The 258,714-nt window shown below is 49.6% G+C and overlaps 2 protein-coding genes and 1 non-coding gene across 8 annotated transcripts; 1 reads left to right on the forward strand and 2 right to left on the reverse strand.

Annotated features, from left to right (window-relative positions):
- Positions 1 to 3,128: 3,128 nt before the first annotated feature.
- Positions 3,129 to 95,491, reverse strand: NFATC1 (nuclear factor of activated T cells 1). 4 transcript variants are annotated; one of them, XM_066352243.1, is made up of 11 exons: positions 95,051 to 95,491; positions 80,914 to 82,012; positions 68,873 to 69,032; positions 61,602 to 61,804; positions 60,162 to 60,334; positions 58,932 to 59,072; positions 51,155 to 51,210; positions 47,099 to 47,231; positions 33,842 to 34,224; positions 33,535 to 33,730; positions 3,129 to 5,024 (listed from the first exon to the last, which is right to left on the reverse strand). In XM_066352243.1, the coding sequence occupies exons 1-11, from the start codon at positions 95,175 to 95,177 to the stop codon at positions 4,975 to 4,977; spliced, it is 2,721 nt and encodes a 906-aa protein (XP_066208340.1). In that variant the 5' UTR covers positions 95,178 to 95,491; the 3' UTR covers positions 3,129 to 4,974. The 4 variants fall into 4 exon arrangements, with proteins under 4 accessions (XP_066208340.1, XP_066208338.1, XP_066208341.1 ...); XM_066352241.1 differs by having other exon boundaries at positions 33,535 to 34,224; XM_066352244.1 differs by lacking the exon at positions 33,535 to 33,730 and having other exon boundaries at positions 95,051 to 95,490.
- TRNAA-AGC (transfer RNA alanine (anticodon AGC)) lies at positions 8,904 to 8,979 on the forward strand. Its single transcript has one exon. It is a non-coding gene; the product is annotated as a tRNA-Ala (tRNA).
- Positions 95,492 to 106,973: 11,482 nt separating the features above from the next.
- ATP9B (ATPase phospholipid transporting 9B (putative)) lies at positions 106,974 to 229,389 on the reverse strand. 3 transcript variants are annotated; one of them, XM_066352324.1, is made up of 29 exons: positions 229,097 to 229,388; positions 221,070 to 221,243; positions 212,954 to 213,104; positions 209,608 to 209,721; positions 204,037 to 204,145; positions 187,257 to 187,315; positions 180,650 to 180,701; positions 172,431 to 172,525; positions 167,084 to 167,164; positions 162,342 to 162,417; positions 158,806 to 158,882; positions 136,758 to 136,918; positions 132,483 to 132,625; positions 130,319 to 130,431; positions 128,517 to 128,759; positions 126,772 to 126,933; positions 126,151 to 126,243; positions 123,110 to 123,193; positions 122,698 to 122,868; positions 120,828 to 120,926; positions 119,210 to 119,299; positions 118,875 to 119,019; positions 118,611 to 118,675; positions 117,717 to 117,872; positions 117,563 to 117,627; positions 115,747 to 115,855; positions 110,271 to 110,328; positions 109,398 to 109,601; positions 106,974 to 107,443 (listed from the first exon to the last, which is right to left on the reverse strand). In XM_066352324.1, exons 1-29 carry the CDS (start codon positions 229,207 to 229,209, stop codon positions 107,307 to 107,309), a joined length of 3,399 nt encoding a protein of 1,132 aa, XP_066208421.1. In that variant the 5' UTR covers positions 229,210 to 229,388; the 3' UTR covers positions 106,974 to 107,306. The 3 variants fall into 3 exon arrangements, with proteins under 3 accessions (XP_066208421.1, XP_066208422.1, XP_066208424.1); XM_066352325.1 differs by lacking the exon at positions 119,210 to 119,299 and having other exon boundaries at positions 229,097 to 229,389; XM_066352327.1 differs by lacking the exons at positions 212,954 to 213,104; positions 229,097 to 229,388 and having other exon boundaries at positions 221,070 to 221,191.
- Between the last annotated feature and the right edge of the window lie 29,325 nt (positions 229,390 to 258,714).

Here is a 258,714-nt window from a genome sequence, read left to right on the forward strand (position 1 = left end):
CCAGAAAGCTACAGACTGGGAGGAAATGTTTGCAAACCATACATCTGACAGAGGACTTCAAGAATATATAAAGAACTGTTGAAACCTGACAGTTAAAAAAAAAAAAAGACAGGACATAATAATTCCATTGGAAAATGGGCAAAGAGAGGAAGATACCTTTTACCCAAGAGGAGTCATGGATGGCACACAAGCACGTGAGAATGTCTAGCACAGTTAGCCATTGGGGGCGTGAACTTAAACCACAATAACACACCCCTGCACACCCAGCAGAATGGCTAAAATGAAAAAAGTAACCATTCACACACTGTTAGCAAAAAGGATAAACGCTAGAGCAACTCAGGAAAACAGTTGCATATTTTAGAAAACAAAACACTCATTTACTACTGGACCCAGCAACTCTTTCCTGGGCTTTTATTCCAGAAAACGGAAACTTCTGTTGACCAAAACCCAACATGAAAATGGTATATACAGTGCTCATGGCAGCTCTACTCATAGCAGCCAGAAAGCCAGGGGACCCAGATGTGAGGTCCACGTCACCATGGGCCAGCTGGGCACTGACCAGGGATAAGCGAGGGTGTGCCCCACAGTCTGGTTACAGGCTACGTTTGCACCCCATTCACCGGGAATGAGAGAGTTGTAGCCCTGGGGGCCACCGTGGAGGGGGAAGGATGTGGGTGTGTCCAGGGCAGCCCACGGGCACTCCTCTTGATTCTGGTGCTGATCACACGAGTCTATGTGTGAGGAAACCGTGCAGAGCTGCACACACAGGTGAAATCTGAGTCACTTCTATCAACTGTACCGAATCCCCTTCCCTGGAAGTTTTGGGGGAGAAGGAAAGGTGCAAGGGGAACTTTGTGTACAGTTTTTTGCACCTTCTTATGAATCGGTGATTGTATTAAAATAAAACTTTAAAAAACAGACAAGATAAGGCTTTCTCATATACACAAAAGCTTAAATAACACCATATCACCAGACCTGCCCTATAAATGGTGCTGCAGGAAGTCCCAGTCTGCGCAGTACTGGGGTGACAGGAGTGTGCCACATGGGGAAATGCAGAGTGTTTATAATCAGAGGCGGATTTAATGGCGGGTGCACTGGGCACGTGCCCTGGGCCCCGACTTCTGAAGGGCCCCACAAAACCCCAACTTTACACTTTTTTCTAATGTAAGGGGCCCAATTTTTTCTCCTGCGCCCAGGGCCTCAACCGACCTTAATCTGCCTCTGTTTATAGTACATGACATTTAACCCTCTTACAAGGTGATTCCTTTTTTAAAGCAATATAATGACAATGTCCCAAATGGGGAAGGAGGATGCTTGACAGGAATGGGCAGCAGTGGGCACAGAACTGGCAGGCCCTTCAGGACAAATCTGGAGACAGTCCATGGACAGCGCAGACTTTGGAGAGAAGAACAGGAGGCAACAGGCCTTGGGGACTCCTCTCCTGCTCAGGTCAGGCCAGGATGCAGCAGAAACCCCAGCAGGGAGAGGACAGGGGCTTAGATTGTCTGGTCTCTTCTCAGATGTGACTTACACTTTCCTCCCCAAGTAGACTCTCATTAGTGTCTTTCTTCCTTTTTTGGGGGGATAAAGAGGTGTGGCTACAGGGGACCAAGTGCTCTGACAAGCCCACTATTCACGGGAAGGGCAGCCCTACTCTGAGGGTTGTTGCAGCAAAGCCGCAATGTTTGGTCAGAGACCAGTCAAGAGAAAAACGGCAGCAGTCTGACGATCCCCAGTGTGGCCTCTGGCTTTGTGTGCAGACATGTCACATAGCCAAGCTTCACTGAGTGGGGGGTGACGTAAGCCCTGAGTGGCTCCGTCACCTGGGTGTCTCACTGCACCCACTCCCAAGGTTCTTTTGCTCTGCTATTTTAGTTTGTCTGGAAAGGGAAATAAAATGGGGTCACCCAGCTGTGCTGGCACCTGCTGAGTGGGGCAGACCCTGTAAGTGGAGGCCCCAGGGCAGGTCGGGCCCAGCAGGGGCAGCGCAGGCCGGAGCAAGGCTGCTTTCCTCCAGGGCGCAAATGAGCATGTAGTCATCTGATAGCTAACTTAATTTTTTTGGCATAAAGAATTATAAATATGATGTGCCTCACATATGTGATTCCAAATTAGGTTAGTGACCCAATGTCTGTCTTAGGGATGCATGATTTAAACACTGAGCGAGGAAAAACAGTTCTTCAAAAGGTAAAACACCCTATTACCGTATTCCCCAGCTATCCTGCCCTAGGGATGTGCCGGAAGAACACCAGGATGCAAACAAAGTCGTGTGCTCAAACGCTCACAGCACTGCTCACAACAACCAAAGGGAGGAACGCTCACAGCACTGCTCACAACAACCAGATGGAGGAATGCTCACAGCACTGCTCACAACAACCAAATGGAGGACACAGTATGGATGTCCCTGGACTATGAATGACTGAACTGTGCGCTGTCCCACAGTGGGAAGGTCTTTGGTCATAAAAAGGGATGATGTTCTGGTAAATGCTGAGATTGAAACCACGCCACAGGGATGGACACCGTGTTTGGGGGTGAGGGGCCACCAGGACTGATTGCAATCTGCAAACCTCTTAGCCAGGAGAAGAGCCACGCCTGCGTAGAAGAAATGTCCCAAAAGAAAATGTTTCAAACATCAAAACAGTAATTGCTGAAGTCCCAGGTTTCACAGGTGATTTAGGAACCACAGAGAACACCTTCCCACCAGAGCTCACAGGGAGGACTGGGTGGGGAGGGGAGGAGCTTTGGGAGTGAGTGGAAGGAGACAGTTTACACACACATGGCAGGTGTCTCGCTGAAACAATGGTCAAATGGCACGCGGGTGTATGTGTGGCCAAAGCCTCCCCCAGGCCGCCGCTCAAAGCAGAGCTATTTGGCACAAAGTGAGCACGCCTCTCCCACACGGCCTAGATTGCCCGGCTCACGGCATCTGGCTCCACCGCCGCCCATGTCCACGACAGGCTCTCTTTAAAGGTAGCAGGAGGAGAGGCTCCGTGATTGTATCAGCGCAGTTTCACGACACCGAGCACTTCTCACGGGTACAAGTCCCTGCAGCAGCAAACACGCTCCCTGGCAAGGCGGGGTTTCCACATGCCAATGACTCACGCTCAGCCTGGAGTGTCCAGTGAGAAAAGGACTGCTTTATTGGCTCTATTTCCTAACTACAGAGCTAGCCGACACAAACATCAAGCACTCCCTTTCCGTAGGATGCCCATCAGAAACGTTTCATGCAAGGCTAAGATGCTGCACGCCCAGCAAGTTCTGGGGTCACAGGCAGGAGGGATGTCTGCAGGGAGCAGGACCGTATGTACATGGAGCCACACGTCTCCAGTTCTTCACAGTGATGTGAAAATGTGTCAGGGTTGTTTCCTTCTGTGACTTAAAAAAGGAAGACACAGTCATACAGAAGAACATTTTAAAAATAATCCCCCCCCCCAGCAGGAGAGCGGTCTCCCACCGTCCCTTTGTGTTCCGCACCCGCGGCTGCAGTTCAGGCAGATTCCAGCAGGGGGCATGACTTCCTAAGGCACAAGTATCAGGTTAAACATGTTTTAATTAAACCATGCTTTTTTTTTTGTTTGTTTTTAATGTTTTTTTTTTTGTTTTGGTTATGCGAAACGATAGATTGTGGCTAGTAGTTAGGTGTAACAAGCGGTTAATTGTACAAAATGCAGTAGTAAAGCCTACACTACCCTACCTGATAACAGTCACTAATCTGAAACTTACTACAGTCGCTGTGTATTAAAATGTTGCTTTTGGTAATTGTTTTCTTACATGAAGCAGGGTTATAAGGCTTCTGTGAAATAATAATCTTATAGCTGAACAAATATATTACACTCCCTTTGCCTGTTATATTACAGGTACAAAATACTACAGGTATTTTGCCATTTGGTAACACGGGATGTTCTGAGCACATCTCTCCTGGCTTCTAAAGTGCATGGTTATCTGCACGTGACAGACAGCCCAGGCCTGTCGGAGCATCAGGCCTCAGGGGAAGCAGCTGAAAAGCCAGGTTTGGAGTCGTAGATGTGTCTCCCCAAATGGATCCTGGTTATTGCTGGCGCGGAGACAGAAGACCACCTGTTATTTATTATCTACACATAAATATGTGCCTATTTCTATGTACACACATGCAAATGCAAGACCTGTCCTGTGACGGAGAGAGTTCTTTTCTTGTCCAGTAACCTATCTTGGGCTATTCAACCTACTTGTGCTGTTAGAAGCCAGATTAAAAACAAAGTCCTAGCATGCTACAATGAACAACCCTATGGTGTCAGTAACACAGGGGAGGGGAGGATATTATGAAAGGGCTGAGATGACAAACTGGAAAATTTCTAAAATGCACTGAATAAGGCAACACAATCGTATATTACAGCCAACGCTCAGCGAAAGCTGGGGGAAGAAAAAGTAGCAAATGTGTGTTAGGTTTTCCTCACAACCTCTTGCTTGCCGGTATCCTCTTAATTGATACAAAATTGGATAATGATGAAATGCTTGTATAGCTTTGTCCTACAAATACTCTCCTGGTAGCAAACTTAATGCTTCATTCTATGGCGCCCTGGTGCTGTGGTTAGGTTAAATAAGGCACTTCCAGTACTGAGGTCCAGGGTGCTGAGATGTGCCCGTCAGGTGGCCACGTGGCGTCATTCCCATGAGGGTGCCATCCACGGTCTGTCTCCTGCAGTCATCCCCCCTTTATTTTGTTCTTGAGATGACTTTTCCTTCAGCCGATGCAGTGGTCCTCCCTCCCTCCCTCTCTCCCTCCCTTCCTTTCTTCCTTCCCTCCTTCCTTTCTTCCCTTCTTCTTTCCTGTGAAAGAGCTACTTCTTTGTATATATAACGTCTTCAGTAAGTTGGAAGTTCTGAGTGGTACCGGGTGTGTTCAGTTTGCTTAGTCAGAAGTCTGTACGCTGAGCCTCCATTGTCACCCGTCAAGCTGACACCTCACAGCTTCTGAGTGAGTCCCGACATTGCCAACTATGAGTGGGTGTTGGTGCTGGAGAGGTCGTTCCGTATGATTTCATTTACTACAAGAAAACAAAAGCAGAGACAGCGTTAGGGCAGCACCACTGCTCTGCAGCAGGTAAGAAACCAGAATTCCATCAGCCATGGGTGCAGGATGTGATGGGAGGCCTGTGAGAGGAACCGGATCCCTTCCTGCCTCCCGCTGTGTGCTCCAGGTGTTCTGAGCCAGCAGAGTGGCTTCCCAGGACCTGGCTGCTGGGCCTGGGGCGCCGCAGGGCCTGCAGCTACAGCTACCCACCCCGGGGCCAGGCACACCTTCTCAGAGCAGGGGCAATGCAGAGGTGTCTGTGACTTCACAATCGGCACCCATGTGGAAGCACATCAGGGAAGTCCAGGCTCGGTGGCCGCCCCTTGGCCTCGTCCTCAAGTTGAGAGGGTGCCGGCACTGGGCGGGGGAGCCCCTCTGTGGGGGCTCTTCCTTCATCTCTGTTTCCTCATCCATGGCCACAATCAGCCTGTGATTTTTGGCAGTCAGAGAGGAAATGAGCAAAGGCCATCACGAGTAAGCCACAACACCCCTCCCTCCACCTCTGATGGGCACTCAGATAGTGAAAATGTCACCAGGGAGGTGTCACCATGGTCACTTTCCTGACAGACTTTGGAGGTGGGGAACACGCACTCACGTCATGGAACAGCCGGGTTTCCCTCTGCTGCCCAGATAAACTCCACGTGTTTCTGCAGAGGCCCCGGTCTGTCCAAGGGCAGCTTCCTGAGCAATTAGCTGTGTGCATTTCATCACTCCCACTCCCTCCCCTGCATTCCCTTTCAACATCCACCCCCCAACTATTTTTAAGAATAACAATAACAAAGCATGGTTGGGGGAACCAGGAATTGTGTCATGGGACCTGATAACAGCACCCGCTGGCCCCTGATCACAGGAATCCTGCGCTGCACTCCCCGAACCCTGACTCTTCCCAACTGTGTGGCCTAGCCTAGACCCAGGGCGCAGTGTCCGTCTGCTGCCAGGGTGAGGGGCTCCGGCCGGCCTGCCCACAGAGCCTGGACCCCGCCCAAAGCGCAGACATGACATCGAGCTGCCTGACACTCGGAGGGACTCACAGCTGCCGCAGGGCAGTGATGCCGGGCTCAGACCAGAGCTCAGGGCAATGCTTGGTGGAGAGCATGCATGGAGGCTCTGTAGCCACAGGGAGCTTTTCCACGACAGTCAGGCACCATGAAGTCCACTCTGCCCTCTCTGCCTGGTTCAGGTGTCTCTCTCTGTTATTCCTGGCATTTGCCCCCAGAGATCCCCAGGCCTCTGGGCTGTGCTGCTTCCTGACACACAGACGGGTGCCTGGGACACAGAGACCACGTCACCCTTCTTCCCCATTTCACTCGTCACACTCTTCCCTTTTTAAGAGGCACATGTTCAGTTTGTATTTGGCGGGACATCACCACATCAAAGGACGTTCTGACAAAGAAAAATCACAAACCCTGAGTTCCTCCAGGCTGTTGTCTTGGGACGTAGCAGGCTCACACCATGAGGGGATCGCACCAGGCACAGTGTGTGGGACACACTTGGAAGACACAGAGCTTGTGTGCAGAGAGACTAGTGGCTGGTGAGGGGACAGAGTCACATCACCACAATGCCCATGCGGTAGAGCACCCCACTATCTCTCCCTGTAGCACTGGGTGGGCAGTTTACAAGTTGCTTTCATGGTCACTATCTCACTTACTCCTAAACCTGGCCCTAGGCTAGGGGCAAAGCAGGTCTTCCTCAACTGCTTTCAGGTTAAGCAACAGGTTTGGGGCCAACAGGGCAGTGGTCTGGACTCCTAAGTCAGGATTTCTCCCATGGGGCAGCAGGGGCCACTGGGAAAGCGGGCATGGAAGCAGAGGGGTGTCTTAATCCAGGTGCAAAGTGAGCTATGACCCATCAAAGCAGAGAAGATTTCATGGATGGGGACAGTGGTGACCACGGGTCCCCCCTGAAGAAGTGATGGACCCTTCAGTGTTACTATAGCAAGAGATGGGTTTTAAGTTTCATCCCAGTATCAATGAACATCGAGGTCCCAGACCACAAACATGATCTAGTAAGATTAGATATTGAAAGTCCCGAGGGGAACAGGAATGGAGAACAGGGTGGGGGACTAAGGTTATATAATTCTGGAAACCGAAGGATGATCTGAGGTTTTAGTCATCATGAGGACTGACAGGGGCCGATGGTGTGACGAGAGTGGGGACCGAGAGGAAGGCTGAGAGGTAATATGATGGCGACGGGAGAGTCCTGAGGGGTAGCGATGATGGGTAATGGGAGGGAGGCCTGAGGGGCAATAATCACGGGGAACAGAGGGAGGCCAAGGGCTTACAGGGTGTCCTGAGGAGTAATAATGATGGAGAACTGGGGGAGGCAGTAAGCAAAGCAGCTAGAATCTTCTAGTTCCTCAAGGTTACACAGACCACAGGAAAATAACATCTGTTTGACAAGATAAAAGGGGAAGAAACTTCAGAAGTGGGCTTCCCCTACTGCCCACGGGGGCACCTGAACCTTGTGGGAGTGCTGCCGTGGGTGGGAGCGGGAAAATCACTCAGCATGTCCTGAGCCATCCAGGGCCCTGGTTCCCACCACGGGGCTACTTCGGTGCCAACCCCTCTCTGACCCCACTGGGGCCACTGGGAGAATCCAGAAGCTGGAAGAGCCCACTGAGTGAGCAAAGCTCCCGTCTGTCATCGTGGTCTGGTGGTTTCTGATGAGCAACTGGCCCTGCCTCCCTTCCTACAATGTGTTGGGTGGAAGTGCTGGGTCATCAGATACTGCTTTGTCTAAGCCCAGTAATGTCAAGTTCAGGGTCACAATGTTTCAGACACCTTGGGAATTCACTCAAGAACTATCACACATGTGCAAACATCCTCTAGGATCTTCCCTAAGAATGCCGCGGGATTGCGTGCGTCCAGCAGCAAGCCAAGATGGACCACCGTACGCTGCAGAGTGGAGGGCAGCCTGCCTGCACAGCTCTCTACACAACTGAGGATGGACAACCAGAAAGCTACACATTCTTCCCCAGACACAGTCCGTGCTAGATCCAGTCAAGAACGCCATGATGGCTCCTCTTTGACAGACGGGTGGAGGTCAAGTATTTTTTGACGGCTGGGCTGAGAACGAAACCTTGGGACCCTCTCGCCCTGCTCCTCTCCTGGCCACAACTTCCTATCTCTCTTCCATGAGGTCACAGTTCCGAGTCCACAGCCGGCTGCAGCGACCGGGACTCTGCACGGGCTATTTTGGGAGTGGCTTTCTCCCTTTGACATGGTTGTGTTGGTGACACCCACGCTTTCCCACAATGTCTTCTCTCTGCTGATAGTTTCCATGTCTTATTCAGCTTTTCCACCTACACCAAGGTTTCTTCTTTATACAATTATTTTGTACTGCAGGTAAACATGTGACCCCCTGGCTCGTCAGAGACCTGAAAGCGGAACCTTTGCTTCACGTCAGATGTCCCTCAACAGGATGTGGTGAGCTGTTACACCACAATTTGATTTAATAAGAAAGGTTTTTTCCCTTATATTTAATTTTTCTCTTAAACGCTCCTAAGGTGGAAACTATTTTTTTTTCTAAGACTTCTGTGGCAGTCTGAATTCTTGTTCTAATCTGGGATATGTATACAGGATATCATATACACCAAAATCCGGCTCTGCATACAGATCTGACACTATTTTTTTAAGTACAAAAATCCGGCTCTGCATACAGATCTGACACTATTTTTTTAAGTACAAAAGTACCTTTTATGTGTACTTAGATTATCTGTAAAGGTCAACTAAATTCTTCCTAAAATGACATGACCTCTTATGCAAATCCAGGTGAAGTATCCATTTTAAAGTACAATGTACTTCCATATAATGAATTTCTTCTTTTTCATCATGATTTTGAAAAATGATGACCCGCCCTGGCCGGTTGGCTCAGCGGTAGAGCGTCGGCCTAGCGTGCGGAAGACCCGGGTTCGATTCCCGGCCAGGGCACATAGGAGAAGCGCCCATTTGCTTCTCCACCCCTCCGCCGCGCTTTCCTCTCTGTCTCTCTCTTCCCCTCCCGCAGCCAAGGCTCCATTGGAGCAAAGATGGCCCGGGCGCTGGGCATGGCTCTGTGGCCTCTGCCTCAGGCGCTAGAGTGGCTCTGGTCGCAATATGGCGATGCCCAGGATGGGCAGAGCATCGCTCCCTGGGGGGCAGAGCACCGCCCCTGGTGGGCGTGCCGGGTGGATCCCGGTCGGGCGCATGCGGGAGTCTGTCTGACTGTCTCTCCCTGTTTCCAGCTTCAGAAAAATGAAGAAAAAAAAAAAAAAAAAAAGAAAAAAAAAAAAAGAAAAATGATGACCCAAAGCCTCATGTTGTAACGAAACACCCAGGTTCATCCCTCAGGTTCACTCATGGATTTTGTGACGAATGTGGAAGGACAGCGCAAACGAGAGGAATTGTCAGAGTTTGAATATTAATACATTTGCCCCTCTCAATGCCTAGCTTTTAGGCAAAGTTCCCCCACACTTCTGTCCTAGTTTATGAAAGCAACGAAGGATCTGAAACCCCATTTTAAGGACCGAGCAGAGCACTGGGTCACCCGGCACCCACACAGCCCCAGCACCTGCCCAGGCACATCTGGACATTTTGCAGTGTCCTGTGAGGAAGGAAAGGCAGACCCTGCGATTGTGAGTTTTGTACATGGAGAGATGACAGAAGGCTCCACTGATGGGTGAAGAGGCTGAGATCAGGACCGCTGACCAGAGCGTGGCTGCCAGCTCTACCACCTCAGCCGCAGTTCTGTAGGCTGCCAGAACGCACCTGCTAGATGCACTGCACACTGACAGGTGGACAGGAGTCGTTTTCTAACATTACTAGGAAGGTCATGAAGGGACCGAGAGCCGTGGTGGGTGTCCCCCAGCTGATGCTGCAAGGGTGGGCGGACACAGGCCTGTTGCTGGTGCCTGAGCCTGACGTCCCCTCCGTTCCTCGTTCCAGCACCACTGTTCCCTCTGTCTGCGGCTCGCTGGTCTCACCTGCTCAGCTCAGAGACATGGGGTCTCTGAGGGGAAGTGAGGAGGGCACAGCTAGTACCTTCTTGTCAGAGGCACTTCTCTCAGAAGAGCACAACATCCCGCCCACCGCACACACTTGGTCTCTGCTGACGTAGAAACGTGTTTCAGTCATTTCTCCTGTACCGGCTTTCATGAGCTTCAAACACTTTTGTTATAAAGGGAAGAGGGACGCGACCAAAGGAACTGTGCGGGGCCTCTCCAATCACCTATTTTCCACTGTATTGTAAGAACACACATGACACGTCAGCATTTCCTTTGCTCTAAAACAAACGGCAAGTGAACTGAGCGCTGGCGCAGAGCTCAGTGCCTGAGACTGCCGGCACCCCATCAGGTTTTCATTCAGAAGTCCCAGTAGCCAGGCCCCAAACTCTCCATTTCACATGAAAAATGTGGGTGGAGACCAGACGTGGACTGAATGGATGTCCCTCCACAGCAGCAAACTCTCCCGTTGTGACTCATTCTTAGGAGTTGACATGTGAGGGGCAGTGCCCACCGTGCAGGGACCCCCAGCTGGCTGGGACCTTCAGGGCACCCGGCCCATAGGCCGCCAACTGCAGCATGAACAGGGGTCAGCCAGCATTGTGAACCTTGCTGGTCTCGAGGCTTTTCACCCACTGTCCTGTTCCTCCTCTCAGTGAATAAGTGACAGCCACGCTTCTGTGTGGAGGGACTCTGAATATGAAGGGAGAGCTGTGTCACTTTAACCTGCAGGAGGAAACAGTGGCCATGGAGGGAACCCAGGTCCTGACAGTTAGTATGTCCCTTAGATTCCAGGAAACCGAGGTGTTACATGACCAGAGTTAAAACAGAAATAAACCCTGGAGGAAAAGAAACCCCTATAAAGTGACAGGAACTACAGAAAGCATATCTAGGTATTTGTCTTTAAAGATGGCCTGACATCCCAGGATCCAGAGGGTGCCTAAGCCACATGACGCTTTCTCGAGTGGCAACCAACCACCTGAGGCCAAAACTCCCGAAAACCCCGTGACTTTCTCCTTTTCTCAGACCCACGTTCCCCCTGCGCTCTAGGCCCTGCGTTCACAGCATCACTCAGAGGCACGTGAGCCAGCGGCCAGTGCTGGGGGCCTGTGACCTCCCTTTAGAAGACCTGACGGGAGGCCTGCAGCCTGGACATGCAGTGTGGGGAGAGGGTGGCTAGATGACCAAGGCCTGTTCTCAGGCCACCTTGGAAGCTCCACGTGACATGGTCCTGCCTGGGCTGGGCCTGAAGTCCGATCTGTGAAGACAGGAGGCTTGGCCAAGGTCTCTCTCAACTCATTGGAGATCAGAGTTCTGTCTGGTGGGGATGACGGAGCACGAGCCTATGGCCTCTTACCAGCTCTCTGGGAGGTGGACACCATTCTTTTCATGGACTCAGGCCTAGAGAGAGCAGGATGGGAGCCGGTCCTCATGGAGCAGCTACACAGGGTCAGGAGTAGAATCAGGCTCTGAGGGTGGGATACAGGGCAGCCAGGATCCCACGAATGTCAGCAGGGAGGTGGGGCGGAGGCCAGGGCTTCCTCGGCCTCCAGCCTGCTTTCTAAACGGCATAACAATTGCTGAACTGCTCCATCAGAAGCTTGAGTCACCTGCTTTTGCAAAGAAAAGACAAGTATGCATGCACTGGCACTTTCTGGTAAACTTTCAGTTTACCGATAGTCAGAAAGAGAAGAAAATTACTGGGCATATGAGTGAAAGTCACAGTGGTCTGAAGTTCATGCAAAGTCAGAGCTCAACCACAGGCCCACATGTTCTCCCAAGAACAACATGGCAAACACGGAGGGCCTGGTCCTGCCGGGCTTGTAGTTCCCATGTCTCTTGCAATACAAGTATTTTATTTTATTATCTGGACAAGTACCTGTGCAAACACGACCTGTGTCTTTTTGTTTCTGTCACACAGAATCAGCAGTCTGGCTGGTCCCTCATGAGTGACAACCAGGCGCGACCATGGCTCACATGACCCAGCAGCCCTCAGTGTCGTGAGCCAGCCAGGGCTGCGGGCTCCAGGGAAGGGAGAACCGGGGAGGCAGCAGTACAATTATTCTGGGTGTTCACAGACATGGATCCTAGCTCCTTAGGAACTGGATTTGGGCTTGGAAAACCAGAAATTTGGTTTCTCAATGTTAACCCAGCACTGCTTCATCTTTGTTTTTTTTTTAAAAAGTTAAGATGGATAAGGACTATCCTTTGCAAATAAACAGTTCTGGCAACTAAAAAAAGAAAAGTGCCGTATTTGTACATATTAGCTTAACTACATAAAAATATTTTTTAAAGCATTTACAAATAGTTACGTTAGTTCCAGTAAGGAAACCAATTAATTGTACTAGGAATTAAAAAAAACCTAACAGTATTTATCTACTGCCCCTCAGTAAATTAGCCAGCCCAGCAGGGACCTGTCATTTTTCTGTTCCTGGCTTTATTACATGCTACAAACGTTGCTTTCCCATGAAAAGAGCTATTTCTTTAACAACACCATTGTCCTTTAAACAAAAGCTAAATGGAAAACAAAAGAGGCTTAATGATTCCACTGTGGGATCTACACAGGCTGAAGTCCCACCCTGTACTCTGTCCCGTGGACACCCTGTGAATGCTCACAGTCACTGAAACACGGCTCATCAGTGGACACTCCGCACAAGAGCAGTGGACACTAACATTACTAGGAGGGTCATGAAGGGACCGAGAGCCGTGGTGGGTGTCCCCCAGCTGATGCTGCAAGGGTGGGCGAACACAGGCCTGTTGCTGGTGCCTGAGCCTGACGTCCCCTCCGTTCCTCGTTCCAGCACCACTGTTCCCTCTGTCTGGGGCTCGCTGGTCTCACCTGCTCAGCTCAGAGACATGGGGTCTCTGAGGGGAAGTGAGGAGGGCACCTTCTTGTCAGAGGCACTTGTCAGTGCCCACTGCTCCCTCCACACTCCTCTGAGAAATGGAAAAATGCGTAATCTTTACAGGGGACGCGTCACAAACAATTTTATTTTTAAGGGAAAGCCAAAATAGCTCATTGAGGAGCAAAACAAAACAGGAAGGATACTCTTTCTCATTCCTATAACTAGGAGATAATTTTAAAAAGTACTTTCTAACTTTCCCAGAAAACACACCTTTAGCTAAAGTTAGTGTTGTAACCTAAGAGCACAATAATTTAGGTGGACGCAGGGACCCAGAAATATCTCAGGCCAAACCTGTTCTCAAAGCAGCAGCTCTGGGATGTCTCCCAATTGTCTGCCAACAGAAACCTTCCCCGTATCTACAGGCTCTGGACAGAGGGTCACATCCTGCTGGGTACAGACGCTCATGGCTGTGACCTTTCCCGCCTGGGGTGTGAGAGCTGCGTGTCCCATGTGCTGTGGCTTCAGTGGGCGGCTGAAAGCCCAGCACTCATGCTTTCACTGGTTCTTATTTAAGGGATCACAGTGGACGTGAGCTGAGGATGCGTAACACCACAATAAAAGCTACAATTCAGAGACGAGAATTAGGAAGCAGAGGATATGCTTCTGTTCCCTGTGATAGTGGGTCTGGTCCTGGTGGGAAGGACCTGTGGGGGCCTGAGGAGGTGCAGTGGTCTCTCTCAAGGGCTTTAATTCTTCAGAAGAGGCAACACCTTAGAAAGTCCTCCATGAGCACCTGCTTCTCCGCAGGTGGCGCTGGGTCCACAGTCCCCTGTGCGCCTGCTAGGTCCACATCGGCCACACTGGGTCCATCAGGTGGCCAACTGCTCAAGGCACTGCCTCTGACCGTGAGTTAAAACAGGGCAATTTGACCTGGAGTGCATCACAACCACTGTAATTCTGAAAATGCAGAGCTGCAACATCACTAAAATCTTTTTTTCACTTTTTGCCTTTTTTTTCCCCCTCAAAGATGCTTTGTGAAGCAGTGGAAAATAACAGTTTCTCAAGTTTCATTAAAAAGTAAGTTCTTGTGTTACCTCGGGTGTCCTGGACCCATCTCAGCCTTCACTTATTTTTATCTTTTTAATCCTAATCAGCCAGTGCCACGGGGCCTGCTATTTTTGGAAGGAGAGAACGGGACAGCAGTGGGACTGACTGACAACAAGTCACGGTTTTAATAAAACATGACCCTCCCAGCTGGATGTGGGGTTGGCTGATGAACACTGTTGTTACATGACACTCTGCAGCCATTAAAACAGAATAATTTTCCTACCTTCCGTGCTGCTGCCTTATTTAGCCTGAATTCTCCAAATAACGCAAACGGCTCGGTGTGGAAACTCCGGCACTTGTGGGGACCGGCCACCATGTGACCGGGCATTTCCACAGGCTGGTCCTCCTCGCCTCCGTCCGCTGAGCGGCAGGGCGTGTGCTCTGCCACATCAGTGCCCATTATTTTATCTGTGCCCCTCGCTGGGCTCATTACCTGCCAACAAGCGTTGTTCCAGGGCTTTGTGGCACTAGGAAATCCATTCCTCCGAATCACAAAATTCCTATTCAATCATAATTAATAGAGTTGAAAAAAAAAAAAAAACTGTAAAAGCTCCCTTTAATGAAGAAAATGAAAATAAACAAATGGGCCCGGAGAGAAACAGAGAGAGAGAGAGAGAGAGAGAGGGAGACAGAGGCAGCTGCGGGCTGGTGCGCTGGCCTCCTCCTGCTGGTCCCCGAGGCCGGTGCCCAGGACGCCCACCCGCTGCCAGGTTTGGGTCAGGGAGGAAGGAGGCAGCCGCACCTGGGTTCACAGAAAGTGAAACCACACCTGGTCGTCATTCACTGTAACTTTGAACGAAGTCCTCACTTGACCAAAGAAGCGTGAATAATTGTTAGGTGTGGTCGCTGCATGGTATCCCATGGAAGGAAACGGGCACTTAAAAGATGTAACTGTGAGGAACAGTGGGCTGGAGTGTGTGGTCTCGGCGGCCGCCCTGGTGTTGGACCTGGGCGAGGGGTGTGCTGCCCCATTGGACAGTTCCTTCTGGTCCTGTGGATGTTGAGCATTTTCGTCATTAAAAGCAAACATCCAAGGGACGCCGGAAATGGGCCGGTCCCCTCCCACGCGAGCCCCACACCCGCTCCTCGCCATGCCGAGGTCGGCTGCGTCACCTGCAGCTGAGATGGACACAGGTTTTTGGGTCACCCCCCCAACCCCCCGGACCAGACCATCGGAACCCGAGTCCGGCTGCAGCCCGGTCCACACGGAGGGCTGAGGCACGGGGCTGGCAGGGGGCCGCGAAGAGGCCTTTTTGGTGCCTCCGGCGAATTCTGTCCTTAATTCACTTCTCTAGTGCTGCTCACCTTCAAAACACCCTAAACCCCACTCACACCTTTAAGAAGGAATTCTGGACTAGTTTCTTTTTTTTTAATTGAAAACATAACACTGTACAAGTGATGTTTCGCTTGAGGTTGGAGGATGCTCTAAAACTTCTGAGGAATGCCGGGCAGAGTAACACAGAGACCCGGAAATGGCGGAAGGGACAGACAAGGAGGGAGGCGTCCCTGCCCCGGTCATCGCCTGCCACCTCGTAGCTCTAGGCGCGGAGGCGGCCCCCAAGTCCTGGCAGAGGACCCAGGATAGGACCATGACCCTGCAAGCTATCCCCCCTGCTGCGGTTGCACCAGCAGGGCAGCACAAGCCTGCAGGACAGGTCGCACCCCTATGCGGTGGGCGCACAGATGCGCCCATCACCTCCCACATCCCAGTTGGGTACGCTGTCTTCTTCTGGCGTCATCGTCCTCGTCTACTGAAGAAAACAGGGGAACTGGAAGTCGGCTTGGCTGTGCCGTGCGCAGGGCGTGGCAGGGGGGGTGCCGTGCGCGCGCAACTCTGCTCTGTCCTTTGGTTTGCTGGTGGACGGCCTGGGCACAGGGCACAGCGTTGGCGGCACAAACTCTTCTTTTCCTCGTGCCTTGCAGCACTGCCTTCAGTTCAGCTTCAACACGAATTCCCATCTGGCGCCGCCCGTCTGGGCTGCACCACATCCTGCCGCCTCGTGCTGTCTCAGCTCCGCGCCCTCGTGTTCCTCCCGCGCGGTACCCGGGGCTCGGTCCTCAGCACGCGGCCTCAGCTGCTAGCTCCCCCGCGGTCCCGCCCTGACATCTGTGGGCCCCATGCACAGCTCCCCGCCGTCTGCACCCCCCGCCTGGGCCTCTCGCCACCGCCCCAGGTACTGAGTCCTGCCTGTCCCCATGTAGGTCCTGACAACGGACGTGTCCGTCCACCTGTCCCCAAGTCCGCACTTCCATACACGGCCCACTCTGCCACCACCTCTTCCCGCCACTGCCAGGCGAGCGTGGCCAGGGTGAAATCCATCCCTAAGAGCTGTGGTGCCCCCATGGGGAGACCCACGTGCTCACGTTCCTCCGTCCACTCCACCCCGGCAGCATCTGAGGGCACTGGACGCCTCTCCCTGCAGCCTGGCTGGGATGCCGCCCCCCCCCCCCCCCGCCCCAGGTGCCCATGGCTCACTCTCGGTCTCCCCCGCCACCGAGGAAAGGCCACGAGGTGCCCCTGCCATGCCAGAGGCAACTGCCGAGTCCCGCTCTTGCTGCAGGGCACATGAATAGTCTTGTCCCCTACCCCTTACTATACTGGGCTTACCCTGAGAGTAAAAACTGTGGGACCAGCGTGGACAAAACCGACCAACACGGGGCCATTCTGGAAAGATGGGAACAGAACGCTTGGGACAAGAAGAGTACTCAGCAATCTGTCTGCTCAGTTCACGTTAAAAACTCCTCATCTATGAAACAGGGAAGGAGAGAGCAGGGGAGTCAGACACATGGGCCAATAAGACCGGCCTGTCATCTCTAGGACGTATTGGCCCTGGAGTGGAAAGAAACACCCGAGACTGAATTCTGGTATTGATTATCCAATTATTAATCATTACGGGAGCTATTCCAATGCTGCACATAATGAGCAATTCATCACATGAACAGGATGCCAGGGAAGTTACAGTCAGTACAAAGGGCCCTGACGCCCTTGTAATTTGCACATTACTGGGCTTCCATTCTGCCAAATCGAATCAGCCCGGCCGGCACATGCACGCTCTGGCTTCCTGGCTGACCACCAGGACCGCCTCTCAGTCCAGGCCACGGGGTGGCCCTGCTAACAACACTGGAAGGAACAGGCAGAGGAGTCACCTGCATTTTCTTCTAGAACACCTACAGGGGGCATGGGGGCTGAAAACTGGGGACCACGGTGCAACCTCCCGCTTTCTGAGGGAAATTCTATCCACCAGCTGCTCCCACCTGGGGGTCTGGGGACCCTTCATGGAAGGACACTGAATGCAGCTCCCAGGTGAGCAGAGAGGCCCCATCAGGCCCAGAGCAGATGGCCTGTCCTCCTCCGCCCTGGTCTGCATTCCTCTCAGAGTCCCTCCCGCGGTGCCACCTTGAGCCCCTCAGGTTCATGGTTACATCACCTCCACGAATCTTGTGGCACCTCACCAGGCACTGTTATTCTCTTGACTTGTCATCTAAATACTGAACTCTGCTTCATGTTTGCCTCACTCTCCTGACTCCCGCTAGGGTTTCTAGGGGTCAGGGTGTGACCCTGCGTCCTCACAACCCTGCTGAGCCAGACTAAGTGCGAAACCTGCAAACACTGGCCACCCATGGCCGCCACAGAGACGCCAAGGACCTGCCCCCCACATGTCTCTGACCAGCGCCTGGGGCACTGTCTGTGAGGCCTCCTGCTCAGGGCGCAGGTGCTGCTATGGAAGTCTGCATGGCGTCTGCTTGCAGTAGTTCTTTCTCTCCGTGGGGCGACATGCCATCTGTCTGGAAAACTTAGTTTTAATTCATTCTCTAACTTTGGTTTCCAAATAAGCCTTACACTATGTCCTCAGAAAAATGACTGACAGCAGAGACTCATCAGACTGAGATCAGTGAGACCCTCGTTGTCCTGGACTGAAGTTGCTGGGGTTTGACATGACGTCTCACTGAAGCGCTGGACATGGCTGGGGCCTGTTTCCATAACAACGAGCAACAAAGCCCCAGATGATGTAGATGGGGTCCCTGAGCACAGTTCAGAGGCTGGGGGGGGGGGTTAACATTCCTTACACACACACACACACACACACACACACACACACACACACACACACACCCCGTCTCCACATTTAAGAGCAAAGACACACACGTTACCGAATGCCCTGAGATTCAGCAAGCTGATCAGGTGGAGATCACTGACCCCATCAAAGGATCAAATGCTGTGAAAATGCCCATGTATATGCAGACCCTGGTGAGCAGGGCTGCAAAGCATGTGAGAAGCTGTATCTAAACCCACAGGTTCCTCCACCCAGAGAGAGGCGCTGAGTGAACTGAGGGAAGTCACCTAGAGGGTCATGACTTTAAGTCCTCTCTGCTCACCCTCCTGCCACTTGTGAGTCACTGCACGTGGGGTTGAGCGGGCCCCAACTGCTTCCTGCTGCCCCCCCACCACTCTCAATCAGCCTGCAGGTTTGAAGACTTAGCCAGGGGGACAATGGAGGGGAGCTCTGGTCAGCAAGGGTGTACAGTGGACATCAGCAATTCTGTGAGCCAGAGGCCACGAAGCTCGCTGTCAACCTGGCCCTGAAATCAGAGAGAAACAGGAAGCCGCTCAGAGGAGGAAGTGCGGGCGAGGGAGGGCTGGGCGGTTTTGGTGAGAGGCTCCCTCGGAAGCCCAGGTCAAAACTCAGCTCCCGGGAGCCCGCTGTCTGAGAACGTCTGTCCACTCCATCAATCACCCCCATCCATCTGCAGCCCTCTCTGCAGGGCTTTGTTCTGCGTTATCATGGCAGGAAGTTGCATGCAGGGTGGACACTGGCATTTGATCCAGTGGAAACCACCATTTCCATCTTGGGGAGTGAGAGGGACTGTGAACAGAGAGTATCAACCATCATGGTGCGTGTGGTGATGAAGATAAGGGAGGTGGGGTGCTTGGACCAAGTGTGACGGACAGTCCGACCTGTGCTTGAAGGGCTGCTGTGATCCATGTAAACACCTACAAAGAGACCAATGCCCACAGTTTTTGAGCTCCTTTCTTAAATTAAAACACATAAAAACACCTACACATGGCTCCCTGTCCCCAACGCACATAGCTATCCTGTGGCTGCTTTTTCAGTGTGGCCGCAGACACTCCTGCAGAGGCCAGAGCAAACACTCAAGTGACGTGTGGGGGAGCCCCCCCCCCCCCATCCAGCCCAGAGGCTGCCACCTTCTGCATCCTCCACCACCTTTCCTCTGCAGCAGTCTGCCAAGAGGAAATAACTGCACGGCGCTAGGAGTCTGGGGTCCCAGCAAACAACCTCAAATCCACAAAAATAATTGAAGTTTGCGTCTACTGAGCTGCTCAGTTCCATTCTGATTTTTATTACAATGTCAACAAGAGTTTAATTTGTTTTAAAGTTTAGGTTCTTAAATCTGTGTGATATACGGCAGTTTACAGGGTGCTGGCAACAGCTACTGTGGAAAGAGGAAAGTGCACGTGGAGGCAGCTCCGAGTGGCGCTGTGAGGCAGGAGCCGTGCCAAGAGCAGCAAACAGCTTACTTCCCCACCCAGGACCGCGGCCGCCCCGACACAGGACCCTGCCACATTTCCCACGCAGACCAGTCTCGCCTGGGCCACAACTGAGAGGAAAGATCCTAAAACATAACTTCTCACACTGAACACTCGCAGATGCTAGCAAGGTCGCTATTGGGTCACGGCTGCATCTGGGCCCTTTCTAAGCACGTATCCTAGACCCAGCACTCAGGGCAGGCATAGGCGGCAGGTATCTCTGTGACAGCTCCAGCAACCATCCTGGACTGTGTCTTTGAGGAGCTGGCCACGCCCACACAGAGCTGTCCGGAGCTCAAGCACACTGATGCACAGCATCAGTCCTAGTTTCCACCCTGGCTTCTGCTGGGGCAGAGCTGAGCCCTGAGAAACCTGCAGGGACCCACAGGATGGAAGGCAGCCCCCCTTTATGGGCAGAGAGGACGGAGCAGGCCGTCCAATAGGGAGACCAAAGGGTGCTGTCTGAATATGCGTCCCGCCCTGCAGGGCCTAGGGAGCTGCCAGCCTAGCTGCTGGTGTGGCAGCTGGGGCCCCTGGGCGACGGCAAAGCCCCCTCAACCCACGTCTGCGAGGTCAGACAGCATCTCTCCGCACTTTTTTCTCTTCCTCCCGTGAGGGCTGGACTACAGCCAGGGCCACGGGTAAATCACAGACATTTCTCAACGCTGCTGGGACTCCCTCTGTCCTCCAGGGCCCACTTCCTACCATATCTGAAATAACAGCAGCTGTGAGGGCCTGATAGGGCTGGTCGTGGGCAAGCCTTCACCCCAGGGCGGCAGAAAGGATGGGCCGGGGGCCGATAACACCCACCCTGGCCCAGGGCGATGACCGCATCCTGCGCTGTCAGCCCCTTTTCGGGACAAAAGAAAACCCGCCTGTGGGTTCTGGGAGTCATCACTGTGTTCTGGAGGGAGGGGCCTGGCTGACCGGCCCATTGTCCCAAGTATCAGCCTGTGATTAGCTGGGGTCCCTGGGCCTGATAAGACGGATGTTTCAGAAGGGGAATAGGCTTTCTTTGTTCTTTACTTTGTAATCTGGGAGGAAGGAAGAGCCCAGTTTCAAAATTCAAACTGAAAAAGGTAAAGCGATTCAAAATCCTGTGTCCCAAAGCTACATTCCTGTGACAGACAGCCTCCACCACCCGGATCAGAGAAGGGAGAATGGACAGCGTCCATCCTGCCAGTGGCGACAGGTGGAGAAGTGCACACCCCCACGGCCCATGCTTTAAAGATAACCTTAATTTCACTAAACAGGAAGTAACAGGCCCATGTATTTTATCCCGTAAAGACGTTCTGCCATCAGCATGGTGTCCACATCATATAAAAACAATTTTCTCCTTACACTCCTTAGAAAAGGAGTTCAAGGACTTGCGTGAGTTCCCCTTCTCCACACACAGAAACCGCACAGGACACACCTGGGCCTTGTGCTTTATAGGCACTGTGTCCCCTCTGGTATGGAGCCTCGTACAGGCTCAGTGAGCACACCACAGAACTGCACTGAGCCCTCAACTCCCTTCTGAAGATGGATTTCTTATGCTGCAGGAGAGAAGCAGACCCAGGCCCACCCTGGGGACGCCCCTGGGCCAGGCTGTCCTCTGCTCTGGAGAGTCGCCTGTTCTGGGTGTTTTCATATAAATGGACCTTATTCTACATGGTCTCGTCTTTGGCTTCTGTCCTCGCATCATGACTGCAGGACTTGCCGTGAATTAGTTCTTCCTTTTGGTGGCTGAATAATAATAGTCCATGGTATGCATAGAACACCCTTTTCCTATCTGTCCACCAGGGGCTGGACGTCTGGGCTATTTCAAATGTTCGGCTGCTGTGAACAACACTGCTGAAAACTGTGAGCCAGTCTTTGGACAAATGTGTTCATTTCTCTTGGGTAGATGCCTAATGGTGAGATTGATGGGTCTTAAGGTAAATTTTGGTTCCACTTTTGAGACATGGCCAAAGTGATTAGTAATGTGTGAGACCTCCAATTTCTCCACACCTTTTAAAATGTGCTGCAGCCTCACTCCGATGACAGCCACCACAGTGGGTAACGTACCTCATCTGCGTCCCTGTGACTGCGGATGTCGAGTGTCTCCCCGTGGACGCACAGTGTTGTAGTAATATAAGGTTATACTAATTAAATATATAGAAATATAAAAATATGGACGATATATAAAAGTAATTAAAAGGATATTAAAAATAATTATTAAAATTAAGTAAAGTTATGCCAATTGGATAGGAATTAATATAGTGGCTTAGTGCCATAACTCTGTAATGTGATAAACAGACTGATTTACAAGCAGAGCCCAGTTAGTATGTGTGTGAAGTTATACATAGATAAGAAGTAACTTGGTGCCATAACTCTGTAATGTGATAAACAGACTCTGACTTTCAAGCAGAGCCCAGTTAGTATGTGTGTGTGAAGTTATACATAGATAAGAAGTGGCTTGGTGTTATTTATATTAACTTTGTAAATTAATGAAAATAAGAACATCTGAAAAAGTGGTTTAATGTAAACATTTCAGTAGATTGACATAAAGGGGGTTCCCTGTGAGGAACTCCCAAAAAGGTGGTTTGAGGTGATAATCCTGTAGATTGACACCTGTTAGAAGGCATTGTCCAGAAAGTGTACTAAAGCTGAGGGGCCCCGTGCTGCAGTAGTCGCCCAGACTCCAACGTTGATGTGGACTGTCTCCACGCTGCTTTGAGCTCTGATCAAAGCCACCCAAGAGGAGCACGCCGACAGGGCCCTCTTAAGCTGTACCCAGGCATGCCAAAAGGATTTGTGAGTAATAAATTGCCTGTGTGATTATTGCAACTAATTTGTGTGTCGGTCGTGTCTTTCCTCTGGTGGCATTTAACAGTAGCATCCTCATAGCCGCCTCAAGAGTAGTCTCGAAGAGGCTGCCAGCCCTGCTAATAAGTAGGAGTGTCCCACTGCATGGGGAAGTCGAATCAGGGATGCCTGATCGACGTAGAGCTTGGTCTACTGGGACACACAGACACTCACTACCTTCTCTAGAGAGATGCCTGCGTCAGCCTCTTACCCAGGTTTGGAGCAGGCTGTGTGTCTCACTGCGGAGAGACAGCGTTCTTCGTGTGTTCTGGGTACAGGCCCTTTATCAGATAGGTGTTTTGCAGACATTCCTCCTGTTGCTTGTCTTCTTGTTTTCTTAACGTTATCTTTTGAAGCACAAAACTTTTGAGTTTTGATTAGTTCAAACTTACTGCTTTTTTAAAAAATTAATTTTATGAGTTGTGTTTCTAGAATCATACCAAAAAATCCTAACCCAAGGATTGGAGGATTTTCTTCTGTATTACCTCCCAAGTTTCATTGTTTTAGCTAATATATTTAATTTCATGATCAATTTGAGTTAATTTTTTTTTTTATGAATGGTGTGAACTAAGTTAATTTTTTTGCATGTGTACATCTAATTGTTCCAGCACTATTTATTTAAAAGGCTATCCTTTGCCCCAATTAAATGACTTGGCACTTTCATTAAAGATCAATTTACCATAAACACAGGGTTTACTTCTGGACTTGATCTGTTCCATTGGTCCTATATCAATACCACACTGTGTTGATTATTGCAATTTTCTAGTAGGTTTGAAATCTAGATGAGTGAGCCTCCAAACTTTGTTCTTTGTTTTCGAAACTGCTTTGGCTATCCTGGATCTTTAAAATTCCACATAAATTTTAGCATCACTATAACAGTTTCTGAAGAAAAAGTCTGCCAGAATTTTGGTAGGGACTGTGTTGATTCTATAGATTAATTCCCACGTGGTCAGAATTAACCTTGAAAAGTTATCCAGGCTTGTTTTATGGCCAGACAGAAAGTCTGACCTGGGAGCGTCCCACACCCACACTCTAGAGCGCTCTGCAGACGTCTGGTAGCTGGTTCACAGGGCTGTTCAGTTCTGTTTCCTTGCTGATTTTCAGTCTAGTTGTTCTATCCATTACTGAAGTCGGATACTGAAATCTCCAGCTATTATTTTCCAATTGTCTTTCAATTTATTCCTTTATAATTCTGCCAGTTTTTGTTCCATGTGTTATGGGGCCTGTTGTTAGTTGCAAATATATTCATAATTATTATTTCTTTCTGATCAATTTATGTTTTACTCATAAAATGCCCTCTTTGTCTCTAGTAATATATATTTTTGGTCCCAAACTCGTTTTCTCTGACATAGACTAGCTTCTCCAGATCTCCACTGGGCACTATTTGTATGATATCTCTTTTCTACCCTTTTACTTACAACCTCTTTGTTCTTTTAATCTAAGAGATGTTTTCTGTAGAAGGTGTATAGTTGATCCTGTGAAGTTTTTCCCAATCTAGTCTCTCATGCTCCACCTCTTCACTGGAGTGTTAGTTCATTTTCATTTAATGTGATTTCGCTGTAGTATTTAATTTGCCATTTTACTATTTGTTTCCGTGTCTTGCGGTCTGTTTCTTTGTTTGTAGTGGTTATTCCTATGATCTTACATTACCACCTTCTTTTGTGTTAACTGTGTTTGTTCTGGTGCATCATTTATATGCCTTTTTGGTTTTGTTTTGTTTACTATATGTTTTAAAGTTATTTTCTTAGAGGTTCCTCTAGAGATTAAAATATGCTTGCAGTTGTTTCACCGTGAAACAATTTCAGATGAATACTTATTTCTAATAATGGCAGAAACTTTGTTCTGAAATAGCTTCCTTCCCTGTTCCCTCCTGTGTGCTATCATTATCACACCAATGACATATTTATATATATTATAAGCCCATCGGCACAGTTTTGTAATTATTGTCTTAGCGACTTTTTTTTAAATCAGAAAAAGTTTAAAAATATGCCTAGACTGTCTTTTTCATTCACCTCTGTGACTCCCTTCACCATTACTTTTCATTTCTTTGTGTCAGTCTCTGAGTGACCATCCACCTGAAAGACTCTTTTCAGCTCTTCCTTTTTTAAAATTAGATTTATTGGGGTGACCTTGCTTAATAACCTTTAGTTCCTCTTGCAGGTCAGGCCTGTTGGCAACACATTCTTTGCATCTTTGCTTTTCTGGGAGTAGCTTCATGCCTCCTTGCTTTCGGGCCAGTTTTCCCAGACACCGACTTGTCAGTGAAGAGTCCTTTCCTTTCAGCCCTTTGAATACACCGTCCACCACTCCCAGCCTCTGTGGCTGCTCAGGAGAGGTCAGCAGTCAATTTGACCACATCCTGAGTGGGTTCTTCTGCTGCTCTCAGGACTGGCTTGTGTTCTGTGACTTGTGAGTTCAGTTGTGATGCCTCAAGGAGAGAATCACTTTCACTTCACCTGACCTCACATTTGTTAGCCTTTCTGGATGTCTAGAATGCTGTTTTTCATCTAAGTGAAAAGGTTTTGGTCATTATTTCTTCAAATATATTTTTAAATTCCTTCCTCGTGTAAGTCCATGTGCTTTATGATGTCCTATGTTCACTTTTCTTTTCTTTCTGTTCCTCAGACTAGATAACCTATTTACTTTCCTTCAAGTTTGTTGATTCCTTTTCTCTGCTGGCTCCAAAGAATTTTTCACTTCAGTTACTGTATTTTTAAACTCTAGGATTTCTATTTAGCTCTTTTTAAAATAAAATATTTCTACGTCATTATTGAAACTCTGTTTGGTAGGACACACCACTTTCCCCTTCAGTTCTTTAAACATCGTTTCCTTTAGTTCTCTGGACATATCTATAGCAGCTGAACTGAAGCCGGCTACTAAGTCCAGTGCCGGAATTCTCCCGGGATGCTGTCTGTTGCCCTTGGGTGGTTTTCCCCATGTTTGAGACATATTTTTTTTATTTCTTTTATTTCTTCTCATAATTTGTTTGGTTGAAACTAGAAATTATAGACAATATATTGTAGCAAAACCAGCCGTCCCCCAACGATTTGTTACTGGGCACTCTTTTTTTCTCCCTGCTGCTGTTGACTTGATTGATGACTTTTCTGAACTAACTGTGTGGCTACTAAGTTCTCTGTCTCCTTTTTAAAAAACTCTTGGTTTTGTTTTTAGGCCTGGCATCGTAGGGGTCACCCTCAGGTTAGTTTAGTTGAATGGTCAGTTAGTGATCAGTTGGCAGGTTTCTTCAAACGCCTTATGCCATGAGGGCACTCGTGAAGGAGATCTGAGTGCTGCAGGGGCCTCATAAACCAGCGCTCCCTCGTGCTTGTGCAGGGTCTCCAGCCAGCCAAACGCCTGGGCTCCCTCTCCCGCCAGGTCTTTCCTGAGTGTGTGCACATCTGCTGTCTTCTGGGTCCCCCAGATATGCAAGGTTTTTTCAGACTCGCCTGTGGACACTTGGTTTGTGCAGTACCTGCTTCCTCCAGTTGAGACCACAGTGCTGGGCGGCTCCGGTGAGCGTGATTCCAGCATCTGTTGGTTTGGACGATGCTGGGGGAAGGTGGCTTTTCCAAGGAGCTTCACAACCAGTCCAAATAATGGCTGTGCTGCGGGGATTTTTAACGGAGCCCCCCAAGAAGCCTACCTCCTCCAATGTCTGTAAGGCACCTGCTTTTTACACCATGCTCCAAGGAGGGATGGAAGCCCAGGTGAACACAGCAGGGTCCCACTCTTCTTACCGAGGTCCAGCTACTCATGAATGAACGCTTTCTATTTGTCTTGCGTCTTTGGTTCATTTCCAGATTCCGAAATCATAGACTTGAGAGTTTTGTCAGTGTTTGTATTGCTTTTTGGGGGAGTGATTCACCAAGTTCCTCTCTCCATCACTTGGGAAGTCCTACCTATCTCCTGGTCCTTCTTGAGTTACCAAATATGCCTCCGTTGATCACGGAAATTCTCTGGTAAAGAAAAAAAAATAGCCTACCTTCCTCTTCAGCTTGCTTGGAGCAGGAATCTCTGCTGAATTCACCTCTGGTGGGAAACACCAAGCACAGTAGTGGGGCTGTCACAGAGCAGAGAGACAGCTCAAATCAGAGCTGGCAGGGAGTGTCCTTGGGCCTGTTACTCATTAACTGTGATTCTGCTGAGAAAGTCAAATGACATTTCTGTCTACCCCTCGGTTTCCTGCTCTGTCAGTTGGGCTTGACACGGGCAGTTTTGCACCAGAGGACTGTTCTGAGGTCAAATATGTGAACAGAGAATACTGGGAAGTGCTGTAGGCCGCGTGTCCAGCACCGGCTGCTGCTGCTGCTGCCGTCGGGGTTTTCCGTCTGTTGGCAGTACTGTGTCACATCAGATCAAGAATGACACAGCTGAGAAGGGAAGAGAATTAGTACAATTGCAAATGTCTTCTTCTCTGCCTGGACCTGATGGACATCTGTGAGCTGGTGAATATCGTTCCCAGTGAATCCACATGCAAGAACGCACTTTTGTGGCAGGAAGACCACTTAGAAGTGTCCGTGTTTGGCTGGCTCTATGCCTGGAGCTGCAGGGCCCAGAGCCAAGTGCCTGGCTTGAGTTACAGGGCCCTGGCTGCTCTTGCAAAAACACAGTTGTCCAACAGATGCAGACAGAGCCCTGCACTGCTCTGGTCACTACTCTCCCCCCAGACACCAAGCCCTGACGGTCCACCGACAGCTGGGCTTTGTGAATGTGGCCATTATGCTTTACATACCCGGCATTATGGCTTCACGCTCTGGTGACAGAGACAGCTGAATGCTGCTCGCGGCTCACGGGTATGGGGGGTGTTTGCGAAGCGCTCATGCTCTTATGCGCAAGCATCAGAGAAAGAACATGCAGCGCCCAGGCCACGCCGCACGCTGGTCTGTGATGGGGGCAAAGCCACCTGAGTACTTCCCAAACGGCATTCACTTCTTTGCAGGAGGAAATGGCATATCTACACACGAAAAGCCGGTGACACCACCATGGAGTGCTCACACACGGACACTTGACTATTGCTCAGAGCTCACCTAGGACAAAGGCCGAGTCAGACGCGCCCCCCTCACCCGTAAACAGTCATATCTGAGTATCAGCTCCCACTACCACCTGCTCCAAAGATCTCTGCATGGTGCTGACTGTCCAAGACCTATGAGAACCCTGGCTTGTCCTTTTTGTTTCTCTTTGCTCCACCCCATTTCTTTTCCTCAAATTAATCATCTCGAACAACTTTCCATTTAAAAAGGGGACAACCTAAGACCTCTTGTTAAGGGCGAAAGAAGAGGGCTGAAAGCAGCCCCACCAAGTTTCCTTTCAAGGACACAGGAAAAAATTGGGCTGTAGAATGAGACTTTGGGGAGAAAAGCAGTGTTATTCAAAGCACTCTGTGCTTAGTTACATGTGCACCAGGTAGCTAAGAGAAGGGCTGGCACCTGCAGACACTGAAGCTCCAGGTCATGTGACACCCCCCCCCCCCAGGGGGAAGGAACAGAAGCCACACTGACGTCACAGCACAGGGGGGACACGGCACCCTATTTATGGACAAGCTCACTCAGAGGACACTCACAGCCGTCACTGCCTTTCTCCTCCTTCCTCACCAAGGGGCAGGTCCCTACCTGCTGCTGCGCTGGCGTCTATGGAAGCAGGTTTCCAACACAAATGCACCCCCACCTCCAGACACAGCAGACACTGTGCCTGTCACAGCCTCCACCAGGTCAGCAGTCCTTACACTGATCAACAGCCTCTGTGGTTCCCAGGTAGAAGTCAGGTTTATCTGGACTAACACTTAGATATTTAAGCTGATGTCTGCACATCTGTCTGACTCCCTTGGAGGCACAACCACCCTGGAAGCTTGGCTCCATATCTCTGTGTAGACACTGATGTCCTGGGAAGGCACAGGTGTGCAGGGAGGCCGGGTCCTTCTGCGGCCCTCGACACCAGGGAGAGGAGCTGTGAGAGGCCCTGCCCCACAACCAGCAGGTCCGGGCTGGGAACTGGGTGGACTCCATCCTGTAGGGTCTCCAGAGAACTGTTTTTAAACCTGCTGGGCTCCCACGCTGATGACAGTCCTGTCTCTGGGTGGTGTGTGGTGTCATTTTTATGCCCCGAGACCGCTATGCTGACGCCCATGTGCGTTAAGGCTGAACACTAATGAACGATTTGCACAGCTGAACTCGTTCTCGGCATCGTGTGGTGGCTGACGTCCACAGTATGAACGACGCTGTGGGCTCACTCCCCATAATACAGACCCTTTCAATCATCGTCAGGAACGGGGAAGGCCTCAGACCCGGGCGCCGGGCCAGGTTAGTAAAACTTTCCATGAGGAAAGCCTTTTGTTGTCTCTCAGAGCAGCTTAAGCACAGGAAAGGGGGGCTCACAGCCCAGACTCGGGGCAGACACGATCCTGGCTGCCTGGTCCACCTGCTTGTTGTTTTAATGACATCTAGACTTCTGGAAACCCCAGAGCTCCTGAGGAACTGAAAGGGTTGATTGTGAATTGTGGCAGAGGCGGCAGGGAGACCAAGGTGACAGTGGGAGCTTCGGTGGCAGACAAGCCAACGCCTTGGGAGCCATCACTCCCGTCACATGGCTTGGAGGAGGGGCTCCATTTTAGCAAAAGGGGTGCGGGTCTCCCTCACATAAATTCTGGAATACACTTCCAGCACACGTACACAAGTGGGACACAGACACAACGATGCGTGTGTGAGCGTGGGAGTGCTGCCCACGGTCCATGTAAGTACATCAAGGGACAGTCCTCCCCAGAGGGGAGCCGGTCACCTTGTCCAGCTCTTGACAACAGCAACCCACAGAGACCTGGCTCATGTACTGCTCTTATGACACAGTTTAAAAATCTACATACAAATAACGTGAGGGCCTTAAAACTAATCTTTAAAAAATGTACTCCTGGCCCTGGCCGGTTGGCTCAGCGGTAGAGCGTTGGCCTGGCGTGCGGGGGACCCGGGTTCGATTCCCAGCCAGGGCACATAGGAGAAGTGCCCATCTGCTTCTCCACCCCTCCCCCTCTCCTTCCTCTCTGTCTCTCTCTTCCCCTCCGCAGCCAAGGCTCCATTGGAGCAAAGATGGCCCGGGCGCTGGGGATGGCTCCTTGGCCTCTGCCCCAGGCGCTAGAGTGGCTCTGGTCATGGCAGAGCGACGCCCTGGAGGGGCAGAGCATCGCCCCCTGGTGGGCAGAGCGTCGCCCCTGGTGGGCGTGCCGGTGGATCCCGGTCGGGCGCATGCGGGACTGTCTCTCCCTGTTTCCAGCTTCAGAAAAATACAAAAAAAAAAAAAAAAAAGTACTCCTGTGGGTTCTATGATGATCAGGAAGTCTAAACTGAGAGCCAAAATCTTAAGAATATTGTTACACCAAAGAATAAATCATAATTGAAATTTATCGATACCCTAAGTACCTCTGAAACAAAACCTGGGAATGAAAACAACCCAAAACAAAGAAATCGTAAAACACGTTGGGGGTTCCCTTCGCAGGAAGTTCTCCGGTGCTTGAGCCCCCTGGAGAGGAGTGGAAATGTGGGTAGAGTGTCAGCTCTTCCCTGTCCCAGCACATCACCCAGCCAGTCTGCAGGTCACACGCTCTGCAGACACCATGAGCTACCCTTGTTGGTCTCTGAGTGATGCAACTACTGACTGCCTGCATGCCTGCTCGAAGGACCCTAACACCTGATGATTGCCCTCTTCATTCCACACTGCAGGAAAACAAAACAAAACCCACATGAAAAAGCAGTACACACGTGAATAAGTTCCTTCTGACACTTCCCAGACCAGCACTGGAGTAGGAGCTCATGTGTCCTGCCGACCCTGCATGGCTGCAGCACATCAAACGACACTCTGGTGGGAGGTCAGGCCAGGGGGATGGCCACAGTGCTTCCTCGGTTGTCCAGTTTGTCACCCTGGGGACAGACAGTCCACACTCAACTATCACTGTGTCCCTGTAAGTGAAAATCACAGCGAGCTCCATGTGAGGCTCTCCTGTCTTGGTGGTTGGCGAGGGCTAGAGCAAACTTCCCTGGGCACGAGGGAAATGCCAGGAGAAAGCATGTCAGAAGCCTGGAGCGCAGACCTGGTCATTGTGCTGGGAGCCGGCAGTGCCGCCTCCTTTTGAGAAAAGGCCCAGCCAGATTGCAGGCTGGGATGGAGGGAACCATGACCAGCCATCTAAACCGCTTATCAGCTCCCCAATCTCCCACTGGCCCCTGTGTGCAAATCCACAGAGTTAACTGTCTGCTTCTTGATGGTAAGACCTCTCGCAATGACAGGCATCTAATACTTCTCTGATGTAGTTGGTTTTTGTTGTCCTGTTTTCTCTTCCCTGTGCCTTCCTGGGGTAGGCTGCACATTTAAGCCTGAGATAAGCGGAAGGACAGGGGAGGCCTGGAGGGAGTCCTATAGACCCATCTGGGCCACTGTGGCTGGGTCCTGACTCGGTGACACTGGGAACTTGGGGATTCTGAAGTGCCTCACATTCCCTTAATGGACATGTGACATTAAACAAAATACATACCATACAGAACTTCTCTGAGCTCCCTTTAATTAAAAGTAAGCAGGGTGGGGGTGAAGATGGCAGAATATAATTGGGTTGAGAAATCACACCACAGCAAGGTGTTGCAACTCTCAAAGGTTGAGTAATCCCTGTTCTAGAGATGCCATGAAGTCCATGGGGCAGGTAACACGTCAGCCTCGAAACCCGGTTCAGGTGCTGTCCTGGCAAAGGCACACCCCTTGCCCTGACCCCCTCCGCCCGGGACCAGCCCTGGCCGCCCAGGCAGTGCCCACCCTCTCCCAGGCCTAAGGCTGTGCTCCCAACACAAAAACACAGGGTGTCCTGAGCTTTCTGGAACCTTCCTCCACCCAGAATGAGCAGGAGTGTTGATACTGTCCCTGTTGGGTAAGTTAATTTTCAAAAACCTCAATTATGCAGAACCCTGGCACAGTGATCTGCAAAGCACAGCAATGTGCTGACTCGCAGTGCAAAGCTTAAGGAAGGAGCAGGTCAGCCTACACTGCTGTCACTTTAAACCAGCCACATCAAGGAGCCACAGTGCAAACCCACCCAAACACTCTGAGAATTCAGGGTAGTAGGCAGGGCTCAGGTTCCTGTGCTCACGACGTGGCCTCAGTTCAGCGTCACACTGTCCTGGGGTGACCTGCATGGACATCACTGCTCTCATAAGTGGGCAGGTTCCAGGTTTCGAGAAGTCAAGCTTGGCACAAAGATCTGGCTTCAAGCTCCTGCCATGAGCCCTGACTCCTGGAAGATGGTTTACCCACCCCCCCAGTAAGACGGGGGCTCTCTCCTCACCGCAGCTGTGAACACCCCAGACTTCTAAGGAGAGCCAGACCTAAACGCACATGGACTCGGGGCACTTTAGCCACTCAGACTGCAAGAAATATTCTATCTGCTTTCCCAATGGGGACGGCTGCTTGGATCAGACAAGGTATGCTTCTAGATGCCAGGACAGAACCGGGTCATCAGGCCTGCGTACTCAGACCAACTCCACCCAGGGAAGCCTGACCTGTGAGGCTGCAGCCCGGAGACAGGGTACGTGCATCCCATGGGCCCCTCAATCTCCAAATGTGTGCAGTGGGGGCATGGCAGGGGTTGGTCAGCCATCTATACCCACTGCCAGCTCTGAAGGACCAAAGGGGAGTGTGCTCTCCCATGGGCAAAGGTCAGAGTTGTGAGGGGCCCACGGCCAGCATTTACTCTTCAGTGGCTGAGACTTTTCCCCGTGGGGGTCCAAGGACAGCACAGGAAAATGTCAAGGGTGGGGCGTGTATGGAAAAGGTACGCATATTCACTGCTTTTTAGGGAGGCCTCCTGCAGTTGCCTGAATTTACCCCAATCCTGACCCCAAAGTGCATACTGCTTTGCTCTCGTGGCTAAAACTGAAAAGCTTTGTTTACAACCTGTCTAGGACGACAGAGACGTAGTGAAAACAGGCCCCTAAGTGTGGCCTGGGACAGGCAGATGGGACGCACGTGTATGAGCTGCATGGGCTGGGCCCTGCTCAGGGGCCCCAAGCCCCACGTGGGACTGGACACAGTGGCAGACAACGCCTACCAGGTGGTATAGGAATGACCAGGGCAAGGAGGCTGAGCGTAGGGAAGGACCAGTGTCATGGGAGAGCGAGCAGAGTACCTGGGGGGAAATGAAGACTAGGTGGCCTCACCACGGAGAGGAAATGTGGGGAGCCAGGCATAGCGGGCACGGGTGCTTTAAAGGTGACGCCTCTAGGACTGGAGCCTGGTGCCCAGTGGGGGTGTGACAGAAAGGAGCAGGGCCCATCGGAGGTGCCGGCTGGCGTCAGAACTCCGAGGAGCAGGCAGGTGGTCTTTGGGATACCTGGAGCTCCACACCACGCCAGGGGCAGGGGACAGTGCAGAGTCTATGCTGTGTGCCTGCAAGTGTGACAATGGCCACCCCGAACCTATGGACTCAGGATGACCATCTTTCTCAGCTTTGATCTCTCAACCAAATCCAGCTCCTGACACGAAGTAGCCAAGTCCTAAGGGGCCCAGAGATGGGACCAGCATGGCCCCGGTACCCTACCACCCCCACACTGGCCCCTTCTCGAGGGGCAGTCCAGCATCCGTGAGCCCATCACCTATGGGACACTGCCCAGTCATGAGCCACTCTGCACACCCGAGTGAGACCATGACTGCCCACGTGTTGACGTTTGTGAGTGGACAGCATATGCCACGTGTGTTTTAAGAGCCACCTGACCTTTCACCAGGCTCCAGACAAGACTGTCACACCACTGAGTGTCTTCATATCTGTCCTGAGTCAGATGATCGCCACTTTTAGATAAGCCATTATTTAAAAACTGTTCAGCAAAGGGGCTGTAAGAGGCTGGACCTGCAGCCAGGCCCTAGGCGGCTTTGGGTCCTAACGGGACGCCACCCACACTTGGCAGCCCTCACATGGCTCAGGCCAGCACAGCGGGGCACTCTGAGTTTTGGCCAGAATCCCCAGGATAGTGCTCCCTGTGGGTCAATAGCCACAGGCACCAACAAAACAGCACAATGTGTCAGGCGGCTGCCCCACCACTGTACGGGCACCCGCAGACACGCCAGGGCACACTCCTCTGCCGAGCAGCACGTTCGCACACCCCTCTGCGCACTCACACGACGCCAGGCCGGGCGTGCACCTGCGGCTGTGGGCACTTACCATCATCCAGGTACAGCTGGTCCAACTCTTGAGGCTCTCGCTTGACCGATATGGGAGTAGGGGCCACACCCTGATTACTGTCCTCACGCACCTCGGGCAGCAGCAGAGGCCGGGTGGCTGCAGACTCTTTTTCCAGAACGTTTGGCAGTTGGTGCTGCTGGTGGCCCATCCCGGGTGGGAGGGTTGGGCTGCAGGACTGCAAACAGGTCGGCTCTTGGGTACCGGGCGGCAGTGCAGAGGAGGGGCTGTGGGGACAGAGTGCTGGCTGGCCACCCAGGGGACGGCTGCTGCTCAGCTGTGGACTCACCTGTGGCTGCAGCAGGGCAGGGGGCGGCTGCTGGGGGGGCCCCGGGTGCACGCCCATGGGCCTCGACACCTCCGGGCCGGGGAGGACCCCTCCGGCTGGCCGCTGCAGTCCAAGGGGACTGTGGCCAGGGCTGGCCGTGCCCTTGCTGTAGGGGGCGGAGGACAGGTCGTGGAGCTTTGGGCTGGCACTGGACGGTGGTGACATCATGATACTTCTCTGGGGACAGGGCGGGAAGCCCCCCATGAGGCAGGACCCGGGTTCGGGTGGCAAGGCCAGCTGTTGGCTGAAGCAGGGCTTCGGGAGCGGGCTCAGGCCCTGGCTCATTGGTCCACAGGTCAGGGCTGGCTCGTAGTCATCGGTGGGCTCTGTTTTTATGATTGGAACTGTGAGGAGGAAAAAAAGTTAAGTAAACACGCTGCAGATGGGTGTGACGGGGCGGGCTGTGGCCAGGACACACTCTGAAAACAAATAGCATCTTGACTGAGCCCCTGTGTCTCCCGCCCGGCTCTCCCACCCAATTACAGGGGAGAGCGTGAGTCATCGGCTCCGAAAGCTGCAGCTGCTTCTAATACCGAAAGCACTGTTTTCCTTGGAACCTCCCTCAGCACTAATGTGCTATAAAAATCCATCTGCAAACAGCAGTGGGAGCCTGGACCCGAGGGCCCACGGATTTGTAGCAATCAAAGTGAAAATGCAAACTTGGACACACCATTGCATCTGTATGCTACCGACGCCGTCTGCGTGTCTGCATGCCGGCCGGCTGGAGACCAGCACAGCGCATTCGGAAGTCAGCCAACACCCAAAAGCAAAGACCAGTGATGTCGAAGCAGGAGAGGGGCCCTCGGCACCTGGAACAGGGACACTGCCTCCCCTTCCCGCCCCTTGGTCTCCACTCCTGAAGGACAAGCAGTGACCCGGCTGCCCGGCCCATGCGACGGCTCCTGAGCTGCTCCGAGTCCACCCTGCCCACCACTCACTAGAAGCCGATGAGGCCGCGAACGGGCTGGTATGCGGCTGAAGGCAGATGGGGCAGGAGAGGGTCCTGCGGCCCCGGCTCAGCGCTGTCTGGGCCCCAGACCACCCCCACACTTCCGTGCCTTCTGTGTCCTGTTTTCTCATCAGTTCCATTTTGGTGGTCGTTATTCTGAAAGTGACTACAGCTCACAATCCAAAACAGATGCCCTTGTGGCTTCAAAGACTGCAGTGTGACAAGGAGCTGTCACCAGACCCTTCAAGTCACATGTCACCCCTCCTGGTTGGTGGAGGGAATGTCCCTCAGTCACGGCCTGGGGCCTGCACATGCCCAGGCCGGGCGGCCTCCTCTAGACATGACTACAAGCGTATCTCTGTCCTGAGACAGGAAGGCCCTTCCTCCACAGGCGTGCTGTTGGCTCTGTACTATGGCAGGTACCCGTGGTCCCCCAGCGGCTGGGTGAACTTGTCGGTGCACGAGCTACTGGTATGCCCTGGGGCCAGTGTCCTGTTGGCCCGGCTCCTCCTCTCAGCAGAAGGCGACACTAAGACTAAATGCCATGCTGGTTCCAGGCAAGTGACTCCCAGAACTTCCATGACTTGAGCTGTCAGCTCTGCGGATGCACGGGGAACTGCTGTCCATCCCAACTCGCGTCGCTTGTCCACTGTCACTGTGTTCCCTTCGCACACAGACTACGGGCGTGTCTTAGAGTCCCTGGATCCTGGGCGGCATGAACAATGGAAGGCAGGGAGGAAACGCAGGGCACAGTCATGATGTGGACTCCACCTGGCGTCTGTGACACACAGAGGCCACTTGGCCCCCGTGTGGCTGAGAGCCGTGAGGTCTTCAGGCTGCGAGAAGGACACGCTGCCTCCACCCAAGCCTGGGCATCCCCAGCATTCAGGGGATGCTTGACAGCCATGCTGTCAAGTCCAGCACGGCTACCTGGCAAGTGCTGGCCAGGGGGGGGGGGCAGCAAGCCTGGTGGACACGCGGAGCATGGGCAGTCTTCCACGGTGCCTGAGCAGCCCTGGTGGCAGCCACATGGACCCCCTGCAGCGCCCAGTGCCATGCTGTATCACCGGGAGGGTGTCCCTCTGCTTCCGGAGAGCACGCTGGTTAGCACCCAGGACGAGGGCTGGAGTCCCTGTCATCAGAGGGGAGCCTGCGGTTGCTGCGGAAAGGACAAGAAAAACTGGCTGTTCTCAGGGATAAATTTTAATTTCATGTCAGTGATGTCTGTGACACCTGCCAGTCCCGGTCCGGCCAGCAGTGGTGAGTCCTGGGAGGAGCACGCAGCTCCTGAGGGGGCGCGTATCTGGAAGAGCCACTGCCCCCGAGCTGTGAAATTCCCCGCTGATGTGGTGGCCCAGGCCCCGAGGGTGGCACACACTCATTCAGGTGCCCAGGGGCTGCTGAAAGTCCCCAGCCGGCTGCCCCAACTCCCTCGTGATGCATCCTCCCGCCACCCGCTCCACGTCCACAGACAGGCAGTGAGTGCGCTGGACGTGGCTGCCCAGGCAGCAATGTCCTTACAGCTACCAGGAAACAGCTATGACCTCTCCTCCACCCTGCGGCCGAACTTCTGAGGGTGGCCTCAGCTCCTCCACTTTGAAGGGCTGGGCAGCGGGCAGACAGCCTCCCCACGCGGCTCTATCCTTGTGCTGGCCAGTGTCGCCCTCAGGATATCACTATGGCCAGCTCTGCGGGCAGAGCTCAGGGACCAGGCACTGCCCCAACCAGAATCACCCTCCTGTTCCAAGCATTTGTGAACCCAGAGACCCTGCACCTGGGTGGTGGGTGCCCACAAACAGACATGACCAAGACAGAACCAGAGCCTTCCTGCTCAGAAGCACTTGTGTGAGCTGTGGGCATCCAGAACGGCAGAGGCTCAAGTCTGCTTGAGTTTGGTGCATTCTGGAGTTCAGGACTGGCTGGCACGCTAAGTGAAAGCCCTAGTGGGACTCTCCCTGGCACTGGAGTCTCGGCCAGGAACAAGGGCCAGCATGTATGTCTCTGTCATGACGGGTCCCCTGAGCTCTTTAAACCTCTTACCCTGTCTGCTCCACACGATACTAAGGGTGAAGCCCAAATGGGCTGCCCGGGAAACACTGACAGCAGGACTGTGACCTACCCGCCACACGGCCCAGCCAGAGCCAGAGATTCCTGGGGGCGGTCAGTGGCCTAGTGGGCACCTTCGGTGGCTATCTGCCCACTCTGTGGCCACAGTAGGTCATTTATGCCACTGAAGCCCTGCTGGCACTGACTCCGTTAGTCTGCTCCCAGAGAAGTCCCTGCAACACGACCTGGCAGGGGCCTCTGTGTCCCCACCTGGGCCAGGGGAGTGGGGAGAGGGCACAGGAAACGTGACACTCACCAGTGGCTTCAGGAGCCACAAAAGGGTGGAGAGTGGATTCAGGGCTTAAGCTCTACCCCACCCAGCCTTCCCAGGACTCCCTGGTGACCCTGCCCAGCTGGGCCTCAGATGTTCCTACCTATGTCTGCAGCCGCTGCCACCCCACACCCACGAGGTGGTCTGAACCTCACCGGGAACGGGCTCCCCCCTTTACCACATGGCTGGGTCCAGTGGGCTCCCTCTAGGAACAGACACGTGCACACAACGGAGGTACCCCCACCCCGCCTGCTCGGGCTCCACACAGCCCCAGGAGCAGTGGTTGCTGAGCAGTGGCCTGTCGGGCCCCACACAACCCCAGGAGCAGTGGTTGCTGAGCAGAGGCCTGTCGGGCTCCACACAACCCCAGGAACAGTGGTTGCTGAGAAGTGGCCACGACAGAGACACCCTAATGACCCAGCAGCACCTTGGTGGGGGGGGGGCTCCAGGACAAACTGCCTGAGCGCAGGCTCAAAGACGGATGTGGGCGCAGATGCTCCCTGACTGCCCAGCCTGGGTGCATGTGAAAATCTGAACAATGGGAACACGAGCCCAGGGACTGAAGCCATAGCTCACGGGGTCCTCATGGCAGTGAAGAAGCTTAAAGGCAGGGACCTATATGACTGCTTGCATCTAATTTGCCTTTCTTGCGTGGGGTTCACAGGAAATGAATACCTCTCTGTAAATCGGCCTCCAGGGGCTTGCCTCCTGTTTCTCATTAGTGAGGGTGGCAGATGTCTGTGGGGCCTCAGTGGTGGTGCCCACTCGCTGCCGGCTGGCGGGTCTCATCCACCCGAGCACTTTCCTCCAGGACTGAGACTCTGTGTGACACATGTCTGGTTACCTTGCTGCGTCCACTACGCTCGCTCGTCTGGCCGGAGAAATGGTGACAGAGGACCCCCGAAGAACCACTAGACCAGTGGGGTGTTTATGATCCATGGTTGCTACAGACAGCCAACGTGGGAGAGGTCAGTGCCAATCTTTAAGGCCGCCAGGCTCATGAGGCGAAGGGGTCACCTCAGCATGGCCCAGTGACGGTCCTCTGCGGAGACTGTGTGTGGATCTGACCATGAAGCTGCCACCTCCCTCCCAAAGCTACACCCTGTGCTCTGTCCAGGGCGCTGAAGTGTGCTGCATGTCTGATGCCAGCATCTCACTGAAGGTCTCGGGAGTGGTGACATCAGCCACCACCCCCGCCCCACCGCCACCCCACCTTCGGCCCCAGGGAGTATCTATTCCAGCGATGTGGCTCATGTCTCCAGGAGTTAGACTGTGGGGTCCCCACACCCCTGCCATGCACATACCCTAGTTTTGGAGACAAATGCAGATGACGAGTGAGCCAGGCTCTCCCCTGTGACCCCCTACTCTCCCTGCAGCCTCTGCAACAACAACATTCCAGAACTTTCTGGCCTCACTGTGAGAAACCCAACTCCAGCCAATGGGCTCCTGTCCCCACAGGGCAATGGCGGGCAGGAGGCACTTTCTGCGGAAGTTTCTGTCCTCTGACCACAGTGGGGGCCTCCCTGCAGCCCCGCCTGCTGCCATTCCTGGTCACTAGCATGCGCTAGCTCCAGACCCAGTCCTCACGACCCACAGACTGGCACCTTGTGACTGTGTCCCATGCAGGGCATTGGAAGGCAGCCCCTGTTCTTTTGGGGCTCGGCCACCGTCACCCAATCTGAAACCTCTTAGAACTCACCCTCAAGGTCGAGCAGACAAACTTGGGCCCCAAGGTGTTGGGTGAACAGCTGATTTCCACCCTGCTGTCCACCCAGGGGTCTGGTCTGGTGCATTTGCATACGGCCACCACAGGCTGTTTTAATCAAATAGAATGGAGGTGGCCAGTGGGCTAGGCTGACAGTGACAAGATCCAGGAGTAAAATCAAATTTGGTCCCAATTTGACCTTGAACCCCAAGCTGCTTCTGGGGGGTCAGGGCAACGTGAGAGGACTCATGCCAGACTGTACCTGCCTGTAGGCCACCACACAGAGTATGCTTCTCTGTCGCTGTCAGACAGTGAGCACATTGCCACCTTGCCTAGAGTGTGGGGGTGCTGCCTAGGCCCGTCACACTGTCCATCTGTGGCTTGGGCACAGACTAGGACCAAGCACAGGAAACCAGTGTCCTGCCTGACCTCTGAGCCAGCCGTGTTTCCTCACTCGGGGCAACCCCAGTACTCCCATCATGAGTCTGGGTTTGAACCATCCTCTGGTCCAGGGGTAGCCGAAGCCCTGAAGGGCCTGGGACACGTGTTCTTTTCACGTGTGATGGAGATGTTTGGGGACTGGGCCCCACTTAGTATCAGCACCTCGTGAATCCCACTGTGTTATTCAGAAGACCATGATGGAACTTTAAATAAATATGGATATAATGCACACGTGAGTTTTCAGAGCTCATGTTTTACTGGCAGGGGCCCGTCCCCAGCATGGCCCTGACCCAGCGTGACCCTGTCCCCGGCGTGGCCCTGTCCCAGGGCAGGAGGAGCATGTGGGGCCCGAGAAGCCTCCTGAGGTGGACACTCCCACCCGGTGGCTCTGTAAACACTTCCCAGTGAGCAGCCATCTCTCCCACACACAGATCTGGGAGGACACAGTGTCCACTCCTTGCTCAGAGGTGGGACTAAGTCATAGTCCTGAGCTTCCTGAGTTGGGAAGAGTCCTGCTGTCACCCCCCACCTGGTGTTCCAGGGAGAGTCACAGATTGCCTTGGGCCTCAGTTTCCCTACTGGAACACAGATGACATCTACCTACAAGATGGTGAGGAAGCAAGGCCAGGGCCACAGAGCCCCCCCCACGCTTGTGGTTACTGCTGGGTTCCCCAGGGGCTGTGGCCTCAACAGGATGAGGGACTTCGCTCTGTCCGTCCACTGCAGGACCTCACAGTGAAGACAGCCACCTGCCAGCACCTGGCCTTGGACCTCTGGCCTCCAGGACTGTGGTCAGTGAGTGCGGTGTGTGGCCCTGTCTGTGGCATGCGTGACACGGCCCAAGCCCTCACATCCCCGTCACCTGCAATGACACGCTCAGCAGGTACTGTACAGCAGGACCAAAGGAAGAGGCACACAGATGACCCAAGTGGAAGGTGTTGGATGCAGCAAGGACCTATCCCCCAGGCACGTCCCTGCACACACACGTCTTAGTGATGTGACCTCAGCCGTTTCAACTTGAATTGCTTTACTAGGTCCCTCACAGCCTGGACAAAAGAGGTTTTGTTCTCAACCCCAGGAACAAAGAGCAGACTGTCTCCTGTGTGCTACAAACCCAAGTCCAAGTCTTACCATCAACATAAACACCAGAGTGATAACTTCGGGGCATGACTTATTCTAGATAACGAGAAAGGGAAGCAACTGCAGGAACCGCGGGAACCACCAGCTCCGGGGGCTGGAGTGCGGCTCGGTGGCCAGGCTGGCCCTCAGTGGCCCCAGCTCCGGCAGCAAGCACATTGCTGGGTGTGGTCCAGCTTCCTGCTGCAGGGGTGCACTGCTGTCTTCTCAGCTCGGGACGTGGGCCCAACTGTCACCCAGGTAGGCTGATGGCCGACAACGGTCAAAACAGACCACACAAGCCAAAAGCTACATTGATCGGGTTTCACCCAATAATTGCCAGAGCTGCGTGGGCAGGAGCGTGACTCACAGTCTGTGGTCGCTTCCAAGCAGCTGTGCCCCGAGGGCTGAGGGTCTGATCCGAGGCCCAGGGATCCTCTCTGGGCCCCATGATGGCCAGCAGGAGTGACGCTTCCTGCAGCCATGATGGGACCCCTCGTGCAGGCGCGATGGGACAGGCTGCCTGTCGGGATGCATGGGGCCACGTTGGGTCTTGTCCACATGCATCTGCGCTCCACTTCTTGGTGCCCAGCCTCACTTCTGGCTCTCACATCCCTTGGTTTGGGTAGCCCATGGCCCTCAAGTGTCTAAACCAGACCCCCTTCTGTGCCCTCGGCCCCTCAGGGTTACTGTGTGCCTGAGTCCTGTGGAAAGGCCCCCGGTGGCCCCACCCTTTGCAGGAATACCTTCTAACCCATTTCCTGAACAGGTGTGCTGCGTTCTCTCCGTCTGGTTCAGATCCCAACTCCCATCCCACGGCCCGGCTTGCTCTGATCTCTCTGGGAGTTCTCTGTTCCAACTTCCAGTGCTTGGCCTGTGGTCTGGAGGCTGGGTCAGAAGGCCAGGTCTGTGCTGGGCTCACGATACTGACCGCCTGGCCCAGGGCAGCTCCTAGGATGACATGCTTCAACTCTCCTCTAACACATGGGGACCCCCGGTGGAGGCTCAGCAACATGCATCAGACACACTTCAGGAGCTGGGTTCACACAACCAGGCAGCTGGGGGAGACTCTTGAGAGAAGGCAGCCGTGCGGAGAGCCAGGGTTCTCCGACCGCAGGTGGACAACTTCCTGCCATGCCCCAGACCCCCGTCACACTCTGGCTAACTCGTGGCCACTCCAGACCTGGCCTTATTCTCACTCCTCCTGGGGGCTGGTGCAGGGGACACATACTTCCCCCAGGACATCGCATGGTGCCCTGGACACCTCTGTTAAGTCAGGTTTAAATGTGGACACAGAGGAAAACTAGTCCCTCGTTTTCTGGCTGGAATAGCACAAGAGAGGCCGTAAGAACGGAAATTTAAGGACAGCCTCTCGGTTCTGTGAGCCTTCAGTGAGAAGCGACATCAAGGCCTGAGCACGCTCAGCCAGGTACTGGCCAGCTCCCAACACCAACGCCCTCCCTCGGGAGGGAGGTTCCAGAGTGTCTACGGAAGCAGCCACACTACTGGCCACAGGCCTGCCCACTGACCATCCGAAGTCTCGGGCTGCTGGGAGCTGGTGGGGACAGCATCACCTTGCCCATCTGCTCTGGCCGCCCACCTGCCCCCTCGGCCTCCAGGAGGAAGTTCCCGGATGGGCAGCGAGGGTCAGAAACGTCAGCATGATCTGCTTTATTTGAAAGCCAGCAGGTATTGTGTGGTGAGGCGCTGGCCAGGCAGCCTGTGTGGACCCCTGCAGGGCCCCCTTTGCGCCTCCCACTCCGGTCAGAGGTGGGAACGGCCTGCAGGAGGGACATGCACAGCCTTTCATAAGATACACACTGGGTTCCGCAGGTCTGCAAGGACGGGCTTGGGGGTCAGACACTGCACGTCCCGCGGCAGGCCTGTCACGGGTCTGGGCCAACGGCTTGAGCTCCCGAGCTTATTTCTTTGTCTATAAAATTAGGGATATTTGTGAGTCGAGGCCCAGGAGGGGCCCTGGGGTGAGGGGCAGTGGACAGGAGAGGCCCAAGGCTGAGGTCCAACCAGCAAGCCAAGTTGCCATCGGAAGTCACAGTTGCACACTGAAGCAGTGAAGGTAATTACTTTGGGGTTTAACTTTAATGCAACAAACTTGGGGGAAAATGAGCCAAATCTCTCAGTAGGACAGGCAGACCCAGAGCTCACTGTGACATCGGGGCCACTGGGGCCTGTGTGTCCGAGGTCCCAACCATGCCGCCGACTGCCCTGAGAGCTGGGACAAGCCCATGGCATTGGACCGTGAGCCCAGGGACCAGAGACACATCCTCACATAGGCAGCCACAGTTCTGGAATCTGCAGAGACCTGCCCACCACTCAGGCCACCCTCTCTGGCTACCACGGCGGGATCCGTGTGGCACCGGGTTCTGCTGACTTATGGACCGAATCACGCAGATGAGAACTCAGAACCTACTCCCCCCATTCCCCTTGTGGTAGGGATGTGTTTTCAATCAGGCCATCACCTACGAGGATGACTGGCTTAACTGCTGACTCTCCAACAATGAGGACAGAGGGGGTGCCCCATCTCTATGGGGCTCCTTCTCCAGGTTGCTAATGTCCCCCACAAACCCTCCTCCCCCCCAGGCAGGACCATCCTGGGGCACCTTTGTCCCTGGTGAGTGACCCCAGGGGTCAGAGCTGCTTCTCCCCACAGTCCTGAGAGGTCCTGTCAGGGACAGAAAGCCGTGTGGTCACCACCACGTGGCCTCTGGTACTCTGTCTCTGAAGGACAAGCGGGTCCCTACATGGGACGTCCTGGTTACTAGGGACCCCAACAAAGGTAGGGATATTTGTGAGTCTGGGCCTTCTTGGTGACACTCCCAGACCCTCAGCCATGAGCAGCGGTGGGCAGGGTCCTTGTGCCACCACAGGCACTTCTGGAAAACCAACTAAAACACCTCAGATGGAAAGACAAACTCCCCAGGACCCAGGAATTCATCACGGTTTATTTTCCTTGTTTTGCACAATTCTGAGGTCACAAATTGGAATTTGTTCTATCATGTGAGCCCTCATCCCTGCTCTGCTTGTTCCCACCCAGAGGAGCGCTCGTCTGGAATGCAAGCCAAGGGACCCACAGGGGACGTGGACCTCCCCCGTCCCCCACCACAGGTCTGCCCCTTTCCACCTGTCCTGACACTTGATCTCTCAGAGCTGCGGCCCCTGCTGGCATCTCTGTCCTGTGCTGGCTGCCAGGTCCCCAGCCCATATGGCTTCCCATCAGAAGGCTGCGTTTACTCCCCATTAAGCAAAAGCAGGAACACACAGGAACCTGGGGGGAGCCTCCCTACAGGGGTGTGACCATGTGCAGTCTTTTATAGAACTGCCCCAAGTGCTCTTCTGCCCTGATTACTACCCCAGGGACGATATAGGGGGTGAGTACATGGGGTCTCCTGTTTGCTGTGACTACCTACAGCCTCGGAAGCTTCTCTCCATGAAACACTCAGCCCTTCCCCACCCTGCCTTCCAGAGAAGGGTAAAGAGACAACTGCCTTGGGCCCATGAAGACCAGGAGCCAAAGATGACCCACAGACCCAGACACTGCTGCTCAGAAACCTCCCAGCACTCTGACCACTGACTTGAAACATGACAGGGGGAGGGGGCTGAGGTGGGTGTCACCCCTGTCATCAGAAGGTGACATCAGAGATGAGATGAGGAGGGAGGGTGGCAAGAAGGTGAGAGGGAGTGGGCCCTTCCAGCTCTCTGCTGAGCTACACACACTTCCCACATCTGAAACACGCAGCGTCCTGCACAGAGAACGGTCTGTGTGGGAGGGGCCCTGCACGAGGCCCCGCCCCCAGAGGCTGGAGTGTGATGCAGCTAGGAACAGTGATGTCATGTGTTCTGACTTCCACCCAACTTTGAAGTAAAACCAGAAGTGAGACTTGACCTTACAGATTTGCATATGAAAATGAATCTTGGATTCAAGTGCATGTATCTCCACAAGGGTCCTGTACATTTCAACAGCATGTGTTATAAGCTTGCAAAGAACCTGCCAGTATACATGAGCACACAGCCACTGAGGCTGGTGTCTGCCGCGGTCATGTGGGGACGGCCCCCAAACCAGGAGGAGGACGTTACAACCTTACAACTGAGGTCTAAGAAAGAAGGAAACAAACCAAGTACCTTAAAATCAGGTGACTCTCTCCTGACTGAGGTCACGCCTGACCCCACGGGCAGAGCCCTGTCTGCAGAGCCCCGTCTGCAGAGCATGTGTCTTTAGAATGCAGGATGGGGATCTGTCTCCGTGCCGGGGGTGCTGGCATAACACAACTGTGTGGAGAGGCTCTGGGGGACCTCCAGGACGCGAGGTGCAGGGGCTGGCACTCCAGCCCTCTGCCCGCTCACACCTGTCAGTGCGGAGAGTAAACTCAGCCCCAATGCCAGGCAGCAACACACGCGAGGAAAACACCAAACTGAAACTGCTCTGTGAGCTCTTGTTCATCATTCGTTTATTTGTCTGAACAGCCACATCGGGACAGCCCCACGATGTAGGCAGAGTCCAATGCGGGCAAAGGCCCTGCTCCCGCGGAGCTCACAGGCTAGGACCCCACGGGCGTGGCGAACCGGCCCCAGGAAAGCAGCTGGGGCACCACCTCGGGCTTTGTGGACAGAAAGCAAGTTTCAGAGACAAGGGAAGAAAGGAGATGAGGGCCCACACCACCAGGAAGGCTGCACAAGTCCAAGTCATAGAGCACCCAGTAGTCACTGCTGGTGGGATGGACGAGGGCTCTGTGGGTGGACCTAGGGCACCAGCTAGAGAAGGAGGGGTCCAGGTGAGATGTCATTTAAAGCTTGGTGATGAAGCTGCCAGAGGAACTCGGGCACACCTAGAGCTTGGTGTTGGAGGGCCGGGTGGATGTCGTGGGGGTGGAGGACCAGAGGTTGACATGGGGGTGGAGGGCAGGGCAGGTGTTGTGGGGTTGGAGGACCAGGGGCAGATGTGGGGTGGAGGGCTGGGGTAAAAGCAGAGCGTGGGATTGGGGTTGTGGGGCAGAAAGTGCCCTACTCTCCATGGACTGAGACTGCAGGATGGCAGGGTGAGTGACACAGGCTGGTGGGTGGCGGCCCTGCAGGAGCCGACAACCTCAGTTACACATCCCTGGTGGCCCCGGCCCAGTCCTGTAAGAAGGTGAGCAGGCACACGGGCCCCTCCTCTTCTGACATGGGCTACTGTATAATGCACAGCGCCTATGAACTTGGAGCAGGGAACCTAGAGCTATTTTCTAAACTGCTCTACAAAGAAACCTTTCTGTATACAGCCTAGGTTTTCCTTAAAACATTCGATACTTAGTCAACTGGGGTTGAAATTTAATTAGGACACAATCATTACATTTTGAAAAAAAGACTAAACATTTTCTTTATAGGACACACTGCACCTTATTCCAGAAGATGGGACCCGTGGTGCATATGCAGTACAGACCACAGAAGCCTGAAGATGGGACCCGTGGTGCATATGCAGTACAGACCACAGAAGCCTGAAGGAGCCACAGCAGGAAAACAGCACCCCCCCCCCGCCACCCCCTCCCCCAGGCAGGTGGTACGGTGACCGCTGTGCTTACACTCAGGGTATGGAGATCTTACAGCAAATCTTATTTATCAAACTTTCATTCTAACAGTTTGGTGTCAACACTGAAATTCTGGAGCTTCCCGTGACCTTGTCTACCATAAATGGCATTTTACATTCAGGGAAAACGGAAACCTTCCCCAAGCCTCCGTTTCTGCTCAGATGACGTGGCTGCTTCTGTAACTAGTTTTTGGCGTACAGTTTCCCTCTTAACTCTTGTATGTTTAGAGCAAAGACTGCACAGCTGAGTATCCACAGACACAATTAAACCCAGAACAATGCATGCTGTCCGCTGCTCACACGCTCCGGCTGCCAGGGAGACGCACTCTTGCTTTCTGCTAGTTGCTGAGGGGGCAACGCAAAAAATAGCCTTTTCTTTCAGAAAACACCCTAAAGAGTTGACAAGTAAACTGATTTCTTTTTAAGTGATAAGGAGCCATCCTGACAACGTGTGGACGGGCCATTTGGATGAGAACACTTTGTGGCTGAGCAGGAGGGGTCCTTGGGCCTAAGAGCCTTGTGGTCACAGGACGGTGTACTTAAAGGACGAATGTCACGCGGGTTTTTAGCACAAGCACAAAACCAACAGCGTTAACGACCACATTGGGCAGCAGCCTTAGGCTAAATGGCAAGGGTTTACTTCTAAAGGCGCCTGCGAGGTAATTACAGCTGTTTGCTCCCACCTCAAACACCCATGGAGTTCAAACGTACACACATGCACTCTGCTCCGAGCTGCACCTTCTCTCCCCAGGCTGCTGTGCACTCGCAAGCCGCCAGCAGAATGGTCAGTGATTACCCAACTCACCGCCCCCGCCCCGCCAGTAATAAAGGGAGGTACACGGGAAGGTTTGCTTTTCTTTTTTTTCCTTTTTTTTGTTTTTGTTTTTAAGGCATGGATGACGTGGTCTTGCTAACGGGAAAGCGACACAGTGTAAAGATGCAGCGCGACCTGGCGTTTACAGCAACAGTAGCTCGTCACTCCCGTGTCTTTTAGAAAAAGCACCCAACCGGTTCGTGGGCAGCGTGTAAGGTTAGAAAGATAGCGTTACCATTGGTGGGCAGGTAGGTGAAGGGCTGGTACTGGCTTCTCTTCCTCTTCCCGTTGCAGACGTAGAAGCTGACTTGCACGGGGCTGCTGATTCTCTGATTGCGGAATGGAGGTACCTCGACCACCAGCGAGTTCTAGTGCGACAGGACAGACAGGAGGGGTCATTAGCGGCTCGCATGCTCAGATGCTTTGCACTTACAAAGGGTATGCCCGCATGGAGAGCAGTGCCCACTATCAGTCTGGGAGAAGCGGCCACCCACAGAGAGCCCACGTGTGAGTGGGCACACGTAGGTGTGGGCTGATCTGCCGGTCACACATGGGCTAGCGAGGAAGAGGGTCCTTGTCCTGCACACCCAGAGCTGCATGGTGGTATGACGTGGAGCATGAGGGGGCGCAGGCTGGGGCTTCACTTAAGGTGCCACCGATCCCACGCAGAAACGCAGCCACTGTGGGCACTGAAAGGGGCCCTGCCACTTGGCAGCTGACCCCAGTGCTGCTGTCTCTGGCAAAGGTCAGTGATCTTTGGAAATGAAAACAAGCCCCCAGGCCCTGACCTGTGCAGATAGCCAGGAGCACCTGTCCAGGTAACTGGCAAGGAAGACCCAGGGTGGGTGCTTCCTGGAGACTCGTCTCTGGAAACAGGGTCTGTGATGACCACGGGCTCCCAGACTCCGGTAAACTGGAGGAGATGGCGCTGACACTTGGCGGAGTCAGGAGGTGGAGCCCAAGAGGGAACAGGGCGGTTCTGGGTGCTGCTGTCACCCCTCATGCTGTAAATAAAGATCAGCAAAGTCCCCCATGTCATGCGCTCTCAGTGCAGGTCAGAGCACATGGCAGCTTGCAGCAGGGTAGCGGCCGGAGTCGACACACAGGTCTCTCAGCGCCCGCGCCGGCCGCCCTGTGTGGCCCTAAGTCAGCAGCATGAGCCCGTGCGCTGGCACAGCAGGAGGAGGGAGCAGCCCTAGATTCTGGGAGTCAGAGACACTCACATCCACCAAGTGCCTTTCATTCTTTTGTCACATGATTTCAGCAAACAGCCAGGAAAACTGTGTAAGAAAAGCCCTCCGTAGAGCTTCTTTTGTGAAAGTATTTGTAGCCTGCTTCCAGGTTCACAGGAAAATTGATGGGCCCGTGTTAATAATGAAATCTTAAGAATGTTCACAGAAAACTGAAGAGAACTTCAGGCCAAGACTCTTCCTGTTACCCGTGAAGAAACTGAGGCCCCGAAGCCTGCTGGTGAGGGCACATGGACAGCAGGGAGGGCTCTGTCCCTTACACATTTTGTTGTTTCCCTAACTTCGTGTCATTTAGAAGCAACAAGCACACTGTCTCCTCCTGCCTCAGCCTGTCCCTTCACTAAAAATAACCCTGAGGCCAAAGGTAGTGACGTTGGGTGTGAACCATGCACCCCACTGACTCCTCACTGGCACCTGCAGCCGGGTAGCAGCCTGGTCAGGGTCACCCAGGCCTGGGTCCTGCTCTGGAGCTGACAGTCCGAGTTTCAGTTTCCCATCTATACCGCAAGACAGAAATGACAGGGCTATCTCCCGATCATTTCCTGAGGGTTCGATGGTATGGAAGGAGAACCTGCAGGTCATGCTGGGCCTGGCCCTCATTCAAGAGGTAAGAATGAAATCTAAAAAAGTGTATCATGATTCACAAGTATATTATGTTTCTTTTAAAACATATACCTATCTGGCCTTGGCCAGTTTGCTCAATGGGTAGAACATTGGCCCAGCGTGAGGATGTCTCTGGTTCGGTCCCTGGTCAGGGCATGCACGAGAAGTGACCATCTGCTTCTCCCCCTCCCCCTTCTTTCTCTCTTCCCTTTTCGCAGTTGGTGGCTCGACTGGTTGGAGCAGGGCCCTGGGTGCTGGAGATAGATCGTTGGTCTGAGTATCGGCCCCAGGCAGGGGTTGCCAGGGAGATCCTGGTCAGGACACATGTGGGAGTCTGCCTCACTATCTCCCCTCCTCTCACTTAAAAACAAACAAACAAGCAAGCAAACAAAAACATACAAGTAACTGTTGAGCTTCTTTTAAAGTATGCAACTATTCAAAGTAAAGAAGACTCAACAATAGAAAACCTGAACATGCCAACTTGTCAGGAATTACTTTGATACAAGATGAACGATTTTTGCTGGGGGTGGGGGGGGGGTGGGCAGCCACAACCAGCTGAGAGCAGAGGAGACCACCTGGGAGGGGCTTGAGCTAGGACTGAGGGCCGTGCTGTGTGACCCGACCCCTGGCTGGGGAAGAGGAGCAGCTGAACCCTGGGGGGAGAGGGACCGGCACAGGGGGTGGCCCTTGGAGGCAGATGGACCATCCCTCCACCTGCCAGGCTTACTCTGCAGCTCATGAACCTGTTGGGTCAGGAGTCCCATCTGGAGGCCTAGCTGTCTCAGTGCCATGCAGTTGCCACCGTGAGGCCCTGTCCGTCATGACATGAGCACCCCTCATGCCCCTCCTACAGGGCAGAGAGCAGCTACCCTGCCACCCAGGGGCCACACTCACATGGCTCAACCGTGCAGGACCCATAGGGAGCCCCAAAATTAAGCACTCGACCTGAGCAGCACCCCGTCTCCCAGCTTTCAGGAGAAGGATGCTTGTCCTGCCATCAGTGGAGTGAGCCACAGAGATGGAAGACGGGGAGTTTCCTGCATAGACCCCTCCAACCATGTGGGATTCCCTCCGCCCAGGTGCCTGCAGCTTCTCCAGGACTGAGTGGGAGACACATGTGGCGGCTAAGAGCCCACCCCTTCATACCAATGTCTCAGCACCCCAGGTAAACAAAGGCGCCATCGGGGGATGGAGGCCCAGCTCTCTGTGGGCGCGAGGCGTGCACATTGAACATAAAGACACAGGTTACAGGTAAAGGGATGGAGGAAGACACATAAGCTATCAGGATCCAGAAAGAGCAGGACAGCACCAGTTTCAGATAAAAAAATATTCTCCATGAACAACCAACTGAAGAAACAATGACTATTTCTTAGGTACAAGACCTCTGTGAGAGGCTGACATTGTGTGGGCACCTGCATACCAGTGCAGGCCCGGGACTGAGCTCAGCAGCCCATACCACTCGGCAGGGGGTCCCCAGGCCCCGCCCACGGCTAATAGGCAAATAGAGGAGGCCAGCCTGAGAGGCACAACCACACCCACTTCATATTCAAACAAGAGTCTGAGCCCCGGCTGGTTGGCTCAGCGGTGGACTGATGGCCTGGCGTGTGGAAGTCCCAGGTTCGATTCCTGGCCAGGGCACACAGGAGAAGTGCCCATCTGCTTCTCCACCTTCCCTCTCTCCTTTCTCTCTATCTCTCTCTTCCCCTCCTGCAGCCAAGGCTCCACTGGAGCAAAGTTGGCCTGGGCACTGAGGATGGCTCTGTGGCCTCTGCCTCAGGCACTAGAATGGCTCTGGTTGCAACAGAGCAACGCCCCAGATGGGCAGAGCATCACCCCCTGGTGGGCATGCCGGGTGGATCCCAGTTGGGCACATGCGGGAGTCTCTCTGCCTCTCCTCTTCTCACTTCAGAACCCCCCCCCCCAACAAAACAAAACAAAACAAGAGTCTGCTGAGCAGTGGGTGTTCTCTGAGGAGGACTGGAAGTCACCACCAAGGATGCTGGTGGAACCATGCCACTTGCATGCCCGGGCGGGTACGGTGCCCACTCAGAGGCTCAGAGCAGCTGTCTTCCTGGGGGCAGCGGGCTGTGTGGGGGCCCTGGTGACAATGACAGCTAAAGGGCCACAGAAGAGCCCTGTGCCAGGGTATATGCACACCCCTGTCTTGGCCTGTGCAGCCAGGAGGTATCACCCCAGCACTGGTGAGGCCCCCAGCCCAACGAACCCTAGTCCTCCATACTACTGCCCTACATCCCCCCTCAGCTGCCCCCGAGAGCAGGGGCTTCACAGTCACTCTGCCCCTGCACGGTTACTCCTCCGTTATTACTGAATTGTTTTGTATTAATAGACGAGAAGCACCCGCCTCTGGCAGGGCCCCACTCGTTGTGGGAGCCTGAACACATCCGACGCCTGAGTGCGCACGTCTGAGTGACACTTACCGGCTTGCACAGGTCTCGGTCGGTTTTCGCCTCCATTTCCCAGATGTGGTGGCCATCTGGAAGAAAGGGGCATGAGATGCTGTCACTCCGGGCCGGCCTGGGCGCATCTCCCAAAAACACATGACTTGGCCCCGGCAGACGGCCCCTGGAAGGGTAGCCTCTGAGTGGATGGCCCACCCTTGCCTGGCCACCCTGGCCGTTAACCAGTAAGAGCAGAGTCATGCCCGTGTGACGGCAGAGCACACATCAGCCTGGGGCATCCTCGAATGTCACCTGCCCCATGTCACCCCATACCAGTCAGGGAGAGGTTTCACATGCTTGTCTCCAAGGTTGCTGGAGCCCAGGAGCGCCCTGGGCGACCCCAGTGGGGCATGTACTCCCGGACCTGGAGTGAGGCGGGTCTGACTCTCAGCCCAGCTCTGGACCATGAGCCTGCAGGGCCTCCCTTGGGGAGCAGAGTCACTCAGGAGCAGCCCAGGAGCCAGGGAGTAAGGGACAAACGAGAAAGTCCTTCCTTGGCTCCCACTCACCAGGTCAGGATGCAGAAATACAAACCTCAGGGTTTCATGACCCAGTTGTCGTCTGGACAGTAAGAAAACAGTCTTGCAAAGGGGCCTGTGGCAGGGCGCTGCTCCTGGGCTGGCTCCTCAGGGAGGAAGCCTGGCCCCCACTAACTGGACCCTCTACAAACTGGACTTCAGTGTTTGGAAGCCCATCTGGAAGGCACACTGCTCGAGGACGGGCTCTGTAGGAATTCGAACTTAATAGACGCCCCCCACCCCAGGTCTCTTTCCTCTTTACTTTTTATGAAGTAAGACCTACTAGCACTCGTTTCTACTTATGCCGTTTCCAAAGAACAAACGTGTCTCTCAAGCCCTAAATTATAAGTCAGACACACTCCCCTTTCCTCTCTCACGGTGCCTGCTGGGAGGGGCGGAGGAGGCAACAGGAACCACGAGTCATGGGGACGCTGAGGCTGGCACATGTGACCACTCATTGACAGGGTACGAACCACAGCCCCAGGGATGGGTGCTCCCATTTCCTCAGGGAGAAATGGCAGAACCTGAGCGAATGCTCATGGCCTCCTAGTGTACCAGGAGCTAACAAAGCAGCTCATCCCTCAGGACCTGTGCCGACATCCCAGCCGCCGGGTGAGCCGCCCACCACAGCTGCTGAAAACACAGGCCCTTCAATTCACAGACCGATACCAGTGCAGACACACACAGGCGGCCAAGCGGGGCTCCTGGACCCCCCAAAGGTCACGCACCGTTCAGAGACCTAGCCCTCCCGCACGCCCACCTGCCCGGGGCCCGGGTGTACAGAGCATGGAGCTCTGGCCTCACTTCCCGAGCTTGTCCCATCTGTGGTGATCTGCAGCCTCGGGGCGGGAACTTGGCACTTCTGTTTCTACACAGAGACCCCAAAGGAGCCGCTAAGACTCATGTCTGATTACACACAGGCCACTGCTCAGGGGGACAGGACTGTGGCTGGGTCAAGATGTCTGACTGCGACTCTGAGGGAATGACCACTCGGTCTGGTCCCAGTTCCATCGCCAGCATCGGGCCACTCTCCCCTGTGGAGCTTGACGTGGCTGGGGCCTTGGGCGGAGCACGTCAGCCCCGCTGGGAAGGGAAGTGGCCTGAATGAGCCTTTGTGCTCAGCCTTATCGGAGCTCCCTGGGTTCTCCGCAGGAAACTGTGCGCAAGCCCAGAAGTAAAAATATTCCCAGTCATTAGGGAATTCCCTGCAGCGTGAGTCATCAGAAAGGCTTCCCTGCCACGCCCGCCAGAGGCTCCCATGCAGCCTGTGGGCTGGTGTGGCCCTCCCAGCTGGCAAGTGGTTGCTCACACACCTCAGGCAGGCAGCAGAGCGGGGTCTTCATGAAGGCTGAGCCTCCTCACTGTCCTGGGACCCTCCCCTGGCCTTCCTCTCGGGCTGTACGGTTGGCTTCCCACCAAGCTGGGGCTTCTGAGCATCTGGGCAGGAACTAGGAGTTGCAAGCCTCATGCAGCCAACCGGCAGAACCAGCCGGAAATCATGGAGGGCCTGGGTCGAGAAGAGCCCGTGGGGTGAGGGGTGTGGTGCCCCTCCCAGGGACCAGGCTACTCAGGTTTGACGCCACACACGTGGTCTCCTCTTGGTCATTGTTCAGCCACAGGAGTGGGCTGCACACTTGTGCACAGGTACCCATGAGACACACCAGGCCCGGCCTGCACACAGGACACCCCTGGGGGGCACCAAAGCCCATGTGGCCAAGTGAGACACAGGCTGTTGTCGGGCTTCTGGCTGTACAGAGACTTGGAAGGCTGCACAGGCCTCAGTGAGTGGAAGTCAGGGAGGGGCACTGGGACTCAGGGTCAGTGGGCTGTGTGCTGGTGGTCCATCACATTCGCCCTCCCCCAGAGCCACTGGGACTGACCTGCTCAGCACAGATGCTGGAAGGGAAAGGAAACTATCCACAGGCTGTGGGACCCAGCATGGCGGTCTCTCAACAGTCAAATGTGTGATTTCCACGTGACCAGCAACTGCAGTCCCAGGACAGCGCCCAGGAAAGAACACTTTTGTCTACATGGAAACCTGGGCACCAATGCTCATGGTAGCACTGGGCACAGTGGGCAACTAGTGGACACAACCTAATGCCCACCCACTGACCATGGACAAACAGCGCGTGGCCAATGTACAAGGGGGTGCTGTCCACCTCCACGAGTGCCATTCTCACACGGGTCCTACAACATGCCATGGGGATAAAAGCGTTCTGGAATTCATGCTGAGTGGCCTGGCTATGATTTACCAAAGGCCCTGACCTTAACCAGGTGAGAGCTATGTAGCCCGCAAGTGAGTGACATCTCAAAGCTGACACAAAAAATATGTTCTCCCATACGACCGCAGTGGCATTGCCACGTGTCGTCAAAGCCCGAGGGGGAAGAGAGGGGCGAAGGCCGGGATGACCATCCATGCCCTCTCCCACGCCCACCCCGCCGGAGCCAGGGCCCCCAGGCACACAGACAGTGGGACCTGGAATAGACAGTCCTTCCCACCAGGATGTGGCCTTGGGACAGAACCTAGAGAAAAAGGTCTGTGGTCTGGCGCAAACCAGAGGGAATGACTGGCCACCCGCTCAGAGAGGTTTCAGGGACAACCCACGTGAGGAAGGATGTGAGGCCTCTGGTCTGGGCCCTGGAGCCCCCGTGGGTGCCATGGAGAGGCCCTCCTGCCCACAGTGGGGCCAGTGGCACAAGCCACCTGCACCCCTCCAGTGCTTGTCATCGTGTCCTGGGGCAGGTGAGTTCAGGGCCCATGAAGGGTCCAGAGGGCACAGAGGCCAAGCTGAGCCCTACTTCCCGGACCAGCAGCTGCACGACCCACTCCCTCTCAGGTCCCTTAAAGGTCAGCCTGGGACCCTGCAGGGAGTGAGGTCCCCTGGGGTGGGCACACACCACATCCCTGGCGCTGGGGCAAGGGTGCTTCCTGGGACCTCCCTGACCTGAGTGGGGGCAGCTGGGATGGGAGTTGGGACCCATGAACTTGGCTGACACTGTCCACCCCTTGGCCCTGCTCCCACTGTGGGGGCTCCTGGCAGCCCCCGTTCCTCCTGAGACTGTTCAGGACGTCGTGTGACTTAGAACTGTCAGGTCGTCTTTCCCTTCTAAGGCCAAAAGCGTAGGAAAAGGCCTTCTTAGGACACAGGGTGGCCTGGCTCACCGCACCTCCTGTACTCACTGGAAACCCACGTGGCTTCCAGAACAGCCCTGGGTAGTGTTCTGTTGCCCATGCACCAGCTCGACTCGGCCCACGAGCCCACCCCAGGCTGCAAGAGCGGTCACAGGGGAGGCCAGTGCCTGGACAGCTGACGTGGGTGAGCTGGGTGACGACAGCTGCCCGGTGCACGGACGTCGTCCATCCTCTTTCCCATGTCAGCGCCAGGAAAGTCTGGAAGGAGTGGGCTCCTCCATGCCAAGTCATAACTTCCGGGGGTGGGAGCCACGCTGCACGCCCACGGTGTCCCATCTGTGAGGTTTCCAGAAGCCCTGTGACTAGGACACAGACCAGGGCCCTGCACAGCATAGCATGCGGCCAGGCCAGGGGAGGAGGTGCCAGCCGCTGGCCAGGGCTGTGCTGCACTGTCCCCGCCTGCACACCAGCTGGTGACCAGACCAGCGAAACACGACCCGCTGGGCTCAGCCAGCTGAGAATGTGCCAGGTGGAGAGCTCAGGGCCTGAGGCCGCCAGAGGTCACTGCCTGCACAGTGCAGCCAGGACACAAGGCCATGGCCCCCAAGGCAGCGAAGTGGGCTCCTCACACCCGCTCACACTCACACCCGGACACACTGCTATGCGCACCACACACCTACACGTGCCTTGCACACCCCAGGCCTAGGCGTCTGACGACAGGGCTGGGCGCGCCTCCCGCGGCCACTCCTCATCGTGGGGGAGCCGCACTCGATGCCTGGGAAAGGCTTCGCCCGGAACAGAAGCTGCAGGGGCATCTCCCCCCACCCTCTGGGCTCAGGGAGCACCACGCCGGTTTACGGTCACATCAGTCCCTCACATTATAAGAGTCACTCCGTGGGCCACTGGGCAGAGCCTGCTGGGACCCCTTGGTAAAGGCTAGACCTCAAAGGCTCCAGACACTGGGGCAACACACATGGCTGCGAGTGCCAAGACCACAGCTTTGCTCTTCGGTGGTTTGGTTGAGCCTGGACCCCGGCCCTCCAGGCGGGGCAGAAAGCTACACCAAAAGGAATCTAGAAGACTGTGGATGCTATCTTTCCTCCAGCGTGCAAATGTCCGACATTTGTCACATCTTCCCCACGGTTTCACTCCATGGAGACCACCATCGGGAGGCCACGACACTGTTCTCAGAGGGAAGGCTGCTGTCTGGCCCCCAGCTGACTGGCCAGCTCACGGTGGCCACACAAATGACCATGGCCCAGTCCCGACACATACAACTGCCCACAATCAAGTGACTGCTGTCTGGACCCCCGAGTTTGGGTGGTATTTGTTTTGCAGCTGAAAGAAGGCAGATGGGGCTTCGCTGTTTCCAAGAATGACACAGAACACACAGGTGACTTTACAAAAAAAGATCCGTTTTCAGCTTTAGCATAGGAGCTCGACGACGTTTAACCCAAGTAAGCCTCTACAGCGTTGCCTCCTCTCCCGTCTCAGGAGCAGAGGAGCTCCCTATGGATGCTCCCTGTGCTTCCGTGTGCACCGCACTCGAGTGCCCTCGGCCGTGTCCAGCTGTGACACAAATGTACAGGCGTGCCCTCCGTCACAGACCTGAAGACATAGCTGTGATTTTCAGTGCATGGGGTGGGGGCTGGTATTTTACTCCTTGCTGGCAGACATCTTCGTGTCCAAGCTGCTGGTCCCTGGATGCTGATATCCTGCCCCTGCCCCTTCAGGTCTCCACAGCTGGACTTCTACCTTCAGACATGCCGTCTGGGCCTGGAAGGAAAGGCTTTTTCAACACTTGAGAGTTTTGTACAACTCAGTAAAACAGCTGAGAAAAATCACAGGTCACTTCCAGACAGCTGCTGCATGACACGCTGTTCACCCTCTGTGACACTTGTCTCGAGGTCCCTGTGGCCCCTCACTGACCCGGGGTCCTGGCTGATGTCCACTAAAGGGACCTTGCTCTCAGTGGCCGATCACTGTCGTGGTCCTCTGTCTGGATCCTTGCTGTCACAGTGACAAGCGCCCCCTCCTTGGAGCAACCAGCTATGGCCAGCCCTGCGGTGATGTCCACGAGAGCCACTCCTGCGGCGGCTGAGGAGCCGTCCTGTGGTTTCAGCGCTGATGGCGGGGGGGGGGGGGGGGGGGGGGGGCAACCCCAGGATCGCACATTCACACACGGCCTGAGCGCCTCCCAGCAGTGGTATACAGCCAGCGTGAAGACAGGCCACGTGACCTCCCTGGAAGCCCAGAGGTGAGCCATGTTTTCATCTAGATTGACGTAGCAGTTTCTCCAGAGATCAGCTAGGGACATGCAGGAGGGGTGTGGGCTCCTGGCAGGAGCCTGATGGCAGGAGGGAAGCGTCTGGACTCGCCCCTCTGCAAGCATGTAGCACGCATGTACACGTGTGAAATCCAAATGTGAAATGAGTGGCATGTCAGAGGTGTGGGCGCCATGGGTGCATTTCACGTGTCGTAGGGGCAGGACTTTGCTTCATATCCAGTCACCACTCACGTGTTCGAGTCTCGCCTTTTGCACCAGGCGCCCAGCTGCTGAGCCTGCGAGGAATGGCCTGACCCTCAGCCAGGGAAGCCCCGGGGGCCAGGGGAGGACAACGGGACGTTCCTGAGCTCAGCTCCTCACACGAAGGCAGGTGCTGACCTTCACCTGGCACTTGGGAGGCCTCCCACAGTGTAGCTGAGGGGCTGCCGCAGCAGGAGTCCTACACCCACAGCTAGTGGGAGCCCCTAAGGGGCGAGGGGAGTTGTCCGGGAAACTGTGAGGATGGCTGCTCCTGGTGAAACAGCTCTGATCAGTCTCACCACATGGTGAGCAAAGCCCCGTGTTCCGGCTTCAACACACATCACACACTTAAAGCTCGAAAGTTTAAATTATTTCAAAATTAACATCCTCCAAAGAAAGGCGTTCTAGAAATTCAAATTCCTCTCCTCATCATCACACTTGGTCGGGTTTTCTCCACCATTTGAGACACATTTTCCAATGATGTGCATGATTATATAGGCGAGTGTGCCAGCCGGGCCGGACTCTCAAGCCCACCCTGATTGAAGCACTTGATTTTCCTGCAAACGCACGAAATCAGGACCAATTATGGAGGCTGAATGCCTTGCAGTGTTCAGTGATTAGCACGGGTCCTGCCCTGGCGTGCTCAGGAAAATTCCAATGGGAAAACGTAAAGAAAAGAAACAGGCCACCAAGCTGGCCCCTGCTGGGTCCCATCCACCCCCAGGCCTGGGGCGGGGAGGGGAGGTTGCTGCTCCGTGCACCGGCCCCACACACAGAGCTCCAAGGGGCCTGTGCTCTCGCATGTTACTCTCGTGGGCGCCAAGGGCTTCTCCACAAATACAGCTGTGGCCCCCACAGGCCAGGAACAATGCCTTCTCCACAAATACAGCTGTGGCCCCCACAGGCCAAGAACAATGCCACGCTCCCTATCTACCCTGCAGCTCATGGGCTCATTGCTCTGTTCCACAAATTCCTGAGGAAAGAGACTTCACCTTTGTCCCACAGTGGCCTCTGTCCACAGCTCCCTTTTTAAGTACCTGCAGAGGTCCATGCTTGTGAACACAGATGAGGTCTGCCCTTACTGACAAATAACATCTACAGATGCTCATGGAGTTGAGGTCTGTCTACAGAATGGCTGGGCCCTCAGGCGCCCGTCACAGACTGCAGCTGTGTTGGCATCCTGGGTGGGCCCTGACCTGGAGGGGGAGCGGAGGGTGATGGACTGGAAAGGTCTGTGGGCCTGTGTGCGGGCCCACTGGCTGTGGTGGCTGCTCGGTGCCTGGACACCTGCCTCTGAGCCTGTGATTCTGAAACAAATCTCAGCGACACCGGAGGCCCCTGCCAGTCTAGGCAAAGGGCCACCACGCTGCTAGAGGTGGAGCACGCTGCAGCCCCCCACCCCAACACCGCGGCGAGTGGGGAGGGGTTCTCGGCGACAGCAGACGGGACCCTCTGTTGGTACAAACACTCATGGCCGCCTGTGCCGGCACACGCAGAGCTCCTGCCTCTGATCTAGGAACCCATCCCCACCGGTACCTCAAACAGGAAGCACTGTGACTGTGCCATGAAGGGACAGACCTGGTGCTTTCTCCACAAAAATGACTTTGGAGTCTTGGAGGAAGTTGTGGCCGGACAGGACCATCCTCTTCCCACCAAGGACGGGGCAGCTGGCCATGCTCTGCTTCTCCACCAGGGGCAGCTCCTGTGCTGATCGCTGGGCTGTGGGGTCAGGAATGACAGCGAGTAAGATGCCACCGGCCTTCCTCTCCCCAGCGCTCCCCAGAGAGCCAATCTTTTGGAGAACCAGGGCCTCCAAGTGGCTCCTGCAGTGACCAGTGTGCATGGCGTGACCCCTAACAGGACGATGTGCAGAAGCACACCTTGCTAATGCAGGGAGAGGTCACGCTGTCTCGAGAGGCCAGACAGGCAGTTTTGAGAACAAGCCACATGCTAGGCTTCTCACACAGTCCTGAGGATCCTGCCCGCCTCACAGAGGAGGCCGCACTGCAGAAGGGCTCTAGGGCGTGGTAAGAGGGTTGGCAGATGGCGTGTGGGACCAGCAGGGGCCGGGAGACGGGACAGGTAGGCAGGACATGTCACGAGGAAGGGGCTGGGGCATGAGAAGAAGCCCCGTCTCTGAGTCAGCAGCAAAGGAGCCCAAATAAAACATTCCTGCTGGGATGAGTGAGCAGGAGAGTATGAGGACAGGTGAGTGTGACCGTAGGTGAGCGTGAGCACAGGTGAGTGTGAACTTGGGTGCATTTCCCAAGAGCCCACACCTGGGGGTGGTGAGGGAAAGGGTGGGGCCGCCGGGCAAGGAATGGTTCTGATGGCAGCTGGTGGCTGGGCCAGATCCCCAAGCTTCCTGGGGGGACCCCAGTCGACCCAGACTGGGGTCTCACTCTTGGGTGGGCAGAGGCCTTGAGGACCAGCCACTGGACAAGGAGTCTCAGTAGCCACCCGGCTGGTTAATAACGATTCAAGTCGTCGCAAGAGGAAGGACCCCACAACATACAGGAACAGGACCACCAGGGAAAGCTGAGGGGCAACTCAGCTGCCAAGGGACCCTTTGTCAACATCCCAAAATGGGAGGGAATTAATGCACATGTGGCCCACTCAGGGGTCTGTCCATGTTTCAAGACAAACATTCTTTCACTTGTGCTTCCCCTGCTGGTGCTGGTCCCCAGGCCCCGTCCCACCATCCCCACCCAGGACCAGGACTCTGGCAGGAACAGCTGTGCTGTGACTGCGCTGCTCCCAGCTGTACCGAAGGTAGCACGTGCAGTCCGCGTGACAGGTGGTACTCACAGCACTCGATGGGGTTGGAGGCCACTTGCAGGGACAGCGTGCGGCCACTGGGCTGTGGGATGTGGACCCGGAACACCAGCCTCACTCGTGTGTTCTTCCGGCCGATGTCGGTCTCCCCCTTGCGCAGCTCGATGTCCGAGTTCCGGAGCTTCAGGATCCCAGCGCAGTCGATGCTGGTGAACACAAGAGTCTGCTCGCTTGCCGGACCCCTGCCCCTCGAGCACAACGCCCACCCCCCACCGCTTGCCAGCCCAGGACAGTGGCACGCTGAGGGTGAGTGCAACCCACCACCTACATGTGCACATGATGCGGGGCCATCAGCCCAGAGGGACCTGAATAGGACACGGGCCTGGGGAACCCAGAGCCAGGACCGCCCTCTGCCTCGGAGCTCAGCACCTGTGGCATCCCCAAAAGGTCATTTATTTAGGGTCCGGCAGCCGCCTCATCACTCAGCTCAGGCCCTGAATTCTCCACAGCTCTGTGTGACTTTGTTTAGTGTTATGGAACTCCAGACGCCAGCAGAGTAGTCTGGTGCCACCAGGCGGGGCCCAACCCTCTCCTCTTAGGAAGCCTGGGGAGCAGCCGCTTGAGACTTGGGCCCACACACATCCCCTGCACCAAGGCTGTGGCTGAGGGAACCCCAGGGCTCTCCCACCACTCAACTATGTCTGATTCCAGCTCCCAGGCAAACCCAAGGTTGAGCATGAATTCAGAGGTGTCACTGCTGTCCCGATGAAATCCAGGAAAAGCCAACCAACATGGAAGCAAGTTTCCCTCCGAGGTTGAAAGTACCAAGATCCCAGCAGAGTTCCACACAACGTAGCCTGCCTGACCCGTGGCCCACATTCCCTGGACACCCCAAGGTGCACTGTCTCCCTTCCTGCCTAGCAGCTCTCTGCCTCGAGAACCCTGTCCTGACCTCCAGGGGCCACCCAGCACTGTCTCTGGGCCCCTGGACCCCAGCAGGACGTAAACCACATGGGATGACTGTGCTTTCTTTCTCTGTGGCGTCCACAGGCTAGGAGGGACAGCACATGACAGCACTTAGTAGGTTCAGGGAAGCCGCGAGTACAGGCTGGTTCAGACACAAGAAGCATGAGCCTCAGTTTACAGGGACTTCACCTCTAACTGGTGAGCCAGCTGACTGCGTGCCCGGCTCGGAGATGACGATGCCCACACAGTGCTCTCCCTAACCACTCAGCATTGGCCGGTGCGGCCCCCGGATCTGGTGCCAAGCCTGGGAGCTGGATGCAGCACAGGGGTGTGCACCGCTGTGCAATGGAGCATTTAAGGGGTGACATGCACAGTGGCTGACACCTCAGGCACGAATATCTGTGAAGCTGATTTCATGTTGGGCCACAGAGCTGTAGGCTGTGGGCAGCACGGACGCAGAGGACACTGGAGCCCCAAAGCCTGGCCATGTGGTGGGCAGTGGCTTACGTGGCTCTCATGTTGTTGTCTGGCAGAAGTGGGATCTCTAGGACTTTGGTGTTGGAGATGACGGCCTCGTGGCTAGTGGTGGACACGGTCTTCCCTGTGATGCGGTGGACCTGGTAGAAGGCGTGTGGCCGCAGCAGACGGTCATCCGCTGTCCCGATGAACAGCTGCAGCGTGAGGGGCTCATTCTCCAGGTAGCCATGGAGCTGGCGAGATAATAAGGCCTGCTGAGCACCCCATACGGGCCAATCAGAATCCATCAAACAGTTATTAGCAGAGCGAATTCAAAAGGAGAACGTGTGACAGGTGCAGGGAGTTAGTCTCTCCTGCTCCGCCCGTTTCTCTGCAACAATGAAACCAGAGACCTAGATAGGCCTCCTTATCCCAACATCCCAGGGTGCAGCCGGCTCTGAACACTGCTGCCTACGCTCAAATACACGCACATGCACTGCCACAACCACGGCTGTGACTAGCAGGCAGGAAGGAGAGCCCCAGTCCTTCCCGGGGCAGCGGGTGACCCAGCTGGTGGCTGCCTGTTCCTTAGACCCGCCTCTTCGCCTGCATGTGCCACAGCCTGTGGGGACGCCTCTGTCTGCCTGGGCCAGTGACTGCTGTGAGGACTGCATGCGGCTGTGTGTTCCCGTCGGAAAGCTGGTGATGCTAAGACTGAGCCGTTTGACTGAACCAGATGGGCGCCCGACAGGACAGGATCCATTTCAAAACAGGTCCTTTCCTGCTTGGCCCAGCTGCCCCTCCACAGGGACCCCTAGGAGTAGCAGTGGCTGTTTCAGCATCATCCCGCTGCGGCATTGTCCACGCACATCACCATCAAACAGCACTGCTCGCCTGGTACTCACAGCCCCTGAATGAATTCATAGCTTCACGTGTATTCCTGGGGCTCCAACACCCAGCATGGCCCCCTCGGGAGCCTGGTAAGCACTCGGCGCCCGCTGGTCAGCGCTGACCACCTGTACCTGTCACTTGCTGCAGAGTGGCCAACAGAAGCTCTGAGTGTCCCCCAGAAAGGTGACAGAGCCAGAACAGGGCGGTGCACAGAGGGCAGGTGCAAAAACATCCCCAGTCTGAACCACTGGGACAGTCCACATGAGCACATACACATCCAGACACGCATGTGCTCTCACCCACACTCGCCCTCACAGAGGCTGCCCAGAACCTCGGAGCCTGTGGCTGGTGGGGAGTCTGCACTCCCAGCTGCAGTGTGACCCACACACAGGTCAGTGTCCTAGTCTCATCTCTGTTCTGAGCACTGTCTTTAAAGTGGTCCTCTTGTACCGAAATATCTGAGCTCACCCTGACCTCAGGTCCCTGACACATCTTCCTGGAGAGCACGTGCGAGGCCCGTGCACATGGACAGAGCATCTCCCCCTGAGGCCCTCATATCCGAGTGTGCACAGGCATGGTGTCACCTGCTCCATCCATGTGCTCCCCTTCTGGCCGCGTGTAGGAACCGACCAAGGCAGGCCCTCTCAGTTTCTACAGAGCCGGCGGGGAGCCAGCCCAGCCCCGGAGTGTACCCTGTGGCTCTAATCCAGAAGAGTAGTGCGTGTCCCGTGTGGACTGAGGACCTGAGTTCTGCACAGAAACCCAAGCAGTCGAGATGGGAGCCTGAGACTCGCTGTCCTGGCCACCCCCTCCCATCTCCCTGCTGTGGGTGGGGCTCTAGCCTTCAGTGAACTCCACAAGAGACCTGACTTCACATGGGACCCAAGCCTATGTTTGATAACAAAGAATGTAAAAGTAAAACCAGAGATTGATTAAGAGACAAATTTTGCCATTCTGTGCTCTATTTTGTAAAAGTTAATGAAGAATTTATAAGTGAGTCTTTGATCAAAACCTTGTCTCATGCAGCTCAGCAAGTCCGCTGGAGTCAGCAGGCAGCACCGCTGCCCAACACGTGGGCTGGGCAGGGGTCAGACACTCTGAAAACGACACTTTAACCTCCTCCTCCCAGAAGCCCACTGTGAAGACAATCAGATGGTGTGTGGAGCACAACGGATTGTGGTTATATGACTATATGACTCCAACCTTCTAAAAACATGCCATTTCAGTGAAAACGGGAATATATACGGTTTAACCTGGGAAGTAAACATCTATTATTTAAAACATGAAGTTCATTTTAGGAAAAGTAACTTAAACACTTCCCGCACTGCACAGCGCAGTTTCTGCCCTGGGCACATTACAGAAATGTCAAGGTCGCATTTATAAAATTACCTGTCACAACAATGACCTCTCTTTGCTAAACAAAATGCATTATTCCATTTCTAGGTGTAAGAGCCACACACAAAAATGTTTGTTTTTAGCTCGTGTGCTTGGTCAGCACTTACAGGAGATGACAGGCAAAGGGAGTGATTGAGGCCACGTTCACCAATGCTGAAATTCAACAGCACTTGCACACACATACACACGTGCAGACATACACCCTCCCACACGTGCACACACACGCCCACACACACTGGCACCCACACATGCATACATATGCACACACACAGGTACGCACACCCACACGTGCGTGCACACACCAGGGAAAGCAGAATTGTGTAAACAAAGAACCAGTTAATCGAGGGGAATTAGCTGCTTTTCAACTAGCTGTTCTGAGTTGGTTTACACAGACACTAGACAAAGAAACCTGCACATGCCGTCTGTTCAAAGGGAAATGAGGCATTTGATCCAGACGTAAAATCGAGGCCTTGACCCAATGCCCAAAGGGACTGCAGGGAGGAAAACTCCAGTTCAGAATGCGGTTTCACCTGTTTCCCATGTCTTTGCTACCGGAGGAGCTCGGAGGCCACCGGGATGCACGGGCATCGTAGCATAAATCACACTTTCAGCCCCAGGTCCTCACCCTGAGCATGCACAAGACCGGGCCTGCCGGTGAAGGTGGTGGCTAGAGGATGCCAGGTCCCCGGTGAGCAAGGCCCAGAGGGGCTCTTGCTCCAGGGTGAGCTCTACTCCCTGCCACGTTCTCTACCAGGTGATGAAGAGGAAAGTCACGATTGCTGCTCGAAAGTGCCCTTGCCCACCCGGGGCCGTGTGTGTGTCGGGAGGAGCCTGCTGCCCACTGACAAAGGCCCTGTTGTGTCAGAGCACAAGGTGACACAAAGTCCTGCAGACCAATGTCTAAGCCCCTAAGGAAAGTGGAAAGCAGAAATGAGAAAAAAAAAAACGTGGCAACAAAATGGAGGTTCCAGGAAAAGCCCCCGAGCCGTGTGAGAATGCCCACGCACGCCCAGGCACCTGCGGAGTGCAGCACAGGCAGTCTGTGTGTGTGAGTGTGAGCATAAGTGTGTGGAGCCACAGACTCCCGGCTCATGACACTGACGGCCACAAAGCCCGAGGGACCATGAAGGCAAAGTCTGTGTGGTCATCTCACTTCACCTCAGCGCAGCAGCTGAGGCTCCTGAGCCTGCCCCTCTTCAGGACGACCCTGGCGCCCTCACAGGGCATGACGGAGACATTTAACTGGAAATTACCTGTAGCAGATGGAGAGGCAGGCAGGCCACCCTGGAGGCATGGAGGTGGGTGGAGGTGAGCCAGGCCTGGCCTGGTGTCAGCCATCTGTGACCCTGAGGACAGTCAGGGCAGGGCCAGGCACAAAGGCTGACGTCGGCGCTGGGCCCCGGAGAACTCCCAGGGGCTCCCTGCTGGCACATGGGTGCCCACAGGAGAGGACTAGCCTGCTGTCAACTGCTCCCTCCTGGCACCAGGTGCTGCTGAAGGGACGGCCACCACGCACTGGGCAAGGGACAACGGTGTCTCACCTGTGTGGACGCAGAGCAGCAGGCTGCACTGGACAAAGGTCCAATGTGCCTGGCGGCGCGGTAAGGCCGAGGCCAGCCATGGGACACCGCCCACCCAACCCAGGTGCAGGCCGACAGGCACCCTAGCCCCCACAGTCACTCTGGGAACAGTCACGAAACAGCAACCCAGCAGGTGACGTCCCTCCCACCCAGAGCCTCTCGCTCAAACACAGAAGCCATTAAACACAGCAGTGAAGATGAGGACCGGGTGCTGGAGGATGGTAATGCCCACCGGCCACCGCCCTGATTGCCTGTTGTCCTTATTGCCTTCCTCCTGACACTCACGGCCGCTCCGGCCTGGCTGGAAGGAGGAGAGAAGATGCCGAGTCCTCATAAAAGCATGAAGGCAGCAGTGCACGCCCCACACAAGGTGCAGTCCTCAGGCTCCTGGGCACAGGGGCTGCGGGAGGAGCTAGCCATCTGCCTGGACATTGTGAAAGAGGAGGGGCAGATGCCCAGTGGCCAAGGCCAACCATGAAACACTAACCCATGCCCCATGCAGGTGGGCGTGGGGGGGCACTTTAACCCCCCTGCACGGCCTTCGGCTCTGGAGCAGGACCCTGAGCAGACAGTGCCTGTCCCTGGGTACTAGGTCCCTGGCTCCCAGGTGGGCCTAGAGTTTGCTAACAAATAGTAATTTTCTCCAGTAATATCTATTTCCCTGGCTTTCATGAAAACCCTGGCTTTCCAGTTAATAACCATCTCCAATGTAGGAGACGCCTACTTATGACCAATGAAATAAAGAGCGGAATGGAGCTTTGGGTAAAATAAAACACATCCTGGACAGTGGGTAACAGGGCGTCACTGTGCCCAGCACTGAGCCCCTTTGGGGCCTGCGTCTCCCAGTCCTGAGCACTCTGCCCCCCCGTGCCCGGGGAGGGCCGCTCACACAATGACAATGACAGCAGCCTGACTCTGCGTGCTGACACGAACCATCTGATGAAAAACACGTTTTTCCTGCCATGTTCATCCTGTGGTTCCAGCTCTCAAACGTCCTACATGATGGAAAAATGTCCATCACGGTTCATGGGGGCAGCGTCAGGCCTGGAAGCCAAGTGCCCTAATTAGATGATGGCCCTTGGGGCCTTGCTGGGCACCAGCTGCCCTTGCTGAGCCTAAGCCTGAGGCTGGGACGGCCCCTCAGGCCAGGGTGTTCCCCAAGACCAGCAGACAGTCACCTGGCCCTCAGCTCCACATCTAGGGGTTGCACTGGTCACTCATAACTGACCACAACACAAACCGCAAACCTAAAATGCTGTTCAGGAAAGGACAAAGCCTCTGCTATGCTTCGTGTTTCTGTAATTGATTAATTATTCACACGCCGGCCTCCCGTGCGCTGGGCTAGATGCTATCAGGAAAGTTATTTTGGTGACATGGTAAACAGAGCTAACTCCTTCGATCCCTGGGTCAGAGACCAGCGACGTCCCCAGCTGGCTCCTCAAGCCCCCACAGAACCGGCCTTTCCCACTTCGCCGTCATTTAATTTGAAATAATCTCTGAGAAAACAGTTTTAAGATAGTTTAAATACTGTTTCATTCCATCATTCCTCTAAAAGCTGTCAGTGCTCCGTGCTGTCTACACCGACGGTGACCCCCGAGGGCCAGGACCCCTGAGGGAGCTCACACACGCCAGGCCTGGGACAGTTGTCAGCCACGTGTCAGCGCGGCGGGACGGCCACCACAGGCCCCGCACGTGTGTCTCGGTGGGAGCCTGCCTCTCTCCCCGGGCCCGGCGTCCTCGCCGCCGTCCCCCAAGGGCAGTGGGGCCCCGCCCAAGGTCACTGCCGCTCCGTTCTTGTGGCTTTGCCTGTTTTCTCACGGCGGTAGCGCGGCGTCCGTGTACAACATGCTTTCATCCATGAAAGCTGCAGCCAGACAGGGAGTTTAACGCCTGTGGCCACGGAGCTCAGCTGGACGCAGGCGTCCTCTGACCTTCTCCTCCCCCAGGAAGGCAGTGACTTAAAATGTCTTTGGCCTCCGCATGCCAAGCCAAGCAGCTCACCAGGTAGGTATTAACTAGTGCCAAGTGAACAGCCATGAAAGCCACTCAGCACCCCCGGGCAGGCTGAGCTCTGCCCACCCAGTGCCCTCTTGAGAGTGCTGTCACGCTGCCCACTGCCATTGTCTCCCATGCCCAGCTTTCTATCCACCTCAGTGGAATGAACAGGAACATGGCGCCCTCTGCACCCCCCCCCCCCCCCCGAGAGCCAGGCGCCTGGTGAGGTGGGGACAGACTGGCGGAACATTCTTGTCATCACACAGCCTGGAGCTTTGGGGAGAGGCCAACCCACCCCCAGCATGACTGTCCAATGATTCACCATCAGGGGCCAGGGGGACCTGCAGTTACCAGGTGACATGTGACCAAGGGCAACACTGATGCCCGCCAGCAGTCTGCTGGGCGCTCAGAACCCCTCAGACACCTCGTGGCCCCAGCTTGCAGTGTCGGCCATCCCTGGGGTGCCCTTGGAGTCAATTCTTGAATACGTCATTTGACACTGTGCTCATCTGTCTCTCCCAAGTGGGCGTCCACATGGGGACACTATCTATGTGTGGGGTGCATGCGTGTGGCGTCCGCATGTGCGGCAGGCTTGGCGGTTGTGCATGTGGCACGAGGCAGCCGGACGGAAGTCGAAGGCAAGGCTGTTGGTGGCCGAGTTTTCCTCCAACTTCCTCAGCAGAAGCTTTCAGAGAAAAGCCATGTGCCAGGGGGGCGCATTGTCTCCTCTGGGTCTGATAACCATTCTCCCTGCAGATTTGTTATAGAAGAGGCCCTCAAAATGAAAACTTTTATTTCAAGGTTATATTTATTTTAATAAGTTTCTACTGTAGGATGCAAGGTCACAGCCACGATGAGGCACAGAAGTGCCCCAGCCCGCTGGCTGGCCGGGGAGGTGGTGGCCCAGGGTGTCTCCTCGGCTGGCTCTCTCTCCATGGCTTCTGCTTTTCCCTCCCTCCCACCTTTTCTGAGTCAAAGCAACTGCTCAGGGGGACATGGGGTTGGATGGACCACGTCCATCTAGACAAAGAACGGCAAGACAATTTTCTGGTTACTCAATGACCCATCACTTGCAAACTACAAGCTATGCTGGTCGGCCACCCTCTTGAATCGACGCTTGTTGGCAGCATCACCTGTTCAGTCCTGCCAACCACGGCCTAGCTGCAGGACTGACACCAGGGCCAGCATCTGGACACTGTCTCTTTCCCTCAGACGAGTTTTACAAAAGGAAGCTCCCATTTAACATAAGACTCAGGTCCAGTGGCCACAGCTGACCCAACTCGCTGCAGAAGTATGAGTTCCACGTGTCCCCTCCCAGCCCTGAACGCAAGGGAGAAGGCCAGGCCCGAGCTACACAGGGAAGCATTCAGCTGGGCTGGTTATTTTTAGAGAAAAAGAAGAGCTGTTAGTGGTCGCCACAGAGTGGCCCATGGACCAGAAGCCCCGGGGAGCACGCAGTACCTGCACGCTGGGGTGCCCCCCCGCTGATGCCTTCACAGCCCCCCGGCTGCCCTCCGTCTCGTAGTGGGCTCTGTGGTGGGACTTGGGCTGCACCTCGATCCTCAGCTCGTAGGGCCCCGAGTGTGATGGCAGCTGCCAGTCGAGAGCGGGCAGAGATGGGCTGGAAGACAAGACAACAGCACAGCGTTAGGGCCATGAGCACGTGGTACCCACCCCCTTGCTCTGTGGCGCGATCAGCCTTCCTTGTCCATCTTACGGTTAAACTTGCTATCAGTGAGGTCACTGTCCTAACAACCCACTGACTGAACGGTGGCCCGCAGCCAGGCCAGCAGGCTTTCACGAGGAGGCTCCTGTATAAAAGGTGGACCCATTCTCACCAAGGACCTCACAAGACTCGCCTCCTTCATGGCAGGCCTGGCCGAATGACCAAACCTCCCTGATAAAGGTCATCAGAAATCTTGCTCCAGTCACGGAGGGACCCGCCTGGTCTCAGCCTTGCGCCCCTCTCCCGTCTGAACCCAGCAGCCTCGCTGTCTGGGTGTGTGGGTACCCCATGACATGGCGGTTTGCGGCCACCCTGGCCTGGCCCCCAAATCCCACAGTCGTGTAGGGACAGGGGAGCCCCAGCTGCAGGAGGAAGGAAATCACCGTGGGGCCCACGAGGTCGGCTGTGACCTTGTCTGTTACTTTATGTTACTCAGAGGTGACACTATAAGTTTTGGTACCAGCGAAGGGAGGGGAGAGGGTGATGAGGTCCTCAGAGCCCACGGCACAGAGTCCCCATTCCCCAGAGGAGGAAACTGAGTCTTTGCAAGGGGAGGCCATTTGCCACTTCACACCAGGTCTGTGTGACTCCAGGAGTCCTGCTCTACCTACACAATGTGCTTCAGGGTCCTGACCGTAAACAGCTGCGTCTGTCCACGCCTGACCTCTGGCTGGCATACCTCCCATTGGGCCTGCAGCCACACCCAGCCCAGTGCCTGCCTGTTCCTCACCTGGCAAATCCGAGACATCTGAGCACAAGAGGAGCTGTGTCCTCAGTCTGCATGTAAAAGCAGCCAGAAACCTCAGGCCCCAGCGAATCTCCGCAAATACGACAGACAGACATCGACGTGAGGCCAGAGGCGAGCCTCTCAGGAAGCTTCCACACTGGAGGAGACTCTGGGAATGGTCCTTCAGCCCAGCACCCACTCTGCTCTGCTCCAAACACACAGTTCCGCCTGGAAACAGTCCCAGGTGGGGAGACCTCCCAGAGGCAGGACCTTCATTGCACTCTACCTGGTGGCTTCACTTAAAAGTTGGCCACTGCCAACCCACACACTGGTCTCTGCCGTGGGGAGGGTGGCAGAGGGTGACAGGCTCAGGGCCCAGGTCTGTGCGCCTGCCACTGTCCACGCCAAGTCCACTCTAACTGATGCCGGGCCCGGCCTCTCACTCAGCAGCACCCCGGGCAACTGGACCAACAGAAGGGGATAAACACATACCTCTGGCATGGGCCGGCACGGCGCCACCATCCAACGCAGGACCACCTCTGAATGACACTAAAGCTCTCCTGATGGGGAAGGGGCTGTGCTGACCTGCGACTCGGTGGGCTGCGGCCGACAGGCATTTTCTGACGACTCCTCCATGTCACCCATGCTGCCCTCAGCACTGTGGCTAGTAGTGAGGAGTCGTCACTGTACACAGGGCTCAGCACTAGGGACATGGAGGACACATGGCTCTGAGAGGCCTGGGAAAGGAGGTGGTGGGCTGGGCCCTGGTGTCCTCAGGTCCCGGATGAGTCACAAATCTTTAGTGATCCTCCCACCCCCGCTCCCACACAGACACCGGGCAGTTGGTGCCACGGAAACCCCAAGCCAGCCGCTCTGTTAGAATATCCACGTGCCCTTTTGCGTCGTGTTGTCATACAGAACTGACCTATCTAACGAGGCTCTCACTATAAATAGAAGAAAGAAATCAAAAGTTATCTGACTCCCAGAAAGTTAAAAAAAAAAACGAGTGTGAGAGACAGTGGCGGGGCTGGAGGGGCAGAGGAGAAAGTTTCGCTCCTCACACTTGGGTTCGGGGCAATGCTGCCCCTGAACGTCCCAGAGGAAGTTGTGCAGTAATTTGCTCATGAACGGCGGGCAGCGTGACCGGCGGAGCGCCCAAGCCACGTTAGAGCAGCTCACAGAGGAAATGCTGTAACGCAGATGCTTCAAATGATTGTTTCTCTTTGGAAAACCTCTCTGTGGGTCTGGCAGCTCCTCAGAAAGTGCGAGGCTGCGTCTGAGTCAGAGAAAAGACCCAAGCCTGGTGCCATGTGCCCCCCCACCCTGGCGGCCACCCCCGTCCCGCCTCACAGCCCCCCACAGCACCCTGCTCGTCGGGAGCGTGGGCCTCGGCCCTGTGCTTTGCAGGCTGAATGTACGATGGGCTGTCTCATGCTTCAGTCACCTACAGCTGCACTCGATTTTTAAGGTCGCACTTGATGCAACCGGGACAACAGTAGGTGGCGAAGTTCGTATGTGAGACGCGCTGACCTGACTGACAAAAGCTGTGGCAGCTACACTCCCACGTGCGTCTCAAATCGCACAACTTGGTGTGTTTCTCTAAGTATTTTTATACAAAAAGGGACATAGCTCAACAAAATAAAACATATAAACTAATATGCTGGTTTTGAAAATACTTAAAGACCATGTTTTGAGCGTTTCAGCCTGTGGCCAGGAGTGGTGTGATCTCAGCCTTGCAGTGGCCATGCCAGTCACTCGTAGAACATATCGCTCTACCTGGCTGTTCCCAACTCCCTGCTGTGATCATGACCAGAGGCCTGAGTGTGCAGGAGAGAGCCTGGCGGCCTTCCTGGCCATGCCCTTGGGCAGAGACACAGCCTCCGGCGCTGGGGAAGCACCTCCAGATGCCCCCAGGTGCTTGCCGCCCAGGGACAGGTCAGGCTTGTGCTGCAGACACCCCACCAGAGCCAGGAGTGCCACCAACTTGACCGACACCGTGCACCAAGAGGCCTTGGTGACATGTCATGCAAACCACCATCGCACGTGAACAACTGTAAGTAAATCCGTTGACACCAGGCACCCTGATGGGAATCTCAGACTGCGCATCCTGACTTCTTACCTGCATCTCACTCCCGGCAGCACAGCCCCCAGGTCTGGCCCACTCCAACAGACAGCCCGACCCCTGGGGTCTGCAAAGGCCCCTCTGCAGTAGTGATGGTCACTGTCCTTTATAAGTCAACCATGGCAAACAGTGTCCACAACTCCCTGTGCCTGTTATGGTCATTTGTAAAGTAAAACCTACTCATTTCATACACAGTGGGATGTGGCGTTGTGTCATGTGAGAGGCTGATTTATAAAACACAACACGAGTCAACACGCGGAGGACACGATCAGGGACAGTCTCAGGTGCAGGGCCAGTGATGCCGTCTTAACTTGAAAAGCCTTGAACACATTCTTCCCCAAAGGCAACAGCTGGCCACCTGGCCCGCCTGGCGTAGGGTCTATAGGGAGGTCTGCGGCCACAAAGGCCGACCCTGCAAAGCCAACGCGGCTGCTGTTCTAGAGAGAGCCTGTCTCAGACCAGTGTCTGGCAGCTTCCAGCCAGCATGCGCTTCGCCTGAGTTTTCCCTTGTCAAACGGGACACTAACTCCTCAACATGGCCCGTCTTCTGTCCCTGTGTCTCCGCCTCAGCACCACACAGGCGAGGACGCCCAGGGAGGCTCAGGTGCTGATGGTGTCACCATTAAAGACTCTGGCTGAAGGGAACACAGCTCTCTCTGCCACTTTCTGGGAATCTGGAATTCCTGAAGAACAAAGTTTCTAAATGCTGTCGCTGGCCGGGTCCATGAGAACCCAGAGTGTTCTGCTAATATTAGCATCAGCTCCTGGGAGTATGCGCTGATGGGCTCTGCTCACCGGCAGCATGTCTCAGGTCGTCTTGGCTGCCAGGGATGCGGGTGGCCCTGCCCTCCTTGCGGGGATGCCTCCTGGGACACCCCCAGGGAAGAGTTGCATGCTCCTGTGTCTGCCATGCGTGGGTGAGCCCCGTGTGGAACAAGGTGCCGGCACTCCCAGTCTGAATCACCCTGTTTTCAGGGCGGCTGTGACCCCCGTTTCCCATGAGAAAGCCTTTCATTTTTTAATTGAGCTTTTGTTTCCTTCACGCAGAAAAGTGTGAAGGTTTTTTTTGTTTTTTTTTAAACACTGTTCACAGCGACAAGACCACCCATACCGTGTGACCCCAAACCAGAGAAGGACTCAGGGTTTCCCTGCATCTGTCTCTGCTACCAGGGGCCATATTTTGGCCCAGCTGCCTGGCCGCACCCCTGGAGTATCTGAGAAGCTGGCTATGTGGACCTGCAGGGAAAGGCTCCTGGTCTACTCAGCTGCGAGGCCTTTTGTTCACCAACCCTTCTCTGTTCAGACCAAACGCCGACCTCCCCGATCTCTGCAGACACAGCTCAGCGTCGCTGTTCCTTGTGACGCCTATGCATTTCCATCAGCACAGGGGACTCTGGCCACTCAGATGCATCGTCACTCACAGGAAGAAATACTGAGACCTGCAGGTTCACCCGGATTTCAAAACCTGGGTGACCTGGTGACAATTCACTGCTGACACCGCCGCCTCAGGTTCACGCCATCCCACTTCCTCCCAGGCTCCCTGGGCTGCAGTGACCTCCACCCCCACCCCACGAGATCCCAGGACGACGGCGGGCAGAGTGGGTTCAGGCCAGACCTTCAAACCAAGCCTTTCACTTTCAGCCTGGAAACCATCTTCAGCCATTCTGACAGTGACCACAGAAAGAGACGGGTGCTCACTGTGCTGCCCAACCTGGAAGCCACAATCCCTGAAGTCATCCTGATTCAGCACCAATTTGGGAAAAACGCAGGGAACTGGGGACAGATAAGAAAGCCAGGTAATGCATGGAGGCGACTGCGGGGTCTCACTGTAGCTGGACACAGGAGCAGAGCATGACAGAACCATGCGCGTCCATGCTGTGCAGAGGGCAGGGGGGCAGGAGACACAGGCTTGCTCAATGACACCAAGCAGTCGTGCGGAGTTGCTTGTTAGCATCTAACGTGGCAGCTAATGGACCATTATTTTAAAAACAGTCCCCACCCAGGAAGGACACACTGAACATTGAGACAAAAGGCCATGTGGAGTCTGGGTCGTGCTGTGACGTCAGGGGACCTGTGCTGAGCCTGTGACTCCCATGTGCTCAGTGTTTCGTCATCTAGCATGGACAGCCCAGTGGGGAGGGCCACACGCACCGAGCTGCCCGTGCTACCACGGGTCAGGGGGCTTCAGTGACCCCATTTTATTTCTATGTGCACACATCTAATAGCATTCTGTGGTGAGGAATAGTCCTTGTATAACCCCAAATAATGAACCTTCTCAAGACTCAGCCTTTCGTCCTCGCCCATCTGAGCTGCAGGTGCCCACTCTGAAGACTAGCTGCCCCCGTGGGTCAGAGGCCCTTCCCCAGCTCTAGTCTAGAGAGGCTTATCCACTGTCACCTGACACTGACTTTCACGTCTGTCGCCCCCATCTGCTGCTCTTGGTTCAGAAATCTCAGAATCACCACTGTGGGTAAGAGCTCTTCCTCGTGGAGTAGAAGCCTGAGCTGAGGCGGGTTCGACGGTGTGTGTCAAGTCCTTTCCATTCTGAGTTCCCTCAGCGTTCAAGTCCCTAGGTCCTTGTCACTAACAGAAAACCAGAACACCCTTTTATGACACAGATTTTGCTAAAACAGCTGAAGCCACTGACTCTGAACTTGGGGACTCAGACCCGCTAGAGAACGGGGCTTGAGGAAGATGGTGCTGCCTTTACCATGTTCTTTGGGAGCAGACAGGGGCCTCCTGTTCGTTTTGGTTTGTTTTTTCCTTTAATTTTAAAAAAGGTTGTCAGCACAGTTCTTGGGAAGCAGGGTCTCCGTGCCCCTAAAGGTGCCCGTGGGCAGTTGCACCTGGGACCACCTGGCTCAGTGGCCCCTCTGACCAGTGGGTGGGGCTCTTCCCCCTGAAAGAAGACACAACTAATAACCTTGGATGTTCCCCACGGAGAGGGGCTCCCAGAGACAGAATCTGGGGGGACTAACTGCTCACCTGTGGGCTCCCTTGGCCCGGACCTGCAGAGCTCAGACCTATGCTGGCTCGTCCTTGCTTGTGTCCCCTGCTGTCCCCAGACATGGAGGATGCTGCCTTCTCTTGCTTGTAGTATATGTGCAGAGAGGGCCTGTCCAGTCCTGTGTCCACTGGAGGGAGGGAGGGCGGACACGCTCACAGGGTGAGGATCCCATGGGTGTGGGGCTCCCGGTGGGCCTAGTGCTTCTGTATGACCTGCCCCAGGGGGCAGGTTCCCACCACGTGAGGCCTGGTGGCTTCTCAGTCGCTGGCAGAGCCTGCTGTCAATGACACATCACTGTGCAGTGACGTGCAGGATGAGACCATACCTACCGCCAATTACTTTTACAAGCACAAACGGATACACCAGCTGATGAGCTGTCAGCCCCTAGGATGACGTGAGGACAGGCACCAGGGGGCTCCTCAGGTTCACGCCGTGTCTATGCAGTTCCAATACGAGGCCCACAGAGCAAGCCAGATATTCATGGAGTCGTGACATTTCTTGTCAGACGCGAAGTTGAGAGCAAACCTCCGTGGTTCAGGGTGTCACAAAGGCGGCTGTTCTCAGACCACTGCGCCACCGTGGGGCTCGCCGCGTCCCGAGGAGAGCCAGCGAGGAGCCGGGACCGGGGCTCTGGCCCAGCCTCCACGCCCAGAGTCCTCAAGGACCACATCCTGCCCGTCTAGCATGGGGAGCTGGAGACTGATGGTTTCTTGCTCCTTTTCCTTGTGTCTAGAAATGTGCACGAGCCTCCGTGTCCCCTTGTCCCCTCGCACCACGTCCCACAGCAGTGAGCTCCCCACCCTGGAGGGACAAGAGAGGCTCTCAGCCATGGTGCTCGTCCCTCACAGCTTGCAGAGCCTGGGCTCAGGGGAAACAGGCATTGGCAGAGGGTGTCTGCCACACAGGTGCAGCGGTCACCTGCGGAAAGTGACTCTTGGGGAAAATCAGGCACATCCATGCAGGTCAGGACCCCAGGGTGTGACCAGACCATGTGTCCATCCACCGGGGCCTGAGCTAAGCCATCTTTTTAGAAGGAGCAGTTAGAGCTACAGCACCTTGTGCACCAAAGGACCACACTGCCTATACCCACAAGCCTTGTAGCATCGAGGCCTGGCCAACCAAGGAGCTACCACGCACGAAACCCTGGACTGTTGACATAGCCTCTGCCTCTGAGTGTGGGACCTGTGTCCCCAGTGACAACTGTCCCCCCACAGACCAGAGCCTGCTGCTCACCTGGCCAGTGGCTGGTGTCTGCAGAGTCAAGTCTACAGATGGCCTCAGGGCTCAGGGACACCCCCTGACACCTGCACCCTCGAGGGTGGGCCTGTCCCTTTCTCCATGTCTCCTCACTGAGGACGTGGGCTTGCGCCACACCCCGCATACAGGTGGCCTCACGGCACAGAGCAGCCTGGATGCAATGGGAAATCTCCGCTTCCTTTACTGAAAACCGACGTGACTCTGTCTCCGCCCAGCTTCCAGACAGGGTGTGGACACATTGGGAAAAGGCAAAGCCCATCGTGATTTATAAACACTGCGGCTCAGGCACCTACACACTGGCTGGTAAGTCCCATTAACTGCATAGAAGAGCCACTGTGTTAAGTGACCACCGCTGCCTCCCAATTAAATTTTCATCTGCCAGGAAGGGCTCTAGGGTTTCCCAAGGTCGCCAGCCCACGCCCTCCGCAGGGCTTGCTGCAGACTCCACGATGAAGGGCCCATCCCACCACTCTGCTCCAAGGGAAAGGTGGAGCAGAACCACTCGGCTTTGTCTGTGCTCACAGCCTCCCGGCCGAGCTCTGAGCGGTTTGGGAAATGTCAAGACCGGACACGTGAAGATGCCCAGGCCTGGGGAGAGGAGACCAGAGAGCAGCTGCCACCTGTGGCACGTACTCAGTGGGGAAGGCCAGGCGCTGGTCGGTCTCATGGCTGTAACTCGTCTGGCATGCGGATGATTCTACGAAATTAGGCAACATTTTAGGTCTCAACAGCTCTACTCAAAAACCTGAGTGTAAAACCACAAAAATTCAAGCTATTTTATCCCATCCAGGACACAGACGTACTGCAGTTCCTCCTCCTTCTAAAAACAGACACACACAGAACCCCATCAGAAAGAGAGCCGAGGGCCCGCATCCTGCACGCACACCATGGGGACGGCCATGCAGGGGAAGTGAGCCGTCACCACTCAGGAAATCTACTTCAGCCCTGGCCCAGGAGTTCAGTTGGTTAGAGCATTGTCCTGATGCACCGAGGTTGTGGGTTCGATCCCCAGTCAGGACATAAGCAAGAATCAACCAACGAATTCACAGGTAAGTGCAGCAACAGAGCCCTCTCTGTCTCTCTCCTCCCTTTGCTCTCTCTCTCTAAATGTCAATAAGTAAATAAAAATTTAAAGAAGAAAGAAAACCTACTTCTTCATAAGCATTCAAACCAAAAAACCGAGCTGCACGTATGAGGATTCACTGTGACCAGAGTACTGCTGACATCATGGACTCACAGCGTGCCCCCCCACCTCCGCCTTCCCAAACCGGTTGCGTGCACGATCCTCATGCTGCGTTGCCTTTCTCCAGGCAAACCCGGAGGTGATCCAGGCTCAGACAGACCAAGATGTGAAAAACCCAAAGCTGGAACTTTCCGGGACCCTGACGCTCCTCCCACGGTGATGGCCCTGGGCACTGACGGCGCATGGAGCCCGTGACGGACGCTCGTCCAGTCTGTCCCTCCAATGAGCTAATGAGCGAGCAGTCCTATAAACTTCAGCTCCTGTGGGCTCACGTGAAGCCTGCTAAAGGCACTGTCAGCAAACTGCAGCCTGGAAATGATCCGATGCAGGCACTGGGCACTCCCTGTGCCTTGACCCCTGGGGCCTCGCGCACCCACAGGCAGCCCCGCCGCAGGGTGGGTCTGGGATGCTGCCATCAGCCTCAGCACCATCACACAGAGAGAAGTGGGGTGGGAAGAACAGACCCCCGCCCCATCTGAAGAGGCTCATGGCCTGACCTGACCCTGGAATTCTGACTAGTTAGGACAGTGGTCCCCAACCTTTTTTGGGCCACGGACTGGTTTAATGTCAGAAAATATTTTCATGGACTGGCCTTTAGGGTGGGACGGATAAATGCACAAAATAAAATTATGTGACTGGCATAAAAACTGTGCTGTTTTTAAATATAATTGTCGAACTTACGAGACAAGCGTCAAGAGTGAGTCTTAGACTGATGTAACAGAGGGAATCTGGTCATTTTTTAAAAATAAAACATCGTTCAGACTTAAATATAAATAAAATGGAAATAATGTAAGTTATTTATTCTTTCTCTGCAGACCGGTACAAAATGGCCCACGGACCAGTACGGGTCCATGGCCCGGGGGTTGGGGACCACTGAGTTAGGGGACAACAAGGGGCTTGCCAGTCACCCACGATTTCTGTGCATTTCCCAAACCTTAAGAACAGAAGCGTCATTCTGTTTAACTTCAGTCCAAACTCCAGAGATACAAACGTCCATCAGAGGCTGTCAGTTCCACAGTCTCTTCAATGGCAGCAGGAAGCTGGCATCGCCCTGACTGAGGGCCGGCAGGTACCCTGCACCAATGGGTGAATCCTAATCACCAGGCAGGACCCCTCAGGGAAACGATGTTGCAGTGCCAACTCCTTGGACAGACACACTTGTCACTGATGCTTCTGACCCTGGGGGATGGCAGGCAATGGTGCAGAGGCCCCGAGCGCCGGCCAGAGTGGGTCTGTGGCAGCAAGTTCTTCGCCCGGATGTCACCATCCCTGCAGACTGGGCATCAGTGGCGAGGCCTGCTGATGTTCCTACACTGGCCGCACTTTCCCAGGAAGGAAGTCTGGCCACTTTCTACCACAGGCTTCCATGGCGTGGGCATCAGCTGAGGGCCACATGGAAACCCACGGCAGGGCCAGGACACACTGCAGCGGGGCTGATGGGGCAAAGGTGAGCCTGCAGCCCTTGTGAGGTGGGCCATGCCTCCCTTGCACTTTGTGCTCACTCCAAGAACGTCAGCGTGTACGCCGCCTAAGCACTGCGGCTGGGCGATGAAGAGCAGTCAGGTGGCAAAGACGGAGGGGACACCTGCTTTCTGATTACGAGTGCCACACAGGCCTGGCTGGGCTGATGGCCACTTGCCAGGAATACCTCATGAGCCTCGAATAGAGGGCAGCCTTCCCCTTGTCCCCAGAATGGTGGGGGATGGACGGAGTCCCTCCAAACCTCACATGCTGGAACCCAAAGATGGACACAGGAGGAGATGGTAGAGGACTCTTAGGTGATGGCTGTGTCCATGCCCAGGAGACCAGGAGATCAGCTGCATGGGAGCCTGCTGGCCCAGTCTGGTATTTGTCACAGCCGCCTCTCACAATTGAATGCACATGGTCTCCTTAAAAATCCCTTTGGCTGCAGTCATCTCCCTGCCTGTGTTCATAGTCGCCTGTTGATGACGTCACTCCGTTCTTGATGTCAAGGGTAAGCCCAATTATGAGTGGCTGTGACCTCTGTGGTCTAGGAGAACACAGGTCACACCCTGTAACATGTGTCTGACTCCAGGCTTGAGGCAGTCAGCTCCTAAATATTCTCATTCTCATTTACATAAAAGTTACAAGTGCAGCAGGCCTGGCCAGTTCTTAAATTCTAAAAAAACTCCCCGAAATGGATTGGGTAAATCCGCATGCTTAGGAGTTAATCCCAGGTTCTGAGAAACATGTTTGTTCTGGCATCCCTTTGGAAATACCAGTGTCTGCAGCATGCCAGCATTGAAACTGGAAGTCGCAATATGGATGGGGACACTCGCTGATGCGTGTCAGGAAAAACCAACGCTCGCTTTTGCTTTCTCTCTGAATCGTAACTGACTCCGACACCTCTGTTTTAAAAACTGTGAAGTCTCACTCTGGTTTTGTGCCACACACTCTGGAAAGGATGCAGGGGAGCCGCTGGTCACGGCACCAGAACTTAGTGTCCCCCTGGGCTCCAGCTGAGGGAAAGGAGGGCTCTGAGCTGAGCAGGGGTCCCGCCCTGTCGGTGCCCTGCGGGAAACTGCAGGCCCTGCCCTGTCTAGCAAATAGCTGAACTCACATCCCCGAAACCAAACACAGTTCACATGGGCCTCTCCGCAGAGGCAGCCACAGCCCTGTGCCGCACGGTGCTGCCCACAGGGCATGTGCAGACGCTTTCATGCCCAGTCACAATCCTGCAGCAGAAAGCAGTCTGCCGGGGTCGTTAGCGGCCCACCTGTTGGGAAAGCTGTTCAGTTAAAAATAAAAACACTGGGCGGAGGAAGCGGACCCAGCGGAGCCCCAGTGGCCCCACACACCACTGAGAAGAAAAACCAACAACCCAAGACGTGGCGCTGAGAACACGCTTGAGCTCTCTGTCACCAGACTGCGGGGACCTGATGGTGTCTCCCGGGAGGAGGCGGTGGTGTTGTTCTCAGAACAGCACGGGCACGGCGGGGAGCGGGTGCCGCTCAGGGAGCAGCTGAGCCGAGGCCCCATATGCACCTCGGTTCTGACAGCAATTAGATGGAGACGGGACATGGGGAGTAGGAGGCGAAGACAAACAGGATGGGGTTGTTTGGTCTCACAAAAAAACAAACACCAAGCACACGTCTGTCAACTCTGTGTCCCCAGACCTGCTGGGCTGGAACCCTGACCCGATACCGCAGGGTGGACCCTTACTTGCAGATGGGCCTTTGAAGAGGTGAGTGCAGATGGGTCATGAGGTTGGGGACACCCACAGCAGCTGTGTCCTAACAACAAGGAGAATTTGGACACAGAGACACCAGGGAGAGAACCGCGTGATGTGGAGGGCAGAGATGGGGTGATACTTCTAAAGACACGAGACACCAAAAACTGTCAGCAAAGTCCCGGTGCTGCGTGCAGAGGTCGGGCCTCAGGCCCTCGCTACCCGCTCACCTGGTGTAGGATGTGGGGGACCTGGGCCGGGCCCACGGGTACGGGTGCTGCGGCACCGACAGGTACTGGTCGCAGAAGGCGCCCTTCCGGATGTGCTGGAAGGGCGGGAACTCTTCCAGTGGGAAGTCGGCCGTGGGTGGCGTGGTGCCCAGGTCCTCGCCAGCGGGCTCCACCTTGAGCGCCACGGAGGGAGAGTGGTCCAGGGCCGTCTTGCGGGCCTTAATGGGGACGCCGTCACCCAGGTCCAGGCTGCTGTCGGTGCTGAGGGCGTTGATGGCGGCAACAATGGCCGAGCTGGTGTACTGTGTGGTGTTGCCCAGCCAGGTGTCGTCCGTGACACTGACCCGTGGAGAGCTGTGCGGGGACGGCGTGGGGGAGTGGTGGGGGGAGCAGGACAGCTGCCGGCCGTTGAGGCCGTACTTCCTTTTGTTGCTCGGGGATGAGGGCCTGGAGGTGCGCGCCCCCAGCCAGCTCTCCTCAGTGACGCTGGTGCGGGGGGAGGTGGACGGCGAGTGTCGAGGGGAGCCCAGCAGGCTGCAGGCCCCCAGGCCACGCGGGAAGCCCTCCTCAGGGTCCGTGGTCTTGGGGGACACGCAGGGAGACTGCCACGGGGACGTCTGTGGGGACGCATATGGGTACGAGTAGTTGGACTCGTAGGACGAGGCCTCGGAGTTGCAGCTGCGTGAGGACAGGCTGCTGGCGGGGCTCAGGCAGGACGGGTCCCGGTAGGCCTCCAGGTTGGGCAGGTTCAGGGTGGCCGTGGACGGGGGCCGCTTGGCGCTGGGGAGGACGTCTTCCACTTCCACGTCGTGGAAGAACTGGTTGTTGTTGTGGTGCAGGCCCAAGTATGACGTGATTTCAATGCGGGGGCTCTCCAGGGTTGGGGCTCCGTTGGGCCTGACGTGGCTGGAGGACAGGAAGTAGCCCGAGGGCCCGCCATCCACAGCCGCTCCGAACGCCGAGGGGTGGCTGGCTGCTGCCATGGCAGAGATGCCCGAGGCTGACGTCTGCAGGTCGTGGCACGGAGTTGGCAGCGAGGGGTGTGCCGGGGGCAGGGGCAGACCGGGACTGATGTTGGAGGACACATAGCTATAGTGCTCTGTGGGGAACAACAATATGGAAAAGATGGTGTGAGGGTCCAGTCACCAAACACGCAGACCCACAGCGAGCCCTGTATTGTCACCAAGTGCAGGGTGGGCGCTCCTCCTGCAACCCCTGCACCCCCAGCCTCCCCGTGCATGTGCAGAGCAGCAGCCCCGCCCACCTGGGCCCATCTCCACTCCAGCACAGCCCGCTGCAGTCCTCCCTGGCTGCCCTCTGTCCAGCGCCCTTGCCCCCAGAGCAGCACCAGCAGCTGCGCGGCGGCTCTCTCCTGCTCGTGGCCCAGCAGTGGCCTCCCAACTAGTCTCTCAGAATTCTTCTCAGCTCCCTGCCCTCCAACACTCATCACACCCTGCCCTCGTCTCCTCCAGCAGAGACCAAGCATCTTCATCGGCCTCATCAGTGATCATTCACGGTCTTCAGAGCTGGGACTGCCTGGCACATGAGAGGGGCCAGTCTGCTTGATGGATGGACAGATGGACAGATGAGTGGGTGGATGAATGATGGATGGATGGATGGATGGATGGATGGACAGATGGATGAGTGGGTGGATGGATGGATGGACGGGTGGGTTTAAGATACAGGGACCTGTATGTTTAAATAGGTTTGAATACATTGGTCACTGTTGAGCTGCCCCAAACACCAGTTACAAAGAAACACCTCAGGACCAGCAGGAGCTAGCCCTGGGGTTTCTCTCAGGCACACTGTGTTGTTGGTGGTTCAGAAACTAGAAATCCCTCTTTTAAAAAACTAACTAAATAAATAAAAGTGCAGATGATATTGGCACAGAGCTAGATTTAAGAATCATTATAAGCTAATTATAACCTCAACGAGATATTATAAAAAATCATTACTGGTGTAATTAGCAATTTTTATCAGAAAAGCCACACTTTGGATTTCCAGTTTGAAAGGACCTGTGACAGTGTCTCAGTTCTGCATTATGTGCACACAGAGCTGATATCCAGGTTGCTAAACAATGGAAACAGGCACATGGAAACTCGACCCAGCTCTCGCTGCACTGCACCGGCTGAAGACGTCTCATCCAACATCTGCACTGTGTCAGACCTGGAATGAACGGATGCCAAAGCCTGCCAGCTCCAAGAGCTGGCCCACACACCTTGGTCCTTCCTACCATAAATAGGAGTAGACCCCAAACGGGTGGGACCCACTTCCGTCATTACTTATTTCCAGAAGTAGCCGTCACCCACCCTCGCAGGAACCCATGCTTTTATAATCCTTGCCATCGACAAGCACTTGCTCAGATGGTGCTAACTCCTTGCTGTCCCCAGGAGGGCAGGCCCGGCCCCTCTAGGCAGCCCCAGGAGACCTGACAGCCCTGCAGCCCATGTCCCAGCGGGTGGCCTTCTGGAGAGAGAGCAGCCCTGCTCTGAGTCCCTGCCAGGCTCCAGAGAGCCCCTGGGGGACACGGAGCCGTGACAGGAAGAGAAAACAAAGCTGCAATTGAGAAAGTTAGACACTGGGTAGGAGGGGACACCTCGTGCTCGGGCAGCCGTGCACCTGACAAGCTCCTGCGGCTGCCTGTTCACGGCGCACCCCCCCCAAGACCTCCGGTCCCTAACACTGCCAAGTCCCACTTCCCCAGTGTGCTCCCTGGAAATCAGAGGTTGCTGGGGACAGTCACAAGGGGAGAGGACCAGGCCTCATGTCCCTAGGGCAGGGGCAGGGACAGGGCAGGGCCTGACCCTATGTCAACGCCCTCCCTGCCGCCAGTCCTGGGATGGCCACGCCCATGTCACCGTGTACTGGGAGCCCACCACACAACAACACCCTCATCTGCTGACACTTTTTAACACAAACACCAAAGTTGATGTTAAAAATTTGGTTATGACATTTGTAGATTTCAAACAGGAAGTCAACAACCCTGGAAAGGTACTTCCTGGTGGAGGTCCAGCTCCTCGGGGGAGGGGGCGGCATGGGGGCTGCGGCGATGGTGGCTGCTGTGTCATCTCAGGACACGTGGGGGCATCACTGCTTCCTAGGTGTGTAGGCACCAGGCCGGGACCCAGAGGCTACCCTCCACGCCCTGGGCTATGACAAACCCCTGCAGAAGGCCCCGAGCTAGACACAAGGAGGCCGAGCCAGGATGCTGTCCAGAGGCACCTGGCAGGGCGGGGCCCGCGGACACAGCGAGGCTGCACATCCCTGTGGACAGGAGGATGGGCTCTTGTGTGGGGGGCGCCCAGCGAGGAGGGGCAGCAGAGGTGCTGCAGCTGCTGAACAGAACCCGTGCCCTCTCGCTGGAGGCTGCAGGCTGCTCTGCTTCTTCCAAAGGGAGTCTGAAGACTCACCTTCCTGAGCACCATGTCCCCATGGCCACATGCAGGTGTGTGTGCAACGCACGCATGCATCACGCTGGCACACCTACATGTTCCTGTCCCACGTCCTCTCCTTCACGGCTGGCCCAACACCCCCCAGCCTTTCCAGCCAGATCTGCTAGTTCAACAAAAGCACATCTGTGCTCCTGAGGCTGGCAGGTGTTGACAGGTCCATGCCACTACAGGTGGGAAGTTGGATATTGGCCAGTCTGACCAAGAGCAAAGCCTCATTCGGTCACTGTGTGATTAGGGTTATTACCAACAAATGATCAGTAAGCAGGATATTAATAAAGCAAGTGGGAAACCATTATTGTATAACTAACTACAGGGCAGTAACTAGATTTCAGCCAACAGCTTTACTATGGCTGACCTGTCCTCACACTCCTGTACGTCAGAGATGTTTTCCTGGCGTCTCTCCACAATGGACCATATCACTGCGTCCTGGTCCTCAACAGGCTAAATGGCCTGGAGCATGCGTTTCCCAACAGCCACTGCCTGGGCAGCACCCCTTCCTGGGGGCCCAGTTCCTCCTCAGTGAGTGCAGGTCTCCCAACGTCCCCCCAGCTCCCCCCAGCCCCATCGCAGCCCCCGCACACCTGCGGCCACTCCCGAACTAGCTGGTCACCCACGGGGAACTTGCTGGCCTCTTCTTAGTCCCAACAGGCACTTCCCTGAGACAGCTGGGCCGCTCCTGTGGCCTCTGCGCCCCTTCTGTTTTTGGGGTGGCTATGCCATGGGCATCTTGCCTGCCCAGGTTAAACGTGTTCCCTGAGGACCAGGGCTCTCTTGATGTTTGGTACTTGAGGCAGCAACATCCCCATGACAGAACCAGTGCCCCTTGACACCCCCCTCCTGGTGAGAATGGGCCCCACTCACACCCACACCAGGCCCCGTTTTTTCAGAGCCCTCATATCTGCGAAGCAACAGGTGACCTAACAGCCCACAAAAGATGAATTTTCATGTCAAAGAGAAATCACCAACACTGGGCATGCAGTACAAGGGGCGAAGGATGGAAACACTAAACATGGTTGTCAACACGAAGCCGGTTCCAAGCCCTGCTGGTCCCACCTGCACAGAGCCCAGCACCCGCGCAGGGGCCCTGCCACCTGCCCCACCCCAGCGGTCCCTGGGCCTTGGAGGGGGTTCTGGATGGATCCCTACACTTCCTGCCCGGCTGAAAGAAGATTCCATGCATCTATAGCTCATTTTAAGAGACACAGCTGACCCCACTGGCAGGAAGGTGATTCTGAGAATTAAGGGGGAAAAAAAAAGTCTAGCCACGAACTGAGCAAGCCTGGGGGCCTCCCCATGTGCCAGCACAGGACTCAGCCTGCTGAAAGATTTTGGATGAACAGGCAGGTGGGGGGCCGGCGGGCAGAGTGAGGGGGTCTGATGCATTTCTATGGCACGTGGGGTCCACTGATGATCAGAACATTCCCAGAAGGGGCCTTTTATTTAAACCAACATCTGTCCATGAGGAAGAGAAACACACACACAGCCTTTATTTAAAAACAAGGAAAGACTCACCTAAGCACGAGTCCTCTCCTTAATTAGACAAATTTCGAAAGGAAGAACTTGAAAGCATGCAGCACCTCATCATGAACACTCCAGCGAGCTGATGAGGAGGTTCTCTCCTTGGAACAAATGCCCAGCAGGGCAGAGGTGCCAGCCCGCAGGTGCCAACCCCCACCCCCACCCCCCACCCTCCCCACCTGGCTGCATTTGGTTTTATTGCCAATTGAAGCTGTATTCAAATCTGAATCATTTAACTATCCAAAGGGACCACATTTACATGGAACGAAAACATTCCCGGGAACTTCCTTAACAAGCCTGAGACGTTCAGGCTGATTTGTGTCCTGCCAGGGGCTATGGACCAGTTCAACACCCATCAGAGTCATTTGTTGCTGGGCTTTTGGCACCTGGCCCTCTGCCGGGGAGGGTCATTAAAATTCCAGCGCAGGTGAGCGCAGAGCGGCTGGGGCTTAAGCGCGTATTACAGACAGCATCTCCAAAACACTTTAACATCACAAAAGTAATCAAACTGGGGCTGGTCCTTGGAAGACATGAACTTGCTTGCTCTTTACATGCCCAGTTCTCAGATGGCTGCCCCCCCAACCCTGCAGAGCCCCGTGCAAGGCGCTGTGGGGGTGCGAGGATTGACTCAATGGGAGCCAGCAGGGGTGGGCAGCCAGCAGGGACGTGCTCACCTCCTAGGCTGGCCCAGCACCCATTTGCAAATTCCATGCTCAGCAAATTCAACAAGCCAGAGCTGTCAGAATTATTTTGTCTCATTTGGAGAAATAATGTAGTATAGAACCACACAATTTTGTTATCTCTGAACCACCACCAGAACTATTTAGCCCTGTTAAAGCCAATAGCGTCTGGCATTATAGGGACTCACAGGACCACCCGTCTTGTGTTGGGGGGCCACTCTTCTGCAGCTGCGACAGCGAGATGGGCATGCGGGGCCATGTGGCCACCAAGCGACCGTTTCCAACAGGCCAGTCCCTGTGCATCCTGCTCTCCCACAGACTCTGAGAAGCACACTGAGCTTGACTGTTCACTTGAAGGACCGTCCCTGTAGCACTTGTGGGGTTGCGTGGTGAATAGGAGGCTGGAAATAGACTGGAACAGGTGACTGCCAGGCCCTGTCCTTCCAAATGCCTGGCTGGACCCCGTCCATGGGCCAGTGGCGTCGGAACCCACCTGGTAAGATTATAATTTTGCAGGTGCTAGAAACAAAACAAAGCAGAGACACACTCAATGCCCAGTCCTGTGTTAAAGCCTGCTGACTGAGCAGCCATGGGGCGTGCTCTCTCAAGTGGGTGCGGACTGGCAGGCCCCGCACCTGATGGAAAGAGACAGCTTCTGAGGGTGCTGCTCTCCCAGCAGGCTGCTGGGAGAGGGCTTGACAAAGGCCAGCAGGGTGGCCTTGATACCGTGGCCAACACCATGGAGAATGTCCCGCCAGGAAGCCCCGGCGGCCCTTCTGCGGGTCCTCCAACCTGCCTGCCTTAGGTCCTCATCTCTCATCCTGTTTCTAAGGAGCAAACACCAATGCGCTGTTGGTTACTAGCTGTGCTCGTCCTCTGACGAACGTGACACAGACGTAAAACATCCTCCACACAAACAACTGTCCTCAATGGAAACATCCCTGAGAAACGCAGGGCAACAGAGGACGGCAGAGTCGGTCGTAAGGGCATGTCCTGAAATGGCAAAGGTCCCGGCCCCACGCCCTGTGTCCAGTGCTCCTGAGGCCTCCACCCAGGAGGATGGTGTTCCCAGGGCAGGACCATGCCCCACTCATGAGTGGGGCTCCTGCGCTCTTCCCATCACCCTTGCCACTGCAGAAAACCAACTTGAGAAGACAAACACCTCCTGAGACGTCCTTTCACATGCGAGGGACGGAAGGCCACCCACCACAGGTGTGGAGGGCACAGACAGGCCTCTACTGAGCTGAAGTGGCCCTACTGCTGGGCAGACTCCAGCCAGACCCAGAGGCCTGGCCCGGTTCCTCCCAAGTTGCCAGGGTGACAATGTTGGCAGCAGTGGGCCAGCCAAAATAACAGAGCAAACAGGAGCCCTGGCGGGAAGCAGCCACGCCACCTCCCAGCTGACAGCAGCAGCTACTTCCTGACACCAGAAAGGAGCAGAAGCTCCGCCTTCTTCTGTTGCAGCCGGGCCGGTGGACAGGAAGAGGGTGCAATGACACGCCTGCCCAGCCCACAGTGTATTGTTCATGTTCTCCCTTCTTTCTCTCAACAACTGGCTACTGATCGTCTATTTGCACCTGCTGGGCATCCTGGGATGAGGGAACCCCAAGACCCAGTTGCCCCCCAGAAACAACAGGTAAGACAGACCCCCAGAAACAACAGGTGCTGCCCAGTGTGGTAGCACCTCTACACAAGCACGAGGTGGCCTAAGTGACAGGGTGGACGAACAACCAGCCTATCCCTGACCCCTGGAGGCCAGGACCCCCAGGACATCACTCTCAAGTCAGAAGGAACTGTAACCAAGAAGAGCAACTGGGCCTCCTGCGGTCAGGGCTGGCCCGTCCACCTGACAAACTACCCGTTTTGGGGCCCAGCATAAGCTACGAAACTCTGTTACCAAGCTTACAATTGATCTCGGTATTAGTCACCCGTTCATTTATTTATATTTGGGCTGAGCCCTGAGAGAGTATGAAGCCGTTTCTATCGCCCATTCAGAGCTCGAGAATTTAATGTAACAGTTTAGCATAGCAACGTAATAACTTAATAATTAACACACGGAGTGTAAAAGTTAATAAGAACAAAAACCAAGGACTTTATTCATAACTGCCAAAACTTATAAGGAACCAAAACATACTTTAATAGATGATGGGTGAATGAGCAGGGTCCATCCAGACAGTGGAATATTATTCACCACAAAAGAAAAACGAGCTGTCAGGTCCTGAAATGACCTGGAGGAACCTTAGCTGCATCTTGCTAAGCACAAGGAACGGCTCTGCAAAGAGACATACTGTGTGACTCCTCCACACACACGACATGCTGCTCTTTCACACCATAACGAGGCCGGGAATGTGGCCCACACTTGCACCTGTCACGACTGATCTTTGCTAAATGAATGGAAAGGGGCTGAACACTGAGGGAGAGAGTCCCCTGATGCTGAGAGCCCGGGACACACCCACAGAAGCACGCACAGAGCCACGGGCAGCCAGACCCAGCGAGCAAGTCATGGCCTCGGACCTCCCCCCCACCCTTGTCTGGCAGGGCTCCTGTGACGCCAGAGCCTGGAAGCCCACAGCCAAGGAGGACCAGGGGAGGCAGCCAGGGAAGGGGAATGCTGAAAATGGGGCAGCCCGACCTGGTCCGGAACATTTATTTTTTAAAAAAACGACCAGGCGTTACAATGTTTAAAAAGAGGAGCAATGAAGAGGATGGAAAATATACAATCCTGTTGGTGCCAAGTGTGCTGTGTACACCTCATGGCCTGGCTGCCACGCAGGCACAAGCAGAGAGGGTGCCCTGAAGATGTCACAGAGAGAGAGAGAGGACAGGAGAGGCTGTAACTGCCAGACTGGCTGGGGCTGCTCAGTGACTCTCACTCCAAAGCTCCTGCTCTGGGGGCACAGGGTCCCTTATTTTGACAGAGAAGAGAAAAATGAAAGAAAGGCAAGGCCCCTGTCCCCCATGCCAGGCTACTTCCACTTTAACTTTGTTCTGGGAGGGGCTAGGAGCCTGAAACCACAGGGCAGGCACAGATAGGGGGCTCTGCGGCCCCCCTGCTCTCTGGCAGTGGCCACTCAGCACCTGTCCCAGGGCACTGTCCCAGTTGGGCCTTGAATGCTCCTGTCCCCTGGCATGAGCACTGCATCTGCCTCCTGGAGCCAGCAGCCCCTCCTAGGGGAGGCTGTAGACCAGCACCAGTGTGACTGACAGGCGGGGACCTGGTGCTCCCTGAAGCCTGGAGCCAGAGCCATGGCACCAGGAGGCCTTACAGGGGCTTCCCCTCCTGACCACGCCTACTTGCTATTAAACTTGACCTGTTTTCCACCGCTCACAGTGCAGGGGGGGCAGAGAAGTGGGGACACTGTGGGTGCTGCCCTGACCTGATGGGGGGAGGGGGCAGAGGGGCACTGGAACAGGCATTCCTGGGCAGAGAGGCCAGGAGGGGCTGTTCAGGCCCCAGGTGTGCCCCCCAGGCTGGCTCTCTTTGAGCTAACCCTACCTGCTGACCCCTATACCCCTGGACACTCCACCCATGACCCCTGCATCACCCGAACCTGCACCCCAGGACCCTCTACCTCTGAACTCTGCACCTCTAATGTGTACCGCATCTTTGCACCCCAGGACCATGACCCCTGACCCTTGCACCCCAGAACACTGAACCCTTGACTGCTGCACCCCTGGACAATGCACCTTCAGGCCCTGCACCCCTGGGCCCTGAACCCTGGGCCTTGCACTTCCCATCAGCGTGGACCCACCTGGAGTGACCCCGGAGGCGCCCTCGTCGCTCTGGTTAAACTCGAAAAGGAAATCAAAGTCGAACTCCTGGTCCTCCTCCAGCCCCGTCATGTCTGGACGGCCGGGTCTGGGGTCCGGGTCCAGGGTCCAGGGTCTGGGGTTGGGGTCCAGAATCGGAGTCGGGTCCGGGATCGGGGGTCTCTGCCAGGGTCCGAGGTCCAGGGTCAGGGTCAAGACCACGGTCGAGGGTCAGGGTTGGGTCCAGGTTCAAGGCCGGCCTCAAGTTCGGGGCTGGGATCGGGTTTTGGACCGGGGTGCGGGCCGGGCCGGGCCGGTCTCGGGCCGCGGGCACCTGTGGTCGCCGCCCCACTCGCTGCGCCGGCGCGCGCTCGGCCTGTCCTGGTAATGTGATTCCGGCCGCCCCTCCCCCGCCCGCGCTCACGGCCCCTCCCCCGCGTTTCCGGGTTCACACAAACAAGCCTCTGCTCCGCAGCCGAGTTTTAAATAAACTCCGGGAGCCCGAGCACCCGAGCACACGCCTGTCATTTGTGTCCCTGCCCCGGCGCCGCACCCCCGCGAGCCAGACCCCGAAGTGTCTCTGCGATCCGCACCGGGTCCATGTGCGTGAGAGACACTGTCCTGTCCGGGACCCCCACGCAGCCACCGACTCCTCCGTGACACCAAGTGGCGCAAAGAAATGTGACTGCTCCTCAGAGCGACGGCAGCATCGCACCTGGCCCGCTGACTTTGTCCACAACTTTGTTTCCAAACGTTCACTCTGCGCGTCCTCTTCTCCCGGGCGGAAGGAAGTGGCGCATCCCGCCGAGGCTAGGCTCCCGGCAGGCCCCCAAGTGCTACCTCCACCCCACAGCTCAGGACACCACGGAAAGCGCAGGGACGGGGGAGCGCTCTTGGGACAGGGGCGCCCCCCAACGACAGGTCGGCCGGGGCTCCCATACCCGCTGGGCCTAAGGCCTTTCTTGCCTCCGGACTGACTCCTAGGCGGGCGCCGCCAGTGCAACCTTTTTTTCCTGTCACACCTCCTTCCCCCCAGTCCCCAGCCTCCTGAAATGCACTGCACGCTCCTGTGTGTGTGCTTCGCGTCCCTTCAGCCCCCTCGGGGCAGCTCCATAGCCCTACAGGGCTGAGCAGAGGAGGGCCTGGGGCTGGGTGCGCACAGCAGCGCGCCCACCCCCACTTAGTACAAACAGCCAGGCCCGCGCAGCCGCACACATCGCCCATTCTCCCAGCTGTTTGTGCGAACTGTCCCCAGGGTCCTGGCACTGCGTCAAGTCAACATCTGCAACAGCGAGAAATGGTAGCGAAGGCCACCACTGTGCGAGAGAACCTCGCTCTGGGGGCGCCCAGTCGGAAAGGAAGGCACGCACCAGGTCCGCGCAGGAGATTGTGCTGCTAATCCGCCCTCGGTTCTGGCTCCTCCGCAGGCCCTCTGCCCTGAGGGCATTGCTTTTTCCAGAGGCAGAGACCCTGGCAGTCACGTGACCCTGCCAGCACCCTAGACGCTTCTCTCCTGTGACCCTTTGCAAAAGGGTTGGTTTTCTCCAGTGATAAACTATGGTTCACTTTGGCCTGATTTAGTTTCTAATAATAGTTCTCACTTTGAGATGTATGTTGGAGGGTTGTTTTGTTTTAGTTTGCTTTTTTGCTGACCTTCAGGCAAATGAAAGTTCTGTTTTCTGTTGAGAGGCCACAACATCTCATTTTCTCTCTTTCTGGTTTTTTTTTTTGTTGTTGCTGTTAACTTTAGCCACCTCTCACCTCCATAAAAAATTGACACACCAATAATAGCCCTCATCATACATTTAGAATAAAACTTTGTGCCCCACTGTCCTGGAGAGGGTCTGTTAAAACTCAGTGTGCCTGTGTGCCCACCAGGTGCTTGCTCCCTGTGGGATGCAGGACACCGGGCTGCTATTGCCAAAACTGAGCTGGGCCCCACCTAGTTTCAGATACCCACCAAGGTGACCAGATGGGTCGCAGCTTCTTAAAACGCTCCCCTTGCCTGACCAGGCGGTAGAGCAGTGGATAGAGTGTCGGACTGGGATGCCGAGAACCCAGGTTCGAGACCCTGAGGTCGCCAGCTTGAGCACGAGCTCATCTGGTTTGAGCAAAGCTCACCAGCTTGGACCCAAGGTCACTGGCTCCAGCAAGGGGCTACTCGGTCTGCTAAAGGCCCGCGGTCAAGGCACATATGAGAAAGCAATCAATGAACAATTAAGGTGTCACAACACGCAACAAAAAAGTCATGATTGGTGCTTCTCATTTCTCCATTCCTGTCTGTCTGTCCCTGTCTATCCCTCTCTCTGACTCTCTCTCTGTCTCTGTAAAAACTAAAAATAAAATAAAAATAAAATGCTCCCCTTACCAGCACCCCAAGACTTTGATCTCGTGAGTGACATCAGCTAGCTGCTGCTTCAGCAGAGACTCCTGTCTCGATGAAAATGTTTAGCTTGGCGCTTCCTCGGAGGCTGCGGGTGTTGTCGGGCGCAGCGCTCCAGCCCTGGGTGTGATACAGTGGGCGCCAGCGCCCTTCTAATCTGGATGAGGAAACAAGGCCACGAAGTTAAGTGGCGGGAGAACAGGGGCGCTTTGTTCTGTTCTGCGAGCCTGGGGGCATTCAGTGTGGAGCAACCTCTGAATGGGTGGGTGGGTGCCTACCTACAGGCCTGCATTTCTCTGCATTCTGCACAGGGAAAACAAGCTCGGGCCACCAGAAACAACAGTGCCTAATGAGCCTCAACCCAGATGCTCATTAAACTGGGGGAGCCCGGGGCAGCACTCAGAGTCTGAGATGGCACCCATGCCTTAGTGGGCCTGCACTGAGGACACCCCAGCCCCAGCAGCAGGGGTGCTGGCCTGCAGGACCGACTGCCTCAGATGGAGGAGGGCCTGTCTTTATGAAGGGTTAGATCATACTTTCTGGTTAGCCTAATTTTGTCTGCCTTATAAAATACACCGATATTTGTCGAGGCAAAGGGCAGCAGTGTACCTGGCTCCCTGCCTTTCAGGAGGGGTGTTCTGAAATCTATCTTGTTGAGAAGGAAACAGGAAAACTCACTGCCGCCCTCACAGATGGTTTTTCCTCTTGTCAGAGTAGAAAGGTTCTTTGCTACAGGACCGACCCCTGACTGTTCAAGTAAAAATGTGAACTTTGAAAGGCCTGTGATTTGTTTTTTGGGGGAAGAAAGGGCAGTGATAAAAAATACGTGGGGAAAACTTTGACATAAGTGTTTAAGGGTTTACAATAAAAACCTCAAATATTTTTTAAGACGTTTTTAATAGCAAGGGCTGGTCCTGTAAACATTTCCTGACCTTTGCATTTTAACATTTTCTAAATTGAGATGAAATGGGTGAGAAACAGGCTACATGTTTCTTCTTTGATACAGAACACGTAGAAAAACAATGGGAGACACCAGGCCACTGACAGCAGGGATCTTGTGCTGAGAGTGTGGTTGCAAGTAGCTGTGAAGGTAAGGCAGTCCCTGGAGCTGGCAGTCTCTGGAAACTGACGCTCTGAGGCCTGGCTTTGGCTGGACTGAGCAGGAAGCGGTGGTGTGTACTTTATAGCGCTTGGCGGAAGGATGTCCACCTTATAAAATAGAAGCACTTATTGCTCATCGGCAAGGTTTTTCTTAAAATAATTTAAATAAACTGCTTAAGTCAATAAGGCATTTGGGAAGGTGTCGCCCAGACTCCCCTGTGCACTTGCCATTGTAACTCCTCATTGGGGTGATAGCCCCTCCCTCCCATGGGTCTCCACACACCTGAGGGGGCCCCCCACCCCCACGTAGGAGATCCTGGCCTCTTTGGTGACTGGTGGTTTTTGTAAGGGACAAAGGGGGTTGTGACTGTGAGACTGCCCTGGGGAGGGTAGCCGGCTCACTGAGCTCACTGTCAGCAGTAGACTCACCGTTGCCAGGCGTCAGAGCAGACACTTATGCCATCCTGTGGCTGTGAACTAGCAACTGGAAACTTGGCGGTCCCTTTTCAAACTGTCCTGAAACGTTTTCTATGGCTGGAAGTTCCGTGTCTATTGGATTGAAGCCGGCTAGAACCAGGGGCTGTATTCGGACAGCGCGTCTGATAGCTTTCAGTCCCGCACCCGGCCTCCAGCGGGACAGCCCAAACGGGCTCAGCAACGTGGACATGGATTTGGGGGCTGGTGCTTGGAGAGGACAATCACGGAGGGGCGCCGCCCCCACACCTCCCGCTGGCTGGTCCTTGAAACCAGAGTGGCCTCATCCCACAGAGTAAAAGACCAGGCTATCATCCTTCGTCTTCCCTCAAACGTCACTTTATCCCAAAGTGTCCTTTGTGGTCTGACAGCCCTTAACTTTGTCTCCTCCCCAAACCACTCGCATTTGAACTGAGTTTCTACTGCTAGGATTCATTGGGAGGCTGCGCCCGCAAAGGCCAAGTGCGCTCCCTCAGCGCTAGAGAAGAGGAGACTCTTATTGGCAAGAAGGCACGCTCGAAATCGGGGTTGCTCTGGGGAAACACCAGGGGAACACTGCTTCCCAATCTGTGAAGCGTGTCCGTAGTGCACCGTGGACCCGCGCCCCTCCCGCGCTCAGACGCTGGCCTGGCCAGCTGGTCCCTCCCGGAGTCGGACCTCTGGGGTACGCAGGCGGCACAGGCACGGAGGGGGGGGCGGTGAGTGACGGCGGTACTGGGCTGCGGCGCGGGGGCTGCGGTTGGGGGACCGCGTGGGGGGCGGCAGTGGAGCCAGCTTACCTTCTTCCGCCGACTTCATGGTGCCGCCGGCGGGCGGCGCGGGCCCCAAAGTTTCTCCTCTCCCGCAGACTGCAGCCGGAGAGCCGAGTGGAAACTTGGAAGGGACTGGAAAACTGGTACTTGGCATCCACGCGGCCGCAGCGCTTGGAGCAGGAGGAGGAGCGGAAGGAGCGGGCACCACTGGGGTCGTGCTCCCAGGGAAGCAGACTCCCCAGCGGACGCGCACTGCCTGGGCTCAGTGTCGCGCGACTTGTAGAAATGTCATCGAGGGGCGTGTGCGCGCGTGGCGGGGCGGCTGTGGCCTGGGACCCGAGCAGGGTAGTGGGTGGCGGTGGCGGGGTTTGGAGTTGTGCGCCCACGCTGGGCTGCTGGGCTGCTGGACCCCTCGCGGCGACTGTGCCAGCGAGTTGAGTCTCAATGTCTGGCTCTGACGCAGGGCCTCGCTCTGCCTCCTGCCTTTTTAAAGCTGGAAAACCCCTCCCCCGCCTCCCGCCGCCCAGCCGCTCCCGCGCCCCCTCCCTGCCATGACATCACGCCCCGCCCGCCCCTGCCGGCGCTGCCCGGCCCGGGGGACCAGTGCTGAGTGCTGGCCCCTCCCCGCGGGGGCTGCCCCTCTCCCGAACCCAGGCGCAAGGGAGGCGGGCAGGGGCTCATGTGGGGTACTGGGCGAATGGACCCGCCTGGACCGGGTCCAGAGGGGGAAAGGGTCCCTAGAGTCGCTCTCCGCCCTAAAGCAGGGTGGCCGGGGAGCAGGGCCGAGGGGCGCCGGAGCGCGGCATGCTGAAGTCATTATGTAAAAGCACAGGCTTCCCCGCGGTGGAAATTTGGAAAAGCGCTCCCCCTGGCAGGCCCGGGAAAGGAAATTCCCACCCCGCCAAATCACTAACAGATTGCACGGCAGTCCCGGCACCTCGACTTGCTGGCCTTTCCCGGTGTAAATGCCCGAGCCAGACGATCGATCCTCGGTGCAGGAGCTGGGTGCGGGGGGACAGGGGAGCCAAGCGCCCCTCCCGAGGCGCGACTTCGGGATCGGCTAGTGGAGCTGGTCCGGGAGCCGCAGAACCGACGCCGCGTTCACGTAACACTTTCCCCTTTCAAACCCTCGGCCTCCAGCTCAGCGCGGCTGCCAACGGGACATTTTCTCGTTGGCCGCGGATGGAAGGGACTGGAGTGTTAGGGCGGTAAAAATGTCTGGTTTACAAAACCCATAAATCTATGGCACGACACCCTTATGTGGTTTAAAATAAACCCAAACGCAAAAGACATGTCTGCTGCGGGGACCCAGGAGGCCTGTGGGATGCTGGTGGGTCCCCAGAAGATTCCAGGCCAAGGACCTAGCGAAACGGGGGGGGGGGGGGCGCATTGGCCCAGATGGGGTCTGGAGGGCTAATCGGATGCGACAGCAAATAACAGGAAGCTGCCCAGCGGGCAGAACTGAAATCTCTCCCCGTCCCAGTTCTCCAACCACGTCTCTCATCCCTAGGGTGTCCGGGTGCGTGTCACACTTTTCGGGCACTACCTATACATCGGCTCTCACGTTGACAGTGAATGCCCCAGGCGCAGGGTGGTGGGTGCCTCCAGGACACTGAGGCTGGGGGGAAACCCCGCGGAGACTCCAAAGGTGTAGGGGACCCTGCGAGGATGCCGGATGCTGGAGCGAGGAGCGCACACCCAGCCGGGAGGAGGCCGCCAGGGGGCGCCAGGGGGCGCACCCCCTCCTCCATGCGGATCTTTCTGCACTAAGTCCTGGTGTCCCCAGACCTGGGTGCCAGCATTTTGCCTGCAGAGTTTCCGTTTCCCGCCCCACCCCACCCCCCTCCCACCGCCAGGATTTTGCCTTTAGAGTTTCCGTCCCCGCTCTCCTCCGCCCCCCTGCCCACGACGCTCGGGGAGGAGGAGGATGAGACTAGGGTGGGGGGAGCAAAGGGAGGTCCCGCAAGTGGTATGAAAGTCTGACCGCCCCCCCCCCCCCGCTCCATCCGCCCCTCCCTCGCTTTCACACGCGCGGGTCTGGAGCCCGTGGGACCCGCATGGGCGGGGGCGCCCTGGACAGGAATAGGCGGGGGGCTGTTGACCACGGTGGCTGGTCCTCACTTCCCCCTCGATAAATAATTTTCACTCCATCCAGAAAAGCTCTTTCCTGTCTGCTCTCAATGCTCCCCTTATTCCCCCGCCCGATGACGGAATCCCCGTCTGTTTCCCTCTGTTTAATGCCGTTGCCGGGACCACGGTGGCCGCGCGCCAGGGCGCAGGGAGTTCCGGAGATGGCGGCGCGGCGGAGCGGCCCTCACGCCCCCGGGTCCGCGGCGGGTCCTGCGGCCACCGCGGGGTCCCCTGAGCTCGGTCCTGCGGCCACGGCCCCTGCGCCCCCTCCCGCCGCCAGGGCTTCCCGCTTCCTCTCGAGGTGTGTTTATAGCCGCTACCAGGAGAGACGTTACACGGATTTTATTTTAAGAATGGGTGATGACTAACGAAGTTAAAAGGAGCTTAGGGCAGAAAACAAGACTATTTTTAGATTACTGTTGTTTCGGTGGATTATTGGGGCAATTACATCCGAGAAGCTTACCACTTTCAACGTCCCCTTGGATGCCAAGGCCTTTCTCCTGGAGCGTATTGGGGATGTTTCAGTATTTTCTAGAGACCCGGGCAATCACGTTGGTTGGGTTTTGTGTTTAAGCACAATTGCTATGGAGACGCGGCCCTCAGTGATGTGGGCGGTCGGGCCAGGTCAGGAGGACCTGGAACCCTCCGGCCTCTTTCCCGGAAGCCCCACGGGACCACTCAAAGCACCTGGCCTGGCGCTGCCTTCGCTCCCCCAGCTTCTGCGCAGGTGCCTGCCGGCGCGCACCTTTTTCGCGGTGACTCGGGCGCACCCACGCAGGTGGCTCTAGTTGCTCAGGAAGAGCACGCAGGCACCTGCGAGTTCACTGGGAGCGTTTGTCCTTGCTAGGTCCACTCTCTGGGCCACAGTGGTGACCTCCTTCAAACCTCTCCATTTAGGAACATTTTGTGCTTTTGACTCCTTTCATCGCCAGGTGTGATACTACATGGAAGCACCCTTTACCCGGTGGGGAGGGAGCAAACCAGCAGAACAGAGTTGCTAGGAAGTATGTTTGGGGACCTCTGCATTTAGCCAGAGGGTAGAGCTTGGCGTTAAGAAATCAGAAGTATGGAGAGGTTTACTTTTAACTAAACTGCTGAGATTCTTTTTTTAAACCCAATGCAAGTAAATCTCCCACCTGTGGCTGGAGTTGAGAAATAACGGGATACTTTTGATCATGTGCCTGTGTCAGCACATACAGACTTCCCTTTTAAGTTTGGGGTGTTCTTAGAGATCCGTGGATTTGAGGTTCACCGACCTGACCCTGCTTTTACTTGTGCAGTATCTCTCCTCAGTGCACCCCCTCCATCCATGGGTCTATTGCAAAGGCCTTGTTCAGTGGCCTCCCTGCCTGACCTCAGCCTGACCACCAAATCTGACAATCAACTCAGCCAACCAACCAACCAACCAATCAACTTCCCTTCCTGGGGCACATGGCCAGGGCATCAGGATAAAGGCCAAACAGTTTAGCATGGCACCTGATGTCCTTCACTTTCCACACCTGGAGTCCTCACACACAGTCCTCCTCTGCAGGAAGCCCCTCCCTGTCCCGGTACCCCACCCCTGAGACTGGAACCATCTCCCCTGTCCCCATTTAGTTTCATCTCATGGCACATAAAATCCCACAGCACACCAAAAAATATTTTTTTGCCAATCTTACATTTAAAAATAGGTATAATTTTGATTCATTCACACTGGATGGCTATTGTTGTGTTGACTGTTGTCATTTTTTTTTCATTTGATAATCTAAGAGAAAAGAGGTCAGTGTCCCTGCCTAATTAGGTATATTGCATGTTTTAAAAATTCTTGCAGGACACAAGTTGAAAATTGCTTATTTATTCCATTAGCAGAGACTTCTTCCAATCTGCCTCTCCCTGTTCCCAGGTCCCTACCACCTCTCGGAGTCTTTGCCCACCTCCCTAGCTCCGTCACCGCCTCCCAGCGTGGTGACCTTAGACACCCTGCGTTTGTTCAGCCAACGTGGTCTAGCTGGAAATGGTCCATGTGTACTTGAGAAGAATGTATGTTCTGCTCTTGGCCTGAGTGTTCTGCAGATGTCTGGTATGTCTGGTTGGTTTAAGGTGTTCAGGTCTTTCTGGTTCCTACTGAAAGCGGGGTGTTGAAGTCTCAGGTGGGGTGTTTCTGTAGCACTAGTGGTTACCCCAGATTTCCCTTGGTTCTTGCTTTACATATTCTGGAGCTCGATGTTAGATGGCAGGTGTGTTTACACTTGTGGTGTCTTCCCGATAGGCTGGCCTTCCATAATTATGAAATGTCCCCCTTTATCTTTAGTAAAACCTTTGGTGTTAAAAAATCCACACTGTCAGACGTTACGGCAGCTAGTCCAGTTCCCCACATTTGCTCTTTGCAAAATGGTCCTTTCTCACCTTCGAGTCTAAAGTGTGTCTCCTGTAACCAGCCTGAAGTTGGGTTATGTTTTTGTCCAATTTGACAATCTCTGCCTTGGATTGTCTTCTTTCATCCATCACATTTAATGTCATTATCAATGTACTTGGATTTACAGCTGCCACTTTGTTCGTTTTCTATTTTTCTCATGTCTTTTTTGTTGTTGTTGTTCCTCTATTTCTTTATGGCTTTCTTTCACGATAAGTGAATTTTTCCTAATGTAGCATTTTAATTAATATGTATATATTTTACTTTTAAGAGTTATTTCGTCACTGGTTGTTCTAGAGTTTACCACATAACATTACAAGTCAGATTTAGCTCAATGCCAGTGATACATGCACATGTTAGTCCTGGGTAGGCCCATCCCCTTTCTCCTCTTTTTACGGTACTTTGTTACATTATGAATGGTAATTATGTCACATTATGAATAGTAACATCACAAACTCCACAATACATTGTAATGCTTAGAACTTGACTGTCTGTAGTCACTTCCTTAACCAACTTCTTCTGTGTTTTCAGCAGATACATTACAACCTATTATAATTCTATTAACTAGAGTCCCAACATGACATTATAGATTATATATATTATTCTATACACTTGCTTTTTCAATCAGATGAAAGGAGAAAAATATACATTTGTGCTGTCTTATAAAATCATGTAATTACCTTTATGGGAATTCTGTTTTTGTTTTTCATGTGGATTCTGTTTCTGTCTGGGGTCAGTTGCTTTCAACCTGAAGACATTTCTGTGGTCTAATTATTGTAAGGTGGGTCTGCAGGCAGCAGAGAATCAGTTTTTGTTGATCTGAGGAAGTCTTCATTTCAGCTTTATTTCTGAAAGGGAGTTTTGTTGAGTACAGGGCTTTTGGGTGCCCGCCACCTTTGAGCCTGCATGGTCTCTGCTGGAAAGTCCCTATTGGTCTTATTGGGGTTCCCTCATAAGTGACACACCGTATCATGCCTGCAGCTTTCAAGATATTCTCCTTGTTTTTGATTTTCAGCATTTTTACTGAGGTGGGTCAGTTGGTGGGTCTCTGAGTTTATCACTCTTTGAGCTTCTTGGATATGTAGGTTGTTGTTTTTCAATGAATTTGTGACATTTCCAGCCCTTTGTCTTTGAATATTTTTTCTTCCCCTTTCTGTGTCTCATTTCCTTCTGGTTGTCCCACTACGTGCAAGCTGTTGCACGTGACTTGTCCCACGTGACTCCAAGGCTGTTTTTACGTTTCTTCATTCCAGTCTCTCTGCTTCTGTTCTCTCCATCGCTCCATCTCCAAGGCCACCAGGTCCCTCTCCCGCACGTTCACACTTGCGGTTGAGCCCTCCAGTGATTCTCGTGCTTCAGTCCCGCCTTCCAACCCCAGAATCTCCATTTGGTATTTTCTTATAGTTTCCATCTCTTTATTGACAGTGCCTATTGGGTGTGACATCATCCTACACACTTTTACTTCTTTTGCTCATTCTTCTTTAGTTCTGTGAACACCTTCATAGAGGCTATTTCTCATTTGCTCCCTCTTATAGGCAGTTCTGTTTGCCTGCTTTTTCTTTTCTTTCCTCTTCCTCTTTCTTTCTTTTCTTTCTTTCTTTCTTTTTTTCTTTCTCTCTCTCTTTTCTTTCTTTCTCTCATTCTTTTTTAGGACATATGGGCCATGCATCCTTTTTTTGCATGCATTGTAAATTTTTTTTGGTGTTGGAAACTGGACATTTTAGACAATATATTTTAGCAACTTTGGGAACTGGTACCTTCCCCTCCCCCCAGTCTGGGACTTGTTCATTTGTTTAGCCAGTGGCTGGATTATTTGAGTGTCTCCTCTTCTGCAGTGTTCAGACCCCTGCCATCCTCCCCAGGGGGCCCAGCGTGGGTGACAGAGGTTTTGGTAGGGTGCTCTTCCTTTCCTTGACCACACCCAGCTAATAAGCCCCCCTAATATGGTTGCTCTGCTGTTCTCAACAAGGCCCTGGAAGATACGTTCTTCCACAAAGGCACCCGACCAAACGACAGCTCTTTGGATGAAACCTGAGACTGGTGTCTGATGCTGGTTCTGCCCAGGGGTGTGTGTGCCGCAGTCTTCTCCCCAGGACACGGCTCTTACTTGCAGACCAACGTGGTGGGTACCCCTCACAGTTCACTCTTGCCCAGCCCTGCATCTGTCACAGCCTTTGTCTAGGCCCCCCCCCCTCCACATGGGGTCACACAAGGGTGTGAACTTGCAGCCGCTGGGCAGAGGCGGTCTTGTCTGTGGGGTGGGGGAGCCAGCCCATGTGGAGAAGAGAAGTCCAGAGGCAGACCCGGGAGCTGTTAGCTGGCAAGGATCTAACAGGACAGAGTGCTTTCCTCTGAGTCTTTCACCTGGTGAGGTGACAGCTTCTCTTTCCCACTCAGTCTGGTTGGAGCTGGGTTCTTTCACAACCATGGGAACCCTGGATCATTCTAGAGCCATAGCTCAGAGATCTAGCCAGAGGGGCCTTTCTTGTTCTGTGAGGACCGGAGGGACCAGCTTTGGAGGCAGAGGAAAAACAAGATTCTGTGAAGAGGGAGGAGGAAGGTATTGGAGTTGCATAAGCCTGCCCTGCGGCCCTGTCCACTGCAGCCTGAACTGGCTGCTCACCTTTGCCCTGATGCTCCTGAAAACACACGTAGGCTGGGCGGGTCTTCACGGGGTGCGGTGGGGCTGGCTGGTCAGTTACTGTACCACTGTCTGCTGTGGCCCCGAGGCTAGGGCTCCTCTGACCTTTCCGGGTCAGCCTTAGGCCACCGCAGGCAGGCTCACAGGAAGGCCTTCTGCTCAGTGGGTCTCGGCCTCTCTGTTCCACACTTGCAGGACAAGCGGGCCTTCCTCAGCAGTCTCCATGTTCAGGGGCAGGACCTGGTGGAGGCTTAGGGGCCACCTCTGTGTTCCTGCACTGCCCCCCCCCCCCCAACCACCTGGGGTGGAAAATGTTACTTTTGTTTCTGGCAAGATTTGGGGCTTGCACCTGTGAATTCAGTTTTCCTCTGGCAAAATAAAAGTAGTAACAATAGTTTTCTAATGGCAACATTGTAACTTTTTTCATAAACTAGTTGGTTGACCTAAATCTGTTTAATTAAGCAGTGACCAAGCTGAGCGGCTTCTGCCCCAGCCTCTGACATGGGGGGGGGGGGGTCTGCACCCTGGCTTTCTTTTTTCCATCTGAGTGACTTTCATTTGTACCTGGGATGCAGTTTCCGGGAGGTTCTGAGCCAGGGGACAGGATGGAAGTGCCTGGGATTGGGTTCCATGGCATCTCAAACTATTTTTAAAGTGTGTTTGGTTCAATAAAGCTCTACCCAAGCTTTGCGAGGCACTTTTTCCATTCATTTTAAACCTGAGTGATTTTCAAGGGAAATTTAGTCCATGTGCTTCTGATTCATTACACATAAATCATCAAGAGGCTGTGTCAGAGCGTTTGATGTCCCACCGTTTACAAGCCTCTGAAGCCTTTTTTTTACTGCCGAGAAACAGGAAGTGGCATCTCGCCAAAGTGTAATGAACATGACCCCTCAGCAATGGGTGATGCTGTTCAAAGCCCACACCAGCGAGTGCAGGGTGCCAGCCCTGGACGGAGAGGCCCCATGGTGCTGGGTGGGCAGTCCGGCTCTCGTTCACCTGGGCCTTGGGTTCTCAGAAAGCCAGAGTTCTTTATGGGTATTTTTAAAAAGACTGTTGTAAAGCACACAGAACAAGCATGTACCATCTTAACCGTTGTTCAGTGCATAGCTCTGTGGCATGAGGCACATTCACGCTCTTGGGCTGCCGTCACCACTCTCCGCAGAATTCTCCCATCTTCCCAAGCTGACCTCTGCCCCCGCCCCCCAGACCCTGACCCCCACCATCCACTTGGTCTCCGTAAATCTGACGACACGCACGGGATGTGTCCTCTTGTGGCCCGCTCATTCCCCTGCACACGTCCGCCAGGTCCCCCCATGTCGGAGCTGTGTCAGAACGTCCTTTCTTCTCAGGCTGAGGAGTCCTCCATGGCTGCTCATACGTTTTCTGATCCACTCATCTGAGTGGGGCCGTCGGGTCAGGTGGTGACTCTGTGTCCAGTTCTCTGAGGATTTGCCACACCATCCCCACAGCTCAGTCCCAGCCAGCAGCAGACACCTCTGAGGAACGCCCCCCCCCCCCGGAGGACGTGGGCGCTGGATGGGACCTGAGCAGCTGGCTGGGCCTCAGGGCCCTGGATGCAGTGGGCAGGGCCTTGGGGGCTGGAGGCCGCTCCCCTGGGTGGCAATTCTGAAGGCTGAGGTTATGTTTCTACCTGTGATGCTCAAGGCTGGGTTGTCACAGCTAAGACATCAGGGGCCTCACTGTCCCATCACTGGGGCCCACACAGGACCCATCACTGCTTCTGAATGGCTGGCTGACCCTGTGCTGTCACCTCTAGTCTTCATGGGTTGGGCAGGGGTGTCCTGTGTTGACACCTGGTCAGGCCAGTGGGGCTGGGACAGGCATTGGCAGACTCTCCTGGGTAGTGTGACGAGCTGGGGGTGACCTGGGGGGCGTCACAGGGCAGCAGGAGCTGCAGCTGACAGGAATATGGTTACTGAAATGGCCACAGGACCCACCAGGCACATCAGCTGGATGTCCACCCACTCCATACCTTCCCCCCATCACTGCCATGTCCTGCTTCCTCCAAGGATGCACAGGGCCCCAGCCTGAGGACATACTTCCTGCAGAGGCCACATGGTGGGTGTTGGGGCTGAGGGGTGTCTTGGAGCCTATGATGTTCTATGGCCAGGGTTGGGGTCCAGGGAGGGTCTGCAGACAGGTGGGTGATAGAAGGGAGTGGCCCAGGAAGCTGGTGTGGCTGCCAGGTGGCCTCTGTGGAGGGTTTTAAACACTGGCAACCCTGAGTGACCCTACAGCCCTGAAGAGCTCTCACCCCTCAGGATGGGGCAGTAGTGGGACACAGTCTTTGCAGATGTTATTGACTACCATGAGGCCATCCTGGAGCAGGGTGGACCCTAATCCAGTGACCAGCATCCTTGTATAACAAGGGAAACTGGACACACACATAGGGGACAAGGGTGTGTGAGCAGCAGCAGAGATGGAGCCATGTGGCCATGAGCCCAGGGGAGCCCAGGGTGAACAGGACAAAGTGCTGAGTGCTGCCACAGGAGTCCGGGTACACTGTCCTCAGAGCGGGATTTAGCATGGAAGGGCTGTCCACCTGGCTGCATCCCTGTCCCAGGCCAGGGCAAGCTGGTGGGGCCAGTCAGGAAACTGTGGGGTTTCCAGGTTCTCTGGTTCTCAAGCTGTGTGGCTATGCCATTAAGGAAATTCTAGAATTAGTCACGAGCATTTTCAGGACTCAGAAAAATGGACGCAAAACCTTGGTTCTCTGGGGTCCCTGTGGCTCCGCTCGGTGTCCTCTCCACTGGCCCTTTGGCCCCCCAGTAGGTATTCCCATGGTGAGAGGCTGCGGGGGAGGCAGCATCCATAGGGGCAGGTCTCCTGGAAGGACCTGGTGACCCCAGGACCACGGGGTGTCCTTTGTCATGAACACTGACCATGGTTCCCATTCAGGCAGAATAGACCTTATGACTATACACACCTAAGAGAGGTGGAGGTTCCTCTCTGCGAGTGACCCAATCCAACTCGGTTCTGGATCTGGCCGTTCCAGCGCAGGCAGAGACCAGGCTCTAAGCAGCGCATGGTCCTGTGCCCCCCCCCTCCCCACTCCCCGCAGACCAGCCAGGACCCCGAGGCCGGCGGCATTTCTTAGCTTCTCCTGCCACCTGCTGGCGTCTTCTGAAGTTGCACCCGGCCGTGCCCTGGGTTTTCTGCTCCTTCGGCCACAGGCCACAGGGAGCGGGAGGGAGCTCGCCCCGCTCACGCCAGGACGGAGGGACGCGGGGGACACGGGGGACACGGGGTGGGAAACACTGGAAGACCTGGAGGCGGGTTCCCCGGGGTCTTTGGGCAGAAAGCGCTTTATGGGAACCAGGATTGCCAGTTCTTCTGGGTGGGGGTCGGGGGGACGACGACGAGGGCCTCGGCCAGGAGTTGTCCTGTCTGTGCGGCTTCCCCTGAGTCCACCGTCACCCAGGACACCAGGCTGTGGGCACGTGGAGGACAGGCCCGCTGCCGGCCTCGCACGCCGCGCCTCCGCGCCCCACGCCCGGGTCTCCGAGTCTTCAGCGGCTCCGCACCTGCTCCTCCCGCACTGACTCTGCCACTTCTCACCTGTCCACGCGGCGCCCGCACAAAGAACGCGGTGGACACTGCGTGCAGTGCAGGACGATCCCCGGTCCTATGGACCCTGCGGCCGACGGGAGCCCCGGGGACTCAGGGAACCGCGTCCTGGCGCGGAGGGATCCTGCGTCCCACGGGGCTGTGCCGCTGTTTGTCACAGCAGACCCGTGTGCCGTGGACTGGTCGTCACTTGGAGGAGAGCCGGACGCAGACGACCCTGCAAGGACCCAATGCGTGCGGTGGATTGTCCACCTCGCAGACGAAACTCTAATTGAATTCAGACACTCGGATTTCCTGACACCAACGCTGACCCATCTCTGTTCATCCACCCAGGAGCCCGGGGCTCAGCGATCCCTCTGCGACGCTTCATGCTGGTCACCACAGCGCTGGCGGCGAGACCGGGCGGGTCCAGAAGCCGCCACCGCCGGCCTCGCCCGGGACCTCGGCGAACCGGCCGCCGGGAACAGCGCCGCCTGGTGGCCGCGCCGGGAATGGCCCCCAAGGTCCGCATTCAGCCCCGCGCAGCCCCGACTGCAGGGGGTAGAGGGCACCACCAGCTGTGTCCTGCAGATCCAAGGAGGGGGTGGGGGTGGGGTAGGGGGGTACCGCCTCGGCTCCAGCGCCGCCCTCGCCCGCCACAGGGGGACGGGGATGCCCGGAAACTGAGCCGAAGGGTGCGAACAGACCCATACCAGTGCGGCCCCCGCAGCCTCCAGCTGAAACGGGAAGCTGAACGGAGCCCCCCCAGGTTCCCAGGAGTGTGCGTGAGCTGCCCGCAGCCTGGTGGTGGTACCCTGCGTACTTGGGGTGTAGTCATGGCAGCGTGGGGACACGTGCGTGTGTGCGTCTGCAACCTGAGCAGCCCGGAAAGCCAGCAAAGCCAGCGACAGGGTCCTACGAGGTCCCAGCTGCGGGCGGTGAGCTCACAGGGCGTGTCCATGCGTGCAGGGGACCTGCAGTCAAGTGCGGTGTTGCACAGGTAAGGATGGACCTTTAGAAACAGGCTCTCCGACGGCGATGCCTTCACACACAACTGCAGCTGCCACGGGACCAGAGGCAAAACGTCACCTTTCATCTGCTGAGCTGCGTGCGAAGTGGCATCTCCCCTGGCACACACCTGAGGCACACGTGGCTGTGAGGAGCTGGGGGCCCTGATGAGGCGCGCTCACCGCCCCAGGAATGCAGGACACACACGCGTTCTCAGCGTCTGGTTTTATTCTAGTGACATGGGAATGACTCTGTTATATCAAAGAAAGCACTGGAATATTTGGAAACAGCAGAATATTAAATAAGCTTTTGTTTCACTTTTCAGAAACGAGAGTAAAAGGTGAATTCTTACAGGAACAGCGAAATGATTAGGGCTCATTTTCAACAGAAATGGAAACTGGTTCAATATAAAAATTAAAATGTGAAAAACAAGAAGGGAGGGAGGGACGTGGCCCTGCATGAGGCCACCGTCAGCAGTGCCCAAGCTGGCGCTCCTCCGTGCTCCACCCAACCTCTGTCCCAGTGGCTACGCGGCGCTGCTGCTAGGAAGTCAGCTTGGAGTAGCTGGGTGGGGACAGCTTGCGCTTCAAGTACTTGAGGATGTAGAGTGGGAGGCAGCTGACCACGGTTATGGCCGACACCTTCCACACAAAGGTCACCGTTGTGATAAAGGCAATGTCTGTGGGGGAGAGAGACAGGTGAATATGAGAGGCAGTCAGGGAGGCCACAGGTGCCCATGCACGTAGGCCACACCCCATGGCACGCCTCCCTAACTCACTGCCAGACATCAGAGGCCAGCCACACAGACCTCAGGCTTCTTTATAAAGTTCTGTTACCTGTGCATCAGGTTTAACGATTCTCCTAACAGGAATCCTGACTCCACAGTATGAGAGAGTGGGTGACCAGTGCCACCCAAGGTCGGCCAGTGGGCAGCCACTCAGGGACCCTGTGTGCTGGTCCAGGAGAGAGTACCAGGCAGCAGACTTGGTACCAGGCTGAGTGCCCAGGCCCATCTTCTCCACAGGGACAGACGGCCGCAGGTGCAGGGCCACAGCAGGTCATGCTGTGACTGCCCACTGCCCTCACTGCCCCTTGGCCTCGGGGTCAGGTTGTTCTGTGAGGGCCTGCGATGTAACAGCTGACCACCTTTCTCAGGGGAAGACACACATGGAAACCCCGATGTTCACAGTGGCCGCTTTTCCAAGTGGCACAGACCCCTGCAGACTGCGGTCAGTGTGGGACCAGCCTCCTCAGCAGGAGGCTTGGCTCTGACTCAGCCAAGTCACAGGAAGACACTGGTCTGTGTGCAGGTGTTGGAGCCTGAGGGTGCGGGGTCACCGCCTGCATCTAACCTCATTTTGAAAAACCCTGAAAGTGTTTTCAGGGGTCCGACCACTAATCAATAAAAGGCAGAGACGTTGCCAGAAGGGAGTAACTGTTGCCTAATGGACACAGGTCCTCGTCAGTGGACCCGGCACCTGGGGGATCCCCCAGCCCAGGGGCCTCAGACCCCCATGAGCCCCTCCCATGTGGGAAGCTGCAGGGCGTGGGCAGTTACCACTGCATTTTCACACTCCTGGAAGAAACAGCTTCCTCTACCTAAGAATGCCCCGGAAGGCTCCGGAAGGCACTGCCTGCACCTGCTGGAAATGGTGGAGATCACGAAGGGAACTGCGAGTGAGCAGATGGGAAAAGGAACATGTGAAGAACAGACATGACAGTGGAACGCGGTCATGGCTGTGCTTTCCCTACTCCTGGTGCCAAGCACGCCCCGTCCTTTCCTGCCCTGTGGTGCAGCCACTCCGAGCGGCAACACTGAGCACAGACCAGCAGTCCCGCTGGGTCTGCACCACAGACGCTCCGGACAAGTCTGGTCTTCATGGCAAGACGCACATCTGCTGAGCCCGATACCAGGGAAGGATTCTGTGCACAAGGCTCACACACGTTACGTGGAACCTGCCACGGGCTCCTGTCCACTTCAGGCAGGCCCTGTGACACAGGACCTTCCATCCAGCCCACAGAGCAGACTGAGGGTCAGATGGGGCTGTTTTCTGCATGGCCCACACAATGGCGGTGGGCTCATCTTTGTCACTTTGCGACCGGGTTTAGTCAATTCTACATGAGTGTCACGGGGGCCCAGTGCAGTGTCTGAACTTGGGGAGTGTGGAGACAGTCACCACCTGACCCTTATCCAAGACCACGGTCACCATCAGCTTGCATCACATCAGCTGGCTGGTGGGGGAGGGGACTGCATGTGCCCCGGGACACTGTGTTGCAGTGCCCAGAGATCCTGACGTCACTAAGCTGCTGGCCATCAGCCTGCTGAGGACACAGCATGTGGCCTGTGTGTGCGGAGGATGGCGGGAGCTGCCGTGTGGGCACCTGGTCCTGTCCTGGGCCCTGGGGGGGGGGCACTCTGCACACACTCAGCATCTAAAAGCCCAGGTGGCAAATGTCTGAATTCTATGAGTGATTACAAGGAGCTTAGTCTTTCCCTGAAATAGCTTGTGTGTTTGAAGCTTTCTATTGTGGGTTTTATTGTGATCTGCAATTTAAGACCAAGTATGAAGAAGCAATAATAAAGATTTAAAAATCAGTAACAATTACCCAAAAACAGTTCCAAGGCAACTTACCAAAGTATTCGTTCAGAAAAGCGAGCGAGGCCACGTAGCAGCCCAGGCTGAGGAACTGGGCCACGACCATCAGCCAGTGCCATGTCCTGATGGTCAGGGCCACCATGAGCAGCTCGGTGAGGATGAGGGCCGTGAAGGAGATGGCCACCACGTGGACGAATTCAGACTCGAAGAGCACCAGGGCCCCATACATGAGAATGCCCCCTGGAAGACAGCACGGTGGCACTTGCTCCACATGGACGGGAAACTCGGTTCCATGTCAGGCAGCCAGAAAAAGAGGCAGGCAGACGGCTAGTTGGTGTCCTCACTCAGACGTGGCGGTGTGCCGCCCACACTTTCCACTGACTCAAAGTTTATTTAAACTGTGGATTATGAATAAAATAAGATGTAGCACTAGCTAGATAGCCTGAAACACCAAGCAGGGGCTTGAGGACACCGTACTGTCTGGGGGAGAAGCCGTGCCTCCACTGCAGTTAGTGTAAGTCACCCCATTTCGCTGTAACAGGTCTGGTCTCTCTGGGAGTTACACTTGTGACCCCTCTGCTCTGTCCGGAACACTGACGGGGCGGCCAGCAGCTTCTGACGCCCGGACTGGGGTTCTCCGAGTCCTGCTGTCACTCACTCCCCAGAACACCACTGTGCTAGCTGCTTGTTAACTTCGTTTGGGTTTATATTTAATACAGGTCAGTTTTAAGGGGACCTTCATTGCTTAAGGAAATGACACCAAAGGCAGTGTGAGGAGGTTTGTGAGGCTGCTGCTGAGTGGCGCTTACAGGGTCAGAAGGAACGGGTCCTGGAGGGGAGCTGGGAGGCGAGGGCCACAGCGCTAAGGACAGAGCATCTTCACTTCACTGTGGAGCAGAGGCCACTTACCCTGGTAGATGCTGATTAAAACCCAGACGAGGAAGGTCTTAAAGGATAAGGATCTGCCCTGGGAAATGAGAGAGTGGTCAACCCCAGGCTCACGTGGCTCCTCCAGGCCCCCAGCTCCCAGACACCTGCCCCCCGCCTGCCCTCCTGCCTGTGCGTCCAAGCTCCCGCTGGGCACACTCAAAGGACAAGCATAGGCTCTCTGAGGAGTCCAGTAGAGGGCTGTACAGGTGACTAAGCTGGGAACCAAGAGGAGCGAGGGCACTGTGTCTGTGAGGGTCGGGGAGGGAGCGCGGGGACTGGTGCAGACTCGGCCCATGTCAGGAGAAGCAAGGGCTGCCCACATGCCATGTGTGCCTCTGCTGCGAGGACGGGCCAGGATCGAGGTCCTGCGGGGGAGGGGGGGTGCAGCTGGACGGCGCTCCTGAGCTTCCTCCATGGTGGCTTCTGTCTTCATGGTTTAATCTGCCCTCCTGGGGGACAGGTCAGCTCAGCCCCAGTCACCGGTACCTGCTGTCACTCCTGAGTGGTCGAGCACGCCCTCCCTCTCTGTGTGCAGGGTAAGGACGGGCCCAGGCTCACGGTGGGCCTAGTGCTCCTGTACAACCACAAGAATGCAGGTCCTGTTCTCTGCCATGTCTCTTCCCCAACGCAGCGGTGCCCTCCCCGCTGCCTCCTAGAGCTGACCTCGCCTCTCATCAGCCAGCACGTGTCCCCTTTGTTCCCCAGCTGCAGTCCAGGCCCCTGCAGCCTCACCGCAGACTCAGAGTCAGGCTCTGCCCAGAGTGACTTAGGGCCACAACCACCGCCAGCACACTGTGACTCACTTCTCGTGTGGTGGGTGCATGTGTCACAGTCTGCATTCCATCCATCTGTGGTGACTTGTGAGTCACCCTCCTGCCCCACACCTTGGGCCACTGCTGACCAGCTCTCCGTCCCCGAGGGGCATGTGAATGTGGCTGGGATCACGCACTTCTGAGTGTAGCTTCTTCTGCAGCAAGATGCACTCAGATTCATCTGTGCTGCTGCCCTGTGACCCTCCTCATGCTCGTCCCCATTGCACCGTGTGGCTGCACCAGTCACAGGACGAAGGAGTTGTTGTCTGCAGCTTGGGCCATGAGGACAAAGGCCAGAGACGCCTGTGCACAACAGGTTCTGTGTGGAGTCACACTGTCTCTTCTCTTGGGGCTGCTGGGTTGAAGACAGGTGCAGGCTTCACTTCACAAGACACGCCCACCCGTGTTCCCGAGGGCTGGGCTGCCTGCGTCCCCTCCAGCGAGGGGCACGTGGGTGCTGGTGCTGCGGAGCTGTCGTTCTCATGTGTGGCAGGCAGGCACACTTCTTGGTCTGAACTCTCAACCCCCCGAGGAGAACAAGGGCAAGCACTTCCCCCAAGCTTATTACCATCCGTGCACCATCACCTACAATGTGGGTCAGTCCAGGCCTCTGGGCCACTTAAAAGACGTGATTTTCTGAGTTCTGAGCGCTCTTTATATCTACTGGACACAAGTCCTTTGTAACAAACACAATGTGCAAATATTTTCTACCAGTCTGTGGTTGGTCTTTCCACGTCCTTTATAGTGCCACTCACAGCATGCAAGTTTTAATGATGACCAAGACCCACTTGTTAACTGTTTCCTTGGGGGTCATGCTTCCGACCCTGTATCGAAAAACTGCCCAGTCAAGGTCGTGCGGCTTTCTCCTGGGGCTTTACAGGTTCACACCTCACGTTCAGGTCCTGTCTGGCAGGCGCTTTCATGAAGGTGTGGGCACGGGGCAGGGCGCACTCCTGCCGTGGGGGACCAGATTGTGGACACAGTGGTCCGTACTCCCTGCGTCCTGTTGCATCTGGCAGTGCTGCTGGGCTCCACGTGCCTCGCCCTCCGTCATGGCCATGATCGCTGCTTCTGTCTCTGGCAGCGTGCTTCTTTTTAAAAACCAGCAGTTTATTCCCTGGACTATCCACATAACATCTGGAACCTGTTGGCCATCAACACGAGTCCTCTGTCCATGGACATTCACTGGTACTTTCTGAAAACGTCCTGCTCAGTGGTGTGCATCCCACTGGTATGTCAGTGACACCAAGCACTGCATATCTCCACACTGTGATGGGGTCAGCACGTGCAAGGACCCCAGCTGTCCACTGCAAGCACGCAGACCTGCAGGTCAGCAACGCTGTCTCCTCGGCTCTCTGCCCGCCCTGCGCCCCCGTCTGGAGGGCGGTGTGTGTTACGTGGGATCTTCTGTATCAACAGCTGTGGTACAGTACAGACATCTTTATCTCTTCCTGCTGATGGCTGAGTCTTGAACGCCTTTTCCCTGCCTTGTCACTATTCCTATTAAAGTTATCTTAGGACACCAATACACATACCAAAAATTACACCACGCCAAGAGTATCCAACAGAAAATAAAAACAGTGAAGCTGTACTAACTTCAGTGTCTCCTGGCTCAGACTTCTATGAAGGGCTGTATGACATCAGCTACTTGGTATCTATAACAAGCGGTACAGCTACAGCCCAGATGTCTCCGTAGTTAGTAGCTTCACCTATCGCGAGAGTAAAACCATGAAGGGGTAACTGAATTCCGCTCAAGTCTGAGATGTTTCTGTAGCATGAAGCTGGGCCAGCCCCGAGGCTGACCGGGCTGGGCAGCATGTGGCCCTGACAGGTCTTGGTGTCCTGACCCAGGGTCCGGGCCTTGTCACAAGCAGGAGTGCGAACCTGCCTGTCCTGCTGCAGTGCCTAGGGCAGCGCAGGTGCAGCGCTGAGCATGGGGGTGTCTAATGAGGTAAAGCAGAGCCTGCCCTTCAAGTAGAGACACCTGGTGTCCCTGCCCCAACCTGCACTCTGTGGGGGTGATAACTGCGGTGTTAGGAAGGGGAAGGCGCTGTCACACCCCATTTAAATGGCTTGACTCGTCCCCCACACAGCGATGGCGCAGACCCTGCGTCCCTGCGAGAGGCCTGTAAGTCAGGACGTGTGAGGCTGGGCTACTCACCCCCATAGCATGGACTGTTCACAGAGAGGGTTATTTGCAAAACCTGTCCTCTGCTTTGCCAGGGATGTGTGCTCTGCTCCCTGATGACCACTGAAGGTGAGTTACACTCCTGTGATCCTGGATTTCTGCTCAAAACGTAGCAGACAAGACTAGTCACAGGACTGTTACTTACATTCCAACCTGCTTATTTCACGCTGCCTCTTATGCTGCTGTGTAATCAATCACCATGCAACACCCTGGATTCCTGTAGGCTGCGGGGACCCAGCACAGGACCCTCAGTGGACCTGCCACACAGACACCCACAGATGTGTGCTGTCCAGTTCTCAGTGCCACGCAGACCAGCCTGGCCGAGTGGCCAGGAACCACACAAACTTAGATCTCTCTCCAGCACCAAGAGGAATAGTGACTCAACCTGACCAGGTCCCAGTGGAGCCCTTGAGTGCTACTTTGTTTCAGAGGATGTGAAGTATATCAGATTACTGAAACCAACATCCTACAAAGACCAGTACAGGTGGTGAGTCTTACAGAAAAGGAGCCCAGAGAAAACAAGAAAGCTGTTATCAAAAAAAAAAAAAAAAAGTTTAGTGTCTTGACTTTTGGACATTAAAACATTCTCAACTGTTGGCCATCAGGCCTGAACAGGCTGTGGCACAGTGGATAGGGCGTTGGACTGGGATGCAGAGGACCCAAGTTCAAAACCCCAAGGTTGCCAGCTTGAGCGCGGGCTCGTTTGGTTTGAGCAAGGCTCACCAGCTTGGACCCAAGGTCATTGGCTTGAGCAAGGGGTTACTCGCTTTGCTGGAGCCCCCAAGTCAGGGCACATATGAGAAAGCAATCAATGAACAACTAAGAACCACAACAAAGAATTGATGCTTCTCATCTTTCTCCCTTCCTGTCTGTCTGTCCCTATCTGTCCTTCTCTCTGACTCTGTCAAAAAAAAAACACAAAAAACTAGGCTGTCAGAACAAAAACGGAACAGAACACGGAGTCCCGACGTGCCCTCGTGTTCACGTGTACCAGCTAACGGCCCGGAGGCGCTCTCAGCACAGGGGCTGGTGACCCTGTGAGTGTGTTCTGGCCACTGGAGTAACTTCGACGTCCATCAAGAGATGCTGGTGAGCAGTCTAAATCCACAAAACCAGCGAGGACAACGCGTCCTGCTGCCTCACGTGCAGTGACCTCTAGGTGCAGACGGGGCACAGTCCCCACGCGCCCGTGGCAGCTCGCTGGCCTGGCCTGCAGGAACGGAGCAGAGCTGAGCTGTGACGACTGCCAGGTCCCCAGCAGCTATTCATGTCCCCACAGAAGCCCTGCCCTGGCGTCTGAGCGCGTCTCAGTGAGTGCCTCTGCGGGCCTGGAAATGAAAATAAGCCACTCACGCCGTGGCTGCTCACGCAAGCTTCCTGTCTGCTCTACTTACTGAATGTAGTTATTTCCCCCTTTTAGGTTTTAATCCAGAAAGCTTTCTTCTGCCTATAACATTCACAATATTATCACCATGATAGCAATGCTTGGTATTTTATGTCAATGGTGAGCTAGCTCTATTTTTGTCCCAATTATAGAAGTAATCTGGGCATTTTGTATTTTTTTCAAGGAACTTTAAAACCTTAATTTCACCAGACCCTCACAGTGACCCATGAAAGCAGGCCAGTACACCCTGAGTGGTCAGGGGCCCTCAGCCTGTCTCCTCTTCTGCTGTGCCATGTGCCACTACCACTTTGGGAGTCGAGTGACGGATGTCAGCTGTGACCGAGTTGTCAGGTGAGCGTGCTTTGTCCTTGGTGCTCACTCAGGACAGCAGCCTCAACAAGGTTCCCAAGTCTCATGACTCATGTCTGGAGAGTTGAGCAGGTCGAAAACAGGTTTCCACAGGAATGTGATGAACGCAGACTTCCTTCAAAAACTTTCACTGACAGCACAGTCTTTGGCACATGAATGAACCTCCGCACAGTTTTGGGGTGGGGTGTTCTCTGTAGCGTCATTGCAACCATGGCCCGTGGTCTCAGGACAGAACCACCCGCTCCCTTGTGCAGGTGTGACTCCACAGCTACCACACAGAGCTCTGGCTCCAGCTGCTGGGGTGCTGCCCGTGCCCAGACAGGAATGATGTGCTGGCAGGGACCCCACTCGGAGTCCCTGCACAGGAACAGGACAGTGGGGGCTCAGCACCCACTTGCTAAACTCACAGAAATGCCACACTGGCTGAAATGCCCTTAGTGTGAGAACTTGACCATGAAACTCGAGCTTGCTCGCCAACAGAGGCGGAAAGCGCTTGTTTCCACTGTGTGTTCCTTTTTTGAGGTCTAACTCAGAAGAAAATGCCAAAAATAACAAGAAGTAGTAAAAACATGTTGGAAAGACAAAGAACAGATATAAAACCTGCTGGGAAACCACCTCACAACGGGTGCCCTTCCCCCAGCTGGTGCTCCTGTGGAGACCCGAGTGTCTGCACATGGCTGGCCCAGCACGGCCCCTCCGTACCTTGGTGAGGTCCTTGTACAGCTCTGGGTACAGCATGGCCGTGTCTGGCTCCACATCCTGGTCCAGCACCAGCGAGAACACTGGGAACATGGTGTAGATGGTCGCGTACCTGAGAACCAGAGAGCCAGGTCAGCGTGAATAGCACCCACAGGACCGGAGCAGCTCTGCAGGGAGGCCAAAGGCCCGACAACTGAACAGAACACACACCAGGTGGCATCAGGCACTTTTCCTAGAACTTAACGCTTCTCCCGCCACACAGTGGCACAGGTTGTGCTCTGCAGGCCACACATGCACATGGGTGGTAGGACTGGTTTTTTCTGGTTAACCAAACACCATGAGACCATGCGTGCCCTCTCACAGCTGCCCCAGAGGCAGCACCTCGCAAATGGTGGCCTGGCCTGAGCCAGGACAAAGGAATGCTGTGCAGACATGGGCCATCCTCATCCCAGCCCCCGGCTCCTGTCTCCTCCCATCCCATTCACTCCTGGTCACTAGTAATCTGTCCTCCACCGTAGACTCTGTCACTGCAGGTTTGCACGCATGCATGCACAGCAGGTGGCCTGTAGGGCAGCACTTCCCTGTGGCCGGATTCCTGGGAGGCATCCAGCTCTCAACTGTCCGCGGTCAAGGAGGGCACCAGGTCCTGCGATGTGCACGCAGGTCATTCCTGTGTCTGCTCCTCACCAACAAAGCTGCACAGACACCCACCGCACACGCTTCTGTGTGTGTGTAAAGATGTTTCCGTTTATGTCATGTTGGTTTTAAGGACCAGCCAGACAGTGCTGCGGTGTGGCTGCTTGCACTCCTGCCCGCCATTTCTCCAGGCTCCCGTCACAAGCATCGTCTGCTGGGGAGGACGTGCCCGCCCTCTGACTGCCCCGATGGGCAGGCTGGGCAGCATCTGCTGTGCTCTGGGAGAATGCTGGCCCCACTGCTGCCCCTCCCTCACTGTGGCTCTGCTGGTCGGCATGTTTGGCGAGGGTACCGTGCTCCCCTGCCCCTCAGAGCCGTATGCACAACGTCCCCCGGTGCTGATGGGATGCTACGTCACTGGAACTGCTGCTTACACCTTTAGTTTCCGTGAGTTTGATGCTTACACCTGCTGTGTCTGCCTTTAGTTTCCATGAGTTTGATGATGTGAGTGCTATAGGTTTCTTTGGATTTAGGCCATGTGGGGTTTGCTTACCTTCTTGATCTGTAGGTTTGCCTTTTGTGAAATTTGGGAGGTTTCCAGCCATTATTTCCTTGAGTTCTTTCTTGGCCCTGCTCTCCGTCCTCCTGACATGCTAAAGACACGAGTGTGAGACCTGTGTTGCTGTCGCCAGAGGAAATGCACGGACCACATCTATCGGCATGGTCCTGGCTGTGTGTCCCGCCAGCTGAGGCTTCGAGTGCATCAGGCTTACCAGGCCAGTTCTCGCTTGTGATGAAGGGTTTCCGCCCAGAGGAGACACAGGGACACTGCAGGGGGATGGCTCCAGATAAGGAGGCAGCCATGTGCTCAAACCACTGCTGTGGGAAGAGGGCCCGGGACAGAGCAGAGCGGAGAGGCTGTGGGAGGCCCTCAGTTCCAGGACGGTGATGGGCCGCTGTTCCTCCTCATGATGCCACAGGACGCTTTCAAACATCTTGGCCCAGCAGGGATCCTGACACCCCCTATGGCTTTGCCGTGAACACAGAAATTCTAGTCTAATCGCAGGAGGGACAGCAGATGGGCTGCTGCCACACTCACGCAGCAGAGTGTGGTTCTTACGCCACTCGGCCTGCTGAACACCGACTGGACAGGTGCCGCTCAGCCCTCTCGCCAGCCACTCACCCCACCATGAGGAAGCCCTGGTACAGCGGCACGGACGCAAAGTAGCAGATGGAAGAGAACACAGCCTGGGAGAGAGAGCAGGACAGGGTCACTGAGGGGCCCTCCCGACTCTGTGCCCTGCCCCCGGTCCCGCCCCGCAGCCCTGCTGGCGCACCTGCATAGTGGAGATGACGAGGCCCCTGTGCATGACGAACTGGCCGAGTGCTGCGGACCTCTTGTAGCTGTTGCGCCCATGCACCATGAGCAGCCGGCCGATGTGCTGGAACTGTGTGATGGAGAAGTCTGCGGCCAGTGAAGCCGCCTTCCCCTCCTGCAAGCACAGGCATCTCATAACCCACACGGCCTGCACTCCAGGGCGCAGCTTGGGGCTCAGGGCTCCACCTCCACCAAGAGCAGGCTGAGACCCCCTCCCCAACTGTGACGGGCCACCTCTGGGGCCAGGGTTGGGGCTGCAGGGACACCTCCCGAGAGGTGCCCGTCCCCGGAGCCGAGGATGGCAGGAGGCACTGGCCAGAACACTGGGACCATTCCTTCAGCGCCTGTGGCACCACAGAAACTCAGCAGAGGCAGAACACGGGGGACAGGCCCGAGGTCTCAGGACTCTCGGCACCTCTAGGACGACTGTCTAGCCTCAGTTCTCTCGTGTTTAAGCACAAACTGGCTCCATCTCACAGCCACCCAGGGAAAAGCCAGACTGCAGTCTGCCTCACTCCCAGCCCTTCTGAGACAGACAGTTAGGGGAGTGCAGAACAGATCACAGCTGATCAGGAGACACGGACATCTTAAATGGCCTGTGTGTCTGGTACAAGAGAAGCTGCAAGTCCCGTGGGGGGGACGGACCAGCTGTGCTGGGGGAGGTGGTGCCATTGATGGGGAGGCTCCCGCGGCCACTCAGAGGACAAGGGCCCTGCAGGGTTTCAGCACTGACCTATGCTTTCCACCTGACCTATGCTTTCCACCTGCATTTCATCCAGGTGATCACAGAGTGACTGATCTACCCTCTCCCACGAGTGCGGCTGGGGGGGTGGCTGTGACAGGACACACGTACCTTCCCCTCGATCCCGATCCCGCAGTCTGCGGCCTGAATCATGCTCACGTCGTTTCCTCCATCACCTGAGAAGCACAACCCGTGAGGAGGCGGAACCTGCACACGGCCCCGTGTTTCTCTCCCCCCAGCAGCCATGTGAGATCTGCCAGGCAGAGATGCAGGCCCCCACTGCCGGAGGGCAAACAGAATTTTGCCTGTAAATTTCAAGATGGTGGTTTCTCTCAGCATCCAGGGCGGGGGGGCCGGGCGCCATGGGGGGCTCACCGATGGCGCAGGTGCGCCGGCGCGTGTGCTGCTGCAGGAGCTTCACGATGTGGGCCTTCTGGGTGGGCGAGCAGCGGCAGCACACCACGGCGGGGCACTGGCAGGCGAGCTCCACCAGCTCGTGCTCATAGTACCGCAGGCACACCTGGAACAAGGCCCGTGGTGCAGGGTCACTGCACGCTGCGCTGCCCTCTCTCTGTTCCCACTGCATCGTCACCACTGTGGGGGACAGTCCCCAGGCTCAGAGGGGCGCTCGAGCCATGAGCCCTCACCTACCCGCAGGGAATGTGACACATCGGGTAGAGAGGGACAGACGTGCAGAAAGACAGCCTCACCTCTAGGGAGTCCCCAGAGATGACCAGGGCACAGTCGTGCTTCCTCCGAAAGGCGTTCAGCTCCAAGTGGGCCTCCCCTCGGTTGGTCACCTGCACGAGCAGGGGAGGGGCCCAGACTGCAGCGTGGCCGCAGTCACGGCACCCACACAGCCCCCACAAAGGATCTGCTGCCTGAACCTAAGGGGCTCCCCTCTCCTCCCCGGGAGCCCTGCAGAAGCAGCTCCCCCATCTCGGTGCTGGGGGACGGCTCCTGACTTGGCTCTCACCACCTTCTGACGGCAGCCACACCGAGGGCAGTGAGGCTCCGTGTTTCAGTGACAGTGACCAGGGACAGTAGCTTGTCAAGGACCTGACTCAGGCACCTGGGAGCTAATGGCTGCCCGGCCTGTGTGGGGACAGCGGCTTCTGTCAGTTTAGTCCCCCCAGACCTCGGGCCAGCACTAAGGAAATGTCTGTGACGCCTGTCCGTAGGGACGCTCCGTGCAGCCCCAGCCCAGGGCAAGGCTTTCTGCCAGATGCCTGGCATGACAGCCTTGTGCCCACGCTCATGAAGCCGCTTCCTGTCGGTGCTGCAGGTCTCTGCCTACTCTGTTAGCTCACGCCAATACACGTGGAGGGCAAAATGATTTAAAAGAGTAAAATCCAGTTATAACGTGGAAATGTCATTAATTTAAGAATGAAAACATTTCAGAAACCAACACACTGGTATTTGACATTCTTTCTGTGGAGATTTTATGGGGCATGAAAAAAATGATATATTACAGAACTGAAATAAATTAAAAGTTTCATGTAGCCCAAATTAATCTCAGGCTCATCTTTCAATAGGTAGGCTTTATTGTGGAAATTTTAATTTGTGGTGCTATAACACTGAAAAGTCAACAAAAATTGATCTGAAGTTTTATCAGAATCATTAATAATTTAATTGCAAATAGTAGTCTGCAGGGCCTAATTTGCGATTCTGATGCTTTGAAATAAACTGCATTTACATGTAAATTAAATTCAAATAACCGTTTCTGTAGGTGTAGGCGCTGCGTTCTGAACAGACACGCCATGTCTGTCACCCACCATCAATCAAGACCCCAGGAACTTTTTTTGTTTGAACTGAATTCAGTCATAACTAATACATACAGTAAACATACAAATTCAAATCGTTTCTGCTCATTTCCTTTGAGCTAATTAAGGAAGAACACTGACTCTGGAGGCGGTGGCAGGCGAACACCCCCCACCCCGGTACTGGGAGCTGGTGCAACAGGCAGCCTGGACCCGCTGGGACGGGCCCCATGAAGATGGTGTTGTGTCATCAGTGCACACTGTCCAGACGGAAGCGAGGTCTGCAGTGCGTTTACTTTACAGCAGGTATTTAGTTGTATAACTAACCCTAATAGTACAGCAGAAAAGGACTTTTATGTTTAGAAAGATGCTGTTTTCCATCAAAAAGCAGCTTTTGATCACAGTTAATGTAATTAATAAAAATCTGTTTTTAATGTTTCTATAAGTTAAGAAAGTTAAAATATTTTTCTTTTAAAACTGATATTTGTAATTGGTAAGTAACGGCGCATACATTCTCACAGAACCAGCAGATGTAAGTACTAGAGAAAACATTTCGACACAGACTTACAGGTCTGAAGACGTGAATGTCCTGTGCTCTGGACACCAGGTGGGAGCTCTTGGCGATGCAGGTGGCTGTTTCGAGTTTATCGCCCGTCAGCATCCATATCTAGGACATAGTTCACACTGGTGAACGTCAACACCAGTAGTTACATGCTCATCTCTTAAAAGTGTTTCCCTGCATGGACATTTGCACCCGTACAATCAGTGTCTCTGTCCACGCTGTCTGAAATGTGGCGGCAGCCCTGTGTCCATCAAGGAGCACGGCGAGCAAAGGCAGCACATGTGCAGAGCGATGTGGATGGCCCTGAGGGTCTGTGCTGAGTGAGATGGCCAGTCTCACAGAGCAAGCTGTCTGTGTTACTGGCGCGAGGTCCCTGGAGCCGTCAGACTCCTAGGGACAGGAAGCAGACGGTGGGTGCCAGGGATCTTGGTTTCCTGGGGACAGTGTCGATGTGCAGGATGAAGAGTTGTGCAGGTGACGCTGGTGAGGCTGCAGGACTGTAATGCTATGTGACTGACAGCTGAGGTGGTGTGTCCTGTGTCCACCACAGTGACAGCCTGCGCACTCGCTTCGCTCAAACAAGCAGCAGCCAAGTGATGTTTATTTAGGTTCGGAGCTGCTCTGGGGGCAGGGATCGCACGGCCACAGCTGGTGAGGACACCGTGCACATCAAAGGCAGTGTGCACCCAGCTTCACACACTGCCCACACAGGTCTGGGCAGCATATGATCACTGGCCCAGAGCAGGAGGAGCCTGAAGACCCCATGCCAGAGGGCTGGTTTCTAGCTGGAGACCAAGGCTCAGAATGAGTGAGCAGGTGCAGTGAAACTGAACGTTGTTATCAAATAAGACATCAAATTGCACTAGTTTTACCTTAAATCACACATACTATGTATATAAATATCTCAGGAGTAAAAAGAGAGCAAACAGGACATTAAATGTAGAACTGGATGGTTTCAGTATGTTTTTATAACAGCAATAAACTTCCAATGACTTCTCATCTGGTGCTCAGATGTCTCATGCCCTTCTGGAAGCAGGAAGTGTGCTGACTGGGTGGGCTGCAGCTCAGTGCCCGAGGGCCAGAACTCAAACTTCACACTTTTGTGTTCACTGCTGAGCCTGCACCCAAGACTCTAGAATGACAGCCCCAGAGGACGACAAACGCTAAGGGCCTGCGTGCTGTCCAGCAAGAGTTGACGTGCTGGAGTGGCACCTCGGTGTCAGGGGGTGTCTGAAATCGGGCCCTGCCTCATGTGCAGGGAGTGAAGGGAGTTCCCTGCAACCGGGAATGTAGGGGATAGAGAAGTCCAGGAGCTGACAGACCTCCACTTGACACAGGAGCACACGCTGCTCTAACCTGACAGTCCACAGCAAGGAGACACTCAATCTGTGGAAAGTCACAGGAACGAGAAGGGCACCCACTGGCAGCACTCACATTCCTGCACCAACAGGCAGGTTTAGATCATTTCAACCTCTGTGTCTGAATGGCTCTCCAGACTCTGACATCCTTGCCGGCACACGCGTGCACCGTCCCTGCGCGTGGCCACTGACCACGCCTAGCCGTGCACAACCAGCCTGCTCTCCCTGCTGCCTTTGAGCCCACACTGCCCAGCACCCACCCTCCTCAAGCAGCGGTGCTGCTCTCGTTCCTGCCCATGGCAGTCGCCAGGGTGTTTCCACCACTCCGGCGCGTCCGGCGTCAGCAGGAGCAGCTGGGAGAAAGCACCTCCCTGGCACCGAGCACACACCAGGCAGAGCCAGCGTTGCGTGTGCAAGAGGAAGGCATGCCGTGAGGACAGACCCGACACGCTGAGGACAGGAAAAGCCCTGCAGCGGCATGGCCATGCTCCTCTGCTCTCGGCTCTAAGCGGCAGTACCTTGATCCCCGCGTTGCGCAGCATCTCCAGGGTGGGCCGCACACCCGCCTGCAGCCGGTCCTCCACGCCCGTCAGGCACAGCAGCTGCATCTCCCGCTCCAGGCTCTCCACCACGGCGGCCACTTTCAGTGCCCGGTCGTGCACGCTCAGCTTGGCCTGCGTGTAGCGGCTCTGTAGACACAGGCGGGGCCGTGCTCGCCACCTCGAGGACCGAGTGAGGACATGAACTCGCCCGGGGGGAAAACCCCTCCCCTCATTCCTGGCAGACAGTGGGCGGGGGCCACACAGGGTGGGGGGGGGACTAAGGCCTGCTCTTCTGGGCCAGGGCCACACGACCTCAGTGACACACACACGTGGGAAGCACTCGTTTTCACAGGAGGACCAGAGGTGGAGCCAGGCCCCGCCTGCTCACCTCGAAGTCCTCGTACTGCTCCTCTGTGAGCGCTCTCTTTGCGACCACGAGGGTGCGCAAGCCTTCACGGGCCATGTTCCCACACTGGAAAAGAAGACACAGGTCACAGGGCCCCCAGGTCAGTGCCGCGTCTGTGCTGTGAGCACTCCCTCGGGACGTCCGTCCCTGCCCCAGCTCTTGAGTGTCCCATGTCCCGGGTGGGAGCTGATGGTGCCGGTCTACCCAGTCCTCCAGGCACTGCTCGCCAGTCCACACACTGTCCCCTCAGCCCACACGGTGCTCTTGCTCTTCTGAGGTCTGAGGACAAGAAGCAGGGCACACATGGGGCAGACACCACAGGGCAGCTCTCTAGGTGACAAGCACAAAGTCAGAAGTGGTATTGTGAGCATGTAAACCACACGGCTCTCCACAGGGGCCCCGGCTGCACGGCGCAGCGGGGAGGCTGGTGGCCAAAGCTGGGGGAGAAGAGCCCCCCGGGACGGGGTGAGAAGCAGTATCACAGAGTAACATGCTTTTTATGAAAAATAAAGTTTAAGCCACGAGGTGATGAACACTAAGCTAGTGCACTCTGCACGACCTATTTGAAAGTCACCTGCTGATACATCAAGAAGAGCCGGGCTCGTCCAGGCCCCTGCCTCCTGGGCCCCTGCTGCCAAAGGCCCCTCCCCTGATCACTGACCCCCTCAACTCTCAAACCTTGAGGAACTGCTTCAAACTTCAACTATGTTTTGAAAGCTCCAAACTCCAGTGGTTTAGCCTGTCTGGGGCATCTGTGGCTCACAGAGACCATGGTGACCACTTCACCTCGGAACCCGAGGCCACTCTGGCCCCGCAGGCACCCCTGCCTGTGTCTACGCCACGCGATGGCCTTTTGGGAAGAGATCTAGCAAAGGTGGTGCCAGCATGCCAACATGTTCTGCTGCCTTGACACCAGGGAGAGAGCAGGGTCTTCTGAAGGTCCTGTTAGTAATACTGAGGGGTACAGGACACTGTGTCATGGCCAAAGAACAACCAGTTGACAGTAGCATCACAGCACATCTGAAAGCACAAAGTGACCGTGTGAGGATGCCTGTAAGTGGGCTTGTCACCAGCAACAACCTCGCTACTGAAAAGGTGACATTGGTGATGGCGTGTGGGGGAATGGACACATAGTGCTGGCAGGGCAGGAGGGGAGGTTGGTGCCCTTGCTGTGGCTGCCCACAGGGATGCCAGTCTGCACCCCAGCCCCTGGGGGGGACCGTGACTTTGAGTGTCTGACCTTCTGTGCATCAGAATTAGAGTGAAATCCCGCACCGCTCAGGGACCAGCGTGCAGGCTTGCTGATGAACTGTCCAGACACAGTGCACTCAAGCTCGCACCCTGTGGGCCACAGGCAGAGACCCTATCATCTTCCACTGTTCCTTCAGGGCAAAGCCAGAGTTTGCAGATAACCTCACCTCCCTCTCCCTCCCTGCCTCCAGCAGAGCCCATCACATGTTTGGTGATAAGATGCTGGAATCTGCAGGCAGACACAAAGTGTCAACCACTCGGGTTTGCTGATGCTCCTGCTCAGGTGGCTGGGTGGACCGGTTTTGATGCTCACAGTCCCACACACAGCTGAGACATGGCAGGGAGCTGATGGAGGGTCCTGGCTCGGGGACAGGGCCCCAAGGGACAGTGTGTGCATCTCACTGCGTTTCACATTCCCCTGTCCCAAATTCTAGGTCCTGTCTCAGTGCCCACAGGAGGTCCGGGGTGGGCGGCAGCAACTGCCACTGCATCACACCCTTGAGTCTGCAGACTCATGTCACAGGTGCACTGAAACCGCCCTTTCCTCACACAACAGTGGAAAGTGCTACTGCCTTTTTTTTTTTTTTTTTTTTTTTAAATATTCGGAGTACACCAGTTTATGACCAAGACTCCAACATGGGGCTTGTATGAGACAGGAGCCTGGGTCGCCCCCGGGGACCACCCCGAGCGCCGGCTGGTCTCCCATAGCCAGCGCTCAGGCTACAACAGCATCACAACAAAGACGGGGTGGAGGTCAGGGGTGTCTATGAGGAGGACTGCAATGTGGAGGAAATAGATGCACAAAGGATCATTAATAAAGTTATCTTTGTGAAAGACAATCTGACATTATCTGTCTGTTGTAAGACATTTATTGATTTGACCTCATAAAGCTAAATAAATTAAACAAGTATTTTATAATTAATTGCACATCATTATGACCAAAACTAATTTTTATGGCATTTTACTAGGTCTTCAGGGAGTTTAATTTATTCATGTCCCTGATTAAATCCCAGTGCCTGAGGAGCTATTGATTCATATTGCCAATACCATCGTGGGGGGTGTGGCCCCACATTGACAGACCATCGCGGCATCGCGGTGGGGGAGATATCAGGGGAGTGGTAACGTGCACACACTAAAAGGCTCGCGTTTATCCCTGCAGTGCGTTAGTGCTACCTTGAAGTCAGCTTCTTAATGCAGACACATAAACAAATAACACAACATCACAAGGCTAAAACAAATCTTATTTGTGTAGGAAGAAGTTGATGAAATAGAGCATTGGTTATGTTTGTATCTTTCTATTTTTAAAATAAATCCTATATACAAATTAGAATTTGATTAAAATTCTAATTAAAATTTTCTTGCAAATGGTCTAGGTTACAAATGACTATTTAACGTATTACAACACGGCTCTGGCTATGTGATGATTTCAGAACGCTGTAACGAGTGACTAGTAAAGCCTCCCCTTCCCATGAGCACGACAAACACTCCCCGGAAGACTGCAGCGGCCGGCCCGCACCCCCCCCCCCCCCACAGCGGCATGTGTGCGGAGAGGGAGCTGTGCTCACTGAGTGGCGCCCTGCTCCTGCCCTGAGGGGAAAGGGGCTGGCCTCACTCGGAACAACCTGAAGGCACCCCCGTTCTGGCACACGTGGTGTCGGCTTTGCAATCGGGCACCACCCTTCACTCCCAGACACCTGGCTCTACTAGCTCGGGCACTGGTCTCAGTCTGCTTGCTGGTCTATGAGCACGTGGGCACCCCGCACAGCAGGTACCTCCTCCTCCAGCCAGTCGTTGTACTGGACGATGGTGGACATGACGGCATCGGCACCCTTCATGTAGAAGGTGATCTCTGCGGTGGACTCGTCCTGCCAGGGAGAACAGACTGATGTGTCAGCCAAGTGGCGGCCCTCCCAGCTCCTGCAACACTCTGGGGACAAGTCCTCTGCCTGAGCTGCCCCCACACCGTCCTGTGCAGGCTCCGTGCTCCTGGTGCATGGGCAGCAGAGGATGAGAACACAGGGGCAGATCATGGGACGCTGTGCCCTTCTCTAAACACAGCCTGTTGCTGGGTGTCTGCCTGGACTGTGAGGTAAGCATGGATTCCCTCAACTTTGCAGGGTTTGGTTAAATAAGCTTCCTTGTTTAGCCAACTTCTAATACATAGTTTTGTCATCTGTTAAAACACTGACTAGGGTTTGTTTCAGCAACTTTGTGGTCATAAGTCATTCTTACATTATAGCCTTCAGCGCTCTACTGCTGCTAAAACCAGACAGACGAGGAAGCAACATCTTCATGAGTGGGGAGCTGGGTGTGCCATCCCCCCACCAGGGCCACATGAGCTCCCCGCGTGTCACTGGTGCAGAGAGCCCTGTGTGGGGACGAGCGGCACCTACCCTGACGATGACGCCCATGCGCTTGCTCTCCGACGTGAAGGGGAACGTCTGCAGGACACAGAAGGTCAGGATCTGGCCGCTCGGCGCCCTCAGCTGTATGGACATGAGGTCTCTGTTGACCAGGGTGAGGCCCACGCTCTCTGTCCACTGCACCAGGGCCACCTGGGGGATACCAGTGAGAGGTGAAGCCACTGGTTTCCCAGGGAGGGAACAGGCTGGTGGTCACAAAGCAGCCAAGAGATGACCAATTCACATACCTACTGCACCAAGAGCCCTGTGGGGTTTTACAGGGGCACCCAGCATTCCCCTGAAATAATGCCTCGATGGGCCAGCAGTAGGCAGCATGACAGGGCCCCTGGTCTCACTTTTGAAGGCAAAGGCCACGGCTGACTAACCCTAGTTTACCAGCTACCTGGAGCCAGGGTCCAGCAGACACATGTTGCTGTGCTGTAAGAGACTTTTGCATCTGTGCACATAGTGACTATGGCTGATAAGTGTTTTGTAATGCCTCTGACTCAGTATCAGTGTGACATGAACTGAGAAGTACCAACCCCTCATCTCCCTTTGTGTAGAAGGGACGGAATAGACTGGTGTTACTTCCTTTGAAAGCTTTGGTAGGACTCAGCACTCAGGCTGCCTGGGCTGGAGATTCTTGGTGGGAAGGGTGGACATAGGACTTAAGATACCTCCGGGATATATCAGTGACTGTCAGGTAGCTGGCCAGGGGGAATATCTGAAATCACAGATATACTATATATATAAACATATGGCCCTATTCCCATTTGATGGGTAAACCCATGTCTGAAGTGGCTAAGCTGGACATGCTATGTGCAGGCTGCGGACACTAGGGACAGGCCGGGAACTTGCGACTCCTAGAGAAAATGAACGACTGACCATTCGTTGTCAGAAACGATGACCAGGCATGAGCAGCTCCATACTGTGACCCAACAGGATACCCCCTCACTACACCGGCAGGAACCACCACAAACACCAGGACGGCATGCACGTCACAACAACACCTCACAGACCCTTAAGGACTTAGGACAAATCCCCAGCGCTCCAGTTAGCAGCATGGAAACCCGTCTGCTCACACGTTTCTGGGAAAGAGCTGCCCTGCTGTGGGAGGCTGACACGAGGACCTGCTAGTGGGGGCACTGCACAATGTGGACCGTCCACCACGAGGACAGTGTGCCTGATGGGGTGCGCTCCCCTCATGCCCGGCCCACACGGGGCCACAGGTGCTCAGCACGTGTGGTGCAGGGCTGGTGCAGAACCCGACCTAATCACCATACTGAAAATTTCATCATTTCTGTTTTCTGTAGGTTTTAAGAGTTATTTAGTAACTAGAAATTTAATCTGCAGACCTGATGACTCATTTGGAGATAAGAAAAAGACTAAATGATAAGGCTGGTGATGACAGTCCCAAATGTCAACAGATTTTCTAAAATCTGACTTGGGCATGCACCAATTATGAAATCAGAAAGCTCTCTGGTTCTCCTGGGCTCTCTGTGACGAATGCTTGGTGTTCCAAAACATCAGGAGCCAAGGCGCGCATGTGTGAGGCCTCACAAGCCTCAGGTGTTCCAGCCTGTCACTAAGCATGCATTGCACACCATCACAAAGTTCCCTATTCATCCCAGAAGAACTCACACTCACGTCTGTGGGCCCCATGAAACCCCCACCAACATGGCTCTGCACCACACAGAAGGACACGGAGAAACGCAAGCCTCTGAAAGGCAACTGACCTCATCAGGGCTGGAGGCCTGGTAGGTGCGGTTCTCATCGCTGAAGTCTTGGTCCACCTCGGCATACTCGGTCTCCCCAGTCACATCGGTGCGGGACTCATACACGGGTGTCACGTTGTGGCACAGGGCGACGGCCTTCACCGCTTCGTGGACCCGACTGCTGACACTCTTCCTGACTTTGGGGCCTGAGGCCTGGGCTTTTCTGGGTGGTGTGGAGCTGTGCCCACCGGCCTGAGACTGCAGCTGTGGACAGGGAGGGCACGGAGCTGAGACGGAGCAGAGCTGACACTGCACTTGTGCTGTTCTATGCACTCCTCCATGGGGCAGGCCGGAGAGAGAAGAGGCCGCCTGCCCCGGCCCCGAGGGCCTCTGGCATCACACCTGCTGGGAGGGTTGGTGTTCATCCAACCGCTGCAGAGGGCTTCAGTATTTCCCAGGTGTGCAGTGCACCAAGGTATCTGCTGTCTTCCTGTCACTAGAGTGACTCTACCTGTGGCGTTGTTTTGCTGAGTGTTTTACAGCTCCTGTGCATTTGCTACTAGGAGCAGAGTAAGGCTGAGGACAGAACAGGACAGAGTACGGCCCTCACGGCCTCTCACTGTTCTCTGCAAATGCTCCATATAAATGGTGTAAACCTTTGCTAAGTAACCACAACCCAACCAGCTTGCTTTTGTGCATGTGTGAGTGTGCAAACAGGACATGTAGTGCACACGTACACACACCAGGCTGCTTTCACTTGACAGCACCTCAGAAGTTGCGTGCCCACAGGACCTGCGGGAGGGGCTCCTGTGGAATGAGGAGTGGCGGCCGCACTGAGCTCTGCCAGGTGCACATCAGTCCCGTATCTGCAGGTCCAGGCGGATGCAAAGGGCCACCTGCTGGACCCCATGGGAGCCCCACTAAGCGCTGAGCCAAGGCCACCCTGAGGAGCTCTGTGCACTCCTGGACCCGACACATCTCAGAGTGCTACCACATTGTGAGGGTTCTGCAGGAAGCCCGCCCGGCAGAGCAGGACGACTCCTGACAAACAGCCTGAGCAGCACTTCCATCTGGTGCTGGCTCCACCCCTCTGGTCAGTGACTTCTGGTCATAGGACGGGTGAAGGCAGCACGCCTGTCGGGGATAGAGCTACGGTCTGCACACCCTCCCTGACCGTGACACGCCCTACACACACGCCCGGGGCTGACACGGCTCCCAGCAGAGGCCTGACCGTCAGGACTCCAGTGGACTCAGTGGCAGGCTCGCTGCCCACGTGACAGGCACAGCTGTCACCACCCAGCTGCACCCACATGAGGGCACACAGTCCTTCACAGGTCCCATGGGGCCCAGTGAAAAATCGAGATTTAGATAATGTGAAAAATAGTCATCATCTGGTAGATACAGACTATACGTCACAGGTGTGTGTGTGTGTGTGTGGGGGGGGCTTGAGGGCATCAGCAAAGGCATGGAGTGGCCGGGGTGGCTGAAGCTGCCAAGGACAGCGATGGCCCGCTGGGCTCCAGACACCAGAGTTCTACTTTATTGAAAACATGAAAATCAAAAGTGTCCGAGAAAGTCTCGTCAACTAGAAAGTAAACAAGAAAACCGGAGGGTTAGGGAGCACATGAAACAGTCCACTTAGCAGTCTCAGCACACGATCTTAACTCGTTCTGACAAAATGTTCACTGAGACAATCTGAGTGACTTAAGGCCACTATGACTCTACAGCATAGAAAGGCTTATTAGTCCCAAACATGTGTCTTGGTTTATGAACTGGAGCTGACGAGGAGAGGAACGCATTGCTTCAGGATAGCAGCCACTCACCTGAGTGTAGGAGCTCCGGACGTGGCTCTGGATCTCGTCCATCGTGTCTGTGCCGTAGGACACGGAGCCCAAGTGCAGCCGCTTGAACACCATCTCGTTCTGGGTGAGCGTTCCTGCGGCAGGGGGGCGACAACAGCACGTCATGCACCCAGGGGCTCATCGTGGCTGGGACCCACCCTCTGAACCGCCTCTGCCACCACACAGCCTCTGAACATGCTGTTTGCCACTCTTTCCGCTTTACTAGTGAGAACACAAGTTTCTCCCTAGCAGCTAAGTTCCCTTTTCAATGGCTTTAATACTGTGCCAGGTCCAGCTCTCTGGGGATGTCTAGTCTCCACCTTCCCATGCAGACCCGCTGTTCGGGACAGGGGCAGCGCCTGCCTGTTCTGAAGGAGACAGGCATAGAACTACTGCAGCATGGGTTACAGCTTCGTGTCACACCACAGAGCATCGCCCGGCCAAGACAGCGAGCTCCGAGTTAGTGTGTCTGTCAGGCTCCTGTCTGAAATGGAGCATTCTTAACTGAACAGGACAGATGCGTGCAGCCCTGGAAAAAGAAAAAGGAGCCCAGTGCGGAGAGGGCCCCTTGCGGATGAGGAGTGTCCAAGCAGCAAGTGGTCAGTCCCTGGCACTGCCAGTCAGTGGGGCCAGCCACGAATGGGGCTGAGGTGCACGAGGAAGGCAGTGAGGGGTGCGTGCACAGGTCAGCTATCTGAGCAGCATTCAGAACACGCAAAACCCAGAAACAGCTATAATGTCCATCACCCAATAAAGTGTGGTGCGTCCACACAATGGAATATCATTCAGCAATAAAAAGGAATGAAACGTGGATACCCACACAGTGCAAAGACCCTTGAAAGAGTTATGCTGAGTGAAAGAAGCCACTCACAGGAAAGTCCAATTGGCAAATCTGTGGAGGCAGGAAGTAGACCAGGGGCTGCCTAGGGTTGGTGGGGGGGTGCAGGAGGCTTTGCAGAGTCATGAAAACTTTCTAAATCTTCACTGTGGTGACGTGTCCAATGGTTATGCCAAATGCTGAGAGAACAATACATCCTATACGTTTGTCATTTCAATCAAACACTGTGTAGTAATTGTTGCATCTTCTAAGATTTCTAACTTGCTAATAAATCATGTCTTAAGCCATTTAAAACTGATACAAATAAGTGGTTAACATTTCTCATTGAATTAACATTGGCTGTTAAGTATTTGTCTGTTATTCTATCATTTGAACACCTGGAACCATATCTTGTTGGGTTGAAGACACAGACATACTTATACAAACATGATTTTAGGTTGAATGACATATACGATGTAATTTCTCACACTGTAAGGTGACTCCTGAAAATATTTTTTTAAATTCCAAGGAAGTTGTGACTGCACAGCTGCCTCTGGGTGTGGAGGGGAGGGTCCTTGCTGGGGCCCAAGCCCGTGTCTCCGGGACACAGCCTGCGTGCTGAGATGGACCAGCTACCGAAGGAGTCAGTGAAGCCCGCTTATGTTACATATCTTATCTTCCTGATTTCAGCCGAATGACAGTTTCTACAATTTCTGTCATCTTAACATAGAAGCAGCCAGTCTGTCTCGAGTGTGAGACCTGACAATGGGGCAGCACTGACAGCCAGAAAGGCTGAGCCACCAGGTCAGAGCACCCAGTGACCTGGTCACAACGGTGGCTCCGTGGGCAGAAAGTGTCATTTGCAAAGGTTTGTGATTCCTGAAACAAAAAAGCTGTAGTTCCTTAATAAAGCAGTTTTTTGGACTACATGAGCAAAGCAGGCACAGAGGACATTAATTTCTATGGAGAAGTCCTGCAGGCATCATTCTCAGGGTGGTGACAGACGTGACTCAGCCATGCAGAGGAACTGCAGACAGTGCTGTCCTGTGACAAACAAGTACCTCTACTCTGCAGAAGCCTCTACAGAGGAGCTACAACAGTTATACAGAACAAAACAACACTGACAGGACGGAGAAAATTCACAACACAGAAATGTAACAGCTTTCTAGGAACCTGATCCTTTGTTGATTCTGATACTGTGTATGTTAGAAGATGAAGAGTAGCCATGTGTCAGTTTTCAACAGCAGAGTCTGAGAAATTCTAAATATGAACCCATTCTGTTGTCCCCCCCGCCCAGGTCACCCGGTGGCAAACATACAAGAGGGGTACCTGTCTTGTCTGTCAGTAGGTACACCAAGCGGCCCAGCTCCTCTGGGATGGTGCTGGTCCGGACGACAGTGCCAGGAATGTGCTCGTCCCTCATCATCATCCATCCATACGCGGCTTTGCCCATGTCCAAGTTCACTCGCAAACTGCCAAATGAAACCACTGCCATGGTTAGTGGGACCCAAACCTGTGAATATGCCCACTCATGGTTCCCATGTGCATCTACACACACCATCTTTAATTTTACAGGAAATAAGCAGCATTGAATTTTAAACTTTAAGCCAACAAAGCTTTGTACAACCCAGAGCATGTCTGCAGTAACCGTGCAGTGGGTCACTCAGGCTGTCCTGAAAAGGTGGGCTGTTATGAGGGACATGCAGGCAGCTGCCACGCTGCCCCACGGGGAATGATCATTTGAAACAGGTCTCATTTTTAAAAGAGCTTCTGAGCCACACAGCTGCTGAGCCAGGTCACGTGACCATGGCGACAAGGAACAGACAGCTGGCGGATGGGAGGAAAGTGCAGAAAGTAGCAGCACGGAGGACCGGACAGGCTGGCCAGGGCTGTGCGGACGTGGACCGAGCCCAGGACTCCAAGCACTCTGGGAGTGAGAGCATTTCTGTAAGTAACAAGTGCATCCTCAGCACGTGTGTATAAATCTTACAAGTGGCACCACCAGACAGAAGTGTGCAGAACTTGCCTGGGGGACTCAGGCTGCTGTGCAAGGCCACTGCGGAAGTGCTTCCCCCCCATCCCGCTCCTTGTCTACGAGGCCCAGAAGCCCAATCTGGCCACAGCGTGACCCCATGTCCCCGCTGTGCACATCTGTCACCCTGGTGTCCCCACACTCTTCACCTTACACGTGCGCTTCCTCGCTAGCCAATTTTCCCATGTCATTACCTCTGGTCATGAAGGACTGACAGTTACAGAGTGGTAAAGATTTACTACTTCACACAACACTGTGGCATAAATACAAACACCCTGCAAAGACTGAAGAGGGTATGGCGGTGAACTTGGGCTAATGAGTCAAGGAGAACCACAAATAGGAAGCTCATGGTCAGACGACGGGGAGCACCTTCAACTATAAAACCAGAGACCATGTGGGAGGAAGGGAGCAAGGCCATTTGACTCACACTGTGACGGTTTGCTTTTTAATGTTAAAAATTTCAGAAGCTCTGACTTCAAACACTAAGTTGAGAGTAATCATATTTAACTTTCTAGTAATGTTTTAATTTTATAGAATTACATAGATAACATAGACCTCAATTCAACCTGTACTTTATAATGACATTTGTGAACAAAAAAGTACAGTAAGCCTACTACTACTCTGAGAATTAGAGGAACAGATTATAAAGTTCTAGATACCAGATATATTTTCCAGGCATTATATTGTTAACTTACCAACTGTGAAATTGTTATCCAGGGACCTGACCCAAATAACAGAAAAGTCACCTATAATTTTCCATGGTAACTGAACCAGAGGCAGTTCTTACCTTTACTCTTACATTGTAAGAAAAACAAAATAAACTATCCTAAAAAACTGGTGTGGTAAGAAATGTTGGCTGAGGACTGCGTATGACCCCGCTGTCCGCTGTGGTGAGACAGCACAGATTACTTCAGAACGAGCTCGTGTGGTTGGTGGCACGCTCTTGCCCATACAGTCTCATCTTCCATCTGTAAAAATCTCTGAGGGGTGACTGGACCCTGAGTAAACCCAAGGTGTACTTCCCTAAAATGTGTGGTGCCATCCCACTGAGACCCATGCTGCCTGCTGTGTCCATATGCTCATCTGCTACAATTAAACATGTGGCACTTGTCACAACCAGGTGAGCCAACCCCGGAGCAGCCACGCCCCTCAGGAAGAGCCTACCTGAGATGGCTCACATGCATCCTAGGTAATGGGACTTATTTTTAGATCCTAATCTGAGCAAAAGAATGAATCTGTCATTTTAATGAGTTTTATCAAAAGTAGTCAAAACTACCTGACCAGGCGGTGGCGCAGTGGATAGAGCGTCGGACTGGGATGCCGGAAGGACCCAGGTTCGAGACCCTGAGCTCATCAGCTTGAGCGCAGGCTCATCTGGCTTGAGCAAAAAAAAAAGATCACCAGCTTGGACCCAAGGTCGCTGGCTTGAGCAAGGGGTTACTGGGTCTGCTGAAGGCCCACGGTCAAGGCACATATGAGAAAGCAATCAATGAACTAAAGCGTCGCAACGAAAAACTGATGATGATGCTTCTCATCTCTCTCCGTTCCTGTCTGTCCCTATCTATACCCCCCCCGTCAAAAATAAAAAAAATAAATAAAAAAGTCAAAACCTTTTTCTGTAAGTTGTCATTTAATGAAAATGGCACAGATGCCATTTTATCTCAATTTCCCCAGACATTTTCCATTCTGTGGTATCTTTAAAATTTTCATGACATACCATGGGTGGCAGGGATGATACCAGAGTGTTTTCATGGGTGAGTTCACCCAGTGCTACGCGCTGTGAAGGGAACAGTCAGGTCTGTCACTAGTTTGAAACTCTTCCTGGGGTTCTGACTAGTAGCTGACCTAAGATTTGTCACAAATATCTTTAAATAAATATATACACAATAGCGGTTAATGTTCATACCATTTTTTCTACCTGTGACAAACATATTTAAACAAATTTTTTTTCTCAGTGAGAAGGAAACTTTTCTACATTGGTGACAGGTGTGCCCCACCGTCAGCCTAGACAGCGGAGGGAAAGGGTCCCTGCAATGCACCTTCCCAGATTTCTCTCAGGCTGCTTCCCCAGCTGCATTGGGAGAAAGACAGACAACTGAGTTTCACAGGTATGACTGTGTGGACTCTCTATTTCCAACCTCACGGGCTCCATGATCTTGGTCTAAGGACAGCGTGATCCTCCTCTAATAAAATGCCACATGCCAGCAAGGCCACGGTGGGAACAGCAGGGATGTGTGAATGCGGGTGGCACTGGTCTCAACAGCTCAAGAAGGCTGTGTGAAAAGTGCCCTTAGTGATGCTGGACGGGCCCGTGGTGGGGTGCAGGGCGCAGAGGTGCGGGTGGACGGAGCTGGGAAGAAGGTGGGTATGTACCAAGTACGCCAGCAGCCCGTCTGATTAGTGTCCCCTGCCTGCCATGCCAATGAGGATAAACAAAATGTGATCTCGGGTGCCGAGCAACAGGAGGTGCAGGAAGGAATGGAAAGTTCTGATGCCCACTGTCAAGTTTCTGAGTGGTGATGGGAGGACTGGGTGGTTTAGGAAAAATAAACCAGGTGTCTGTGTTCACAGTGCACTGAACCAAAGAAAGCCGGAGGCTGAAGGGCAGTCACTGTGCCTGGGGCTCTGTGCTGGGCCCGAGAACATGGCCACCTCTCCCGGATAGTCAGGGTGCCTGTGAACTCTGGAGGGTCTTCCGGGAGAGCCGCTCCTGCCTGTGTTTGCACCGATGTCAGTCCGTCTTCTCAGGATCTGCCACAGTCACACAGGACTCCCGACACTCAGAACCGTTTCGGGCGTGCACAGGCTGGGCATCAGCTGCACCTGAGTAGGGCCTGGTGTGTGCATGTGCTCATGTCCAACATTCTGTATCACACAGTACAAATGTCCACTTACAGCATGGGGCCAAATATCTGTCATTCATGTGACTGGGACAAATACTCTTATTAAAAGGCTAGCACTTCTTTTAGTTTATAAATAAATAAAAATACTGATTATGTGTATGCGATTTAAGAGATATAACTTAAAGTGTCTCCAAAAGTCTAAGAATAAAGAAACAACAAAGTAAACACGGCTAACCACCTCTCTTAAAGACATTGATGATTAACTACTTACATCCCAACCTCAAATTAGATGGGCTATCATTTTGAAAAGCCGTTCACATTAGAAGACTGCCTTACTTAGTATTTGAGGTAACTTGACAGCTGTATCAGATGGTCTCTGAAATACAGATAACTTTAAAGTATCAGTAGATTGTACACAGGCCGAAGGGCACTGGGAATAAAGTCTACCAACAACTGAGAACGATTTTGCTGTATTCCCAGTGGCTTAAGATTATATTACCATACATTGATGTGAGGTAAAACACCAGACTTCTAGATTATTCTAACAACGCTGACATTACCCCCCCCCCCTTCCCCCCCGAAGGGTTCCTTCGGATTCAGCAGAGCTCACAGCTCACGGCTGCTTCCTCTGAAGGAAGTGCACGACTTCCTTCACACTGAGAAACAAATTTCAATAAACACATATTCAATGAAACTACACATTTATTTTATCTTAATTCTTCAACCTACCTTATGGGAATGATGTAGGAAAAGAGGAGGAGGAACCGAAAAAGATTGCGGTACCACGGTCCTACAAATCCTTGTAAGGTCACCATGACAACCGAGAGAGCAACCAATGCCAAAAACAGCGCTTTGGTCAGCTGGTTGAGTTCAAGGTCCAACAAACCAACCTGAAAGAAACACATGGGATTACAACATGAGCATAACGCCCCATATTACACACTGGACACACAAGAGTGTCAACTCCACGCGTCTGCTTTGTATTAGCTTTTCCTAGAATGGAATACAAAATGTGCCAACTCTGGTTTTCTCCTTGAAATGCCCCCTGGAGATGGACGTAGGCAGAACTTCTGAAAACGAGTCCTGCTCCCACAGCGTCCCCAGCCAGGAGCTGCTGAGAGCACATATGTCTTAGAGTGTCCAGCCACAAACACTCAGACGCTTCTCCACGTGGTGATGTCATGAGCTCGCAGGGACAAACGAGACAGGAGAGTACAGGGAGCGCGGTCAGTTCTTCTGAGGGCAGAGGAGCATTTTCCATTGCACGTACTAGGTCAGGTATCGAGGCTCCATGCATTCCCTCTTACAGATTTTACTCAGATCCAGGCCCCCAAGAACAGGACAGTATGTCTGTCATCCCTGTCTGCCAAGAGCCTGTCTGAAAACAACTTCTCTTAAGAATAAAAGCTGTGATGAAACACTGTGTGTGTGCAAGTCCTATACTTCAGGGTCTCACAGTAAGAAACACCACATTCAGAGGTGGACTAAGGTTGGTTGAGGCCCCAGGCACAGAAGAAAATACTGGGCTCCTTATCATAAGAAAAAAGTGTAAAGTTGGGGTTTTGCGGGGCCCTTCAGAAGTCGGGGCCTAGGGCGTGCGCCCATTGTTAAATCCGCCTCCGACCACACTCTAATTCATCCTGTGGACCATTCACAAGCTGAGCAAAAGGTGAGTGACTATTATGTCAGCGAGAATCAGTTCAATGTCTGCTGTGTTGTGCGCAGGGTCTAGAAACAATGAGAACCTGCGACCTGCAGCCCTTTCCCTCTGCACACTGAGAGCACAGTGCTTGTGAGGGGCATCGTCCAGGCTGAGCTGCGTCAGTGCCAATTAACCCTTCCCCATCGTTTCCTCGTGGAAGGACAACGCAGCACAGTGTGTGTGGTGGTGGTGGTAGGGCACACGTTCAGGCGGGGTCACAACAGTGCCTTCCAATAGGACCCGGGTCATAAGAGACAGTGCACAGCTCCTGGGAGAAGGTGAGCCTCCTTGCATGTCAGTCATCTTATCATCATCATTGTTAAAAACTTGGATGTGAATATCTGCTTACTAACTGTGTGACCTTGGGGAATGTCCTTATGCTTTTTTTTTTTTTTGGTATTTTTCTGAAGTTAGAAACGGGGAGGCAGTCAGATTCCCCGCATGCGCCCGACTGGGATCCACCCAGCATGCCCACCAGGGGGCAATGCTCTGCTCATCTGGGGCGTTGCTCTGTTGCAACCAGGGCCATTCTAGCACCCAAGGCAGAGGCCATGGAGCCATCCTCAGCGCCCGGGCCAACTTTGCTCCAATGGAGCCTTGGCTGCGGGCGGGGAAGAGAGAGACAGAGATGAAGGAGAGGGGGAGGAGTGGAGAAGCAGATGGGCGCTTCTCCTGTGTACCCTGGCTGGAAATCGAACCCCGGGACTCCTTCCTTATGCTCTTTAAGTCTCACTTTCCTCATCTGCAAACTGGTGCTACCCATGTACTACCAGAGGTCCCAGGGCCAGCCAGCGGCAGGGCGCCCACAGGTGCCTGACCTGGCTGTGCTCATGGGCCGGGCACATGTCTGAGCAGAGCTGCTTGCCCATGACTTGTGGGACATGAATGGAACACTGAGTCTGTGTCAGGCCATCATCTGTTGGTCATCGGAGTTTCTCCTGAAGCTGGTACAAATTTTGAAAGACAATAATTGGAAAAGAAAACAGGACTGCCAAAACTTTGATAAAATAAATGATACTATAATTCTCAAATATAAAAGCTTGTGAATTTACTGAGTTAATTGTTAACTTGTTTTACTTTGCATTACTTTTTGAAACCCTGTGTTTGGTCAATCAATAAAAAGCTAGCCTTTTCCACATTTCATGTATTTAGTGTATATCTGTTTTGCATTAATATTTGCCACATGGCTTGAGCCCAAAGGTTGCTGGCTTGAGCCCAAAGGTCCCTGGCTTGAGCCCAAGGTCACTGGTTTGAGCAAGGGGTCACTCGGTCTGCTGTAGCCCTGGTCAAGGCACATATGAGAAAGCAATCAATGAACAATGAAGGTGTTGCAATAAAGAATTGTGCTTCTCATCTCTCTCTCCCTTCCTGTCTGTCCTTATCTGTCCCTCTCTCTGACTCTGTCAAAAAAAATTTTTTTCTGCCACAAACTTTCATAAGAACACTAATTCTGTAGTTGGAAAAAAAACACAAAACTTTGTCAGACAATCCATTAAGTGTAGCTGTGAAGAAAATTCATTACACAAATAAATGGAAACGTCTACTATATTTTTTGGCTAAATTTTAAAGTCATGAAAAATGAGTAAACTGATATTTTACCCACAAGAAACAGCCCATCTAGTAGGAAGACTAGGACGCACGCCAGTAATAAACAGTATAAGAGAACTGCAAGGCAGAGAGCGGTCTTCTCTAAGCAAGCACATAGACCCACAGCTCACAGTCCGCCCGGCTGGCGGGCACACTTCCTGGTCTTGAACAGCAGGGCAGAGACCGCAGGAACAACTGGGACTCAGACATGAGCGGCATCCCCTCCCACTGCAGGCCCTGCCCTCAACCGTGCCACCTGGGAGGGAACAGCGCGGACGCACCAATCACTTTCTGTCCAGAATCCCACCTTGGGAGGCTGTCGGTCTCACACATGTGGCTGGAGTGCAGGCCCTTCTCTGCTGGGGGTCAGTGGTTGTCAGGGCCCCACGGGAGAGAGCCCGGAGCTCCCCACGCGGCACCCCCTGCACGGCCGTCCTCACCCCAGGCCTGGCTCTGCAGGGCTGCCATAGGCCGTGCTCTCCATGAGACCTAGGCAGCCGAGGACACAGCCTGATGTATCAACTCCATTTAAAACGCGGCACAACGAGGACAAATATCTTGCAATTTCCGATCCTTCAAGTACTACATAGTTTATGCTTGAATTATTGAGAAAAATGGGGTTTTGGATTAAAATGAAGAAAAATTAAGCCAGGGAAGTAGAGCATGTTTCACAGCCTCGCTCCCTGTGCGGTGACAAAGGCGGCCTCAGTCTCAGGCTCGCTGAGGGTCAGATGAAGCCATTATTCATTCAGTCAGGGAAAAAAGACTCAATTACCTCAACCTAAAGATGCTATCAATGAATGCAAAGTGCATATTTTACTCTATTCATCCAAATCCCATTAAAAAGTGAAAGGAATGATTTAATCTGGCCTTCCAGAGTGGGTCTTTTTTTGTAATAAAATAAAGAATCACTGTCTTGCAAAATGTACACCCAGCACCTCCCACTTTCTGGCAGCGCGGCCCTGACGGCCAGAAGGCCGGGACAAAACTGCCAGGACGGCACGTTTCTTCTGGGAATGACGGAGCCTGGACAGGGTAAGAGCGGAGCCCCGGAGGGTGCTGTCCTCCCGGCCCGCCACACTGAGGGTTGGGGAGCCGCCCGGGGAACCCAGCTCCTCACGCGAGGTGTCCCTGCAGGCAGCCAGTCCTGAAAGCTGATGATTCTTCTGGGAAAATCACTGTGCTTATTAAATAAGCTCACGCATGTGGTGCGATCTTATTTTTTCTTGCCAATTCTAACAAAACATGATGAGAAGAAAAAAATACATTTCTACTCATTTCTTTAAAAGTCCACTTTCAATTAATAGTTAATTTTTTATTACTGATTAGTCTAAAACACCTTTACAAGTCTCTTCGATACACCTCACCTGCGGTCTGGGCTCCTAGAAACGACTCAGCGTTAAACTCGTGAACGTCTGAAGCTGCCGCGGCATGGGAGGTGGCAGCCCGGGTTATCACGTGGCTCTTTTCTTTAAAAAGTTTCTTGGAACAACAAACAGACCAGTATCTTCTACTATGACTGAAAAACCACTTCACCCATAAAATATATTAATAATCACTAGAAGCAACTATGACTATATAAGAAAAGGTAAATTAAGTATACTAGGAAGTATATTTTAATATTTATTATAGTTTCCTATAGTAGTAAAGCAAATTTTCTCCTTGTCATAATATTTGTTTTATTTGAAACAACTGTGATAACAAAATTAAATACGCTACTGGAAATTTTAATCTCTAAGGGAAAATTTGTGCATAATGTCTAATACACCACAATGGTTCTGTGGAGGGGCTGTTCTCGGATAATGAACACAATAATTGCCTGTATAATCTAAAATGCTGCTAATGGCAGCGATCACAAATCCACTTAGCTCCTCTTTAATTTATGTACCAAGTTTTAAACAGCTAATGGTGCTCAGGAAAATAATGGTTTGTACCAACAATAAAGGGTAAATACGATATTCTGCTGCTTAATCAAGAGAAGATCAGCCTGCTCTTTTTAATGCACACATGGATGAATGAGGGCCCACCTTATCTCTGTGACACAGCACCACTCCAATCCGTCTCAGAGCCGGACCTCGTCCTGCCACCAAGTCCCTAAGAAATCAATGTGCACACCAAACCAAATCTCGTGTGATTAAAAACTCCCTACAGTAAGGCATATACACCACTAGCTGCTGATCATATGCTGATCAACATCACGTGCACTGACATGTGAACATCAACATACTTTTGCCACTCTCTTAAAACTCAAACTTATTTGTTACATGAAATTATTTTAGAAAAGCAAAATAAGATGCAAAGTGTCAAAAAAGCCAATCTGAACTCTTATAGAAAGCAAAATATTATTTTGTCCTATATTTTCCCTGTATTAATTAAATACATTGTAATTTGAAAAACAGAAAAGCCTCCATCTAATAGTTAATTCCCTCAAGACGACTCCACACAGGCAGAAGCACAGCTTTATAATGAAAGATGACTTGGTGGAAATGACACTGTTGCTCAGGCTATTCATCTTTCCGCAGGTGAGCTATCCTCAACCAGCCCATTGGCCCTTGTCATGCAGAATTTGGACTGTGACTCCAAAACTGACACAGGGCCTCACAACAACGTAACTGAAATTTCTGTAAAAAGCACACTCCCTTCAAATACCTTGGAAGTAAATCAGCCCTATATTTTCCACTTTTAGTAGAATCTTAAGAAACAACAAAAATAAGTAATTTGCAGACCTTCATTTATGCTTCTGTACTTCAAATAATTGAAGCTCATAAACTAAATTTAACTCTTAAATCTTGTAGCAATTACTTTTTCCATTTTGGAGTTTAAATTCAAAGTATTTTTTTTAAAGTGATGCTATGTAGCCTTTTTTCTCTTCTTGAGTTTATTTATTTATTCCTTTTTGGATATGAACTACTGAGTGTCAAGTGCTTGTCGCACCTGTAGGCCAGCCCACACTGTAGACGTATCTGAGCTATTATTTACTGCCTCAGTGAGCTGTGAAATAAGAAGCTTCTTTGAGTAATTCTAGCCCATTGGCTCAATAATTTGTGCTTTAAAATCTCCCTAAGTATCAGTATGACAATTCTTAATGTTACAATATATCTATCACTTTACTTTTTAAAACTAGAAATATATATTTACATAGTGAACATTTTAAAGTCTCATTTGAAAGCATATTTCTTATCCTACATTTTTATCTAACAGCAAATTTTGTCCAACTATTCTACATTCAGCAGTTAAGGTTTTTCTCTTGCTTACTATATAGTTATTACTCAAGCCATTTTTCCTTGAACATTTAACATTTAAAAAGAAAATGGACGTTATATTTTTTTCTTTAAAAAAACATTTTATTTATTCATTTTAGAGAGGAGAGAGAGAGAGAGAGAGAGAAAGAGAGACAAAGAAGGGGGGAGGAGCAGGAAGCATCAACTCCCCATATGTGCTTTGACCAGGCAAGCCCAGGGTTTTGAACCAGTGACCTCAGTGTTCCAGGTCAACGCTTTATCCACTGCACCACCACAGGTCAGGCTGTTATATTTTTATGTAAACAAAAAAGGATTACTGCAAGGCTTAGCTACTGGACAAGGAAGTAAAACCACTTTTCACATCAATGTGAGAAACCGAGAGGAGACGAGAATCTCAGAGTAAAACCTGGCCCTTGTTTACATAAATTTGGTACTGGCCAAATCCATGCTTACTTAGGACAATGCTGACTGGCCACTTGGTCAGCTGGCCTACAATAAACACATCATTAAAGGGTGAAATTACTCCCTAAACCCACAGATATACTACTTGCTAAGTCTGAAGGGGTCTCGTGGATGCAGAATAAGGCTATCTTCTCAAACCGCAGCCCTTCCAGATCATCTGAGAAACTTTAACACTGGCCTTTGCATTTCCTATGACACATACCTACTCAACAGGATACTTCCCATAATTGCCACAAATGCCCTAACACAGCACAATTCCATTAACATATGTATGCATACATACATAAATCTCAGATTTGCTTTTGCACACTGAGACTCACTTTACACGCTCATGCAGGACAATTGGTCATGCCAGTTACTATCTGACAGCCTCCTCTGTCACATTAGAACCTTTATAAAAGTACAACCAATGTATCAGAAGCCATCAATTTAAAGCAATACAATGATTTAAAAGGGAATGGTAGCTTAAATTTTTGTTTAGGTATAAAAAGTTATTTAATATATTCAACTGTGACATATCAAAGTCATATTTAAAACAAAAATATACACAAATATGCAGAACAGCCTGGAAACTATTTAGAAATTTAATATGTACTCTATGTACACAAATTACATTAAAACCCAGCACTGGCCCAGCTCAACTGATTAGCAGAAGTCCCCAAACTATAGCCCGTGGGCCGCATGTGGCCCCCTGAGGCCATTTATCCAGCCCTCCTCCCCGCACTTCTGGAAGGGACGCCTCTTTTCATTGGTGGTCAGTGAGAGGAGCACTGTATGTGGTGGCCCTCCAACGGTCTGAGGGACAGTGAACTGGCCCCCGGTTTTAAAAAGTTTGGGGACCCCGGAATTAGAGCATGGTCCTAAAGCGCAGAAGTTGCTGGTTTGATCCCTGGTCAGGGCACATACAGGAACAGATTGCTGTTCCTTTCTCTCTCTCTCTCTCTCCCCCTTCCTCTCTGTCTAAAATCAATAAAATAAACATTAAAAACAACAAAAAACTACTCAGCACTGAATATTAGGAAGACCCCATGATTTTCTAATGTATGGTACTCCTGATCTTGTAACAGTCCAGTTTACTTGAAAATCAGGGACCTACAGAGGCCGAACCATACACATCACCACCACTGCAGCAGTACACTGTCCTGTTCCGTGTGAATATTTTCACAGTAACATTTCTTAGGCGGGGATGCATGGGGTATGTATGTGTCAAGGCAAAGGTGTGGCATGCTGTGGCCTAGCCAGCAGAGGGCACTCAAGTTTGATGCTTCTTTTTTCCTGAATCCTGCAAACCTGCTTTTGGTGAAAGCAGAACTTAGATTTAATTCCACCAATTCAGTACAGCTAAGACATGTTTTTTAAACAAAAGGAGTGACCCTAAATATAAACTTTGCCATGCAGAATTCAAGACAGAACTCGAGACTTTAACATGCTGGCTTATATACGGGGAAAATTTCCTGAATAAAAATTACTGTCACATAGGAAGCATATTTAAAGCTATGACATCCAAAATACAGCTGGAAATCAGCCTGGCAGTACAATGTGGAGATTCTTTGAAGATTTTGGAAATCTAAAATTGAAACAATAGCTTCCCTTAATGGTTTCAACTTCCTGCATATCTATATGTTTACCGCATTGTCTTAACAATGTAGGAAGCTATCAATTATAAATGGTTTTGCCAAGACCACCCACCAATTTAAAAGAATTATTTCACTAACTTAAGCTACCCACTGACAGCAGAAACCTCAACATCTAACATCATTCACATAAGTGAAATCTGAGGCCAGGTATTTGGATTTCAATGTAATCCAATTACATAAGCAGTTTATTTGGGGAACTTTATATTTATTTTAACAGATACACTTGAATCCTTATTACCCAAGAACATGACACCCAGGACCTCAGGGCCACAGTGCCCAGGCTGCGGAGCATGGGCGTCAGCACGCCAGCCCTTGGTGCTGTCCAGGAGCTCCGGCTGCTTGGGGCTTCTCCAGAGCCCCTCGAGAATTCTCTTATCTGTAGGAACATGGGACACAGATTTGTCTAGGACTCCGTCTGCACGGCACTGCTGCTGTAAAGAAAGGCCGACCTGGGTGCAGCAGCAGGGCAGACGCGCTTCTGGGGGCTGCTGGTAGGCAGCCTCAGTTCACTCCCCGGTCTCTGCTCTCCCCCTCCAGAGTACTGAGTACACAGTCTCCTCCCAGAGGCCCATGCCTGAGGGTCTTTATTTTCTCCTGAATGTACCAAGTTCCTTATTTTAAATATCTTGTGTGAGTGTTTTAAAGAAACACTCTTAAAAAATACACTTAAAATACTGACATGTTTAATTTATAAAATATATTATTGAGTGGAAAACAATCTTGTACTCTGAAGTACATTCATAATAACAATACTGAAATTCGGGGTCTAGTCATACTTGTTAAGAAAATGACTAGCTATGCAGCCAGGGCTTCGGACGCCATCTGTCCTAGAATTCAGGCAGAGTGGCCATCTCTGCAGGGAGTCCTCTGAACTCTCTTCAAAGGGCTGCAAGCCTACTTCCCACCTTCTGCTCTCCAGAAAGTGAGGCACTGAAGGCAGGATACCTGTGGGTGGCTCAGAGCTGCTGCTGCCCGGGTAATGGTGAGGTGGGGCACAGAGAAGGACACAAATGGCACTGTCTCAGCAGAGCCAGTTGTGGCCATTGTCGCAGCAGGTGGGTCAGCCAGGCATCAGACCGCCCCCTGCCTGGAGCCTCCCCGGACACAGCCACAGGGACTGTTGTTTGAACAGGGAAATCGCATGGGACAGGGATACCACCTTTCCACCTGCTTAGTTACTTCCCTCACATAACTTTGGGAACAGCTAAGTTTTTATTAGTAAATGTTATTAATTCACAATGTAACTTTAATTCCCAGCCCTAGGATCTCTTCATCAGAGGTCATGACACAGATGAATTTTAAAATAAAGTCAGAGGTCTGTTTGGTGATTAATTTCAAAATTCTAACGTTGGTATACCAACAAGTATGAGGTACTTAATGGTTTGTGTGAGGGGATTCATTAAATAGTAGTTAACGTTTTTACAGAATAGAGGTCAGAAAGGCTGGTTTTCTGAAGGACTACTTGAGTCAGTGAACACGGCATTATGAAGCTGCTCATTCTAAGCAACGGCATCTTGGGGTGGGCGTGGGGGATGACAACCACAGGAAAACTTGGCAATGTGTGACTAACTGTCCTTGTACAGTGGGTTCAGCTCCGCAGTCTCACATCCTTGTTTCCTGCAGGCGGCTCCCCCAGAACCTGCACAGGACCAGGAGGCCCAGCTGTCACCAAGGATGTGACAGTGTCCAGGAGTGTGTCACCATCTCCTTCAGCGCCTGGTGGTTTATTGAACAAATACATGGGAATTTATGGACCATGTGAGGTCTTCACCCCAGTCTCCCAATATCTGGCACCCGTTACCACACAAAACCACTTAGCACTGTTTTTAAGTAAAGAGCCCTTAGCTGACCCGACGAGTCTACTCCTAAGATACTGACTGGAATCCACATCATGACCACTAGTCATTGAAACGGTGAAAATCCCTTGTATCAAAATGCACACCAGCTATTTCTGGTTGTGGAGATACATAAATGCCGACCTGGGTTTGAAACACCTTTGAGTTACTATTATCTTAAACAAAGTGACACAGTTCTGTCCCTTTTCTGTCCCACCCACACATCAGAATAATCAACGCTAACCAGAGGTAACTGTAGTAAACATTTTAATGTTCAAGGCAGCCAAGCAGAATGTCAAAAAATAGAATGAAACTTTAAATCAATGTTAGTTTTTAAAATCCAGGGCTCTCATGATTTGCATTCTTTTGTTTTGTAACAAAAATGGAATTTAGCAGCTTTCTCAAAAAATTTAAATGATAAGCATAAAAGGGTTGAATAAACTTTTCATCTTACTTTTATTATTATAACTATCTAGTAAGAGGTACTGTAGCTTGGCAAAATGTAACACTATTTTAAACCATCCAAAATTTTTGTATCTTCAAAGACATTTTATGAACCATTTCATACTTAATGGCTTGTAAGCAATCCTGAGAGTCGGGAATTGTGTGAAAAGTTGCCCAGAATGACAGATAAAGTGAAAAGGTCTGTATTAATTTCCAAATAAAGAAATGCGTGGCGTGGTATCTCCCGATGATTATACTCTGAAGTACCAATTAGAACGCGTTAGAAACTAGAGCAAGTTGACACTCTGCAATAAAGCAAATCATTTCCAGTTGGAGGGACAGAAAATGTTAATATGCAATGTTCAAGACTACAAGAATCTTTGTAAAAGGAAGTAGCTAATAAGGTTTAATGATGCATGTCAGGAAGCCACAGTATGTAGGGAAACACAGCTGGCTTCATTTTGTAAACTATTTGATACACACATCTTCCTAGTTCGCGATTATCAGCTGTGCTAGTGCCACAGGGGACAGTTTAGCCTCCAATCAGGGTGTTCTTCTTGTTCTCTAAATTACAAGTAAAATACATTAATATGTGCTATAGGCTAGTGCCCGACTAAAGCTTACCAGCTTACGAAGTCATCTGTAAGATGTTGTGGAGACAATCTTCTAGCCTAAATGGGCCACTAAGTGCTGAAACCATTAAAACAAACCATGAAACAGACAAAACACTTGGACTTAATGAATTAATAACTTTCACAAACAGCCACCATCTTTCATACCTTGTGTATTAAAATACAAATTAACTTTAAATGCTTCTACTGAGAAGCCTCCAGCCTCCTGTTTCTTTTCTAGGGACGCACAGATGCAGACATGAAGACCCCACCTCCCAAGGCAACATGCACCCTACTCACACTGTCTCAGTTAGGAGGGACTGAATGTACAGGTGACAGCAATTAGCAGCAGATGACAGAAGCACTGAGTGTGCACCAGATGGCAGCTAAGGGTCATTGGAAGCCAGTAAACCTTCCACAAGGACACCCTGTGTTAGGCAACTATCACACTCAAAAGCTCTTAGACACAAATTAATTACTCCACCACCAGAAGACAACTGCTAGGTCACAACACTAGTATCAGAGTGTGGGGGCAGCACTTGGAGGGCCCTCACTGACTGGAATTACACGTGCTGGTGGTGGAAACAAGCATGCTACCACGACAGAAAGGGTGCCCTGATCGGAGAGCTAAATTCTGGCAATCAGGGAGCTGTCTTATGGCAAAATATACTCAGCAGGTTCTATCCCTGGATGAACGCTGCTGTGGCCCAGCTAGAAGGAGCCACAAGGAGGAGTCTGGACTGAGAACTCCGGAACCCTGTCCAACAGCTGAAGGCACCCAGAGCTGAGCAGAGCACACACGCCAGCAAACAGGGCATGGAGGTCATGCTTGGTAGCTGCAGGGGGTCCAGGAGGAGCCTGAGGGTCTCAGGGAGGCTTCATCAAGCCTTCACACTCAAAATTACAGTATCACGACCTTGCAGCTGGACTGGGAGGGAGAGGTCGCAGGCAGTAGGATGACAGAGACGACGCTGTCCCCGTGTCATGGGCTAGCCCCCAATTGGAGCTCATCTATGAGAAAGATGCTTCAGACAGACACAAGTAAGGGCAGAGTTGATTTACTCTCACAAGGTGAATTCCACACTACTAACTCACATACGACGGCTTCAGTTTTGGTTTAAATACAATAGTTTCCGATTCACTTCTGATCCATCACCTAGCGCTCTGCAGCCCGAAGCCGTCACACTTCACAGTGCACCTGCACGGCACTGTTAGTGGACCTCTGTGTCGCCACCGCAGGACTTGTTTCCAGGTTACTGGGCCAGCGCTTGCAGCTTCTGTGTCCCACTCCAGCCTGGCCCCCTGGGTCCCCGTGCCCGCTGGTGTGTGCTGGACACGACACTGTCTTCATTCCCATAACTACATCTTTGCCCGTGTTCTCCACCACTCTCCCTCTGGCCTGTGTGGGCAGCTCAGGATGGGCTCACGGGCCCCCTGGACCTTCCTGTGCTGGGCTCCCGCTGACCCACAGTCTCTGCTCATTTAAATGCCTCTTGCTAGCATTCTTCTTGTTACTAATGTGATAAAAGCACAAGTTCTTCTCCTCTGATCTGGTTTCTACCTTGAACTTGATGTTCGGGTAGAACAGGGGGCCAGTTCACTGTCCCTCAGACCGTTGGGAGGGCCGGACTATAAAAAAAACTATGAACAAATCCTTATGCACACTGCACATATCTTATTTTAAAGTAAAAAACCAAAATGGGAACAAATACAATATTTAAAATAAAGAACAAGTAAATTTAAATCAACAAATTGACCAGTATTTCAATGGGAACTATGCTCCTCTCACTGACCACCAATGAAAGAGGTGCCCCTTCCGGAAGTGCAGCGGGGGCCGGATAAATGGCTTCAGGGGACCGCATGCAGCCCGCGGGCCATAGTTTGGGGACCCCTGTCCTAGCTCCTGCCAAAGAAACCACTACAAAAAAGTGACTGGCAACTTGGGCAGTAATTTCATCCTCAACATTCTATAAACATTTTTGTGGGTCTGTATAAAACAGATCACTTTAAATCTTGGAAAGTGCTAGGCTGAAACCTTTTTAAAAATTGATAAACTTTTAATGTAGACAATCCCTCTTCTTTACCTGGTAGTTTTGAAAGCATAAATTTTTGTGACTTAATAGATTTGTTTCAAAAAATAAGAATATACCAAGGACTGTTAGCTACAGTTCTGTAACAGTGTTCTGCTTGCTTGTTCAGAAACTGGTTGTTTTTTTTTCCTTACTTTTTCTGAAGCTGGAAACAGGGAGAGACAGTCAGACAGACTCCCGCATGCGCCCGACCGGGATCCACCCGGCACGCCCACCAGGGGGCGACGCTCTGCCCACCAGGGGGCGATGCTCTGCCCTTCTGGGGCGTCGCTCTGTTGCGACCAGAGCCACTCTAGCGCCTGGGGCAGAGGCCAAGGAGCCATCCCCAGCGCCCGGGCCATCTTTGCTCCAATGGAGCTTTGGCTGCGGGAGGGGAAGAGAGAGACAGAGAGGAAGGAGAGGGGGAGGGGTGGAGAAGCAGATGGGCACTTCTCCTGTGTGCCCTGGCTGGGAATTGAACCCGGGACTTCTGCACGCCAGGACGACGCTCTACCACTGAACCAACCGGCCAGGGCCAGAAACTGAGAGGTGATTTTTTTTTTTTTTTTTTCCCTGAAGCTGGAAATGGGGAGAGACAGTCAGACAGACTCCCGCATGCGCCCGACAGGGATTCACCCGGCACGCCCACCAGGGGCGACGCTCTGCCCACCAGGGGGCGACGCTCTGCCCCTCCGGGGCGTCGCTCTGCCGTGACCAGAGCCACTCTAGCGTCTGGGGCAGAGGCCAAGGAGCCATCCCCAGCGCCCGGGCCATCTTTGCTCCAATGGAGCCTTGGCTGCAGGAGGGGAAGAGAGAGACAGAGAGGAAGGAGGGGGGGGGTGGAGAAGCAAATGGGCGCCTCTCCCATGTGCCCTGGCCGGGAATCGAACCCGGGTCCCCCGCATGCCAGGCCGATGCTCTACCGCTGAGCCAACCGGCCAGGGCGAAACTGAGAGGTTTTGAGGGAGAAGAACCAGTCTGCACAGGTGTCTGGGGGGGGGGGGCGCCAGCCTCCACCCCCCCCCACCCCAGCAGAGTCCCACTGCGACTGTCCTCTCATCCTTCATGGTCAAACATGTTACCAGCACTCTCTTCCAAGAATGAAAAACAGTTCAGCGAATCTTCACTGAGTCTTCAGTGGGACAGACCCTGGCCTGGTCTTTTGCAGGGTGCTTGCATCTGAGTCTCATTTTAGCACAAATCTAAGCAAGCAGGTGAAGCTGCCTACACTCCGGTCTCCTGAGGACTGACCTGCTGTCAGTGTGAAGAGCCGTGCTGACACAGCTCACCCAGTATGGGCACTGTCAACCAGGGGAACAGGTCCTGGAGATGGGAGTGTCCGACAGACATGAGCCCCCTCCTGTCCCTTGGTTACATTGCTCCCCACCTGAGGGGATGGGCGAGGGGGCATTCCATGGGGACACTGCCTGCCTGCCTCAGAGCTCTTTCCACGAGGCTGTCCCTGTCCATTCTATAAAATACTAAACAGTAAGTGCTGTACCTAATATTCATTGCAGCTCTGTAACCGGAAGGCTCTCATCCCTGCAGGAGGGGATGATCAACCTTCACGAACACATCTGGCTCATTTAAAACTTTTCCAATTGCCCCTTGAAAATATTAGTAGGAAGTACAGAGGTCCAGTTCCAATTTCCACTGCAGTCAAGTAAAGGAACGTCTATGTGGTCATTTATCCCATACAAGTTTCTGTGTCCTAACTGTATTTCAACAACGGAGTTCGAAGAATTCACTCTGACTTCACGGCCTCAAAAAATGGTTTGATTGTGATAGTATTAATCAGTTTAAAAAACAAGCCTTTCAGAATGTTGCAAGTGGATAACTGTCATCAAAAAGGAACCCCAGGCTGGCCATAAGGAAGTGGGAAATTCAAACTCATGATACGGTTGAAAGATTTGCTAAAGGTAATTATTAGCTGACACTGCTAATTACATGGGGAAAGAAAGCTACCCAACCTCACGTTAAATTTATTATACACACGTTTTAATGCAGTTTAAAAAAAAAGTTCGGTACCGTTGCTACTCTAATGTCAACAGATACAAGAAAATGCATCCATAATATATTTTAGATGTATGAAGGACAATTAAGTTGAAACCAGATGTGTTAAGATTTATTTCTAAGGAATATTTTTTAAATTGTTGCTTAGAAAAAAAAACAACTATCAACAAACAACTATTAAAAAATATGAACTGCTCCTTAAGAAAAATAATTCAATCACTCAACACCAGGGCAAGTGCTGTGTTAGAGGCCTGAGAGCACAATGGCGGGCAGGACAAAATGCCCCGATTTGGTGTGGCGGGTCTGCTGCGTGTGGTTGGCTCTGAGCCAGGGTGTCACTGTGGCTGTGGTTGGTCCCTGGCAGCAAGCTGGGGCTCCCTGCACAAGGAGCCAGAGCGTGAGGGGCAGGGCACCCCTTTTCCAAGAGGCCTCCACTGCACTGTGTCCTTGGCCAGGCCGCAGCTGCGAGAAGTCCCACAGTGGGGTCCACAGAGCTCTGCCCAGCAGCCTTCCTGGCGGGACATAAGAAAACCAAGAGACCCCCCCCCCCCCCCCCCCGCAGCTGACTCTGGCTTGGCATTTTCCCCAATAAAGTCTGCTTCTGAGCCCACCCCATGCGCAAGACTGGCTCTCATGGTGGTGACCACGAAGGGACCCAAACATAGGCATCTGTACCACACGAAGCTGCCCTGCCTGGTGGCTCAGAGCTCCCTGGAAAGGTTCAAAACAACAGGACAATCTCCTCATCGTCCTTCCCAGTCTCCAACCACAACCCTCCCCGTCCCTGTGCTCCCTATAGTCCCGTTCCAGACAAAAGCTTTTGAAACTGGACTTTCTTCCTCTCCTTACAAGAAACTTCAGACCAGTGATTTTCAACCACTGATCCACAGAACAGCAGTTAGAAAACACTGCTCTGACCATGGTTCTAACTCATCCAGAAAAGCTTTATCAGGAATGTTTAGGAATAATCTGTTAATAATAAATACTCAGTTTTGTGAGCTTATAAATTAAGATAAAAATGTCTTGATAGGTAAGTCATCACAAATTCCACAAATTTCTAACAGGTTTTTTTTTTTTTTTTGTATTTTTCTGAAGCTGGAAACGGGGAGAGACAGTCAGACAGACTCCCGCATGTGTCTGACCGGGATCCACCCGGCATGCCCACCAGGGGTGACGCTCTTCCCACCAGGGGGCGATGCTCTGCCCCTCCGGGGCGTAGCTCTGCCAGGACCAGAGCCACTCTAGCGCCTGGGGCAGAGGCCAAGGAGCCATCCCCAGCGCCCGGGCCATCTTTGCTCCAATGGAGCCTTGGCTGCGGGAGGGGAAGAGAGAGACAGAGAGGAAGGGGGGGGGGTTGGAGAAGCAAATGGGCGCTTCTCCTATGTGCCCTGGCCGGGAATCGAACCCGGGTCCCCCGCACGCCAGGCTGACGCTCTACCGCTGAGCCAACCGGCCAGGGCCTTCTAACAGTTTTTATGGCCTTGAATCATGCTTTCAAAAAAACAAAGACAATTATAGAAATACTTATTTGCTCCCTGAATAAATTATGCTTTGCTGCTGAGAATTCTGATTATAGGGAATTTAGCTGTACTGGACAGAACTGATGAAATGCTACCAAATAGTTCTTATTTACTATGTAAGAAATAATTAGTAAGCCCTTCTCATTCAGAACTTTATGCAAAACTAACTCTTTTTAGTGGTACACAGTATTGACTTTAAATAATAAATATGCTTGTTTCCTACTTAGAACACTTACTTTGTAATCTACTCGGTAACTAAGAGGCAGGGACAGAGGCGGTTTCCAGGGTGGACTGGCTGCACCTCCTGACAAGGGAGCGCTAGGCCAGTCAGGGCTGCCTGTGCGGCACTCAGGGGCTCCCTCAGGTCCTCAGTGGACTCACATTCACACGCTCCCGACGCAAGCAGCTGTGACACAATGGGTGCAGTCACGCACGAGGACGGCGGCCCTGGCTCGGGCCCCTGACCCTCATGGCAGGCTGCTCCCAGACAGCCCTCTCCTGACAGGCTCTGAACATGGCACTGTCACTGTTCTTGTCAATAACAGTGACCACAGAAGCACGCAGAGCCCTTCCTCTCTGAGGCCGACAGTAACACTACAGTCCACACCACATAGCTCTTTCGGAAGGCACATGATCACGGTTGTAAACAAGTGTTTAATCTGAAAATACCTTATTTTTCAAGAAGGTAACAGTTAAAATTAAAAACATTAAGGATTGCTTGGTCTGCACGCAACCACATGCAAAGAGAAAAATAAGTTATTCTGTTGTAATATTTTAATAGAAATAAATACAACTTTAAAAAATGAATAAACTATTTTATAAACTTATTTTTAAAATAAGCAGCTTTCTCCAAAACAGCCTTGATATTTCAACTTGTAAAATACGCCACAGCAGACAATCTCTCGTCTTGTCTGAGGACACCCCTGTGACAGTCCCAGGGAGCGGCAGAACTTGCCGTTGTATGATGCACACGCCACCTGTCCAACTGCCAGCAAGACATCTGAAAGCGTCTTTTTACTAGGAACACAAATCAACATGCCCATGGGATTACAGTGACCACTTGAAGCAATTTGTATTCTCATTTCATCCTGACACATTTGCTCTGAGCAACTTATTATGAATGATGTGAAAATGGCAACCTGTCACATTGATCTTTCTTACCCTTCTGTAAAAATTTTTCTCTTAAATGTAATCAAGTGTCATCAAATACACCACATGCTCTGTTTTATAGAGCATTCCATTACTCAAGTTGCAATCCATATAATTTAAACTTCCACCAAGTATTATTGTAGGACTGCTTACTAATGAAAACTTCTGACTTGTGCCGACTACGTCCCTGCTTCACATTTGTCCTCAGCGGCACTGACGTCACAGGGAGCATTCTCACCCTGACAAGGGGCTCAGAGCCTCTTCCCCTCAGACTGCGCCTCCAGCCAACAACAGTGGGGTTCACTCTCCATCCCACATTTGGGTAAAGTGTGTACACTTAAAGAAGCAGTCCCACACACTTCTGCAATAAGCACAAATGTGTATATTCTGATTATATAAAATTATCAAGTTAGTTCAAGTTCCAATTTCAAAGACGAATTCAAGAGGGACATGTGTCAGAGTCAATGAACTTAGTGATAGTTTCATCTACAAAGAGATTCTTTCTATATCTTAGGTTGTCATGATAAGGGGACAGTGGCACTCAGTTCCCATTATGCCCCTCACCCCCGATTTTTGACGTGGGAGTCCAGGGGTGGGTTGTGCAGTCGGTGTGAAATAGGTGTCATCACTCAACTGGGGGCAAGAGCTGAGGCTGTGCAGGCCAGGTGTCACAGGCTAAGACAGAAGACTGTGGTGGCAGCTAGAGGAAGTCCCTTCATTTCTATTTAAAATGCTCACTTGAAATAAAGTGGTATGATATCTGTTAGCCTTAGGTTTTAGGTATATGAATAATCATACTTTTCTGTTTGAGGCTTTCTTTTAAAAAGCAGCTAGAGGAGAACGAAATAAAGACAAAAAAGAGAACTGGTTGAAATAAGGTTGGGATATCAGTCAAGTAGAATGACAAGGTTAAAAATGCATTTTATGAAGTAATCAGTAAAACTGGTTAAAAACCTAACACCCAGCTGCCCAGTTTGAGAGAATGCTTTAAAAAATAAAAATGCTGGTCCTCAAGAAGCTCCTGCATGAGTGGGGAAGTCACACACAGTCACATCCCCATCAGCAAGAAAGACTGGTGGTGTTCCCAGAGACAGTTCCTGGGAACAGCCTTCGCCAAACACAGAGCTGTGTGAAGCGAGGGTGATCAGGTGTGAGATGTCCAGTGTCACCACCTCTGGGCCTCTGCAGTTGCTGACCCCTCTGATATGCAGGGCCGATGTCACCTCTACTCCCTCGACACGCCATCTGCCCACCTGCCACTCGAGATCAGCTCCTCTCTGCTTCTACTTTGGACTCTTGAGACTCGGCCCCAGGAAACCACATGCTTGCTACCAGTTCTGTTATAGAGCAAAGACCCAGTACCAGCGGCCCGTGGGCTCGCTCGCTCAGACGTTCTCTGAGTTGTGATGATACTCTGCACGTCAGCAGTGGCCTCAGACTCTCACCATGCTCTGCAGCAGGCTCTGCCTCAAATCCTGCTAACTCCTCCCCCATCCCTTATGTCAGCACGGCTTGTGCTGCAGGGTCTTTCTTTCTAGGAAGGTAAAGCAACCTCCCAAATTTGCAAGTTCTTCTGATATGCACTCATAATGAAAGTGGCAAATACCGATCAGGGTGCAGGAGCGGGGGAGGGAGGGACTGACTGACGGCTGTCAACTTACAAATCCGAGAAGCTGTGCTTCCTCTGGCAGCGACGCTCCCACAACAACAGATCACTCTTAGGCAACCTTATGCCTGTACATTTAAGTCATCCCCGGAAGCCCACTCAACTTAGTCTTCCACAGAGTGTTCTTTCCTCTTTAAAACACTAAGACTCTTCCTTTATCAGAAGCAGGAACGGCTTTGTGACACTGTTTCTCACGGAAACAAACAGAATCAATGAGACCCTTTCCCCAGGGGCCGCCAGTCAGCGTTCATTACGTGTCTCCAGTGCCTCACCCCCCAACCCCCAAACCTCACCAGTGACCTTGAGAGAGGGCTCCCACCTGCTCTTGCATCTGACTAGTACCAAAGCAGATGCATGGCAACGAGTGCCACTTGGGCAACACTGCCTGCTGCGCCCGGCACAGCCTCCTTCACTGTGCTGGTCACTGCCGCGGCACAGAGACGCTGATGCCTGCCTGCTCTGGAGACGACTTCTTACTGCCCTTCCTGCTCCCTGCTGCTTCCTGCCTTACCGCCTGGGATCTGGGCTCTATGAGGTCCTCCCTTGTAACCTGGAGACTCACCACGAGCACACTGTGGGTAGTCAGCTCTCCCTCCTGCCTGGAAGTGGGGGGAGACTGTCACTCTTCCCCGAGTCCTTCAACCTGCGTGAGGCCACTGACGTGCTCTGGCCAAGGCAAGGGGAACTGCATGGCTCACGGGCAGGAGCCGTGAGGTCTGCCATGCCATCTCTTTTGACCCAGGGCCAGCGAGGCAAGCTCCTCAGGGCCTGAGGGGCTATGATGAGCAGAGCACATGCCAGTGCGCCAGGTGCGTGCCGTGTGCTGGGAGAAGACAGTGGTACTAGCAGCAGCAGCTGCCATGGGCTCAAGGCAGCCTGTGTCACAGCTGGACAGAGACACGACTCCCTTAGACATGTGCTCCTAGCCCAGATGACTCTGTGGTCAATGGACTCCACAGTGAGAGTGCTCCCGACCACATCGGTCATGGGCCAAGGCCCATCTGTACTCCATGCATACGATAGCTCTCAGGAGAACGTTAGGGACAGTTTTGCCTCCCTGAAGAAACCCAGCGAAACCTGGGTGATTCCACTTCCCTAGAAAATGTTTACTCTTCATTCCCACTAGTCTGCTTTGAAGTCCAAAAGCTTGCTGGTTTATCAAGCTATGTCAGAACAGACAATGATGTATGAACAGTGAATAATAATTTGTCTTCCCTTTTCTAGTGAAGGACTCACGTCACAGTCCTCTCATCCAGTACCTGTCAATGTGTCCCCTGGATAAATGACACCTGTTCCTTTCTGTCCACTGTAGCCTATAACCTTTTCCTGAATTTTTTCTTTTAAATCTGACATTTAACACTTAGAAAGATCTAGTGGCGTATGCAAACTTAAGATTTTATTTCTCTCCTAAGATTATTCATTAGTTTACGCAAATGCTCCTGTAAGAAGCTGGAACTCTACTGTGTGTAGTGCGGGCAAGGACAAGCAGGCGCCATGCTGACAAGCTCGGGTCCCTGCACTGCACCCTCCCCGCTCTGCAGACCGAGGGAGCGCTTCCACTGAGGGCGTGGTGCTGACTCATGACCTAGCTCACATCAGTGCTTGGCACAGCCGTGTGTGTGTGTGTGTGTGTGTGTGTGTACGCGCACGTGCATGAGCAGGGGCATGAGCACTGTGCCTGGGCCTCAGCTGTCCCACGACTTCCACTGGGAACGGGGCACAGAATGCTGGCGACACCCCTAAGGTGCCCATCACTGGAAGAGCACATTTGTTCCACATGTGAGACTGACAAGGGCAAAGTGAGGGTTTAAATCCAATTATGCAAAACTCCAATGGCGCCCTTCCAAAATAAGGAACATTTTGCTAACACCAAGGAAATCTAGAAGGCTGCTGTAAAAAAGGGGCAGGGGGGAGAGGAGAGGAAGAGAGGGTGAAATGCAGAGGGCCGGCCAGCCATCCTGCCTTGTGGAGGAGTGAGTGGAGCCCAGCGCCGTGCACAACTACTTACTGCACTGAGGACTTAATGATTGACGGTGACAGTTCAAAATCTGACATTCATCACCATTTCACATTTCACTTTATAGAAAGATAATAATTATAAGTAACATTTATTGAGTAGTGCAACACGGAATTAAGCCACACGCCCAGAGTCAAAGAGCCGGTAAGTGGCAATGCAGTCAACCTCCAGGGCCAGAGTTCTTACCTGGGGTCATAAACCAGGGAAAGGAAAGGCCACCTAAACAACTTTGGATGATTTAACCTGCACACATGTTGATTGGATAAATATCAATTTTAGAAATATAACAGGAATATAATCAATTTAGAAATATAATCAGGCAGTCTTTAACTAAAATCTGGTTTTTAATATACTTTTTATAAACTGTATGTAACTCACATAAAACTAGGTTAACCATGTAACACTATCAAATCAAATCTTCTCAAACATTAATACAGATCCTTTATTTTAAAATGAATCATCCACATAAAAATTAAGAGTGAAAATTATAAAATAAATAGAAGAGAAATTAAGAGACCCACAATGAGCTGTCAAATTATGGGCAAATTATGGGCAAAAAAAAAATATATATCATACCATGAAAATTTAAGAGACATATAAAACTCTGATTAATCAAGAAAAGATACTTTTGGAAATTCTTCCATAAGAACATGTCGTTACATAAATACAGAGAATTCATAACCCAAATCACCAACATTTTTGAGTCTGTTTTATGTTATTTAGTATTAAGCTAATGTGAACAGGCCATTCAGAACTCCATGGACTTTTTCACTGAAAGGAAAAAGCAAATTCATCAGAGCAGTTGCTCCTTAATCTAGCCTACCTTATTTTTTGGATTGGATGTGTTCATTACACTTCGAGTCTCTTTTCCAGTGTAAATGACAACACCTATTACAGTACCTGCAAAAACATGAAAGCGGTCCTTACTTTTTGAAGAGGTACTTCAAAAAGTAAAGACCGAGATAATACTTTCTAATTAATAATTTTGATGGAAAATATTATACCATTTTATTTTATATAAATTTATCTAACAGCATATTTTGATTTGTTCAAAAAAACCTAATCTCAACTTTTAAAATAAACTTTGAAAAACTCAAATGATTCCTTAAGCAACAGAAATTTATCGACATAGAATATGTACTAATATTCTTTGAAAACAGAAAAAGTGACTTCATCCATTAATGTCTACTAAGATGGTAACTATCAGTTAAATTAAGAGAGGCCACATTCTGCCTGACCTGACCAGGCAGTGGAGCAGTGGATAGAGCGTCGGACTGGGATGCGGAAGACCCAGGTTTGAGATCCCGAGGTCGCCAGCTTGAGCGTGGGCTCATCTGGTTTGAGCAAAGCTCACCAGCTTGGACCCAAGGTTGCTGGCTTAAGCAAGGGGTTACTCAGTCTGTTGTAGCCCCACAGTCAAGGCACATATGAGAAAGCAATCAATGGACAACTAAGGTGCTGCAACAAAAAACTAATGATTGATGCTTCTCATCTTGCTGCGTTCCTGTCTGTCCCTATCTATCCCTCTCTCTGACTCTCGCTGTCTCTGTAAAAAAAAATAAAAATAAAGAGAGGCCACATTCTTAATTTTCACATGATGACTGGTCAAAGTCATCATGTGACCTTCAAACCACAATGGCACCAAGTGAACCAGTTTTCTGAACAAGAGTCTACGAGTATATTCTTACTGCAAAGATTAAAGTCCTAAGGTATAAGTGCCACTGCTAATATTTCAGCACATATACAATTAAAATAAGAGAACTATAAAAAATGTTGATTTTGAATTTAGATAGTATTAGTCTCTTTTATTCATATATATCTTCTGGAAGTTTGGTTTTCTAAATGTATATATATGTCAAGAAAAGTGATTAATTTTGTGGTCTATCAAACTTAGGACAGAAGAATCATAAGATATCCCTGGAACAACCCATCAACCACAGAGGTGCAGAGGCAGGCATCTCTGAAATGTCAAGCTGAAACCATGGATGTTTATTTTTAGAACTGCAGAAGTGCCTAACTTAAAACCCTAACTGCAAACATTGAAGGTAATAAATATGGCTAAGGTGGAAAATACAGCAATCACAGCAGAACTAACTATAATTAAACTCTGATGTCACATTGATGTGAGGTGGGATGTGCGGTGAGTCCTCAGTCAGGGCCCGCTGAGGAAGTGCGATCACGGGGATGGAGCTCTGGGACATAAAGCACAATGACTGCGCATGCTCACAAGTCAGGACGGACAGCCTTCCACAGCGTTCAGGAAGACAGAGGGGCTAGAGTACTGCTCAGCAGTGGTACTTGCATAGGTTACATAGCTTTTCTTTTCTAGACTAAGCATCTCCTTCCCACCCACTTTTAAAGGTGTGTCACTAGGGAAGCTGTGAGGCCTGAATTTACGGTATTCTTGAAAGCAATAAGCCCCCATCTGTCATATAATCTAACCCAAACAGCACAATGCTACCTTATATTATTATCCAACTAAGATTCCCAGATGTTCTGTCTGTACTGAGCATATAGAAAAATATTAAATACACAATGATATAATACTTTAAAAACTTTTGTAACTTGTCAATTAAGTTTAACTTACTCAAAATGCAAAAGTATCACTAAAGTAAAATAGCATAAAACTAGAACAAGGTGAATTGCAAAATTAATTTATTTTTAACAGTAGAATAAGCAAGTCTCAGAGAAGGTTAAGAACTCATCAGGCCAGAGGCTCCTGTCCTAGGAAAGCAGGTGAGTGACTTGCAATGCTGACCCTGCCCCACCCCCCTCCCCATGGCTGGCTTTACACTCTAGCGTCTGAAATGAAATCTGGGAAACACAGATGAACAGGAAACACTTTGTTCAGACAGATACGAACTAAACTCAGTATCTGTGTGTTAAACGTAACAGACTTAAGTATGAGACAGGATTCCTCACACAATTTTATGTGCACAATCTATTAAAGTTTGGTAACGGCTCTTGTGTACTACCCCAATTAATTCTTGCTAAAAATGAGTTCTCACTGTAGTCAGAATAACACATTTTCTTCTGAGTCTCTCGTGCACTTTAATTACTAAAATTACTAGAGTCAGTACAGCATATCTGAAGTATTCTCCACTCTCTTTGACAAAGGGTATGTGTTTACAGACTAAAAGATTGAGTAGACTTACATATATGGCTAAAAGAAAATATGGGAAACAGGCTGTTAATTTAGAAAATGAGACATGAGAGGGCAACAAAATATAACACATGCATCAGACATAAGGAAGACTGCATATGAGAAAGACAAGATGCTGTAGAGAGAAGGACAGACAGACATGTAGACTGAGAACTACCAAGCACCCTAAGTACTCCCTGATCCCAGTTCCATGCCCAGAACCTGCTCTACACAGTACAGAGCTGGCCCGGCTAGTGCACAGCTCTTCCCTAGAGTCCATCTCTACAAAGCCACGTGCGCAAGCTGCTCGCGGATGGCAGAAATCCCCTTCGGGGGACCAATGGGAAGGAAGGGAAGCACCGAGGAGCACGGACACACGGCAGTGACAGTGAACCAATGAACACTACATGCCTGACACACAGCCCAGTAAAATCAGTGAATGAGCCTCAGAAAAGTTACACGGGTTGATGAGGCCAGGGGCAGAGTGTTGGGTGGGACCTGCACGCATGGGGAAGCATCAGACCGACAGTGAGTGCGCAGAACTTCTCACCCGCCTCCCAGAGGCACAACTGTCCACGAGATGAAGTGTGAGGAGCAGAAACTCCCTCTCCTGTGGTGCTGCAGCATGCTCAGCCAAATAGGTTCTGTCCCTGTCCCCAACCTCTGGGCTGTCCCTCAGTCACTGCACCCATGGAGCAGCCTCTCCACTACCCCTGCTCCAGACCACTGACCTGATTCTAGAGCAGAACCACCCATGACGTTGATAAAGGGCCAGGCTTTATTTTTAAATGATTAATATGCTGTGAGGACTAGTTCTGTAAAATACCACAGCAACAAATTAACAAGAGAAACAATATAAAAACAAAAACAAGAAAATATATGCCCCAATTTTTCCAATATTAAATTACTTCATCAACTGCCATAAAAATTTCCAAGTGTTCACTCTCACTTTCTGTACTCGTCTCAGTCATGATCGGTCCTGCAGGACTGCGCACACATCCAGCAATCCCGCTCTGGAGGTCGCAGTCCTGGCCCTGGGCTTGTCCAACATGCAGACTCTCAGGCCTGTCCAATGCCCACTGAAGTAGGGTGTTCACTGAATAAGACTCCCATATAATGCAAGGCATTTTGAGAAACAGTTGTTTGGAGTCACTCAAAAACACAAAGCATCACCTATTCTGTGAGAATTAATTATAAAAACAGAATGTACTTCTTACCTGATGCAACAACGGTGCTTGCCCACAATGTATTTTCTATGCTGAGACTTTCATGAATGGGTGGATCACTGTCTTCCTGTTCAGGAAGAGAAAAGAACACCAACAGTAAACAACCAATACTTTCATTACTCATATTGCAGAGATCAGGGTTAAAGGAAGCTGGGTCCAGCTGACCAGCAGTGAACAGGCACTGCTAAATAGGATGGAAGAAAAGTCAGAGGATTCTGAGAAGGTGGTGGAACAGGGAGCACTAGGAATTTCTCCCCACCAAGACAATAACTGAGGGCAGAATCTGCCTGACTCCACTGTTCACTGTTTTGGAACTCTGAAGTCTGTTGAAGGCTTGCAACTTCCAGGGGGAGGCTTTGCTGGTAAATTCTGGTTAATTTTGGTCAATTTCAGGTCTTAGTACAGGCACTACTGCACATTCACCACCCCCAGCTGCATGGCAGGCAGCTGTGCACCTGGTCCTAGAGCAGCTTACAGTGTGTGGGAGACAGGGTGGGCAAAAAGAACTGTGCCTGCCAAATACTGGGGAATCGGTGCTTCTGCTTCTGATCACAGGGTGCAGAGAAAGAGGTCAGTGGCCATCTTGTAGTGCCTCCTCCCACTGTAGCAAGCCCCTCCCCCAGCCCTCCAGCTCAAGTGATGTCCAGGAGACTTACAGGGTGAGTGCCAGTCACTTTCTATTTTTCACTTTTGGGAGCCAGACATTAAAGACTAGGACATTAACACAGATATGAGAAACATAAAGTGACTGCACTTGACAAGAAAGCTCAGAAAAGACATAAGAAAATGTTAAATTTACATGGCAGGCTGATCCTTAGCAGAGAGCGCCTACAAAATTAACTAACTATATATAACTGGGATAAATCCTGCCAATTGTTGATGCACACATTTATTATTTAAGGAATAAAACAAAAAATTATTGTCTAGTATTAATTCTGAATTATTTTCACAGTATCATACAATTTATGTTCATTTATCCTCCCTGGACTATAAGCTATGTAACCGTGGTGTTGACCTCGATCTTCTGAGCATCGACCACAGAACAGGCACTCAAACATGTCTCATAAATGAATGAATCAAAGAACAAAAAGCAGGGGACTCTTGCTCTAACTTCCGATGCCCGGCTGACATCACCGAGTCAGCAGATTGCAGTGGCTCTCAATGCCCTGTGTCTGTCACACGTGCACCTTCTCCTACAGGCCACCCTGCCTGCCTTGCCCTTCACCACAAATGCATACCATGTAATTAGTTTAAAACTCTCCTACTGTTCTTTTAATATGGAAATTTAAACTTACTAACACAGGCATACCTTTTGGTATAGTATTTTCCCACTGGGTCAAACTCCAAAAGAAATAGGGCATTAAAAATATATTTAAAAACTTAACGCTTTCTGAACTGCAAATAATAGGTTCTGTAATATCTAGTTTTAGAAATTTAGGCTGGTTCCCCCATTCCTCTGGGTAACTACTGAATAATGTGAATGCCTTTGACTCTTTCTCACACGATCGCATGCTGAAGAACACACTGCATTTCCACTCAAACCTGCAATCACTGTGATAGCTTTAAACATTCAACATTCCTCTTACAGAGAAAAATACTGTAAAAGCTAGTTCTTTACCCATTTCATACAGTACAGAATAAAGATTGGGAAGACAGAGAAGAAATTATCTCTAAATAAGTTTCTCTTCGGGTTTCCTTCTACTTAATGTTACAGAGTTTGAAAAAATAAAATTTGCTTTGGGGAGGGAAAATGCAGAATGTTACAATTTCAAGCTGTTTTTTCAGTAGTGTACCCTATTTAACCAACAATAGCAGTTTGCTTTTTAAAAGGAGAGTATTTTGATTGAAAAGACATGAACGATAAGCGCACTATGGTTTGCAAAAGAAATTATAGCAGGAAAAGCATTATACAAGAGGAAAATGGTAATATGTCAAAGGACTATGAACACTGCTAATATTTCAAAAGTGGCTACAGTTTTAAACTCCAAACTTCAGAGAGAACAGGTATGTCTTGAACAATAGCGAAATGAATGATATCAAAAACAACAATAATAGTAATATGAATTGTTTACATAACATGGAATGTCCAATAACCAGGAAGTTAGGTTATCCTGACAATGTCTTAAGGTAAGTCAGGAAGATAGTTTTATGATGTCCATGTGTATACTAGACTCTGTAGAGGCCACAGAACCCATACTGTTTCTACTGCCAGGTGACACTTGAGTTCATCTGCTCTGGCTATTATTTATTTAGGCTGATACAAAAGAAACATACATTTTGTCCTTTATATACTATATACCTTATTCTATAAAAAAGAACATCAGCGGATATCACTTTTTAAAATGTTCAGTTGATATTCTGGTAATTAAACTGAATTCCATTTCCTAGTTACAAAATGAGTTATTTAGCATGGTTTTTCTACCCTTCTTTTTGAAAAATACACACAAAAATAAAGATTTATCTGTAAATAATTCAGAAGTCAAGATTCATATATTCAGAATGAGTGGGACAAAGCCCTGCTGGGAAAGGGACGAGGCTGAGTGTGCAGATGGAACTTCCTAGGAACCCATTCCTTCTTTTTGCACAACCCCGGCTCTGGCGGGCTGTGCCATGTGGCTCGTGCCTGCTCAGGGCAAACGGAAGTGGGCAGTATTTTCTTTCTCACGCGGACGCTGTATGCCTGACCTCCAGGCCAGCCTACCACACTCACAGGGGATGCAGTCGAAGCCCTGGCCTGTAGGGTTTGGGGAAACAGTGGGGGCACAAACTCAGATAACTGCCATTATCCTAAGGGGCAGGAAGTCGAGACAAATCTTTTACAAACACCAATATGTATTATAATTTCTCTCCTAAGTTGAAAAGCCTTAAATGGCTTCTTCCTTTTCTTGACATACTTCCAGATCAGTCCTCCCTCTCCAACATGTGACACACAGTCATGCACAGTCACACACTCAGTGACATGGACTCAAACTCTAGTCCCACACCAGCCACCCTCCCCCAGACCTCATGGGCAGTCGGCTTGCCCCTCCTTGGTCCTCGCTCGCCCTTCTCTGACTCCACGTACCCCCACACACTGCCCAGCAATGCTCCACCTTCGGCAAGTGACAAGCAACATAAATCTGGGAAACACGAAGGAGGAAGCAAGTAAAGTTCCACAATATTGACAGTGGGTAAGGCAATCACTCTTCATCTATGGTACTAAGGGTGTCCTTCTGTAATACCTTTTCTCACGGATGCACAATTGTCTTTCACAAAAACTTGCTTGTTTCAGAAACACTTTTGCAAAACACAAGATCTCAGTATTCTTTGAACGATCCCTCAGAGTCTCCATGAACACCCTGCATGCATGCTCACTGCAGCACCCCTGCAGATGAAGGTGCCAAGGAACATCTGCGTGCCCTGCCCACCACAGTGGGGCCTCTCGCCACTTCACATCACCTGGCACGTAACACGCCCTGAGCGAGCGCTTTGCCTGTGATAACTGCTGCCAACCCTCCCTTGTGTGCGATCAAGAGTAAAACCAAGTTGACTGTACCAACAAAAATCTTTTAAAAGTAACTGCAGCAAATAAAATGAACTAGTCATATATTAAAACCCCCTTCAAAAAATAAAAGAAAATAAAACCCCCTTCAGTATTGTAAAGCACTTATAATATCATTTAGCTGTTAAAATTAAGTTATTCCTCCAAGTCCTATTAAAAAGTCAGGTGTAGCCTGACCTGTGGTGGCGCAGTGGATAAAGCGTCGACCTGGAAATGCTGAGGTTGCCGGTTCGAAACCCTGGGCTTGCCTGGTCAAGGCACATATGGGAGTTGATGCTTCCAGCTCCTCCCCTCGTCTCTCTCTGTCTCTCCTCTCTCTCTCTCTCTCTCTCTCTCTCTCCCTCTCCTCTCTAAAATGAATAAATAAAAAATTTAAAAAAAAAAAAGTCAGGTGTAGAGGGGACTTCAAACTGGACCAAAACACCAAGGTAATGAGAATAACAGACTACAGAAGACAGATGCATATAAGGAAATGAACGTGCATATACACAGCCCTCCAACCAGTTCACATAAATAAAGAATGATGGGGATGTAAAAGCATAGTCACTATTATCCAAAGTCACAATGAAATCGCTAAACTACTTCCTTTTACTGACTCCTAATATTTTAAGGGAGAAGAATCTTATCAAGTGTAAATATGCTAAAAAAGTAGAAAAAATGTACTGAATGTATCTTAAAAGTGATATCGAATATAGGAAAATTAATAAACTTAAAACATTTTTAGGTATTCCTTTTAGTTCAAAATTTCTATTTCAATCTACCATATTTCCCCATGTGTAAGACGCTCCCATGTATAAAACTCACCTTCATTTTGGGGCCCGAAATTTGAAAAAACAGAAAAAAACCATGTTACATAAAGTTATTGAACTCAAGTTTTATTCATCATGAAATTCATACAACTCCTCATCACTGTCAAAACTCCCATCCACTAGCTTGTCCTCATCTGTGTCTGATGACAAATCACTGTCTTCACATATTGCCTTGTCCTCAGTTCCATCTATGGCATTTGAAATGCCACAACCACTGTATAAGACGCACCCCATTTTAGACCCCAAATTCTTTGAAGAAGGGTGGTTTTATACATGGGGAAACATGGTATTCTTGATTTAACTACTCTTTCAAAATAAAGGTTGCTGTTTTGAACTCACATACACAGTGACTCTCTTGGTGTCTGACAGGAGACTTCACTCACCCAGGTGAATGTGCCTTCAAAGCTGTGGATGTCCAGCTGCGGCTTTGGAGCGAGAACGTGAGCGCTGATGGAGAAGAGGTCCTGGAACACAAAGTGCCTGCATCACCACCGCCGTCACTGTAGAACAGGCCCCGAAAACTCACCCCTTACAAGTCAGTATTTTTATATTATTTACCAAAAGTGACAGTTTGGTTTCTTATGTTTTGCGTGCTAATGCTATGAAGTAGGATGGGAGGTAACTGAGGGTCTGTGACACGTGGGAAGCTCCTCACACCTTCAAGGGGCCTTGTAGGAGGAAGGCATGGGAGTACTCTCTGAGTTTCTGGAGAACAGAGACGCTCCACCAGACAAAGGGTGAGCGCACCAGCTCAGCACTGTGGTCTGTGATGGCGCCTGAACTATATGTCAACTGATACAGATTTATTTCCAGGTTAAGTATGCCAAGATGGTTTATACAGAAGAAATCATTGTATAATAATTTTAGACTTATGAAAACATGACAAGAATGTTTAATGTGCAGCCAACGACTGCTAGGGTGAGGCATGTTTGAGAATCAATCATCATTTAAGTATTACACTATTGTACTACAATAATTTTCAAAAAATAAAATGCTCACATAACGAATTACCTTTGGAGACATAGAAATAAAGAACAAGCTAGCAATCATCCTCACTTTGACATGTGCTTGAACATTTAGGGGAATGCATTTCATCTAGTATATTAGACATCAAATGACTGAATAATGGCACAATAACGAGAACGCCATTTGAAGCTTTTCATGATAATTTAAAAACCATTCTGAAGTTTTCAATCATGCAGGAAAGCCTCTGCTATTAGGTCAAGGGCAACATTTGTTTGCATTACTTAAAGGTCATTAAAATACATCCTTAATCATAACATGTGGTTCATTACAAATAAAATTGCCTTTCGTTCAATAAAACTCATTAAATGTAAATGGTATTGTTTACTGCTATATGGATCTTTTGAAATAAATCAGCAAGTCATGATTTATAGAAAATTACTGTGACCTCATTGTTGTTAATAAACTTGCCTGATCACAAAAGCCAGAAACATTTTTTTGAATGTCTAGGGTGCTGGACACGCATGCCTGCTAGACGCCTGTGCAGTGACGAAATGCCGAGCCAGCTGTGCAGGGGCCACAGCACAGCCATGCTCAAGGGCTTGTCAAAGTTTTAATTTTCTGACCATATATTCAGTGCTGTGGGAACGCAACCAAATTGGAGAGGTGATTCTTGATGGTGTCTTCAGTTCATTAAGAAAAGCTCTAAGATTTGTAGGGTTACTTATTCCTGGTGTCATGATGGATACAAAGCTCTTCTGATGATATGACACACAGTAAACAGTACCAAATATTCCCCAAGTCCATCACATGAGAACAGAAAAGTCAAAATGAGTGACAGGTATGGGCAGTATAAGCTATTAAATGAAAAACCAAATTGCCTTGCTTGTATTCATAGTAAAATTACAGCTTTCTTTTCTAAGAATGAAATATCTATACATAATCTGCCCAACTATATGAAGCTACATTTAATTTGATTGACGAATTAAAAATTCAGTTAAATTTCTTTTTCTTTTTAAAGAATATACTGCCTTTTGGTTTTATGGTTATCAAAATCTAAAACTTTTTCATTTACAGTTACTTAATTCAAATGTTCAATTCCACTCCCTATCATAGTGTAGCAACCATAAAATTTTAATATTAGCATTATATAACTTGTACACTTGTAAATATTTTGAAATGTATATATTTGTGTCACTAATAAAAATAAAGATTCATTATAATTCTGACTGATAAAATGTTAGTTCCTGTGATCACGAGACTACTAAAACATATAAATAATGACCTTAATTTTAAGTACTTTCTTAAGACACAATTTACAAGTAATAAATTGTGCACATTTGAAGTTTACAATGTTACGTATTTTAGCACATGTGTGCGCCTGTGACAACGCCACCATCAGCTATGGAAGCTCTGCCATGCCCTGTGTAGAACTCCCTCTGCACCAGCCCACTGTCCTAGAGTTCCTGTTAATGCAACCATCTACTACATGCTCTTGTCTGCTTGGCTTATGTTTGCTTTTCTTTCAGACAACATCTTTCTAACACTGTTTAACTCTGCACTTTCTTTTCTATCACTCTTGGCAAAATTGTATCTGCTACAAATGATTACTGCAAGCCTTCCCAAGTGGCCACTCCAATGACTCTACAATTCTTTGAAGTGGGCCACGATCCAAGCATGACAGCCAACTGAAACCCTTCTAGTCACTCAGGGTTCATGCTTTCCCCCTTTAATCCTGGAGAGATTATTTGAGGATGCTGCTAGAAAAAAGAGAAAAGGACACAGAGGAAAAAATACAGCCGAGTGGAGCAGCAGTAAGCCAACAATCGGCTCAAACTGCATTACAAAGTCAACAGGCTGCAAGAATGTCTCATCACGAGAACTAATTCATTTTAATAGTGTAAAAACTGTAAGCTAGACGCTTAAGTAATAAGGTGACAACACAGGATAAAATGTTTTGACACACACAGGTACCACCGGTCCAGAGAGACCGTCTACTACAGGGCCAGATCATAAGTCAATACATATGAAAGGACTGAACTAGAACTAAATACACTTTATGAATGTAACAGAATCTCATAACAAGTTATAAAAGACATTAAGAAAATCCCCAAATATTTGGTAAATAAACACTATATATCTAAGTAAATGAGGGATATAAGAAGAAATCAAGCCCTGGCCAGTTGGCTCAGTGGTAGAGAATCGGCCTGGCGTGCAGAAGTCCCGGGTTCGATTCCCGGCCAGGGCACACAGGAGAAGCGCCCATCTGCTTCTCCACCCCTCCCCCTCTCCTTCCTCTCTGTCTCTCTTCCCCTCCCGCAGCCGAGGCTCCACTGGAGCAAAGATGGCCCAGGTGCTGGGGATGGCTCCTCGGCCTCTGCCCCAGGCGCTAGAGTGGCTCTGGTTGCAACAGAGCGACGCCCCGGAGGGGCAGAGCATCGCCCCCTGGTGGGCAGAGCGTCGCCCCCTGGTGGGCGTGCTGGGTGGATCCCAGTCGGGCATATGCGGGAGTCTGTCTGTCTCTCCCCGTTTCCCGCTTCAGAAAAATACAGGAAAAAAAAAAAAAAAAAAAAAAAAGAAGAAATCATAAAGGAATTAGAAAACATTTTAAATTAAATGATAATGAAAATGCAGTATATAAAAATCGGTATGATACAGGTTAGGTAATGCTTCAAAACAGATTTATAAGCTGTAAAAGCTTTTAACAGAAAAGACTAAGGTATAAAATTGAGTCTAACTTCTTTAAAAAGTTAAGCAAGAGGCCCTGACTGGTTGGTTCAGTGGTAGAGCGTCGGCCTGGCGTGCGGGAGTCCTGGGTTAGATTACCGGCCAGGTCATACAGGAGAAGCACCCATCTGCTTCTCCACCCCTCCCCCTCTCCTTCCTCTCTGTCTCTCTCTTCCCCTCCTGCAGCCAAGGCTCCATTGGAGCAAAGTTTGCCCGGGTGCTGAGGATGGCTCTGTGGCCTCTGCCTCAGGCACTAGAATGGCTCTGATTGCGGCAGAGCGATGCCCCAGATGGGCAGAGCATCGCCCCCTGGTGGACATGCCGGGTGGATCCCGGTTGGGCGCATGTGGGAGTCTGTCTGACTGCACCCCCTTTTCCAACTTCAGAAAAGTAAAAAAAAAAAAAAGTTAGCAAGAAAAGAAAATTAAACACAAACTAAGTAGAATGAAGTAAATGAAGAACAGAAATCAGTAACAATGAAAATGAACAAACAATAATCAATGAAACCAAAAGAAAGTTCTTTGAAATGATCATTAAAATTGATAAGCTTCTGGCTAGCCTGACCAAGAAAAAAGAGATGTAAATGAGCAATATTGAGCATGAAAGAGGTCTTGAGATCTACAACCACTAAAGATAACAAAGATTATAAATTTTATGCCATTAAATTTGGCACTTATATTAAACCAATAAATTCATTGAAAAACACAATTTTCAACAAACAAAATTTTATTAACTCTATTATCTAACTCAGAAAGTTAATCCACAGTTAAAATAAGGTTCCAGCCCAAATAGTTTCAAGAGTAAATTTGTTCCATATTTTAAAAAGAAAGAACACTACTCTTATACCAAGTACTTAGGCAAAAAGGCTTCCCAACTCATTTAGTGAGGCCAGCATAGCCCTGGACATCAAAGTAAAGACAAATGTAGCACAGACAATTCTCCGTCATGAACACAGGCACAGAAAATCCTTCACAGACTATTAGCTAATCAAACACTGCAACATATGTAAAGGACACTGAGCATGACCAAACAAGTCTCAACTGAGGGACTGCTTAGAGTACAGGCAACCGAAAACACTTACAGAACCAAAATACCTCTGAGCCTTTCATGTTGGTCCTGGAACAGCCCAGGACACAGCAGGGTGAGGCTGGTGCCTGGGGCCCGTGGGGAGGAACTGTTAAGTGTATGCAGACAAGGCGGTGTTCGATCCTAGCCAACCAACCTGCAGACAGGGCCAGATCCATGGTATGGATTCCCTGCCGTAACCAACGATGGCTTGAGTAAAAGGTCATTCTTAGGGGGTCTCAATCTTTCTTTACTGTCCACTGAATATCAGCACGTCATAAGAAATAAAGCTTCTTTCACTCAGATAAATACTATATAGAACACAAACGCCAAATGGCCACAACTGTGGTTTTGTTTTTAAAAAAAAATGTGTAGCAGTTGTGGCGAGTCTCAGCATTTGAGAGAGATCTGTTTTAGACTCACTGAAAATATCAACGCCCCCCAGGGCATTCTCTCTGACCCCAGCCCTTGCTGGACCCTAGGCATACAGAGAAGCTCCGCCAAGGCCTAGAGTATTCTTCTTTCCATCAGAGACACAGCAGCATCCCTTTCTCTGGTCAGAGACTCCCCGCCTTCCAGATGAAAAGCTGACTGGACAGGCTGGACTCCAGGACCAGAGAAGCCAATTGGAGTTCCTTTTCAAAGCAGTGTCTGCTGAGGGAGTGAGTCAGCAACAATGGACCCATGAAACCCTCGCCACAGTTTTCCATTTTAAAGATTACCTGACTGAGGGGATTTAAAAATAAAAACAAAAAGGGTAAGAAGAAAACCTCAGTGCTAAGCCAATAGAAACATTCAAAACTATACCTAAAACAGGTTATATGCTAAGACACCATAGAAATTATTTTGTCATAATTTTCAATGATCCTTCATTAGTAACAAATATTATTTAAAAAAATTATTGATGCTTTCAAAACATGAGTTGGTGTCAACAGAGACTAACAGACATAACAGGCAGGTAACCGCATGGCTCACCCCCAGGGCCGGCAGCCTCTGCGTGCAGCTCACAGCCACCTTCAGCTTCCAGTCGGTCTCACCGTCTAGTTGATCAGTTCGAATAAAACATGAACCTTGGAGTTAAAGAAGAAAATCTCCTGAGTTACAGGTACTTAAAAAACAAAACCCCATGGTACAGCCAGACCCAGAAATGACCCACCTGGGAATCCTCCTAAACAAAAGTCTTTAAAAGCCTTTATTTATGTGACTCACAAAACACATCTGCTGAAAAGGTATAGGTCATTAACTATTGCCTTAATAGTTGCATTAATAGGACCTTAGCTCCTATTTGGTGTTCTTATCTATTAAGGTTTAATATTAATTGTGCTTTATTTTAGAAAAATCACACTAACGTTTATACATTTAATTTTTATTTATTTTTTTAGTGAGAGAGAGGGGTGGGAAAGAAAGATGAGAAGCATCAACTTTTAATTGTTCACTGATTGCTTTTCATATGTACCTTAACTGGGGACTCGAGCCAAGCCAGCAACCTTGGGCTCAAACCTGAGACCCCAGCATTCCAGGTCAATGCTCTATCCACTGCACCACTGCCTGGTCAGACTCTACTTTTTTCTTTTCTTTTCTTTTCTTTTTTTAAACTGATTTTAGTGATAGAAAAATGGAGAGAGATAGGAATATCGAACAATTCTTGTATGTACCCTGACTGGGGAACTGGGATCAAATCCACAATCTCTATGCTTTGGGACAATGCTAACCAACTGAGCTATCTGGTCAGGGCCCATTTCTACTTCTGAGTCATATTTTGATAATAAAAGAATAAGTAAATACTTGTCTGACCTATGATGGTGCAGTGGATAAAGAATCGACCTAGAATGCTAAAGTTGCCAGTATGAAACCCTGGGCTTGCCTGGTCAAGGCACATATGGGAAGCAACTACGAGTTGATGCTTCCCGCACCAACCCTCACCCTCTCTCTAAAGTGAATAAAAAAGAAACAAAACAGTAAGTACTCAAATTTAAAAAAAAATGTGTAATATGACTTTGCTAATAAAATGTGTAAGATACCATCAGAAAACACACGTTCCAGAATAAAGGTACTGTTAAAATGCCAAGACCCTGGTCAGAGCTACTATCATACTGACACCCCTATCAAATTTAAAAAAAAAAAAAAAAAAAAAAAAAAAAATTAACTTGCAACGGCCCATTTACCCTTTGACCATGCTGCCTTACCATTTCTCGGAACCTACCTAAGACAGAACAGTACATTTTACATGCACACAATGACACACACAGAAGCCAATGGTGCGATGTCATTTCTCAAATTTGGGGAAACATGGATGGTGGCTAAATGAGAACATATGTTCACACAACTTAGTCCAATACAGCTATCACACACACTGTAAGGGTAACATGGACCCATGCCAATCCCCACCCGCACCAGCTTCAGCCTCGTGTCCATTTCACAGTAGAAGAAAGGTCCCCTGCACGGCGTGGGCACTCTCTGCTCTTCCATGCTGCAGAAACACCAGATGCTTTTCTCTGCCAGCCACTGTCCTTTTGACTAGTGACAGCCACCAGCAAGTCAGTGCTGGAAGGTCCCCATGAGGTCTCTTCGACCAGTTACATTCTCACCCTTTTAACTGCCCTGCGCCATGGTGTCTGTACTGCAAGAATCCGGGAGGTTCGCAGACGTCACCCACCTTCCTCAGGCACAACAGGACTGACTTATCAACTGGAGACACACATGCTACTGCTGGTGTCCTTGTTTGTGCTCCGATATCAACCATAAAAGTGACGTCAAGGGGCTGGTTCCAGATTCCAGCTGACACGGAGTTTGGAAGTCAGTTCCCCTGCTCGACTCTAGGTTTGTTTTCCGATACATGAAATAAGAATGGGAGGCAACAGCCTGACCTGTGGTGGTGCAGTGGATCAAGTGTTGACCTGGAACAGAGGTTGCTGGTTCAAAACCCTGGGCTTGCCTGGTCAAGGCACTTATGGGAGTTGATGCTTCCCACTCCTCCCCCTCCCCTTCTCTAAAATGAAATAAATTAATTAAAAAAAAAAGAATGGGAGGGAATCTCTAGAGTCTCTTAAATGTCAAATATTCTGTTTCTAAAGGTGAAAGCTTATCTATCTAGATTGCTGTAATTTATGAAACAGTGGAAACAATATAGTGCTTTTTTTTTTTTAAAAAGGACTTGCTTCGGGGCCCTGGCCGGTTGGCTCAGCGGTAGAGCATCGGCCTGGTGTGCGGGGGACCCGGGTTCGATTCCCGGCCAGGGTACACAGGAGAAGTGCCCATTTGCTTCTCCCCCCCCCCCCCCCCCCCGCCCTCCTTCCTCTCTGTCTCTCTCTTCCCCTCCCGTAGCCAAGGCTCCATTGGAGCAAAGATGGCCCGGGCACTGGGGATGGCTCCTTGGCCTCTGCCCCAGGCGCTAGAGTGGCTCTGGTCGGGACAGAGTATCACCCCCGGGTGGGCAGAGCATCGCCCTTGGTGGGCGTGCCGGGTGGATCCCGGGCGGGCGCATGCGGGAGTCTGTCTGACTGTCTCTCCCCATTTCCAGCTTCAGAAAAATACAAAAAAAAAAAAATCATAATAATAAAAAAGGACTTGCTTCATGTTAAATAATTATGTGCTAATTAAAAAAACAGGAAATTGACATTTATCTTCAATTACAGTAAACATTACTAACGCTGCAGTAACTGATAAGATTGAAAGAGAGAGAGAAGGAGCGGCAGCAACCAGAAGTATGACTAACCTGACTTGTCTTACACAACTATATCTACTAATTTTTTAACAGCAGGCATGGGCTTCAACTGATGCCAGGTAAGGCTCAGCAAAAATTAATTATTAAATTGGTCTGCTTATATCCTATTACAGACTTCTTATGAATACTTGATTTTATTTTGTATAATTGACAAGAGTTGACAGGAAAGGACAGGTCTAATGACAATCCAGTTGAGATCACCAGTATATGTGTCACACAGGAGAGCCGCAGCAAGTAGTGATAAAAGGGTTGCGGGGACACTGTGAGACACAGCACATGGGTCTGTCATACACTGTAATGAGTCACCCTGTAAAATCAGCGGACTGCCTGCAACAGCTCACAAATCCAATAGCTCTGAAAAAAAATGGGCTACAGTATGTGCCCAACAAAAGAAAAATAGACATTGACTTTGCATATATAATATCAGATCGTTTGCCATCAAACTTAATTTCTAAATCATTTATATGACTTAATGACTCTGCATGAAATTTTTAAGCCGGTGGCAAGATGAACAGCACCACAGAGAGCATGTGGATGCGCACAGTGTCATTTACCTCCCCTCACCCCACTAACAAGTGACAGCTGAGCTATTGTAATGTGTCCCAAACACTTAAACTATAATGTCATCACTTAGGAGACAAGTGAAAAAGATATTGGCATTTATAAGAGATTGATGAAAATTAGTTCTCAAGCATTAATTTCTCTTAATACCACTAAAAGAACTGTGTGCATTCAGGAGATATTTGATCTGAATTAAGAAACTGATGAAGCAATTGATTAATTGGAATTTAAGCCATCAGTCACCAGATCCATCAGCAGCTTCATTTACATTCTAAACAATCAGCTGACGGCCCAATAGAATACCCTGTATTAATACACAGTCAATATGATGCCACGAAGAGACTGTGAGCTGTATTGACAGACGCCTGTGGCTACCATCCAAGCTCGAACATGCTGCACAGATTTAGGATTTTTATGTTGGTGAGGGCTTAAAGATTTTTATTATAACAAAGTATTACCGGGTTTTTCTGAACTAAAACTGAAAAGTAATATAATAATATTAATAGTGTTAATAGATACACAAAATATTCTTAATATGTGTACTCTTGAAAACTAGGCAATTAAAAGTTTAAATATAATTAAAATCATATAAACAGAATTCCCAAAGCTTGGAAACCTTGACTAGAAGCAATGTTATGACACAAAGTTTATAGAGTGTGGGAGCTTTTGGTTCATTTTACAAAGAAAAGAAAAATAGCATGAAACCGGTTAACTGACATTTTAATATCTTCTTATGAGTAATTAGTAATTTTGTAATTTGATAAAAAAATAATAAAAGTGAGAAATATAATAGAATCATCGGCTAAAACAGACTACAGTAAGGTCCTAAACTCAGATCCATTAATAACCCTCCAAAATTGTGCAAAACAACACAAAACTTAGCATGCGTGCATATTATGTACATTTTGGTGGGGAACAAAGAGATAATTCTCTCTTAAAGAGATCCATGACCTCCAAAATATTCAGCATCGTTACACCACATAGTAACGGTCCCGACACTGTGGAATGCAAAGTGAAGCTAGAGAAAAGGAAAAGAAGTCTCTGAAACAGCATCAGTTTGGACAGAATGCTATTAATCTGGAGTTGTTAACACACGTATTACCCAACATGTAATACTACATTTCAGTTCTGCTGTCTTACGATGGCAATAGTGACACCGTGGAAAGATCACTAAGAGGCTGAAGAATTTCCAAACGGCTCTAAGTCATGTGACTCTCAGCAGGCACTCATGCTCTCTCGCCTGTGGAGTCCTCCTTTGACATAATGACATTTCTATCTCCCAGTTTTACGTGCTGATTTTTTTCATTTTTCTTTTTCTTTTTTATTGTTTTTTATTTTTCTGAAGCTGGAAACGGGGAGAGACAGTCAGACAGACTCTCGCATGCGCCCGACCGGGATCCACCCGGCACGCCCACCAGGGGGCGACACTCTGCCCACCAGGGGGCGATGCTCTGCCCCTCTGGGGCGTCGCTCTGTTGCGACCAGAGCCACTCTAGCGCCTGGGGCAGAGGCCAAGGAGCCATCCCCAGCGCCCGGGCCATCTTTGCTCCAATGGAGCTTTGGCTGCGGGAGGGGAAGAGAGAGACAGAGAGGAAGGAGAGGGGGAGGGGTGGAGAAGCAGATGGGTGCTTCTCCTGTGTGCCCTGGCCGGGAATCGAACCCGGGACTTCTGCACACCAGGACGACGCTCTACCACTGAGCCAACCGGCCAGGGTTTTTTCATTTTTTTTTTTTTTTTACCTCAAAACACTATCTACACCAGTGGTAGTCAACCTGGTCCCTTCTGCCCACTAGTGGGCATTCCAGTTTTCATGGTGGGCAGTAGTGGAGCAACCAAAGTATAAATAAAAAGATAGATTTAAATATAGTAAGTTGTTTTATAAAGATTTATTCTGCCAAACTTAGCGAAAATCCGACATAAAGTACTTGTTAAGTAATTATTATTATATGCTTTAACTTGCTGTAACTCTGCTTTATAAATTTTATAAAGTAAAGTTACTTCCCTACTTTATAAATCACCATTACTCTGGAACCAGTGGGCGGTTAGAAAATTTTACTACTAACAGAGATACAAAAGTGGGCGGTAGGTATAAAAAGGTTGACTACCCCTGATCTACACAATTTACTTCTTTTAAGTTAATTATCTGAAATTGTTTCCATATTTAGGATAATAGTCTTAATCTTACACATATTTCCAGCATAATCATTAAAAGGGCAAGTAATGTAAAAGCATTTCTCAAACGGGAAATTTCTGTTATTCATTATAATAAATATATTTAGAAACAAAAACAAATCATAAATAAGTAGGTGATGTCAGCAGGGATGGATGGCAGTGTTAAAAAAAACTCTGAAAATCCATTTCTCCATAATTATATGAGACCATTAGCAAAAACTGTCAGAAGCAACTTATTTAGAATTCTGCAATAAAATAAAAAATTTGCAACAGTTTCAGGTGTACTTATTCAAGAGACAGCTAAATCTAGCTAAGAGTGAACTATGTGGTGACCTGCCCTGTTCCCAACACTCCGCCTCATCCTCATGATTCCACAGTACTGATAAAACTGAAAGAGGAGCAGCCGCCAAGGGGCCCAAACCCAATTCAGGGCGCTCCAAACCCCAGGACCAGAGACTGTGACCACCTGAGAGGCAGGGCTTGTCTTGATTTGACCTGACACAGGGGTCACTCAATGAGAACAGTTTTCTCCCTGGGATGTTTGTCAAAAACAATCAGTGGCAATTGCTTAATATCATGCTGCCTCGGGTGGTCATAAAGCTGGGGTAAACAAACTGAACAAAAATCTTTTAAAAAAAGCAGGAAAGTCAGATGGCAAAGGGGACGCTGAGAAGCTCTACCACATTCCTGGGAGTCTAGAGGGCCATCCGCCTGTGCAGGGCTGTCCACATGCCCAGGAGAGCCAAAGAGGCCCTAATCTCTTACACCTGGCTGACCTGGAGGCTCTGTACAAGCAAGAAATTAAGGGGAAGGCGAAGCTGTCAACTGCTTGTGGCAGCACTGTGGCTGTTACGAGAACACTAGCAAATTTTTTTTTTTTGTACTTTTCTGAAGCTGGAAACCAGGAGAGACAGTCAGACAGACTCCCGCATGCGCCCGACCGGGATCCACCCGGCACGCCCACCAGGGGCGACGCTCTGCCCCTCCGGGGTGTCGCTCTGCCGCGACCAGAGCCACTCTAGCGCCTGGGGCAGAGGCCAAGGAGCCATCCCCAGCGCCCGGGCCATCTTTGCTCCAATGGAGCCTTGGCTGCGGGAGGGGAAGAGAGAGACAGAGAGGAAGGAGGGGGGTGGGGGTGGAGAAGCAAATGGGCGCTTCTCCTATGTGCCCTGGCCGGGAATCGAACCCGGGTCCCCCGCACGCCAGGCCGACGCTCTACCGCTGAGCCAACCGGCCAGGGCCAACACTAGCAATTTTAAAAGAAAAACTTTGCAACTTGGGGTCTTTCAATAATATTTCTCTCACACAGTCCATCTGGTAAGGCAAGGAGAGTGGGCTGTTCCACACAGTCACTCAGGAACCTAAACTGAGGTGTGCTCTGCCATTTCAACAGGCAGCCTCCACAGCTACTCTGGCCAGACCTTAGTTGTGGGCCCAGTGCACCGGGAAGGGAAGAGCAGGGGGCTACAAGAGGCAAAGACCAAGGCTGAAAGTGGCCCACATGCCTTTCAGCCATCCTCCTTGAGCCAACTCTCAGGGCATGATCCCATCTACTTGGACAGGAAAAGGCGTCTGTCTACCTGTATTTCCAAGATGAAAGGGAAGTGGACTGGAAATGTAGCTCTCCAGTCACTACCTCACTGGGAAGACAAAACCTTACATTAAACACCATACGATAAAGTACGTGTACCAAGTATACTAGTGCAGCTGAATGCCCAATGGCAGCCTCACCTGCCAATGTTCATAACCACAACTATAGCTGGTAAAGGAGAAAGTATTTTTCCTCTTTCCCATGACTTAAAATGTCACTTTAATAAATGTTGTTTATAAATGAAACAACTCTAAAATGTAACTATATACTTTCTAGAGTTTTCATGCTGCACATAATACATATCCTGAGCCTATAAAAAATAATATGCTGAGCTTCCTATAAATATATTATTCATTTATTCAACAAAGTGAGAAGTGTAAGGAAGAAAGAACTTTGGATATTAGTTGATAAACCTCCCATCATTTTAGAGATGAGAAAATGTGTGACCACGTGTGTAGGTCACAGTATTAGGAACTGGCCAAAGCTGACGACATTTTAGGTTTCCTGATTTCCAACAACAGTGTTCTTGACCCTGAGGCTCCCTTCTCATCGCCTTTCATCACCACGTTTCCGCCCTTCTAACTCTTGGAAGTTCAGGTCATGGAAATAACATTTTTCTGGGAAGTCCACTTCAACTCACCTAGGCAAGCAGTGTGGTCCCCCTGATCCCACCACACTCTTACCCTGTCCATACAAAACAGAGAGCCATTACCGGTAATGTGCGTGCCTCCATAAACACATAGATCATGAGTCTGAGGAGAGAAATCTGGTTTTGCTCCCCTTTGTCCCCTAAGCACCATGTAGTGCTGGCACATACTAAATGACATGTAAGTGTTTGCTGACTGAAGGAATAACATTGCAAATGTAGGCTAGCAATCAAATTTTCAATACCATTTAATTATTTAAATATCAATATGGATAGGAATGAAAACACTTATTTGATATATAGGTTCTAAACAAATTATATTTTTAAATAAACATTATACAGTAAAATCATCATTTTAAATAGCAACAGTTAAATGTAACTTATAAGTTAATAAATTTAATGAATTATCAAAAAAAAATTTTTACATTTTCCCTTTCAAAATGAAGATTAAACTGCCAAAATACAAAATCATCAACAATGTAAATAAAAATAAAAATACCTGCTTTTTCTGAAGTCCTAAGAAATACCATGTCCGATGGAATTCTTTGATTCTGTAGAGATATAAAATGTTAATTATCTATAGGCAGTTTTATAAACAAACACAATTCCATTCAAAGCAGAATTACCTAGTAAATACAACTGAAATGTTGAATTAAAATTTATATTGAAGCAATTCATATTTATCATTTGTATTAAAAATGAGCATTTTGATTCATATTTAGTTCAACCTTTATGATTTTTCCGCATTAATGAACCATGTAAATAGTATAGAGCTTGAAAACTGCTCTATTTCTGAAAAATGTTAAATATTGCCATTTCTGTGGCCTCTGTCCTACCTTAATTAAATATGGCAGTTATTGCCTTAAAAACAATTACATCCTTCCTATTACACTTACTGACCCTAGAACACGAGAATAGTGTTTCCAATGCCTCATACAAAACAGGGCATATCATAGATAAACACAATAATTTTGAATGAGTGAATAAATGTACACCTGAGCAAACAAAAGTAAATCCCCCAAATTTGAAGAGCTATTCTTTTAGAAAGCATAAAAGAAAAAAATCACTCAAACGTACTATATGGCACATTAAAACTTTTTTTTTAATTTTTATTTATTAATTTTAGAGAGGAGAGAGAGAGAGACAGAGAGAGAGACAGGGGGGAGGAGCTGGAAGCATCAACTCCCATATGTGCCTTGACCAGGCAAGCCCAGGGTTTCGAACCGGCGACTTCAGCATTTCCAGGTCGACGCTTTATCCAGTGCGCCATCACAGGTCAGGCTTAAAACTTTTATAAGTCACTCTTCATACATTTATTTAATCATGATTACTAATAATTCTATCCATTGGGAAAGCTAAATAAAGAAAAATATATAAATAGAATAAGAATGCTTCACATAATTTCATGAATTATTTATATTTTTGAGATCTACATATTTTATCTACACATGATATAAGAAATGGATTGTTAGTCAGCAAGCAGTAAAAGCAAATATAAGTTGTTAAAACTGAAAAAAATATGTTGTAGGACAGAGCTACTTCTTTGTAACATGAAGAAAGAAGGACAATGACTTAAGATTTGAAGAACTCCTAGGTCAAGGAAGAAATCAAAATGGAAATCAGGAAATATTTTTAACCGAATAGTAATAATATCTCAACATATTATAATATGTGGATTAACAGCAAGAAAGTAAATATTGTTTAAATATGCCTACTGCAGCAATAAGAAAAAACAATAAGCTAATAAAAGATGGTCAAACCTTATAAAAACTATAAAATATTACTGATAGAAATGAAATAAAACCTAAAAAAATATAATGTATCATGTTCCCAAAACTAGAATGTATAGTATTGCAAAGATACCAAGTATCCATAAATTGCCCTAAACATTCAACACAAACCCAACCCAGATCTTGGCCTGTGTTTTGGTGGAAATTAACAAGACTTTGCTAATATTTACAAGGAAAGGCAAAGGCCAAGAACGACAAAGAAAAACATGTGGAACATGAAGAGTTGAATCTGTAACACAGCAAAATGAAAATATTCAACTAGAGTAATGAAGACAAGGTAGTACTCCCCCCAAAGAGATAAGTACACCAATGTTAAACAGAGATACCAGGAGGAGGCCCACACATAGAAGGACACCAGACTTGGGAGGAATATGAGACTACAGACCAATGAGGATACGATGGTCTTTTTAAGAAATATTGCTGAGAAAAGTAGATACCCATGGGGAAGGGGGAGCGTACCTGACTGCTACTTCAATCAAAACACACAAATCACTTCCAGATGAATTATATTCCTAAATGTCCAAGTCCAAACAATAAAACTCCTAAACAATAATATCAATAATATATAAGAATATTTTCATAGCACTTTGGAAGGGAAAAAGACTCTTCTCTTCCCTCCACCAGAAATGAAAAAAACCCCCCAACTATAAACAAAAAGATTAATGAAGTCAACCTCATTAAAATGAACAATTTCTCTTCAACAAAGCATTCCGGTAACAAAGATATTTGCAACATAAAGGATTCACATCCAGAATACCTAGAGACCCACAAACTGACCAGAAAGAAGGGCTAAATCAGAAGATAAATGGCAAGAGATGTTACCAGGCTCTTCCCAGATGAGAAAGATACACAAAGTCCCATGAGAAGGTGTCCAATTTTATCAGACAGTCTTCAAGGAAACACACACTAAAACCACAACTGCTACATACATATTGCAAATGCTAAATTAAAAAGACTGTTGATGCCAAGTGTTAGCAAATGTGTGAAGCAATGGGAAGGCTTACACACTGCTGATTAGCGTATAATCTGAAATATCACTGTGCAAAATCATAGACAACATTTACTAAAGTGGAACATATGCATATGCCCAGACCCAACAAGTCCACCCCAGGTACTATGTATGCAGCAGCAATGTGTGCAGAGGTGAGCCCAAAGACATGGACCCTAGCAGCAGCAGTCCTAACAGGAAAAACTCAAAAGCAACCCAAATACACATCAACAACAGAATGGACAAAAGGCATACTATGTAACAACAAAGCAAATGAATTACAGCTACACAGGACAAAAAGGAAGAGTCTCATTAATTGTACTGGGCCAAAAAGGTACCTGCCCAACCACACCCCCATGCCATTGAATTATCTAGGCATCCTTGCCAAAAATCAATTAACCATAAATCTACGGCTTTACTGCTGGGCTCTCAACCATGAGTTTATGCCAGTTCCAACTGTCTTGATACCATAACTCTGTATAAGGCTTTAAATGGAGAAGTGTGAATACTTTAATTTTGTTCAATTTTTAAAAATTATATTGGCTGTTCTGGGTTTCTTGTATTTCCATATAAATTTGAGAATTAGCTTGTCAATTTCTGCAAAGAAGTCAGCTGGAAAGCTGAAAGAGATAGACCTGAATCTATAGATTGACCTTGAAAGCATTGCCATTTGAACAATATTAATATACTTGTAAACCATGAACATGGGATGTCTTTCCATTTATTTAGGTCTTCTTTAATATGTTACAACAATGTTTTCATAGCTTTCAAATACAAGTTTTGTACTTCTGTTGTTTATTATTAAAACAATTTTATTTATAAATATTTTATTTTTTGGTGCTATTGTAAATGAAATTTTCTCAATTTCATTTTCAAACCATTACTCTCAATTCCCTTATATTTTATTTTCTATGAGGCACTAAAAAATAAACTAGATGAATCCAAATAATTATTGGATACTTTTTATTTTTCCCTATATTGGAGACTATGAGCAACAGAAGAGCAGAACCTATATGTGTCTTCTTAACATGATACACTCTGTCTGTGTACACTGATCATCCCCAGTCGGGAGATCTAAGCTGTTTCTGATTTGGGGCTATTATGAATAATGCAGGTATAAATATCCATGCACAGACTTTTGTATAACTTAAATTAACATTCTTCTGTGATAAAGGTTCAACAGTTCAATTGCTGGGTCACATAATAGTCGCATATTTAGCTTCTTAGGAGACTAATGATTTTCCAGAATAACTGTATTTTTGATATTCACACATAAATGTATATGAAATCCACTTTCCTCACATCGCTGCCAGTCTTTGGTGGTGGCACCACTTGCCATTAGTAGTCATTCTGCTGTGCGTGCCACGGTATTTCATTGTTTTAACTTGCATTTCTAGGTGAGCAATGATACAGCACATCTTTTCATGTGCTTATTTTCTATCTATACGTCATCTTTGGTGAAAATCTCTTTTTGTATCTTCTGCCCACTTTCTAATTTGATTTTTTTTTTTTTTACTGTTGACTTCTAACAGTTTTTACATATTCTAGGTATAAATTTCTGGCAGATAATGTAGTTTACAAATATTTTCTCCTAGTTTGTAGTATGTTTTTTCATCATATTGACATGTCTTTTCAAAAAGCACATTTTTTAATTTTAATGAGATGCAATTTATCCATTTTTTTATCTTTGACACATTATGCTTTTGGTGTCAAGTCTCAGAGCTACTTTTCTGCCCCATATTCTGAATGTTTTTAATAGGGTTTTCTTAAGTTTTTACAGCTCTACAGTTTACATTAAAATCCATGATCTGTTTTGATTTAATACTTGTATCAAGTGTGACACTTAGATTGAAGTTCATAGTTGTATTCACGAGTGCCCAAACAGCTCCAGCCTTACTGAGACTAGCTGGCCTCTCTCAATTTTAATTGCTTTTGCACTTTGTCAAACATCCCTTAAATGTATCTGGGTTTTCTGCCCGGTTTCACTGGTCTTGGTTCTATCCTTCTTCCACACCATGCTAGTAACGTTCCCAGGCATGATACCTGAGTCTTGGGAACAGTGATTCTTCTTTTTCTCCTTGCCAAGACTGCTTGAGCCATTTTAGGGCTGGGCATTGCTAAATTAGTTTTAGAATAGGCTTATTTTGTTTAAAAAGACAAACCCACCTTGCTGAGATTTTGATAGGAATCATATTAAACCCTATCAACTGTGGGGAAACTGTGGAATGTTCCAACACAAGACCGTAAGGTGCCGTCTTTGATGACAGTGAACACAGTTCTCTCTGACACACCTGCAGTTTTGCTGCCACAGGAGGGGCAAAGATAGCATTTTTAGTTTCAGCTTCCACACGCTCACTGTTAGCACAGAAACGTGGAAGTGGCATTTGAGTGTGGATCTTATCACTGGCCACCTTGCTGAATTATTGAGTTCCAAGATCTGTCTGGATCGCAGGGGCTTTCTACACACACAGCCATGTCATCTGTAAAGAGGGGCGTTCCCTTCTTCCTTGCCCATCTGAAGTCCTGCCTGACTCTGGCAGAAGCAGTGATGAGCGTGGAGAGAGCAGTGCCGCACCTGCGCCCCGTCTCACTCAGTGTGGTGGAGCAGCGGCCTCACAGACGACTTCTGACTGGAGCAGAGTGCCTGCTCCCACCCCAGCAGGGCCGGCATGGGAGACAGGAGCTGTTCACAGACTCCACGCCAGGCCACCACCCCTCAACACCAGGCAACCCCATAACAGCGAAAGGCAAGCCGGAGGTGGTAGGGCCAGGTCTGCACGCCGTGTCGACTCTGCTGCCACAACCACCCTCCTGCACCTTCTTCCTGGCCGGCTGCTCATGAGCTGCCCTATGGAGAGGCCTGCCGGCCTGGAACAGGAGAGACCTTGAACCACAGCCCTGGCACTGAGGCCCTGAGTCCTAGGAGGCACCAGGTTCTGCCCCAGTGGAGCCTGAAGGTGAAGTTGCCTGGTGGACCCCTTGTCTGCAGCCTTGACAGGGACCCAGAACCACAAGGCCCAGATTCCCAACCACACAGACTGTGAGACAATGAATGTTGGTGTTTAAAAAAAAACTGCATTAGCCCTGGCCAGGCAGCTCAGTTATTTAGAGTGTCGTCCCAATATGCCAAGGTTACAGGTTCAATCCCCAGTCAGGGCACATCTGAGAATCAACCAATGAATGCGTTAATAAGTGAAAAAACAAAGAGATCCATCTCTCTAAAATCAATCAATAAAAATTTTTAAAAACTGCATCAAGATTTATATGTCTACCACCTGGCTCAGTCACCTCTCCTGTCTTCATCAGGCCTATGGAAATGTGCAAAGATATAATGTACAAGGATGTCCACTGTAGCACTTGACAATGGAAGCCACCTAAAAAAATCTAAGAATAGATCAAAAGTTGGTGACTTATATAGAATCCATACCAATGAATACCATGTAAATGAGTTGCAAAGCAGTATGTCTGGTTTTAATCCAATTTTGTAAAATCAAACATACCCCAAATCATCCTCAGCAGTGATTAATGTTGGCAGGAGGCAGACCACTTGTACTAAATATCTCCACAAGTGACCCAGGCTGCTATGTTCCGTGTGGCCTGTACGGCAGCTGAAGTAAAGGGCTCACACTGTATGTAAGAGGCCTTTCTAAAACTTGTCACTTAATGTCTTTAAAACAGTTCTTGCACCTTAAAAATAAATGAAGACTGCCCATCCAGCTACTGTTGCTCAGGGAAGACTGCATGAGAAACACACCCACCACTGCACAGCAGCTCACGTAGGGCGCCCCCTGCAGGCGCGCCCCAGGACTGGCAACCCTCTGCTTTCCACGTCTGACCTCTGGTGGGGTTTTATACGGGCTTTTTCTTACACTGACCTAAACTTTTCCTTTCTAATCTTCTTTTACTTCCATTTACCCTTCCTTCTTTAAGTTTTATTAACCCATAAGGATTCTTATTAACCATAAGAATATCCAATAACTATGCGTAATATAGCTATCTGTAAAAGAAACAGAAATGTATTCTATTATAAATAAATTCTAATACAATTTTTTATCAAATACTTCTGATAAAGCAACATTAAGCTGTTAAAACATGTCATATTTTAGAGAAAATATTACTTCACTTACACACACATACTGAAATGTACTTTAGCAAAACAGACTATACAAAAAAAATCTAGATTTTTCTTCATGTACAGCAAATCTTATACAATGATCAGATTTAAAATAAATGTCTCAATTTCCTTCATATTCAAAAGTTACTTGCAATCAGGCTAAATGTTAATAACTGGCATATACATATCTAAAATATATTAAAAATGCATCAACCTTTTCCACTATGATGAGGTCTCCAACTTGTATGTCTGAACTCTTAACTTGCATTTTACCTTAAAAAAAAGAAGAAGTATAATCAACTCACGGAAACAATAGCAAACCAGAGTTAAACTTTCAATTGATAAATAAACTTTAGATATTTATCTCCACTTATACTTTCAAAGTAAATATTTCAGATAGACACAGTCACTAAAAATTAACTTCTCTTAGTTAGTTCCCAGGCACAATTAACTACCCCAACAAAAGCCGTGTGGGAATGAGGAAGAGATTCCATTCGGAAGGTTCTCTCAAATCTGCTGTCATTCCAGGTGTGCGTCAAGTTATGATGGCCAGAAACATCACTAAATAAAATAATTTAATGATGAAAACTGAGGAACATGGAGATGCAAAACCCTTACATAAAACTGTGAATGGCATTGATTGGCACATAACTAACAGCATAAAAGAAACAAAGAAAATCAGAATATCATCCTCCACTGGAAGCTTTACAGACACAGGTCAGAAGTGAAAACTAAGGCCTAGAGCTTTATTACAAAAAGTGGTTCTTCTACATGCTACACAGCGCAAATTCTTACAACACCTATATAAACATATCTACATACTATAGTGTTCATATCAGGCAGAAAAGATGAGATGTTACAGAGGCGATCTGAAACACCAGGTTCTTTCTCTGTCTCTGAATCCCCCTTCCTTCCCTCCCTCCCTCCCTCATATCCTCCCTCCCATGTTGACAGTCTCCTTCCCCAGTCCACCCCCCTTTTAAAACAAGCAACAGCCCTGTGGGTCTCAATATTTTTGTAACTACTGTTTTAATTTCTTTTACATTCAGTTTATTCTGAAAGCTAACAGAACAGAGGTAAGATCATATCATATTATCAAAACATAATATTACCAGCCATTCTACTGACTTGTAAATCACATTTAACTCATTATAAAACCTTATTTCCTAAATACCTCTTCAAACAGCTGAATGTCAGGAACACCAAACTAGTTCCTGAAGAGTGTCTGGAGGACAGCAATGAGCTCTGTAAACAGTGTTACATGTTCGCTGTTACATTTCCATATTCCTCAGTTCTCTAAGAAACACAGAAGGGCTGGAGCTACATTTGGTGAGTGAAGCTACTTTTTATTCATACCATAAAATAGCAATGTTCTTTAGAATTACATGTGCAACCAATCTTAAGCTGGCTCCACAACTGATAAGTCTATTAAGAGACAGAAAAGAGCCACAGAAGGATGTCTACTTGAACTGCTTCCCCTTCACTGTCACTTTTGGGCCTCCCATCTGTGCTCCCTCTACCACGCTGTCCAGCGGAGCACCAGGTGCACTGCGCAGCCGCAGCAGAGTCCCGCCCTAACCCTGATGGCTTGCCTCAGTCTACTGCCTACTGCATTGCACTCCCGCTCTCCACACGCTGACCAGACACGCTTACAGCAGAGAGAGAAACAGCTGCAGGCAAACCTGACAACTGCAGTAAAGAGTTTTAAGTATCTTCATCTCGTGTTCAGGAGAATGCTTGTATTCCCTTTATAGCTTTGTCACAAGAACTCAGACTTCTCTTCTGCTCTCCATCCCACAGCAGTTAGGACAGTGGAAGAGAAGATGAGGAAAGCTGCCTGCTCCCCACGTTCCTGGGCCACTGGTGGGGCAGCCCCGCAGCGTGACCTGTCCTGCCAGCTCTCAACAGCCCCTGCCCAAACTAATGGTGCGATTTCGGGCCTGCCTTCCTGAACCAAGGTGACGGCTGGCCCTAGCAAAACAGAAACATCGGAGCTGGGACACTAGTGACAGCAGACAATCCCTGAGTGGAACACGTTGCAGCACACACAAAACACAACTGGCATAACCCCCAGAGCCATCAACACGAAGTGAATGAAATGGGCATGTAAAACTATTTCAAAGCCCCATTGACAGAAGAAAATTCTCAATGTAGTAACAAAGATCTTTCAATGTATATGCCAGAATTTAAACCCAATAATAGTTTTTCCTAAAAATAACCTCTTCAGCTGTCAGGTACACACTCAGGCAGGCATACATGCCGGCCTTTCCCATTTTGATTTAACAGTGGACAGTGAACAGGACCAAGTCGGGTAACAAGAGTCCTTCCTCTCGGAACTGTTCCTATCAAGGCTTTCTGGCGAACCCTCTTCCAGCAATTATGCTCCCACTGCTATGCTTCCAAAGTGGAATTAATTACGTTTCTCTCATAGGAGGAAAGCATTCACCTAATTTGTCCTGTGAACCAAGGTTTATGGGCTCCTCTCACGATCGAAAAGTGACACAAACAACTACTGCTCACGCGGCAGCCTTCCCTCTTCCTGCTGCTCGGAACCGCTTGCCTGTGTCGAGAACATACACTCAGCAGTCTCCAGTGTTAGTTACCCTTTCGCTAGCTCAATGTGAGTTTAAAATGAACTTGTTGAAAAAACTAAGAATTATGCTTATCCCCATCCAAAAACCTCCATTACTTGATAACTACTTAGAAGATAACTCAAATTTGCTTCATGATGTATAGGTTCCTCACCACTGACCTCAAGTGAACTTTCTGGCTATACCTACTGTCTACACATCTGTTTCTGCACCTCCTCCCACAACCACATCTCCTTTTCCCTGCAGCCGCATGTGCCCAGGCATCCTGGGTCACACAGTAAACTGGGCCCATGCAGCTTTCAGGACGAGTATGAGCGCCAGCAGCACTGTTCACACACCTCCACACAGTGTTTAGAACACTGTCATATTCAAACACTGAAGTGCCCACAAACTCTAAGACCCTGTGGCAGGTTCTCATCATGATAGCATAAATGAAATGTACTTTTGTGACATTCTGTTTGCTTTTCACAAATGCATATCCAAACTTACTCCATTTTAAAGCAGCAGAAGGAATTTATAACCATTTTATTCCCAATTAGTTAAAATGGGTCAAATATCATAATGGACTTAAGAGAACATTACCACATCTAACAACATATATGTAGATAGTATCAAATAAGCATGGACATGTATAATTACTTACTTCCCAAGAAAATACACATGAGATGATATAAGTGGGAGACAATTAAGCTACTTTTCACAAGGCATGGACCACACAGAGGAGCACTCCTGCAGGCGAGCATCAGACGGACAGGCATGCTCCCCGGGAGAACGACTGTCCTGCATTGGCAGCTGCCTGGCTGTCTTCACTGCTCAGGAGGGAGCGGCCCTGTCCCTCAACCCTCTTGACACTGTCCATGGGTGTGGGGAGAGGGGCCTAAGTTAATACCGATTATGAGGCAAAGTGGGTAGTTAGGAAATGAGTAATGAATATGTTTACTTATATACGTAAATAAACTAAAAAGAGATCTATACTCTGAAAAAAAAATATTGCTGAGAGAAATTTAAAAGACCTAAATAAAGGGAGAGATAAATCTCATTCATGAATCAGAAGACTTAATATTACTAAGATGTCAATTCTTCCCCAAATTATCTGTAGATTCAATGAATCCCAATCAAAATCTCAGCTGGCTTTTTTATGGAAGTAGATTCCAAGTCATGTGGGAATCTAAACCACCTAGACTAGCCAAAACAACTCTGGAAGTAGAAAACAAACTTGGAGGGCAAATGGTACCTGATTTATAAAGCAATAGTATTCACAAGAGCATAGAATTAGCATAAAGATAGACAAATAGATCAACGGAGTGGAAGAGTCTAGAAATAAACCCCCACACGAAAGACAACTGCATGGTGGCAAAAGCACACGCATGCTATGAGAAAGGATGACTCTGCAAAAGTCATGTCACACTCAGCTGGACCTCCACATGCAAGACAAGTACTCACACTCACACCTTGTGCCGACACAACTGTTTACTTAAATGGATATGTATAAGGTAAACCCTGAAACTACAGAAAACAGAAGAAGAAAAACTGCAGGAAAAACACAGCAGAAAATCTTTGTGAATCTGACTTAGGCAAAGAGTTCTTAGGACACCACAAGCAATCATAAAAAAAAACTAGTAAGCTAGACTTCATCATGAACACCAAAGGGGCAAGGTACAGTGCAAAAGTCAAAGAGCTGGTGTCTGAAAACAGCTGGAGTCAGGTACAAAGAGAATAAGCTGCAAAGGGGACCCGCCCCCAGGTCAAGTGGCACCAAGGCTATGGAGAAACATAGCCACCTGCAGAGGAAGCAGGACCTCAAAGACGAGCACAGTCAGAGCATCCACAAATTCAGTGACAGGTACACAGACCAAAGTCACACGAGCTAGTCTTGGGGCACACGGGCCCAGAATGCGCTCAGGCTGAGACACTGACCCTGGTGGAAGCTGGGCAGGTGTACAGGTTTTTACTTGACCTCTGCTGACGAAGCTGAGGATGCCATTCAGGGCACACAGACCTTTTCCTCAGGATGTGCTGGGGACAGAAGCGGGAACAAAATGGGCTAAGCCAAGCCCTGCGGAATGTACACTTCCACAAGTTGAAGCAGAGTGAAGAAAAACACATCACCAGATGAACAGTACAAACCAAAGCCTGTGCAGTGAAGAAAAGAAACACTACAGTCAAGGGGAAGGGTTACAAAGCATCTTGCCAAAAGTAACCAATGTTTAATCTTCTTCTTTTTTTTTTTTTTTTTTGTATTTTTCCGAAGCTGGAAACGGGGAGAGAGAGTCAGACAGACTCCCGCATGTGCCCGGCAGGGATCTACCCGGCACGCCCACCGGGGGGGGGGGGGGCGCGCGACGCTCTGCCCACCAGGGGGCGATGCTCTGCCCCTCTGGGGCGTCGCTCTGTCGAGACCAGAGCCACTCTAGCACCTGGGGCAGAGGCCAAGGAGCCATCCCCAGCGCCCGGGCCATCTTTGCTCCAATGGAGTCTCGCTGCAGGAGGGGAAGAGAGAGACAGAGAGGAAGGAGAGGGGGAGGGGTGGAGAAGCAGAGGGGCGCTTCTCCTGTGTGCCCTGGCCGGGAATCGAACCCGGGACTTCTGCACACCAGGCCGACACTCTACCACTGAGCCAACCAGCCAGGGCCCCAATGTTTAATCTTAAACATTCACTAGTAATAACCAAAGTAGTTTTTAAAAAAACGTTCTTTAGCAATAACAAAACAAATTAAAATGCTCAAATTCAACATAATCAATTCTTATTCTATCAGTAAAAAAGAACAGCTTTAGAAAGAACACTGAAATAACAGTATGTCACAGCATGGTGAGAACAGAAAAAGGTAAACAGTGTGTTCATGGGTAGAGGTCTCAGCCACCACTCCCAGTGTGTTCACGGGTAGAGGTCTCAGCTACCACTCCCGACCTCACCAGTGCACAGGCGGATCTACGCGCAAGTCCCAGGAGCTGCCGGCAGAGGCCATCCATGCAGGCCTTCTCACTCACCTAGGACATGTCTTTTGCCTAAAGCAATATGCAGAACTAACAACTGAAATAAGTATCAACAGCAAGTCATTGTGTTCACCAGATAAATATCCTGCAGAAAAGTACCTCAGGGTTAAATATTTTCTCAGTTACAGACACAAGTGGAAATGATACGGTTTCAGTGGACAAAGGACAGCCCTGGAGTCCTGGTTAAGTCCACCACTGTCTGCATAAGGGAGGTCTGCAATCTGGTGTCTTCAGCTAGACAGACCTCTGAAACACCTGTCAAAGGTGAAGATACAAAACACTGTTAGTATAGATGGATATTAACTAACAAGTTCTAAGACTCTCCCTGACAAAGGTCAGAAGATGTACAACACAGCAGTCTCCCTCTGTCATGGGCCTGCAAATGCTCCAAACAGCTGTGTGTCCTACGTGAGTCTGTGATTGTGCAGCACTGGGAGGGACAGGAGCCACACTGGGCCTGAAGCTGTCCGTGGTCTCAGTTTCCTCTAAACAAGGGGTCGGGAAACTTTTTGGCTGAGAGAGCCATGAATGCCACATATTTTAAAATGTAATTCCGTGAGATTCATACAATGACTCCGTGTACATTACGCATTATCCAATAAAAAGTTGGTGTTGTCCTGGAGGACAGCTGTGATTGGCTCCAGCCAACCACAACCATGAACATGAGTGGTAGGAAATGAATGGATTGTAATACAGGAGAATGTTTTATATTTTTAACATTATTATTTTTTTTATTAAAGATTTGTCTGCGAGCCAGATGCAGCCATCAAAAGAGCCACATCTGGCTCGTGAGCCACAGGTTCCCGACCCCTGCTCTAAACGCTCAGTCATCTACACACAGGGCATCCGTCTCAGACACTCCGAGTGTGGAGCCGACACCACGCCCTGGTGAGAGAATGAGGAAATTGACAGACGGAGATGCCAGGGCTGGGCTGGGCTCCTGCTAAGGGTTCCGTGTCACTGGCCCAGGGCGTGAGCAGAAAGAAATGTCCCAACAGTCTTTATATTTATAGGGGCTCATGGTTCTCAGAGAACATAAGGGAAACGATGAAGGAGAAAAATAACCAGTGGAAGAAGAGGGAAGCAGGGAGGTAGAAGAGGTTTCCTAAGCTACCAGATGTGCGATGAGGGCACATGACTGACAAGCAGCACAGAAAACCCGTGTGAACCAGTGAAGCAGAACAGAAAGCAGAGGAAATGGCCCAAACGAATCTACATATTTCTCAAAGGTCTGAGAAAAGAACTGTAATAACTAATTTTAAAGTAACTAACTAACCATTTGAGAAAAAGAAAAGTTAGATTCCTTCTCCATGTAACACATGCTGTAAATGTACTATTGCAAACCTGTAAGGAAATCAAAACATACTATATTGGAGTTGGAAGGACTTTCTAAGGTTAAAGTAAAAACCACAAACTAAAATATCAGAAGATTTGCTTCCATAAAAACTATAAATTCATTTACATCTAAAAAGTGATTTAAAGAATCAAGTGGGCCAGGATGTTAGGAGAGGGGTGCGCTGGGTACGGTGGCCCGTGTGGGTATGCTGCTTGCTGTGCAGACTGCCGCGGCCTCACTGGGCAGCTGACATCATCATCCAGCTGACTACTTTTCGTATCTGACCTGAAGGGCCCTCACTGACTTGGTGACTGCATTTACTGAGTGCCTGCATGTGCCAATCACTGTGCTGGGCCTCGGGTAAACAGCAGTGCGCACGCCGAGCTGAGAGTCCCATGACTGATGACATCACCAGAGTAACATCAGTCACCACCAGGAAAAACCAGACACTAACACACACATGGCTCTTCATGGGGAAGAAGATGGTCTGTATTAGCAAGTGAGTGCTTCGAGTTCTGTTCCAAGTGTCCAAGACCCTCATCTGCAAACACTGCAATAAAAACAAGGCATATCTGAATACCACACAGATATGGATGAGCTGAGAGAATGCTCTGGCCACGTGGGTAAGCGTGTGGATGTCCACTCCTGCATATAGGTATCCAGTCCCGAGCATGTGCACCAGGTCCTAACCACTGAACAGATGAGGTAATGAATCTGACGTGCATGTTGGTGCCTGACATGTATAACAGGCAACAACCATCACGGTGTAGTAAAAGCGCTGTGATGTGTGCTGAATGTTCCTGAAGAAATGCTACAGTGGACTGTTTTCCAATGCTGCTCAACCACAGACAAGAAAGACAACTTATGTCTACTTCAAACAGGGACGATATGAGATGAATATATGAAAGGCTGAATGGCTTTGGCTTTTATAAAATAAAACATCCATGAATGACTTCCAAATACCCAGGCCTGTACTTCATCTGCTCTGTCACAGAATTGGATGAACAGGAGATGACAGTGTGTCAATAAAACGGAGAGTCATCACTGCTCTGTGAATGTGAGATCACAGCAATCAGCTCTGATTACTTCCAAGAACATCCGCTGCTAAGCACTTTCTGATGGGAAATTCAGCTAACACTCGAGCATACTATTTAAAAAACTATCTTAAGATATGAATGTCACAAAAGGAAATCCCTCTTGCCAACTAGAAAATATAGTAACTCATAAAACCAGTTACATTTATGACTTCCCCTGCGGAAATGTGCATAATGCACGGGCAGTAGTATATAAAAGGCACTAAAGAGGAATTTTTAAATCTCTCAATTTAAAAAAAAAAAGATTACTCATAACTGAAGTAAATGTCACTAAAAGATGACAAAATTTCACTGAAATATTTTACACTTTTTTTTACAGAGACAGAGAGTGAGTCAGAGAGAGGGATAGACAGGGACAGACAGACAGGAACAGAGAGATGAGAAGCATCAATAAATGAATAGTTTTTCATTGCGCGTTGCAACACCTTAGTTGTTCATTGATTGCTTTCTCATATGTGCCTTGACTGTGGGCCTTCAGCAGACCAAGTAACCCCTTGCTGGAGCCAGCGACCTTGGATTCAAGCTGGTGGGCTTCTTGCTCAAACCAGATGAGCCTGCGCTCAAGCTAGTGACCTTGGGGGTCTCGAACCTGGGTCCTCTGCATCCCAGTCCAACGCTCTATCCACTGTGCTACCGCCAGATCAGGCCAAACGTTTTTTAACTCTAAGAAAAACAGAACAACAGGTTCACAAGCACACAATAACACCGTGCGAACAATATGGATCAAAGATGCTAAACCACACAGGAGCACAGTCCCTCTCTGTGCTCTCTGTGATAAGTCGTCTGTTTTGGCAAGGAAACTGGGACACAAGAAACATGCAAATATGGGACTGTTCTCCCACATTCTCTCCCACATGTAAGATTCATGTAAGGTTCAAAGACAGCAGACTTTCTTCTCTCTCATGTGTCATATGAATACTTGAAAACAAAACAAACAACAAAATGCCAAAACTATTAAATAGAGAAATACATAATATATACAGAAAGCGACCATCACACACACACAAAAAAACCATAGAAAAGAATTAATTCCATTTCTAAATCTAACGTTTCACGTTACCTTCAGGTTTGATACTGGAAAATACTTGAGCAGTGTTGACATGACTTCTTAGCCTGCTGAGATTTGGTGGCTGAATAAAATAAAAACAAATAAAGACCTGCAATACATGCATGTACTGTCTGCACACTGCGTGAGCTCAGTCCAGGACTTGCTCGTGTTTGAATCCCATGAGGTTATCACAGTGCCTAACACACAGTGAGTACTCAGTAAATATTTGTGGAATTGAATTGTGAACTAGTCAACTGGATAATTACTGAGGCATACAATTTATACACCTCTCCTTAGAAACAGGAAAAATATATAGCTTTGGTTCCAAGAACCTGAAAATAGAATGGCATGCAATTCAAACTTCTCTTCATTGGGAATTTTGCAAACACTGCCAACAAGCAGGAGCACCTGTGTTGGGCTCTCTTCCTTGCTCTGCTCTGACACTGCCCATCAAGAGACACGGGATCACGAAAACAGTCATATACAAGGAGGAAGGAAGGAAAAGAGCAGCTGCAGACATGGGAAACCCCCACACAAGAAAAGCAGCTTCTTAGGCAGTAAAACAAACAGCTAACTAAAATCATCCAGTGTCCACTGAGATCATATAGCAGCTAAAATATTCTCTGCTTTCAAACAGAGCACCTTTAAGATATTAGCAGATTTGAAAGTGGAAGAGGCTTTCCTTAAAAAAAAAAAAAAAAAAGCCAAAAAAAACCCCACACAACAAAAAAACTAAACTAAAAAAGAAATAAACCAACTACAGAACATTTTCCCAGTGTACTTGTATAAGAATGTACTTAACAACTCCAAATATAAAAGGTGCAAATGTAAAAACAATGCAACAAACCAAACTAGGTCACACAAGGAAGAAGCCATCAATGCCATTCAAAGAATGGGTAACAGTGAAATAGGAACTAAGGGGCTGAGCAGCGAACACTCCTGACAACAAAATAAATTGTAAACTGTGCCCGATAAGCATACACATGTATTTTTTATGTTCCGGGTTTACTTATCAATTACTTGCCTCAGAATAACCAGCCATGAAGCCACATGCCACAGCAGAAAGCCTGGAGCACTGGGCTTGGAATCAGAAAGGTCCAGGTTCAAATGTGAGCCTGGGCCTCAGGATTCCAACCTGTAACGTGCAGACACATAATACTAATCTACCCTGGATGGTGGTTATGCAAATGCATTTCAGAAATGTTATCTGACAAACACAGGAAGTCAAAAATAGCAGAAATTACCACCACCAGCACTGATGACCAGCTCTTTTGAAGGTGAATTTCCTTCAGTGTTTAAAATTATCCTACTAAAAATGCTTTTAAAGTGTTTTTTGTACAAATATCATAGAAGTGTAAAAGACTTAATATTAGTATGTCTTCCTCAACAATTTCTACTGTTTCTAGGTGAAACCGACATAACAGAAAATCAGCCATTTAAAAGTGGACAATTCAGTGGCACTCAGTACACTCAGTGTCATACAACAACCTCTGTCAAGTCCTGAAACACCTTTGTCACCACGGAAGGAATGCTCACACCCACATCCCCACCTTCTCCAGACCACGGCAACCACGGTCCGCATTCTGTCCCCATGACTGCCCCCACACTGAGCATCTCATAAGGGAAACCTCAGTGCTTGTGCCTAGTTTTTCACACAGCATAGCACTTCCAAGGTTCAACCATGTTATATCTTGTCTCTACTTAAATTTTATGGTTAAACAATATCCCAATGCATGAATACACCACAATTTTGTTTATCCATTCACCCGTTGACAGACATTTCAGTCGTCACCACCTTTGGGTGACTCAGACTAATGCTGCAATGAACATGGGTGTGTGTGTGTGGTGTGTGTGTGTACAGTATGTGCTTGAGTCCCTGTTCCCAATTCTAAGTTTATCTGAGAAGGCCTTACTTTCTCCTTTATTTTTTGAATGATAGTTTTACTGGATATAGAATTCGTGATTGGCAGTTTTTTCTTTTACTATTTTAAAAATACCACTGTGTTCTTCCTGCTGCTTTTTCATCTTCTTACTGAAGACCCCACATATGTGACAAGTGGCTACTCCCAGTGTTCTCTGGGTCTCTTGAGTTTTAACACAGTCTGATCACTGCATGTCCCAGAGTGGCTCTCTCTGCATTTTCCTTTCCAGGGGTTCAATAAACTTTCTGAATCTGTAGATTCATGTCCTTTATCACATTTTGGAAGTTAATGGCCACTATTCCTTCAAATATCTCTCTGCTCTTACTCTCTCCTTTGCTCCTAAGATCCCATTCTGTGTACATTAGTACACTTGCTGTCAACGCACAAGTCTCCTAGGATCTATTTAGTTTTCTTTTCTTTTGTTTTTTTCTTTTTTTTTTTGTTTGTATTTTTGTATTTTTCTGAAGCTGGAAACGGGGAGAGACAGTCAGACAGACTCCCGCATGCGCCCGACCGGGATCCACCCGGCACGCCCACCAGGGGCGATGCTCTGCCTACCAGGAGGCGATGCTCTGCCCCTCCAGGGCGCCGCTCTGCCGGGACCAGAGCCACTCTAGTGCCTGGGGCAGAGGCCAAGGAGCCATCCCCAGCGCCCGGGCCATCTTTGCTCCAATGGAGCCTTGGCTGCGGGAGGGGAAGAGAGAGACAGAGAGGAAGGAGGGGGTGGGGTGGGGGTGGAAAAACAAATGGGCGCTTCTCCTGTGTGCCCTGGCTGGGAATCGAACCCGGGTCTCCCGCACGCCAGGCCGACGCTCTACCGCTGAGCCAACCGGCCAGGGCTTCTTCTTTTGTTTTTTAAGTGAGAGGAGGGGAGATAGAGAGACAGACTCCTGCCTGCGCTCCAGCCGAGATCCACCTGGAAACCCTGCCTGGGGTAGATGCTCAAATCCACTGAGCTATCCTCAGTGGCTGAGGCTGACGCTTGGACCAACTGAGCCACTGGCTGCAAGAGGGGAAGAAGAAGAAAAGGGGAGTAGCAAGGGGAAGAGAAGTAAATGGTTACTTCTCATGTGTGCCCTGACTGGAAACAGAACCTGGGATGTCTGCACACTGGCCAATGCTCTATCCACTGAGCCAACCAGCCAGGGCCCTATTTAGTTTTCTAATTCTTCCTTCTGCTCTTCAGACTGGATGCTTCATGAGACCCTGATTCAGGTTCACTGATAGTTTCTTCTGTCTACTCTGATCTGCTACTGACACTTGATAGTAATTTTTTTTAAATTTATTGTACTTTTCAGCTCCAGAATTTTTTTGCTTCCTTTTCAAAAATTTTATTGACATTCTGTGTTTGTTATATACATCATGCTCCTGATATCTTTTAGCAATTCATTTCCTTTAGCTCTTTGAGCATATTTAAGGCAACTGATTTAATCCTTGTGTAATAAGTCTTCAGAAATAGTTTTCTTAATGTCTTCTATGAATGGGTACACTCTGTTTCTTAGCATATGCTGTTCCATTTAGTGACTTTTCTAAACTCATTTTGTAAAGTGTATACATTCTTTGTCATATGTAGTCTCTGAAAGACTTTCTTGAATGTAAGAGGAAGGAGGAGGGAGATACGATAAGGGGGAAAAGGGAGAAGGAGAGTGAAATAAAAAGGGGAAAAGGGAGAGAGGAAGAAAGGAAGGAAAGGAGAAATGGAGGGAAGGAAAGAGGACTCTGTGCTGATGGAGTCTGTGCTGAGGGTTCCAGCACTTAGCCAGGCTGTTTACAACCCTGCTCAGCCTGTACCTCTGCTCACACTGAACCAGAAATTGGCTAGAGCAGCGGTTCTCAACCTGTGGGTCACGACCCTGGCAGGGGTCGAACGACCAAAACACAGGGGTAGCCTAAAGCCATCGGAAATACATATTTTAGCCTAAAACCATCAGAAATACATATTTATTATGTATTATGTATTATGAGAACCACTGGGCTAGAGGCAAAAGACCTTCTCACGTTTTTTCTGAGCATGCAACCAGCTTCAGCCTTGAAAGTGGCTTTCAAAATTCCCCAGTAAACATGGGTATTTGGGAATGTCCTAATTTTCCAAAGAAAGTCTCTCTCCTGGCCCTGGCCAGTTGGCTCAGTGGTAGAGTGTCAATCTGGCATGTGGAAATCCCAGATTTGATTCCCAGTCAGGGCACACAGGAGAGGCAACCATCTGCTTCTCCTCTCTCCTCCCTCTCCTGTCTCTTCCACTCCTGTAGCCATGGCTTGTTTGATTCAAGTGTGTTGGCCTTGGGCACTAAGGATGGCTCCGTGGATCCTCTGCCTCAGGCACTACAAATAGCTCAGTTCTGAGTATGGGCCCTGGATGGGGAGAGCATTGGCTCCAGACAGGGGTTGCATGCGGGAGTCTGTCTCTCTATCTCCCTTCCTCTCACTTAAATAAAAAAAAAATTAAAAATAAAATAAATTCTCCCCCCTAATTTTTCTGCCTGGCACCTGACACTGTTGCGTGTGTCAACTGTTTCTTTGGCCCCAGGCTACTTGGGAGGTGCCTTAGCCTTACATATGCTTGAGAAATGTCGGCTTCTTTCTGGCTTTCCTGTCTTGTGTGAGTTCCAAGTAGGTAAAAAAAAAAAAAAAAAAAAAAAGACTAGCACCTAGTTCCAGTCCCTAAGTAGCCCTTGGACAAGTTAGAGAAATAAACACAATGCTTTGCAAAAAATTCTGCTTTGCTCCCTTCAGAGCCAGAATGCAGAGTCTCAAACTGAGGACACAGCTATTGACTTCACGATGGCACCAAAATGGGAGGGGTGGAGCAAGGATAGGTGAAAACACAGGAAAGCTTTCCTGCTGTGTTTAGGCTGCCTTTACCTGGACTGACAATTGCTCGGGTGCTGTAAGCCTGACCCATCCAGATTTCTGATGGAGTTAGTCCTCAGTGTGCACCTGACTGCTCAGTGTTTCTGTGGAAGAAAGGGCAGTGGAGCTGCCTACTCTGCCATGTTTGCTGACATCACCACGCCATTTGTTTTTGAATGATGCAATTAATGCATGGAACTGAATCTCTGCTTTACCCAAGTACAACTAAATAAGCAAGGACCTACACTGTATTTCTTTTTTCTTTTTGTATTTTTCTGAAGTTGGAAACGGGGAGGCAGTCAGACAGACTCCCGCATGAGCCCGACCGGGATCCACCGGGCACGCCCACCAGGGGGCGATGCTCTGCCCATCTGGGCGTTGCTCTGTTGCAACCAGAGCCATTCTAGCGCCTGAGGCAGAGGCCACAGAGCCATCCTCAGTGCCCGGGCCATCTTTGCTCCAATGGAGCCTCGGCTGTGGGAGGGGAAGAGAGAGACAGAGAGGAAGGAGAGGGGGAGGGGTGGAGAAGCAGATGGGCGCTTCTCCTGTGTGCCCTGGCCGGGAATCGAACCCGGGACTTCTGCACGCCAGGCCAATGCTCTACCACTGAGCCAACTGGCCAGGGCCCCTACACTGTATTTTAAACAATAAAACCAGAGTCACACCTAACCTACCTGGCCATGCTGGAGACTCTCCTTCCCACAACCACAGCTGTGTTTTCCACAGCGCACTCTCCTCGACCATACCACTAACTTAAGCATCCAAGTGTCCCAATAATTAATTTTTCAATTTGATTAAGAGTAAACTTTACAACAAATGGTACCAGGACAATTTAATAGTCATATGCAAAAGAATGTGAACTCAGCATAGACAAAATATGAAATTAAGAGAGATAATAAACCTGAATGTAGGAATTAAGACTATAAATCTTTGTAATATTGTGTTAACAAATTATTTCTTAGACACAATCCCAAAAGCACAAGTGACAGAAGAACAAAAAGATGAGTTGGACTTCATCAACATTAAAAACTCTGTGCTTCAAAAGATGTCATCAAAAAAGAGAAAACATAACCCACAGAGTGAGACTAAATATTTCCATATCACCTATCTAACAAGGGACGTAATTCCAGAATATAAAGAACTCTTACAACTCCACAACTAAAAGTCAAACAGCCCAGTTAAAAAGTAAGCAAAGAATCTGAATAAAATTCCTCTAAAGAAGATAGACAACTGGACAATGAGCACACAAGAAGATGCTTGACACCATCAGACATCAGGGAAACACACATCAGAACCACAGTGAGGTGCAACTTCACATCCACCAGGACAGCTGTCCACCAGGAGATAGAAATATGGGTGAAGGCATGGAGGAACTGCTGGTGAGAATGTAAAATGGTGCGGCCAATTGGAAAAAGAGCTTGGCAGTTCACCAAAAACACAGTCACTGCATAATCTAGAAATTTCACTCTTAGGAATATATATAAAAGAAATAAAAACAATGTTCACAGAAACTTGTAAGTGAATGTTCATAACAGCACAACAGCCTAAAAGTAGAAACAACTCAAATGTCCATCCACTGATGAATGGGTAAATAGCATGTGGTCTACTATTACAGTTGAATATCATTTGGCAACAACCAAAAATAACGTTCTGATACCAACAGCATGGATGAACCTTGGAAAGATTCTGCCGGTGAGAGAAGCCAGTGACAAAAGACCACACAGTGCAGGAGTCCACCGACATGAAATGTTCAGAAGAGCAATGCAGAAACACACACAGGTCCGTGACTGCCGGGCACTGGAGGAGGGCAGCAAAGGAACAAAAATGGGGAATGACTGTTCATATGCCCATAGGTTCTTTCTAGAAAGTTAAAAATGTCTAAAATTATGCTGGTGATGGTTTCATAACCAAAACCCAGTGAACTGTATATTTTATATAGACGAACTGCATGCTTTGCAAAATAAATCCCTATAAGGTATAGAAAAAAAAATTTGGGACAGAATTATTTCAAATAAATAATTCACTGTACAAACATCCATAAATAAATAGAAGATACAACGCCCACTGCAGGTCTGCATTTTAACCAGACTCCGAGGTTTCACGGCCACTTTCCTCCCGCAACTGGGCCTATTTGTAAGAGTGTCACCTGTCCTCTTCCAAACACACCACTTCCTTTTTACTAGAACTAAAAAACCAAGTAAACAAGCTCTTTAAATACATAAATTAAGCAAAGATTCAGTCCTGAATGAAAGCCAAGGAGAAACAGGCATAGATCAGTTACTGTTTGTGGTCTGACATTTATTTTAGGTACTCAAAGCCCTTTACTTAAGCCTCAACTATGGTACTAGATGTCTGATCTTTTATTTATTTATTTATTTATTTATTTATTTATTTATTTATTTATTTATTTTTACAGAGACAGAGAGAGTCAGAGAGAGGGATAGATAGGGACAGACAGGAACAAAGAGAGATGAGAAGCATCAATCATCAGTTTTTTGTTGCGACACCTTAGTTGTTGATTGATTGCTTTCTCATATGTGCCTTGACCGTGGGCCTTCAGCAGACCGAGTAACCCCTTGCTCAAGCCAGTGACCTTGGGTCCAAGCTGGTGAGCTTTGCTCAGACCAGATGAGCCCACGCTCAAGCTAGCGACCTTAGGGTCTTGAACCTGGGTCTTCAGCATCCCAGTCCAATGCTCTATCCACTACACCATAGCCTGGTCAGGCTAGATGTCTGATCTTTATGACTGTGTTTAAAATATAACGCAAAGAGAAATCTAAATGCAGTGATATTCTATTTCACAGAGCATGTGCAGACACTAGCTGTGTTTCCCATGTGTCCAAGCACATGCATTACACACAAACTGTAACAGAGTACACCATATAATTACTGATACATGTGTATGTATGTGCATGTGTAAGTCTATGTATATTTGTAGTCACGTACTCATACATTCACACATCTAGAAAATGAATAAAAATCTACTCTGAAATTATGCGTTATGTTACAATAAGAAAATTACTTAGATACCATATGCCATCACATTATATAATTTTCAGTAACAGAATTATGGTAAGACATATTTTCTCTCAGCTATGTTACCTCTGAAATGATGGGTACATCGAATGAATGATAAACTGGATTCAGTGTGTTGCTAACCTCTTACTGTGAGCTTGCTGTACAGTTGTGAATTCACTTCCTTGTCTCGCTGAAAACGCCGGAATTCATCGATTGCTTCCCTCATGATAGTAACAGCCAAGACAAATCCCTATAAAACAAAATAAAACAAGATATTTGAGAAAACTTAACTTGAACAAAAGAGTAAAGGGAAATTCTTTTAATATTCAGTTTTACTTTTCCCCTCAATTTGCAATGACCCTTGAACAACATGGATGTAACTGACGCAGGCTCACTGATATGCAGATTTTCTGCACAGTGTCTGACTTGTGGTTGGGAACTGTGATGCGAGAAGCCGTCTGTACACAGGGTTCTACGTCACTCCACAGGGGAACTTGAGCATTTGTGAATTCTGGTATATGTGGGGGTTCCTGGAACTAATCTCTCTGGTGGATGCCCAGGGACAACTAAGGTTTTGGGGAGTCAAGAGTTACATGTAGATGTTTGACTGTGTGGGGACTTAACACCTGTGTTGTTCAAAGGTCAATTGTATATTATTACTTCTAAAATATAAAATAAATGAAAACAAAGAAAAAAGACAAAAAGTAACAATAAGACACTATAAAAGGAACATAATACGTAGTAATAGATTTACAATTCTTGCTATCCCCAAGGCAAGGGTCAAAACTGACATCATAACACGTATGTACTTCAAGCTAAACACAAAACACTTAAATCTTATTTCTGATCGAATAAAAGCATTTCTGAACACAAAACAATTCCCAGGAATGATACCTATCCTGATCAATTTCCTTATCTAATGCAACATGATAAAACATTTGAGAGCACCGGTACCATTATAGCGCTTTCTTTCATTTTTTAGGTAAAAACTGAAATAGATTAATTTGATGCTATCTGAATAAAACTTTTATGTACTTATAATCTACTATGAACTATTATTATATCACTAACATGTAGCTAATGTCCATCTTTTTTAAAGGCTACATTCTTATTTTCTAACACACATTCCATGAATATACAAGCCAATCTCCCCATAAGTGGAGACCTCTCTTGTAGGCTTCCTGTCACTGACCAACATGCTCCAGTCCACTCTGTAAACAACACATCATTGGATGAATTTTCGTTTAAAAGACAACCATCTTCTATTCTAGTTATTTTTCTGTACAACCAGAGGAGCCAGGACTGTACTATCAGGATTCTAATAGCTCTGTGATAACTTTGAAATGTGTGAGTCCTCCCACTGATCTGCTTTTCTAGGCTGTCCTGGCTGCCCTGGGACCTCTGCATTTTCCTGTGAATTCCAGGATCTGCTCACCTGCTCCTGCAGTGAGCCAGTGGGGGTTTAACTAGAAACTGCACTGTGTCTGTCGATCCACGTTGGGAGCACTGCCATTGTGGCAACACTAACCTCCCAATTCTTGAACGTGTAATAACTGTTTATTTATGTCTTCTGTAATTTTTTTCAAAAGTGTTTTATAGCTTGAGTACGTAATCTTGCACTTTATCTACATCTATTCTTATTTTTTCTGTTTGATGCTATTATAAATGGAAGTTATCCTGAGGTCCTTTTTGGATGGTCATTGCTAGTATACAGAAGAACAAGTGATTTTTTGTATTCATCTTATACCCTGCAACATGACTAACTCATTTATTTGTTCTAATACTTTTGTGTGTGTGGATTCCTTAGATTTTCTTACATCTGAGGTCATGCCATCTGCAGATAAAAACAGCTTTTCTTCTTCTTTTCCACCTAGACATCTCTTCTTTCCTTGCCTAACTGCCCTCCTATTTACTTAACTGCCAACACTCAGCTGGAGCAGACAGAGGGAAGGGGCCCTTCCTCTCATGTGTCTGTACAACACCACCCAGGACCTGGACACAGGTTGTGATTACAACACACAGGTAGAGAAAGAGCAAGAACTCAGGAACTTATGAATAAATTGCTGTGAAGATATTTCCTTTCAAAAAATGGAAAAAATAAACAGCACTTTTGAAATGCTACCTCTAGTCTACAGCACACAGAGCCTGCAGACTTTATGGGACATGTGGGTTAGGAGTAATGTACAACCTAAACGGTCATTACAGCAGCCTGTTAACTGTGGGAAACTAGAATCAACCCAAGTCTCCTGTTCCAGGAGGAGGGACAAATCCTTGTGACAGACTCCTAAAAATCAATAAACTAGACTGTGTCAACGTAGATCAATTTTATAAACCAACCTTACACTAAAAAAGCATGTTGCAAAGAGATCCATAGAATAAGATAAACTTTATATAAATTCTTAAAGTATGCAAAACAATGCTGCATACTGTTTAATGATACAAACATATGTTAAATACTGAAGTTATTAAGAGATACATAGCAACTGTAGCCTCAAATTTAGAACAGAGATTACCACAGTGGAAAGAAGGGCAGAGAAAAGAAGAAAGACTCTGCATGGCTCCTTGGCTTTAACACCAACTTTAAAACAGTGGTTCAAGTGTAAGTGTTCTCCTTTCTGGGCATATGCAACGTACACGTAAACACACGGCCCGCTCCGGGCAGGAGGGAATCTGAACGTGTGGGGGAGCTGAGCTCCCCTACCCCCTTTCCAACCACAGTCCTCATCCATACTCTAGCACACACCACCTACCTCCCACAGGGCCAAGCGTCCTGTAGCCCTCAGGTTTCACAATGGCTGTTCTCTCTGCCTGCAGACTCTTTTCCCTATTCTGTGCATGCTCCCCCCTCTCTCCTGTTACTCCTTCCCTCAGAGGGGCCTGCCTCGACCATCCTACTAAACCCATCATTCTCAATCCCGTTATCTTCCTTTATACTTTCTTCTTCATAGCTGTGTGGCTGCCACCTGGCATTAGAGGTCAATTAAAACTGTCACTTGTCCTCCCAGATATGAGCTGTCAGGAAGCACGCCACCGTATTCCCTGTGGCATCAACTCTGCTTACACTAGTGCTAGACATAAACTCACTGCTGGCTGACCAACCAATAGTGCATTTTATTCTATCCACGTATTAACCCACTTTTCCATAGTTATTCTAATATATGTACCTTTAACATGACCACATACTTTCTCTAAACACCATGTTTAAAGTTACACAGTAACACAGTGTTCAAACATATTCATGGCACAGGGCAGAGTTAAAGAATCCAGTCAGATATCAGACTTCTACAGGAATTTTTTTCATAAAAAATGACAGACATTCTTTAGACTTTTTGACTACTTATTATCAGTTCTACCGGAAAGTTCTGTCTGTTTCTATCACAAGTTTCAACACGTAAGCACATGTTTATTTGGTGCATGTGTGCCTCTCTATTTTTATCACTTACTGTATACATACTGACGTAGCAAATTAACTAAAATAAAGTTGATTCACATTAGTCTTATGTGTGAAGCGATAGTGTACCCATGGCTACTGATAAAGTTCATTTATGCCACTGTAATTTTTACGAATTTCAACAAGGAAGAAATGCTACAGAAGCACATAGAAATTTATTGAAAGTGTTTGGTGAAGGTACAGTTTCTGATAGGACATGCAGAAGATGGTTCAAAAAATTCAAAACAGGTGATTTCGACCTTTCTGATAAGCCACGTTCTGGGCAACCGTCTTTGATCGATGACGATGTTGTTAAGACCATGTTGGAGCAAGATCCGTTTCTGACAACATCGGAGATCGCAGAAAGGCTTAATTCAGCTCAGCAAACCATTTCGGACCATATTCGGAAGATAGGATTGGTGTGGAAATATTCAAGATGGGTGCCACATGAATTAAGTCAGAAGAATTTGGATGATCGAGTCATCATATGCACATCTCTGCTTGCTCGGAACAAAATCGAGCCCTTCTTGAACCGATGATAACTGGGGATGAAAAGTGGATTACCTACGAAAACATCTTAAGGAAAAGGGCATATTTTGAACCCGGAAAACCTAGCCCTTCCACCTCTAAACCAAATTTGACTCTGAATAAGAGAATGTTGTGTATATGGTGGGACATTCAAGGACCAATACATTATGAGCTTTTAAAACCAAACGAAAAGCTCAATTCGGAGAAGTATTGTCAGCAACTGGATAATTTAAAGACAGCAGTCCAAGAAAAGAGGCCGGTGATGTTCAATAGGAAGAACATCATACTGCATCATGATAATGCCAGGCCACATGCTGCTTTGGGGACTCGTCAAAAAATTGCAGAACTAGGCTGGGAAATTCTGTCGTATCCACCATATTCCCCAGACTTAGCACCCTCCGACTATCAATTGTTTTTGCCCTTACAAAATTTTTTGAAGGGCAAAAAATTAAAAAATGAAGAAGATATCAAACAAGCACTGGTTCAATTTTTTGCATCAAAAGATAAAACATTTTTCAAAAATGGGATATACAAATTGCCCTCATGCTGGCAAGAAATCATTAATAATAATGGCAATTATATTATTTTAAAAAGTTTATTGACGGTAAGAAAAATTTCTATTTTGTTTTATTCCAAAAATGGACAGAACTTTCCGGTAGACTGTATATTTCTTCAGGATGAATCCCTCACATATAAATGCTGAATCCATTTGTTAGCCTCTGGTGTTATCAAACCATCCTCCTAGAATGCAGACTGACATCTGCACTACCTGCCCAAGGTCTCCTTCAATTGTACTAAGTCAGTGACAGAAAAGACAAGCCTGTAGCGCCATGCTGGGCGACCTTCCGATCTGCGGTGCCGTGCTGTGTGACCTCCTACCCTGCGGTGCTGTGCTGTGTGCTTTCATTGCTGCCCTCACACAGTCTCTGTGAGACCAGGGGCAGTGGTTCAGCCTGCCCCGTAACCCAGAATCCCCCATTTCCCATCCCTCCCTGTGAGGCGTGGCTACACAGACCAGAAGCGGTGACCCTACAAGTCCTGGGTCAGATTCCAGCTCTGAGGGCAGCAGGTGCTCCGGGGAACCCTGAACCCTCCTCTCACGGAAGGAAATTAACCCGCCATGTTTCCTTCCCACATTACACTGGTGATTTGCCCCAGAGGGGACAGAAGGAAGCAATACACTTGTCCATATAAGCTGAAAATTAATAAAAAACTATCAGCAAATACTATAAAACTACCAAGACAGTATATGTTTGAAATGGGAATATCCATATCATTTGCTTTTTAAAAGTTTTTAAGACACTGAGCTGTCAACCAGAATTGTCTGGATTTCATCGAGATACTTTAGAATTATCACCATCAGCCAAAGGTAAAAACTGCCCATTTGTCAGGATGTCAAGAGTTACTGAGTGGACCTACATGTCATTCCAAACAGCTCAGTGGACACAGAAGAGAGCTGGGCAGAGGCAGGCCTCTGTCCCTGGACAGGTGCAGACATTCACCTGGCCAAGGAGAAGCGGTGCCCAGCAGCAGCACAGGGCTCTGACTGTTCCCACCGAGGCTACAGCTACAGGGCTACGGGGGATTTAAGAGACAGAACTCTGCAACATCTTTTAAGAGAAGTTCAATGATAAACAGCAACATTGTCAGATTTTTAAAAATCTGATCAATTTATCTATTAACCACTTCAACTCTTAAAACGATATTCTAAATCCTGCATAATTTAACTTAATTCTTAAAATCTTTTTCTTTACCAGAGGAGCCCAGTAGGTGTAGAGGTAGCCGATCTTCAGCGCTGGCACAAACTGGGAGCACGACACACCCAGGAAGTAGAGGTTCAGAAAAAACTTGAACTGTTCATACAAAACCTAAAAAGGAATAGAAAAATAGTAACAGTTTCTCCAAGGAAAATCTTTAATGGCACATTAAATCAATAAAATCTGCACAAGACCTAAACTATTTTTCTTTCTTTTTTTTTTTTTTTTGTTGTTTTTTTTTGTATTTTTCTGAACTTGGAAACGAGGAGGCAGTCAGATAGACTCCCGCATGCGCCCGACCGGGATCCACCCGGCATGCCCATCAGGGGGCGATGCTCTGCCCATCTGAGGCGTTGCTCTGTTGCAACCAGAGCCATTCTAGCGCCTGAGGCAGAGGCCATGGAGTCATCCTCAGCGCCCGGGTCAATTTTGCTCCAATGGAGCCTCGGCTGCGGGAGGGGAAGAGAGAGACAGAAAGGAAGGAGAGGGGGAGGGGTGGAGAAGCAGATGGGCGCTTCTCCTATGTATACTGGCCAGGAATCGAACCCAGGACTCCTGCACGCCAAGCCGACGCTCTACCACTGAGCCAACCAGCCAGGGCCTAAACTACTACATTTCCATCAAATGGTAAACATATGCCCAAGTCCAGTGAATTTAATAATTTTAACATCAGCTTTCCAATAACTAAATCTTATATAAAAAGAGGTAAGGTCACCCTGAAACTATATTTAAAACAAACTGACAAGAAAGACCATTCGACTATGTGAGAAGTGTCCTGGAAGAGCTTTCCTCTCGTGTGCAGGGGTTCGGCTCCCCACTCCTCCTCCGTCTGTGAACTGCACGTGCCCACAGAGCCCCGAGCTAGCAGAGCCTTCCCTGTCAGCAAGGCAGCAGATACACACATATGAAGGTGTATCCTGATAACTCAGAAAACATCATTAAAAGTGTTAACCTTGTATTTATGAAATGGTAAAAATAAACATAATGAGCATGTTTCGGAATGTGGAATCTGGGAGACTTACAGTGAGTAAAAAAGCAAATACACAGGTGTAACTTCCCCCCAAAACTGCCTTAGTCACCTCAAAGTGTAAGAAATGATAAAATATAAAGATAAGTAAAATATAGACCAATTTTCAGGAAGACAGCTACCTATACATCTTTACAGTCCCTTGATAATTGAGCTTCAACAATATTTTCAAATGTAAAATAAATATCAGTCAATAAAATTTTAGGAATGTAAATCCTGCAACTTTTTGTTTTTGCTTAATTCAAATAAAATTAGCTCTAAGGAAGAAAAACAAGATCTAGTATATTAATAGACTTCTATTACAAATTCTCAAATTAATAGATTTAAATTGAAAATGAAAATGGAACAAAACTCATGGTTCCAGATGAGAATAATTCACACAGCACACTATAATCACAATGAAACTTGTTACAAACTTGCAACTGCAAATCCAAATCTCCTTGGATACCATTATTTATGCAACTTGGAAGGTATGGAACTATTAATAGGGCAGAGCAATGGGTTGAGTCCTTACTGTTGATTTAAAGGGTCTGGAGCCAGTTTCTACATAATGAACTTATCTGCATCATCAAACAGTTCGTGTGTGTGACTGAAAAATCGGTTACACTGATAACACGTTTATGTTCATAATCGTGTTCAATTGCTGCCTGAAAATGTTTGGAATCATTTTATAAATTAATCTCAGCAGGACAGAAAGTCCTCTTTCTCCTCAGTGGTTTCCTTAAAATCTCAGTTAGCATAAATTATACCTATTAGCAATTCAGAAATTGCCATTCATGCTAAAAATGGAATAGAATGCCCACTGTGCAATTACCAAATGTTTCTAAAATACTATGTTTCAGATGAAAAGACTAATTTAAGAGACAACCTAAGGAAAAAGTCATTCACAGTAATAGTTGTGCAGACACATCAACAGGTATGTTCATGGTACAGTGCAGTTGGCAGGCTGTGTGAATTTTCTGTAATCAATACTTTATTGTCTACTGAATGAACTTGGTGACCTTAGGAAAATGTACAATTCTTAGCCAATCTACGAGTATTTAATAACTTAAATCTAAAGAGAAAACAGTAGCTTTATTCATTAAAAATGAGAATATTTATCTGCCTGAAGACACTCTGCATTTTATTGTCCTGACAGAAGATCAGTCTTTCATTTGAGCCATTAGTTTTGTGTGTTTTAATAAAGGATCATAGTACTTGTCAAGCATTTGCCAACTCCTGAATGGATGGGTGGACAGGTGGGGAGGGAGACAATCAATGTCCACAGAAAGTCAGCACAATAATTTAAATGAAAAGATGAAAGACAAAGCAGCTCTCATGTCAATCACATAGCCAAGAGACTTTATTGCAAAATAGCATAAGAGCTCATACCTAGAACATGTCAAAAACTTTGAATTAGAAATATAATCAGTACCAGCTCCCTTTTGACTTTAGAAAGATAACTAAATCTGTCATTAAAATAGGGAATGATGCACCAAAAACAAAAATTATTCAACTATTTAGTACTCCAAACACACCTAAACTCAGTATTGTAATTAAAAAGATAAAATATTTAAACTTCAGTATTTAATTAGGATAATATCTAATTAAAAAGAAGGTAGGATATCACACCATAACAAGGTGTGAAATTTATCATGTGAAGAAATGATAGCCAACAATGCTAATAAATATTTTGTTATTGAGTCATGTATTTGGAAAAATTGTTACTTTGTGAAGCTTCTTGGCAAGCTTTAAACATTACATTCCACCTTTCCGTCCCAACAAATTCCCAGCCAAACAAAATATATTACTTATTTTCTGATAATTTTACTTAGCTTTACTTAATTAATTCCACAAGAACATAAATATGCTGCTTATCTAGAACTTAAGGCAACAATCAAACTATAAATTTTCTTCAGCTGAACTATTACATCCATTAAAAATGGGTATAAATTATTTAACAATAATTTTTATGGCTGAAAAACAAAAGACACAACAGAAAATTTTTTTAAATGAAAACAAAGGAAGCTAGCAATCCCTAATATGTAACCGTTTCTTCTTCTTCTTTTTTTAGTTTTTCCATTGATCTGAGCTAGAGAAAGAGAAAGAAAAAGAGAGAGGAAGAGGTGAGGGAGGGAGAGACAGAAAAAGGGAGGGGGAGAGGAAGAGAGAAGCATTAACTCATTGTTCCACTTAGTTGTAACACTGATTGCTCCTCATTTGTGCCTTGATCAGGGATCAAACCCATGACCTTGGTGCTTCAAGATGATGCTCTATACACTGAGCCATTTGGCTAGGGCTGATATGCAACTGTTTTTAAGAATTTAATAATCTTACCCCTGGTATAAAGGTAAAGATGTTGTATTTTTGATTTTTGATGAAATTTCTGGGATGTTTCTCTTCACACTTCTCAGGATGTCCGAGCCACACAGTACGAGCTCTCAGCTGTCTCTTTCTCTGACAAACATTTATCAGCCAATCACAGCAACTGCATAAAACCAAAGATATATATTGTATATGCTTTTTAAAGTTAACTGTATATATGGATAGCCAATAATGATTGCTTTGTATTTACCAAACACTGATAGTGTATCTAATGCTAATCTGCAGGGTTTTCCTAAAATAGGTCAAACTAATTCACTTGTGTGATTGTGTAGTGACTTCTAGAACCTCAAGGAAATTATTTTCCCTGTTTACACCCCCTTCTTGGCAAAATAAAACTATGAACACTCTGAAGTGGTCAGTTTCATGTGCTGAGGAAGGCTGGCTGTTACTGGTAACTCAGGACACCACTAAGTGATTCGCTGTGGCACCTTCTCCCATGTAATCACTTTTTCCTCTCTTACAAGATGGCTTTCCAGTACTATTAATAAAAAATTAACATTAAAGCCTCAAGTCAGTTTTTTTTTTTAAGGTGATGAGGGGAGATAGTGAAGCAGACTCCTGCATGCACTCCAACTGGGATCCACCCGGCAACCCCATCTGAGGCTGATGCTCCAGTACTGAGCTACTTTTAGCGCCTGAGGCTCATGTGCTTGGATCAACTGAGCTATCCTCAGTATCTGGGTCCATGCTTGAACAAATCGAGCCACTGGCTGTGGGAGGGAAGGAGGAAGAGAAGGGGCAGAGGAAGGGGGAGAGAAGCAGATGGTCACTTCTCCTGTGAGCCCTGACCAGGAGTCAAACCCAGGATGCCCAAATGCCAGGCCAATGCTCTATCCACTGAGCAACTGGCCAGGGCCTTAAGTCAGCATTTAAAATTGCTGAGCAAGTCTAATGATGAGAGTGTGACTGCACCTTCACACAGTGGTCTGCGTCAGTCCTGGCTCCAGCAATGCCATGAGGCCATGGCCAGGAACCACCACCCCTGGGGGACATCCCAGCCATTACTTTTAGGCAGAGAATATAAAGTTTCCAGTGGGTAACTTTTCTTAAAATACTTCATAAAATGATGAAAGGTAACAAATTCATCTCTATTAAGAATAAAATAATCACAAATTTAAATGTCAGTACTAACCATTCAATTTGATTAAATCCCGCAATGTAAAGACTCAGAATGGTTTTTTTGTTTGTTTTATTTTATTTTTCTACAGAGACAGAGAGAAAGTCAGAGAGAGGGATAGATAGAGACAAACAGGAACGAAGAGAGATGAGAAGCATCAACCATTAGTTTTTCGTTGCGACACCTTAGTTGTTCATTGATTGATTTCTCATATGTGCCTTGACCATGGGACTACAGCAGACTGAGTAACCCCTTGCTCAAGCCAGCAACCTTGAGTCCAAGCTGGTGAGCCTCGCTCAAACCAGATGAGCCCGCGCTCAAGCTGGCGACCTCGGGGTCTCAAACCTGGGTCCTCCGCATCCCAGTCTGACGCTCTGTCCACTGTGCCACCGCCTGGTCAGGCTCAGAATGGTTTAAGAGAAGATGCTAAACTTCATCTCCTAAATGCTGTCAGGACCAGACCATAAGCCAGCTGTTAAGACAGAAATTCTTAACTTCACTTTGTGACAAGAAGCTCAAAAGCTAACATGAAATCTGTGTGACAATGACAGCCTTAGAAGCAGTGGTTATAAAGTGAGGCTGACAGATCATGACGTCAGTGTATCCTGGAGTCACTTGTAGTCTTCCCAGTGGGGCAGGGCCTGGTCACTGCAGTCACACCAACATCATTCATTGTTTAGAACTGCAGAGACTGAAACAGACATGTTTCTTTATTGTCACCCATGGTGGCATCTGATTAACACCTGTGTGTTTAAACTGAAATCAGCTTCCCCCACTCTTCTCTCTAACCAGTTCTCGTCAGTGCTAGAAAGTCTCCGTCTGGAAGGACAGGGCTTTACCCTCGGACACTCCCTGCTCTCCTGGCTGGGAGTGCAGCTGTGTCTGCAATCTTGAGGCCCAGTCAAGCAGTCTGCTCTGAAACTCCCGCACTTCCCTGCTTCAACTGAGCAGCTACGGACAGAGCCAACTCTACCAGGACAGACATTCTGAGCAATGCCTGCCATCACTTTAAAAATAATCAGAACAGATGGAATCTCCACACATAAAGCAGACTTTCAAATCACCAACATTATAAATCAAGGTATGAGTAAAGTGATTTAAAATTGTCAAAATAGTATTCCCATCTTTACTGGTTTTGGGGGGAAGGGGACTGGTCAAGTGGATTTTGGTAAATGTTGGTAATATTTGTCTTGTTTATGCTTAAACTAGACAAAAGCTGAATAAGGCTTAAAATAAAATGAGCTTCCAAACGCTGTCCCTCCCCTCCCTCTCCAGCCCAACCCACCTTCTGACACCCACACAAACGGTGCTGTTCACTAGTGCCTTCTCCCGAGTGACAACCCTCAGCTAAGTGCTCAGGGGTGCTCCTCCTGAGCACTGCCATCTCGTTCCCAGTTACAACGCAGGCTCCTATGCAAGAGAACCCCACAGTCACATCACACACAGTGTACATACGTGTTACCCAAGCTATGAGGGAACTCTTTTTTTCTTTTTTTGACAGAGACAAAGAGAGACAGAGAGAGGGACAGATAGGGACAGACAGACAGGAAGTGAGAGAGATGAAAAGCATCAGCTCTTCGTCGTGGCACTTTAGTTGTTCATTGATTGCTTTCTCATATGTGCCTTGACTGGGGGGCTACAGCAGACCAAGTGACCCTGTGCTCAAGCTGGCGACCTCAGGGATTTGAACCTGGGTCTTCCACGTCCCAGTCCGGTGCTCTATCCACTGTGTCACCTGGTCAGTCGAGGGGACTCTTTCTTAAACTGTAGATTCACAGTCTCTGACAGCTCTCTCCCCCACACACAGATGCTGGACTCCCACATTCAAATGGGAGAAAACTGCAGGCTAGAGGGACATGGTCCATGGAAGAGGGAGCACCAAGTGGTGGCTGAGCTGACACTAGAGTTGTGTTCTCCTGCCCCCCACCTGCCCCTAACAACAGTTGGGAAGCTCCTGCTCAGTCATAAGCTGCTGTCCTCAGCCTCAGACACAGAAAAGCAGCCAGTCAACAGGTGACAAAAGTAAATGAACAATTTATGAGCAAGAGCAAGACTCACTGGAAAACGCAGACTCTATGCTCTGGAGACACAGGGGAGCCTGGTCTGCCTATGTCACCTCACTGTGCAGGCACAGGTGTGGTGAGAGCTGATGCACTGGGAGAACCAGGCACAGCCTGCCACTGTCCTGCCCCCAGGGTCACAGTCACAGGTCTCCAACCTTACAATCCACTCTGCAACCAGAGTCCATTCCCAAGCTGTCTCATAAAGCAGCCATGTGGCTATTTTAACGTGAATTAAAATTAAGTGAAATAGGCCCTGGCCAGTTGGCTCAGTGATAGAGCGTCGGCCTGGCGTGCAGGAGTCCTGGGTTCGATTCCCGGCCAGTGTACACAGGAGAAGCGCCCATCTGCTTCTCCACCCCTCTCCCTCTCTTTCCTCTCTGTCTCTCTCTTCCCCTCCCGCAGCCAAGGCTCCATTGGAGCAAAGGTGGCCCAGGTGCTGAGGATGGCTCTGTGGCCTCTGCCTCAGGCACTAGAATGGCTCTGGTTGCGACAGAGCATCGCCCCAGATGGGCAGAGCATCGCCCCCTGGTGGGCATGCCGGGTGGATCCTGGTCGGGCGCATGTGGGAGTCTGTCTGACTGCCTCCCCGTTTTCAACTTAAAAAAAAAAAATTAAGTGAAATAAAGAGTCCAGTTCCTTATTCACATGAGCTGTATCTCAAATGCTCAATAGCCACCCGAGACAGTGGCTGGACATCCTGGATCTAAACTTCCCATCATCACAGGACAGCTACTGAGCAGGGCCAGTGCATATGAAACACACGGAAGGCAGAGACAACATGAGACACACGGTTCATACACTTTATCATGTACATCAAACATGGCAAAAAAAAGGAATGTGTTCAGATATAAAGTTTTGGTCTAAAACACATAATTATCTAATCTGATGGTTTAATAGAAGACAAGTAAAATATATGTTTGAAAAAATATAAAATTTAGGAAATATAGATTTTACAGTTTATGCTGGTCTCAACATATTCTTCTACAGGCAAAAGGCCCAGTAAATGTAAAACCACGTGTTCATCACATGAGCACTGTGACACTAGCTGGAACAAAACTTCAAGCTCACAACACAGCAGCAGCACAGGAAACTGACACGGCTCACTCCCAAAGTCTCACACTCCTCAACTCTAAATTAGACACCAAGGGCTAAAAACATACACATTTCAACAGTTCATTAATTTTTGCTCTATAACCCTATATAGAATAAACCAGGCCTCCTGAACTTCCAAGCTATAACTAAAGTATTCATAACACTGCTGCGAATAACTATTAATAAATGAAAGTGTTATTTCTAATTATTTCCTTATATAAAGACATAATCAAGTAATGGACAGAGAGCCACAACAAATCACACACAACTTCAAAAAACTTGACTACACAGGCTTGTGTTTATAAACACCTGACCCTTCAGCAGATGTGCCACTGCGTGACGAGACATCAAAGATACCAGAAGGAAGACAGGTGACTTTAATGCTGAGAGTAAAGGGCATGACCCCCACCCCCCATCTATCCCTTACAAACACAAAGGTGTAAGTCTTCCTGAGTTGTAGAGCCAGAGGGAAACAGGATTCAGGGAAATTTGGGGGCACAGCAGTATGAGTAAAATATGTGGCCATATACTGACAAATAAGAGGGAGAAACAAAGAGAAGTCCTTGGAAGAAAATAACCAGGACCTTTATGTAATAACGTCTATGCCACCAGAAAGTTTCTAAAATGTCAATTAGTTAGAAGACACTTTCCTATTCCCATAATGTACAAATTACACTTTTTTCTTAAAATAATTTAGGATTAGTAGCTTTTCACAAATGCTTCCATCATTAAAATGGCATTAGAATATTAAATAAAGCATCTTTATGTATATACCAAGATTCTGGCTCCTAAAAATTTAACTAATAAATAACTCCCCAAATAAGGAACCTCCTTCATAAATAAAAATAGACGATTACTGTAGCTAACAAGCACCTTTGGTTACCAAGACAAAAGCAGCACAGTGGTTGGGTCTTCCCAAACAGTCAACACCCACCCCCCACTTCTGCACCCAAATGTGCATCAGACGACTGTGTGGAGGCCACTCAGAACCAGCAGAATCCCAGCACCAGACATTGCCTCCCATCACATGGAAATACCACTCAGGCCTCTGTTTTTCTGGGGCAAAGTGGTTTTTGATAAGAGAGATATAAACCTCCTGCAAGATCCCACCCAAATTGCATGTGTCAGTATGCGTCACCACGCGTCAGTGTGCATCACCACGTGTCAGTATGTGTCACCACTCGTCAGTGTGCCTCACCACGCTGCACAAGTAGACAGGCGATAGAGAAAGTGTTTCAATAGGTCAGGACTGGAATTTTTGCCACATAATAACAATGAGAAAGCAGTTCTTAAGCCATGAAGAAATTAAAGCCTGATCTTTCCCTGAAGAATTCTAAAGTGAGCCTTCCTACCTGCAGTCTTCAAATGCACTGAAATATTTACAACTCATTAATCATTTGCTACCTACCTCACTGTAATAGCCACCAACAATTAAAACTAAATAATTGCATGTATCTGCTACTCTTCGATCCATCACCTAATAATATTAATAACATTAAATTTTATCATGCCTGATATTTCGGACATTAAAATGTAGCAAATACCACCCTGGCCGGTTGGCTCAGTGGTAGAGCGTCGGCTTGGCGTGCAGGAGTCCCGGGTTCGACTCCCAGCCAGGGCACACAGAAGCGCCCATCTGCTTCTCCACCCCTCCCCCTCTCCTTCCTCTCTGTCTCTCTCTTCCCCTCTCGCAGCCAGGGCTCCACTGGAGCAAAGTTGGTCTGGGCCCTGGGGATGGCTCTAGGGCCTCTGCCTCAGGTGCTAGAATGGCTCTGGTTGCAATGGAGCAACGCCCCAGATGGGCAGAGCATCACCCCCTGGTGGGCATGCCGGGTGGATCCCGGTCGGGCGCATGCGGGAGTCTGTCTGACTGCCTCCCTGTTTCCAACTTCAGAAATATACAAAAATACAAAAAAAAAAAAAAAAAAAAAGTAGCAAATACCTAAAACAGAAAATTTGTAAGAAATAAAATAAGACCAAGTTAAGTTGCTAAATATACAATTTGTTCTGTAAGATGCAGTTTTTAATATGGTAATAATTTCCTGGAACAGCAGCTGCCCACTGAACAAGACTGTGCAATACCTCAGGTCAGCAATGCCATTTAGACTAACACCTGCCAGGATGGCACAGGTGGCTTCGCCACGTGACCACAGTTGACTAAGACTTTATATACATGTCTAGTATATTTTATTGAGCTGTGTTAATGTCCCCCCAAACATGGGTGTTTCTGCTGTTAACATCTACATTTTAAAATACATTCTTAATATTTTCCTTAAGAAAATATATTACAAATGAAATCCAAAATTTGGCTATGTTCCATTTGGTAAATATAAAACCCTGTTAAAAAAAACCACAAAAATAACCATTTTAACAATGTATTCAGCACTGTGCAGAAACTGAACACATTGTAAGTCTGTAATTCTCGCCTGACCAGGCGGTGGTGCAGTGGATAGAGCATTGGACTGGGATGTGGAGGACCCCAGGTTCGAGACCCTGAGGTCACCAGCTTAAGCGCAGGCTCGTCTGGTTTGAGCAAGGCTCACCAGCTTGGACCCAAGGTCACTGGCTCAAGCAAGGGGTTACTGAGTCTGCTGTGGCCCCCTGGTCAAGGCACAAATGAGAAATCAATCAGTGAACAACTAAGGGGCTGCAACGAAGAATTGATGTTTCTCATTTCTCTCCCTTCCTGTCTGTCTGTCCCTATCTGTTCCTCTCTCTGACTCTCCCTATCTCTGCCACAGAAAAAAAAAAAAGTCTGTAATTCTCACCAACTGTTGGGCAGCATGGGTACCACTTCATTCTTTTGAAGTCCACACCACTCACACAAAACTGTGTCCTTGTGGTTTCTGCCCACCAGCACCCCAGCCACCTCCTCAGTGTTGTCAGCACCTCCTGGACGGGCTCTGTGGTTCCTCATTGACTCTCTATGAACAGGAGGTATGGCTTCTCAGCCTTCTGGAGCTGGTGATCCTCTCGCCACAGGCCCTTTAGGAAAGTGAGACTGGGCATGCATCCACTCCAAGACTGCAAATCAGGGTCTAGCCTACAGAGACACCTCCTTATCCAGCAATTCCCAGCCCAGAGCAAAGAGAAGGGCTTTGGTCTTTCTCAAGTCCGACCCTGCCTCAGTTTCTGGTGTGGCCTGTAACTGTCATGTGCTCTCACATACCGGTCTCTGAAGTCAGAGGTGAACACACTTAATTCACATCACACACATCAGTTTATCTCAACCACCAGTAAACTTGTTAAAATATGAATTCTTATTTCATTTCTTTCTGGTTAAATAAACAGAAGGCTCTTATTCCAAGTCAAAGCATTCAAGTCAAATAATATGCATAGCTACAGTGCAATTAAATTGCATTTTACAGATCCAGATCTATCTTTTGGATGGGAGTACAATTATAGATGGAAGGGAAAGAAATGATTTAAAAACTGTTAATACAGGGAACAGATTTAATTTTACCATGCATTAATTACAAAATCACAAATTTTCTCCATTTTAAAACATCTGTAAAGGTCATAATTTTCTATCCACTATGCAGGATACAAAATAATATTGAATATAAACTATAACTGAAAAAAACTTTAATTGCTAAAAAAGAAAAAGTCTCACAAAAAAAGTAAATTTGGCTCTCCATGCCTTTGAGTTTAGCACTGCTTGGTTCTGATGAATGGTACTAATACTCTCCATGACATCTCTTCTCTGGTTTAATGTAGGTATGTTAAAAGCTAAGCTTCTGCTTAAGATAACGATGCAGCTCAGCACTCAGGATATTAGGCGCCATGGCCCACACACCTGGTACAGAGGAACTTCCACCCTCCGCAGAAGAACCACTCCAGCCCTCGTTTTCTTTGCCTGACCCTGGCTCGCGGCAACGTGTGGTAATCACTTTCATCGTTCTCAAAGCCTTCTTCAGACATCATTAGTGGCATTTCATCCAAATGGGCAGACTCATCTTCCAGCTGGTACCTGGTTAAAGGTAAGGACAGATCAGAGGAGAATTTGTGGGGATGCATCAAAAGCCTTTTATTGCCCTCTCCGGGGAGGCTTAGTAGGTTACTGCCCCAGTCAGGGCACAAACAAGAATCAACCAATGAATGCATAAATAAATAAAACAGGAAATCAATATTTCTCTCTCTCTCTCTCTCTCTCTCTCTCTCCCCCTTCTTCTCTAAAAAAATAAGTAAAAAAAGTTTTTAAAGTATTTTTTTTGGGGGGGTAATCTAAGTAAACTTTAACCACAGGTTCTCACTATCCCATGAAAATTTAAAATGTATACAAGATTCATTTCTAAAGATGACCATCACCATACTGTACTGTTTAAAAGTACATCCAAAGAGCATGGGAAAATTTTAATATCAATGATTAGACTTGGTTAAATATATGGTTGAATGTCACATTTTCACTAGAAGCAATAAGGCAGAAGACATTTTGTTGAAAATAAGTACATTGGCAGACGTAGTGGTCACTTATTTGCACCCCTCTTTTGAACACCTTGCTGTACAAATCAAAACAAGCCCTGTCCTGGCCTTGCCATACAACCCTCCACAAACACTTCCGGGTATTAGCAATGCCACCACAGAACGACCCGACCACAGTGACAAGTCATTTTAGACAAAAAATTATATAATATATATACAGGCCTAAAAGAATTGATGTTTCCTCTTAAAACTTCCTTTTTTCCCCCTGTTCTCTCCACAATATGAGTTCTTTAAAAAGTTAACTAGATAGCCCTGGCCGGTTGGCTCAGTGGTAGAGCATCCGCCTGGCATGCGGAAGTCCGGGTTTGATTCCCGGCCAGGGCACACAGGAGAAGCGCCCATCTGCTTCTCCACCCCTCCCACTCTCCTTCCTCTCTGTCTCTCTCTTCCCCTCCCGCAGCCGAGGCTCCATTGGAGCAAAGATGGCCCGGGCGCTGGGGATGGCTCCTTGGCCTCTGCCCCAAGTGCTAGAGTGGCTCTGGTCACGGCAGAGCGAGGCCCTGGAGGGGCTGAGCATCGCCCCCTGGTGGGCGTGCCAGGTGGATCCCGGTCAGGCGCATGCGGGAGTCTGTCTGACTGTCTCTCCCCGTTTCTAGCTTCAGAAAAATACAAAAAAAAAAAAAAAAAAAGTTAACTAGATAATGAATATTTATACAAAATGCAACTAAAATTCAGTACCCCACTCAAATATAATATAGTATACATATATGTGATTTTTGGTCTTTTTCATCAAGTTCCTCTGGCTACTGTGTTGCATTTAGCAGAAGTCTCAATCTTACCCACTTTTAACTCCAGAAAAGCAGCACAATGAGTCTGACAGATAATGAGTACGAGAAGCACCAGTTTAGTAACCTCGACTTCAGGCTTCAGAAATGGAGCCTTTGAACTGGCAAGCAATTTACCCCATTTCCAAAGCAATTTTCCTATTGTATTGAAGATTTTACCTCAGTATTTAAAAAACAATAAGATGATGAATAATGGATTTTTTTCAGAGACGGGCTAAGCAGAGAATCTTAAGTGTCTTTGTTGCCTGGTGTCATATACACTTAATTGGTTTGTCACTCAAGAAAAATCAACGTTTCCAGCAATTAAGTATAATTCTGGAAACATATTTTTAAAATGAGTAAAAACAATGTGAACAAAGACGACAGAACGCAAGATAGCAAACCCAAGAGTACTGCCATATAAGAAATGAAGACAGCTATCTATCCCGACTGAGGCCGAAGGTTTTAAAAAATGAGGACTTGTCAACAAAACACTGGAGTACTGGAAGGTGCATAATTCTCATGTATCTAAAGTAAGAGTAGATCAATACAATAACTAGCTTAAATTCACATTTTTATCTTAAGTATATAACAGTTTCATTGTTTCCATTTTGATGAGAAACATTTCTGAATAGTCAACTGATCCTTAAGCAAAGAGGAATACATTTAAAATATGCCTAATGCTTAAACTTTCTTTAAGAAAAAATAAATATTTCCCTTTTGCCTGCATGTTATTAGTACAGTAAAAAAAAAGCACTATAAAGAAATGTGTAAGTTTCCTTTATCAAATATAGTTTCCAAGTTCAATTATGTCACCAATGACTCACTCGTAAGTAGCAAAACCGTAGGACAACCAGAGAAATGGGGACTTGCCCTCCCACCGCAGCAGAAGGGCTAAATAGTAGAACAGTAAAGAAAGAAAGAAAGACCTGCCTGAAAAGCATGCCTTGACCTTAGCAACACAAGCCACAGGGACAAGAGGCAGTCAGCCCCCCACGCTGCGAGGGCCACATGTGAACTGTGGACACAGTTACTTTGGAGCTCCTCATCTAAAATAATCTGTGAGAAACTTAAATGCTAATTTCTTGACATAAAGAATTACACCAATGCTATATATAAACTGAGACAAACCTCTAAACTAGAGTTAACAGTACAATATCTAATGTTATGTCGATGCCAATCCAGAAATTTAAAGATAAGGGGGCCAGTTAGCACAGGACAGTTGCCTAAAACTGTGATGTACCCATCACCAACTCTGAGTGATCACATGGTCCGTTGTAGAAAATTAGGTGAAATATTTCTATCAGGCAGGCTTAAATAGTGTCGTAAACTTGAGTGCACTACAGACCCACTTTAGAGGAAATTTTATAGCTCTTAAGAATATGTCTCCGATTTCAAGGAATACTGGGCCTGGGCACTTAGATAAAAAATGCTGTCTTAAGAATCAATCTGTACTTTAGAAAAACTTTTCAACTGTAAACCACCATAGCAGAGGAAAAGTTTCATCTTTACAACTAGTAAAATATTTTTAGATCCACATCACAGTTTTAAAAAATTTATGTTGTCGCCTGACCAGGCGGTGGTGCAGTAGATAGAGAGTCGGACTGGGATGCAGAGGACCCAGGTTTGAGACCCCGAGGTTGCCAGCTTGAGCGTGGGCTCATCTGGTTTGAGCACAGCTCACCAGCTTGGACCCAAGGTCGCTGGCTTGAGCAAGGGGTTACTTGGTCTGCTGCAGCCCCACAGTCAAGGCACATATGAGAAAGCAATCAATGAACAACTAAGGTGTTGCAACGAAAAACTAATGATTGATGCTTCTCATCTCTCTCTGTTCCTGTCTGTCTGTTCCTATCTATCCCTCTCTCTAACTCTCTCAGTCACTGTAAAAAAAAAAAAAAAAAATTTATATTGTCTCTGCCAAGAAATACTTCAGAGAAAATCAGACAATAGCCATCTGTTCTCAGCACGAGTCTCTTTTTAAACATGAAAGTTTAACTATTATGATACTGCAAATACCTCTTGGCAGGGCCAAGAGCCACACTGCAAAGAGGAGCAAGGGAAGAGACTAACAGACACCTGTACACAAAACCATGACCAATGTCATTTGTTCTTCATTCACATATAGGAGACAATTTAAATGACAAAGGCACTATCTAAAAGACACAAATGGAAAATTACCAAGTTAACAAATACCTTACTTTTTACTCAAGCTGTAACAATGCAAGAAACTGATGCTTCACATGACTTTATAGAAAATTATCTTAATGCATAATTGCATTCCTCATGAACTATTAAAATCTATGTGGGGTGCACAGCATTTCATTACCTAGTAACACATACATCTACAGGGGGTCCTAGGGTTTCAGCCCTCTTGACAACATTTCAGGTTTACAATGCTCACTCCCATAGAAACTTTAAAAAATTGAGGAGTGTTTCAGCTTATGCCGTTAGCATCTACTTATGGACTACGTGGGCAAACTAGTTTGGTTGCACATGGCAGAAGGATACACAGTAATGCCAGGTGTGAGTGAGGGACTGGTGTCCCCAGTACACTCGGCTACGCCATTCTGGACTGTTAAAAGAGTAAGTGTTCTGTTTGTGTTAGGCTAGGATGTGTTTCAACTTACACCAAAATTCAGGTTACGTCACTGACATAGGAATGGAACTGTGTTGTAACCCGATGACACCCCCCCACCTATACATATAGATATATACATATACATATGCATTTACAAGAAACACTCTCATCCTTTATAATAAACAATGTGATATTAAATGTTTTAGAATTTATTAAACCATTCTCAAATCACATCTTATTCTTCTTCCCCTGGAAATTTTCATAAAATATAAACCCAATAATAAAAATTTTTTAACAAGTTGTAACAACTTACCAACATTGTATTTTAAATCTATTGTGTCCTAAACTGGTATGATTATAGTAAAATTTAAAAAAAATTATACTTCAAGGAAAACTTGAGAACCTTTAAAATACACTACTACAATTCCTTGTACATAAAGAGCACAAAATGACACTGTAATGGTCAAGGAAAAAGGCTTTCAAAGTTCATAAAGCAAAAGCCTATATCAAAGCTGGTTTTATAATAACTAGCTTTTAATTGACAACCACTAAATTCTACTTCTTGTTTTTTAGTTGTATTCTAATATATAGCACACATTTCTCAAAATAGAAATATTATTAAAATCATGATTTTTATATAAAACTTTAATTTATTCACTTTATAGTTTAGAAGTTTGAAATTAGTGCCTGACCAGGTGGTGGTGCAGTGGATGGAGCGTCAGACTGGGATGCGGAGGACCCAGGTTCAAGACCCCGAGGTTGCCAGCTTGAGCGCGGGCTTATCTGGTTTGAGCAAAGCTCACCAGCTTGGTCCCAAGGTCACTGGCTTGAGTAGGGGGTTACTGGGTCTGCTGTAGCCCCACGGTCAAGACACATATTAGAAAGCAATCAATGAACAACTAAGGTGTCACAACAAAAAACTAATGACTGATGCTTCTCATCTCTCTCCATTCCCATCTGTCTGTCCCTATCTATCCCTCTCTCTGACTCTCTGTAAAAAAAAAAAAAAAAGAAGTTTGAAATTAGTGATTTGCTATTTATTAAGTCAATAGTACACTTCAAAATGGTTCGTTTTAGTAAGTATGTTGCAGATGGTGGGGGCAGGGAAAAGAGGACAAGAGGTGGGCAGCGAGGAGGTGTGGGTGCCTGGAGCTGACAATGTGTTCTGTTGGCTGGTGATGGCTGCACTCCTCTGTGAGCATACTAAGACACTGGATTTCAAACTTTCAATAGGGACCCGCATTCTCCTAACATGAATGACAAAATATCCAAGATACAAGTGAAAACCATCAGTCATACCAAGACCTGGAACATTCATGTAAATCAGCCAAGACAGCTGACAACCAAAACTAAGATGAAATCAGACACTGAAATTCTGTTACGAGCATTTTAACCAGAAAACACAGAAATACTTCAACAATCAATTACAAATTCTCTTGAAACAAATAGAAATTATAAAACTGAAAAACACAATAGTAAAAGTCAAACTTCACTAGGTGGAATCAATAATAGAGTGAAAATGACAGAGGACAGATATAAGGAACTTGAGGACAAATAAACAGAATTTGGCCCTGGCCGGTTGGCTCAGTGGTAGAGCGTCGGCCTGGCATGCGGAGGTCCTGGGTTCGATTCCCGGCCAGGGCACACAGGAGAAGCGCCCATCTGCTTCTCCACCCCTCCCCCTCTCCTTCCTCTCTGTCTCTCTCTCTTCCCCTCCCGCAGCCGAGGCTCCATTGGAGCAAAGATGGCCCGGGCGCTGGGGATGGCTCCTTGGCTTCTGCCCCAGGCGCTAGAGTGGCTCTGGTAGCAACAGAGCGATGCCCTGGAGGGGCAGAGCGTTGCCCCTGGTGGGCGTGCCCGGTGGATCCCGGTCGGGCGCATGCGGGAGTCTGTCTGACTGTCTCTCCCCGTTTCCAGCTTCAGAAAAATACAAAAAAAAAATAAATAAATAAACAAACAAACAAACAGAATTTACACAATCTAAACAACACAGAGAAAAGAGAACCCCTTTAAAAAGAAAGAGCCTAAGTAAATTATGTAACACTAACAAAAGATCCAACTTTTGTAGCACTGGATTTCTGAAAGGAGAGGAGAAAGAATAATGAACTTGAAGAAATAATGGCTAAAAACTTGCTAAATTTGGTGCAACTAAAACCAACAGATTCAAGAAGCTTAATGAATACCAAACGTCAATCTAGAGAAATCCACACCAAGGTCCAACACAATTAACTTTTGAAAACTAAAGAAAGAAAAACTTGAAAGTGGACAAGAGAGAGGACATGTTCCCTACAGCACCAATTTGAATGACAGCAGATTTCTAATGGATTCGTGCATGATGGGAGAAAGTGAAACAAGTTTTCAAGAGTTAAGGGAACTGTCAACCCAAAATCCTGTATCTAGTAAAACTATTCTTCTGGAATGAAATAAAGACATTCTAAAATTAAAAAGAATTTTAAGATTGACTATAGGAAGTGCTTTCAGTAAAAAAGAAAATAGAATCCTAGAACATCAGGAAAGAAGGACAACTGAAAGAGCAAAAATATGGGGACATTCAATGGACTTCCCATCATGAGTTTTACATGTTACGTTCAATGATTTCAACAGTATAACACTGTCTGATACTCAGGGCATAATTTTAAAATGTGCAGAGAGGTTGGGTCAAGAGACCAGAAGGGACATCAGGTTTCCACACTTCAGTCCATGTAGGAAAACACAGACATCAGTCTGCCATCATGGTAACTCACATGTGTGTTGCAATGGCCAGACCCTACAAAAACTATACAAAGATCCACATGCAAAAACACTGTAGAGAAAACAAAAGAAATTCGAGTAACCGAAAGGAAGAAGAGAAATAGAGGAATGAGAGCTGGAAAAAACGAAAAGCAGAAAATGCAGAAACATGGCACACTTACACTCTACTGTATTGATAATTACCTTCAATGTAAATAATTCAAATCCACCCATCAACAGAGACTGGCTGAGTGGCATGCATAACGGAAAAACACAATCCAACGTGAAATTCAGTTCAGACTCACAATGCAGATAGGCTGAAGGCTGACACCATGCAAACATGAACCCAGAGAAAGCAGGAGTGGCCACATGACTACCTAATAAGAGAATAGACCTCACAGCAAAGAAAAGGACCAGAGACACAGAGGAACTTTGCACAACAATAAAAGAAACCCACCTGGAAGACAGAGGGTCTGAAATATGTCCACACCAAACGAAAGAGCCTCAACAACATAAAGCAAAGACAGACCCAAACTGTTTATGGAACCCTCTAGTGAAACAGGTTGCCTACTTCCGAAAATCAACCCTTTAAGATGATGACTAACGCACTCACTCCCACAGGTAGCAACAGCGAGGGGAGGAGAAACACTGCTTCTGGTCCAGCACTGAACCCCAGCGTCTGCCTGGGCTCTCCCGTGACCCTCGACAACCCCATGAGAAGAATATTATTCCCCACTGATCGCGGAGGAAATTAGGGTTCATGTCCGATCAAGGTGCCTAAGATCTCACGGCCAGTCAAGTCAACGCACCAAGATGCAGTCCGTCTCTGTAACACTGGAATGCCTAATTCTCAACCAAAAAAAAAGAAAAAGAAAAATATATCCCAAACTATTCGAATCCCTCGGGAATAAAAGTTCGATGGTTACAAAAGGTAACAGTTTCCCTTTCTATAAGTCTCTGTTTCTAACTGCTATGTCGTGTATTACATGCAGTCTTCTGTCTGGGTGGGAACAAAACAAATGAAGTTAGAACCACGGTGCGCACGTACTCAGCCCGCCCGGTGGCTGCCCGGCGCCGGCCTTCCCGACCCGCTCCGCTCGCTGAGCGCGTGCCCGGCACGAGCGGGGGGCGCCGCCCTTGCCGTCACAGCCCGTGTCTCGGGGACACCGCCAGTCCGCGCGGTCGGGCGGGGGCGGCACACGGACGGGGTGCGGTCCCAGTCGGCGCGGGGCGTGGCGGAGGGCCGGGCAGAGTGCGGGCCGTAGTTACCTGCTGGGCCGCTCGGCCCGCGGCCCGGGCGCCGCCGCGCTCAGGTAGGCCGCGCGTCTCCGGTCTGCCGCGCTCGCGCTGCGCACCGGGTACAGAGGAATCCGGTCCACCATGTCCGGGCCGCCAGCTCCTCGCCGCTGTCCGGTTCCCCTGCCTTCGCCGCGTTTTCCTGCCCTGTCCCTCAGCTTCTACCCGCTGAGGCTGCAACCCACACCCCGGCCCTGCCCCGCCGCTAGCTCGTCGGAGCCTGATGGCGTCACCTCGCGGCGGGGACCGATGACAGCACCGCGCGACGAATCTGAAAGTGGAGGCAGTGGGTACGGGCTGCGCATGCGCCGCAGGTCGGCCTCCCTAGAGCGCGAAGGGTCCCGTCCCGCTCGGCCGTGTGCGCATGCTCCGGAGACCTCTGAGAACCGGCGGAGGGCACCACGTGGGGCCCCGCCCACTTGGGCCTGGAGCCCCGCTCACTTGTCCCAGGGGCGGTGGCGTCGAGCGACTTGCCCTCCGCACCTGCGCCCCGCCTCTAGGAGGTGGAGGCCGAGCGGCAGGCGCACCACGTGGCGCCTGGGCTGAGCGCTTTGCATCGCAGGGAACCCGCAGACCCGGCCAGCGCCAGCGCCGGAGCCTGGGTGAGCGGTCAGTGTGCGCTGGAGGAAAGCCGCGCTTCACGAAGCCAGCAGCAGCCCGCCGAGCTCCGGGATGCTGAACGCTTCCGCGGCCCTGGCTGCCCGGGCCTCCAGCAACTGCCCAAGGAGGCCTTGACCTTTTTCAAGTGTGCTTTCCTTCCAGGGACGAAGCCCTTCCTTCCCGGGCACCCGGATCCTGTTCCTAACCCCTCCTCGGAGGGTGACGCCGTCTCCAACCCAGAAGACTGGGTTCCGATTGAGTACCTGCTCCACCCATTTCTGATGGTTTTAATGCCTACTTTCAGTCTTCTACACACAGATATGTTCAAGTTTCTCCTACACTTAAAGTTGTTTTTCTAGCTTTTCTTATTTAAGATTTCATTATTCCCAAAAGCTGCTTCCAGAGAGTGGGCTAGTCCAGACAGTTCTGAACTTGGCTATCACAATGTTAAAAACTGTTCATCTTAAGTTCAGGAATTTGGTCTGAAATCTTAACATTTTTAAAATTTGTGGTTTTCTTCTTGGCTAAATTGGTGGTCTGATTTCTAAACTATATATTCGGTGAATAGATTTTATATTCCAAAATCCAAAATGCTGAAGGTTCAATAGTGTTCGTGAGCCATCCTGCTACCCCCCCCCCCCCATCATTTTCCTAATGTTTCATGGGGACTTGGAAAAAAGTGTGGTTTGTTTTGAGACGCTGTTTTCCATGCAGCGGCGTCTCCTGAGGACGCTCACTCTAAGAACCTGAAGCCACCCCAACTTGTTCTGTGAAGCAGCTGGCTACACAACAGCTGTGTGAGGTCAGTGGGCAATGGGGGAAGGTCAGGTGAGGAGCCAGACCCAGGAACTTTGGCTGGAACTGCCCACACCCATGCTGCCAAAATAAACTTCCTAGGAGTCCTTTGGAAAACAGCCACTGTGTGTCAGCCAATGAAATTTCGCCACATCATATTAGCTGGACTGCTCTAGCAACCCTTTAAATTTCCCCCACAGTTTCCCCCATGCGACTTCTCCGGCCCCTGTCCGCCAGATCAGAGAATATCACCCAAGAAGCACCCTGAATAAATCTTTTACTATTCCACACTTCATGGCTACGCCCTTCCTTCTTCCTCAGCAGGGAAAAATACCTTACATTTGGTGCCGAAAATACCTTACATATTGGCTGCCTGGATAATCCCCCTTTGCTGGCCAAGTTTACAACCAGGGAAGCGGTGGACAGAGGTAGCTCGTTAGGGGCTTACTCCCTGATTTTGTTTGGACATGTGATTGTGGGTTGATTGGCCAGCAGGCCAACCCTATCTTGAACCCCTGCCGACCCAGAGGCAAGGATCCCTCGGCTTCTCTGGTATCCAGTAGGCTCCCTTTATTTCTCCCGATTAACCCCCTTAATTCTCACGGGCCGAGATTAGGGAGGACACGACTCCAGGTGACTTGCCCCTACGGACTACTTAAAAAGTCCAGGCGCCTGGCCAAGTTGCCCTTTTCTTCTCTGGAACCAGGATCCTGGTGACAACCGGCCTCCTCCCATTCTACCTACTACAAAACAAATCGTGAAAAGAGTTTGAGGACACTCTTCTCTTTTCCTATTTTCAGCCCACCATGGGCTCCTTCCAATCTCGACCCTCAAAATCTACTCCTTTAGGTTGCCTCCTAAAAAATCTCATCAAACTTGGCCTTGTAGATCTTAAACCGAAAAAATTAATCTTCGTTTTTAATACGGCCTGGCCCAATATAAATTAGATAACGGTTCCCATTGGCCTGAAAACAGAACCTTTGACATTAACATCCTCCGAGACCTGGATAATTTCTGCCACGGGATCGGGAAGGCCTCAGAGATCCCTTACATTCAGGCTTTCTTCTACCTTTGCTCTCGTCCTTCGCTCTGTACTACTTGTTCCACTTACCAGGTTCTTCTTGCCAAAATGCCCAACCCCCTACCTCCTTCTCTCTCTCCTGATTTATTTGACCCAGCAGACCACTCCACCCCTCGAGCCCTGGAACCTCCTGTCCTACCTCCTCCTCATAATCCATCATCCCATGATCCACCTCCTATCTTGACCCGCTGGCACCTGCAGACCAACCCCTCTCCTCCTCCTCCTCTCCCCCTATTTCTCCTCCCCATCTTCCTCCCCACCATAGGAATCCTCCTGTGTCCTCCCGACCCAATATGTACCCCCTCCAGGAGGTGGCAGGAGCTGAGGGAATTGTCTGACTTGCTATCCCCTTCTCCCTCTCTGATTTATCCCAAATTGAGCGCCGTCTTGGCTCCTTCTCCTCTGATCCTGATACATATATGAAAGAATTTAAACACCTCACCCAGTCCTATGATCTAACCTGGTACGACCTTCACGTTATCTTCACCCCCCTTTCCTCCTCAGACAAAGACAGGGTCTGGACCACTGCCCAACAAATCGCAGATGAGGCCCACACTCGAAACAATGCTAATCCAATAGGCAATATGGGGGTCCCCACTCCTGACCCTAATTGAACTTACCAAGCAGGCCATCAGAACCGGGCAGCTCGAGATCAGATGATAGATTATTTACAACAGGCCTAAATAAATTGGCTAACAAGCCTGTCAATTATGACAAAATCAAGGAAATCATTCAAAGACCACAAAAAACCTGGGAGAATTCTTAGAACGCCTCTCACAGGCATTGCAAAAATTCTCCCGAATGGACCCCACCACCTCAGCAGGGACCATTCTCCTCCATTCACATTTCATCTCCCAATTGGCTCCTGACATCAGAAAAAAAAACTAAAAGAGCTAGAAAACAGGCCCGGGACTTCACAAAGAGATTTCTTAAACCTGGCCTTTAAGGTCTTTCACAACAGGGAGGAAAAGAGAAGGAGGACTAATAGAAGAGGGACCAGGATAATTATCTCATGCTCGCTAAGGCCCTGCAAGGGAACTCACAAGCTGCCTCTAAAACAAAAAAACCCAAAAGGACGTTCCCATCTTCCAGGCCACCAGGACCCTGCTTTAAATGCAAGGAGACAGGAGACTGGGCTAAACAATGCCCTAATCCTCGTCCACTGCCGGGTCCCAGCTGCCAGAGAGGGACTGAGCCAACCACTCCCACAACTAATAACCCCTCTATACCTGTGGCTGACTTTCTTGGCCTAGCAACAAAAGACTGAGGAAGCCTTGGGTCACAGGCCCTGGTACGAATTACCAATGGCGAGCCCAGGATAAAGCTTCGCGTAGCAGGTAAGGTAATCTCCTTCCTCATAGACACCAGTGTCACCTTCTCTACCCTTCCTGAATTCACTGGCCCCCTTTCACCCTCTAACACAGCGGTTCTCACCTGTGGGTCGTGACCCCGACATATTTATTATACAATACATTTTTAAATAAAATATGTATTTCCGATGGCTTTAGGCGACCCCTGTGTTTTGGTCGTTCGATCCCCGCTGGGGTCGCAACCCACAGGCTGAGAACTGCTGCTCTAACACTTCCATAGTGGGAGTTTCAGGCATCAAGAATAACCCCCTAATCATACCTCCCCTCACCTGTATCCTAAACAAAACACAATTTACACACCAATTCTTGGTTATACCATAATGTCCCACCCCCTCACTAGGAAGAGACATTCTTGCCAAGTTTGGCTCCACCCTTCACCTTTTCCCAAAATCTTCAACACTAACTTCCAATATTCTCCTTTTGTCGGCCAGTAATCCAGACCCATCCCTCTCCAATCCCTTGTCCCTCTCTCCCCCTCTTTCCCCGAACCAAGTGGATCCCATTGTCTGGAATACAGATCAGCCCTCTATCGCAACACACCACAACTCCATTATTATCACTCTAAAAGACCCCTCCAAGTATCCATCAATCCCTCAATACCCCATCTCCCAAACACATCTACTTGGTCTTAAGCCCCTCATCACTAAATTCATTCAGGCTGGTATCCTTACCACTATCCATTCCCCTTACAACACTCCCATCCTACCAGTAGTCAAACCCGGTACCTATTTCCTAGTTCAGGACTTGCGGGCAATTAATTCAGCGGTATTGCCCATTATCCCAGTGATACCAAACCCCTACCCCAGGGGTCCCCAAACTTTTTACACAGGGGGCCAGTTCACTGTCCCTCAGACCGTTGGAGGGCTGGACTATAAAAAAACTATGAACAAATCCCTATGCACACTGCACATATCTTATTTTAAAGTAAAAAAACAAAACAGGAACAAATCCAATATTTAAAATAAAGAACAAGTAAATTTAAATCAACAAACTGACCAGTATTTCAATGAGAACTATGCTCCTCTCACTGACAACCAATGAAAGAGGTGCCCCTTCCGGAAGTGCGGCCGGGGCCGGATAAATGGCCTCAGGGGGCCGCATGCGGCCCGCGGGCCATAGTTTGGGGACCCCTGCCCTACACCATTCTCTCTACTATTCCTTCAAATACCACCTTCTTCACGGTCTTAGACCTTAAAGAAGCCTTCTTTACCATTCCCCTTCATCCGGAATGCCAAAACCTCTTTGCCTTTACTTGGACTGACTGGATACCATGCACTCCCGACAACTGACCTGGAGGGTTCTCCCTCAGGGATTCAGGGATAGCCCTCATTTCTTCAGTCAGGCCTTAGCTACAGACCTTAAATCCCTTTCTCTTCCCCAAAGTACTACCTTACAATATGTAGATGATCTCCTCCTTTGTAGTCTTACATGGGAAGCATCCAGGGCAGACACAAACAAACTACTAAACTTCTTAGCACAAAAAGGCTGTAGAGTATCCCCTTCCAGAGTTCAGCTTTCACAGACAACCGTTACCTACCTGGGACTGCAATTCTCACCAGGCCATAAAGCCATCACCACAGACAAAGCATCTGATAGCCTCGATCCCTACCCCCACTAATAAAGAAGAACTACTTTCATTCCTAGGAATTGCTGGCTTTCTTGGATCCCAAACTACAGCCTTCTGGCCAAGCCACTTTATGATGCCACCAAAGGGGACTCTAACGAGCCCCTAGATCCAAGATACCCAATTAAAACACCATTTTCTAAGTTACAAAAGGCCTTACTCCAGGCACCAGCCTTACACCTTCCTGACATCCAGTTGAATTTCTCTTATATGTCCATGAGAAACAGGGTCTTGTCCTTGGAGTATTAGGACCCCAGAAGGGACCTTCCTTCACCCCAGTTGCCTACTTGTCCAAACCACCTGATCCTACCTGCAAGGGCTGGGCACCCTGCTTGCGGGCCCTAGTGGCTGCGGCCCTCCTGGCACTTGATAGCAAAAAATTCTCCCTAGGACAGAAAGTTATTATCAAATCATCCCATAACCTACAAGACCTAGTCTCCAACAAGGCTACCTATCATCTCTCCCTCTCATCTTCAGCAATTTCATATTATCTTCCTCAAAAATTCAGAATTCTCCTTTCAACCCTGTTTTAATCTAAATCCAGCCACTCTACTCCCCCATACTCCACAACCACCAGAACACTCTTGCGTTAAAGTCCTAACTAACTTCAACTCACCCTTCCTACCATACTGCCCAGTCCAGCAGGCACTCACAACAGGCAACTGTCAATTACCACCTTGCCAGATTCTTCTACTTCCTTCTTCAGGCCTCCGAGGACCTCTCCTGGTTTAGGCCTCACTCCAGTGAAATTGTCGGACTCCTCAATTGGATGCGGACTTGGCCTGGCAAGGTTCTCTACTTGAATTTTCTCCAAAAGAAACAGCGGCTTTTCAATTTCTTCTTCTCTTCCTCTTAATCACCACTAATCCCAACCACCATGCCCCCAGTTCTTGATCTCCTAACACCAGTTCTACTTTCTCTCTTACTGGGTGCTACATATGCCGCCCCCATCTCCTCTCTCCTAGAGGACACATATATAGAACGCTCCCTTAACCTCACTCAAAGACTTTTAATTAAAGCTATTTCTTTCTATGCAGCTAATTGCTGGATGTGTATGTCTATGGCCTACTCTGCCTTCCCATCCCAAACAACAACACCCACCTTCTACGGACAGTTCTCATATACCAAACCCAAAAAAGGGGCTTTCTTCTTTGAGAGAGCTGACACTCTTATAGGGATTATCCCACTTCAGCCGCCAACTGAGAAAATAAATATATCAAACCTATTATTCCCAGCTCAAAATATTAAAACCTCAAATTCCCCCTGCTTGGGGACCAGTCACCCTGAACACCCCCCTGCTTTCACCTGCGCCTTTATGCTTCACTGCTCAGGGTACTGTCCCAGTGGGTCACCTCCCTTCTAACCTCTGCAACACCACAATAACTATCCAATTTCACAAAGACCATCAGAATCATCGAGTTAACTATCAAGTCTTTCCAGAAGCAAACAGATTATTTTCTAATCCTGTTTGATTCATAGGACCCCCTACTCTTACAGCTTCACAACATAAATGCTCCTATCCCACCACAGAGCTATATCCCTGGCTCACTACCCCTACCACACGATTGCAATGCTCAAAACAGGCATCTAACCATATCTCCCCCCTAGTTGGGGCTGCACTTTCCTCCACCTTGACCATATGGAGTTCAGAGCCGGATGGACGAAACCGACCCCTTGTCCATATATTCTTTATTCACCTCTCAGCCTGCCTCACTCAATTAGGGGCTTTCTACTTGTGTGGGACCAACACCTATATGTGTCTCCCTACTAATTGGACAGGAACCTGTACCCTAGTCTATCTCACCCCAAATATCAACCTGATCTCACCCCATGAGTCTTCCAATTCCTAGTACACTACTCATCAATATAAGGACCAAACGAGCTGTACAGGTAATCCCTCTTCTTGTTGCTTTAGGAATCTCTACAAGAGTAGGTCTAGGGGCAGGGGGACTGGCCACTGCCCTGTCTTATTACTACTCTCTCTCTCTCTCTCTCTCTCTCTCTCTCTGAAGACCTCCAAAACTCCCTGGAAGAAATTGCCTCCACCCTAGTAAAACTCCAGGATCAAATTAATTCCCTAGCTGTTGTCACGCTACAAAATCGCTGAGGACTTGATCTCTTAACGGCAGACAGAGAAAGGAGATATTTGTGTCTCTCTAGGAGAAGAGTGTTGTTGCTTTTTCCTTAATCAGTTAGGACTAGTTAAAGACACAGCAATCAAATTAAAGAAACAATCCCAGTGAATTCGTGAAAAACAAACCGAATGTTGGAATCAGTGGTTTCACATGAACTGGGTGTCTTGACTATTGCCTTTCATTGGTCCACTCACTTTCCTATTTATTATTTTAGCTTTTGGACCCTGTCTCTTACATTTGTTCACTAGCTTCTTACAGAACCGCATGCAGGCCTTCACCAATCAGAAAATTGGAAAAATCTACCTAACCCTACACACTAACCCTGAAACCTGCCCTCGTGAAACAGAAAAATCTGGAACCCTATAAATACTCCCTTACCCAGCAAGAAGCCATCACTCACCCCTCTATTCCCCACTGGGAGAAATCCTTAGAGAGGCCATAACCCTTCACCTCCCCTACTCAGCAGGAAGAAGTTACAGAAGATGATGACCTCTGTCCCCTTTCCTTTGAGCCTCTCTAGAAATCATTCTCTCTCCTTTTTATATAAACATCAAATAGTTGGGAATCTTAGGTTTCATTTCTTTAACCCTGCCGGCATGAATTTCATTTCAGGGCTTGTGGCAGGTAATCAACCAGAAAGGAATGTCTGATGTCACAATTCTGAGAAGTCATGGATGGTTGAAACTGCTGGTGGTTGAAAATGTACAAACATCCGTAATTAGTGGAAAGCACCCCTGCGCCCAGCGATAGCAGCAGCCAATCAGCAAATGCCCTGCCACCCTTCCTACTTCTCTAACATAACCCTTAAAATGTGGCCTAAGGCTGTAGCTGGGGCTGCTCTCATTTTTTGAGACAGCCCCGCAGGTTTTCTTTCTAATAAAGCCTGATTCTCTAAACCTTTTGGTTGCCAGTCTTCTTTTCAGTCTAACATTTGGTGCCGAAACCCGGGAGGAGTTGAAGTCCACAAGGAATGCTCCTCTTCCCTTCCCTTCCGAGAAAGAACCAGGATCTCTGACTTTACACCCACTTTGGCACATGGTGTGGTAAGTTTCCTGCCTCCAGCCTCCCCTCAGTTCTTCCTGCTGAGACTCCCTGACCGTAATCGCAGCTGCGTCAGGGACCTCTTATCCGTTCTGAGTGTGCCCGTGCCCGTGGAGACATCCCGGTACTTCCATTCTACCTAACTGTTGGTGGCCAGAGCTTGTGTTGTGGGACACCAATTCTCATCTCTGACCACTCCAAGGACTGAGGGTGGCCATGGGGGGCACAGGAATCTAAATCTGATCCAAAAACACTCCTGGAGTGCCTTATTCAAAATCTCTCCCTCCCTAAAGAAAAAGAAACTGTTCTTCTCCTCTGTGGCCAGGCCATAGAACCCACTGGATAACCAGACCAGGTGGCCTCCTGAAGGGACTTTTGATTTTAACATCCTCACCAATTTAACTATTACCAAAGAACTGGGAAATGGTTGGAGATCCTTTACATTCAGGGCTTCTAGTATTTGTGCTCCTGTCCTAATCTCTGTGCCGCCTGCTACACGGTGCAGGCCCTTTTTGGCCAGAGAAACCTCACCTAAGCACTCCGCTCCTGATCTTTTTTCCTTTGCCAACCCCCAACTCTTCTCCCCTGCCTGACCCCCGGGGGTGCCCCTCTCTTGGGACCCCTCTCTGGTTCCTCTGCAAACCTCTTCCGCTCATGTCTCTTCCCTCCAGGAGCCCCCTGCCCTCCCTTCGCAGGATCCTGCTTCTCATTCACCTGCAAATACCAGTCCCTCTTTCTCCTCCCCTGCTGGCCAGGGGCGTCTCCTTTCTCCACTGTATTCTTAAGCCCCTCCCCCATCAGGCCCTCCTCTGCCAGCCATTGGCCCTCACGCGGGTTTGCAGGGCTCCTGACCCCGTGGCCCAGCCCCAGTCTTCTTGCAGGAAGGCCTGGCCCTGTCCTGCCTCTGGTTCTGGCGTTTCTGGTTGAATCTGGTGCAGGGCTCCCCAGGAGCCCCCCTCCTCTTATTCTCACCCCCAAATCCCTATCCAAGACCTGTGAACATGGCATTTAAAGTTTTTAATGGTTGCAACTAGTAGAAAAATGCCAAGGCTGTTCATCAGGCCTGCATATAGCAGAAGGTAATGCTCCAAACCCAGGCTCTTGTGGCAGCTCTTAGGCTGGCAGAGCAACAGGGGCAAGTAACAGGAGGTGCCCGACCCAAGTCCGGGCGGCAAAGAGGAACCCCACCAGGAGCTTGCTTTAAATGTGGCAAGGAGGGTCACTGGACCTGGCAGTTCCCCTGCCCGAGGCCACCCACTAAGCCCTACCCTAACTGCAAGCAGCCTGGTTACTGGTGGAGTGATTGCCCCTTTTGGGTAACAGGCTCTTTCTCGGCACCTCTATGTGAAGGACAAGCCACACAAATGGGAGGCCAAGCCAGCCAGGTGGGCCCATCGCTCAAACTCCTAGGCCTAATGGACGACTGACATGGCCCAGACTCAGAGACTCCCACCACCCAAGCTGAGCCCCAGGTAATGCTGCAGGTAGCGGGTAAGTCCATCTCATTTCTTGTGGGCACGGGGGCTACCTTCTCTGTTTTGCGATCACACTCTGGACCTTTAGTTCCCTCACAGGTCTCGGTTATGGGAGTGGATGAGACCTCTTCTTTTCCCCTTCGCATACCACCCCTGACATGCAGTTTGGATGGAATCCCCTTTTTGCACTCATTCTTAGTTATGCCATCATGCCCTGTATCCCTTCTGGGTCGAGACATTCTACACAGCCTCAAAGCCACTATCCAACTGACAACATCTTCCTCACTACCAAGGACTCCCCCATAATCAATACTACCCTCATTTCTAACCATGTCTCTTGCCTCAAGCTTGCCCCCATGCAGGACTGCTGGCAGTCAGAACCACTAGGCCCTACCTGTCTCTGGCTCACCAAAAGGTTGGGCTCTGCAGATCCCCCTGTTGCTCCTGTCCCTCCCACCAGGAACCTGCCGCCAGAGTGAGCTAAAACAGGGAGCAACACTGTTCAATGAGACCGGCCCAATGGAAGAAAGAAAGCATCGAAGTCCTCAACCATTTGCAAGAGAAACTGAGCAAGAATTTCTGCTCCTACAACCAACTTAACTCCTGATGGCAGCCACCCATCCTCACCTGAACTGCCCATATCCTAGGTCCTCTTCTAATTATCAGCATATCACTCATATTTACTCCTCTTATTTAGATTCTTACAGGGCCGCATCCGCGAAGTTTCTCGAGTCACGGTCAAACAGATGTTCCTCGTGACTCCCCTCAAAGCCACCACCTTCTGACCCCCCCCTTCCCACGGTGCCCCTAACCAGCAGGAAGTAGCCAGACAAATAGCGGCACCCCTATCTAACATAAAAGGTTGGAATGTGAGGTTGGTGGGCAATGGGGGAAGGTCACCTGAGGAGCCTGACCCAGGAACTTTGGCTAGAACTGCCCACACCCATGTACACCAAAAGAAACTTCCCAGGAGTCCTTTGGAAAAGAGTGACCGTCTGTTAGCCAATGAAATTTCGCCATGTCATATTAGCTCGACTGCCCTAACAACCCTTTAAATTCTCCCCATGCAGTTTCCCCCATGCAACTTCTCTGGCCCCTGTCCTCTGGACCAGAAAACATCGTCTGGGAAATCCCTGACGTGGCTATGCCCTTCCTTCTTCCTTGGTGGGGAAAAACACCTTACAAGCTGCCACCCCTAACACGGATCTTTTAGAATGTCCCGAAACTCAGTAGCACCTACAGTCCTAAGCAGCTGTCAGCAACAGGGTTTTGTTGGTTGTTGGTATGTTTGGCTGATTGGTTTATCCACCCCAGGTAGGGCGACCCAACCCAAGCCCTGGAGTGAGCCCATCTCCCACTCCCATTGCTTACTTTCCAGACCCGGAAGCAAGCAGACTGTGGTTTCCTGCAACAGAGTCACTGTCACCTCTCTGTGTTTCTGGTCCATTGACTTTGCTGTTTTAAGCCCTGTTGTGCCTTTTTTATTTTCTATTTTTATAACTGACATATCCATTACAGCTATGTGCTTCAAGCAAGGTGTTCAGCCTGAACCTCTGGGTTCTAAACTCATCTTGTTTAAATATCTTTATATATATGTCTTAATTTTGAAACTTACTCATGCCTGATCTGTGGTAGCACAGTAGATCAAGCATCGACCTGGAACGCTGAGGTTGCAGGTTCAAAACCCTGGGCTTGCTTGGTCAAGGCACATATGGGAGTTGATGCTTCCTGCTCCTACTCCCATCTTTTCTCTCTCTCTTTCACTCCCTCCCCTCTTTAAAATGAATAAATAAATAAGTAACTTTAAAAAAACTTACTCATTAAAATAATATTCTTAAACAGTTGCTCCCACTTTTTGGTTGTCAATTTGCTACCAAAATGCTTTTAAGGTGGTTTGAATATAGGCCACTCCATGGACACTGGTCTCAAAGGACACAGTGGCCTCCTAACTGCCAAAAGAACTTGACTCATTCTTTCCCTTACTCTGACTCAGTGCAGCAGCTGACATTTTAACACAGGTCTTCACCTCACTCACCAGCTGACATTGTAACAACTCGAAGTCATTCAACAACTAACATTTTAACAGAGCTTCTCACTTCACTCAACTGACACTGTAACAACTTGAACTTATTTAACAACTGACATTGTAACACAGCTCTTCATCTCACTGGCAGCTGACACTGCAACACCAGGGGCTTGTCATTTCTCCCCCATGATAACTTTGAGAAAAATCATCCCTATCTCTCTTAGATAGTTCTCTTTCACAGCCCACTGACTTTCATTAAAACAAACAAGCAAAGGAAAACCCTTCAAGTCTTTTCCAAATTCTGACCTCGTAATTGCTCCATTTCTGCATTGCTAATTTAGTTTAGCAAAGATTCTTCATTCCAGTTTTGTACCAAGGTGAGGATCAGGTGCTGTGGGGACACAAATATAAGAAACACCTAGTATCTACTCTGGGAGGTTTTACCAGGGTATGGAGACATATTTGCAATCTGCTGGTTGTCAGTTAGGACACTGAAACACTTGTCCTTGGCAAGTTGCACTGCCTCTTCCCACCTTCTCTTTTTTGAGTGACTACTTTCAAGTCTTGGTGGAGTCCTATTTGGGCCCCTCCCACCCTAGCTCACTTGGCAATCACTTTCTCAAGTCTCAGTGGCCCCATCTATAAAATGGATGGCCATGCAGATTAAATGAAGAGATTCACTGTGGATGTCCAGTAGACTATGCCTGCCATGTGGACGGGTAAATGCATGCCACTTCCTGCCCCTAGTCCTACATGGATGCCATCGTGGAGCCAGCCTCTCCTTGGGCCCATCTCACTGTGGGTGTACCTGCCCTTCCACGGTCAGGTCCCCTCTGCTTGTCCTGACCTGGCTCCTGTCCACAGTCACAGCCCCTCAGGCCTGACCCGGGCTGCCTCTTGTGCTCATGGCTGACTTCTGAAACACTTCCTAGAACCCCTTCTGGTCTTCCAGGACAATCACCCTGGCCCACACTGCGGGCCGGCTGCCTTGTAACAATCAGACGTTGAGGGACATTGCCAACAGGACAAGGTGATAGGAGCTCTTTGGAGCTGTGTGCCTTGTCTGACAACTCCTCATCCACATTCTGAGAGCTGGCTTTCAGCTGGGCCTCTGTCCTCTGGTTTCAACACACAACCCAGCATGCTTTCCTAGAACAAGTTCCCTAGCCTGGCCACATCTCCTGGGCTGGTTGCCAGCCCTCTCCTCCCTCCAATCACTTCCTGCTTGCTGTCTGGCTTTGGCCCCTGGCAATGAGCTTCTGGGCTCTCAACAAAGATTGTCAGAATGAATGACCCTCCTACTGTCCTCACTATACTTGAGACAACTTATTTCCCCCTTCAAAACCCAAAGGTCTCCTGCACTTTCCAGCCATTATCCAGTGAAAGCACTCATCACTGTCTCTCCCATGACACAAGTGTGTGAGGTGTGTTCTGAGGACTTGCAGACATGCTAAAGGCTGCCTGTCTCGCCCTTCCCAGCTTGATCTCGGAGTCACCTGCACCTCAGATCTCATAGCTGAGGTCGTTCTTCTTAGAAAATCATGTCTGACTTCAGCGGAGAATGGCAGGACTGCCTCAAGGTGCCCCAGACTCAGAATCTGTCAGGGTTGCGTGTTCATAAGTGCCTGTTTTCTCACCCCAAACTCATTGAATGTGTGGGAGCCGAGCAGCAGCAATTATTCAGAATGGCTTTATTAGGTGTAATTTGCATCCACTTTCTGCAAAGGATGGAGCAGTGCTTCCAGGAGCCACACATGAAACGCAAGTGCTCGTCCTTGACCATGTCCTCATCCACTCACGCACAAGCAGAGTCCCTTTCTTTCCAAGAAGGACAGGTACAATTTATCACCACACACATCATTCTGTACTCGCTGTTGACATACTTTGATCTGATAAGTCACTTGTGCTTATTTTGCCGAAGGCTGTTAATTCCACAAAAAAATTTATATTGTGAAAATATCTTTGTTTTAAGTTGAGACCCAAAGGACTGGATATCTTTATACAATGGATGCAAAAATGTGGGTACTGATTACATGCATCCATAATTGTTTTCTAAAAGAAAAGCCAGGACTCTAGGGCCCAATGGTTTGCAGCCTGTGCCAGTGTGCTCCAAGCCTCTGCCTGGCCACCTGTGCACTGATGGGGAAACTGCAGAGACCGAAACAGCCTCTGGCTCTGCATTCGTGCAGGACAAGCAAGGGCCTGAGAGGGCCAGAAGCAACTTTTAAAGATTATTTTCAGAATGTATAAAACTGAACTGTAAAAAAGTTGTATAAAATGTGACTGGTATCACACATCCACCTCCAAAAGCTCTCCATGAGAAAGAAACACAAAAATTGAGGACCCCCCCCCCAAGAAAAGCACTTATCAGTGTTTTTATTTTTTATTTATTTATTTATTTGTATTTTTCTGAAGTTGGAAATGGGGAGGCAGACAGACTCCCGCATGTGCCCGACCGGGATCCACCCAGCATGCCCACCAGGGGGTGTTTCTCTGTTGCGGCCAGAGCCATTCTAGTGCCTGAGGCAGAGGCCACGGAGCCATCCCCAGCGCCCAGGCCAACTTTGCTCCAATGGAGCCTCGGCTGTGGGAGGGGAAGAGAGAGACAGAGAGGAAGGAGAGGGGGAGGGGTGGGGAAGCAGATGGGCGCTTCTCCTGTGTGCCCTGGCCGGGAATTGAACCCGGGAATCGACTCCTGCACGCCAGGCCGACGCTCTACCACTGAGCCAACTGGCCAGGGCCTGTTTTTCTTTTTTAAAAGAAGGAAAATGTCCTTCTGTCATGAGAATCGTACATGTTTGTTGAAGCAGAGCGATGAAGGGGTTGATGGCGTGGATTTAGACATCAGTCCTCCCCCTTGATCAGGGCATGAGTCCCAAACTGCTGGTGGACCTTTTTGTCCAGTGTCCTCTTCTGTTTAATAGGAACAGTAGCAACCACCTGACCAAGCCTCATGAGGAGTTAACGAGATCATCTATTTTAAGGATTTAGCTTAGTGCCTGGTACAAATTAAGTCATTTTAAGATGGAGTTATTATCTTTTTGTAATTTTCAAGAGGCAAAAAAAAAAAAAAAAAAGCCCCCTGTTACCCAAAACCTATCACTGGGAAATGTAGCTGTGGCCTCATGGATAGCTATTTAGGATGTTACTAAATAGCAAGAGTCTGCAGATACTTAAAGCTGAGTGTCCCCTTGGTTAGCCAACCACAGGGCTGGGAACTGTGGGAAAGGAGAAAAGAGACCCATGTCCTGCCGGTCACAGATGAGTTCAAGGTGGGAGCAGCATGACACCGCTGGGCCCTGGGGTAGGAATGGTCACTCTCCAACGTTCTCCAATGTTTCTAAGCTCTCCAGGACAACAGGAAGACTCGCAAACATAATGAACGTGTCCCAGTCCTATGGTCCTGGTTTATTACAGATTCGTGTAGTAACGTTTCCATTTGCCAATTTAGTACCATAATCACTGGGATTCAACAGTTTTCAACATGTTTTCAGTAATATGGTATAAATCACTTCTTTAAAAAAAGGAACTCTACAAATTGGATGAGTGACAAGGTTAGTATATCATCTCTGTAACTGAATCTAGACATAGGATTGATTGATTTGAAGATAGAATTGCAGCAGTTGCCTCGCTGCCTAGGCTGAACGCGGAGCATTGGTTAGCTGCGCCCACTCTTCCCGCCTCTCACTCCCCCTATTTTGTGCTGCTGGCTGCTGGCAGGGTGGTCCACAAGCAGATCCATAATTCAGACAAATACTTCCGACAAGCGCGATAAGTACCAGCGTGTCATGTTACCTGGAGAACTTTCCAAACAGGTGCCCGAAACCCATCTGATATCAGAAGAGGAGTGCAGGGGACTGACTCAGTGTCCAGCAGAGTCTAGGCTGGGTTTGTGACATGATTTGGGAGCCAGAACCAAATATTCTTCTCTTTAGGTGACATTTTCCAAAAGATCATCAAGACCGAAATATATCCGGGGATCCTCAATTAAGTAATTTTTCAAATTTAATGTCTGTGTGGATAGAAGGTAGAATTTCATGAGTACTTGACAATGCACAATTCATTCATTCATACATGTGCACAAGCTGTATTCTCCGCAGCAATAGAGCTCGGATAAATGCAACTGCAAGTAGGTTACTGTAAAATGTTTTAAATTAAATGTCTTCCAGAGTTGCTTTTTCTCTTAATATAAGTGCCTGTTTGACTTTTTTGTTCATTGAAGTTTATATGTTGCATTAAAAAAAAAGATGAATTGCAGTTACTAAGGAAGTTAACTATTACCATAATATAAAGATTCTCCATGCGGATGACTAAGTGACTGTGTATAAATGACCTTGATGGGAAATTTCTGACTTTAGTTTCTACTGTGAGACTAGTCTGTGACAATCATTGCATTAGTTGATACAGCAAAGGAATTCAACAGGCTGGGAAAAGTAGAATGATAACCAAGATATATACACAATAAAGAGTGCTAATGAAAATTAACAACAAATGAAAATTGTAAGTTGATCAGAAAGTATTATTTTCTTGATTCCCTCCCCTAAGATTGGAAAATTCTTAGAGTTTAAAATTTATGGAATAAAAGACAGAATATTTTTGACACCAATGCAGTAAGTTGCCGGTAGGACAGCCCTTCAACAGAGAGACGGTCACTAGGCAGTGGAAACCATGACACTGAAGGTGTGTGTGCCTGTCTGTGTGTGCACACACATACACTTTAATTGAAAAGGGCCTGCCTTTAGAAAATGCATACTTATGATGTGTCAGGTAATGCTTGGCTGTTGAAACCCATGGAGGCTGACTGAGATTCTAATTATTCCGTTACAAGCGAGATGGTGACTGCCTGTTCATTATGCAGTTTGTATGCACAATAGAGAGGAGGTGGCTGGTGAGCATCCTGACAGGGGTCCTGGGATGCTTTAGCTACAACAACCACAAGAACTTCTCACAGACCCTTGTTGGGGCAACTTGACATCTCTACTGAGACTTCTATTGCTTCTTGTTGGAAATAGCAATTTAAGTTGCAGTATAAAAACAGTTCTTATGATTGGGTGAATAGCTATTAAAATTACAATGAAAATTAATCTTTCTTAGACCACATGGTGTATGCTTCCATTTATGTGAAATGTCCAGAATTAGCAAATTGGTGGACACGACACGTAGCTCAGTGGTAGCCCAGAATGTGGGGAGGGGTGCGGGATGCTAATGGGCACAGGCTTCCTTGGGGGAAGGGTGAAGAAAATCTTCTAAAATTAGACAGTGGTAATGCTGCTTGACTCTGTGAATATATCAAGACCACAGAATTGTACACTTTAAATGAGTGAGTTCTTTGGTATGTAACTTATACCTCAATAAAGCTGGGGAACAAATCTTCCTTCTGTCCACCATCTGTGGGCTCTGGTTTCCTCTGATGTCATTATTTATTGTAGTGGCCAGTCAGAGAGCTGAGTGCTTGCTGCAGTCTCTGATGGTTTGTTTGTTTACCTCTGAGCAAGTTTACCGGAGAAATTAAATGCCAGTATTAATTGTGTACAAGAATGCACAGATACATTAACATATCCTTCATGTCGAAATGCAAAAATGTCTCACTGGCTTTCATGTCTTAGAACTAAAAGGTTTGGTGTGTTGCATTTGGATATTTCATGACAAAATGTAACGTTTACTTGTTCCAGATGTTGTCTGATGCTACAATATTAACATAAGGAAAACGTGCAGGCTACAGTCTAACCTTCTGCTGTGGCTGTGTCAAACAGCACACCAGAGCTCTGTCTCACCTTCTGTCTCTAGGTAGCTAGTTGCAAATGTCCTCAAACTCCTTTGTGAGCCAGTTCTCCCATTACAGTCAGGTTGTGTGTAGCAACAAAGCTAGAGCTCTGGATCCTGCAGCTGCGTGAAGCTGCATCTTGGGCGGCAGGCAGGTTGTCTTGGGGTACAGTGCATGCCCAGGTCCAGAGTCCCAGTCATGGTCCATGCCTTGCCTACTTATAGCTTGTGGCTGTTCGTACTATCGGCATTGTGACCAAGGCGGTCTTTACAAGAGCAAAGCTGAGCCGGCCTCTCCCTCTTTGAACACCTCTCTGTGGTACACATGGTATGTCTGAAGTTCAAAACGTGGTGACAAGCTCGTCCAACCCTGCAGGCTTGTCCTTCTTTCTCTCCTGCCCTCCTCAGTAGAAGAAGCTCTAGTAAACTCCAATGTTTCCAATAATTTCAAATTTGTTGTGTAAAAGCATGCTATACAGTTGTTTCTTGTTATTATCTTTTTAAAAATTATTTTATTTATTTATTTTTAGAGAGGAGAGAGAGAGACAGAGAGGGAGAGAGAAGAGAGAGAGACAGAGAGAGAGAAGGGGGGAGGAGCTGGAAGCATCAACTCCCATATGTGCCTTGACCAGGCAAGCCCAGGGTTTTGAACTGGCGACCTCAGCATTTCTAGGTTGAAGCTCTATCCACTGCGCCACCACAGGTCAGGCTTCTTGTTATTATCTTGGTTTTTTTTTATTACTACCTCTTTCTTCTGCAAATTTTTGGCAAAAAAATTTTTTGAGACAAAGACAGACAGGGACAGACAGACAGGAAGGGAGAGAGATGAGAAGCATCAACTCATCGTTGCAGCGCCTTAGTTGTTCACTGGTTGCTTTCTCATATGTGCCTTGACAGGGAAGGGGCTCTAGTCAAGCCAGTGATGCCTTGCTCAAATCAGCGACCTTGGGCTCAAGCCAGTGACCTTAGGCTTCAAGCCAGCAATCTTTGGGTTTAAGCTAGTGACCATGGAGTCGTGTCTATGATCCTACGCTCAAGCCAGTGACCCCGTGCTCAAGCTGGTGATCCCACAGTCAAGTCAAATGAACCTGTGCTCAAGTTGGTGACTTTGGGGTTTTGAACCTGGGTTCTCAGTGTTCCAGGCCAATGCTCTATTCACTGTGCCACTGCCTGGTCAGGCAGCAAAAATTTTTGACAGTAGAAACTTAACACCCATTAGAGATTACGGCAAACTTATTTTCCAATATATGTTAAGGCATGGTGAAACCTTCGTTAAATTTTCAGAGCAAATATGGCTCAGTGTCTAAGTAAGAGTTAATGCTCTGGACGGGCCATTGGGTTTTAATGTCGTCTCTCCCTCATTTACCTATGTATGACCTTGAGTAAGTTTTCAACTCTGAGTATCAGTTTCCTTGCCCAAAGAATGGGAATAATAATAGTATGATTGTCAAAAGATTTATATGAGAGTCAGGTCAGAGAGTTCAACAAAGTACTTAGTACAGGCATTATAACATAAGGATTTCCACAACATGTATACTCAACCTAATTTCCAGTGTCTTCTTGTCTTTCCTCCCTTTGGCTTGGATATTTGAGGCTAAGAATTGTGCCACGCATCAGGTCTGCCTCAGGAGAGACAGAGGTTGCAAGACGGGGCATCAAACCGACGTTATAATCACTGGACTATGTGGACATTTGCAGACACTTAGAATTATGGGAATAACCACTCTTATGAGAGTCCTCACCTGGTTCCCCTCCTCTTCCTTTAATAAGAGTTGCTAAGGCCCTGGCTGATTGGCTCAGTGGTAGAGCGTTGGCCTGGCATGTGGAAGTCTCGGGTTTGATTCCTGGTCAGGGCACACAAGAGAAGCACCATCTGCTTCTCCACCCTTCCTCTTCTCCTTTCTCTCTATCTCTTTCTTCTCCTCTCTTAGCCAAGGCTCCATTGGCACAAAGTTGGCCCGGGTGCTGAGGATGGCTCCATAGCCTCAGCCTCAGGCACTAGAATGGCTCTGGTTTCAACTGGAGCAATGCCCCAGACGGGCAGAGCATTGTTCCCTGGTGGGCATGCCAGGTGGATCCCAGTTGGGCACATGTGAGAGTCTGTCTCTCTGCCTCTTCACTTCTCACTTCAGAAAAATAAAAAAATAAAGAAATAAAAAAAGAGTTGCTAATACACTTTGTGAATATTCTGTTACTTAGAGCTCATTAACACTCGACACTCCAGAAAGGAGGAAAACGAGTCCCTTAAAAAAAAAGAATAAAAAAAATCCTTATTAAAGAATATTAATACTCATGAATTAAGAAAAACAAAGGAAGCAATTGCCTGAAATAAATCCACATCAGCCTTTGACTCTGTCCACTGAAACGTGAGAAGGACCGCTCCATTAAACAGGAGTGTGGGCCAGAACAGAGGCTGCCGCCCAGCCAGGGTCCCGCCCCACCCAGGTGAGCCTGTCCCTTCTGCCCGCCTCCTGTAGGCACCTTGACCTGTTCTCAGTCCCAACAGGGGTGATTACGGGAGAGGCATGGGCACCTGGATTATCTTTCAGTGCAATGCAAAACAATGATCACATCTTAACAATTCTTCCCTTCTAAAGAGAAAAGAAACAGTGGTGTGCAAAGATTGAGATGAACAAAATAAAGCCACAGGCTCTGGGAAAGTCGCACTAATAGGTGTCAATCACATACTCCTACTGTGACATAGACAGTCACACCAGAGAACATGCTGGTGGATGGATAGATGCACACATACGTAGGAAGGTGCAAGCACACATAACAAATAGCCTCTAAGTAACTTTGCTTTTGTTCAGGTCAGGTTTGCCATCAAATCAGTTACAGAGCTGCTTTTGATTTTCAAAACATTTCCCATTCTTCACAATAGCGGACTGCAGTCTTATGTCAGAAGAAGCTCTAGGCTACGGTGACAACATCACAGTGTTCAAGTCCTGTGCAGACTAGTCACTGAGATGACTGGGGACCCCCCCTTCCTGTCCATGCTGTCGTGGGCACAGAGTCTCAGCAGTGGAGATTAAAGGGGCTCATGCATCCTCCTCTTCCCAGGCGGGCTCTCACTGAGTCCTGGATTTCATGGTATTTCCCACTGAACAATGCTCATTCCTCATGAAAAAAGAAAATAATAAAAAAGCAGCATGATTTGCAGATAACCCCCAATGGGAAGCTTGGCAATTTAATTAAAAGCAGCTCCCGAGGCCCTAAGTATTTTATGTTTCATAGTGACAATTCTAGAAACCAATAGCTCAGGGCCAAGAGGGAGACAGGCAGCTGGCTTATCCTGGCCGTGGAACCTTTCTGGGAACACACTGAACCCGGCCTAGATTGCGGGACTTGTATCAGTAACCCAGGAGCTGTTCCGTGAGAATCTAATGTGATCAGTCCTTTCAGCTAAGCCTCCTGTTCCAAACATCAGGGGCTCGCCACACCTTAAGTGTGAGCTCTGCCGGCTGCCCAGGCTTGCTCCCAACACCCTTGCTCCCATGTCTCCATTGTCATTCAGGGAATATTGCAGGGGTCCCCAAACTACAGCCCGCAGGCCACATGCGGCCCCCTGAGGCCATTTATCCGGCCCCCGCCACACTTCCGGAAAGGGCACCTCTTTCATTGGTGGTCAGTGAGAGGAGCATAGTTCCCAATGAAATACTGGTCAGTTTGTTGATTTAAATTTACTTGTTCTTTATTTTAAATATTGTATTCGTTCCCATTTTGTTTTTTTACTTTAAAATAAGATATGTGCAGTGTGCATAGTGATTTGTTCATAGTTTTTTTTAGTCCGGCCCTCCAACGGTCTGAGGGACAGTGAACTGGCCCCCTGTGTAAAAAGGCAGCTGGCTTATCCTGGCCGTGGAACCTTTCTGGGAACACACTGAACCCGGCCTAGATTGCGGGACTTGTATCAGTAACCCAGGAGCTGATCCTAAAGAGCCTGTGTGGAGACATCAGGTCATGAGGTTTTTCTTGATTCTCAGTGTTTCTGGGCCTTTCTCTCTCTCCTGGCCTCACCATGTGTCTCAACAGGAAAGCCCCATCAGAGCCCTGGCCACGGGTTTCTTAATCTTCCTGACAACTAAATGTCATGTCGGGTCTCGGATGAGATCCTGGAGCCAAAAAAAAGGACATTAGGACATTAGAGAAAAGAACATTAGCTTAACAGCAGGGAAATGAATGACATATGGACTTTATAATAATGGATCAATATTGGGATGGGCCCTGCACCTCTCCTCTGGGACCTGTTTGGTTGGTTTCACAGAATTTGTCATCTGGGGACAGCACCAGGGTGTGCGCACAAGTCATGTGAACTAGCCAGTTGAACTGGAAAACCATCCAGGTGGGTTACCCAAAACCTCTGGTTAAAAACCACTGCTGCTCCCATCCTGCCTGGCAGTTATCTCTGCGAATGACGCTGAGTCAGAGGAGAGAACCACACAGTCTCCACCGCATGGCAAGTGTGTTAAGACTTCAGAAAGAGTGACTTGAATCAACTCTCCTGGGGATATTTTCAGAGTATTCTGGTAACAATATAATACACATATTGTCCACCTTCCACTTTTATTAATGGTGCTTTAAAATATCATATATATATATATGTATGTATATATATATATAATAAAATGTTTCTTCTTAGATAAAGTAATTCCTATTTTTAGGAGACGTGGTCATGATCCCTTTGTCCTCCTTCCTTCTTGTAACCTGCAGGTGTGTCTAATGAAACTACAAATTGAAATTATAGCACATACCCATAACCATGTGACCATGTGTTATACGTACGTCATGTGTTTTAAATATATGAACATTTGTTATGTTCATCAAAGTAGAAGATAATGCTTCCCCAAAATGAACAAGCAGAGAGCTTCACGTAAACTCACACATCGTTCCATACAAACAAGGTGACAGATGGCTGAGGAGACACGAGGAGCAGACCTGAGCTGTGCGCGAGGTCACATCACCTCCACCGACAGATTTGTCCTCGAGAAGCAGACACAGCCTGGCTGACGTATGCTTGACTGTGACAGCACGTGGCGAAGACACTGTCATAACAGCCAAACCACTACTTGGGGCACGGACGCCCATGCTGACCACCAGGAGGTGACATTCATCCATGTGGTCCAAGGAAAACCGCTCCATTCATTTCTCTGGTGGAAACACCACTGGCCAACGTGACAGCTGCCCTGTGTCTGACTCTGAACGAGAGGCTCAGGGGAAGAAGAGGGCACCAGCACTGCCCTCATAGCAACACCTGCACTCTGGTGGCTTTCTAAAGAGCCGCAGGCCATTTCCTGCTATGCCCACTGAAAAGTCCTTAAATGTCCTGTACAGACGGGCACTGGTGAGCGTTGCCATGCCTCACAAACTCCCTGCAGCATGTGAAGTGTTTTGCAAACATATGGTAGGTGAATAATTCAGAGTGATGTGTTGATAAGTCTGGAGAACTTATCACCCTCAAGTTGTGTCCTGGGTGGGTGTCCTGGTACAGTCAGATAATCATGTGTACAGTGATGGCCTTGTGGCACACCTTCTACTGGCCCCTCAGTGACTCAGGGAACCTGGAGATGAGTGGGTCTCATGTACCTTCCTGCCTGGGCATCCCTGCCTGGCACAGGTGGCCGCTGGTTCCCATGGGCTCAGACACCTGGCCTTGGGAAAAGGCATTATCTGGGGGAGCCCTTGCCTCATCAAGACTTCATGAGGAAGGTTCAGGGGCTTCCTAGGTCACTTCATGAGCCAGAATTCTGAGTGGCAATGACAGCAAGCGCTGGGGACACCCCAACTTGCCATGTGATCCAAGCAACCATGAGACCTTTGCTACGCAGTGTGGCAACTAGCCCTCTGCTTTTTTGTTAACTAGCTCCACGATCTGGCTGGAAGCCCTCTGTAGAGAAATCCCAAAGTGCAACACAGTCAAATCTCAAAGCATTCTGACCTCTCTCCACAAAGATCCCAGTCAGTAAAATCTGGAGTCAGTGTGCAGAATCACTGTCCCAGGCAATTCTGACGAAGGTAGACCCTTCTCAGAGAAGTGGTGGTTCAAATGGCCCCTGGCCTTGAAACCTGGGCCCCAGAGCCTCACACCCGCATGTGGGTCTAAAGATGAAGAACGCTGGAAAGTCTCGCATGGCGCTACGTCATCCAGACAGCGCAAGAAGCCTGCCGCATGTGTCTGCATGTTGCTGCAAGGATCCAGGGGTGTGGACCAGACTCAGAAAGTCAGCTTGGACAACCAAATGGCTGAGCCTGAAATGCCAGTGTTCCTGCTGCTGCCCCCCCCCCCCAGGACAGTGGGGACGCATGGGCACTCTTCGTGCCTCCAGTGCTCTGGCTAAGGACGGTCTGGCCTCTGCACTTTGACCTGATGTCTTAGCAATGCTTCCATTTCAGTGTCTTAGTAAAGGACAATCCTCTTCTGCTCTCGTCTTATGAAAGCATCATGTGCACATTTGCCCCAGGGCCCAAGTCTAAACCCCACTGTGCACCGGCCGCCTCACTGACAGCTACAGAGGTGAGGAACAGGGGCACTGGGACACACTGGGGACATGCTGGGGACACACTGGGAATCTGGTCTGGCCTGGCTTCCTGAGCCCTTCCACATTGGTGTTCACTGAGCCTCACAAGTCGGCTTAAAATGCGCATGTCCAATTATCGAAATGTGTATTTATCAGTCTAAGTAGCTAGATAATTAACCACTTAATGATTTAATTGAGTGGGGACTGTGAAGACCCTAACTGTGCTCAGTGGTGGTGACCATGATAAGAAATAACCCCAGGCTGAGAGAAACCATGAACAAGGCGTGGTACCTTCACTTGGGACTCCACCTTCCCGTCTCAGGGCAGTTCCTGTGGGGCGTCTGCAGGTCCCCTCTGTGGATGGCAGGTGACGGATCAGGAACACAGGACAGCAAGTGGCTAGGCAGGGCAGCAGCAGTGCCGGTGGGCGATCTTGACCGTGTGCCAGGAGCAGGGACAGCCCAGGGTGGGGGCAGCAGCCCGGTGAGTGCCATGGGTGAAAAGTCGCGTTGGTGCCTCCTATAATTTATACAGCAGCAGGACTCACCAAGGAGCACATCTTTGGCAGAAATTTTTCTTAATAATAGGAATGAGAGCAATAGAAAGAATAGAAAGAAACGTTTTCTAAACAGTGACGCTATTGGAAACGCTCTCCAGCTCCGTCTGGCTGTCTGGTTTCATTTCTTTTTCTTGGAAACCAAATTGATTCAGCATAAAAAGTCATTCATCTGAGAGGGCTTTTCCATCAGCACCCTTCCAAGGAGGCGAGTTAGGCAGTGACGACTGTGAGAAACACATTTAGTGCCAGCGTTACAGCAGCATTAGCCAAACTAGTCACCATATGAAGGTGATGGAACAGTGTTTGTTTTGTTTTATCCTTCGTCTTATGTTTCTTGACAGAAAATCAAAAGGAGAAAATGAATTCGACGCACTCACACGTGACTCACATGCTCGGGGATAGTGCGTCGTGAACCTGGGGCCTTTCTTCAGATTTTCAGATGGGAGGCCCTGCCTCTCTCTATCTCACAGGTCAGAGGTTACATCTAAAAAACCAGTGGACAGCATTACAGATGCTTGATGACCTGCTTTTATCGACGCATTGCATTTCAATAAGATGGAGGCATTTAGGCATTTGGGACATCAGGTGGAGTTCCGCGGGGAGAGAGTTCTGTGTGGATTTTTCGTGGTCCTGTCCTTGTCCCAAGCCACCTTTCAGGACGTCTTCATGGTTATGAGCCTGGAGGTGCAGAGCACATGCCCTAGGGCAGCCAGCTCACTTCTGCCATTGGGAGATGGCACGGATATTGACAGGCCCAGTACACAGACACTGTGCCCGCAGCAGGGGTACCAGCACAGGGCTCTGGCAGGGGCACCTGCAGACCAGGTGTGCAGGCACTCCAGAAAGAAAAGGCTGCAGCCTCGACTCCACGATTATGGGCAGTGACATGTGGCCTCACGGCCCCCTGGCAATGATTGGAGGAAATCTGGTGCTGCTAAGGTCTTCCGGGGGGCAGCTGCTACTGAGCTCCAAGTGACAGTGGCCATGCAGAAACGAGGCCCCAAATTTCCACACCTGGCCTTTTTATAGAAACTAGAGATCTGGACTTCTGGGTAAAACGCCACAACTGCCCCGCTACACAGTGGCCAACCCGCATGGGTTTACTTGCTGAATTTGCCCTGAGCCTCCCTTGCCCAGCTCTGAACGAAAACCTGAACTCCGAAATCGGAGGGTCCTGTCCCTGGTCTGTCTCTTGTTCCCATAGCTCCACAGCTGCCCTCTGGTGCGTTCATGCCCCGGGAAGCTGACCACCATGGGACAGACCAGCCAGAAGACAGAGATTAAGTTGAGGGCCCCTCATTCTGGGCAGCTCCTGTCAGCGGCTGGCACTGGCAGAGGCGGATTAAGGTCAGTTGAGGCCCCGGGCACAGAAGAAAATATTGGACCTATTACATAATTAGAAAAAAGTGTAAAGTTGGGGTTTTGTGGGGTTTTTCAGAAGTTGAGGCCCAGGGCACATGCTTGGTGTGCCCACCAGTAGGCACTGGCCTAGATGGCTCTGCAGGGCCCTTTATGAAACCGTCCTGGTGCACTGTCAGCTTTGGCTACAACCCTCATGAACCCTGATAGGAAGAAATGGCTGGTTGAGGATTGGATGACATCCCCCAAAAACATGTGTTCAAGTGCTAACCTGCTAACTTCTGGTATCTGAGAGCGTCGCCTTATGTGGAAATAGGTCTTTGCATGTGTAACCATGTGAGATGAAGTCGCATGGGGTTAGTGTGGGCCTTGTCCCAGGGCTGTCCTTGTAAGGAGAGGGGGATTTGGTCATGGACACACAGGGAGAAGATGGCCATGCAAGGACAGACAAGAGACTGAAGTGATGTGTCTGCAAGATTTGATGACCTGGAGTAATTTGAATAGTGGGAACAGGGGTAGGGTGGTTACAGAGGCGGATTTAACGACGGGCACACCGGCTGTACACCCTGGGCCCTGACTTCTGAAGGGCTCCACAAAACCCCAACTTCACACATTTTTCTAATGATACCAAGTTTGGTTTCATATGTGCAATTTTAACATCCATAGTACATAATATTTTTTTATTTATTTAAAAATATGGTTAGCATGTATTTTTATTTTTCCTGTCTCTCTCTTTTTTTTTAAGGGACCCAATATTTTCTTCTGTGCCCGGGGCCTCAACCAAACTTAATCTGCCTCTGGGTGGTTATATCTCTCACAGAGGCACTGGGGGTTGGCAGAGCTCCAAATCAGGTCAATGAAGGATATTTCTAAAGTTATCTTTGAACAAGATCCCCAAGACATAGTCCTGGTTGTTCCGGGAGAGACCTTCTGGGGAAATCCTGGGCTTGGTAAACTTGGTCCTGGTGCTCCTTTGAATCCTGTTTCCAAGGTGAAAGTCTTGTTTGTCTGCCTTAGAAATGCATTCCGTCCTGTCTCGATGCTCCCCTGGCATGTTCTGTAGCTGGTGACCCTCCCCAGGAAGATGCACCTTGCTGGGCAATGAGACCATGTCCACTGGCTTTAGGACTTAATACAAAGTTTACCTTTACAAAGAGGGTTTGGGTCCTGCTGTTATTTCTCTAATGAACGTGCTTAAATGCCTCCTTTGATCATATAAATGTTTATAAAACTCATGATATATTTTTCTTAACCGCGGAATGTGCCCATTCTGCCAAAGATAAAGGTTTTTAGATGATGTAGGCAGGTGACTTCTTCACCGTTGGGCTGATTTACAAGCACCGAAGAAGAGAAAGCCTTGGGTGGGAAATTCTATTTGCAAAGGCAGTCGGCACACACAGCCTTTCATAAGTCACAAACAGCCAGCATTCCCCCGGGATTCTCAGAAATATAAAGAGTATGTGTTTGCTCAGGCAATTGTTTAGTTTGGGGTGATGCCTCGTGTAGTTAAGGTGATTAATCAAGTTTATATCTCCTTTTGAGTTTTGTGTTTATAAGTCTTTGGTTTACTGAGATGTACTACCTCCCTCGATGCGTCTAGAAAGATATAATTGATTGGGATGAAGTCCTTGCTTTTAGTATCTAGTTTGGTTAAAGCCCCAAATTAAGGTGCTACTGATTTCTATCTACTAAAGTGCAAACAATTTTGCAAGACAGAACTATTGTAAATAACAATCTTTTTTATTTCAGCTTTTTAAACTGATTTATTTCTGAATCTTGTACCAGCCCTGATGGGATTATACCTTATCCGTCCTTCCATTTTTATTTTTATTTTTGGTATAGCTAGACTTTCTTCTTAACATCCCAGATGATTGATAAATAATCTTCTGAGACCTCAAGAAAGATTCTAGTGCTTGTTCTTAAGTGCCTCACCTTAAAAATTGTTGCATTCCATCGTTTTGTTACCAAGTAGCTTATGATCTGTACCGGAGCATAATTGTAAGGGAAACCAATGTTACTACAGCCTTTCCCCATTATCCCAGTAGTATAAGTATTGGTTGAACAGTCCTGTCATTGAAAACCTCATAATGTTTATTTCCATATATTTAAATTCAAATAGAAATTACTCACTGTGTAATATCTGATAAAGTTTCTGTCTCAGGAACTGCAGAAAATCTTTTCTTTTATAGTTTTGAGAGAGAGAGAGAGAGACAGACAGACGAATAGCAACTGACAGACAGGAAGGGAGAAGAGAGATGAGAAGCATCAACTCATGGTTGCACCACCTTAGTTGTTCATATGTGCCTTGATGGGGGGGGGCCTCCAGCTGAGACAGTGACCCTTTGCTCAAGCCAGTGACCATGGGGTCATGCCTATGGTCCCACTCTAAAGCTGATAATCCTGCATTCAAGCTGGATGAGCCTGCGCTCAAGCCAGTATGACCTTGGCATTTCAAACCTAGGTCCTCAGCATCCCAGGCCAATGCTCTATCCATGGCGCCACCACCTGGTCCAGCCAGAAAGTTTTAGTGTACAAATAATTCTAATAAGAAGGAATATACATCATTTTTTGTTTAGAAACTAAACCCAAAATATAAAATGTTGAAAGAATAATATATGAGTAAGGGATATAGAAATGATAAAACTTGTAACAATAAGATAAGCAGCTTTGTAAATCTTGGAGCCAAAGCTCACCCCAAGAGCCGAATGAATACCAGTTCTACACTGTTTACGTGGCGCTGACATCACTGCAGCAAACCCCAGTCCAGCTCTCATTTCCATATGAGCTAACATAGCCTCACACAGAGCCCGTGAAGTGGGTGCTGGTGTCATGCCCGCCTTATAGATGAGGGGACTGAGCATGGTGGTCCGGTATCTTGCCTATGATTGCACAGGTGAACAACAAAACCCTAGTTGAAGTCTTGGCAGACTTCCGATTTTGTAGTATCAGCCTTTAATCCTTATTAAGCGATGTGATGACTCAAAGCAAGGAAGAAAATACCACAATGTTTTTCACACTTTCTGACCTGACCATCTTAAAAGATTCCATCTGCACACATAGATGAATTTAAAGTGGGACCCACCATCTCAACAGTCTTACATGTTTTATTTTATTTTCTTTCATTAAAAAGAAAGGTGATTTAGAGCCACTGAATTAATTTCATGACCCACAAACGGTTGCAATGCACACATACCTCTCAGGTAAAAATTCTTAAATGTTTTCAACCCAAAGGTAACAAAAAATACGCA

This window comes from Saccopteryx leptura, chromosome 11, assembly GCF_036850995.1.
Source record: "Saccopteryx leptura isolate mSacLep1 chromosome 11, mSacLep1_pri_phased_curated, whole genome shotgun sequence".
Taxonomy (NCBI): Eukaryota; Metazoa; Chordata; class Mammalia; order Chiroptera; family Emballonuridae; genus Saccopteryx; species Saccopteryx leptura.

Bases quoted from the DNA above. Each gene is read 5' to 3' on its own strand.
- NFATC1 (XM_066352241.1), bottom strand. From the start codon at position 95,177: ATGCCAAGTACCAGTTTTCCAGTCCCTTCCAAGTTTCCACTCGGCTCT. The intron at 82,013-95,050 runs GTAAGCTGGCTC...TGTTCCCCACAG, and splicing joins CATGAAGTCGGCGGAAGAAG to AGCACTATAGCTATGTGTCC. The intron at 5,025-33,534 runs GTAAGTGCCCAC...GTTTTCTTGTAG, and splicing joins CCAGCTGTACCTGGATGATG to TAAATGAAATCATACGGAAC.
- ATP9B (XM_066352324.1), bottom strand. From the start codon at position 229,209: ATGGTGGACCGGATTCCTCTGTACCCGGTGCGCAGCGCGAGCGCGGCA. The intron at 158,883-162,341 runs GTAAGAAGTACA...ATGTTTTTGCAG, and splicing joins AAGCACCGTTGTTGCATCAG to GTACTGTAATAGGTGTTGTC. The intron at 118,676-118,874 runs GTGAGCCCCCCA...TGTGCTTCTCAG, and splicing joins CCGGCGCACCTGCGCCATCG to GTGATGGAGGAAACGACGTG.